Source organism: Podarcis raffonei, chromosome 4, assembly GCF_027172205.1.
Source record: "Podarcis raffonei isolate rPodRaf1 chromosome 4, rPodRaf1.pri, whole genome shotgun sequence".
NCBI lineage: Eukaryota > Metazoa > Chordata > Lepidosauria > Squamata > Lacertidae > Podarcis > Podarcis raffonei.
In genome coordinates, this window is record NC_070605.1 from 76620954 (window position 1) to 76847741 (window position 226788).

General features: G+C 42.9%; 3 protein-coding genes across 8 annotated transcripts; all 3 read left to right on the top strand.

Moving 5' to 3' along the window:
- Positions 1-6533: 6533 nt before the first annotated feature.
- On the top strand, positions 6534-140009 carry MAP4K4 (mitogen-activated protein kinase kinase kinase kinase 4). Of its 4 annotated transcripts, XM_053384221.1 has the most exons (33): positions 6534-6716; positions 7305-7370; positions 62686-62742; positions 78704-78829; positions 80549-80659; positions 84384-84474; positions 86436-86566; positions 89293-89347; positions 89887-89965; positions 91428-91603; positions 98229-98301; positions 99430-99640; positions 103521-103682; positions 106143-106229; positions 106876-107100; positions 108183-108344; positions 111438-111668; positions 112476-112582; positions 113837-113988; positions 115141-115238; positions 119609-119617; positions 120237-120412; positions 121573-121693; positions 122780-122971; positions 126030-126144; positions 126588-126758; positions 127257-127400; positions 130389-130523; positions 132353-132453; positions 133220-133369; positions 134348-134507; positions 135845-135984; positions 136876-140009. In XM_053384221.1, exons 1-33 carry the CDS (start codon positions 6660-6662, stop codon positions 136957-136959), a joined length of 4155 nt encoding a protein of 1384 aa, XP_053240196.1. In that variant the 5' UTR covers positions 6534-6659; the 3' UTR covers positions 136960-140009. The 4 variants fall into 4 exon arrangements, with proteins under 4 accessions (XP_053240196.1, XP_053240198.1, XP_053240197.1 ...); XM_053384223.1 differs by lacking the exon at positions 111438-111668; XM_053384222.1 differs by lacking the exon at positions 122780-122971 and having other exon boundaries at positions 6535-6716.
- Positions 140010-152274: 12265 nt separating this feature from the next.
- IL1R2 (interleukin 1 receptor type 2) lies at positions 152275-171944 on the top strand. The gene is made up of 9 exons (XM_053384219.1): positions 152275-152288; positions 154925-155052; positions 155151-155409; positions 160867-161041; positions 163441-163615; positions 165211-165276; positions 169294-169429; positions 170851-170996; positions 171527-171944. Exons 1-9 carry the CDS (start codon positions 152275-152277, stop codon positions 171652-171654), a joined length of 1227 nt encoding a protein of 408 aa, XP_053240194.1. The 3' UTR covers positions 171655-171944.
- Positions 171945-190935: 18991 nt separating this feature from the next.
- Positions 190936-220282, top strand: LOC128411795 (interleukin-1 receptor type 1-like). 3 transcript variants are annotated; one of them, XM_053384225.1, is made up of 11 exons: positions 190936-191018; positions 202839-202905; positions 204512-204731; positions 206225-206396; positions 210841-211009; positions 212298-212363; positions 212463-212580; positions 213317-213465; positions 215272-215415; positions 216875-217039; positions 219327-220282. In XM_053384225.1, exons 2-11 carry the CDS (start codon positions 202845-202847, stop codon positions 219719-219721), a joined length of 1659 nt encoding a protein of 552 aa, XP_053240200.1. In that variant the 5' UTR covers positions 190936-191018; positions 202839-202844; the 3' UTR covers positions 219722-220282. The 3 variants fall into 3 exon arrangements, with proteins under 3 accessions (XP_053240200.1, XP_053240201.1, XP_053240202.1); XM_053384226.1 differs by having other exon boundaries at positions 190954-191018; positions 202842-202905; XM_053384227.1 differs by lacking the exon at positions 190936-191018 and adding an exon at positions 191056-194087 and having other exon boundaries at positions 202842-202905.
- The last annotated feature ends 6506 nt before the right edge of the window (positions 220283-226788 follow it).

Consider the following 226788-nt stretch of genomic DNA (forward strand, 5'->3'; position numbering starts at 1 on the left):
CGTACGCACTCAGTTGGTTTGGGGGTTCCCACCCACAGGAGGGTTTCCCCATAAATACGTTTTGTACTTCTGCAAAATGCTGGGATCCCCTGAGACACCCGATACCTCCCTCTAGTACACAGGCAGTTTGGCTGTTTTGGCTACATAAATAATAGCACTCACAGCTTGAACACCACATGTATGTTGTCCTAGCACCCCAAACAAATGCGGAGAACTGGGTCAAACAGAAGTGTGTATCGTACACTTAACAGTGCAAACAAGCTCTTTTTTCAACTTTCCTTTTGTTCTCGATCCACTTACCAATGGGTGTGGTGGAGGAAACCTCAAATGAAATGGGTAACCTTATTCTCCTGCATGCAGTGGCTTGCCACCTTGGAGATCCACTAAACCAGGGTTTTCCCAAACTTGGGTCTCCAGCTGTTTTTGGACTACAACTCCCACCATCCCTAGCTAGCAGGACCAGTGGTCAGGCATGATGGGAGTTGTAGTCCTAAAACATCTGGAGGGCCGAGTTTGGGGATGCCTGCCTTAGTGACTAAAGAACAGCAAAACTCATAATAATCAAAATGTAGTTTTGCTGATAAAATAGAGTGTTATAAATTCCACACCGGCATTAAACTAGAGAGCCTGGAAACGGCATAGGCTCCTTCCCCTGAGGCACAGGGTTATTGCTCTTTTCATAGGAGAACAATTAGAGAACAATTAACCTACCTATATTGAAGGGACACTCCAAAGAAGATTTCAGAGCAGCTTTTGGTATCACATGGTGCCACCTACTCTCCTTTACTTGCCTTTGATAATAGTTGTAACAGTTGAAAGCTAGGGTTTTTGTCATCAGCATCTGATTGTGAACTCCTACTGAAAGACAAGGAGGATTTCACACCTTGAAGATCTTGTTTCCAGCAGTCTCCGAAACTGAGGATGTGTCTGTTTTGAAAGCTTTCCCCTCCCCCTTCACAGCTAAACCAGTTAAGACACACAGAGAAGCTTTTCTTTCTTTCTTTTTCAAAGGTAAGATCTTGGAGAAACATTGTAACACCTATATGTGATTACTGGCTGGCCTTCCTACATTCTCTTTTGAAGTCTTAACAATATTAAGTGCTGGTGTTGCTACATCATTGCAGACATCAGTGTGTGTGTGTGTGTGTGTGTGTGTGTGTGTGTGTGTGTGTGTAACTGGGTAAAGATCCCACTCATGTCAGTGACATTTTAGCTTCATTTATGAGGTGCACAATTTAGGTCTAAGCTAATAATTTTCAGGAGATTTAAGTATTTAAACTGAAATGCTGAAAGCTGAACGTGGAATGCTTCAAGCTAACAAATTAATTCTAAAACTAGTGGAATGCCATGGGTGGAAAAAGTAGTAGTTAGGCTTCTTTTCTTAACTGGCACTGCTTTTATATTCCCCAATTAGCAGTCTTCTGCACATCACAGAATCTCCATGCCAAGTCCACTTTTTAAATCATGTGCATGGTGTAACCCAGCCCTTTGCAGACTTTGGCATGCCTGTACGGATGGCAATCAATAGTTTTAAGAAGATCTAACCCTGTGTGGGATCAAGCTGTTCGATGCTAGCCAGTGAAAACGGTTGCAGCTCTATACACTATAGCACAGCTACGTTATCAATGGTTTAAAAGTGTGCTCTGTTTGAGAGGACAGGCTTCTTGCAAGACTTGAGGCAAGTTGTTTCCAGATTCCTGTTCTAAAATGCAAGGTATTTGTGAATTCTTTCAAGCATGTTTTTGCTCAGATAATCAGGAAAACCATGGCTCTTGCAGTAATTGCAACTCGCATTTATTTCAGTGTGCGTATAGTTTTCTTATTTTAAAAAGTTACAGATCCTCTTAATTAACTAAGGTCTCATCTTGTAACCTGATAGATACTTATTACAGTGCATGCAAATTGTTCAAAATAACTCAATATGGCTTCACATTATTGCAAATCATTTGCAGCCCAATCCTGACCACGTTTTCCCTGCATTTCAAGACAAGTTGCTCCGTAAACATCTTCCTTTGCTTGCTGATGCTGGGAAACAGAGGATGGTCTCTGGGCCCTGTCACCTTCTTACTCACCAGAGCACAGCCTGGGTATGGGAGTCATTCTCCCATGGTGCAATATTCGTGCACACTCCCCAGTAATATAGGAACACACCACGGGGAAGCAGCTTTCATGCTGTGTGGGCGTGTGTAAAGGTTGTCTTGGCGCAGATCAGAATTGTTTCAGTAACTGGTGAATCAGTATCTTGGTATTAAGTCAAAGCGATCACCTCTGAAGATAGCAAATGCTTGTGACTTTATGACGTTTCTATTAAAAAAAAATCATTTTGTGTATATTTTCTAACAGGCTGTTATCTATAGCTGTTATCTAGCCAATTAATCTGCAGTTTAAGTAATTGCATTGAAAACAACAGTTTTTTTTAAAAAAACAACAACACCCTGCTGCTTGAAAAACTGGAAGGACATCATTTTAGCTGATTAAGTATAAAAAATATTAAATGTTGCACCACTGTTTTGTACACCACAGCCTGATGGGACAAAGAAGCAAAGCTCACAGAGTTAAAAGGGCAGGTTGGCTTTTTAAATGAGTTGGTTCACTGGGGTCATCAGAGACAGGATGGAGGCTTAGCCCCCCCCCATTAAAGAGTCTGCAAATGCATATCTTAAGTTACTCCCACATGAGTAAATGGTTATCATTCATGTCTATGGTGAGAAGTAAAGAGCTGCCCTGGGGGGAATACAGTTTCACTGAGTGTAAAACTCCTCCTTATCCTTGACACAGGCTGTGTACATAGTGTTAATGCAAACTTGGGGCCACAAGAGATCTGATTTTTCCTTGTGCGCTTTTGTGCACATTCATCTACATATAAGCACTCAATTCTCCAAACTAGCGGGTGGTGCTTGATGGAAAGTGTTCACAATGTGTAATATTGTCCTCTTCCCTCAGTAAGTACTGTACTTGCCACCCTCTCCCAGTTCCAGAAACCTGAAGTCCATTGTGGGCATGCACACAGGTATTTGTTTACCTATGCATGCAACCATTTTTTTTTTAAGAAAAAGCATTATTATGACACAAGCTTTCCAAAATACAGTGGTACCTTGGATTACATATGCTTCAGGTTACATACGCTTCAGGTTACAGACTCCGCTAACCCAGAAATAGTGCTTCAGGTTAAGAACTTTGCTTCAGGATAAGAACAGAAATCGTGCTATGACGGCGCGGCGGCAGCAGGAGGCCCCATTAGCTAAAGTGGTGCTTCAGGTTAAGAACAGTTTCAGGTTAAGAACAGACCTCCGGAACGAATTAAGTACTTAACCTGAGGTACCACTGTACCAGACTTGCGGGTTAAAACGTTTTTATATCATCCCACTAGCAGCCCATTGATGAATGCCACACCGATGGCAGTAGGAGTGCAATTTTATGTTGGATTTTCCCCCTTTCCTTCTTTATCTGAGGATCAGAAAAATCCAAATTAAATGGGTGCGGGCTGCTGCGTGGGTGAAGACAACATCATGTGGACTATGGGAAAAGAATGCACACACATGGGATGTATTGAGTTCACTTTAAACTGGTATGTACCAAGGGGTATGCAAATGTACAGTACTTCTTTTGTAATGCCTTGCCCACGATATTTTGGTAGTCTCTGTTTGTTACAATATTCCATTGCGCAGTGGTAGAGTGCAGGGTTTTTGTGTATACATAGTCACAGCTCCAATCTCTGGGCATCTCAGTTTAAAGGCTTCAGAAAGCAATTATGGGGAAGGCCCCTCTGCCTAAACAGCTACTGCCTGTCAGGCTATATCACCTTTGCCAACTTGGTGCCCTCTAGATGTTTTGGACTACAATTCCCAGTCAGTATAACTGACAGTCTGTGCTGGGCCTGGGGATTAACCCGAGCCACGCGGTCCAGGTCCGGTCCCCAATCCAAGGATTCCGCGAGGAGTTAGTCCAACAGGGCCAAGGCAGAAAACTGGGCTAAGTCAGGCACAAGGTCTCAGGCAGGTTCCAGCAAGCAGCAATGTTGCTCCCATCTCTGCTGGGATAACAGCCGGTCCTGATCCCCCGGTGACTCACCTCCCTGTCTCACCCAAAGGCGAGCACTCCTCCTGCAAGTACTCAGGTCTCTCCTTCTCTCAGACCTGAGTCTCTGCAGCTCGGGAGATCTCGGTGGGTTACTAGACCCAGAGGCCGCCTCAGCCTCTCCTGACCCAGCTGGTAGTGGAGCAGCTGTACGTGATTGCCCAGCAGAGGTCAACGAGGTAACTCCCGCATCTGGAGCCAGGGCAGGCTCAGGCCCCTGACTTGGCCCAGTTGGTGCTTGTTGCAGGGGAACCTGTGCAGACTGGGGCTCTTCAGAATCAGGCCCCAGACTCTGTTCAGATGCCACCTGAGGCAGAGGATCCGGTGCGGACTGAGACTCCTCCGGCTCTGAGTCTGAGCCCGAGTCCCAGGCCATCACACAGTCAGGGATGATGGGACTTGTAGCCTTACAACCTCTGTTGGGTACCAGGGTGAGGAAAGTCAAGACTAAATAAGACTAGGCTAGATGGCCAAATAGCCTGATATGGTACAAGGCTGCTCCCTATGTTCATCGCACACAAACACAGGAGTAGTTAACCCGTGGCCCATTCTTGGGACTCTAACTCCCTTCAGTCCGAATCGGTGTGGCCTTTTGTTCCAGGATAGTGGGAGTTGTGGCCCAACAGTGCCAGGAAAGCCAAAGGTTTGTAGGCCTCATTCTAGCGTCACCAACGAGTTCAGCCCAAGATAATTCAATGAGCGACTGTGCATGTCATGTGACACCCAAGCCTGCCCCCCCTCCCCATTTTCATTAAGAATACTTAATTACCTATAGTGAGAAGCTACCCTGTAGGTAGTCAGACTATTGGTTCATTTGGCTCAACACTGTCTACACTTGATTGGAGCATCTCTCTTTCAGACAGTGATCTTTATCAACCTTACCTGGCAATGTCCAGTTAAGCATTTGTTATGCCAACGGGAGGTGCTTCAGAAGCAGAATGGGCCCCATGGCATTATTAGTGTATTAAGTACTGAGTGTGCCTACATGATTATGCAACTTGCTGTCCGCCATTTGTAGTGCCTGATGTTACAAGGCCCAAAACCTGCCACTGTACAATCTCCAACTAATGGGAGGAAAACAGCAGAAGACCGGGTTGTCAGGTAAGCCTATCTTCACCACAGAATTATAACTAAGTCTTCGGGTCTTCCTAAGATGAATCAAACCAATAACTGGTTTTAAGCCATGGCCCAAACGCTGTCAGGGCCATCTAGCAGCAGAGATGGGAATGCATCCCATCTACTTGCCGTTATGATTGAACAGCACAAGATTTCTGCCCTTCCTGCGCAAATGCATCACTGATAATTCTCAGCCTTCACTCCCAATCCTGATAAGTGTCTCAGTGACCATCCATTCATGAGCGTCCCCTTGTCCATCGATTCTCCTACCCCCCTCTCCCCTATACATAAAGGCTTGCATTGTTCTGGAGGGCTGATGTGTGGAAACATATTTTGGCTCTTTCCTGGGAGGCGAGGGCCCAGCTCGGGGCCTGACTTGAGCGGAGCTTTTTCTTTAAAACAAATCCATTGTTCCCTGCCACGCCCCTGCTCGCATATTGATATATTCGCTCGAACAAAGATTCCCCCCCACCCCCGGGCCCAGACAGACTTTGACTGAGAGCAACAGACGACTGCCACCCCCTCCTCCTCCTCCTCGCAGCCGTTCCTCCCTAATTTACCCAGAAGTGCTTTGGTGCGCGTTTGCGTTTCCGCTGGGTTTTCCTGTTGGGGGAAAGGGAGAGAAGGGGCGCCGCTTGGCGTCCTCGGGCTCCGCGGAGTCTATTTTTTTTTTCATCTCTTTCCCACACCTCTTCGGCTCGCTTTGTCTCCCTCCCTCCAAAGCCTCACGGAGGGAGCTCTCCCCGCCGGAGCGCCCGGTGCCCTTTTTTTGCGCTCCGGCGGCGGCGGCAGGAGGAGAAAGGCAGAGGAAGCAACTGCGTCCGGGTGGCGCTTTTTATTGTTCGCGTGCGCCTTTGGGGTGGGTGGGTGGCAAGCCCTTCTGTGTGCGCGCGCTCGAGGAAGCGGGGCTGCTGCTGCTGCTGCTGCTCCTCCTCCTCCTCCTTGCCCTCCTCCTCTTTTCCTTCCTTCCTCCCTTCCCACCGCCGGCTCCCGGCTCGCTATGTTGGATGTGGCTGGCTGAGGAGGAGGGAGCGCGCGCGAGAGAGAGAGAGAGGAGAGGCGCATCTGGTTCCTCGACCATGGCGTAAAAAGCCGACCTTCGCGCGCACCAGAGGCTGAAAGGGGGGGGAATCTCCTTTTTTTTTAATAAAACGACGACGGCCACAATTGAACCGACAACCCCTCCGCCAGCCTCCTTGGGAAGGAAAGCTAAGCCGACCCGAGCTGCCTCCTCCCACATCTCGCCCTCCATCCCTCCTCCAATGAAGAAGAGTTTTATCCTGGAGTGAAGGAAGAGAGGGAGGAGGGGGGGGAAGGAGAAAGAGAGATTGGGGTTTTTGGGTGAGGGGGGGTAGGAAGGAAGGGGCGGCGCTTTCTCCTCTCCTTCACCCTGGCGTGCTAGCAGTGCTTGCCGTCTTTTGTTAATAGAAAGAAAGAGGAATTATTTAATAGAAGCGACGGGGAAAATGGCGAACGACTCTCCTGCGAAAAGTCTGGGGGAGATAGACCTCTCCTCCTTACGGGTGAGTGCGGCTGGAGGTGGGCTGGCTTGGGTGGGGGACCGGCTGGCTAAGCGGGGCGCGGCAGGCGACCCCTCGTTCCCTCGCCCCGCTCGTCTTTTCTGCCTCCCGCTGGCCACACAAAGCGGGAGACGTCTCCCCTGGCGTGGCTTTTGTTGTTCGCAGCTGGGTTGGGGGAGAAAAGCGGGGTGGGGGTGGGGGTAGGGAGGGAGAGTTGGGGGGTCGCGTTGCTGGGGAAAAGAAGCTCCGGGGTTTGCAAGGGGGGTGGTCGCGGTTGCTTGCTGCGGCTGAGAAGGGGCCCTTCGGCCGGCTGGCTGGTTTGTCATCGCCCCGTTTTGTTCCTCAGAGCTTATGGGGAGGGGAGAGAGAGAGAGATGAGTTCAGTCTTGGGCTGCTTTCCTTTGTTTGCATGTATTGGCATGTGCGTGGAAAATCAGGGCGCAACAGCTGTACAGCCAAACAATCCCCTCCAGACAGTGGCGTTTTTGGAGGGCGGGTGGGTGCGCCGATGGTGATTTCTTATCTATATAACCCTGCTTTTCCCCCTCTTATCTTCCTCCCCCCTCCCTTCTCCACACCTTTATTGTGTAGGACCCTGCTGGGATTTTTGAGCTGGTGGAAGTGGTTGGAAATGGCACCTATGGTCAAGTTTATAAGGTTTGTGTCAAGAATTTCATTTCCTTTAAAAATCATAATACATGCACATTTTTCTCTTGCACAGCCTTGATGCTGGCTGGCCACCCTGCTTTGCAAACAAAAGTTAAGGGGAAGTAAATCTCTGGTGGCTTTGTGACACAGCTGTCAAGCTCTGCTGTTTACTCCCTCAATGAACCTTTTGGGGTCTGAAGAACCCACCGAGTTAGCTTGTTGCTGCCCCAAAATTAGGATCCAAGAAGCTTTTAAATCTTGTATTCTCCTTCACAACCATCCAGTCTTGTTTATTCAGTTGGCCCTGTCAGTCTGCTGATATGTGATGGTGGGGATATTGGGGGTGTTCCTGCCTTTATTGAAAATAGATAGCTTTTTTGGTGGGGAGAATGTCACTAGCTTTCTTTGTTATGGATCCTTCCAAGGCATGTTAAGATGTGGAGACTGGCATCACATTACCTCCAGTGTCTTTTAACTCTGTAAGAGGGTGTGGATGTAAAGGGGTGGGGTGAATCAGGGTAAAAAGAGCAGGGAATGTTATTGTATGTCTGGAGAGCAGAATATCAGAATTCATAGAATAACCTGTTTGACAAGCAAATGATTTGGGGAGAAGCGCACACATACAGAGGAAACAATTGTAGGATACTGAGAGATGTTGCTGTTTTCAAAGGCTAGGTGTGAAGGGAAGATAACAGCCCCCCCCTCCCAAAGTCTGTTACATAAAGGAAACCAATATTGAGATTTCATGGCTGTGTAATGTTTAGTCACCCATATGACTAAGTTTTTCATTGTACATTTTACATGAGTAAAGGATGGCCAAGCCTAAGGAAGGCTTGTAAGAAAAGATAGGAAGAGGTTTGCTTCTTGTTTGGTGTGCACCCAAGTCTAATAAGCCTGTTATCCAACTTATCACAATAGAGGCTCCTTATCACAATAGAGTTTCAGTACATGACCAGTCGTGGGTCCCCATCTTGTGTACATTCAGTGAAAAAAGTAGAGTATGTGTCTTTGTATGTCCATAATGGGAGACCTGTGGCTCTACAGATATTGGTGGACTTGGCAACTCCCATCAGCCCCAGTCCAGTGTGATAAATGGCCAGGGATGCATCTAGAGGGCCACAGTTTCCCCATTCTTTGTTTACATGCTGGTTCCAGCGTGGGAATCGCCTTCTTTTGATGTGTGGTGTCCTTGGTATTTCTCTTTTGTTTTACAATGATCTACAAGCTGTATTTTGTAAGAAGATTGTTGGCTGGATGAGCGGTAGTGATACGAAGTAGCTTTGATCTTGCTGTAAACAAAAGGAGTTAGTCCTATGCAATGTTAAAACGACTTTAAAACATGTCTAAGTTTGAGGCTGATTTATGGCTGACCCTTTGAAACTGTTTCATAATGATATTTCCCCCTGCAATTTCTTTGCTTGTGAAGCTTATATATCACATTGGGTGTGTCCTCTTCCTGCTACCCCTAGAAGGGAGTTCAGTTGTGTGAGTTTAGAATCTCTTGTAAATAAAATGAGTAGAAAATAAGTCAATTAATTTGACAATGCTTTGAGCTAAACAAAATGTTTTATGAGTTGACTATAGGCTGGCTGATTATAGTTTTACTGTTTATTTATTTTTTGCTTGGGTGCCATTCCAGTGTGGAATGAAAATAGTAGGTAATCACTCCAGGGTCCTATAATATTTACAAAAGGTGGCTGACTACATCATGTAAACAGAGGGCTTCATTATTGCCAGTAGTGTATTGCCAGTATATACAATGGAGAGAAATGTGATTGTGGAATATCTCTGATAGAGATAACTATGTTTTGGTAAGTTGCATACACACATAGAATCAAAGTGGTGTAAGCCCGAATATGCACGTGCCACTTTTGGTTCAAAGACATTACAGTGGTACCTCAGGTTAAGAACTTAATTTGTTCTGGAGGTCTGTTCTTAACCTGAAACTGTTCTTAACCTGAAGCACCACTTAGCTAATGGGGCCTCCTGCTGCTGCCGCGCCACCGGAGCACGGTTTTTGTTTTCATCCTGAAGCAAAGTTCTTAACCTGAAGCACTATTTCTGGGTTAGTGGAGTCTGTAACCTGAAGCGTGTGTAACCTAAAGTGTATGTAACCCGGGGTACCACTGTATGTGATGCAACATCCTGTTGCTTTTTTTTTTGGTATGGCAAAAAAATACCTATTTGGCTGCATGGGTGGGGATTCTTCTTACCTATCCAATCACTGCTCAGGTTTGGGAACTGGACAATATCCAAAGTGATGGAATTTAGTTAATAGTTGAATAACTGGTAAGAGATCCTAAGATAACAAGCAACTTCAAGATGAAGTCGTATTACAAAGCTGTCTTTTGGACCAGTCCTTGGAGTTAAAGCCCTGTGACCAAATTGATCGATGCTTACAGAATTTAGCTGGCAGTAAACCTGTGCTTTGAATCTTTCAGGGTATGCCCAGATCTCTGTTTGACACTGCAGTTGCTGTGCTACTGATAATTTCAATTCTGGGACCTTTGTCTTGATACGATAAATATCAGTTGAGCTGAAAATTGGGGACATAGTGAAGCAACTACAACTTCTTATGTATTGAACTATGCATGAAAATCAGAAGAATATTAAAGTTGCCTTTCTTTGTTTTGTCTTAATTATATTGTGTATAACTTTTTGCTTCCTGGTTTGTTGGGACTGCACAATTGCTTAAGTATTCTTGTTATGTATAGAAAACTTAAAAGTTATTTTTAAAAGCCTTTGTCCATGAATATGTCCAACTGTCTCCTTAGTGTCAATTAGTTGTGGTAGGTTGGCTATTGCCCTAAGATATGAAAGAAGTGAAGCAACCATGTGCAAATAGTTAGTGTTAAGGTCTAAGGTTTTCTCTTTTATAGGAACTTCTCCACAGATATTGGCAAAGGAAGCTATGTAGTAAATCTTTAAAAGTATGTGTGTCAATTCATGCTAAGGCATGTGTATGAGATGTTCAAGGCCAGCCTTACCATTGATGTCATTGTTGACGTCAAAGAGATACACTAGTGCGCAGTTTATTGGTACACGTAAATAGGAGAATCTGTGGCCCTCTGGATGTTTTTCAAATCCCATCGGCCTCAGCCAGCATGGCCAAGAATGATGGGAGTTGTAGTCAGCAACATCTGGAGGGCCAAAGATGCACCAGCCCTCACATCTGTTTACAAATGTGTCTTAGCGGGGGTGGGGAGAGTCGCTTAGAGAGTATTTTTTAAAATGAGCATGAAAATGAAATAACAGATTACATTGCTGTCCCAACAACCCTCTAGGTTAAGCGAGTAAAATGTTGTTGTTTTAAAGCTATTTAAAAAATAGAACATTTAGAGTTTAAAGGAAAACAGGAGTTGTGAACCTCCCACAGAAGTTTGACGTCTTTTGTGCAGCAAATAGTTATGTCTGGCAGAAGTACAATGAATAAAGCTATTTGGGATAAGATAAAATTTGTCTAGAAAGCAGGGTATTGTTAGAATGTCAAAGAGGAACCCCTCTTCCCTGAGTTGAGGTCAATTGATTGTCAGCTAAATGGCATGTACAGACTTGCCCACTGGTGTTCATTCTCTCATTGGAGAATGAGGAGCTGAAATGTTCTGCTGTGTGCATGTTCTTTCCTGTGTTTATATTGTGTAGTCTGCCTGATCCTTAAGAGACAATAGGCTGTTTCACATCTATTTTGTTCTAATGTTGGGCATGTTGAATTAGCACTGGATGGTAGTACGAAATTAGCTGTATAAAATTAGCTAAATGATTTGGACTTGGCATAGACATTGCCTGTGGTTTTGTTTGTTTGTTTCTTTCTATCTGCCTCTTTTGCTAAGAAACTCTCTATTGAAGTGCTCCAAGACGATAATCTGAATTTTGCAATCACCAATATGGGAATGAAACTTGTGAACAATGCAACGCCAGTTTAGCAATTCTCTATGGAGTACCTTTAAATAAGATTATAGGCACCTAACTGTGCTTGACAAAACTATTGCCAATGGCTTAAGCAGTGCAAGTACCTCTGGTGTAGAATACCTTGACCATACTTGTTAGTTTGCTTATGAATCACAACAGTCTAAAAAATCTGTGCTTATTTGTGTGGGCTGAATGTACATTTGTGCATAAAAGGCTACATGAACTTCTGTGTTTTGTTCAACTCTGTGAAGTGTTTTATAGCAGAATGATTCATTCTTGGCGGGACATTAATTCATTAATTACAATTATAAAATGAAAAAGTGCTAGCAATCTACTGGGGCACTTGTAAGAACATTATACTCTGTCCTTTTGATGCCTGATGGCCACAAAAACCATCAGCTGACTACTGTTTTCTCCTCCCTACATCATATATCTGTGTGGCTCTTTCCACGACGCTAAGTTCTGTATTGTGCTATTGCCTGTTCCTGTTTTTGGGGTCTTTGGTTTCATTGAGAGGCAGAGGACACTTGACAACTATCTGCCCATAAAGGCTGCATCAAGCCACTTCTGGAAATCTAGTGGAAGTTTTGTGCTCATTTTCATGTTGTTCACAGGAAAAACAACAACCATTCATTCGGAAAACCATTTGGATTGCAATTTTCCAGTGTGCTTGTGTGATGAAATTTGGGGCAGTATCCCAGCATGCAGTTCTTTCCTGCCATTTAAAATTGCTCCTGCCAACCTAGTAGTTCGAAAGCACGCCAGTGCAAGTAGATATGTAGGTACCGCTGCGATGGGAAAGTAAACAGCGTTTCCGTGTGCTCTGGTTTCCATCACGATGTTCCGTTGCGCCAGAAGTGGTTTGGTCATGCTAGCCACATGACCCGGAAAGCTGTCTGTGGACAAACGCCGGCTCCCTCAGCCTGAGCGCTACAACCCCACAGTAGCCTTTGACTGGACTTAACCATCCAGGGATCCTTTACCTATTACCTACTATTACCTACTTCCCCTCCAGCCCCCCCCCCCCAATTTCTCTCTGCCACACTCCTCACTGGCCCCTGCTTTGCACTCTTCTTCTTGCATTTCTGGAGTATGCCTTGATACTCTCTCTTACTTGCCTGATTGGAGGACAGAGAAGGATGAGCGAGTGTGCAGAGAAACTAGCCTGCTCTATGTAAGTTTAAAATCTTCCCACTTCTCCCTTTGGCCTTGTCGACTACTGGCCCTGGCACCTGACAGGTTGCCCAAAGGGACTTGGTTCTCGGGCTGAGAAAAGTTCCCTATTAAATCCACCTCCTCTCTAAGGGCAGGGGAACTTGAGAAGGGCATCCAGGTACATGGATGACCACTGGATTGTAAATGCCACTTTTCGCTGGACTAACTTCAGTGGTAACAAGCTCAGTGCCTTTTGCACAAAACATGACATAGTGGTATTACAATGGTGAATAAAAATAGAAGCGCTGACTTTTTAATCACCTGATTGCTGTACAAACAAAGGAGGCTGCAGGTTGCAAGCTTTATTAATTGTGGTGTAATTTGCCTGGTCTTGCAAGCTGAGAAACTGGTGTTTTAGAAGGTTTTCTTGAGAAACCCATAGCATCCTCAGCTGGACTTCCTGTAAGCCCAGGAAGCTACCTATGGAGCACCTGACAACTGTTTGCTTGTTGATGCTTAAATAGCCCAGTTCACCCATCTCATTAAAATGTATTTAAAAATAAATGATGATTTACTACATGGACAAGCAGCCTGCTGCTGCATACTGTTCAAGAGTCCCCATGTGTGGTACATGATGTGGTCATGTATGATGAGTGAAGTGGCAGCTGAAGTTTTGGGTCCAAATAATAATAGATGGTGGCGGCTTCTGTTTTGTATATGGTTTCATATCCATGTTTGTAAGGTTTCAGAAAGAAAACCAGCTGGGAACCCACTTCCTACTCAGAAACTATTTGTTACTCTTCAGTCGCGGGTGGTCATCATGTCAGGAAAGAATGGTAGAACCCTGAAATGAAAACTTATATACCCATAACAAACCAATATAGAAAGTAGATTTCCTGTGTGTTCTTTCTGCATCTTATAGTGTAATATTTTATAAGTCTGAGGTTCTAATGGTGATAGGTATGCTTTTGTTGGGTTGGGCAAGACTTAATATTCCTGGCTTCGCTAACCCTAGTTCATTTAGCTCTGAATGAGTGCTGGGCTTTTGTTTTCCTCCCTACTGACTTTGGTGCTTTGATCCTGGTCTCCTTAAACCATAGTTTCTGTTATGTTCAGAACAGGGAAACTGTGGTTTTAATATTGGTGTTGATTCCGGTGAGGGAACCACAGTTCACAACCACAATTGAACCACAACCACCCAATTCAGGAATAATGGAAAAGTGTGGTTTGAAAAGACCATGGCTGAAATCCTGAAAGGAAGGCACGAAGAAGAGTGGGGAATGTCTTCTTTCTTCTTTCTTTGGCGATCACTCATAGCTGAGAAAGATTGTCCTCCTGAACACTGTTTTAACAGTGAGTCTGTAAGTGACTGTGGAGGCCAATTCTGGATCCACATATCCTTCCACAGGGGGGAAATAGGCTTCTTGATGTGAGTTGATCACAGTGAGGCTTTGCCAAGCGTTCCTTCCTCTTAGCACATTTCTCCCTTTCGTTCTGAGTTCCAAGCGTCTTCAAAGTCCGCAACACCTTTGGTAAAGGCTGTTCTCCAATTGGAGCACTCGCAGGCCTGAGTTTCCCAGTTGTCAGTGTTTATACTACATTTTTAAAGATTTGCATTGAGAGAGTCTTTACACCTCTTTTGTTGACCACCAGCATTATGCTTTCCATTTTTAAGTTCAGAATAGAATAGTTGCTTTGGAAGATGCAGGCAAGACACTGTGGTTTATTAAGCCAGGGATGAAATTTCCAAACTGGTCCATTATATGGATGGAATCCTTAAAAAGATCACTGTGTTTGTGTAATACTCATGTTGATTCACTTTTAGAATTAGAGAAGGGTCATAGTACAGTGAAAGAGCACATTTTCCACACAGTAGATTTTACGTTCAGTCATCCTTTTTTTTTAGTGTTTGCCCCCACCCCCAATCAACCATGGAATCAGTCTTGACTTTTTAGAAGCCAAAAAATCCTGATTGTGATATTTTTAATCTGCATCCTTTCAAAATGGACCAAAAAGGTGTCACATATTTATTTATATTTACCTTTACCTTTAAAGGTAAAGGTACCCCTGCCCGTACGGGCTACCTTTACCTTTTACCTATTCATATACTTACTAGTCTGTAATATAGGAATATCTATGCCTGAGATGTATGTACAGTCATACCTTGGAAGTCAAATGGAATCCATTCCGGAAGTCTGTACGACTTCCAAAACATTCGGAAACCAAAGTGCGGCTTCTGATTGGCTGCAGGAAGCTCCTGCAGCCAATTGGAAGTCACGGAAACCCCATTGGATGTTCGACTTCCAAAAATAGTTCGCAAACCGGAACAGTCATTTCCGGGTTTGCGGCGTTCGGGAACCAAAACGTTCGGGAGCTAAGTTGTTCGAATACCCAGGTACGACTGTATAGGGGTGTCAATAAAGTAATGGAAATGCTGCCTTTGATTACAGAGGGGTTGACACATTCTTGTTGTCGTAATCTCAGCAAACCCCTTGAGAGGTCTGATGATGCAATGCATTTCCATAATGTATCTTCAAGACTACAAAGCTTAATTGCAGTTCTCTGTGATCCTCTAAAGACAATTGCAATGCTGGGTTATTTACTGTACAGTACTTTTAACATTCTGAAGATGGGTGATAGAACAAGAACGGCACTGAAATGTCTGCTCATTAACTTGCAAATCTTTTTGTCTACATTGGGCAAATCCTAGTATACAACATTTCAACATTAAATCACAAGGGTTTCTTCCTTCTATGTTAGGGAGAATATAATTTTTTTAAAAAAATGCTTAACTGAATGAAACCTAAAAAATGGTATACTTGTGGGGTAGAAGATGCAGAAAATGTCCCTGAATTGGTGTGTATGGTAAAAAGCATGTTTGCATCATCCTAGGAGCAAGATTGTTTTATCTTTTATCAGTTTTTGGATCTTAACTTGGTGCCTGTGCATGGATGTAGGATCTAGATCAGGCACCCCCAAACTCGGCCCTCCAGATGTTTTGGGACTACAATTCCCATCATCCCTGACCACTGGTGCTGTAGGGATGATGGGAGTTGCAGTCCCAAAACATCTGGAGGGCCGAGTTTGGGGATGCCTGATCTAGATTAAATTGTAGTGGTTAGCAAAAGGTGACTTGATTTTTTAAAACCTCTCTTCAGAGATGTGCAAACCCCTGTGTGGAGAGTTTACCTGGCTGCTAAAGGCTGTAAATCCATGCATACTTACTCAGGATAAGCCCAATTGAACTCGGTACAATTTCTTTTGCGTAAACATGCTTAGGATTATATTGAACAAACAGGATGATGGGTGCTTGGCAGTTAGAATATTTTTCCTAGCTCATGATAAGCTTCCATATATTTATTTCCTAGATAAACTTTAACTCTACCGTGCCTTTGCCTTCTTTTAAGCTAAAATCTGCTCAATAGCGACATCATTTTAGATATAAGTAAATATTTATGTTGGCTCATATATAAATACTTAGTCTTAAATCTGTTAACTTTTCACAATTCCCCCCTCCTTTTCTGATGCTTGAAGGACCATGCTACTGCATTCTTTAATCAAACCTATCTGTCTTTTAAAATCATGGTTTATACAATTTTTTTTTGTTCACTGCAGAAGTACAGTGGTACCTCGGGTTAAGTACTTAATTCGTTCTTAACCTGAAACTGTTCTTAACTTGAAGCACCACTTTAGCTAATGGGGCCTCCTGCTGCTGCCGGCTGCCGGAGCCCGATTTCTGTTCTCATCCTGAAGCAAAGTTCTTAACCCGAGGTAATATTTCTGGGTTAGCGGAGTCTGTAACCTGAAGCGTATGTAACCCGAGGTACCACTGTACTCTTTTTCAAAAAGAGCAATACTTTGTATAACTTCGGCATTTCAAAAGCATTTCTTTTAAAATATGCTTTTAAATTACATATTTTTTTTCCTGCCTTACCACAATGGCTCAGGATGTATTAACATGTAAAACAAAACAGATTAAAATCTAAAGCAGTAAAATACCACAAAATCTGGAAAAGGGTTCAAATAATATTCTTTTCTGGAAGAAATCTGTGGTAGGACTCTAGAGTGAGTCTTTCCCCCCCTTTCCCCCCCTTTTCTGGAGAGTGGGGATGCAGTTCCATAGCTGGGAACACTATCAAGCGCTGAGTTTCATGATCATGCTATTCTGACTCTGCACAGATGGAAAAACATGTATGTGCTCTTGGTTCACTTTAGAGGTCGGTGGGAAGGGAAGGTGGGGGTGGCAGCAGCATTCGAAATTCTTCAGGCGCCGGGAGCATTATGCACCTAGCTGTCAGCCCAGATGCCAGGATAGCACTTGACGTCTCCAGCATTTGGAGGTGCATGGCTGCGGATCCTTGGATCCTGACTGTTTTCGCACACCAGCAAAATATCCAGTAGAATTCCTATCTGTGATATTTTATCCGCACAATCAGAATGGATTTCAAGAACCGAAAAAGTCATATTGAAAAATACAACTTTTGAGCCCTCTGCGTCCAAAATGGCAACTAGGCATTCCATTTGGGAGACTGTAACTCTGGTTTAAGGAGCCATTTGGTGCCTAACTTATACAGTGGTACCTTGCTTCCCGAACAAATCGGCTCCCGAACGCCACAAACCTGGAAGTAAGTGTTCCAGTTTGCGAACGTTTTTCGGAAGCCGAACATCCGACGCGGCTTCCGCGGTTTCCGATTGAGTGCAGGAAGATCGTGCAGCCAATCAGAAGCCGCGCCTTGGTTTTCGAACGGTTTCGGGAGTCGAATGGGCTCCTGGAATGGATTAAGTTCGACGACCAAGGTACCACTGTACGCCTGAGTTTCTAACACTGGGAGGCTCTTGAATAGCTATGGGTAAATATTTTGAGCGTGGCAATAGATTTCAGCCCTTTTCTTCAATTTCCTAGCATTCTTATTCCATGAAATAGTCCTCTTGCCCCCAAGTAAAGTGAAACAAGTGGTTGCTAGGGAGGTGGCCTTTTCAGTAGTGGCCCCCTGTTTGTGGAACGCCGTTCCCTGAGAGGCTTGTTTAATAGTCAACAGGTGAGGGCATCCTTATTTTTTGAGACATTAAATATAAAAATATTGTCTAAAGTGTTCTAACCACTCTCTATCTGCTTTTATTCTCTCCTGTATGCTGGAAATTGTTATGTTGAGATGCATTTGAATTGTGTTTATCCCTTTATGAGCTGCAAAGCCATTCAGAGAACAGTGTCATTGGGCAGTTTTATCAAATAGTAGCTCAGTGCTGGGAAGTAGAGTTCTTGATGTTTTCAAAATAAAATACAAGATGCAGCTTCTACCTATGCATACCATATTACGCCATCTGGTAAGTCACTTGGGGAATGCGTGGGAAAGAGAGTGGGAGTGGTTGGGAGACGAGTCTCGCTGTCTGTTTATATCTCAGTTGTATCTCTATATCCTGTCCTTTTCTCAGAGGAGTTGCTCAGCTCACTTACATTGATTTATTGTACCTTTTGTGTATGCAGCCAGGCTTGTAAATGACCACTTGGCTAGTTCCTTTTGGCAAGTAAGCATTGCTTTTAGGTGACTAGACCCAGGAAGAATTCTAGAACTTTTCTTCCAGGCTAGACTCGTGTTTCATAAATTACTAATAAAACTCAATGTGTTTGTGATGTAGCCTAGTGTATTTTGTGTGTAGTCCCGTTTGCAAAGTTTCTTGCAACATAAGTGTTCCACTCAAGTGAGTTTTATGTCTGATTGGGGATTTGAACCTAGATAGCTCCTCCCTGGTTGAAGCCTAATACTTCAACTCCAACTGCATCGGTTCCACCCACCACAAGTATAAAACTGGTAGCTTTTGCTTGTTGCCTGCCACTACAGGAGTGCCCTAAGCAGCCAGCCCTTGCTCTTCCGCTGTGAAAAAACCACCACATTGCCTCTACCTTTATTGCCCTCACTGGCATGCAGCCCACACTTTTGATGCCACATACACACTTTTGCTGGTTCTCCCCAATTCGGAAAGTACAACCGAGTAGCTGCTCTGAAATGTGTGTGGCACAAGCTTAAATTGGATAAGGTTTCAAATACTGCAACATAAATGTTCACTTTAAAAATTGCTTTTAATAGCATTTAATATTAACAAATAAAAAAATTCCTTCCAGTAGCACCTGAGAGACCAACATGCGTAACATGCAGTGTATGCAGTGCAGGTGCCGATCTTTTTGCACGGGGACTCCCCTCCCGGCCCCTGTGTGTGTTGGGGGATTGTGCAAATGTGCCTGCTGTTCTGCCCTCTTCTGGGTCCAAAAGGAACCACATGTCAGCGATGACACGTCAATTGGACACTCCTATAATGGTTGCCTCCTGTATGCACTTACAAATGAATGTACTCGTACTATCTTTACCTCCCTCTCCTCCAAAGCTAGTTGGCATAGCCAACACAGACACTCTAGGATCGAAGTTTGAAGGCTTAATGGGGAACCTCATAGCTTGCTTCTGTGAACTTTTACATTAAAAAAGAAGAAAATGCAAGAGTTTCAAATAACACGTGCAAGCGTTCGCATTGTGCACAGTGCAAGCTATTAACTTACACCTGGTCAAGCTAGCACACTTTTTCTACTAAGCCTTTTAGTTTAAACCAGGGGTCAGCAAACTTTTCCATCAGGGGGCCAGTCCACTGTCCCTCAGACGTTGTGGGGGGCAGGACTATATTTTGGAGAGAAAAAAATGAACAAATTCCTATGCCCCACAAATAACCCACATTCTACTCATGTCAAAACACGCTCATTTCCAGACCGTCCGCGGGCTGGATTTAGAAGGTGGTTGGGCCAGATCTGGTCCCCGGGCCTTAGTTTGCCTACCCATGGTTTAAACTGCTGCTAGCCCATGTGTTTCTACTGTAGTCTTACATAGAAGAAAATAACAGAACCTTGCAAATACGTTCAGTCTGGTACAGTACCACCCAATCTATTGCAGACCTCTTTGGAATGCACTGAGTAAAGTATTAATGAAGACCTCATTTAATAATAACTAATGGGGAAAGACACATGGGGCTCGAAATAAATATAAAGTGAGATTATTAGAAACACTGGAGGAGGTTGTATGTTCCTTAGTTACATTTTCATGTGTTGATAGAACTAGACTGTGGGATGTGGGTGACGCTGTGGTCTAATCCACTGAGTCTCTAGGGCTGGCTGATCAGAAGGTTAGCGGTTCGAATCCACTTGACAGTGGTGAGCTCCTGTTACTCTGTCCCAGCTCCTGCCAACCCAGCAGTTCGAAAGGACGCCAGTGCAAGTAGATAAATAGGTACTGCTGCGGCGGGAAGGTAAACGGTATTTCTGTGCACTCTAGCGCTCGTCACAGTGTCCTGTTGCATCAGAAGCAGTTTAGTCATGCTGGCCACATAACCTAGAAAACTCTGTGGACAAATGCCAGCTCCCTCGGCCTGAAAAGCGAGATGAGTGCTGCAATCCCATAGTTTCCTTTGACTGGACCTAACCGTCCAGGGGTCCTTTACCTTTTTAGAACGAGACTGTTTTCTGGAAGCTCCCTAATACAAGGAATTTTCTCTCTCTTGTATTCCCCCCCCCCCCCGTAAAAGAAATTGGAATTTGATGGGGAGGACAGATGCTTAACAAATGCAAGCAGGTGGGGATGGTTTTGTTTTGTTTTGGCATTCAACTCTGACGTGGCAAGGAATGAAACCTTTTAATATTGAACTAACTATAAAGTTTTGCTTCCAGGTTCAGTGAACTTTATGAATGAGTGTTGTGGTGCTTAATTTATATTTGGGGTTCTTCTCAGACCTCTGGAGCAGATTTGAGAAGGTTGTAGGAGGCACTCAGAGAGAGGATAGGGAGGGAAGGTTCCTTTGGGCAGCCAGAGCTCTTTGAATTAATGAAAGGTCTTCTTTGGATGCAGCCCAGAGAGATTTCCCACTTAAATACTGGAAGAGTTATGTGGTTTTGCTTCCCTTATTAAGTATATTGTTGTAGATCCTGATTTATGCATGTGCTGAATCATTCATATACAGTTATACAGTGGTACCTCTGGTTGCGGACATGATCCGTTCCTGGCTGCCGTTCGCACCCCAAAAAGTCCGCAATAGAGCGGCGCTTCTGCGCAAGCACAGAGTAAAATAGAGCGCTTCTGCACATGTGTGAAGCACGCAGAACGCTTTTGCATGCAGCAGAACCTGGAAGTATACAGTTCCGGGTTTGCCATGTTTGCAAGCTGAAAAGACGCAACATGAACCTAACGCAACACGAGGTATGACACTGTGTGTGTGTGTGTGTGTGTGTGTGTGTATACACACTCTCTCTCTCACACACACACACACACCTACCTTGCTTAGGGACATAGGTGGCTCTGTGGCCTAAACCACTGATCCTCTTGGGCTTGCTTATCGGAAGGTCAGCAGTTCAAATCCCTGCGATGGGGTGAGCTCCTGTTGCTCGGTCCCAGCTCTTGCAACCTAGCAGTTCGAAAGAATCCCAGTGCAAGTAGATAAATAGGGGGAAGGTAAACGGCGTTTCCATGTGCTCTGGTTTCCGTCATGGTGTCTCATTGCACCAGAAGTGGTTTAGACATGCTGGCCACATGACCCGGAAAGCTGTCTGTGGACAAATGCCGGCTCCCTAGGCCTGAAAGCGAGATGAGCTCTGCAACTCTATAGTTGCCTTTGACTGGACTTAACTGTCCAGGGGTTCTTTACCTTTTTAAAAAAACTGAAAGTAACATGTCCCCACAGTTGAAGGCAATTCCAGAAATTGGTCCCTTCCCAAAGAAGCTATAAGCGTTTGGAGTGGAGTTTTGAACGGCTTTAGTAATTTGCCACTTTTCCATTGGGACGTTGATTCCATAGGGCTGTGTTTGATCAAACTCCCATTGTGTTGAACTAGCAGTATCAATAAGTTGTCTACCACCCTCTTGTGTTGGGGTTTTAAAACCAACTCTGGTTGATAGCAGTCAAATTAGGTTATTTAGCACTAGGCTCTGCAGGATTCATCTCATTTGTCAATGTCCATGTTAATGTTGTCATAGCTGCCATCTAAATATTACAGAAGTGTTCTAGATAGTCAGGGTAATTCCTTAACTAAATGAGGTTGTTGCCCATCTGACTATTTGACTGAAATCAGTGTAAGTGAAAGTGAGATGGGTGCCATAACCCTGTCCTTTACCTTTACCTTATTCCTTGCTTAGTTATTTGGCTTTGTGAATACTTGGACACATCTTCCAAGATTGTGTTCTTCAAGTTGCATAGAAGGTACTAAGTTGCAAACAAAGCTGTTTTGTAAATCAAACTTTGGAGAATCCATTTTTGGCAATGGTTGGCACAGACTAGAAAAGTATTGCTTTTAATGCGTTGTGAAAATATCCTGACTTCACTTTATCAGCAAGAAATCAATCCAAAATGGTTGCTTCTTATTACATAGTTATCGAGGAAGGAGCAAGATGTTCAGGACTTTTAAGATGAGACGTTTTATTGCCTTGTGAAATATATGTCAAGCCAGAGGGTTGCAGCTAATACTGATATTTTTACTTGTGCTTATTTTGCTTAAACCATGCACAGACGTGTTGGACACCAGGTCTGCGGGACTTGAATGAAGCTTTAGTTCTTAGTTTCAGGTGATACTGAAGCCGGTAGTTTTCAACATGCTTTGAGGGGGCGGGTTATTTAATTGAGAGAGCCTTGATTAAAGTTCAGTAATTAAAATGTTTAAGTGTATGTCCTTTCCCCAAAAATATTTTCAGGGAGCAATTTCCCAGCCCAGTATTACTTTTATGTGCAAAGAGTTTATATAAAGATTTCCAGAAGAGGATAGTCTTGTCTGTCAACAGCTGGGGAAGAATGCTTGCAGAATGGAACTTGACCCTACCGTCTTATCCCACACTCTGTCAGATCTGCTTTGGGGATTACCCAAACTCTCTAGATCAGATTGTGGGGAGGAGGGGTACACAAAGGAGAAGAACGAGAGGGAGTTCTGTTGCAAGCCTTCTGCAGTGACTTTGTCGGATTCAGCCTGCCCGCTATCTAGAGATAGTTTGAGTTCTTGCCAATAAATAAAGGCAAAGAAAAGAGAAATGTTAGGCCAATTGTGCAAAACAATATGGAAGGCAGGACTCTCTTGGAGATGGCACACTTAAGCCAGTGCAGAGATATGTCAATGGTATAACCCAGTTGCAGAGGAGCATCTATAAAAAGCACCTATAGATAATATTACTTGGATGGGAACAGATATATTTGAATCTTGGAAAGGATGGAGACTCTGTGGGTGGGTGCTTCCCATGTTCATGTCGGGTCCCATGTCAGTTGCCTGCCCTGGAAAGGCTTAAGCATCCTCTGAAGGAGCAGCTACAAAGTTCAGGGGTGTTCCAGCTTTTTCATAAGAGGCCCATGTGGCCTGTGCGCCATCCACCAGTTTCAGGGGATGCGATAGCTGCAGCAGTTTCTGCACCCGGATTGCTTACCCGGTGTATCCCAGACACTAGCAACCTCAAGACTGGATTACTGTAATACGCTCTATGTGGAGCCTTCCAGAGGAGAGCTTTCCACAAGCAGAGAGGCACCACAGGAAAGGCCTGTTTTCGTGTTGCCACCTTCCAGACTTCTCGTGGTGGAGGCACACATAGAAGGACCTCATGATGATCTTGTTGGGATACTGCCAGGGAGATAAAGTCCATCTGAGCCCCCAAGCTCGGTGCCGGACGATCCATCGACCTCCCGTAGTCACGCAGTACCAGCAATTTAGCGACACTAAGCCTCAGGCTTAGTGCACACTCTAACAGCAGAATTCACACAGCAAAAAGTTGCACAGCATGAGAGCAGAACAGCATATTTACAGGTTTTATTTGGCGTAGGTCAGAACATGAGAAGACATGACCGTCTGCTCCGACTGCTCAGGCAAAACAGCAGAAAACGAAAGGAACAGACAACATAAACATCCTGTGAGACAGGAAGATACGCAGGCTGTGACACAAACATCCTGCTCCCTTTTAAGGTGGAACGGAAATATCCTAACAGATCTTGGGGTAGGTTCATATGGGGAGAGGTGGTCCTTGAGTTGTTACGGCCCTGAGCCACTTTGTAGGTCAAAACCAACACTTTGAATTGAGCATGGAAACTAATTGGCAGTCGGGACAGGCTTTGTGTTACATGCTTAAATCATCCTGCGACAGTGAGAAACCTGTCTGCTGAATTCTACACTCGCTGAAGTTTCCGAATCGCCTTCAGAGGCAGCCCTACCTTTGATGCATTGCAGTAATATTACCTAGAGGTTACCAGAGGATAGATGACAATAGTTAGGCTTTCCCTGTCCTGATTGGGGCACAGTTGAGCCACCCGCTGAAGCTGATGGAAGGCATTCTGCACCACTGCAGCCACCTGAGCCGCAAGCGACAGCAAGAGACCCAGAAGTACCCCCAAGCTACATACCTGCTCCTGCAGAAGGGGTGTAACCCCGTCAAGAACAGGCAACCTTCCATCCATCCCATCCCATTCCCAACTTGGATAGCCGCTCCACAAGGATACCGTGGTCGATAGTGTCAAACACCACTGAGAGCTCAAGGAGAATTAACAGGGACACATTTTGTCTGTCTCCCTCTCAACAGAGGCCATCATATCTAAGTATAATTCCATATATATTTAGTGCACATATTTTATATTGTATGTGAAAAGTAAACCTCGTTGGTTCACGTTCTCCCCTTTCTATGGACCATACATACACTGAATGCCAGCAACTATATTCAGGTCTTTTCAAGTATGCTACTTCAGCCGTAGGCATTGACGGTGGGGAAGACATGCTCTGATATCCAGTATATCTGAAGGAGCGTCTCCACCTCCATCGTTCTACCCGGACACTGAGGTCCAGCACCGAGGGTCTTCTGGCGGTTCCCTCACTGCTAGAAGCCAAGTTACAGGGAACCAGGCAGAGGGCCTTCTTGGTAGTGGCGCCCTCCCTGTGGAACGCCCTCCCACCAGATGTTAAAGAGAACAACTACTATCAGACTTTTAGAAGACATCTGAAGGCAGCCCTGTTTAGGGAAGCTTTTAATGTTTGATGTATTACGGTATTTTAATATTTTTTTGGAAGCTGCCCAGAGTGGCTGGGGAAGCCCAGTCAGATGGGCTGGGTATAAATAATAAATCATTATTATTATTATGGGATCTAACTTAATTTTTGTTAGAATGCCGAGGTCTACTAACAAGAGCCAAATACAAAATTGGCAAATATTGCATTATGGGAGTCAGAAAATAAGGCACCGTTATTTGTGCAAATCTGCAGGTCATTTCTGGACTTCTTTAAAAAGCAGTCAAACAAATCTTCAGTGCTGGCAAATTGTATGGGGTTTGTTTTGTGTAATGGAGACTTCTGAGCTTCTATGGAATATGCTGAAGACAAAAGCGTGCTGAAATTGGCTTGGGACATGCATCTGAATTGCAACCGATGCCCTATTGGCTCCAGCCAAATAGCTCTGGTAGGAATTAAGCATTACGTCAACAGGAATCCCATGGGACAATCTGAATCGAACTGCCCGTCAGCAAACATCTAGTTTCATTAGCGGAATGTTTTGAATGAAGTTGCTGTTGCTTTGCTCTCAGAGGCTGTGGGGATTGCATCTTTAATGGATTATGTCTACTGTACAAATGTATGATTTAAATATGTGAATGCCATTTGGTTGGAGCACACAATGAAGAACTTGAGATAGAAAAGCAAGCTATAAATAATACATTTTAAAAATATATAAATAGAAAGCACTGGGTAGATCAGCGGTAAAGCGCCCAAATACTTCCATTAAATAAAAGCAGCATACCAGATTAGGCTTTTGTGTATGTGTGTACGTTGAAGTGGATAATGTTAGCAGTCCTTGATTCACTATGTTTTTGTGCTGAAGTAAGATAATTGTGGCAAGTAATCATTTCCAGTGGCCATGCAGGCGGCTTTTGTAAGCCGTGTCTTGATCTTTTTTTTTGCTTTTCAGCCTATCCATGCATAATAACTTAATGTAGGTCAGTGGGCAAGTAAATTTTCTAGGCTGACTTGCAATTTTGCATTTCTTTTTGTATTGTCTGCCCTGGTTCTATTTTTTCCCCCTGCACTACTTTTCTGTCTAGTATGCTGTCGCTGCTGCTAATTTTATTTACTGTTTTGTTTTATATGTTAGCTACTCTTTAGGGTTGCGGAAGTTGATGGGTACAAATGATTGCATAAATAAAACCCATGAGGTACACAGCAGCTGCGTTATCAAAAAAACGTGCTAGCGTGAATAGCTTGCAAATTGCACCGGGGCAGGGGGAGGGAGAGAAAAATTTAAAAGTAGAATGATGTGGGTAAAAAAAGACCAGGACAGAAGCAGCTGGTGGCAGACTACTGCGAGCCTAATGGTGACCTCCTCACCTGTAACCTCATTAAAGTCAGCCAGGAAAACACAGCTGGAAACCTTTTGGCCTCTGGGTCACCAGGCCCCGAAATTCTCACCGGGAGGCATTCCCTCTTTCACAGAAAATGTGGCAAACTCCTCATGGTGCTCGACTGAAGTAGTTGTAGAGGACTCAGAAATACTGGATAACTTGGTGTCATCAGCACCATGCTAAACCTCTTCTTCCTTCTGGCCGTAGTTATCAGGTAGCTGCCTCAAATGTAATCTTGTTTTAGTTGACTGTATCCTTCCGCGTCTTGTTGCCCTGTTCCGTATAAAGGTAAAGGGACCCCTGACCATTAGGTCCAGCCGTGACCGACTCTGGGGTTGCGGCACTCATCTCGCTTTATTGGCCGAGGGAGCCGGCGTACAGCTTCCGGGTCATGTGGCCAGCATGACTAAGCCGCTTCTGGCGAACCAGAGCAGCGCACGAAACGCCGTTTACCTTCCCGCCGGAGGTACCTATTTATCTGCTTGCACTTTGACGTGCAACGGGAGCTCACCCTGTCAGGGGAATTCGAACCGCCAACCTTCTGATCAGCAAGTCCTAGGCTCTGTGGTTTAACCCATAGCACCACCCGCGCCCCACACTTTCAACAACACCGGACCATGCCTGTTCCCTGCCCCCACCCCTATTCTCCCCCCCCCCCATGTCTCCTCCTTAATCTGTAGCCAAGGTTTGTTCTGTGGTTGCAGGCTATGGATGAGAGACCATAGGTATGATCCTGAGTTCTTGCAACAGACTAAGCCAATCCTATGTTGTACTGACATAAACAACAACAACAAAGTGGCTGTGATCATTGGGAGCCAGGGTATTCATGCTAAACTGTGGTTTGGCCATTGAGTGCTTTTTTCTCAAGCGGGAAGTAGCTATACAGCTACTCAAAATATATGTAGCCTGTCTGGCAATTGGCCTTCAAGCTGGCTTTGATAGTAAGAGGGGAAGATGAAGCCCTGTTCAGTTACGAGTGTTGGAAGTCATTCTTCGATCCATAGGTTCATAATCCACTTTTTTGTGATACCGTCTCTTGCTTGCCTGAGTGGAAGATGAGGGGAGGGATGACCACCTGACTTTTCCGTGGCTGGAACGGAGCCTATTGTACAAAGGCAAGGGCCTCACCTGTTGCTCCGCCCACTTCCTTGCCACTGGTTCCCCCCACTTCCTGCCTCTCATCCTTCTTACCTTCTCACCATGTAGCCAACAGAAGGGCATGTGACCTTCAAATGAAAGGTGGTATATAAATTTAATAAATAATATATCAACAACAGCAGCAATAAGATTGTGCACAAGGTAATATGTCTCTTGGAATGAAGGAGGATCCCCACCTCTGCTCTGCAGGCTAAGTAAGCCCTTATTCCATCTCTTGCACACACAATATGAATGAGAGAGAGAGGAAGAAAAAGAAAAAGAGGGAAATAAGTAAATGAAAGGCAGCCCTGAAGTGTTGGAATAGTCTGAAAGGACGTGGGCTGGGCTGGCAGAGAAAGGCCAAAGGGAAAGTTTGTAAGTTCTTTCTGCAGTGTGAGAAACACAGGGAAATCACCAATGTTTGCATGGAATATTAAAGTTCTATTAGACCTATTGGTCCCACAGAGCAAGTGGTACATATCAGTTACTTGCTTTGGAAATTATATAAACCTGTCAGGGTGTTTCAAATGATATATATTTTTTCTTAGTTGGGGAGCATTCTAGTTCTATGGTGTACTTCCTAAATTTGACTACAGTACTTGAATTGGGTATGGCTTTGCTTTCGCTTAATTCAGCAAATTACACCTTGAATGCAAAAGTGACTGTGTGTTGTGTTGTGTCTTTCACCATATATTTATAATCTAAACTCATACTTACCTTCCTCTTCTGAAATGACTCTCATTAAAATATCTGTAACTAAAAGCAAATGGAACCCTAACTTGTCACTTGTGTGGTTTCATCCTTTGTTTTCTTGGAGTGGAGTTTACTGTGCTATATTTGGTACTGTACTGTTGTGGGAACATAAATAGTTGAACATGCAATAGTGTAAAGTGTTATACCTAGGTATTTTTTTTAAAGATCAAACTGGACCAAATGTACTTATCAGCAGTATGTAAGGGGTTGTTCCCAAAGTTTAAATAGATCCGTTTTTTCAACTAGATATGCTGGTAGGAAGAGTATTTGCTGGTTTGAGCAACTGAGAGCCAGTGTGGTGTAGTGGTTAAGAGTGGTAGTCTCGTAATCTGGGGAACAGGGTTCGCGTCTCCGCTCCTCCACATGCAGCTGCTGGGTGACCTTGAGCTAGTCACACTTCTTTGAAGTCTCTCAGCCCCACTCACCTCACAGAGTGTTTGTTGTGGGGGAGGAAGGGAAAGGAGAATGTTAGCTGCTTTGAGACTCCTTCGGGTAGTGATAAAGCAGGGTATCAAATCCAAACTCTTCTTCTAATAAGCATTACCTAAATTAAAGTTGATCATTCAGTTTTTACCACTTTACCCAAGGTGGTTGTTGATGCAATTGTTGACGTGGGGTACGTGTGTACACACACACACACACACACACACACACACACAGTTTGGGTGAGGGGGCAGGGATAAGAAGTATTGCCTACACAGAATATGTAAGGAACAAACCTTGATTGTGTGGATAAATGGCTGGAGCAGTAATCCCTTGTGCTTTTTGGGAAAAATTTCCACAGTCTGCTTTAGTAAGCCAAGGACCTTGCTCTTATCTTCATACTGCTTTTTCAGGCAATCATTTATTTGGTTGGTAGTGGGAGGTAGGTAAAACTGCTTTCACTTATCTTGTGATTTTGAGAAAACATTTCTTGCTTATGGATATGTAATGTAAAGCTTAGCAATGCTTTCCCTTTTCATGTTGTCGTCGGCATCCGTCTTGTCTCGAGAGACAATGGAGTACGCCTGTGAGGGTGAAGTGAAACCACTGCGTTAGTGACCTCCCTGGGCGCAGGCGTGGGCAGTGTGTATAAAGGCCCTGGGCTGCCTAGATGACATAACATCTAGCGTTCAATGTGTATTTGTGTGTCTTTGGGTATGAGAGAGAGAAGGAAGAGTGTGTCATATTACCATCTCTAAAACAGGTAAATGTTCCCTAGGAAATCATCTACGTATACAGGTCTTTGACATGCAGAGCAATAACTGTTGATTTGAGGCACCTTCTCTACCTTTAGGGTTTATTCCTGCTTCCTCACTGTGGCACAATTTGATTTGTAGCCTGAATTGTTAGGTCCTCATCTGTAGTCCTCATCTCCTGTCCTGGCAGGAGTGGCTTGACAGGATGAATGGACTTGTAGCTCCTCAACCTTTTGGAGGCTCGGCTTCCAGTACGGTCACCGCTCACACGTGTTGGCTTCCTGACGCTTCTCTTCGAAGCAGAATAAATTGTGTCTTCTTTTGCAAGGGAGTACATTACCCGTACACCATTTCCCTGTATGCACACTGAATAGCAAAGCATCATATGCAAAGTGTGTACACATATTTACAAGTGTGTCATTTATTAGCTTGACTGACGTGCATTTCCTGTGCTCTGCTAGGTTTTTTTAAAAGGACCTTCTGATTTTTGTCCTTTTAAGAGATTTGCATGCCCTTGTGCAATGTTTCATACTGAGAACTTGCATTGCCTTCCTTTGGTAGGAAATGAGTGGGTGTGTAAAGCTGGAGGAAGTGGCAGGCAGCCATATGACAGTAGTGTACTGGTTTTTACTCTCTGGTTAACCAGGTGAAAGAAAGTTAGTCATCTGCTCAAAAGTTTCTTCACTCGCTTTAGGATATGATTCAATCAGGAACACATGCCTAGTTTGAAACTGCAGAGTGGAATGGAAAGAAGAATGAGCGATCTCACATGGGAATTCATAACTAAATCTTACATGAAACTGTGTTTTGATCTGGATCTTGTAATTTTTGCCAAGCATGGAGACTGTCAATAACCTTGTTGGCGTCCCTGAATGGCATTGAACGAAACACAGTTAGTTGAACTGGAGTCTTCACGAATAGATTTTCATTATTTTGTGTCTGCTTTTATTTTTAAAACCCCTGTCCTTGGGAGGTGACAGTTGTTTAAGGATTGAAAAACTGCTTGCTAAGCACGTGTATATATGTGTGTATTTTGAGGTATTAGGAGGTACTTAAAGGAGTTTTTGTAAGGCACCATCTGGTCACTGATTAATTTTGTTAATATTGGAGGCTGCAAGTCTGAACAGCTTGTGTGTACGTATGTGTGTGTGTGTTGTTCTGAGCTTTGTTTTGTATGTTGATATTGGTTCCTAGATGTCCCAAAATTCCCTATCTGTGAAAGTCAAGTAAAATAAGTCGCTTTGCTCTTTCCCCCTCCCAAACTTTGGGGTGATCTTCTGATGTATAGAGAATGGGTGTTACAAGAGAAACAAAATTTATGAATGTGGAACCTCTTGCTCTCCTTGCCTATCAACCTACTGTCCTGCTTTAAGCTGCTGTCATATTGTAGCCAGGACTGTTCCTGCATTTTGATGGTGGTGCTCAGGGAGGTAACTACCCAAGTATTTACACATGGGGTCTGTTAGTTTTGGGGAGAATTCTTACAATTACAAAACACATTTTGAGTGCTTTCACTGAAAGGGCAAGTTGAAAAGTTGGTTACGCTTTGCTGAAATTACCGTATTTTTTGCTCTATAACACGCACCAGACCATAACACGCACATAGTTTTTAGAGGAGGAAAACAAGAAAAAAAATATTCTAAACGAAATAGGGGATATATGGTTTTTGTGGTTCATGCTGTGGCCACAGACATGTGATCTGACAGTGAGTTTGGAGTAGCCCAATGCAAAAATCCTGAGGATCCATGTGGATCCATGCTTTGTAACCACGGAGGAGGGAAGGAAGGGGAACCATGGATCCTCTGCTCACGACTGCAGCAGATCCCCGCCACCCGCAGGCATTCACTCCATAACACGCACAGACATTTCCCCGTACTTTCTAGGAGGAAAAAAGTGAGTGTTATGGTGCAAAAAATACGGTAACAGCTCACTTCTGAGATTGCTTAGGAAGTCATGGGGATAATTGAAGATTTACTTGCACTGGCAATATGTTTTGTTGTAGCAGTGCTGTGCCAAAAGTTGTCCTCTAAATTTCTCAGTTTTTCTGCCTCATTTTAAGTAATCTCTGACGGCAGAGAGTACCTAAAGGTATTTAAAAAATAAAATAAAATATTAAAGTATTTGACAAATCTATAGTAGGCTTGAATGGCTTAACTAGTCAGGTTTTTTTTAAGCCTGAAGGAATCTTATGTATTTGCTCTCTCTGATATTGAAACTTAATCCATCTTTTTGTAAGGGTGCTTATTGCGCCTTCCAGAAACATTATACTTGAATCACATGTGGCTAAAAATAATGAAGTTCAAAGTAATATGAAAAGTGACATTTTCAGGTGCAACCAGGCACTACTAGCCTTAAATACAGAAGTGCCCAGAGGTAGCCTTGCAGAATTAAGAAAAGGGAGTTCATTCATATTGCTAGGCTTAAGGGTGTGTGTCTTGTTTCAAACACCTTTGCATGTGTACTAGAAGTATAGATGATAATAATAATAATAATAATAATAATAATAATAATTATTATTATTATTTTTATACCCCGCCCTCCCCAGCCAAGGCCGGGCTCAGAGCGGCTTACAAGCAATAATAAAAACAAGATGAATGATTACAACTTAAAAACAAAAATAAAATACAACATTAAAATAATGGAACATTAAAATATTAAAATGTAGCCTCATCGCAGGAGGAGAAGGAAAAGAAAAAAGAAAGAGAGGGAGGGAGGGAGGGAATCAAATTGGCTCCAAGCCAAAGGCCAGGCGGAACAACTCTGTCTTACAGGCCCTGCGGAAAGAAATCAGATCCTGCAGGGCCCTGGTCTCATGAGGCAGAGCGTTCCACCAGGCCCAGAGTTGAAAAGGCCCTGGCTCTGGTTGAAGCCAATCTAACTTCCTTAGGGCCTGGGACCACAAGGGTGTTGTTATTTATGGACCTTGAGGCTCTCCGTGGGGCATACCAGGAGAGGCGGTCCCGTAGGTACGAGGGTCCTAGGCCGTGAAGGGCTTTAAGCATTTTTGGCTATTCTCATTTCATGACCTACCTTTTTGGAGAGTGTAATTTTTTAAATTTTTAACAGAAATGCAATGTGTGTGAACATTTGATATTATGCTGGGCCTCCTCTGCTGTTGCTGTCCTGGAAACTGTTTTTATGTTCCTCATGACTTCAGAATGGTTGGGTTTCCTTCTGTCTTGTTTGTGTTTCCTAGGCAAGCACCTGTGAGAAATGACATAGTGGTGGGAGTTTATAGATAATTGCTGCTGAGCTGTTGCTTAAAAAGACTTTCTGCCTCCCAGGCATTGTTTATATGAGCTTGTATTTTGGGGGGAGTCCTGTGCTGTTGAACAGATGCCTGGGTTTTTTTTTTGTTTTTTTGCCTCGCTCACTGTTGTCCTCTCCACTGGGCAGAATTCTGTTGTTATCAAAACATTGACAGTCAAGGTCATGGGGAAAATATAAGCAATGCCTGGTTATAGCTTCTCACAGGCCAGTACTGATATCAGTGGAATTATTCCCTCCCCACAAATATTCACAATGCTCTTTTCTGGTTGTTTCTTTTGGCGGGGAGGGGAAATTAAACTTTCTACAAGGTGTTTTACTGTTCCTTTTAATTATTCAGTGAACATATCTTTTTTGGTTATGTTGATAATGAGAGTTAACTCCTCAGTAGAGAGGGGAAATGTTCAGAAATTTTGAAAACAATTTGGCTACGGAAGTGGGGTTATTTTTAAAAGCTGCTCTTTTTTTGAGGAAAGCGAAAAGGAAAATACGTGGAATACTTGGATTTCTAGGGACACCTAAACTTTTTATACTTTGTTGAGAATGTGAAATGCATAACTTAGCACCTGAGATTGTACTTTTTGATAAATTTACAAAATGTAAGCAATACAACATTTGAATAAATATTAACAGTTGAAAATAAACCAGCTATTAAGAGATGGAGGTAGGTGGTAGCTGGGGACAATAAGTTTCCATTTTGCAAATTTAATTACAGTTCTTATCAACAGAGTTGTAAAGAAAAGGGAGGTTTTGTTATTTGGGCAGTGGCTCAGTTCAGACATATCATGCTCTTAATCACCAGCTCAATGCTTTTGTGGTTGCTAAAAAAAGATAATAGAGATGGCACCTGTCTGATATGTAATATGAGGGAGTTCCAAATGGTAAATATTCACTAATAGCTTGGTGTCTTAAAGTGAGATTGGTTAAAAATGAGGCATAGCCGTTTTACTTTGAAAGATGCCTATCGTACAGTCGCTGCATTCTCACTGGCAACATTGAACCTTACCGTGGCTCTTACCTGCTAATATACCCATCCAAGGCTGTGTATAAGAACATTGTAATTCATAAACCATCTGTTCTCACTAAGTGTTCAGAGCCAGTGCTCTCCTGGAGGACCAGATGTCAGGAGAGGGAGCAATAGGGGGGTGGCTCTCCCCATAGCTTTGCTTGTGAGCTCCCAGAAGAATCTGTCTGAATCTTGTTGGAAGTAGAGTCCTGGGCAAGAAGGGTCTTAGTCTTATCCAGCAAGGCAACTCTTGGCATTATTTTTAACACAGGGAAGAGATTAGAACATTTCTGCCAACTGTTGCAAGTTCTAGATATTGGCGTTGGCAGCGACTGCAGCATTGCTTCAGCTAGCTGGCTGCGTCTGGGAAATAACATTTTCCACATCCCTTATCAAGAGAGTTATGTGTAGTCATTTGGTCTGTGTGAAATGCATAACTGGTTTTGATTACCCCTTGGAATGTATGGGAATGGAGCTTGTATGCGTTTCCACCTCCTGCTTGTAACACTTCTCCAGTGGTTGCAAATAAATGGGATTGTTTTTTGTACAACAGGGGCCCAGAGGTTGGGAAGTGAGTGTGACTCCCACGTTTATCTACTCCTCTTTCCCCATAATCTGGTTACGATCCTTTTACTTAACAGTGATGCCTTCCATTGCTTTGGTTGTCTTGATGATAACTGTGATTAATTAGGGAGTTGCCTTGGAAAAGCTGCCTGGGTAAGTCAGGGGTGTGCCATGATCCATGTGGGAATGATGATGAATGGGTCTTCGTTTCACCTTTCTCCGGGGACATGCAACAATAGCTTCAAGGAAGGGAAGACTCTCTCATGTCATGCTATGTGTTGCGTTTTGCTATCCTGCTTTGTTCTCCCAGGAGTTCCTTTAGCTGAGTGCAAATTTATTCACATATAGGCTGTAGTGGGAGCTACAACTGCTGTCCAATACATTTTGCCGCCTAAGGCAGAGCAGCAAACACCACCCCCTACTCTCAAGTCAAAGTGCATAGTGTGTAAGGCTGGTCCAATTACTTTGGCACCTGAATCAAGCGTGTTCCCCCTCTCCCTGGCAGTGTAAAATGCAACAGCAATAAATTAATTAAACAACAGCTTGCTGGGAAAAAAGAAAAGAAAAAACCCACTCTGCCCGATTAGTGTGGTGGGCCCTGGAAGTTCCCAGTGGTGTTTTGCGATGTGTTATCCAAGCCACTGTGAATGTCTGTCAACCTGGGTAATTTCAGTTCATGGCAAGGGCCACAAATGGCACACTTCCACAAAGCATCTTCATCGTGTGCATAGCCACAGGTAAGCAGTTTCAGGAGTGAGGAGTGAAGTGTGAGATGCTTGCCTGGAATTGACTCAGAATAGTCAATGTTCCTGAGATTTAGTTCTGCTCTTCAGTGAATGCTTGTCTCTTTGCAAATAAAACTTGCAGATGTAACTGTGAGGGTTTCCATGTTCAGTAGCAAAAATGCACTAACTTGTTTTGAATTGGGTTTTTTGTTTGTTTGTTCAAAAGCAACTGTTAATCTTAACAGATCCAGTAACCACTCATGTCAGTTTTTTGTTTTGGCAAGCAGTTTGTAAAGGAACTTGATTGTTACAATTTGGAGTATATATTATTGTACTTTACTTTTTGTGTCTCTGAGACAGTTGGCAATCTTCTCTTCGATCACAGAGGTGAAAGTAACCGGGAAGCCATAAGGAAGGTATTGTAGTTCAGTCGCATCCCTTTCCTCTCCAGTAGAAAAAAATCAGGGAGCAGGGTGACCAGGAAGACCCTTTGCTAGGCAGAATAAATAATATTCTGGGATTGACTGGCAAATTGGCATAAGTCAAATATTATCTTTTAAAGAATCATCTCCAAACTTTGTACAGTACATTAATCTGATATAGAAATACTTGCTAAATTGGGGGTGGAGGCAGAAAGCACCAGCAAGATTGAAAAATGTTTTCCCATTTTACTTATACAAAATTTGGTTTGTATGCTGCTTTTACACACACACACACACACACACACACACGCACACATACACACAAACTCTGAAGCGGCTTGCAAAAAAAAGAAAACAAAAATGCATTTAAAAATCAAACAGTGAAAAAAAATAATATAATAAAACAGCAACAAACACAATAGCAAGCATAAAAACATACAAAAAAGAGAAGCATTTCAGTACAGTGGTACCTCGGGTTACAGACGCTTCAGGTTACAGACTCCGCTAACCCAAAAATAGTACCTCGGGTTAAGAACTTTGCTTCAGGATAAGCACAGAAATTGTGTGGTGGCAGCGGGAGGCCCCATTAGCTAAAGTGGTGCTTCAGGTTAAGAACAGTTTCAGGTTAAGAACGGACCTCTGGAATGAATTAAGTTCTTAACCTGAGGTACCACTGTACTGTAAATGTAACAAGATTACTGTACAATATCCCAACAGCAAAAATAACAAGGGAGCTTGACAGTTTCACCTCTGTCCTAGGAACACCTCTCCCATGATGTTGCTTGCTCACGGTCCCTCTCTCTCGCAGCTTCCCAGGAGGCTTCCAAAAAGCAGGGTTGGCTGGGAATACCCCTCCCAAAATGTAATAGGCCTATTTTCGTTGTGCCTGCAGTATCTCTAGTGGAAAGATTTGGGTAATGTCAAAAGATATGCAGTGCTTAGAAGCTGGGCAGTTTTCCAGACCATTTGCCAAAGTGCTTATAGTCAGCATTTTAACAAAGGTGAAACAATAAGAAACATTAAACTTCAGCATCACTCAGGACATTTTAATACTTTTCAAAAAATGAAAGATGCTTATTGTGCTGTTTCATATTACTCACTTACACTTTTTTATATCTTCAGTGAAGGTAATTGTGTAGAGGAAGATAGCGGTGGGGAGGGGAACCTAGAGGTAATTGTTGATTAGGTGAATAATTATTTGGACAATTTGGATTTCAGAAGATACTGTTTTAAGCTAGTTAAAAAGTGTGTGTATTCAGTTCGGTGCTGGTTCATGAATAATCATCTCTTCGTTATGCAAATGTTTTGGCTAGAAGGGATTGGCATCTTATCGCACATTGATTAGCTGCTGCTGTTGTTGTTTTATTAAAACAAATGGCTTTTCATTATTAAAAATGCCCAAGGTGGTGAAAACTTATTAGAGAAAGCGTGTGAAGGAGAATAGGATTGGTCATAGCAGTTAGCCATGTCTTTACCTGACACCACAAACTGTAGTAGAGCCTTCACCAACCCAGTATATAGCCCAAAATATTTGGAGGGCAAATCCTGTTCACATTGACCATCAGCCATGCTGGACTGTTGGGAATTGCAATCAAAAACACCGTCAGGTCACTGTGCTGGGAAAGGCTTCTGTAAAGGGATGCTTGGCATAGCCAGAAGATTTCTAACCCACAAATCAAGTCTAGTAGGTGTGACTAGAGCAGGGCACCTTCAGTTTGATTTCCTGGAGCAGGAAGGAAGTTGAGAGAAGATTCTTCATAAGTTAAGTTGGGCCCAAGTTGTTTAGAGCAGGAGGTTGGAAGTGGAACCTGCCCAGTGGACCAGATCATTGTCTTCCCCACCTTCAATGGGCCACATTTGACAGGTGGTCCGGGCTGCCCGTCGCGTCAACCATTTGATATCACAGTGACTCTTTCCTACCTGAACAGTTTAAAATCAAGCCATATGGGCAAATGAACAGCCCAACTGCCAGCTGATGGGGCGTTTGGTAGCATTTTTCTCAGGGTTTCGTTTTGCAGCTTGCAAATCCCCTGTTGGCTTTAGTCAGGTCTTTGCCACAGGCTGGTGTCATGCTGGAAGTCTGAGTGCAACTCAGCTTGCAGAAGAGGGGTCTTGCATGGGTTCAGACTGATACAAGAGTTTGGGACAACCAGATTCCCAGACTGTGCCTGTATCGTTAACCTCTTGAGCTGACCTCTCTAGCTCTTTGCTCCTCTATAGTTGCAACCTGCTTACAACTTCTTCCTCCTCCTCCCACTTCTCTCTCAGACCTCAAGATGAGAGTTCACACGGGAACTATCCTTTAAGAGGAGAAAGGGGCCAGCGTAGTTGCCTTGCTCTACTATAGACTAGTTAGACTGTAACTAGGATATTTTCTAAACCAATGTTTGTTTCCTAAAATAAACTACTTTGTTATTTTTTCTTACCTACAAGGATAGCTTCTATGTGTGTGATTGCAATAGAAAAAGTCTGCTTTCTAACCAAGAACCACTCCCTTAATGCTGCTTTACTCTGCATATCAAAAAAAGCTTTCAATAGGTAATTGGAACCAAATAATACATGATACCATATGGGGCATAAGGTGTGGTTTGCCTGAAATGGCTAAATAGGTCAACTGGAGAGGCTTGGCTTGTGCCCTGGTTTAGGGTTTTTTGTGTAACAAAAAATTCTTGTGCCAGAAATTAATGGGCGTGTTATACTCCCAGCCCCCTATTCCATTTTAGACAGACATCGGATTCCTTACTAGCAGTAGGGCAGCTACAGAACAAATTGCAGTAGTCTCTACTGAAATTATTAATTTTCTCTGTAGAAGTCATTCAGTGTCTAGGAATCAGCTGCCTCTGAATGATGACACATGCACATGTGAGACATGGTGTGAAAATAATCATTACTGCATGTGTAGGGGACAGGAATAAAGAATTGTAGCAACTATTGATTATGTCATAGGAGGAAGCCCATGGGCAAGAATAATTGAACAAGCACCGAGGTGTGAGTTAGATGTTGCAGCCAGCTAGTGCTGGTTCACAGTGGAGAGCAGCACAATGCAGGCCATTGATAATGCTCAGATGCAGATGTCATAGCTTTGCATATCATACTAGATACTCCCTTGCAATACTAGAACAACATGAAAAATACTTTGGTGTTTAACTTTTCACAGTCTAGAACCTGCTTCTCTGACAGAAAACATGTAGAAGGTAATTGAATTACGCAGTGAAAGTCCAAAAAACCCAATCCAATTCAGCAACATAACAAAGCAATCTCCAAATGCGTGATGAAAAAGAGGGAGAGGAAAAATGCTTTCACTTTGCGTATGCAGAGATAGATATGTCAAGGCTGGTTGAAAAAGTAGGATTCGAAGAACCTAATGGATTAATAAGGATCAGTGCAAGTACAAACAATGTTTAGACACATATTTTCTCCTAATGACACAAAATGGGGAAGAAAGTTTTCAGTTGCATTGTGAACCTTTACCGTGAATGCAGAGTCTGACATGAGTAGAGCTGACATGATGTATAAAGGATTTGGTGTGGCTGATATGAAAAGGGTGTGTTGTATGTTTGTATGTGAGCAGTAAGAGGAAATTTGTGCTAGAAATGTTAATGGGGGCAGGGAAATGTGATGTGCAGTAAACTACCACATATTGGTAAAGAGAGCAACATAGGTAAACATCAAATCATAAATTGCACAAGACATACACACATATTTGTGTGACTTGCTCTTAGGCTGTTAATATAAGGCTGTTAATATATTGTAAAGCCTTTGTTTAGACATTTTCAAACAACGTGGCTTTTTCCATATGCCTCTCTTAATTTATTTGTCCTTAAAATGCTCACGTTTATGTTCTGTCTTTCTCCTTTGATTAAATATCCACGGGTATGTAATTGAGAAGTGATTGTTTGCTTCAGGCTCTGGAAGGAATATGCAGAAGGAAATATTAGTATATTTAGGAGCGTATATCTTATTACTTGGGTGGTAGGTAATAACATTTAGGCTATATTAGAACAAGACGAATGGTCCATTTCTTTTCTTTCTTCCTGGCAGCACTGACTTCACCTCCTGTTGCTTGCTGTATAACCTTGACTTGCAGAAGAAGTTTTGTATTTAATCTTAATACCAGAAACTTCCAAATATTCCTACTACTGTGGCACCTTGGTTTAAGAACAGCCCTGTTTACGAACTATTTGGTATAAGAACTCCGCCAAACTGGAAGTAGTGTTCTGGTTAGCGAACTTTATCTCAGTCTATGAACGGAAATCGAGTGGTGGAAGGGCACAGGTGGCAGGAGGCCTCATTAGGGAAAGCGCACCTCGGTTTAAGAATGGCTTTGGTTTAAGAACGGACTTCAGGAACGGAATAAGTTCGTAAACCAAGGTACCACTGTAATCATCTACAGAAGAGTCCTTGTATATTTTTACTCTGTGATTTTATTATCTCATGCTTGTCTCCCAGAATACGAACATCATCTTGAACTTCACCTTAAAAGTGCATAGTCAGATTTAAAAACAAATTCAGTATTAAACAGGAACTTGCTTTAAATTTTTACTTAAATCCCCATCTGTATGAGTTACCCTGTTTCATAGCTGATCTTGTCTCCTAATTAAGTGTGGACCAAATTCGGTTTCCTGCATAAATTGATCAGAAGACACACACACATACCGCACCTAGGGTTGGCATGGCAACAGGGAACTTGTATGCTTCCTATCCATATGGTGCCTGCTGACGCTGCAATAGTTGCTATTCCTGATCTCTGCAGGCTAGTTCTGGAAAAACACTTTCTGTTTGTAAAGTGGTACTTTCAATAAATGCAGACTTTAGGTTGCCTGTGAAGACGCTGATGGTTGCTTTAAAAACAACAACAACCTGAATTTTACCATTTTACACTAATTTTATATATTTGCTCTAAAATATTTATAGCCTTTAGAAACTTAACATTTCTGACTGATGCTGTTAAGCAGATTCAGAAATTATGACTGAACTCATATCATTGCTTTTTAAAGAAGATGTCTGTGGGGAGAGCTTTTTGTGTGTGTGTGTGTGTGTGTGTGTGTGTTCATGTTCAGATTAGTATGCACATCTGTTGAATTAGAATTGTTTAGGGTAGCAAGCCTTTGCCTATTTTAAGGCACAGGTCGGTTTAAAGCTATTGCAGAGAAATTGTTTGAGTAAGGAAATATACTGGCTGTATTTACCAAAATATTGTTGCATATTTCATATCCTTACCCTGTTTGAACTCACTCCCTTTTTCATTAGTATTAAAAGGTGAATTCCCACTACTAAATTGCTAAGTTTGCAACCCTAGTCAGAGTGCCTAAATATTCCAGCAGAACCTGGTACGCTAGAGTTTTATAATTTTGTTGAAAACGTAATGTTTTCAGTCACAACCCTAAGAGATAAGGCAAAGACACAGGGGGAAAAAAACAGGTGGCATTTGAGGCAGTGAGTTGAGAGGAAGCAAATATATTACTTGTCCTGGCACAGTATTGATTTTATTGAGGTTTGTCTGGGTTAACAGACAAAACAATACTTTAGAGGTCTGCGGCTGATCTTTTCAGCTTAGCTACTTGTATGACCACAAGCAAAGGCGAACTTAAAGACTGCTGAGTTTAAGTGTTTGCTAAGCTGCTTGTTTTGTGTTGCTGATGGGGTGACTAGTTAATCTATAAAGAAAAGGAGTTATATGGAAAAAAACACCAAGTCAGCCTGTTGGATGAGCACCCAGAAACAGTGTTGACTAGATACTCACTTGAATTGTACCTGGGCAGCAACACTATGATGAAGATACTAAGAGTTTGAGAACATAGAATTCTATGTGTTATATTTTTTCTGCACAATCAGAATGAATTTCAGGAACCAAAATGCTTTTTCTGTGCAGCCTGAGCAGGAGTGAGTGAACAATGTTATAATTAATTGTTGTAGCTTGCCTTCACTTATCCAACCCCAATGTCGTCCTCACAGTTGTGAAGAATATTCTTATGTTATGAATGGTCCATGTCACCATTCAGAAAAAGAGGTGGGGGAAAAAAGATTTTAGAGCCATCTTGCCCAAAAATAGCAACTAGGCATTCTGTTTTGGTTACTGAAACCTTGGTTTAAGGAGCTATTTGGTGCCGAGTTTCTAACACTGCTCCCAGTTCAAATATTGGTCTAATTCAGGGCTCCAGCTCTGGTTTAAATATTTCCAGACCTGATCCAACCTGGATTCAGAAATGTGAATATTGTGCTCTCATTCACTTGCATTGGGAATCCAAAGAAACCATAGCTTCATTTGTTTTCCCCCCACATAGGTGCATGAACTTCTGGGACATAATAGCCCCTCAAGAGAGGAATTAACCTTGTCAGGGTACAGACAGGTAGCTCCAGGAGTGTTTGTATTTTAAAAATACCATACCGCCCCAATGTATGTAATAATACACTGAATGTGTACTGCTCATTTGCTGACTGATTTATGGCAACTTCTTTGTTTACTATGACTTGAGCCACTAACTGATAAGTGCATGGAGAAATATCCCTAATAAAGCTGGCGGGACAGAACTGACTCAAGGCACAAAGTTCTTTCCTATAGTGATTCATTATTAATAACTGGATGTTTTGCTCAGAGGTCAATTCCAGGACTTCAGACTTAGTAAGTAGTGGTTTGTGGGGAGTTTTTGAAATGATGTACAACTCATCAGCATCATAATCCTATAGCAACCTTTCAAAGCCTTTTTTGGTTTTTTTTGCAGTGGTCTTAATCTTGGAGAAGGTTGCTGGTCCTTTGCATGCATAAGCAGCTGCCTGATATAAAGTCAGAGCATTGGTCCACTTAGCTCAATATTTTCTATCTTGGCTGGCACCAGCTTTCTAAGGTTTCCACACCAGAGTCTTTCCCACCCATACCTGGGAAATAGGGTATCTCTTCCTCTTCTTGGCAAAACACCTGCCAAGAGACTGCTGCATAAAGGAGGATAACTGATCTTCCTCACTGTTGACCTCTGATTCTGAAATGGAGAGTCCTAAAAGGGCTAAGCTGTTGGTGAAAATACTCCTCCTTTTTTCGTGGGGGCTGCACTGGCTGCTAATATCATGCTGGGCCATGTTTACGGTTTTGTTGCTGGCATATAAAACCCTAAACAACTTGAAATTAGCTTATTTTGAGGGATCATTTTGTCTCTTACAGATATAACTGTCTGGGCACTGTTTTTGTCTTTAGAGGCTCTTGCGTGGTGGTACCACATCGCGTGAGGCCTGAGGTTTGATCTGCAGCTACTTGGAGAAGGGTCTTTTAAATGTAGCAATCACAGCAATATGGAACTCCCTCCTCATTGACGTGTAACAACAACTCTAGGCTTTGGACTTATATTCTACTTTTTGTGCAAGACTTTCCAGAAGACTTAATTCTACCCGTGTATATTATCAGTCACCATGAAATACATATATGTATCATGCACAGCTTGCATTTATGTTGTATATTGCTATTTTTTTAACTTCTGTGCAATGTTAAACTGACTTATAAATATTTTGGGTCATCCCTAAGTAATAGGTTCCCATTGCATGTGTTTTCTTTACCTATCTGAGGAAAAATGAAGTTGCCTCAAGTTCTCAGGAGGTCTTAAGCTTACAGTTAATGAAACTTTTATTTTTTTGTCTGTGCCTGGGCTGTGGAGCTGTGTGTGGACAAAAGACACACACACATTTCTAGAGCATTTAGTATTTCCAGTACATATACACAGAGCCGATAATTGGTTCTCCCACCCATCCACAATGGATTAGCAGGTGCCATTATTTGTCAACAGTGTTAAAGCTGGAATACAGGAAGCTGTGTTTGGCTTGTTTGGACAACTAGTAACTTTATATAATCTGACGACTGAGGTTTACTTGATAGAATGACACTCATGTATACAGTGGTACCTCTAGTTATGAACTTAATTCCTTCCGGATGTCCCTTCTTAACCTGAAACTGTTCTTAACCAGAGTCGTGCTTTCGCTAATGGGGCCTCTTGCTGCCGCTGTGCTGCCGGCACACAATTTCCGTTCTCATTCTGGGGCAAAGTTCTCAACTCTGCCAGGTTAATGGAGTTTGTAACCTGAAGCGTTTGTAACCTGAGGCGTTTGTAACTTGAACTACCACTGTACTTGCATGTTGTTCTCCTTTAAACTCTCTTTTGGGTCCTTTTCTAAATCTGTCACAGTATCAGTAAAGATTCAGGAGATTCATGCTGCTCTTTGTAGCTTGTTTTCAAAAGAATATAATAATTACAGCAATGACTGGATCAAGTTTTGGTGATGTCCTCTTTTTATGATGTGGTAAGAACATAATTTTGGGTTCTAGTGTTTCGAAAGTGTAATTCAACTCTTGTGTAGACAACCCTGTAGAATAAACACAGACCTAACTCCCAGTAACTGATATTTTTGCATAAACATACTGTTGTTTTTACTTCATGACAAGTGATAGGGAAGAAAGGAAACCGTAGAATGCAATTGTGGGGAATACATATTCTGTTTGCTTGATGGTGACATGTGCTATGTTTTTGTTTTGGTTGCATATTCATGGGGATAATTGTGGTGGGTGAGGAAAAGTGTACTTGAAGTGTTTTCCATCTTCATTTCCCGCCAGCTTGGATACATAGAAACCATACTTTTAAATGCATTTGTCATCCAAGATGGAGTCAATTAGTTTTTATACTTCTTTCTCTCCATTGTGCTCCAAAGCATGTTTGTAAAGAATAAGTAGGCCACACACAATGCTATCCCTAAACAGGTACTTAATACTATTTTGTGAGAAGATCTGGGAGAATAGATGCTGAATAGTTGATAGGATGGGAACGTTAGGCAGAGATTGTAGCCAGGTGCACAAACTTCATATTTCCTAAGCTACTGGATTTATCCTTGTATTTTAAATTAAGCATTTCCCCCCTTTAGCTTCTAGAGACGTTTTAATAAAAGAGCTGTGCTTTAGCTTTCCTTCTAGGGTATTCACCCTCTCAAGTTGACTTATAAAGGCAGTTAGCAAACCAATATAATAAGATTGCAAGCCAAACATTATAAATGTCATTAAGTGTAAACATTGATTCTTTAAATTATGGTTTTACAAATGATTTAAACTGTGATTCTATGTACAAGTTGTTTTAACTATTGCGCTGATGTCCCCTACTCTAGGATCATACAGTGAAAGTGGTTTATAAATGCCTATAATAAATTTTAAAAGTAAAATAAAATGAGGGCAGATGAAACCGCTGCTAAAACAGTGCCATAAAATCACCCCAAAGCAAATTCCTAACCGCCCCCTCAAACACTCCTATACTCCAGCACTCAATAATCCTCTGCATGAATATGTTTTAAATGAATGGCATTGATAGGGAATGAATGGAATTGGTAGGAAATGCTACAGCTACACCTTGCAATTGGCAGGAAGTGTATTTCCCCTCTCCTTCCTGCATGCTGGAATAGAGATCTTGTGGAGGGGGCACAGTGGTGTTCTCATGTGGAGTGTCTACCCAATGGGCAGGAAGGCAACCTGGAGCTTTGCTGCCTTTCCTACAGCTTTATCGGTTATGATGGAGTCCATTTGTCACATGTGGACTTTAACATGTCCTTATCAGATCTACAACAAGGCCTGATAGGCTTGCTCAGCCGTACTGATTTTTGTGAATAGCTTCCTGCCCCCCTCCCCATTTTATTTCCCTCTGGATCCACTGTTTACAGCCCCTCCAGAATCATCATCACCACCATCAAATGTTTACAGTGGTACCTCCGGTTACGAATTTAATGCGTTCCGGAGGTCTGTTCTTAACCTGAAACTGTTCTTAACATGAGGCGCGCTTTTGCTAATGGGGCCTCCCACCGCTGGCACGCAACTTCCGCTCGCATCCCGGGGCAAAGTTTGCTACTGGGAGCATCTACTTCTGGGTTAGCGGAGCTCGTTACCTGAAGCGTGCGTAAGGAGGACGGTTTGTTACCGGAGGTACCACTGTTTGTGCCTGTTACTCATGATAACACTCTCTGCTTGTCAGGTAGACTATATCCCACAATAGTTTATGCCATAATAAGTGGTTTAGTCTTTAAAGTGTTCTTTGTTTTTTGTTGCAAGAGATTAACCTGGCTACTCTCCAGAAGTTGTTTCAAGGATGGGTTTTTCCTTTTGGCCTTTTGGGCAACTGAGCCTTGTATGTGACTCAGGCTTAGTATCTTTTTCAGATGAAGAGCTAGCTATTGAGGAAGTTAGTTTTTGGGACATGCCCTTCCAGGAAAGCCTATGGAAAGGAATTTCCACCTGTCTAGACAGAAACATTCTGTAAGCACCAACTTATCAGGCAGGTAAGATGTGTACTGTGAGAAGGTGGCTGAGACAGTCCCCTGGGGCACATAGATTGTTTCCTTAAGGTTGGGTTGACCCTACTGTGTTCACAACCTTGAGGCCAGTTTTGAATTCCTGACAGCATGTATCCAAAAAGGACTTTCCTATCCCCCAGTGTTGATAGAACTGAAAACAGGAAGGCTACGCAGTTCAACAAGTTGCAGTGCTTGGCGTTTATTTTCAAAGCTCTGGGAGGTGGAGGAGGTAACAGTTGCGTGTTAAGATCCCAAGACCTCTCCCAATAAATAAAGACACAATTGACACGGAGTTTAGTTTAAGGTTATTGGCATAATTTTGGCCTCAACTTTGATTACAGATCATGAGTGGTTTGCTTAGGCATTTGTTCCTGACTAGCTGCACCTGACCTCAGCAGGGCAGCACTGACGCCTGGACTCCGGCAGACGTCAGTAAAGGAAAACATCCTGGGGGAGCATTGGACCAGGTTCAGACTCAAGCTCATCCCAAATGCTCCCAGGGGCTCTGGCATGGCCCTAACCCCTGGAAGGGGATCGGACAAAAGCAAGGCGAGCCCCTGGATTCCTTTAATGGAATACCCTAGCGTTGGAGGGGCAGGCAGAGCCTATCCACATCCCCTCCACCACCATTGAACCAATGCCTAACTGCCAAACCTTACAAAGCTGTGACGGTTTGCTACGCGGCAGGTGAAACCCAAGTGGTACCAGCCAATCGGCCAAATGGGAAAATTCCTACCGAGCCCCTGTCCCAAAAACAGACGACCCATGACTGCATAGCAAGCTCATAATGAACCCTAAATATAGGGAGGGTGGGCGGATGATCCGGTGCACGAGATGATAAAGAGGAAACTCAATGCAGCATGCAGTGGTATATATGGGTCCCTCGGTTAATGCATGAAACGATCCCATTGGCCACATTTACCCCAGCAACTGAGATACCACCAATCGGGTTGTTGTGGCTACCCAATCGCTCCCACCCACAACAGCAGTGAGGTCAGTCTTGATCTCACCACAACGTGTGCTCTATGGGAGGAGGACACATTTTAGTTAAGAGCACAGATGATCCTGCCTGTAGAATTAAGAAGAGAACACTTATTGGGCTGTATTATGAATGATGACAGATTGAAACAAAATGTGTATACAGTCATATCTTGGAAGCCAAATGGAATCCGTTCCGGAAGTCCGTTCGACTTCCAAAATGTTCGGCTTCCAAGGTGCAGCTTCTGATTGGCTGCAGGAGCTTCCCACAGCCAATCGGAAGCTGTGGAAGCTCCACTGGACGTTCGGCTTCCAAAAGAACACTCGGAAATCGGAACACTCACTTCCAGTTTTTGATTGTTTGGGAGCCAAGGTACAACTGTAGTATAAAATGGTCATTGGCCCATTTTATTTCATTTATTGTGGGTGACAGGTGGTCTCAATGCAGAGTTCTTCATCATGCATATTTGAATTGATGGCAGTCTCTTTTTGAATTGTGTGTATTCTAGTATATTTTACTGTAGTGAGCGGCACGATGCCTAATTTTGGTGATACAGCTCCTAGTGAGATTAGTGTTTGCAATTTGTAATGTGAACCAAAGGGACCCTACAAATTTTATTATTAATAAACTAGTTATTGAATTTTAAGTTTTATTTTAAGCACTTAAATACTTTACCACATGCATAACCAGTATACTTTCCCTTACAACATTTTTTAAAATTACATTTATACCCCACCTTTCTCCAAGGTGCTCAAACTGGTTTACATTATTCTCCCTCTGCTCTTTTAATTCTGAAAACAACCCTGTGAAGTAGGGCAGGTTGAGAGACAGTGAGTGGGTCACCCAGTGAGCTTTATGGTGGTTTGGAAATTTTAACTCTCGTATCCTGGATCCCAGTCAACTATATAGCCATTACAACACACTGCAAAACCCACTTAAAAAATATAGCCATTTTACTCAAAGTGTAATGAATGATAGTGAAGAATTAAATGTTGTTGTGCCCCTAGTGTTAATTAAGCTTTTTATGTAGACCAGTTTAAAGTAGAGGGCACAGCAAGGATGCAGAACAAAGTTGTTGTGTTAAATATGTCATGGTATTCTCTTAAGTTGGTCAATCCAAATAAATGACAAAATAATGTACATTGTGTTACTTGCAGCTTTGACGTTCGTGTTGCTCGAGCTATAATAGCTTTAAAAATACCTTGCAAATATAACAAAAGGAAGATAAAAACATATTAAAACATGTGATGGCTTCTTAACGGAAACAGTTAATGTGTAGTGGCTCATTTTCAACCTAAAAGTTTTTGAGTAAACTCTGTTCTTGATGAAAACAGTTAATAGCTCTTCTTTTTCCCATTTTTACCTTTCCAAGTTGCTGTAGCAACTTTTCATAAAGTAGTGTGAGTGTAAACCTGTCTTTGTTTGTAGTTTGAGATTGTTATTTTTTTACATTGGTCAAATATTCCGTGAAATTGAGCACACACCCATGTAGGTTTTGGTCTACCTCTTTTAATAGCAGGATCCTGTAAGCAGAAGAGAAGGAAGAGGTCTCCTTGTTCCCTACCCTGAATCAAGCTCTTTCATCCCCATCAAGCTGATGCATCCCCATCACTCATCTCTCCCCCCCACCATCATTTTATTTGCACACAGCCTTTCTATAGTGAAAACCACGCTCGCAGTGACTTGCAACATGAAACTATTTACATAATCAAAAATGTAAGAAAAGTAGTCATAAACACTAAATAAAACACATCACGAAGTATACAACCAAATTGTAAAAAACAACAACACCCCTACGTAAGTAATAATAGCTAAAAGTAAAGATGCAAAAAATGATAATATAAATAATAGCAACAAAACCTCCTAAACAGTACCCCAGCCCAAGAGTTTGTTCAGGAGATTTGGAGATGGCCGCGAAAGTATTGTGTGGGTGGATGACTCTGTAACACACCTTTTGCAGGTATTCCTATGACGAGCTGGAAGGTATTGCTCAATGGTTAAGAGTCATCCTGCATCAGTGGCTTATTTGATTTCAACATGGAACAAACATTCAGTGTAGAATTCCTCCTCTCTGCCCCCAAGCAGAGTTTTGGATTCAAGCCAAGTCTTTCAGATGTTGCTGTCTGCTGATATTTAATGTTTTTATGTAGAATTCTGAGAGAGTTCACATTTTGGGTAGGGCTCCCTGAGCATCGCCGGGGATAGGGAGTTGTCCTACAATTTACTTGAGTTTTGCAGTTTACATATATAGGCCATAGGCAATTTTTTCCCTTCCCATACAGCTGTTTAAATAGATACTTAGATAGGCAGAACTTAATTTGATTAAATAGATGTACCTTTTTCTAAACAATTAATGCATGCTTTAAAAAACTCCTGATTGCATGCATGGAAAGCTTTTGTGAAGAAGACCTTACTTGGATTATGATACCGAAGAGCTCATGACAGAGGAGAATAATATGTGTTTTATGACCATGCTTGCTTGGTCTTTTGAGACTGGATGTACCCCTGATTTGAACCTGGCCAACGGCTAAATGTGAAACACTAAATTCAATCTGGTTTCACGTTAAACAATGCATCCAATCTGGCTTTGTTATCAATTTACCCTTTCTAATTGAAATATTTTTAATTGGCCGTGCTCTGGTGTACTTCAGAAACGGCTGTTTTATGAGGCATGTATGTGGTCTCGTCCTTAGTTGTGCGTCCCCCTGCCTCCAATAAATCTTGTCTCTTAGTTTCAGTTTTATAGTATGAATGCAGTTTGGCAATAATGTGAAGGTTTGGGTAATGTGTGTGTGTGAGAGAGGGAGATAGGTAGAGATGGGGGGTGGGGAGTATTAAACTGGGATGTTTCTTCCACTACATTTGGAGTGTTCTCTGTAGGGTGAGGATTGAAAATTTTGCTTAGTATAAACAAACATTTTAAAGCCAGATGGCACGTAGTTTCATCAGTACTGGTCCAAGAGTCAAGAAGGCAGTTTCTGCATGTGCTGTAGAGGGATGCAAGGGGCAGATGGGGCTCATCAACCTGGGAGGGTAACCTATCTAGGAGAAGGAGAAATCTGACCCTAAACCGCTGTTGCCTAAACCCTAAATCCAGACTGGAGTCTCTAAGATGGTTGGATGGTGCCTTGTATGCCACCTTCTGGCAACTTCTGTAGCTCAGCTGGTGCCAAACGTATTGTTCTGTTTTCCTTTGGACCATATCAACCAGGCTGAGAAGGGGGTCTTGTGGTCTGGGCACCCAGGACCTCCATACACACCTCCCAGACTTGTACCCCGGGGAAGTCAGTTTGGTGCTGCTAACATAGCAGTCCAACCTCACTCCCTGGAGGCATATTCCGTTGTCTCTCGAGACAAACGGATGCCAACAAGGTTCACAGCTCAGAAGACTCTTGCCTCAAGCAAGGTGACTTGTCTGTCTTTGAAACACTTTCTGCTTCCAGCTGGAAATTTATTTAGTAAGTAGGGACTACATATGTGTTTCAGGCTGTATGTTATAATTCGGGGAGCACTGTCTAGCTGCAGTCTGTTTGAAATGAATATCTTCAGTTACTTGTTGCTAGTAACTCTAGATAACTTTTAAATTATATTGTCTGATTAGTCACGGTACTATATCCGCTCAGTACTATATAGCAGTCTTGCAGATAAACTAAGATAACACTGCTGCCAGGATGTTAACTGGAGCTAAGCAAACAGAAGATATAATTGCTGCGCTGTTTTAATTGGGCTTCTTTTATTGTACATTTTAATTGTGGAAGCTTATTTTGATGTTTCAATGAAATTGTTCTGTTGCCTATTTTATATTCTTGTCAACTGCTTATAAGCGATCTTGGCAATTAAGCAGTATATAGGTTAATAATGAGTAAACAATATATTTGGGGGTTGTTTCTTTGTATCTGTGATTTGAATTCTTGTTGTATATGATTGCCGGCGCACAATTTCCGTTCTCATCCTGGGGCAAAGTTTGCAACCCAAGGTACTACTTCTGGCTTAGTGGAGTTCGTAACCCGAAGTGTTTGTAACCCAAAGCGTTTGTAACCTGAGGTACCACTGTACCTTCAAGTTAATCACATATGTGTGTGAGGGAACATACAAACCAGCCTTGTATTTACAGAAAGGTGTTTTCCTTGGACAACCTAGAGACAGATATTAATTCTCATTAGTCATGTTGTTTAGGCGGGCTTGCAAACCGCCCCCCCCAGCAATAAAAAGTTGCAGCTTGCTTTAATGCAGCTCTACTTGACTGGCTTCCAGTTTAGGCGGGATAGGTGTTTTCGGTTGTGTTTTGCTTATATTATTGGTCACCTTAAGAATGACGCCTTTTCCGTCTTTCCAGATGAGCAACAAAAGTACAATTACTTACCTGTTTTGACAAGTGTGTACATTTGATATAAAATTATCTGCCTCCTAATTTACATCATTTTGAAGTTATCTGGGGGTCCCCCCCCCATGAACGTGCATTTCACCTGTAAAAGCCATTAAAAAAATCAATTTGTTATGAACATGTTTGTGAGCAAGCAACTGGACTTAAACAGCCGACAATGTGCATGTAGCTCCACATGATCTTTTCTTAAATGGATCCCTACGAGCCTTTGGCAGCTTCAAGCACATGGTTTCAAGTACCTGGATTAAGAGAGTATTGTGTGGCTAAAAACACTGTGGCCATGAAGTTGCTTCCAAGTAGTTTCTAGTGACAGAGTGCATATATGAATCTGATTTCTTGAACTTAACACACACCCACGCCCACCCACCCACCCACCCTTAACTTCATTTGTGACAAAATGGTACAATCTGCCATTTGCTCAGAAATCAGGTACCGTATTTTTCGCTCTATAGGATGCACCGGACCATAGGATGCACCTTGTTTTAGAGGGAGAGAACAAGAAAAAGAAAATCTCCCCCTCTCTGCTCAGCGCCCCTTCAGCGAAGTGGCAGGAGAAACGAAGCCCCTTCCATTTCTCCTCCCGCTTGGCTGAAGGGGCGCTGTACAGCTCTCCCTCTCTGCTGAAGTCAGGAGAGTCTTGCTCTCCCGGCTTCAGCAAAAGGAACCCGAAGCCTGCAGAGCGCAGAGGCTCCGAAGGCTTCAGGCGGCTATCCCAGAAGCCTGGAGAGCGAGAGGGGTCGGTGCGCACTGACCCCTCTCGCTCTCCAGGCTTCAGCGAAAGCGTTGCTATTGCTGAAGCCAAGGAGCCTGCATTCGCTCCATAGGATGCACACACATTTCCCCTTAATTTTTGGAGGGGAAAAAGTGCATCCTCTAGAGTGAAAAGTACGGTATTCTTCCCCTGGAAATGACTGTGCTATTGAAAATACAAACTTCTGAATTTAATGAGCCATGGCACCTGCTGTGTAGAAAAAGAAGCACAAGGATATTGTTTGAATATGTTGCCTGGCTTGAGAGGGACTGAATGCAATCCAGAGTATCATCTGTGGCTATAGAAGAGCTAAGCACATGGAGATCCCATAGAATTGTGTAGCGAACATCCATGGCTTTCAGTGGTAGTTAAAAGTTTGCTTAAATTCTCTCAAGCACAGTGTTCCTGGTGTGATATTTAGCACAATGTTTATATGTTTTGGAGAAGGTTGAGAGAGGAAGCATGAATGTAAGTGTGCCTTCGGTTTGCACACTCTGGAAAAAGAACTGTGGCTCCAGCATCTCTCACAACATCAGGAACATGCACACACACCCTCTCTTGGATGTGAGGAGAAGGTCAAGTCTTTTATGCTTTCTCTTTTCACTTCCCTCTAACTTCTAAATCAGTTGGCACTATTATTTTGGTAAAAGTTTCAGGTCCCATTTTTATTTCTTAAAATGTTTTATTCCAAGTTCCAGGACTATCTTTCCAATGAATAGTTGTAAGCTACGTTAGAAACTCAGACACATAAAGTAGGAGCCAAAAGGCTCCTTAAACCAGGGTTACAGCTGCAAAAATGGAATGCCAGTTGCCATTTTGGGGCCAGATGGCTCGAAAGTTAAAATTCTATATATGTTTTTTTGGTTCCCTAAATTCATTCTGGTGCAGATAAAATATAACTGATTAGGGGTGCCAACTTGAATAAAATATTGGGGGCGGGAGCAGGTAAGCCCTGCCCTACATAATCATATGACAAGATGCATGCACACCATTTGAATGGCAATGCCCATCAACTGGGGGGGGGAGAGCCCCCTCAGGTATTATATTGGGGGGGGGGAACCTCCATGGCCGCTAGGAGTTGGCTCCTATGTAACTGATATAATTCTAAAGGATGTGTTGCTAGTGTGTGAAACAGTCAAAATCCAAGGATTTGCAGGCATGCAACTCCAGATGGTGGAGATGTCAGGCACCAGGCATCTTGACTTGGTTGCAAGTAGTCAATAAGGTAAAGGTAAAGGGACCCTGACCATTAGGTCCAGTTGTGGCCGACTCTGGGGTTGCGGCGCTCAACTTGCTTTATTGGCGAGGGAGCCGGCGTACAGCTTCCGGGTCATGTGGCCAGCAGGACTAAGCTGCTTCTGGCGAACCAGAGCAGCGCACGGAAACGCCGTTTACCTTCCTGCCGGAGTGGTCTCTATTTATCTACTTGCACTTTGATGTGCTTTCGAACTGCTAGGTTGGTCGGAAAGTGGTCAATACCCAAGTGCAAAGTGCACCTGGTGCCTGGTGAATTTCAAATGCTGGTTGTAAGGGTGATTTGAATTGGATTATATTGTATACGTAAATTTTGCTGTGTACGGTCACATAACATCAGGGGTCAGCATTTTTTTTTAGCTGTGGGCCAGTCCACTGTCCCTCAGACCTTGTGGCGGGCTGGAGAAGCGGCACGGGGGGGGGCTAGAAGAAGAGGTATGGGGGGCAAGTAGTCCTCCTCCCCAGCCCCAGCCACTGCACTTACCTTCCTTCCCTGGGGCTGCCACCACTGCTGCCGCTGCCGCTGCCGATTTTTGTGGGTAGGCAGAGCGAGCTCGTCTGCTCTGCTCTCTGGCCCACAGGAGACCAAGGTGGCGGAGGGAAGATGAGCGGTGCAAAAGGGCTGGCTCTTGAGAGGGGTTGCTTAAAATGGCGCTTGGCCAGCTCACCCCAGCCCTCTTCCTCCTCTAGGCAGGGCGGGGGGAAGCCAGGAGGAGGGAGAAGGCGGGGGGGGGGAGGAATGGAATGGAATGGCACAGGAAAAAAATATTGCAGCCCGAACTAATAGAATCCCCGCGCCAATCCATGGATAGTCTGCGGGCCGGATCCTGAAGGCAAATTGGGACCTGATCCAGTCTGCGGACCTTAGTTTGTCGACTCCTGCATAACATGGTGGCATGATGTTCCCACCTTTTGAATTCATCGTGCTAATCAAGCAACATTTCATAAAAATTGTTTCTGTGACTCAAAAGGTATCAAGTAGGTACAGTATATTGGCAACATTACTGAGATTTCTGTATACAGAATTTGAACTGGTACTGAACTTTTTCCCGAGGCACAATGGAACAGTAGCTGATTCTGAGCTATATACAGAAAAAAACCGAGTTAGTGTTGGAAAATGCGACCTTACATAGGTTTAGATGTAGGGTTGACGTTTTTACTCCCAACCAGGGTTATTTAAGACATAAAATGCTTTTTCATTGGAAGTGGTAACTTTGTTGCATGACAGATCTCTCTTAAAATTTGATGCCACAGTTTCAAGACTAAATGGAGCGATGCTTTGTAAGTTCTTAAATTCTTAAAGGCCTCCTTGTAGACTTCCTAGAAAAGGCCTTTTGTTCTGCCTTGGGAATGTTTCTCCATTCATGTGACTACAACTAGAGAATAAATTATTGTACGACATAGACACAATGGAGGAGATCCCCACTTACACTCCCAATGAGCCAGTGATTATTATTTTTTAAATGGAGCCTGTTCCTCACCCATTGCTTGTTTTTATTATCCTTCACATTATTTCAGAGGGAAATTGCTTCTGAAGTTACGCTACATAAGTTTGCCATAAGTTTAATTCTTACTTAGTTAGTAGCAGTTTAGGAAGCACATTCATATCTGGATTAACTAATACCAAATCCGGAGATTCATATCTCCTGTGTGTAGAAACATACCCTGTCCCTGTGAAAACACAGTGCAGCCCTTCCTCCTTTGTCTATTTTAAATGGCATTTTAGGCAGCTTTCAAGAACTTTATACAGTGGTACCTCAGGTTAAGTACTTAATTCGTTCTGGAGGTCCGTTCTTAACTCGAAACTGTTCTTAACCTGAAGCACCACTTTAGCTAATGGGGCCTCCCGCTGCTGCTGCACTGCCGGAGCACGATTTCTGTTCTCATCCTGAAGCAAAGTTCTTAACCCGAGGTAATATTTCTGGGTTAGCGGAGTCTGTAACCTGAAGCGTATGTAACCCGAAGTACCACTGTATATCATGGGCATTGTTACTTTATGATAACTTTTCAAGGGGCAGAAGCAGTGAGTCTAACTAACTGATGCCTGTTTAGGGGAGGGTTCAGTAAGACAGCCCCCCGCTCTCCCCAAATCTCCAACTTAACTAAAGCACAAAAGCAGCATGCAAGACAGAGGCAAATCGGGAATGCTGACTGTCCAGAAATTAGCTTCATTTTCTCCCTCCTCCACAGTCTCTTCCTCTTGATGAATAGCTTGACTGGTGTCTCTGAATTTATGTATCTCTTCTTGTTTTCGTCCTCATTGATTGTATCTGTGTTTGGTTGTGACACACACTCACACGGTCTCCCTATGGGATTGGTGCGTGAGAAGCTGCTGCTTGAGGGCTTTGAATGGATTTAGCCAAGAATACATACAGTTCTTATCTTCCAGACCCCCAGATGTGCAATTTCGCTGCTTGTTCCTTGCAAGTCGGCAATGGCCAGCTTTCACTCACTGCCTGTGCATTCAGCGGGATCCGTCACAGACTGCGGCGGGTCACATGAGTCTGGGTTTCTTTCTTTTTGCTGGACTGTGTGCATGGTCTCATTAGAATGCTGTTGCATCGTCCAATCTCTGTCTGGCAGCAGCGATGACTCCTGCCTCATAACAACAGTAGGATATTTGAGGTCTCCTGGTGTGCATGCGCACTTTGCTCTGCTTTCACTGGGTAAAGAAAAAAAAGACCCCCTTTTTCTGATTCTGTAGAACTCTGGCACAGGCTTTCGTCCAGGGAATACAGCTTTTCTCTGAACAGCCTAGTGTTCCTGAATGCACAGAGCCTTGGGATGATTTTTTAGCAAGGAAAACTGGCAGTTCTGCATTTTCTTGAGGCTTGTTTGCAGAGGCTTTGAATAGGCAAGGGAAAATGGTAGGGGCTTCCTAGTGTCTAAGGCCAGCAATTGTGGGCGTTTGCCTTCCAGCTGCTCCTCTGTGAGGCCCAAATAGACTGGTGAGGATAGAAATACAAGCCAGGGGTATGAATTGGTAAAGAGAGGCTTGTGGAAGCCTTTAGCATCACTGTTAAGAGTTCTGTTTCTCCACAGTCATAGACAAAGCTAATGTTTAGCCTCAGAATAAGCTTCTCATCACAGAGGTATTCCTTTGTAAGCTACTTCAGATGTGATGTGCTGGGATAATAATACTTAACGCTTTTGCATTCTAGAGTGTCTCTCTCCCCTCTCACTCTGGTGAATAAATAACTTGGCCTATCGCACACATGCATGCAGGTAAATAACCATAATTCATAATAAAAGAATCATATAATTGTAGAATTGGAAGCGGTCCCAAGAGTCATCTAGCCCAACCCTAAATGAAACCTTAAACCAAGGTTATGGGCACATCAACAGAATGTCTAGACGTGTTTAGAATACAAAGCTGAAAATGAATGAGCTGCAGCAAAAATATTATGTTCATTTTTCTAGTCCTTCCCCTGCCCACCCACCTAATACAGTGGTACCTCGGGTTATGTTAGCTTTGGGTAATGTAATTTCGAGTTACTAATGCGGCAAACCTGGAAATGTATACAGTGGTACCTCAGGTTACATACGCTTCAGGTTACAGACGCTTCAGGTTACAGACTCGGCTAAACCAGAAGTAGTACCTTGGGTTAAGAACTTTGATTCAGGATGAGAACAGAAATTGTGCTCCAGCGGCGCAACAGCAGCAGGAGGCCCCATTAGCTAAAGTGGTGCTTCAGGTTAAGAACAGTTTCAGGTTAAGAACTGGCCTCTGGAACGAATTAAGTACTTAACCCGAGGTACCACTGTACTTCTGGGTTTCTCTTTGCACGTGCGCAGAAGCAGCGCCTCTGGATGCAGACTTTTTGGGGTAAGTACGGAGCCCCGGTGGGGAGGCAGAAAAAGGTCCTCATTTCCTTCCACTCTTCAATTTTAATCTGAAATCTTAGATGCACTACTGCGCCCACAGCTCAGAAACTGCTCACGCTAATGAAATTCCCTGTCGCAAAATGCGCCCAAAACAATGTGAGTTTCAAGCACTGATTTGAATAGAAATGACCATTAGTATTATATTATGATACAATAATAGTAAAAGATTCCTGCATTGCAGGGAGTTGGGCTAGAGGACAATCGTGGTCCCTTCCAATTCTACAATTCTATGAAATCAACAGTTGCAGTTAATTGAAAAATATATCATAAGTTTAAAAGAGCATAAAACACACCAATAATTTTGTTAACAGTATCAAACACCAATAATGTAATATTATACCCACATTAAAAAATTCCTTCCACAGTTCACAATAAAGACACCTGGCAATAATATATCTAGCCCACATCCAACTTGAAGCAGAATAAGAGGAAAAGATAAAACATGATAGCCACAAAGCAGTTAAGGCGGCGCATTCTCAGGAAGCAGAAACAGAACCTTCTCTCACTAAGATCCCACAGTCTTGACTTCTGGATTTTTTTACTGCAAACTTTTTCAAGAGTTGATTCTGTAAACAACAGAAATTGGGTTTGTTTTTTTTTTTTAAAGAAGCTTATCCACATGACAAGTGTTCCCCATGACAGCTGTTCGGCCATGTATATTTTTCTGCCTTAGCTTCAATAGTTGGATGAAAGTGTTTTCCTTTGTTTGCATCGCACATAAAACACAAGATCCTTCTATCGATCTTGCGTGTCTTTTGGAATAAACATATTTTTTAAAATCACCCAGTGCTGACTTCAAGCTTTGGTGTGGTAAATGTGCCAAAGCATGTGACCTGTGGATTATTTGTAGCCTGTGGTGTGCTTTTTAAAGTGTGAAGTTGGGTGTAAAGTTTGGGCTGTTCTGAGACTACTTTGTGCATAACTCTGGATGCTTCCCATCAACAGACAGTTGAACAAGTCTCTCTCTCTCTCTCTCTCTCTCTCTCTCTGTGTGTGTGTGTGTGTGTGTGTGTGTTTGCTAATGCTATATTACCATGATATAGTTTCACGATATGTAGCCCATTTTGGAATCGCAACATTTTGTTTCCAATATGTGGATCTTCAGCCACAGTAGAGACCACTGATTCAGCAATTCAAATAATAGAAATTGTAGAATTAGAAGGGACCCTGAGGATCGTCGAGTTAAATACCCTTCAATGCAGGAAGCTGGCTCATACTGCATTATAATTGAAATTATCTAAAAATTGCTGTGAACCAATTTGGGGGAGAGGTGGGGTGGATGGAATGACACACCTTAAAAAAAGGAGAATGCACCTGGATTCTCAGGGATAGATGAGGGACCACAGAGTAGTATAAGCACTGGGGACGAAAGCTAATATGGGAGCATAGTCTGTATGTCTCAGCTTACTCTATGTCCCGGTGATTCACTGTCCTTACTCGCTTCTTCATGGTATGGATGTTGGGAAGGTCAATTTGAAGAATTGCCAGCTGGGAAAGGCTTGATTTGTTACCCCCACAAAAAAACCAACAACTTGGGGAGGTTTACTTGGGTGATGAAAGATGGAACTAATGCACACCGTTCATGTTAGGGAGAGCGTCAGAGAGGAGCCCAGCGATGACAGCAATCCTGTATAATGCAGTAATTTGCCCGGAGGCAAGTTGCTTTCTTAATTTAGTATCCCTAGTAATGTTAGTAACACACAACTTGCATTTTGCCTAAGGCTTGTAGAATTCCACATAACAGAATCTACTTGAGCAAGTAGCATCATGGAAAAATCTAATTCTGGCCATTGCTTTATAGAAGCAATGCAATGAGATCCGGTTATAAGACTTTGTTTGAGTGCTTGGATGTTCCTCATTCACCATTTGCTTGGTCAATGCAGCACCCATGAGTTACTAGTGTCTTTTCTTTCCCTAACCTAACTGCCAAGTGCTCCTAGTTTTTGTTTTTTGTTTTGTTTTTAAATCTTGTTAGGATTGGAACTGAATAGTATCTACTCTGTGGTACGATTGTGCCTCAATCTCTGAATGAAATTTCTGTCGTCTTCTAAGCATCAGTTTATGTTGGGCTTCCTGGTCTCTTGTCTGTGGCTGTTTGTTTTAGAGCATCTTCCCCAAAGGAACAGTGAAGCAGGTATTTTGGGCCTATTCTGATTCTGTGCCAAGGAAAGCAAAGATCTTCACATATTCTGTTTGATTTGCACAGCTTATTCTGGTCCAGATACAAGTATTTACAGAGCTCGAAATCTTCTGGAAATAATTAATCGAAGTGACAGGAAATACAGTCGTACCTCGGAAGTCGAACGCCTTGCGAAACGAACATTTTGGGTACCAAACGCCGCAAACCAGGAAGTGATTTTTCTGGTTTGCAAATGTCTGCTGCTGCTTTCGCTGCTCCAGTTGGCTGCAGGAGCTTCCTGCAGCCAATCGGAAGCCGCGCCTTGGTTCCCGAACATTTTGGAAGTTGAATGGATTCCGGAACGGATTCCGTTCAACTTCTGAGGTATGGCTGTACTGTAATTACTATATGCATTCTTTATACACAGTGTTGGTTTATAGTTTAGTAGTGGGAAACCTGTGGAACTCCGTAGGTTGTTGGGTAACATCTCCCAATCAGTTCTAGCTAGCATGGCCCACGGTCAGGAATGATGGGAGTTTTGGTTCTTCATTATCTGGAGAGCAAGAGGTTACCCAGCTCTATAAAGAGACATATAGAAATGCAAGCAACAGGAGGAACTTCTGCAGCAATTCTTGTTAACTTCCAAAACTATTTCCATGAATGCAAGTCTAAGAGCATGTGTTGAAAACAAAAACAAAAGATGCAGCAGTCACTTTCCTGATAAGCTGTCTCTTGAAAAACAGACAAACAAAAAACCTCTTGTGCCAATCGCTTGTTTGACAGGAGAATAGTTTGGGAGTTCTGTATGCTTTAAATATAGCTGAAACGTTTCAGTGCCTGTTCTGTGTTGACACTGTATAAGCTGTGATCAGTTTCTTGCCCAAGTCCCAAGATCTTTAAGTATTGCATACATTTATGGTGTACCATAAATTGAATTGCCTTTAAAATAAGGTTTTGAGTGCTATGTTTGGCTTGGGACAGTGGGAATTCTGCACTTCCCACAGTCTTCTTTTCCCATCCCACAGCTTGACATAATTCTCCCCAAGGGCCTGGGGGCTAGTAAATCCAAACTCTTTTCACATCCTATCCTTAGGAGCAGCAAAATGAATTATTAGTTTTAGTGCACTTCGCTGCTTTGTAGAAAACACTGAGTTTTGGAGCAGCAGGAATCTTTTGAAGCTGCTGGGTCATGACTCTGTTCCTCACAAGGAGGAACGACTGCAGATTCTAATCTTCCGAAAGGGTGTGAATATGAGGAAAGCTATACCTTGCGCAAATGCTGTGAACAGATTCCTATCTCTAAATACTTAAGTTTGCTCTTTGCTTTTCCAAGGTGTTTCTGTTTCTTCTCCCTCTTCATGTATGCATTAGTTTTTTTAAAAGCACAAATGATGCATTTAAATGGGGAATGTTTGCAGAATGCTCACCTGTCTCTGCTTTGTGCTCTTCATTTAATCTTTTCTTTAATTCTGCATTTCTCTCTCTCTCTCGCTCCTTCGGTGCAGCCCCCCTTCAACTTGTAGTAAGATTGTGGGAGGGGCATGAGTCACTCTTCATCTTATATAGACTGTTGCTTTATTTCCTGTACCGAGATGAAGAAGAGCTCTGGAGTGATTATAGAACTAAATTACTCAGTGAGCAGAGGTTACAGTGCTGGGATTTGCTTTATCAAGTCCCCCCCCCCCCCACTGAAAGAGAACGAGAAGAGTTTTACTGATCTATTGAAAGTGTGTTGATTTGGTGGCAAGAGCAGATCATCTATCATCAAGGGCAAGTTTGATTCACTGCTTGAAGGTTCCACAGCCCTTGAAAAGCAATTCATTCTATAGCCCCAGCTACCATTCTAAAGCCTGAAATGAGGCTTTTACACACACACACACACACACACACACACACACACACAATTAAAAGAACACCACCCTTTTGGATGAGACAAATAAGTTCATTCTGTTCAATTTCTCTTATTGGCCAATCAGATGCTTCTGGCAAGCCTTTCAAGAAGGCGTGAAGGCAATAGCTCCTTACCTTTGGACATTAGCTGCTGGTGCCATTCCTCATGGTTGTAGATATAACATTGCGGCAGTGGCAGGCAGAGTGCAGAGAAGTTTGCAAAGCCTCTCCTGGCGCCAGTCCTTCCAACCTTGCAGGACATTTCAGGTTGAGAGGTTCCATGTGGAACGACATCAAAGAGCAGTGCTGGTAGAAACAAGCAGTTTCCATGGAAAGGAAACCACATTCCGCTCTTTGAGCAACTTCCCATCAGCCGAGGGTATCTTCATATGTGGAGTGGGTGGGTGTGGCTTGCCCACGTTGGTCTGGTAGGCCAAATTTGACCTGCATGATGTTAAACATAGGCTTTGTGGTCCAAATTGCATAGCTTCGAAGAACATTGTTTTACTTTTTAGGATGCAGAATCTGAGGTTAGCAGGATCAGAGGCGGACTCACTGAAGGCTGATAACTTCAGTTTCTAGCAATCACTTAGTGCAATTTTTAATAAAGCTCATGTTTGCTCGGTTCCAGAACAGGGGTGGGCAGACTTTTGTCTTATCAAATCCCCTCCTATTTCCATTTCCTTTTTCCGTGGTCTAGCTTTAGAATGTTACCAGCTGAGGTTAATTCTGACATGCACGTACATAACTCAGTATCGAATGGCTGGACAGCTTACTTGATAATTCACAGCTGAAATACGATCCTACCTTACATTGCCATATGATGAGAGGTAAAGAGCTGTATGTGAACTCTCCCATTGTCATTTGGGTTCTGGAAAAAAGAAGCTTTTGCATATTTTGAACACAGTTTTGATGACCTGCTCCCTAAGATCTATTTGGAAGGCCCCATGGCTCAGGAATGATTGGTTCTGATGACAGAAAGAATTTTCTCTCTGGTCATGCACAGATTGTGGAACATCTTTACCTGTGAGATGCTCTCATTGTGAAACATTTTTTTATTACTTTTATGCAACAATCCTTCATCTGTAAAACGATTTTATCTGCTGAGCCTATCTTAATTTTCATCCTACTACTGTTGGATTTTATTGTTGTAAGCTGGTCTTGTTACACTGCAATTGCATTGGAAAGGGAGGGTTGTGTGGGTGTGTTTGTGGTGCATTACATATGTGTGTGACACACCACATATGAATCACTGAAATTTCTTGGGTTGCCAAGGGTAGATTCAGATTTGTTTGTTTGTATCTAATCATCAGACCTTCACAAAGTAAGAGTTTAACAAAGGGAGTTATGCATGCAGGTCCTACTATCCAAACACTCATTATATGAAAATACAGGTATCCAAACTTTGCTGTACACACACCACAGATTCAGACATCCAAAACAGCTGGACGTGCATTTAGTAAAGTGGTACCTTGGATTACAGATGCTTCAGGTTACAGACTCTGCTAACCCAGAAATAGTTCCTCGGGTTAAGAACTTTGCTTCAGAATGAGAACAGAAATTGTGTGGTGGCAGTGGGAGGCCCCATTAGCTAAAGTGGTACCTCAGGTTAAGAACCTGAAACTGTTCTTAACCTGAAGCACCTCTTTAGCTAATGGGGCCTCCTGCTGCCGCCGCGCCGCCGGAGCAAGATTTCTGTTCTCATCCTGAAGCAACGTTCTTAACCTGAAGCACTATTTCTGGGTTAGCGGAGTCTGTAACCTGAAGCGTATGTAATCTGAAGCATATGTAGCCTGAGGTACCACTGTATCTCCTAGTTATAAGATGCAGCTTTTTGTTGTGTGCACATTTTTTACAGAGGTCCAGCTCTGAGGGCCTTCTGGCGGTTCCCTCACTGCGAGATGTGAGGTTACAGGGAACCAGGCAGAGGGCCTTCTCAGTAGTGGCACCCACCTGGTGGAACACCCTCCCATCAGATGTTTATTTGCAACTATCTGACTTTTAGAAGACATCTGAAGGCAGCTCAGTATTGGGATATTTTTAATGTCTGATGTTTTACAATTTTTTATATATGCTGTAAACTGCCCAGAGTAGCCCAGCCAGATGGGTGGGGAATAATAATAATAATAATAATGATGATGATGATGATGATGTAATGGAGGAGTTAATGGGAAAGCAATGCTGTGGGAAATGGAATAACTTTTCTATTGTCTTTTATTTTACGCATTAATAGAATGGCTAATGGTTCCTTCTTCTCTTCTTAGGGTCGACATGTCAAGACAGGCCAACTTGCAGCTATCAAAGTCATGGATGTTACTGAGGTAAGTTGAGAGTCATCATTCCTTTCTTAAGGAAAGCATAAAAGGAATTTATTCAACCCTGAACCCTTAATCTCTTCAGGAGGAGAGAGATCTTCACAACAGCATGCATGCAGATCTCTGGATTAGGACCAAAATGAAAAGAAACACGCACTCATCTGATAATGTCGGCGTCATCACAATAAACCTATACCCTTTTTAGGTTGAAAAGGAAATGGACCCAATAAAGATCCCAAAGGCCTTAAACGCAGAAACATCTGCTAAAATGTTGAGCAGATTGTTGGCAGAATTCAGCAGTGTAAAGCAGTAGTTGTAATGGACTCGGGGGGGATTCAGCTTCATATGAGAACGGGGAGAAATTAACCCAACCAGAGAGATAAAAATATACACCTGTAGTTAAACCCTTATCTTTAATAGCTTTAGTCAAAGGCATTAAAAAAATAGACCAGTTTTTCATCTAGAAGTAATATTTTAAACATCAAATGGAAGGTTAATTCTGAATGGTTAATTCTGCATTTTACAAACAGGCAAGATTTATTCATCGACTGTGTTTTATTAGCTCAGCAGTGCAAAATCATTTTGGGCCAAACAGCCTACTGTTCCAGTACCTATTTATTTATATAAATCACTCGGCAATATGAAAGCTTCTTTTCTTGTTTTTCAAAGAGAAGGTATTTTAATTGGCAGAATTATTTAGCTATTCTGGGTGGCAATTTTAGAGAATCTCTTTCCCCCCCCCAAGAGGCTTCATCCAGAATATTGTTTCATTCTGAATTTGACATCCAGTTTTTTGTTAGGTGTGTGCTTGCTCATGCAACTGAAGACCCTGCAAGACTAAGCATCTGGGTTAACAATACTTAAAAACAAAACAAAAACAAAACATAAGGCAGCGAGTAAAGGCTGCTTCCTACACGTATAAGAACTCAGTCATTCTCTGTATAATATCTGTATACCAGCAGAACAAGCTAGAGTTTGCCAAACATGGTTTAATGTGGGGTGTTTTGTTTTTTTGTTTTGTTTTTAAAAAGAACGGTGCGTTCTTCCCATATAGAGGGAATTAATGTGCAATGACAACTTGCTTGAAGCCTGTCATAAAAAGACTCACGATTAAAGTAATTGTAATTAATGTAGGGGCAAGACATTCTTCAGAAAGTAGATGGTTAAAGATATCAATGCATGAAAAGCGTTTCCTGCCAGTAGTGCACCTGGCCATGGAGCCATAAGGCCTTTTAACAGTCTTCCTTCATAGAAAGGCAGAAGTAGATACATTGGGTGGCGCCAGCAAAGGATATATTCTTTATTCTCTTCCAGCAGGTAACAGGGTTCAAGTTTTGGAACAATAATATTCTGTGGTCAGGCTACTTGCAGAGAATGATCCTCCCTACCTCTTGGGGAGTGATTCACTCTTAAAACCAACATGTTGGTCAGGACACTTTGTGGAAGATGCTTGGTGTTAATTTTATAAAGTCATAGTTTGAAACAAATACATATTCTTGTGCAGCTGGAATTTCTGCCTCCAGGCTGTGTAAAAGGTTCTGGGTGGCGTGAAAGTGAGAAATCAAGCCACTGTAAAATATTTTAATTTATCCGGATACTTTTAAGAAGGAAAATGCTTTAAAGTCACAGTTCCTAGTAATACGATGAACACCTATCTTTAAGAGGAAGAAGCCGACACCAAATTTAAAAGTAATGATGGTGCAGAAACTATTAAAATATGACATTTGTTCAAATAATGTGATTTTGAAACTGCACATGTAAAAACAGATTGCAACACTTATCTTTCCCTAGCAGATGTGGGGACATCTTAGTTAAATGAATATCCTTTTGAAAGAACTAGCTGCTGTTGGTCAGCTTACAGGCCAGCATTGCTTGTCCCGCTCCCTGCGTGATCCATTAAATTCAGGTGTGACTTTATTAAGCAATATTGCTTAATCTTGGTTGTCAGTGCTTGGTTTGATGCTGCATGAAAATCAATATAATATGCCTCCTTCATTTCAGTATAGATAATGAAGACTTCTTGCTTGTTGAAGGATCATGGTTTGGGTTTTCTCCAAATGTTCCCATGTTGTGGCACTCATTTAATTTTGTTGTGACTTTTGTGGCTGTCTGTTCAGCATAACTTTTATTTGGGCTGAACAGTCCAAATGGATTACGTTAATAATGTTTTTTGATGCAGGCTGTTGTTGCTCTTGCATAAGTTGAGAACAGGAGTTGTATCCATGTCTAAATCTCTAGTGTATGCAAAGTGTATTTTTATCTACTCTAGTAAATCAATCAGACTTGGATTTGTTGGAGGTAAATGACAAGCAGAATTAAACTGCTAATAACTTATTTAAATACCACCTGTGAGTGCTTGTTTCTGGCCACAAAATTATGAAAGGTTGGAGGAACGCGATTCTGCTGCAGACACTCGCTGCAGGGATTTGAAACTGAAGTCTGTGGAGCGGGAGAAGATGATGAAATACCTGTAGAAAATTTTCATAGGCTCACCTTGTCTGAGTCTTCAGTGTATGCAGTGTTTAGCTTTTTCAGGTTTATTTATACAACAGTGGAGGGTTATATATTGCCTCTTATTGAAGGTTGGGAGTTTGGGTTTTCAGGGCACAATCCCTGATTATATCAACGGAAGCCCTATTCAACCATTGAAAGCACTGTTAGGCTCATGCATGGAATTAGTATTCCTGACAAAAGCCCAGAAATTCCCAGGTGGAATCATAGACTTGTAGATTTGGAAGGGACCATGAGACTCTGTTGCCCAATGTGGGGCTTAAACCCTGAGATATTAAGAATTTCATGCTCTACCATCTGAGCTGTCCATGAATCGTGGCTGTGACTAAAGTGTTGATTCACATGGCAGCATTATGTATTCTGTTTGCATTAATGTGCAGTGAGGGGTCATGGGAGTGAGTGAAAGAGGCTTCTGTGTACAACATAGGTTGTACACAACATCTGATGGAATTGAGTACGTTGGCCCAGTTTCCACATCACAACAAATAGTGGTTAAGAGTTTATAATGTATCGTGGTTTGCTGCTTGGAACAAAACAAACCACATTCTCTGTTATGGACATAGTGCTAAGCCAGGGGTCATGGTTTGTGCTGCCACTTGTGCTAGGAGTGAAGTAGGAGGCATCTTGCATGTTCATGGCAGGCAACTATGGTTTATTGTGCCATGTGAACACTGGGTGTGTGGTCCGTCTGTCTCAGCTATGTGAACCGTTTTGCTTGTGGCAAATGAATTGTGAGCTGACACTTAAGACTCACTTAATTGTGTACTTTGGAGTCACTGGCTATCAACAGTAAACTTTCCTTATACAGTATACAGTGCTACCTCCGGTTGCGGACGGGATCCATTCCGGAGCTCCGGTCGGACCCCAAGGTTTCTACAACTGGAGGGACCACTTCTGCGCATGCATGCGCAGCAAAAACCCAGAAATTTACTTCTGGATTTGCCACTTACATATCCCGAAGTTTACGTAAGAGGAGGGATACGTAAGGTACGACTGTACACAGCTATGCCTGCCTCAAGTAATTATTATGTTTTTCAAAAGTTACTTAGTCTGGAGGCAAAGGTGTGAAAGGAATCGACTTTCTACCATCACTGAAATCTGCTAATACTTTCCTGGCTCCTCAGCTAAAGCTGCATTCCTTTCCAGTACAACTTTAAAAACTGGCTTTCCTCTTGAAATGTAAGGACCACTTCTCTTAACTACGTCACTGCGAGGGGGGGGGGGAAATAGAAACATTTCAAATCGTGGCTTATTGAAGTGTTAAGCTTTTGTAGGCAACAGTGCTAAGCGAATCAGATGAGGAAGGCTGTGGCAAACAAAAGCGCATGACGTAATAATAAAGAGGTTAGTATGGAAGTTGTCATGGCATTTAACTTCACAAGTTTTTGCTGATGAAGGCGAACGCTGCTACGCCTTAAGAATGCATAATATTGTGATTGCCACTGAATGGGTGAGCCTTCTCAGACTTGGGAAGGGAAGAGGGAAGAGAGAACTCACTGGGCTCTAACCTCAGCTGAAACCTATTAATCTCTCTCAGCTGCTGCAGTCTATTCCGAACTTCCCTATGGATGAAAATGAGCCTTTGAAAGTTTTCTGTCAAGTTCCAAGGAATGTTGAATCAGGGCAGCATCAAGCCTTTAATGAGCAACTGTAAGGCACAGCAGTAGCGGTACAGAGTTACTCTTTGTAAGGCAGCGCTGGAAACGTATTTGCACAACTCCCCACCCCAAACACACACTCGTGCACACATAAGAGTTTGTAAGAGTCCTTTGTCCCCATAGGTAAAAAAACTAAGCCTTAAATGAAGCTGCAGGCAGATGCTTAACTGTAGCTTTTTTGAAAGATAAGGAGGGAGGGAAAAAGTCCTACTGCTTTGAATAAGCAAAAAACTTCATTTCCCTGAAATTCAGTCAACTTTTTGTTTATTTAAAGGCGACAGCACTTGCCTTTTCAGGCAATGATTCAGGCATGGGAAATTGAATAATACGTATAATGTCCTAGTCACCTTTTTGTGTTTCCCCCCCAAAACCGAATGGTTTTTTTGTTCGCTTGTTTTCTGAGTAAGGGAGGTTGTGGTATTTTGTTTTTTAAAGGCAAAAGGGTAAACACTTTCACATTATTGGGAGTGATTCTCTCCTTCCTCCATGGCAACTCTACATGTCCTCTGTATATTTTTATGTTTCACTAGAGGGAGAAATTCCCATTGACTTCCAGATTTAAGCTGTTGTTTACTCCCTTCGCCCTTGCACCAACAGTAGCATTCAGTTTAAGCCAAGATGTCTTTGGAGCATTGTAGCTGAAATGGCAAGAGGTAGATTCTTTCCTCCCCTAAAAGAAACAAGCCCAATGCTTTCCTTTTATGTAGAAGCTGTAGCTATGGGAACCTATGCACAGGAAGCACAAAGAAGCTACTTTTAGACATTTAAGCCCTCACCTCCCCCTGAGAATTATTTCCTTTAGCCTGTGGTCCTAGAATTAGTGTTGTATCATTCTCTGCATTAGCCTTCTTTAAGAATATATTTACTTCTGTTTCGGGATTTTGGGTATAAGATTTATTTTAAAGTGAGGGGGGTACACAGAGGAGTTTTAGATAGTCCAAAAAATAAATAAATCCTATTGTGAAGTACTCTCTCTTCTTATAATGCAAGGTGATGAGTTAGTGGTAGCACGTCATATCCTTAGTCACCACTTTCTCATATCTCAGGAAATCATTCTTCCTTTGACCTAATTTCCTCATACCCAAAAGAGTACACAAATGTGCTCAACTTCCTTCCTCCCCCAAAGCATCCTTTGCCGGCTGGTAATGTGACCCATCTAGAAGGAACAGCCTTGAATCTCGCTGGGTGATCTTGGGCCAATTACCCTCTTTCATCTCTCTCAGCTTTCAGGATGCTTTGTGAATATAATAAAGCTGTTGAGTGTATGCCATCTAGCTTTTTGGAGGAAGGGAGGAATACAAATGTATTTTTAAAATAAAAACAACCCTGATCTATTGCTGGACTATGGTCCCCTGACACTCTCATGACTCCAGCTTGAGAGCAGTATGGTATAATTATTGAATGGGTGAGCTGTTAAGCCACCTCAGCCTTGGGCAAGTTGGAGGGGTGTCTGCCTCAAACCATCCTTGCCATCTAACCCACATCAGAAACTCATACAGTATACTATATAAATGATGTGATTTTTATTAACTGGACTGTGAGGTGCTACATAACACAGGCTCCCGGCAGTGTTAGAAACTGAGATATGAAAAAGGTAAAGGTAAAGGTACTCCTGACCGTTAGTCGTGGATGACACTGGGGTTGCGGCGCTCATCTCGCTCTATAGGCTGAGGAGCCGGCATTTGTCTGCAGACAGCTTCCAGGTCATGTGGCCAGCATGATTAAGCCGCTTCTGGCAAACCAGAGAAGCACATGGAAACACCATTTAGCTTCCCGCCGGAGTGGTACCTATTTATCTACTTGCACTTTGACATGCTTTTGAACTGCTAGGTTGACAGGAGCAGGGACCAAGCAATGGGAGCTCACCCCATCACGGGGATTTGAACAGCCGACCTTCTGATCGGCAAGTTTAGACCACAGCGCCACCCGCTATGAAAGCTAGGAGCTAAATGGCACCTTAAACCTAGGTTATGGGAGCTGCAATGGTGTGTCTAGGTGCACTTTTTTATAACAAGAATACAAACCTGGAAATGAATGAACTGCAGCTAAAATCTTACGTTTGTTTTTCACATGGTCTAGTCCTCATCTGAAGACTGCTAAAAACAAAGCCATATTTCCCCTGCCCAACCCCCCTAATATTCTTGTGAGGGTCCCTTCTCCAGTCCTCAGAGAGTGGCTAGTAGTGGGGAGGCAGAAAAAGGTCTTCCATTCCTTCTAGCAGTGGCAGTTTTATTCTGAAATCTTAGGTGCAGTACTGTACCCAGAGCTCAGAATCTGTTTGCATTAATGAAATTGCCTGTTGCAAAACGCGCCTAGAACAATGGGAGTTTGGAATGCTTGCTCCAAGTCATTCTCCACTCCTTCCTAGTATTGGAAGTATAGTTTAAACCAGCCTTGTAATTAACAACTTGGTGCCACAGGTGACCAAACATTCTATACAGGAGAGTGAGCTGGGTTAGCAGATGAGGGACAGATCACCTAATTTCCTCTCTCCAGTCTATTTGGTCTCCATGCTGGCTTTGCAGTAAGGAGAGCGTATCCCTCAGGTATATCTGCCCTTCACCAGCCAATTCAGTCAAAGGTGTTTAAAAAACAAACACCCCACCGAATATCCTGTGTTTCCATGCTGGCTTACCTAATAAAGCACTTTCCTTCCTCTACGGCCTTCACAGAAACAGGTTAGTTAAAAAAAATATCGCTGGCTAGTAACGTTTGAGGACTCAGGCTGCTTTTAAAACTAAAGATGTGCAAGTAGGCAAAGATTCTGACCTGTTGGTCAAATAAGGATGGGGTTGAATTTTATCATACTTGTGTCACCCCTCCTTTCTATTTATGAACTGTCTTCTCATGAGATCCTTTAGGGATTTTTCTGTAAACATTTGGCAAAATACTGATTATGAATACATAGAGGGGATTCTATTTTTACATCTCGTGTTTGGATTATTCTGATGTGTACTTATGCGCAATTGAAGCATTCTTGCAAGAAGATTCACTGGCTGCTGGAAGCTGTCTTGCTGACAGGGAAAAAATCATATTATTTCTGTGTAGAATAATTTAAATTCAATATATTTCATGCATGCTTCGTTTTCTAATATAAACGTTATGCATCACTTCCTGCAGAGAAAATGGGCCACTGTTTTCCAATTCCAGTTATAGAACAGTCCTGAAGATTGAAATCCATAGATCAATCACCCTTTGGAGACACACTCTGACAAATTTTGTTCATGCATTTTTGTTTAAATGGCAAGCAAGAGGCAGCTGATCTATAAATGATCATTTCCTGTCACTAGCTGTGATGCTATCTGCCTTCCTGGGTGCAGTTTTCAGCATCAAGCTGCTTGGCCACAATTTAGCTTGATCTATCGTATCTGCCAAACAAAAGGAAACAAAATAATTTGTAGGAAACACATTACATGTCTTCTGTAGAAAAGATCTTAATGCATGTTTCTACATTATGAATTAAGATTTGAATTTGAGACGTTTTATTTTGGGAGAGAGGATTAAAATAGAACACTTCTCCGTATTTATGCTGTAGCTTCAGGTAAATCGGTTCTGCAGCCTATTTTAAGGCATTCATGGGCAGATGATAGTTTGGCCATCAGGAATATGCAGTGGGCTTGAGCGTGCTCACCGTTTCCACCCTTTACACTCTACACAAATTATTCCATCCTGCACTTCATAGTTGGCAATAACCAGAGTTTGAATCGGGCATAACACCCCCCCAAGTGTCTAATACACAATGCACCTGAAACTGGTTTCTTATCCTGGTTGGGAGGCTAGCAGTAACGACAGGGACATAGGTTCTTAGAGTCAAAGCATAAGTTCATCTAGCTAAGTACTGGCAAAATTGACTGGTAGTCGCTATCCAGGATTTCAGATGGGTTTGTCTCCTCACCCTACCTGGAGATAGTCAGGGACTGAACCTGAGACCTTCTGCATGGAAATTATATTTTCTGTCCCGCTGGCAGGCAATTCATGGGGTGTGTGTAGTCCTTTCCCCTTTTCTGTTAAAAAAACAAACAGTAAAGGACCCCTGGACAGTTAAGTCCAATCAAAGGCAACTATGTGGTGCGGCGCTCATCTAGCTTTCAGGCCGAGGGAGCCGGCGTTTGTCCACAGACAGCTTTCCAGGTCATGTGGCCAGCATGACTAAACCGTGACGGAAACCAGAGCGCACGGAAATGCCATTTATCTCCCCGCCTCAGAGGTACCTATTTATCTACTTGGACTGGCATGCTTTTGAGCTGCTAGGTTGGCAGGACCTGGGACAGAGCAACGGGAGCTTCACCCTGTCACGGGGATTCGAACCGCCAACCTTATGATCGGCAAGCCCAAGAGGCTCAGTGGTTTAGACCACAGCGCCACCCACACCCAGCTTGCCAGCTGTCATTGACAACTGCTGCCAAAATTACCCCTACTGTTGCTGCTCCAAAATTTGCTGCTGCCACCAAAGTAAGATTGCTGTTGCTCCACCACCCATCACTTAAACAAACAAAAGCAAACGCAACCATTTCTGTTGCAGTCCTTATATGGCTACCTCTGCGAGCTTCCTGCTGTTTCCTTCTCCTCCTTTCCATAGACATGCCAGGTAGAATGTCTTATTAGGTGCATCACCTTGCTGGAAGCTCTATGGTTTCCTGTTGGAGTTGATGCGCTCAGCGCTGAGCTGATAATATCTCCTGGAAAATATTCTTAAGGTCTGACTGACTTTGGTAGAGAAAGTTCCTCCCTTGGAAATTAGTGGGATGTTAAGTGTTCAGTTCTTATCTGGTTTGGTCTGTGACCATATCTGTGATGAAATGGCCTTTGGGTGTGAATGGGATTTTTTTTTTTTGTCTGATTAATAAATGCCTCTTTTGTCTGCTGTTCTTAAGCAGGTATGGTAACTGAAGATGGCTGTTGATTGTCAGCAGTGTCCTGCCTGTATGATGTCATGTCTGCGACAGACAGACATGAACACCTTGTGACTCTGTTCATTGTTGATTACCTTCCCATGTTAGCTGCAAGGTTTCAGTGTATGGCTGGCAGCTGTGCTGCTGTAAACATCTGGTCTAAGGATACTGGCAACTCTCTGAAAGTGCTTTTGTACTCTGTTATAGCTATCAAAAACAAAACAAGAGTCTATGTTTCCTGACTGACTAATGATCTAAGAAAACAAAAGGAGTCAGCGTAGGCTATGCATATAATTCTACCCCTACATAAAGCACAATGGAATATATCATAGCCACAATAGCTAGTAAGTAGGTCTCTATAGATAATACCAAGTTGACATTCTGAATTAAATGTAAATATATTAATCAAGTTGTAACAACATGTACACGAAACAGACATCTTTCAAAAGCAATAACCGGATGCATTTTTACAAAAGTCTTCCATGTCAAATTGAGAATTATATTTCTTTTTTATACTCTGATAATTTTGAAGATTATGCCTTCTGGATTTATGCTCAGCTGGTGTTCACTATTCTTGAGTGGCAAATGGAGACTTTTTCGAAGAAATGCATGCACGTGGCTCTTGGCTATGGATGATATCCATTTCATGCATGTTGTACATGTTGTTACATCTTAATTGTTTAATATATATTTACACGTATCTCTGTAAATTCACAGGCTACATTTGTGTTCTCAAGAGTTGTGTCAGGTGTATTTTACTAATAGAGTCTGATAGAGGAACAACCTTCTACTAGTCCAGAACACCAGAGGAAATTAGTGTAAAATAATGAACATATGGATGTGGGTTGCAGGAAAGGCTTCCATATATTTGAGATAATTCCAGTTTTCATATTTATTTTATAAAATCTCAAATATGAAAACTGGAGTTCTCTAATCCTAGCTTTCATTGTAATTTGAATAAATTTGGCTAGTCATAAAATCATAGAGTTGGAAAGGGACCCCAAGGGTCATCTAGTCCAACCCCCTGCCAATGCAGGGATATCATCTGTCAATCTATCTCTATCTATCTGTCTGTCTGTCTGTCTGTCTGTCTGTCTGTCTATCTTGCTGGTACAATTGAATGACTGCCATTTATGAAGATCTGCTAAGTTGTGGGAGTTATTTCCTTAGCCAAGTAGGGTAGCTCAAGTGGTTCAAGCAATGGTGTGTGTAACACCATGCCTTTGAGCATGTTCAGAAAGCAGTACAGAAATCAAATTTAGCAAAAAAGGGGCAACTAGCCATTCTGTTTTGGTGCCTGCAACCTAAGTTCTGGGAGCCATAGGGTGAATAGCTGTTCTATCCCAGTTTCTAACACTGAATGTTCACAAACAACAAGGGACTTTATGTCCTGGAGAGAAAGTGGTGGATCATTGTTCACAATTTTGCAAGGTTTAATGGTCAAATTAAAGCAAAGGTTTCATAGTCCGTGCATAGAGAATTGCTGTGGAAGTCCTTTTGCTAGCCTGTTTGGTGTCTTATCAGAGGAGTAGCACCCCAGCACCCAGGCCTGGCAGATCAATGATGCATCGGACCTCCACAACACTAGCACTAGACTGCTGTATCTAAATGCCTTTCTCACGTTATTCATTTTGTGGAGATAGTGTTTTCTTACGCTTGCATCTAGTACAGGCATAGGCAAACTCTGCCCTCCCGATGTTTTGAGACTACAACTCCCATCATCCCTAGCTAACAGGACCAGTGGTCAGGGATGATGGGAGTTGTAGTCCCAAAACATCTGGAGGGCCGAGTTTGCCTACGCCTGATCTAGTATATACAGCAGCATGGAAACAGTTGATTATCTGAATAAATTGGAACTTGGGAGAACAGTGAGAGGAGTCATAGCTCAGCAGTAATCACATGCTTTGCATGCATAAGGTCCCTAGTTCACTCCTTGTCCTCTCTAGTTAAAAAAGTATTGGAGTTTATCCCTCTGTCTGCTGCATTTCCTCCCGTTTTCTTTTTCGACAGAAGCCATTGTGGTAGTGGTGACATTGTGTATATTTTTTGTCTGGAGTCTGAGCAAAGCTTTTAGATGAAAGAAAGAAAGAAAAAAAGACTTGATAGGAAGAACACTTCCATAGCATTCCTAAGCAACTAAAGGGAACACAATACTCCTATATGCATTAAGGGAATACGGAATGAGAGAGAGAGAGAGAGAGAGAGAGAGAGAGAGAGAGGGAGAGAGGGAGAGAGAGAACAAAAACAAACCATGCATGAATGAGGGTCTTTCTCAAATACTGCTAACTGGCACAATAAATTTACGTACAGCAGCCTCTTCATTACTAAAAGTAATGTGTCCCCACATTTGAAGGCAATTCCAGAAATCGGCCCCTTTCCAAAGAAGCCATAAGCATTTTGGGTGGAGCTTTGAACGCCTTTAGTAATTTGCCAGTTTTCATAGGAACATTGATTCCATAGGGCTGTGTTTGATCAAACTCCCATTGTGTTGAACTAGCAGTATCAATAAGTTGTCTACCGCCCTCTTGTTTTGGGATCTAAAACCAACTCTGGTTGATAGCAGCCAAATTAGGTTATTTAGCACTGTAATGAGGGCTGTTAAGGATTCCATCTCATTTGTCACTGTGCGAATGGCCATGCTAATGTTGTCATAGCTGTCATCTATGTTCTAGATCAGGCATGGGCAAACTCGGCCCTCCACAGGTTTTGGGACTACAACTCCCATCATCCCTGACCACTGGTCCTGTTAGCTAGGGATGATGGGAGTTGTAGTCCCAAAACATCTGGAGGGCCGAGTTTGCCTATGCCTGTTCTCAATAGTCAGGAATTACCGTATCCTTAACTAAATGGGGTTTTTGCCCATCTGGCTATTTATGACTAAAATCAGCATAAGGTTTTCCGCACTATCACGGTAAATCCTGTGTGATAACTTTAGAAGTTTGTGAGAAGACATTGTTTTCTTTTTTTGTGGGGGGACGTATTTTCACAGATCCAGCTGCGCACTTATTTCATTTATATGAGAGAGTTATTTTCTTGTTTACATTTCATCCTTCTGTATCAAATGTTGCACTGTTAAGAGGTGAAGAATTGGAGGCCAAGTGAGAGAAGTGAAACAAAAGAGGGAGGGGAAGCCGCCACCGTTAGGAAAATCGCAGCAGGTGGTTGCATTATCAGTGACAACAAAACCAGTATTGTGCAAGTGTTTTGGCACTGATACATGGAAATGGTTCCAACATGTGCTTGCGCAGTTCTGCTAACCCTTGCTTCAGGCGCTGCTTATAGTCCCATAAAATACCTAGCTGCCTATTGTTTGAAGTTCCCCTTTTATCTTTATTCTTATTTTATTGTCCTTTCTCAGTGATACTGTGATACAGAGAGTTAATTTTCTTTGCAAATGGCATTATCACGCCCTGGCTGGCTTCTATACCCCAGAGAGAGGGCCTATCAATGGTGAACAATATAGTATCCTTTTTAAACCACTAAATAAGGAGCAACTTGTTTTTAAGCCACTTAAGGAAATGTATTATGAAAGGTGATTAGGCCAGAGCTGGTGGCCAGTTTACTCCCCCGAACCCCATTGCAATATGAAGTTTGTAAATCTATGAATTATGCCCCAAAAGCAAACCTGGTTCCCTAAACGTATTGGTATCTAATTTACATGCAAGCTGTAAATATTTAGCAAACAAAATGGTAAAAGTACATGGCATTAAATTTGCATGCTTTGAAATATCTCAAAGTGGATGAATTAAAATATTTCAGAGGGGGAATCAATAATGTATACAATGGGGTTTATATTAAATATAAATCCCTGTATTGTTTAAATTTTGAGATAAAAGGCAATGAACTGTTAACATACTGATTTTATTAGTATCCATTCATTATGTTCTCCATTACATAATGGGAAACATCATCCCTGACCACTGGTCCTGTTATCTGGGGATGATGGGAGTTGAAATCCCAAAACATCTGGAGGGCCGAGTTTGCCTATGCCTGAACTATACATTTTTTTTTAAAGATGCAAAGTTTTAAGCAAAAAAAATAGTGTTTCTGATGCATGCTACTGGTTTATAAATTTCTTTATTGGGCAATAAAGGTTTTTTATTTCCAATTTATGTGTTCTTTCTATTATTTAATATTTTAGCACTGCATTTATTATGGTTTGTATACTTCCAGGATTGTATATAGTTCTCAGTAATAAATTATGGCATGAATACTGTACTGGTTCAGACTGTGGCTGTGTACACTCCCTGGTTCTCTTTTGCCTAGAGATTTCCTCTAGACATAATTTACTGCAACATCCAAATAGTCTCCTCCCATATTAGCTTTACCCTATGCTTTAAGATCAGCACCGTGTGACATAATAGAACTGTCATCTCCATCAGAAGTGGGGTACCCCAATAAGACCCCGATTGTTTTATCCTAATCATGCAAAGCCTTCTCAATGGAGGTTCTCCTGGCACCAGCTTTTGTCATTGTTCAAGGTGTCACACAGAGGCTTACAAAGCAGCAACTTTGGATTAACTCTTGTGATAATTCCATGGCACCTTGCTCCCATTATTTATTTTGGCTTTGCTTCATATGCACTCTGCCTTTCATCCAAGACACAGGTCTCTGAGGACGTCTCTTCCAGCTAAATAATGGGCTTGTTTTGTGCAGCTGCTTGCCTTCTATCACTGTGCCATTGAGAGCGTGCTCACTTATGGCTTATGTGTGTGGTACGGAAGCTGTACTACCCAGGACAGGATGGGGTTGTGCAGAGTTGTTAAGGCAGCAGAGAGCATTGTTGGCTGCCCACTCTCCACCTTAGAGCAGATTTATGCCACAAGGTGCCATAGGAAGGCACTGGACATAGTAAAAGATCCATCGCATCCGGGTCACTGTCTCTTCGAGCTCCTGCCGTCGGGACGGAGATACAGGACGATGAAGACAAGAACGAGCCGTCTTAAGAACAGCTTCTTCTCCAGAGCGATCTCGGCCCTGAATGGGAAGCCTGGACTTTGAAAGTCATCTAATCTTCCTTGCTGTACTATACTGTATTGTCTAATTAGTGTTTTTATGGAGCAGTCAAGTAATTTCATTGTCCCCGAGAGGGGGCAATGACAATAAAGATATTATTATTATTATTATTATTATTATTATTATTATTATTATTAAAAGAGAAAGGGGTATAAGAGACCTTCTGAACGTTTTCTGGTCCAAAGAGCAAATAAGAGGGCCCTGGAGATGTTACCATTGGTCCAAATCAGGAATCTCTCTTTCAAGTCTTCCAAGTGCTCTGCTTGGAAACTGGAATGATCATACAAATCATGTTGTAGAACCTACCCTTGGTTTCTTTGGTCTCTGCTGGCAGTCACATTTTCTCATGCCACAGCTGCCATGTGAAAGGTTGGCTGACAGGCTTCTTCTACTTGAGACATCTGTACTTATGATGCAGCTGTACTGCAAACATAGGTTCAGTGCCTCGCTGGATTTGCGTATGAGCTGTGGGACGTTAGTTGCTGGATCAGACGAATGTGGTCTAGTCTTGTGTGTCACTGTATAATGAAATGCCCGTAAACAAAAAGCCTACACTGCCAATCAAGAGTACTGTTTTTATCATAATCATGCTGCTTATGCTAGGAAGCCAATATAAAAAAATATCTTTAAAAGATTATGTAGGAATGAGAATAAATTCTAATTCGAGGAGCTAATCAGATGCCCATTCTTTTATTGAACCATTGAAAACGTTTTATGCTTTGGTGCCGACGTTTTCCTAATTAATTTGAACATCATACTTACCTTGTTTGAGAAATTTATTTCTGTTTTCCTGTCGTTCTTGCATGCTGCTGTTTTTAGCCGGATTGGTATTTTTGGGTCCATTATTCATTAGTCCCCTCACTAAGCTCTTACGAGAGGTCCAAGAGACAAATAGAAATGTATAATTTTTGGTGAGGGAACAAGATACTTGATTCTCAACATGCACTCTTATATGAAGGAGAGGGGGGAAATGGGCAGGGGAGCAGATTGACGTTAATGAATTGCAATGTACTTGCATTTTTGAAAACTGCTAGTACAAGTCAGTGATGTACAGTAACCACCAGATGTCACTGCTGTAGATCATATCTCAAGGCAACTGTATTGTGTGTGCATGTGTGTTTGGGCAAGGTCTGTTGTCCTAGGCACACAACGTTGCTAATATGCTGTGACTCTCTTAGCAGCCAGGGCACATGAATTTTGGAAATGTGTGTGGATTTGTTCTTGGTTGTAATTTCCCTTTTGTAGAGCAAAACTGAAACGTACACAGTAGGATCGTTTATAGTGCGGAAAATGTAGTTTGCTGCTGTAGTTCTCAGTAATAAGATGGGCTGTCACAAATTAAAGCTGGAGTCATGTCATGAATACAGAGGACATGTGCGGGACAGCATTTCAGGCCCAACAGTAAGGGCTTTAAAGCAATAATTGATGCCAGCTGCATTAAAATCACCACGAGAGTTTACAGATGCAGAATTGTATTTAGTTGGTTTGAAGTTGGCTTGCTTAGCCATTGTGTATTGTAAGTCAGGATCCCCCAGTTTGTAAGTAACAAGAAGCTAAGATTATTTGAAAGCAAAACTAAACACAGGTCAAACAATCTAATAGTAGCACACTTGATCAGATCTTTGAAAGCCCATACAAAAGAGCAGGTGGGTGGAAGAGGCAACGGATTGCACTGCTAATGCTAGAACCGGCTTTTAATACATTGGGCTGAACCTGTTAGTTGTTTTCCTCTGCCAAGTGCTCAACCCACCCATGATTTCCACAGGATGGGATAATTTTGTGCTGCTGCTCAGAGGTTAATGGGGGTGATATATTTTGGGGGGGGTGTGTGCCACAAATACTGCAGTAGATGCATTCATATAAACATCTATCTATTTCCCCCCTAAAAAGGACGAAGAAGAAGAAATCAAGCTCGAGATAAACATGCTGAAGAAATATTCCCATCATAGAAATATTGCAACTTACTATGGTGCTTTTATTAAGAAAAGTCCTCCAGGACATGATGACCAACTATGGGTAAGCATGTTCACAAGGAAAGGGGAATGTGAATTGCAACTAAATGCTTGATTCCCAGCAAAAATACCCTGAATGCTTAATGCTACGCTCACTAGCAGAGCAGGAAAACTCAAAAGAGAATTTAATCTTTAAAATTATGTATAATTTTGTTCTCTTAAACATTCAATCTGTAATGCTTGGTAGAAATGTGAAGAGTTTGCATAAATTCACATAAAAGAAGCACTTACTGTTCTAGGATTTTAACTAGTAAAATAGTTCTGCTAGGTTTATCGTGTTTGTGTGATTGAGCTGGGCTAAGCAAGTTAGCCTGTGCTTGAGATGATCAGCATCAACTGGCTTCATCATCATCATCATCATCATCATCATCATCATCATCATCATCATCTCTCCTTTAAGAGGCTTCCCATTGCATCTCTGCATGAGCTGCTTTTCTAGTTTTGCTTCCTTGCAGTCAGGAAGCACACCCAGTAACTCCAGCAAAAAAAAAAAAAAAAACAAAAAAAAAAAAAAAAAACAACAGAGAGGAATGTGAGCATTTTATTTTTCTGCAAATAATCCTTTCGTGCTATCCACAAGTCTCACTAAGTTCAGTGGGCCTTGCTTACACACACAGGTCAATGGGAATAGGATTGCAGCCTAGTGGTATAGAGCAGGGTTGGGGAACTTGTGGCCTTCCAGATTTTGTTGAACTCCCAACTCCCATCAGCCCTAGCTGACCCATGGCCATTAGTTACAAATAATAGGAGTTGCAGTCATTTGACACCTGTGAAGCCACAGATGCCCTAGTCCTGGTGGAGACTGATTTGGCTTGTATGTCAATTGGTGGGGCAAGTTTGTGTCCTTGCCCTCAAATTTTAGAACACCACGTGTCTTGGCATTCTAGAAATTCAAGGCAAAAGACAGAGAGCATGTGTGTGCTAGGATCTGTTTTTTGCCTTGCTCATTGAGGCAGAACTTTTCTCTTTTTGTTCAATTTTTTTTTATTGATTTTCCAAATTTACAAACAAACAAGAATCTGTAATAATTATTGTAATAATTATTGTAATAATTATCTGTAATAATTATTACATTATAACTGTAATAATTCCACTTTTGTTAACATTGTTGAATGACTTCCTCAAATCCCCCTGGCTGAATTTCAATGTATATCATTGTAGGAGTTTTCCAAAACTAATTTCTCATAAAATTTACTTAGTCAAGTAACATCTTTCTTTCTTTTCATATTAACTTTAAACATACTATTCTGTAACATCACATATTTAAATCCTAAGCCAATCTGGTAATTGCAAGTATTTCTATTTAAATTATCTTAGCATAATTAGCTAAATAGTCTTTGAATTTCATCCATTCCTCCTGGTACACCTCCTCCTTCTGGTCACAGACTCTTCCGGTCAGGTCGGCTAGCTCCCCAAAATCCATCATCTTCATCTGCCATTCTGAGGCAGAACTTTTCAATATCCAAACAATCTAGCAGTCTTTGGTTTAGTCACCTGTTACTACTATATACATGCCATACATTAAGTAATATGAACATCTTTGTTCTTTGGAAGCTAATAAATGAATGTATTGATGTTAAAGGAATATAGATTAAAAACCACTTTGGCTGATATGATTGCTTGCCTTCCTTAATTGTCCAATAAGCTTTGTTGCAGTGCAGCTGCATCACTGATATTTCTATCATATATTGACTCTTTTCTTCTTCACTCTTGTCTTTTGTAGCTTGTCATGGAGTTTTGTGGTGCAGGCTCTATTACAGACCTTGTGAAGAATACAAAAGGAAATACTTTGAAGGAGGACTGGATAGCCTACATCTCCAGAGAAATTCTTAGGGTAAGGAAATTATAAGAATTTTTTTTCTTTTTAAAAAACGAAACAAAAATGGCGACATTTAATTTCTGCATTAATTTCCAGTGAAGTACATGGCTTTAACCCTGTGACATGGGACACAGGGTTAAAGCAGTTCTTGAATGTTAATCATTTTTTAAAAAATTAAACCAAACTTAAGCCAACAGTTAGATAATCATTTTAACATAGGCTATGTGCATTAGAATCCGTACTAAGTGGTGGGGTCTGATGCTTCGCTTGTAACGCAAAATAGACCTCTGGGAGTAGACAGCAGCCTGATTACCAGCGGAGAAGAACGTTTTCCAAATGGCTGAAGTACAGTCAAAACATATGGCCAAGGGCTGCTCCCATCTTTGTCTGCAAATCTGCAAATTGCGATGGATATTAAAATACAGCATGTGTTTTCTTCATCCACTTCACAGGGCTAGCGCAGGGTGGTTTCTCTGGGTCATGCAGCCAGGTGGTGGATCAATAAAAAGGACTGCATGCTGGCGTGCCTCTGTTTTCTTTGGCACAAGTGTTACTCTTCCTTTTTGTATGTGGTTTCTTCTTCTGTAAAGCAATACCGAAGCTCAAATTTGGATACATACATACGTCATTTTATTTGCATGCTGCCTTTCCATTGTTAAAACCATGAACGCAAGAGAAGGCAGTTCTGTTTTAACCCGTACCCGTTTGCAGTGGCGCAAACATTTCCCTTTGTGTTAATTTTCCTGGATAGTTTTTGGCGCCAAATGGAACACTAAGATAAAGTTCATACTCAAAAGATAGGAGCAGCCCAAATCTCTACCTCAGTACTGCTCAAACCTGAACCCTTAAGTGTGCATAAAACAGCATGGATTACCGGTAGAATGCTCTCTTGCTGCTTCGTTACTTTCAGCGTGTAGGTAAAGCCCTGCTTTGTGCTCCTCCAACCTATTAGAGGGGATTTGTTGCCTACTTTGGAATCCTGCCTTAAGTGCTGTTTGGAAGCAGGGACCTTCCATAATGTTTTGGGTTTTTTAGCACTTAAAAATCTACTTGTGTGCTCAGAATAATCCTAAATATAGAATAAAATCCAGATTGTGTTAAATAAGAATCATAAAACAAGCAAGGCAGTATTCCCCCAACCTAATAAATCCATCAATCCTGCTGCAAGGTGTATTGACATAGAAATATGTCAATATAGGAATATGCCTTCCTACAACAAATGAGCATCAGTTCCTGGCAGGTGTTCCTTAAAAGGAAAATTACCTGTTGTGTTTTGGCAGCTACTGGAACCTTATCAGCACCACTGTAATATGTAAATTGTGGTCCATCCATACAAGTTATAGGGCTAGGAATGTGTTTAGCACCACACACGATTTTTTTGGACCTTATTTTCAAGGGCAGGTCTGTGTAGAGTGCCCGATTACCATACCGTATGTAACAGTGGATAGACCATTTACCTCCAATGAGAGGCTGCAGTCGGTGTATCAGAATAGGTGGTGGTAAAAAATCACTTCTGGCAAGGCTGCCACCTGATTGTTGGTTGGCAGGATTGAGGCTTGATGCAGTAGAGCAGGGTTTCCCAAACCTGGGTTTCCAGCTGTTTTGGACTACAACTCCCATCGTCCTTAGCTAGCAGGACTGCTGGCCAGGGACGATGGGAATTGTAGTCCACAGCTGGAGACCCAAGTTTGGGAAACCCTGCAGTAGAGCTTTGGAAGTTTTTAACATCCAGGTAATATCAGACTTTTTCTAGAATGGATAAATCCTTCCCAAATTACATGGACCCACTACCAAAACAGATCACGGAGGCAATTTGTTTATTAATTATGGCCGCTGCTGCTTCTGTAGCAGTATATTCCAGAGGTCAAGTCCACATTCTTTGTGGGGAACAGTATTATCATTGCCTTTATTCCAGTCCTGCCCGGTGTTCAATTTAATTGGATCCCCTCATTTATTTTTAACACATGGTGTAAAAGCAGCTTGGGCACAGTAAATCATGATCAAAGATTTTTGTTTAAAGCAAATCAGTTAACTTTGTGCTATTAATATTAATCATTCAGCTCCAAAGCACTTTCAAATAATGTCCGTTGTGGGCAAAAAAAGAGAGAAAGAAAGAAAGAAAGAAAGAAAGAAAGAAAGAGAGAGAGAGAGAGAGAGAGAGAGAGAAAGAAAGAAAGAAAGAAAGAAAGAAAGAAAGAAAGAAAGAAAGAAAGAAAGAAAACTGGCTGCTTAGGGGTGTTGCTTATAAGTGACCTGGCACTTGCACTTGACTTGAAGTATCTCCATCACAGTTAAGTTTCATGAAAACAAAAGAGAACAGCAGTAAATTTGCAAAAATAACTGGCTCAGAAATATTTACTAGCCTATCTGTCCCCCTACACTGATACCTAAAAGAAAAATGAGCCAACTCAGCAAAGCACTGCTTCCAGGTCATCATCACTTGTCACAGGAGACGGATAGCAAGCATGTCTTCTTTTCTCATGGAATTTCAGAGTTCTTCATTCATACAGCTCAGTACTTTGTAAAAATCAGCACGTACACTTAAGTTCTAGAAGTTCAGTAGGTGTCCCACAGGACCAGCATTGCATGTTACCTATTGAGGTGAGGGGAAGCACAAATGATTCATGCTTCCTGTTCTTTGTGCCGCTTGGGAACTTACAGACAGTGAGAAGAAAGAGTTTCCAGTGCTGTCCTAGCATGCAATGGGAAGTAAATGAGTAAGACTTAAGGCACTGCAAATAATTGCCGCAAACGGTCAACGTAAACCATTTCCTGTCCCTCCACTCCAATAATTTGGTCATGCTTGAAGACACTATCTGTACCAAATAGATTTATACAGTGGTACCTCAGGTTAAGTACTTAATTCATTCTGGAGGCCCGTTCTTAACCTGAAACTGTTCTTAAGCTGAAGCACCACTTTAGCAAATGGGGCCTCCTGCTGCCACTGTGTCACCGGAGCACAATTTCTGTTCTCATCCTGAAGCAAAGTTCTTAACCCGAGGTACTATTTCTAGGTTAGCAGAGTCTGTAACCTGAAGCGTATGTAACCTGAAGTGTATGTAACCTGAGGTACCATCTGCATAACAGTACAAGCTAAAGAGAAAAAAATGCTTCTAGAATTCACACTGCTACTGTGCTTTAAGTTTGTCACATCCAATTTTTAGCCTCCTCTGGAGGCTCAAGGCAGGTAATAAACATGCATTAAGTAACAGTGGTAAACAAGTGTTCCTAATTACTCCTTATGTCACATGTCTTCTTAGCCACCCCTTTCCTAAAGCTGAACATTTATTTGCTTTTTAGTCCTCTCTTACACAGCTGAGTCATTCCATATTCCTGGCAAAAGTGCACTGTTTTGTTTCTTGCATATCCTTTGAATACCTCTGCATAGCTTCCATAAGTGGTTTCATTGTCATGCTGCAGTGTGGTCCTTATAATATTAACACTTGCCAGGCAAGCATACGCTATACATATTTATATATTCTTAAAATAGCTGTTGTGCTTCACCTTTGTAAAATGTGTGCACGATGCTTTATAGCTGCACTTATTTTTGACAAGTAAGGTCTATGTGGGTGGCATGCTGTTGAAAACATCTACAGTTGATCATGTTGCGCTGGGCTGGAGGGAAAGAATCCCCAAGGTCGATAGTATGGTTTTGTCAAATAGTTGCAATAGAATGTGGTTGCAAAATTAAAGTGGAAGAAGACCCTACAGTCTTCTGTTTTTTTCTTTTTAAATGCAGGGATTGGCACATCTCCATGCCCACCATGTGATTCATCGGGATATCAAAGGGCAGAATGTATTGCTAACAGAAAATGCAGAGGTGAAACTGGGTAAGTTAATTAGCCTGTTCTACTCACTTTTCTCCTCTGCTGTTGCTGTTATTCCATACAGCAATAGGCAGCATTTGCTATCTGGCTTGAAGAGAAGAGGGTTGCAAATCTATATTTTAAAATAGATTGTTTCTTATTTTCTCCTCCGTGTTTTAATATTTTAGCCGACATGAAGCTAAACTATGCAGGGTATAACTGGCTGTACCATAAACATTAAGCTCTGAGGTTTCAGCTTCCTTTCTCTCTCCCCTACCCACCTCCATGTGATGGGGGAAGAGGGTATATGTCTTGCAATCCTTGGCAAAACCTGCCCCAGTGACGGACCACGGCTAGGAACTGCACACAGATGGGGTGGCAACCATGCTGCTCATCATGAAGAGTATTTTAGTGCTGAAAGTGTCTAGGAACCAAACTTGGGACAAGGTTGCCACTATAGGTTTGGTCACCATTTGGGGGTCCAAACAGCCCTCTCTTGCTAAATTGCAAAGCGAGACTTATTAAATAAAGCCTTGGGGAATAAGCACAGGCCCCTATAAACCTAGACCCTCTTAATCAATGGTGATTATGCACGGCACTCTAGATTTATAAAAGCGAAGTTATCAAACTTCATTTAAAAGATGTGTAGCCTGCCTTCCAACTATGAAGTGCGTTCAAGGATGCCTGAAAACTCCAGTTAAAACAATTAAGCAACAACAAATACAAATATAACAGCAGCACAGCTGATAAAACATGCTAGTTAATATTAAAAGCTTGGGCAGAAAAGATTAATTTAGCCTGCACTTTGAAAGGCAGCAGTGTTGGCACCATGTGAATCTCCCTGGGTAGGGAATTCCAGCATCTGCTTTCCATCCATGCCTGTGTCAGATCTATAAAAGAGCGCTTATTGTGATGCAACTAAATAGCTAAGCTGTTTTCTCATTTTGAGGGCACTGATTCACTTCTAGATTCCACTCGTAGCATTTGTGTCTTGACCCTATTCAATCTCTGCTTAGTTTCTGTATCTCTTAATCTGACTTCAGAGCATTTTTGCTTGTTGAGTGGGTTGTTCCTGGTAACAAGTAAATAAGAGGGTTGCCTTGGTTCTCCAATGAGTAACCATGCTGCCAAAAAAGAGCTGCTGGTATAGCATGCATTTTAGGAAATTGTATTTTTTGATACAGAGATTAATTTCTGTGTCAGAAAGTCTTCTGCCTTTGTTCGCACTTAATGCTAAGCCAAGCCATGGCTTAGCCTGAAGAAAGCACGTACGCAGTTTCCTGGAGAGGATATTGCAGCCATTTTGCTCCTCCCTTGCTGTTGTGCTCTGCGGTGTCGTGGTTTGGCTTGCCATGTTGTCCAAACCCACATTTGTGGTTCAGCTCTCCCTGATGAACAATGATCTGTAAACAAAGAACAAACCTTGGTTATGGCTCACGGTATGTCTGGAGAGAGACCACAGGTTGAGGTGACACACTAAGCTAAATGGTGGATCAGCTCGGTGGATCAGCTCAGTGCAGAATGCTTGTGACCAGTGAGAATCAAAGTGACTACAATCTCCTCTCAGCCCCACAGTTCGCTTGTTTGTGCTAAGCCATGGTTTGATTTAGTATGTGCAAAATCTGCTAAATGTGGCACATGGCCCTTGATTATTCCACCCTTCTTCCTTCAAAAAGGAAGGCTTTGTGCATGCACCTAGATAGAAAAGAACATTCTGTGGACAATGTTCTTGCAGCCCTTTGTTTGATATGGATGCTATCTTGCCAGTAAACGCATGAAATGTGTTGAAGATTACTTTCTACTAATGAGCCAAATACCTTCTAGCATCGATCCGTATAAATGTCCATTTTAACTCATTTTCCGAATTGTAGAAGCCTTGGTATATATCTGCAGCATATTGCCGGAACACCTATTTATTTTACAGTGATCCTGGAGATCTCGCTTCAGTGTGTTTTGATTCTTCTTTTTTTCTGTTCTTGACGCAGTGGACTTTGGTGTTAGTGCTCAGCTGGACAGGACAGTCGGTAGGAGAAATACCTTTATTGGCACGCCTTACTGGATGGCCCCAGAAGTTATTGCCTGTGATGAAAATCCAGATGCTACATATGACTACAGAGTAAGAGAAGTATTAATGTAGTTGTTGGGGTATATTGAGTGTTCTACAAATTCTGTATTTATCATTGGTGCTGTGCCTGGAAGACATGACTCCCCCCCCCCTTTTGCATTTCTAAGAAATTTCTCTTACAGTTGATTAAGTGGAGGGGAAAGCAGGCACAGACAGTATAACCTAATAAATTAATGCATGTAGTATACAGCTTAACGGTGCATTTCCTACATGGAAAACTCCTATATAGGAAGGAGCATGAAACCCACATGTGACAATCTTAAGACAACCTTTCCGTTTTTGTGTGTGACTTTGTGCAGCTTGTGTGTGTGCACACAGTGAAAATAAATACATGGGCAGTCAGTTGAGTGTCTGCACACAAGTTTCATACTCCCTTCTCCCCTCTCTCACACACTTCACAGAGGGCTTTCAGTGTTGGAAATGTGAAGGTAAAGGTAAAGGGACCCCTGACCATTAGGTCCAGTCGTGACCGACTCTGGGGTTGCGGCACTCATCTCACTTTATTGGCCAAGGGAGCCGGTGTACAGCTTCCGGGTCATGTGGCCAGCGAACCAGAGCAGCTCACGGAAATGCAGTTTACCTTCCCACCGGAGCGGTACCTATTTATCTACTTGCACTTTGATGTGCTTTTGAACTGCAAGGTTGGCAGGAGCAGGGACCGAGCAACGGGAGCTCACCCAGTCATGGGGATTTGAACTGCTGACCTTCTGATCGGCAAGTCCTAGGCTCTGTGGTTTAACCCACAGCGCCACCTGCGTCCCATTGGAAATGTGAAGGTGCCCCTAAATTCTCCTTTCCTCCACTCTTTCTTTCTGTGCAGCTCACATGAAATTGGGCCAAGGGTCACCCCTGGTTGATATGATTCTCCCATCCCACCTCTTCTTCTGTGAAAGGAGAACTGAAGTTCAGCTTCAAAAGAAACCAAAGTTTGTTGTGTTGTGGTTTAAGACCCTGGTTTCTTTGGACATAACATGCAACTGTGATTTGTTCTAAGAGGAAGCTTTCATTCTTCTCTAACGTGAGGAAGCAGGGGGAAGCAAACATTCACCCATGCCATGGTTTAGTTGTTCATCTGAAACTGGTTTTAGATACGAGATGATTGTCCTTATTTGACTTTTTCTGTCTGAGCATCAATAGATGCAACAAACGTCAGCCTTTAAGGGCTATCAAGGTTAAATGGTCTTGTTTCATAATTTGTTTCCTTCTCCTTCTCCTTTAAAGTTAGGTTTCTTTTAAAGCAGCCTTATGGAAATCTCTAAGCACGTCTTAGGCAACCACAGGAGAAAAGAGAATAAAATATTTAATTCTCATTGCTAGAAACAGTGCAGTAATCTAAATAAAGCTTGGGAACTTGAAATCCTTAATTGCCTTTGAGAATAAGATCTTACATAAGACGAGATACTATTTTTATTAGGTATATCATAGTGCTCTGAAACACAGTGGATTTTGAGAATACGTGAGAGAAGGAAAGGACAGAAGAAGTGGACAGGGAGCATTATCATCATCATCATCATCATTAAAATTTCTATACGACTCTTCATCAAAAGGTCACAGAGCTGTTTGCAATATTAAAAACACAAAGAATACCTACCCTAATAACGAACAAAAACAATATCGCTGCCACCACCACAGCCATAGATTGTTAAATTAGCAAAAGGCCTGGTTATAGATAAATGTTTCTGGCTGGCACCCTTCAACAAATGGGGAGCCATGGCAGGAAAAGCCTGTTCTCGTGCTGCCACTCTCTGGACCTCTCATGGAGGAGGCCCACGAAGAAGGGCCTCAGGAAATGAGCCCTGGTATCGCTTCATGTGCCAAAGAAGATGAATCATGACACTGACAATGTTACGAATTTGCAGTTGTTGTGATAGTGGTGAATAAGGCTGTCTTTTTAGCTATCACAGTGTCCTCAAATTGCCAGCTAGTGGGTCTCTTCTGGGAAATCGAAGTGTTCCTCCACCCATAATTGTTATCTCCTGTCTGTTATTGCTGACAGAGACATTGCTATCTCTGGGCAGCACTAGAATGTTAAGATTTTCTTTAATCTACCAAACATCCTGGAAAAAAAAATCATTTTATGAATCTCATCCTACAACAGCATTGTGGGAATACTTGGGAACTAGAGCTTAGGACAACTAGCCCATGGAAAAACAGCAGTAGCATCTTAAGTCTTCTTGCCTCCTATAATCAGAAATTCATCCCTATATTTATTTTGGAATAGAATAAGCAACATGGCTGTGAACTCTTTGGAGTAATTTTTTTAGCCTTCCTCTTCAAGTGTGTATTTTAGGAGTCTTCCTTGAGCTTAGTTTAGCTCCATATTTGCTTTCTGTTGGTGTCAGCACCCCTCAATTTTGTTTGGTTTCTATGTAATTACATTCACCAAATAGCAAAAAGCTTTTGATTTGTAAAAATTCCAGAAATGTTACTTCATGGAGGGAAGACATGGGGGTTTGTTGGAGGGGGGGGAGTGTAAAGGAGGGGAATAAAATTATATATTACTTAGAGTTTGACTTAACACATGAGATTGGCTGTGTAGATGCTAAACAATAAGTTCTCCATTAGTCAGTTTAAATATTCTAATTTGGGTATTGTTTTCCCCACCCATAATAAGGTAAAAGGAAAGTCTAGGTTTATGCAATTCGATATGCAGTGCATCAGAGACTGAAAAGAAAAATGGATAAAAGTGTTTGCTAACATATGGCGTCTTTTTGCAGAGTGACCTTTGGTCTTGTGGCATTACAGCTATCGAGATGGCAGAAGGTGCTCCTCGTAAGTGATGTGTATCCATTTTCTACTGGCCTGATGGTTTTTTTGTTTTTTTAAAATTCTGAAACCTATATTTTAACTTGCTCTTTGTAACCGAAGCTTACACTTGAGATTTTTGAAAGCACAACGGTCGATTTCTGTTCTCTTGGATTCCCACCCCACCTCCTCTAGCAGCATAAAAATAAAGCACTATAAATAGTAGCGCCTTTTGCCAGATAGCCCTGTGCCAAATCATTACTTTGTGGTTGTGCTAGGGCTATAGAAACAAAACAATGGGAGAAACCTTGTAACTGAGATTTATTGAATCCATATAAACTTTCTGATGAGAGACATCAGATCTTCAAACAGATACGTTGCAGCAGTATCAATGCTTTGTGTTTGTGTAAACTGTGAAGAACAATCTTTAGTGGATATTCTTGCCAAGGAAACTTAAGTCTCAAGTCCTCCCCCCCCCCCCGTTTCTATGGGTTATCAGAAATAGCAATTTCCATAAAATGCCTCGGTGCAGAGAATGAAATGCTTTTTTTCTTATTTATTTCTAGCTCTCTGCGACATGCATCCAATGCGCGCCCTGTTTCTTATTCCTAGAAATCCTCCTCCACGGCTAAAATCTAAGAAATGGTATGTGGTTGCTATAATGGGAAGTTGTGTATTGGTTGTAATACAGCATTTTTCCTTTCACAAGACAGAAAAGCCACGTTTGGACATAATGCAGAACCACTGTTCAGAGCTACATTGAATGTGCCTTGCCTCTTTTCAGGCTTGTGTGATCTGCTTTCTCCTCCTCTTCCTATGCTCAGGAGCAGTTCAGAAGTTTTCACTTTCCTTTAAATGTTGCTTGTCATTACTTTCAAACTTAGGATCGTGATTTAACATACCTATGGTGAGTTTCAGAATAAGAAAAATGGGAACTGTGAATTATAAAGCTGGGTTGCTAAAATCAACCATAGGTGGTGTTAAACATGGTCCTTGGTTAGGATGAAATGACCAGGAAAAGCTTTTGTATTCAAGCCCAGCAGGTTGCTAGGGTTGTTTATGTAGTGCTGAACTGAGGTTTAGTGTCCAAAAGTGGTCATTGTGTTACTTCTAAAGACCTGAAAAATAATTCACAGGTGTCTGAAAATTCTTAATTACTGAGTGAGAGCCCGAGCTGAGATCATTATATAGTTTTAATGGTTCTTAACAATGCTTACACGTTAAAATAAAGGACAAAAAATGGGCATGGTTGACACCAGCTTCTTGTTAGGCTGACAAATTCTGCAGCCACTGAAGCTGAAAATGACACAACATATAATAAGGGAGTGGGCAAATGCCACCCAACTCCTGGCTTCCATGTTGAAGGTATTTGTTAAACTTCATGAAGTCTTTCACTATAATAATTGCAAACAGCAAATGGTATGGCTATCCATCTCACCAGATGACAGAAATTCATTAACTCTATCAGATTGTATTTTTAAGCCAAACAACTTTTATGTATAACTTTGACAGCCACTGAGAACCTCAAGGTGACTCTAGTTATGTTCAGGAATGCAGAGTTCTTGTGCTAATGTTTTAGAACTCTTTTTATAAATTACATTTAAGGAAATTAAATGGAGTTGTCCTTTGTTGAATTTGTGTGTGTGTGTATGTGTGTGTGTGTGAGAGAGAGAGAGAGAGAGAGAGAATGACTGACTGATCATGTGCACCTGAGGTTCCTGTGGATCTCTATTTTGATTGGTTGGCCAGAATGGGGACTCATGTTAATTTAAAACTATTTCCCCAGGAAAAATAGGCTCAGTTTGAACCAGCCACTTATTTACCATTTATTTCTAGAAAGATAACTCTCTAAATTTGTATAGCACTGCTTGCATTTGTTATTGAGTTAGAAAAATGTGATAATGACTCCTCTGAGATCCTTAATGTACCTAGATACATGCAAATATAATTGCTTTTCCTTGTGAAGTTATTGCCCTCATATTTTGTGTTGCATTCAGCCAAATTTGTTTGTCAGAGATTGGTCCTGCCACTTTTTAGGAGATTGGTCCTGCCACTTGCTAAATAAATTCTGATCTTGTCAAATGTGTGTCATTTTCTTTTTGCTCAGGTCAAAAAAGTTCTTTAGTTTTATAGAGGGCTGTTTAGTGAAGAACTATATGCAACGACCTTCTACAGAGCAGCTTTTAAAACATCCATTTATACGCGATCAGCCAAATGAAAGGCAAGTCCGAATCCAGCTTAAAGATCACATAGACAGAACCAAGAAGAAGAGAGGCGAAAAGGGTATGTGATCTTTTCGAAACTACAGCCACAGTGTTTGTGTGCATGTTGTAGTAGTAAGGTTTGTTCTAGAGCAGTGTATAAAATAAATCACAGGTGTTCTGGTTTACAAACTAAGGACCAAACTAGATGCTCACTTAACATGTAGCATGCAGGTATATATTTTGATTTCCCTTAAATAATTGCAGGTTACAGGTAGGTCGATTCTTGCTGGGTATGAGGAGGGGAGGCTTATTTCTCCAGTGCCACATCATGATCCCAAGCAATCCCAACTTTCTGCATGGCTAGAAGCCATTGGCAACCACGGGGGATTTCCCCTCTAAGGCTCCTAGCCATAGCTCATGGGGAGGGAAAATCTTGGTGGGATAATGAAGTTTATAATGCAGTTTGATCCATCTTTTAGATTTAGGGGAGCTAGTCTCAAACGTTTGTTGGGGGAGACCTAGGTTTTTTTTTGGGGGGGGGAGTTATTTGTCCTGTCTTCACGCTTTTTATGATGGAGGACCGCTGTAGTCACCCCCAACGACACGTTCTCAAGGTGGAGGGTGAGGGAACAGCTGCAGTCGCCTGCGGTTCCTGCGCAATGTTTGCCATCTTGCCAAAGGTTGCAGGCAGCTTTACCTGCAGCAATTGCATGTTGATTGCCCTCTTACAAGACAAAGTCCAGCAACTGGAGGAACGTGTAGCTACGCTTCAAAGAATTAGAGAGCTGGAGCTCTTCTTGGAAGCAACAGAACACACCGTCTCCACCAAGGAGGAAACGGGACTCCCCTGAGAAGGAGGCTAGTTCACCAACACAGGAGCCAGATATATGGAGAAATGTGACTCAAAGAAGTAGGAGGCCCAGGGTTCACTCTGATTGTTTAGAAATACACAATCGCTTTGAGGTCCTCTCCCCTAGCATGGAAGACGAAGAGCAGACTCCATTTGAGGATCTCTCCCTCATTACAGTCGATCAGGTATATGAAGACGAGCAGCAAAGTCAGTCCTCAGGGAATGTGCAGGCGACCTTGGAACGGACAGCTCACGGAAGAACCCCGACCAGACCTAAGAGGAGGCGTGTAGTGGTGATAGGGGATTCCCTACTGAGGGGAACAGAAGCAGTGATCTGTGGGCCTGACAAGATGTCTCGGGAAGTGTGCTGTCTCCCCGGGGCTAAGATCCAAGATGTAACTGAACGACTGCAAGGAATCATAAAACCCACTGACAAATACCCCTTCCTCTTGGTTCATGTGGGAACCAATGACACTGCAAGCAATAGCCTCCAGAAGATCAAAAGAGACTATGAGGCTCTGGGCAGGAAATTGAAGCAATTAAATGCACAAATTGTCATCTCATCTGTCCTCCCAGTTGAACGACGTGGCCCAGGGAGAGAGGGAAAAATAGTGGAAGTGAACAACTGGCTTCGCAAATGGTGTAAACAGGAACGGTTTGGATTCTTAGATCACGGACTGCAGTTTCTTAAAGATGGACTTCTGGCAAGCGATGGGCTGCACCTCACAACGGTTGGGAGGAATGTTTTTGCCAAAAATCTCAGAAACCTCATCAGGAGGGCTTTAAACTGACTAATGTGGGGGAGGGAGACAGTGCTCCTGAAGGTAGGAGTCTATCAATTGATGAAGATGATCATCCAAATGTCATAGACCAAATGGAGCAAACAGCACGCAGACCTAGTGGTGGGAGGAAAAAATCCTTAAATAAGAGACACGGGGGAATGATTAATGGACTTCAATGTCTGTACACTAATGCGCAAAGCATGGGAAATAAACAAGATGAGCTTGAGCTCTTGGTACAGCAAACTAAATATGACATAATAGGCATCACTGAAACCTGGTGGGATAAGTCCCACGATTGGAATGTAATAATGGAGGGATACAATCTATTTCAGAGAAACAGACCAGACAAGAAAGGAGGAGGAGTGGCGTTATATGTCAGGGATGTGTATACCTGTGAAGAGATCCAAGATTTAGAACCTCAAAGCCAAAGTGAGAGCATTTGGGTCAAAATTAAGGGAGAGGAAAATAACAGTGACCTCATTGTGGGAGTTTACTATAGATCCCCAAGCCAAATGGAGGACATAGATGATGCCTTCCTGGAACAGATGGCCAAGCATGCAAAAGGAAGGGAGATAGTAGTAATGGGGGACTTCAATTACCTGGATATTTGTTGGATGTCAAACTCAGCCAAGAGCATAAGGTCAAACAGATTCCTCACTGGCCTTGCAGACAACTTCATTGTCCAGAAAGTGGGAGAAGCAACAAGAGGAACAGCCATTTTAGATCTGGTCCTAACCAATGTTGATGACCTGGTTAGTGGGGTAGAAGTGGAAGGATCATTAGGCGCGAGTGATCATGCTCTTCTGAAGTTTACTATACAGCGGAAAGAAGCAGCCAAGCATACTAGGACTCAATTTCTTGACTTTAAGAAAGCCGACTTCATAAAACTTAGGGAAGTGCTGGGTGAGATCCCATGGATAGTAATACTAAAAGGAAAGGGAGTTCATGATGGCTGGGAGTTTGTTAAGAGGGAGATAGTAAAAGCACAACTTCAGGCAATACCAATGAGACGGAAACATGGAAGGTACCTAAAGAAGCCAGGGTGGCTATCTAAAGAACTTTTAACTGAGTTAAGATTAAAAAAGGATGTGTACAAAAAATGGAAAAGGGGGGAAACCACCAAAGAGGAATTCAAACAAATAGCCAGCACGTGTAGACACAAAATCAGAAAAGCTAAAGCACAGAATGAACTCAGGCTTGCTAGAGAGGTTAAAAGCAACAAAAAAGGCTTTTATGGGTATGTTCATAGCAAAAGGAAGAACAAAGAAACAGTGGGGTCACTCAGAGGAGAAGATGGTGAAATGCAAACAGGGGACACAGAAAGGGCTGAACTCCTCAATGCCTTCTTTGCCTCAGTCTTCTCCGATAAAGAAAACAATGCCCGACCTGAAGAATTTGGAGCAAATGATTCAGCAGAGGAAACACAGCCCAGAATAACTAAGGAGATAGTACAAGAATACTTGGCTAGTTTAGATGTATTCAAGTCTCCAGGGCCAGATGAACTGCATCCAAGAGTATTAAAAGAACTGGCAGATGTGATTTCAGAACCACTGGCAGTCATCTTTGAGAATTCCTGGAGAACAGGCGAAGTCCCGGCAGACTGGAGGAGGGCAAATGTTGTCCCTATTTTCAAAAAGGGGAAAAGAGAGGACCCAAATAATTACCGCCCAGTCAGTCTGACATCAATACCAGGGAAGATTCTGGAGCAGATCATTAAGCAAACAGTCTGTGAGCACCTAGAAAGGAATGCTGTGATCACCAATAGTCAGCATGGATTTCTGAAAAATAAGTCATGTCAGACTAACCTGATCTCGTTTTTTGACAGAATTACAAGCCTGGTAGATGAAGGGAACGCAGTGGATGTAGCCTACCTTGATTTCAGCAAGGCATTTGACAAGGTGCCCCATGATATTCTTGTAAAGAAGCTGGTAAAATGCGGTCTTGACTATGCTACCACTCAGTGGATTTGTAACTGGCTGACTGACCGAACCCAAAGGGTGCTCATCAATGGTTCCTCTTCATCCTGGAGAAGAGTGACTAGTGGGGTGCCACAGGGTTCTGTCTTGGGCCCGGTCTTATTCAACATCTTTATCAACGACTTGGATGATGGACTCAAGGGCATCCTGATCAAATTTGCAGATGACACCAAACTGGGAGGGGTGGCTAACACCCCAGAGGACAGGATCACACTTCAAAACGACCTTGACAGATTAGAGAACTGGGCCAAAACAAACAAGATGAATTTTAACAGGGAGAAATGTAAAGTATTGCACTTGGGCAAAAAAAATGAGAGGCACAAATACAAGATGGGTGACACCTGGCTTGAGAGCAGTACATGTGAAAAGGATCTAGGAGTCTTGGTTGACCACAAACTTGACATGAGCCAACAGTGTGACGCGGCAGCTAAAAAAGCCAATGCAATTCTGGGCTGCATCAATAGGAGTATAGCATCTAGATCAAGGGAAGTAATAGTGCCACTGTATTCTGCTCTGGTCAGACCTCACCTGGAGTACTGTGTCCAGTTCTGGGCACCACAGTTCAAGAAGGACACTGACAAACTGGAACGTGTCCAGAGGAGGGCAACCAAAATGGTCAAAGGCCTGGAAACGATGCCTTATGAGGAACGGCTAAGGGAGCTGGGCATGTTTAGCCTGGAGAAGAGGAGGTTAAGGGGTGATATGATAGCCATGTTCAAATATATAAAAGGATGTCACATAGAGGAGGGAGAAAGGTTGTTTTCTGCTGCTCCAGAGAAGCGGACACGGAGCAATGGATCCAAACTACAAGAAAGAAGATTCCACCTAAACATTAGGAAGAACTTCCTGACAGTAAGAGCTGTTTGACAGTGGAATTTGCTGCCAAGGAGTGTGGTGGAGTCTCCTTCTTTGGAGGTCTTTAAGCAGAGGCTTGACAACCATATGTCAGGAGTGCTCTGATGGTGTTTCCTGCTTGGCAGGGGGTTGGACTCGATGGCCCTTGTGGTCTCTTCCAACTCTATGATTCTATGATTCTATGATTCTATGATTCTATGATTCTAGATCAGACCTCCCTCATGCTGCCTTCTCAGTAAGACACCCACCCTCCCTGCCTATAATTTAAGGAAAAACAAGATGCATGTTATGATTTAATGAATACAATCAAAACATGGTGGTCGAACGTAATCTGTTCTGGAAGCCTGTTCGGCTTCCGAAACATTTGACAACTGAGGTGTGGTTTCCGATTGGTTGCAAGAGCTTTTTGCACTCAAGCGGAAGCCGCGTCGGACGTTCGGGTTCCGAAAAACCTTCGAAAACTGGAGCATTTACTTCCGGGTTTTCATACTATCGTATGAAAGAGGCGTTCGGGAGCCGAGGTTTGACTGTATCATATTTTTTTGCCCTGTGACAGGACCATAGAAGTGAAGGAGTAGAATGAAAGAGAAGAGGGAAATCAGTTTGGGCAGGGGGTTAGCAGGATTTACATCAAGTTGGGACTTGTTCAGTTTGCTGCAATGGAAGTTTATGCACCAGCCCAGCAACCCTTGTCCTCTGCTGATACCAGGGCTGGGATGACCTCGCCTGTGTCTCTGCTGTCACAGGTCAACTGACAGAGCAGAGAAAGGATGTCTGTCGGTGCAATATGTCTTCTGCCATATAGATATTCTAATAGATGCAAATTAGCTATTTTGCTTTCTCTCATTTGAGTCCATATATACTGAAGTCACAAGTTTCAGTTATGTTTAAAGTGTTTTATTTTGTATCACCACCCCATAGGATTCGCTGTTTTGTGCTGGGGTGGTCTGTTAATGCTCACCATTGCATTCACCTCATACCTGGCAATCTTTTGCCTGGCAAAGGAAGCACAAACCTTTTAGGCCAGCGGTTCTCAACCTGTGGGTCCCCAGATGTTGTTGGACTACAACTCCCATCATCGCTGAGCTCTGGCCTTGCTAGCTAGGGATGATGGGAGTTGTAGTTCAACAACATCTGGGGACCCACAGGTTGAGAACTGCTGTTTTAGGCGGTGGTGGTGGACGACAACCTTACTTTTCTGCCAAGGCATGAATTTCCTTTGTAGTAATTCATTTGGGGTTGGGCTAATTTGGAATAAGCACCACTTGGAACAAAATTATCCCCAACAACCTACCTCTGGGGTTGGGCCCGTGGGGGGCAACAATTTATTTTAATCGGATAAAATACTTCACTTTCCATTTGTTCTGCTCCATAGAAAGAGGGAAGAACACTTTTAAAAGTGAGGAAAGGAATTGAATACTCATGAGAAGGAGGTGCTGAAGCAGCATTCAGCCCCAGAGCCACAAGTTGCCCACGTTATAGCTTTAAAGAATGGGTAGAAAGTCAGTACTGTCATTTCTAAGACATCTTAGAAAACGTAGACATTTTAAAAAGCATGCAACTAGTTCTGCATGCCCACTAGGTTCTGGATGAGTTTCCTGAAAAGCAGTGCCCTCACCTCACTCAGAAGTGGGAAATAATTGCAAAAGGTGTTTACGAAATGGCACGGCAATCTGCCAGTGAGATGTCAAAAAAGTGTCAGAAATTCCACCTGAAATAGCGCTTTGGAATCCAGCCCCAATATTTATCTTTGACCTCTTCCAAAGTGGTCATTTTGAAGAAAGGATTGAGTGCCCTGGGTAGAGAGAGAGTTGTAGTACTGGTGTATTGTGTATCTAAAATTTCCACATTGAATTCCTGGGTTTAATTTCGTGCTCCTCGTCTGGTGGAGTACCTTTGGACAGTTCGCAGCAACAATATTTTTCACACTCTCTAGTGTGAATAATTGCCCTGTGTTTCTAAAACGGCCTCCCTGAAATTCACTAGGAAGGGCATCGTGTGTCCTTTTCACATCATTACTATAGTTGTTTTTTAATATATAAAAAACCTCATGTTGGTGAAATTGCCTATTATTATCATCATCTTTATCTCGGAGCTTTCCCAAAGCTTTGGCTGATAAAACAGCTTTTGCATAGAACTCCTATGTTCTGTATGGAATGTGGGGTTTAAACATTCCGGGACAATTGTTTTCATGACTGTTTTCTCCTGCCACATTCTCCCCACCCCACCCCATCCTACCAGATGAAACTGAGTATGAATATAGTGGAAGTGAAGAAGAGGAAGAGGAAGTGCCTGAACAAGAAGGAGAGCCAAGGTAGTGTATCTCTAACATGGTGATCCAACAGAGAAATGTTAGGGGCCAGTTAAAAATTCTGTGAACATCTGGTTTGCAAGATCATCAAACTCAAGAAAATAAGAGCAGACCAAAGGCCCATCTGGTTCAGCATCCTCTTCTCACAGTAGCCGGACAGGTGCCACCAGGCAGGTCCTGGAGTGTAACAGCAATCTCACCGCTTTAATTCCCAGCAGCAGGTATAAAGGGCCAAGTTGCCTCTGCCAGTGGAGGTACAACATAGGCATCGTGGCTCGTAGCCTTTGATATCCCCACCCTCCATGACAGTAAGGTCTTACTCTTAAAAGGCAGGGATAGAATCCTTAATATTAATGATTGATGTAGAATAAGGAGTTTCTCTCTCTGTGTGTTTGTGTTGGGGGGCAAGGAATCTATTTTATCATTTGTCCTGAAACCTTGTTAGGATTGCCATCCAGCTTAGAGTTGAGTGTGTGGCAGCTTGGAACAGAAAGCTCACCAAGGTTCATATCCCAGTTTAGGTGTCAATCTCATTCGCTTCGTCTTGGCCTAATCCTCTCGGCAAGATGGAATAATGTTTAAATGATTGCAACAACGGCGCATGAGTGGTCCAGTGTCACATGACCAGAAGCAAAGCAATGACCTCATTTCCCATCATGCAGGGGGGAAATGTAAAATATTGTTTGCTTGCTCAATATTAAAGATCTCGAAATACCAAACATACCAAATGGTAGCCTAGGCAAATACGTTGTCTTGGGATATGATAAGCACCTCAAAGCACAAAGATGCTTGAGACATTGCAATGAATAACTTGGAGATTACTAAGAACCAGCTGTGTGTGTGTGTGTGTGTGTGTGTGTGTGTGTGTGTGTGATCGCTTTCCCTTAAAAACAAGAAAGCAAAACACCCAGATTTTTGTTCATACTTCTGGAGAAAATTGAGTACATTCTGATTTCTGCTGATTTGGCACTCCCAACTTCCCCCCTCCTGCAGTGTTACTGTACATTTTAGGGCTCCCCAGGGGAAATCAAAGAAAGATGTGAAATGAAAAAGTTCCCAGCAGCATGCTTGAGTTATTTACTTAGTGGCTTTTGTTTGGGTTTTAATAACTCCCCCCCCTTCTTCTTACAGTTCTATTGTTAATGTGCCTGGAGAATCCACCCTCAGACGTGATTTCCTGAGATTGCAGCAGGAAAACAAGGAACGTTCTGAAGCTCTTCGGAGACAACAGCTGCTACAGGAACAGCAGCTCCGAGAGCAAGAGGAATACAAGCGACAGCTGCTGGCAGAGAGACAAAAGCGCATTGAACAGCAGAAAGAGCAGAGGAGGAGACTAGAAGAGGTAGAAGCAGGCCAGAACGGAAAAGTCTACTCTTTTCACCTTTTGTTAAAAGGGCCAAAGGATACAGATTCTAGCCTAAGATGCTGAAAATGTTGGAGCCTCTGAATAAACACCTCCTGCTGTAGCGTTTCTGATTCTAGAGTACTTGGATTGAGGCAATAGGTCTAATGATCAGGAACAGCCAAGCCAAAAGGGGAAGTTTTATTTGTCTGTTTTGCAGCTTCCTTTCTGTCCTGCAGTGTCTGAATTGGGTGCTAAAGCTTGGTGGCTATCAGGCCATTTCTATAATAATAATAATAATAACAATTATTATTATTATTATTATTATTATTATTATTATTATTATTAATACCCCGCTCATCTGGCTGGGCTTTCCCAGCCACTCTGGGCGGCTTCCAACAAAATATTAAAATACAGTAATGCATCAAATATTATATGATGACGCAAAATGTAATCCTAGCCTAAACATGCTGAAAGTATCCAATATCTGCCTGCTGGATTATTCACCATGAGGCTTGCCAACTATGGGGCTGAGGCCTCTACACCCCCCCCCAATGTCCATTGGGATGGGGCTCAGCCCCGCAATCTTGAGGGGGTAGAGGAAGCCTGGCAGGATGTCGCCATGGGCTGCGCGGCATTGGGAGATGCCATGCAGACTAATGCATCTTGGCGCATGGATGTCATATCGAGAGGAGGCCTGGCCAGCCTTTCCTGATGCAACAGTCGTCACACGCAGACCGCATCAACCCTACCAATGTTGGGCGCAAACTTGGTGCCTGTGTTCATCATTTAAGCCTAATTGGGGTGTGTTCCTTCAACAAAGGAGCTGTGAGCAAGGGCACATCTAGTGGCTCGCTCCCCACCCCTTTCACAAAAAGGGCATGACTCTATGTAACAACTAAGTCATCATGTGTGCACCTGTGGGGGGGAAGGCTTTTATTTGACCTGGAGCTCTGCACAATCGAAGTTCCTGATTCCAGTAGGCCTCACATAGATGTGGAGCTCCACTTTAGATGGGTCATTCTCTTCACACAGACGCTAGGGGCAGGATTCTCTGCATTGACAAACGCAAGGTTGCTAGTGCTCAAATTGGGCTCTAGAAAAACATGGTGTTGCCTACTTTCTCCTAACTCCAGTCTCGAAAAACAATGATCATTCACTTAGTTTTGATGTTTACAAGGTGCTCAACGGCTTCCTTAAATTGTTTGCCTTTTTCCTGCTTTGTGAGACAGTTTTGTTGTTTTTAGAAGTTCTTATATAATCATTCTTGTCTTAGTTTCACACAAACAGCAAGACTCGGCAGACTGAAATACTTTTAAATAATTACCTGAGGGCTAGTTCACAGATGAGAGCTTTTTTTGACGCTGGCATTCAGTTATTATGAAGCTGTCACAGACTAAACACTACAGATAGAACTTTCATATTGCCGGATGTCATGACAATTGTTCAGAGACAGCGGATGTACTAGCCTAAAACTGGCAGAGGTTTCTAGAAGTTTGATTGTACTTTGGCCCGACTTAGATGCCATGGTTTCACTATGATGAACAATGATTTATTGGCCAAGGAAAAAAGCAATCCCTCTTTGCCCTTCTCCCCCTGCTTTGAGCACCTGGTTTTGATGACGATGCTGTGGTTTCTTAAACTACAGTTTCCAGTTACATTCCAACTGGGAAACTGTGGTTTCAGGGCTCTCTCCCAAGTGTTTCATATGAAGGCATACTATACATTTTTGCTTAAAGGAAATGCATATACAGAGCTATATGTTTTAGCTAGGGTTGTAAATGAGCCAGGATTGCAGTGACTCGAGACGGTATTATATTCTTTTGGCTAGTGGCCAGAGCAGGAAACAAAAACCTGGGAACTGGGGAAGCTTCTGTTCAGTGTGTTATTTATTCCCATATTTTCTGTAGGATTTTCACTTTGTGAAAAGGTGGTGTGCTACAGAAGGGGTACTCTGTTCAGAAACATTTACCACCTTAGATGCTTTTGTGTTCTGCACAGAGCAGAGGCAGATGGTGCATGTTTAGAAGCATTTGGTGTATGTCATGTTTTTAAAAATATGGCAGTGTACCATGAAGAATTAAGTATTAATAAGACATGTTATTGAATTCTGTTGAATCTGTATTGTCATGTTCCCTATTACTGGGTTAACTGACAAAAATTTGACTGGAAAAACCTTCAGTTTTCAACAAGAACAGAACAACTAATGCTCAAACTATTTAGAATCTTTTTGGCCAGATAACTAATAGTGATTCTTGGAAGGATGTTGACCAAACGAACTATTTAGGGAGAAGAGGAAGCAAATCAGAAACTGAAAAAATATATGAGTCAAGTGGCTTGAGGACTGTGTCCTCAATTCACCTTATGTGTTGCAAATGCAATAAAGTAAATCAAGGGAAGTTGAATGATTCTCTCCCCCCTCCCCCCAAATATTTGAAGCCCTTTTTCGTATGTTCTTTAGTGGACTGAACATTGATAGTAAAGAAGCCATGGATTGCTTTGTTTTGGGTAGTGGGTTTAAGGCTATCTATATAGCATTTTCCCATATGTTTTGTGACAGGGATTACAGGAATGTTTTATACAATAAGTAGTTTCTGGGGATGTAATGCCAGCCCTTTTAAAATATGGGATTGCTTTCCAAATACTGGCACACACCCAGATGGATTTGACAGAGGTTTTTTGCAGAGTTGCATTGGAAATGCAATCTTTTTCAGAATTTAAATAAGAGTTTGAAAGCCAACGTGGTATATTAAATGGAGCGTGTGCCCTGAATGTGAGAAACCCACTGAAATAGAATCCAACAAGGATCCTGGTGAACTTCTGTAATGCATGTCCAACAACCCATTCCTTAAGACAATACATTCTTGTGTTCTCTAGAACCATTCAGGCTGGATATTAGGCAAAGCAGCAACATAAGCTGGGCCTATAGCAAAAGCCCCAAAGTCCTGCAGTTCGTAATAGTATTGAGATGGGCTGCAGGGGTTTTTTTTTTGTAGGCTGTGTGTGTGGACTGCTGAGCTGCAAGTCCAACCTGGTCTCCCACCAGCAGCAAAATCAGTGGCAGCTACACTGAACAAGGCACCTCCTCACACATTTGTGTATTGTTGTTGATAGGTGATTGGGGTACTCCTGAAACAGGAAGGAGGAGTGCTCCATTGTTTCCCAAGCCATCCCAGGAAACATTGGAGCAGATGTCGCCATCTGATCAACTTTTTAATCACACACAGCATTTTTGCACTAGTGGCAACAATATTGCTTATTATTATAATATTTATTCTACACCTTTCCTCCAAGGAGACAAGAGGGCATAAATAGTTATCCCCTTTCTCATTTTATCCTCACAGTAACAGTATGCAGTAGGTAAGGGTAAGAAACTGTTACTGGCCCAGCAAGCATCAGTTAGGGATTTTATATGGAAGCCAACCTCAAGTTGAGAAGTAACATTTAAACTTGATTGATGCATCCCTCTGTTTCTAGTATCTGCCACTTTTGCATGTATTGCTCCATAGATTTTTTTCATGCTGTATATAAATTAATGTGCATTTAGAAAAACATCCACACAGAAATTCAAATTTAAATATGTACTGTATATAGATAGCATTTTTGAAAAATATATATCTTAAAATACACATTTTTATAGTGTGTTCTCTCCAGATACGCTGCATTTTGATGTTGTATTGGGCCAATAACTGCATTTCAAAATTTGGGAAATGGAAATCCAAAGGATGTTCTGGTCAGGAGGTGCAAATCTGACCAATGTTTTTGCAAAAAACTCAAGTAACCTTAGACAGAAAAATAAAAAGCTGAACTTGGTTGATTTAAGAGTTGAGCGAGGTTAGACATTTGTATACATCACAATATATACATATTTCAAATGCAGCAACAAAGAAGAGAACGGGAGGCTCGGAGGCAGCAAGAGCGGGAGCAAAGGAGGAGAGAGCAGGAGGAGAAGAAACGAATGGAGGAAATGGAAAAGAGGCGCAAGGAAGAAGAGGAGAGAAGGAGAGCAGAGGAGGAAAAGAGGAGAGTAGAACGAGAACAGGTAAGTCAGAAACAATGCGGATTAAGTATGAGTTCCCTCCCCACCAGAACAAAATATTGAAGAAAACCAGCAGGAAGCCTTGCGTGGTCAAAAAAACATCCATATTGCATGTAAAAAGAATATTTGTTGCATATGTCACACCTAATGGGCTTCAAAATACAGTTTTATTTAGGGGTGGGACACACACCCAAAGAAGGCTGGAGAAGCTGAGCTTTATATTGAATTATATTTGGCTCTTCGCTCCCCTTCTTAGTCACTCGCTATAGCACATATGGAAATTTATTACACAGAGCTATGGCATTTAAATTGCTTGACATGGTGGGTGAATTTCCATTACATTCATTAAACTGAGGCAAGATGGGCCTTAGGTTTTGTGCTGTTACGATCTTTCAAATGCCAAAATCAAACTGTGCATATATATATTTTGCAGGCTTGTACACTAAAATGCCTTAATAGGGGCCTGTTTTCCAAATCGTATCAGCCATGCCTGCTTAAAATGAATTATAATTTGATACATGATGTAAAAAAATCAAATCAAATGCCTTAATATAAGTATCAATGTCAGTACTAGGAAAACAATATTCCGTGTAAGTGGTTACATAATTGGGCCTGAAATAACTTAACACTTTGTATTCAGAAAAAAAAAAATAGCGCTTGCCACTATGGGTAATTGTACTTGGATTGCAACAATTTCCCCTCCCCTGCTGTGACATTTATTTTGAGAATTCTGAAATGGTAAAAATGAATATTAAGTAACTGAAGCACATAATGGCAGAAATGTTACCTACTATTAGATACCCATGTGTGCTAGGTTGTCCTATGAAATGGCGGTAAATTGCCCCAAATCAGGAAATTCTGCATGCAGAAGAAGGCCTTTGTAGCCCTGCGAACATGCGGAGGCTACACACCTCGTCTCACTCCCAACATCCCTTTTCCTGCCAGCTGTGGGGTCAGTCTATCATGCATTGAGAGGGAAGATCTGAATGGGACATTAGGTCGATCATACGGAAGTTTCTAAGCACATTCAGCAGAACACAGTGAGATTCTGCCAGCTGCAGTCATGCACAATTTATGAAGGCCTGAAGCTCTAGCAGTTGGGGACAGGGATGTTTGGGGTGGGACTAGGTGGGCAGTTCTGCCCCTTCCGCACGTTCTGAGAAGAGGGCTCCTGCGTGCCACAAACATCCACCTCGCACTGCACATCTGGGCCCCATTGAATGGGACGGTGATGATGCACAAATCCATTTGAGATTACTAGTTGCATGCAACTAGAATTGGACCGGGGCTAAAGGGGGGGGGACCCAACCTTCTAACAATACGATGGCAACTCAGAGAGATGTTATTCAAACTCTATCCCTATGGCTGATTTTAAGAAATTACACTTCTGTCTTCACTTCACCTGAACTCTGTATTTGCAAGAGGTGCATATAACAAATCTGTATACATCATTTCTTTTCCTTCATGAGATTTCAAGTAGCTCCCATTTTGCCACAGCACTGAATCATTAATTGCTTTTGCATACACTGTCTCTCTGTGTTTGAGTGCATGTCTTTTATGTTACCTACATTTATTAATTTGCATGGTAGGATGTTCTTAGCTTCGGATATGGTGCTGCATATTTAGGCTTGGTTTAGTGGGCCAGACAAACCAGTGTTTGACTTCTGAAGTGTAAGGCTTAGATTTCCAGATGAAAAGGCTTTTTTGGTCTTCTACCTGTTCTCTAGTGGATGTTTGTTTGTTTGTGTTTTGTCATAACCACCACATACTTGGGCAAGACTGGCATTGCTTTGATGACAGAGGCTAGGATAATCTACAGTCGAGGTTAGAGTTGTGTTTGGCAGAGTAGTTACCTGTGGGAAGCTTGCAAAAGGGATGCCTTAACGAAGCCTGGCTCTAGCTGTTGCTAACGGTCCATCACACAGTGCCTAAAACTAATTATTTTAATAAAAGTTGCATGTGGTTTTGCGTTGGCTGTGTTGGTAAGACTTGTTGTGTTTTTAACTCTCGGTTTGTTTCCAAAATACATTTTTGCTTATTTTTTTCTTTAATAAACATTTTTCAAAATTCATCAGACAACCTAGGAACTCTTCCCACCTGACTTTCTCAAAAACCATCTTAGTCTTTTAGTGGAGTACTTTTCAGCCATTACTTAGGTCAGTGTTTCCCGAACTTGGGTCTCCATCTGTTTTTGGACTACAACTCCCATCATTCCTAGGTAACAGGATGTGGTCAAGGATGATGGGAAATGTAGTCCAAAAACAACAGCTGGACGCCCAAGTTTGGGAAACACTGCTTTAGGTGATAGGGTTTTCTTAACTTGTTCATTGAGGATTCACAAGAAGCGATTCACCCGAAGTGAATTGTCACCTGAAGGTTGCCTGGGGTGGTTTTGCTACTCAGGTGGTTTCGATGCATTCCTGTTGTGAACAATTTTATTGCTGGGTAATTTCTGTGTGACAGGAGTATATCAGGCGACAGCTAGAAGAGGAGCAGCGGCACTTGGAAATTCTTCAGCAGCAGCTGCTCCAGGAGCAGGCCATGTTACTGGTAACGCACCTGTATCTGTTTTTGTTCAGTAGCAATAGGTTTTTTCCCTTTCTCTGGCTGGTGTCCCAGGCTTTTCCCAGTTGGACACAACTGAGCTTTACTGTATGCACAATAGAACTTGGAACAAAAGCCATTTATGTTATAGTGCATTGGGCTGGCAGGCACATGTGAAAATTACTGTATCACAGTGCAATAAGGGTAGATTTCTGTTTTTAAAGTTGGGGATGTACTGGCTTTGGTAGTCAAGTTTTTTGTTTTTTTGTTTTTGGAACAGCCCTCCTTAGAATAACAAGAGTGCAGACCATAATATTTATTCTTCTTCTTATTAAACACTGAATATAAAGGCCAGGTTGTTGTCTCCTTCCCCCTTCCCTTCCCCTACCTCTCCTCCAAAAATACACTGTCCTTCAAGATTACACTTGATTGCTCTTCTTTAAAAAATAATTTAATTAATTAAAACACCACTGTTCCTTTGCGTTTCCAGTCTTGCTCAGGTTAGCATAAAACATCGCCAAGAAAAAAACAATACCAAAACCCAATACGTGCTCCTTGGGGTCCAGTTTTAATGGTTGGTACACTCGGTTGCATTGTAGCAACTGTATACCCTTGGTACTCACGTCTTGAATGCTGACCTGTTTTCTCAAAGGAATACAGATGGCGGGAAATGGAAGAGCACCGACAAGCAGAGAGGCTGCAGCGCCAGTTGCAACAGGAGCAGGCGTATCTCTTGTCACTTCAGCATGACCATAGGCGGCAGCAGCAGCAACAACAGCAACAGCAACAGCAGCAACAGCAGCAAGAAAGGAATAAACAAAATTATCATACTCCTGAGCCTAAATCCCATTATGAGCCTTCTGAAAGACCACGGGAGGTAACTGAAATTTTGAAATTTAGCAAGCTTTCTTCAACGCTTATTCATTTAAAACATTTATGCTCCATATATGCAGTGGATCCAACTTTAGAGTTGCAAACGCGGCAAATCTGGAAGTGGGTTTGCTGCTTGCATGTGCACAGAAGCACTCTGCAGCACTGTGCGCATAAGCAGTTATGGAATTTTGGGGATATGGCTGGGCCTCCGGAATGGATCCTGTTTGTAACCGGAGGTACCACTGTGTGTGTGTGTCTACATGTGTACACACACACACACACACACACACACACACACAGATATTCATATTCATTCCAAGGAACTCAAGAAGGGCTACATATTTCCTCTAGTTTATCATCACAATTATCCTGCAAAGTAGCTGAGGCTTAGAGTGATGATTTGAACCTGCTGCCTTTGCAGAGATGCCCAGTCCTGGATGTTGAACAGTATTGGGAGCCAGTGTGCTTCAGAGGTGGAAAAATGGACTCTACGATTCTGTGATTCTTTTAAAGTCTTTTAGGATTGGATCTATTTCTGCCCATTCTGTATGCAAGTGACTTATATCATTTTGCAGCAATAGATTCCATATATGTGTGTAATTTCATGTGCATTATATGGAGAATGCCACTATCCTCTGGAGGAACCAAGTGTGATGAATACACTGTAGGCAAGGATCAGAGGTGGGCTGATTTTCCAGCCATTTTCAGTTTTTCAGCCATTCTTGAGCTTCTCATTGAGAAACAGATAAACCTTCTAAGGGACTCCTGGGTTTTCATGCACACACTTTGCAAACCTTTGCAGTAAATCGTTATGTAGAAACACTGTTGTTCTATTAGCACCGTTTCTCTCCCCCCCCCCCCCAATTCTGGTTGTGTGTGTCTGTGTGTGTGTCAGTGTCAAAGAGAGAACCGTTTTACTAGTTAGAAAGACATAGTAATTCAAATGTGCTTTTGTAGTTGATGCAACTTTTGCAAAGTTTTGTCATACCTGGTATTCCTTGAAATCCCACGAAAGCCGCAGACAATCTTCCCGGTCAAATGTGGCCGTGCAAGTCCAGCTCATGTACTTTTTGGTTTTACTTTCAGGTTGATGATAGATATAGGAAAAATAACCAGGGCTCCCCTGAAGCGCAGTCTAAACAGACGAGCAAAGTGTTGGAGCCGCCAGTGCCTTCAAGATCAGAGTCCTTTTCAAATGGAAATTCCGAGCCTGTTCAGCCTTCACTGCAAAAGCCAATGGAACCACAGGTAAAGGCAGGAAAGGTCTCTGGGAGAAGTATGTGGGAACCTGATGAATGACCGAGAGGTATGGAAAGCCACAAATACAAATGAAAAACGTGAGGATGACTGTGTCTTGGAAAACACGTTCATTATGTGTGAATCACTTGTAACTCCTGCGCTAAGCCAAGCTAGCTAACACTGCCCTTGCACCCACTTTTTTTTCTTTTCTCCTGGTAAAACTTAAACTTGCCCTGACTTCCTGCAGCTTTCCTTAAAAGTTTGGTGGGTTGTAAGGAAGAAAAATGTGTTTTAGTGTATTCCGTTGAAAAACTTGGGATGAAATACAGAAACACTTGCATTCCGCCTGCTGACTTGATCTTTTGGAAGGACAGCGATGCAGCAATTGACCCAGAATCTCATTGCTTTTTAATGGTGGTTTCCCTTAAAATTCTTCCAATGACAGCTGAGTCATCTAGTGGCATGACTTAAGTAGCAAGCTACTTATGGCAAAAACAAACAAACAACTGCGTTGCACTTCTGCAATCAACCAGACTCAGTCCGTCTGTGAAAGCAGTCTTGGCCAGACAGCCATGCAACCAGGTCTCCAGGTGTAATTTCACCTTCATGATTGCTTTTGAGGGATGATTCCTTTGGCTACAAACAATATTTCACTAATATGTTCCCCTTTCTTTTTACTTAAGGATTAAAAAACAACAACTGAGTTCCTAGTTGAATTCATTTCATGGGATTCTGTTTGTATATTTGTGGGTGACACCATGTAGGTATAATATATTTTCAGAAGTAGTCATCTCTACCTTTTTATCCTTGTTCAGGTACAATCTATATACAAACAGGTTGTTGTTCACCTGTGTAACACAAGTGCAGAACCTTCTTTTATTTTGAGGTGATGTGTTAGAAGAAAATAACCTGTTTTTGAAAACCTTAGTCACTTTTGTAAATATTTGGCTATTACATTTTAATAGATCTTTGAAAACCTTTACAGCGGCATAGGTTGTCAGTAGAAGCTCAAGTAAAACACTTTCCTAAATATATCTAAAATGCAGTTTTAATATAATACACTTATGCAAGAAGCTTGCAGCAAAACAAATTGGCCGCTTCAAATCACTATGTGAAATTGTGGTGGTGGTGTCGATTGGGATGGCATTTTGCTCCCCTTTTAATTTCCTGTCTTCTTTGTCTTTGAAGCACTTAGAATTACTTCGTTTTTCCTAAGTTTGCAGTCTTATTCCATCTACTTGACTCCTGGGTTCCTCATTCCTTAGCTCCTCCTAAACTCTGGCGATTCTGTACAATATCCCTTTATGACATTTTAATCTCGGCAACACATGATCCTTTTTTTCTGGATCTAAAAGAACCTAACCTGCAAACTGTTAAGAGTCTGTTCAGCTGAACATTCCATGCCGGTGGATCAGCCAAAATCATCAGGGACTTTATTGCCATAATCAGAATTTGATACACCCGCAATACTTGTTCTGAACAAACACACACATACATCCACTTTCTCACACTCTTGTTGCATTAAATTTTGCCCAGTGCTCACTGTGCTCAGAGTCCTGTGATTACTTGTTTGTAGGGTGAGCTTGAATCTGGACTACTTCCCAGATTAATAGAAATGGGGTGAGTTTGGAAGCATTGAGGAAAACATTTCCATTTTCTTTCACAATATTAGGAGGGGGGGATTACTCTGGTGTGTTTATTTACTTTTTAAAAATGTCCTTAATGAGGTGTGCAGGCAGTGGTGGAAAAGAGTACTTAGCAAAATTATGTATACGTATATCCCCAAAAGAGGTGGCTATTGCAAGGCTTCCCTTCAGAGTTAACTATGGATTTAAAGCTGTGCTTCCATAGTGTGTGTGGTCATATTTATGTGTCATCTCTAATGTGCATCTCTAGTATAAATTATCTGTGACACATACAATATGTGTATATTGTTTTTTATACAGCATAGTGTATGTGCATGTTATATAATGCCACTGTGCACATATTTTCAGCCAGTGACTGCTGAAAATGTAAAGGGTGTCTTATTTTTGTTCTATGTGATTCCATCTTAATGCCTTAAAAGCAACTTACTGCGTGATCTAAAGATGCTGGCAAATTGTTTTGAAGCTAATATATACCGTACTTTTCCGTGTATAACACCCCCCCACGTATAAGATTCCCCTTTTTTGGGGGGACTAAAAAATAAGAAAATGGCGGGAGATTGCACAGAGTTGTTGAGCTTTTTTAGGAGCTAAAACTAACACACAACACACACGCATCGCAACAGCCTCCTAACATCTGTTCCCTTGCCAGCAGAAGCAGCCTATTGCCCGCCCAATTGCCGCAGCAACATCCAATCAACACCATCCCTTGTCGCAGACACCAATAACATGCTGCAGACTATCTCTGGCTCATGGCATCAACCAATCCCATACCCCCCCAGGCACTACCCATTTATAAGACAACTGAGAGCCAGTGTGGTGTAGTGGTTAAGAGCGGTAGTCTCGTAATCTGGTGAACCGGGCTTGCTTCCCCGCTCCTCCACATGCAGCTGCTGGGTGACCTTGGGCCAGTCACACTTCTTTGAAGTCTCTCAGCCCCACTCACCTCACAGAGTGTTTGTTGTGGGGGAGGAAGGGAAAGGAGAATGTTAGCTGCTTTGAGACTCCTTAAAGGGAGTGAAAGGCGGGATAGCAAATTCAAACTCTTTTATGTTAAACATAATTTTCCAGTAAATTTCAGTAAAAACGTGGAAAAGTACGGTATTTGCCAATATTATTTTATACTATTCCTTTTGATTTGATACTTGGATTTGAGAATTTTCATCCGGCATAGGTTCCGCAAGATGGAACATGACCTTATCGCTTCCCATTAATTTGTGTGCCCAGAGCATACACCCTCCAAAAAGCTGATTTTATGTTCTCTCTGCACCTCCCTTGCTTTTAAGCTGTATTGATTTTCAACCACCTGCTTGCCTTACATCATATCCCAAGTTGTGCTTATCCCGCCACCCAAATACCCTCTTTGCCTTTTTTATTCTGTGTTTTGATGGGGGGTGGGGGGTGGGAGCCCGTGTGAACAGAACGCATTGAATGTTCTATGTTTTGTTTTCTTCGTAAGGTACAGTGGTCCCATCTGGCATCTCTCAAGAACAATGTTTCCCCTGTCTCGCGGTCCCATTCCTTCAGTGACCCTTCTCCCAAATTTGCACATCACCATCTTCGCTCTCAGGACCCAAATCCACCTTCACGCAGTGAAGTGCTAAATCAGAGTTCTGACTCTAAGTCTGAGGTACCTGACCCCACCCAAAAGGCCTGGGCTAGATCAGACAGTGACGAGGTGCCTCCAAGGGTAAGGAAGTAGAAAGACAGAATTTTGAAATTTTTTTTAACAAAAAGAAACAAAAAGCAAAGCAAAAGTAATGAAAGGCATGCGCTAGATTTTTAACTAGTGAATTGCACACCCATAAGAACTACACTGGTATCAGAAACAGTACTTTAGGCAAGGAATTCTCCCTCCCCTTCTTCAGCCAAGATGTTACAGGAATTTCTGCCCTAACTTAACACAAAAATGCCGTATGGGCAGTGGCTGTTATATAGAAGTAAAATATTATGCCAAGTGATGTAGAGAAGAAAGCATATGAATAGCTGAAAGCTATCTCTTTGCCTCTAAATGGAATATCAGGCTTTAAACCGGTAGTTTTGTTGAGACATTTCTATCCACAAAGAAAGTGTTTTCTTGCTTGGTTTACTTCTGTCAAATATAATCTTGCTTTCCCCCAGTTCTCTGCCTTCTACTGATCCATTACTAGGCATTTGTTGGCTCCTTAGAGCTTAATTTCCTAAATTTCCCATGCTATTATAGCAGATTGCTTTTTGCACCCCTTGCTTCAAAGTCCTGTGTTCTAAACCGTCATGGTAGTCTGTGAGTGGGTATATGTGTTTGTTTGCTAGTTACCTACTAAACTCTTACGTTCTTTCCAGCATCTTAGATGCAGTCCAAAATGAGCTTAAGGACTCTAGTTGGTGAATTATTTTAGAACTATTTTGCTCAAAATGCTAGTGTTTTAATAATGTACCCCAATGCATAGTTGCAGCAACATTTTGTTCTTTTTTTTGCTATGCTGTGTTATCTGAATTGTTTATTCTTCCATGCAAGGTACCTGTGAGAACAACATCCAGATCACCTGTGTTATCTCGCCGAGATTCGCCGCTGCAGGGCAGTGGACAGCAAAATAACCAAGCAGGTCAAAGAAATTCCACAAGGTTTGTGGTATTGGGTTTCCCACTTCGGCTATTGGGAGGAGCAAATTGGAATCCATTGTTCCCCAAAAACACTTAGTGTTGAGAGATGCTGTTGTAAGGCAGTTTCTGCTGTATCTGAGAAGCTTCTAAGGGGAAGTTTATACAGTCTCATATAGGAAGTTATCTCATGCCATTCAACTATAGTTGGCTTTCTTTTGGAACCGCATCTTAAAGCATGTTCATAGGTAGTGCAGGCAAAAGGCCTCAAATGAGTCTTAGTCAAGATACTCTGAGTGGGAACCAACTCCCCAATTGCACCCACCTCTTCCTCTCACCTGTTGTCTATTCTCATGCTTGGGATCGGTCCATACCACCTCTCAGTAGGAGAGCACAAGCCATGTGAAAGTTACTGCTTCTTCTCCTTGCTCCTCTCAGTAATTGCTCATTCAGAGAGGGCTACGAGGCTTTATTGGGATTGGAAATAGGCAGTCTGCTGTGGCATGATAACGCTGGTCCTGGACGCTGGGCCTTTTCGTAGTGTTTGTGTGATTGTATCACCAGCTAGCGATAACCTGAAAGCAATTGTGCATCTGCCATGAAGTGCTTGTTCGACTTAGAATCATAGAATTGCAGAGTTGGAAGAAACTTCAGGCGTTTCACGTATTCATTCTGACTACTCATAAGAACATGATAATAATAATTAATAATAATAATAATAATAATAATAATAATAATAATAATATAATTTAATTTATTATTGATACCCCACCCATCTGGCTGGGTTTCCTCAGCCACTCTAGGCAGCTCCCAACTGAATATTAAAAGCACAATACAGCATTAAACATTAAAAACTTCCCTAAACAGGGCTGCTTTCAGATGTCTTCTAAAAGTCAGATAGTTGTTTATTTCCTTGGCATCTGATGGGAGGGCATTCCATAGGGCGAGCGCCACTACCGAGAAGGCCCTCTGCCTGGTTCCCTTCAACCTCACTTCTTGCTTTGAGGGAACCGGAACTGGACCTCAGTGTCTGGGCTGAACAATGGGGGTGGAGATGCTCCTTCAGGTATACTGGGCTGAGGCCGTTTAGGGCTTTAAAGGTCAGCACCAACACTTTGAATTGTGCTTGGAAATGTACTGGGTTAGTTATAGAGGACTAAGAATGTCTTCCGGAAAAAAGAAGCATTGTTAAGGCAATAAAATAAAATATTAACCTTGATCAATGTGGGTTTTTTAAAAAAACAAACAAACACCTTTTATTTTTATTTTTCCACATAGCAATATAGAGCCTCGCCTGCTATGGGAAAGAGTAGAGAAGCTGGTGCCAAGACCTGGGAGTGGAAGTTCCTCTGGTTCCAGCAATTCCAGTTCACAGCCCGGGTCACATCCTGGGTCCCAGAGCGGATCGGGAGAGAGATTCCGAATGAGATGTAAGACATGACGTTTTCTTTCGCTTTGTCCTTAGGAGTCTACAGATTAATCTGCATTCTTCTTTCGTATTTGTTGGTTCACTCAGGCCAGGGGTGGCGAACCTTTTTGGCTCCCTGCAAGCCAACTTGCAACAGGTGGGCAGAACAACCTACCTGTCAGTCACATGACACCATTATGCCCGCATATGATTGACAGCTGGCTGCCCTGCCCAATTGTCAGAATCCCTGGTGCAGGGTTCCAAAGTGCCCAGCACCCAACAGACTGCGGGGCACTTGGGAACCATGGTACAAGGAGTGTTGCTAGCCCTAAGCTTAGTGCTTGAGGAGAAGCTCCAATCGTAGGGTTGGCAAGCTGCTACTTTCTCCCTCCCTATCAGCTGAATTTGCAAGTGTTGACTGAGCAAGCCAGCGCCTGCAAAAAGTAGGTTTCTTTCTTTCCCATTAACCTGCCATTGGCTGATGGGGATGGGGTAGAAAGAAACTGGCTTTTTGCAAGCTGTGAGAGTGACTTGCAGCTGATGCCTGCAGAAGACAGCCTCTCACATAGGGCTTGCAAAGCACTTCTCTTTCTCCCCTACCCACCAACCTGCTTTTTGTACCAAGCAGGGAGAAAGTGCACAGCCAGCCATGGCAGGATTTAACCCTCCCTCAGCTGATGAGCAGGGAGTTAAATCCTGACACTTTGGCCGAAGTTCCCTGTTCCCTGCTATGAACAGATAGGGGCAGCCAGCGCAGAAATGGACCCCACCCTCCTGTCCATAAGTACCAGCAGCCATTTGATAGGTGGGTGGGCACCAGGGGAAATGGCTTCATAGGCCTACTTCAGTGTTTCTCAAACTTGGGTCTCAATAACTGTTGTTGGACTACAACTCCCGTCATCTCTGACCGCTGGTCCTGCTAGCCAGGGATGATGGGAGTTGTAGTCCAACAAGAGCTGGAGCCCCAAGTTTGAGAAACAGTGGCTCAACTGGTGGGCCAGGATCGGCCCGCAGGTTGCAGGTTCCCCACCCCTAATTAATTAAGGTATCTCAGTGGGGATGGAGAAATAAGATGCATTGAAATATTAAAACTCCTATTGCTTTAACATTCCTCTTAATTTGGAATTAACTAATTTATTCTTTCCCTACCTCTTTTTGGTCTTTATTCATGTAGCATCGTCAAAATCTGAAGGTTCACCATCGCAACGTAGTGAAAATGCAACAAAAAAACCAGAAGAGAAGAAGGAAGCTTTCAGACCTAGCAAACCTGTGGTGAGGCTCTCAGACTATGTTACCTCCTCATCTACGTCTGATGATGATGATGATAATAATAATAATAATAATAATAATAATAATAATAATAATAATAATAATTTATTTATACCCTGCCCTCCCCAGCCAAGGCCGGGCTCAGAGCGGCTTACAAGCAATAATAAAGAAGAAGAAGAAGAAGAAGAAGAGTTTGGATTTGATATCCCGCCTTTCACTCCCTTTAAGGAGTCTCAAAGCAGCTAACATTCTCCTTTCCCTTCCTCCCCCACAACAAACACTCTGTGGGGTGAGTGGGGCTGAGAGAAGTGTGACTGGCCCAAGGTCACCCAGCAGCTGCATGTGGAGGAGCGGAGACACGAACCCGGTTCCCCAGATTACTAGACTACCGCTCTTAACCACTACACCATACAAGACGAATGATTACAACTTAAAAACAAAAATAAAAACAACATTAAAATAATGGAACATTAAAATATTAAAATATAGCCTCATCGCAGGAGGAGAAGGAAAAGAAAAAAGAAATAGAGGGAGGGAGGGAATCAAATTGGCTCCAAGCCAAAGGCCAGGCGGAACAACTCTGTCTTACAGGCCCTGCGGAAAGAAATCAGATCCTGCAGAGCCCTGGTCTCATGAGGCAGAGCGTTCCACCAGGCCGGAGCCAGAGTTGAAAAGGCCCTGGCTCTGGTTGAAGCCAATCTAACTTCCTTAGGGCCTGGGACCACAAGGGTGTTGTTATTTGTGGACCTTGAGGCTCTCCATGGGGCATACCAGGAGAGGCGGTCCCGTAGGTACGAGGGTCCTAGGCCGTGAAGGGCTTTAAAGGTCAAAAGCAGCACCTTAAATCTGACCCTGTACTCCACCGGGAGCCAGTGCAGCTTGAAAAGCACTGGGTGAATATGCTCCCATGGCAGAGACCCCGTGAGGAGCCTCGCTGCAGCATTCTGTACTCGCTGGAGTTTCTGGGACAGCTTCAAGGGCAGCCCCGCGTAGAGCGAATTACAGTAGTCAAGCCTGGAGATAACCGTTGCATGGATCACTGTGGCCAGGTCGGGGCGGGAAAGGTAAGGGACCAACTGCTTGTCAGTGTGTTTGGGGCCGAGTCGGCGTGGCCATCCATCAGCAGATAGAGCTGAGTGTCATCAGCATATTGGTGACAGCCCAGCCCAAAGCTCCGGATAATCTGGGCAAGGGGGCGCATAAAGATGTTAAAAAGCATCGGGGAGAGAATTGCGCCCTGCGGCACTCCACACACCAAGGAGTGGCGCGACGACATTTCCCTCCCTAGTGCCACCCTCTGTCCTCGACCAGAGATAAAAGAGCACAACCAGTTACGGGCTATGCCCTGTATCCCCACGTCTGCGAGGCGGTGGTCCAGAAGATCATGATCGACCATGTCAAAGGCTGCTGACAAATCTAAAAGGATCAGCAGTCCTGACCCGCCTCGATCCAGTTGTCTACGGAGATCATCTGTTAGGGCAACCAGAGCCGTCTCCGTCCCAAAACCAGGACGGAAACCGGACTGAAATTGATCTAATGCCGATGTTTCCTCCAGGAACCTACCAAGCTGTTCAGCAACCGCTCTCTCAATTACCTTACCCAGGTATGGAAGATTTGAAACTGGGCGGTAATTGGATAGGTCTAAGGGATCTGATGAAGTTTTCTTTAAGAGTGGACACACCACTGCTTCCTTCAGTTCCCCTGGGAATGTCCCCGTGTCAAGGGACAAATTGATAATTTCAACCAGGGGGGTCCGCGCAACATCTGGACACTCCCTAATCAGCCAAGATGGGCACGGATCAAGGAGGCAGGTGGTGGGCCTACCAACTTGGAGGAATCTATCCACATCAGTAGGGAGTATCCGATTGAAATGGTCCAACACTGGACCTGAAGTCAGTCGAGGGGCCTCTAGTTCAGTCACTGTATCTAAATTGGCAGGGAGGTCACGGCGGAGCAACAGGACTTTTTCTTTCTCCGCAAAAAAGCTCGTGAATGCCTCACAGCTGTGGGTCGAATTTGTGCTTAAATTTGGTTGTCCTCCTAAGGACGTTATTGACCTAATTATTCTAAAAAGTTGTGCCGGGCGAGAGCTAGCGGATGCAATGGAAGCTGCAAAAGCTGATACATAGCATAAAAGCTTGTCATGTGAACTTTTACATAAGAGACGGCCTACGTTTAAGGTGCAGGAGTGGAGAGTTAAGAAGGGGAAAAAAAAGTTGGAAAGTTACATGAAAAAACATTTTCATAAAATCCAGCATTAGATATTCACTCAAGTTAAATCCTGTGAACAAGCAACACCACACCGAGTTAATGCATTTCCAGGAAATTATTTGTACTACGCCCATCATGCTGCCATTCTGGACACATGCAGAGTGCATTAATGCGTATCCTGGAAAAAGTACACAAACCCTTCTAAATGGATAGAGGTAGCCACATAGAAGCATTCTGTACATGACACTTGCATTGTTAAATCTCTACTCAAAGTGAGCAGGACACTTGATGATGATAATAATAATAATAATAATAATAATAATAATAATAATAATAATTTATTATTATTATTATTATTATTATTATAAATTTATTATTATAAATTCCCCAGCCACTCTGGGCAGCTTCCAAAAAAATATTAAAATACTGTAATACATCAAACATTAAAAGCTTCCCTAAACAGGGCTGCCTTCAGATGTCTTCCAAAAGTCTGGTAGTCGTTGTTCTCTGACATCTGGTGGGAGGGCGTTCCACAGGGAGGGCGCCACTACCGAGAAGGCCCTCTGCCTGGTTCCCTGTAACTTGGCTTCTCACAGTGAGGGAACCGCCAGAAGGCCCTCAGTGCTGGACCTCAGTGTCCAGGTAGAATGATGGGGGTGGAGACGCTCCTTCAGATATACTGGACTGAGGGCTTTAAAGGTCAGCACCAACACTTTGAATTGTGCTGGGAAATGTACTGGGAGCCAGTGTAGGCCTTTCAAGACTGGGGTTATGTGGTCTCGGCGGCTGCTCCCAGTCACCAGTCTAGCTGCTGCGTTCTGGATTAGTTGTAGTTTCCGGGTCACCTTCAAAGGTAGCCCCACGTAGAGCGCATTGCAGTAGTCCACGCGGGAGATGACCAGAGCATGCACCATAGTTCAGTTTGGTAATAGGCAACCATAGTTATATATTAGTAATAGTAAGAGCTATCAGATTTGCAACAATCCTAGCTATCTATGGCAAGAAGCTGCAATTCCAGTAACCATTTGATAACAATTTCTGAAATACAGAAAACAGCCATATTTGAATTTTTATTTTATACTGTTTTTGGAAACTGAAGTTGCTGGAATTAATAGAAACATGGCTGCAAACAGTTTTAGAATATACTGGTACAGTACAAGAGATGGTAGTTGCGGTAGACTAGGAGGGCTAGACTATTTCCCTAAACGTTCCCCTGTTGCTACCTTCCCAAAGCCCAGGAAGCTTCTGCCTGGCTTAGGGAAGGAGGTGTAATGCTCTGTGGACCAAGAGCCCGCTGCCACCTTCCCAATATGTAGTTCAGTCCTGAAATTATGAAGACATAGTAGTTCTCTCTGAATTGTTAAGATGCATCCTGTACTGTAGCACCAGCCACACATGCTGTGCTCTTACTGTCTGCAAAGGAAATAGCTGTAGCTCTTAACTATACAAATTAGATCAAAGAAACTGGAGAAAGTCTGCATGTGGCAAAGCCAATTACAAGGATTCTTGCTTGGACGGTCTGTGAAAGTGTGTACTGTAGTTAGTAAAGTACAAGCTTTTTGCTGCCTTGGCCTGGTCATTAGTTACTGGTCGGCTGTCAGAAGGAGATGATAATTCTGAGCGAGCGCTCTTCTGTTCAAACAAATAGCAAGGCACAGCTAACAACTACTTCTAGAATTGTACTGAAAACTCCTGCTTTTTCAAAGTACAGTGTTCTTCATTTTAAACGAATATTGGCTATCAAAATGCATCACTGAAACGGAGCAACAATCACACCATGAGTAAATGCCACATAACAACTCTTTTTTTGTTGTTCCTTCCAAATATCTAGCAGAGCGTTTCAAGTTATCCCTTTCATGTTACCATTTTTCCTAACGTGTGTATGTGTAGAATGGTTGAAAAAGCAAATCAGTTATCTCCCCAACACGGTCCTGATTCCTACTCATAATATTGTTGTAGCTTGTTGTTTTGTGTTCTGTTCCTTTGTTCCTAAATGGCAGTTTTTGAGCAAGCTAGTGATACAGCTTTAGCACCTTGAAGACTGGTTTTTTTTTCTTCCTATACTAAACTTGTGTTGTAATGTTTGTTTTCCCCCAATTGCACTCCATTCACTCTTGCCCTGATGTCAATTTGCTGAACCTGTTCGTATGACTGGTCTTCAGGGAGAAGTGGTAAGCAGTCAACTGTTCATTTAATGCTACTGAGAGCAATGAACCCTCTTGCCTTTGTAATTATTATAACATTTGCACAGCTTTGCTCAGAGACACTTGGGTGATACCCAACAGTGCCCTTCCACTTATGTAATGGGACTTCCTCTTCATCTCATCTCCCCCTGCAGACCTTATATGCTCCCCAGATCTGTTCCAGAGGGTTGGGGAACCCTCCCAGAGCAGAATATGGGGGTACAAGGGACTGCAGCAGAGCAGAGAGGAACGGGACACACCATCCCATCTGTTAGTGTTTGATAATGGTGAAATACACTAGGCAAACTTCCCAGCAATCAGTTTGACACCTGCCTTTTTAAGTGAAGTGTGTTACTTTCTATTTGAAATACACTTAGTTCAATTAAAATTATCAAGCTGCTTGACCATTTTGCTCCATGCACACCAAAGAAGTAATAGAATTTAAAAAAAAGTTTTCTGAAATAATAGCGTGGGCCTTTAAATCAAAAGCATCAGCTTGTGACTAAATAGATCCAGCTTTTGGAACCCGAAATGGGCAGTGTTATCCATCTGCTTGCATCCTTTTCTGCGGTCGATCAACTTGTGCTTTTCCTTCTGCTCCTTCTAGAATTTAACTGATTTGGCGAAGGAATTACGGGCAGTTGAGGATGTGCGGCCTCCACATAAAGTGACTGATTATTCATCATCCAGTGAAGAGTCGGGAACAACTGATGAAGACGATGATGACATGGAGCAGGAAGGAGTTGATGAATCTACTTCGGGACCAGAAGATGCTAGAGCAGTGTTAGTTCTCCTTTCCCTCTCTTCCTGATGTGATGTATTAATGGAACTTTTGCTTACATGGCAATTTCATTTTGTGAATTCTGGTAGGGCTTCCAATACTCTATTTAGGTATGGAAATTGCGATTCGTGAAATTGCTCTTTTAGTTCTTCTCTAATTCTATGATCTTGTAGAATATAGGATTGTGTGTGTCTCTTTCCATAATATAAACAACATTGGCAATCTGCTATATAAGGGTTCACAATATCCTATAACAGGAAAATGAATATGTCTTGAAGATGTGGATAAAGTAAGATGAATAGGTAACTGAAAAGTGCATGTTTTGAAGGCTCTGATACAGTAATTAGTTTCAGTTTTAATACAAATATATGACTTACCATTCCCTGAGAAGCTACTAGCCAGATCACAAAAGTTTCCCTACCTGGTTGTCTGGATGATGATGATTTAAATTTCTGTACAGCCCCCCATCCGAGGATCACAGGGCTGTTTACAATTTAAAAACACAAGAGTGTGTATCATAGTAACATACTATCCCTTCCCGCCCCCCAAAAAATCTTGTTCACTGCAGGCATCCAAATGAATGGGGGTTTGCAAATAAAGGTTTTCCAGATTGGCAAGGTTTCCATGTTTAAACGTATCGTAGTACTGTACTTCTGTTAAAATAATCCTTGTGTGAAATTATTTTAGTATTGCTGTGGGATGCGGGTGGTGCTGTGGTCTAAACCACTGAGCCAGGCTTGCCGATCGGAAGGTCGGCAGTTCGAATCTCCACGACGGGGTGAGCTCCTGTTGCTCAGTCCCAGCTCCTGCCAATCTTGCAGTTTGAAAGCATGCCAGTGCAAGTAGATAAATAGGTACTGCTGTGGCGGGAAGGTAAACAGTGTTTCCATGCGCTCTGGCTTCTGTCACGGTGTCCCGTTGCACCAGAAGCGGTTTAGTCATGCTGGCCACATGTCCCAGAAAGCTGCCTGTGAACAAACGCTGGCTCCCTCGGCCTGAAAGTGAGATGAGCGCCACAACCCCATAGTCGCCTTTGACTGGACTTAACTGTCCTGGGGTCCTTTACCTTTACCTTTTTTTATTACTGTGGATACTGAAGAATCAGAATAGAAACAGAAAGGGCACATAAGGATGTAATCGAAATGTCTCCTTTACCAAACAGATCCACTCTAAACCTCAGCAATGGGGAAACAGAGTCCGTGAAAACTATGATTGTGCACGACGACGTGGAGAGTGAACCTGCAATGACTCCTTCCAAGGAGGGCACTTTAATCGTCCGACAGGTATGCATTCTTTCAAGTGTATTTTTCCCTCTCCCTCCTCCCACCCTCATTAACTCACTCATTCTTTCATACTCTCTTCCTACATAATATCAGTTGCAGGACATACAGACACAGTTAATAGCCTCTTGTTGAACCATCAGACATTTCAGGCCTGCAAAGGGAGTAATAGTTTCCACACAATGTTTATGCTTACATGCATTGTAGAGACACAGCACTGTGCTGAGTTTATCTTAGTCTTGGACCAACACAAAGGTTAAAGAGGCCACTGGAATGAATCTCTGATGTGATTCTCAACCTTTAAAAGGTGTTTTAAAAAAACAAACAACTAATTGTGGGAGAGCCAGATGCAGCAGAAGAAGAGATCACCTAGTTTGCTTTAAATCAGTTACAAATGCACCATGTGGCCCTCTAAGGAGTTCAGAACAGCTTACATACATTTTCCAAGAGGTTTCCTACCCAGACAGCTTATGAAGCCAGACCTTCTTATCTTTAGCAACAGAACTATCAGGTCACATGGTCTTTCTGTCTCGAAATGTTATGCACAAAATAGTCAAGGCATTGCTTCCCTTGTCCTGAACTTGCAGGTCTGTTTAGTGTGGTAGTTTGTACAATATGAACCTCACTCATTACTGAGTTTTTCAGTTCTGCAGCCGAACATCCCTATCATAATAGACCCCCTAGGATGTATTAAAATGTCATGCATATTGTTCAAATAAATAAATTAGGACATTCACCAGATGTTTCAAGCACTTTCATCTGATCGTGTCTTTAAAAAACCAGAGCTAAATAAATAAAAAAAGATGATAGTGAAAATAACCTTAGGGAACGTGCAGGTTGATGTGGTCTTGCGAATTTGGCCAACAGGAGCTTAATTTTGCTGGTGAATAAAGCTGGCTTTGCCAGGGAACCCAAACAATTCCTGTAGTGTGTGGCTGAATTCACCGCCACCAACCTTTCTAATGGAGGCATCAAGGCTTGGTTGATTTTATGCATTGGTTGAAGCATTGAAAGTAGACCAGCTTTCTAGGGACAGAGAGACCTTTACGCAGCACTTGAGCAAGACAAGTGTGCCTGTTTTTTCTGCAGAGTACAGTTGACACAAAGCGTGCCAGCCATCATGAGAGCAATGGCTTTGCCGGTCGCATTCACCTCTTGCCAGATCTCTTACAGCAAAGCCATTCCTCCTCCACTTCCTCCACCTCTTCCTCCCCATCCTCCAGCCAGCCGACACCCACCATGTCCCCACAGACACCCCAGGACAAGCTAACTACTAATGAGGTATGTCTTGCCCCCACAGCTGGCTGCTTTCATAGGGTTATTGCTTCATAGCTAGCTTTTCCCGAGGAGCTCCAGCTCAGCGTCCCTTCTCTGCTGCTGCTCTTCTTCTTCTTCCTGTCACTTAACCCCTCACTCCTCAAAAATAACACATTTCAGCTCTTTACGTACCAAAACCCCCTTAACTCTAGAGCAGTTTTACCCCAAACCTGCCAGTTGACTACTCTTGCTCCCCTCTCCTTTTTAATACAAGTCATTAATTGCATGGCTTTTGGATAAGCTAAACTGATTGCCCTCTTGGTATTTGTTTAAACGCTGTTTTGGGGAGGTCACACTTAGGGTAATCTGGCTTCTTCAGATGACAATACTACCTGGTTTAGCATACTACTAAGTAACTACGCATGTAGTGGGGTCCTTGCTTTGGGAAAAAGGAGTGCACTGTCTTAGAAAGGAAGCTTTCTCCAGCCTTACCACAAGAGGCTGCTTTTTTGAAATTTCTTGATGGGGAGAGGGAATGAAGCAGCCGGCTCTTCGATAGCTTGGTTTCTGTTTGTTTTATTGTTTTGGAATGTTGTGTGAAAAGATCCGTCTCGGTTTTTGACGGCACAGATCCGCTTTGAAAGGCATTTTTATAAAATTGGAGGCAGCTTTCCTATGACATACCGTATTTTTCACTCTATAAGACACTCCAGACCACAAGACGCACCTAGTTTTTGGAGGAGGAAAATATTCTGAATCTCAGAAGCCAGAACAGCAAGAGGGATCGCTGTGCAGTGAAAGCAGCCATCCCTCTTGCTGTTCTGGCTTCTGGGATAGCTGCACAGCCTGCATTCACTCCATAAGATACACACACATGTCCCCTTACTTTTTAGGAGGAAAAAAGTGAGTCTTATAGAGCAAAAAATATGGTAGCTACTCTTTCCATGTGAAGACGTGTCAATACACTTGGAAAGTGCCCTCTGGTGGTAGGGAAAAGAATATGTTGAGCTCTTCCATACAAATTTTTGTACACACGATAGGTACCTAAACACAAATACTTCCAACAGATTAGGGATGTGCAGGTTTTAAAGGGGTGGGGCACCATTTATTTTCAGAAGCTTTTACAAATGAACAGAACAAGGAAGGTAGGACTCGGAACCGAATCTCCACAAAACGCTCCTAAAGCAGCGAGGCTGTTCTGCCAGGGCTTTCAAATGTACAGATATGCACCCCAGAATCACACTCTTTAAAAAGGTTTCAGTCGGAAGCCAGTTATTTGCTGCACTGATTTGGATAGTCCCTGTGATGTTACCAGGGAGTCTGCCTTCAATCCCAAAGTTGTATGGGGGGAGGAGAGAGAGAACGTTAAGAAAGTGTGAAATTGAGACAGCGTGCATGAAAATTCATGAGATGCTTAAGAATGTTAATATAGTTTGCTTGAAGCAAAAGGGCAAGGAAATCAGATTCTAGCACTGGAAAACAGAAGCCACCTTACAAACCACAGCATATTTGAATGAAAAAACTCATTTTTTTAAAAAATAACAAAACTAAATTCATGGGGGCAGGGTCTTAATTGTTCCTGGGTTGTAGTGTTTTGGAATTTCACAAGTAATCCCATGTTAAAGCGGTAGCTTATCTTTCACAAGAAGCTCCTGCTTGAGGGCACAAGGGAGGAGATAACTTTTGCCCATTTCCTTTTCTTTACCTCCCCTTCTGTCCCAGAGGGACTTTAACCCTCTAGAGCAGATTTTCTGGAACACACAGGGAGACTGTGTGGAAAATGAGGGAGGGTCGTTGAATATCTCTTCCCCCACTTCTCCCTGTGGACATGTACAATGAATGGAGCTCTGTCTACTCTGTGCAAGTTTGGAATCAAACCCAGTGCATATTGCCGTAGGGTAGAAGTCAGTTGTTTGAATACTGTCAAGGCCCACTTCTTCCTTTGTTCTAAATACCATGTTTTTAAACAGCCGCAGTGTTTTTGGAGTGGAGAAATAGCGCTTGTAGAATTTGGTGGAAGCAGAATTCCTTTTAAAACCCTAGTTGCATAAAGTCCACTTTGAGGGACACAGTAAAGGCTCTCTGTCTTAAAGAGGTTTTCTAGGAGAGAGAACTGAGCCAACACTTCAGATGTATGAAAAAAAAGCCTAGTTAAACATCAACTCGCCCTCCCCCCCCCCCTTTTGTCTTTATACATCGCACCCTTTGTTTTTAACCCGCGTCATTCTGCCTTAAAGTGTAGTGTTGTCCCTGTGACACTTAACTCTCACAATCTGGCAAGGGATTTTTAAAGTCATCCCACTTCCACTTTTTAACAGTTTCATTGTTTCACTTTTCTCCTTTCGTTTGTGTTTTCCATGTTTATTGTGTTTTAACTTCAGGGTGCACCGGTGCCTGAATATTGCTTCGTGTCCCTGTCCACACCTCCCCTCCCAAATAAGTCCCCTTGTTCAATAAAGGTTCAGTATTTTTCTGTGAGATGATGGTGGAAGAAACTGCTGCAGCTTTCTGGCAAGAGGCTCAGTTTACAAGGGAGATTTGAGAGCGAAAGAATTGTCTTACAATTAACCGGATGCTAAAACGGCGTATCAAATGTAGAATTGAATGCCTGGTTCCTAATTCCTCAAATTTTGTTGCACTAGAGGAAACCATAGTTCACAGTTGGTCACTAGCTGAGGGTAGAAGACACAGCATTGCAACAACAAAAGCAAGGGAGTATTACAGTAGAAAGATGAAAAGCAGAATATGTTGGATGTGGAATAAAGAAATATTTACAGAATAGGAGCCTGACACGTTTCAGCAAGAGGAGACGTTCTTGTATGCTTGTTTTAGTGAACAGGCCTCATTACGTAAACGTCTAAATTAGGACTGTGAGTTGGACTGAACTTTCAAAGTAGCGCTTAGGAAAAATGTTTATTTAAAATGTTTATGCTACTCACGTGTAGGCAGCACTTGAGGAAGGGGGACGAGAAGGCTTCTAAAACAGTGCTGTCCAGTAGTGGCTGGAGTTATTTGTTTGGGTTTTTTGTGATCCTATTTGTTTATATTATAACTATTAATGACTCTGAAATTTACATTGCAGACTCAGTCCGCTAGTAACACACTGCAGAAACACAAATCTACCTCCTTTACACCTTTTATAGACCCTAGATTACTACAGATATCTCCATCTAGTGGAACAACTGTGACTTCTGTTGGTAAGTAATATAAACACCAATGAGTAAGGCTTATAGTAACTGTTAAAATGCTTAGAACAGTTCCCAATACAGTTGTACCTCAGAAGTCGAACGAAATCCATTCCGGAAGTCTGTTCAACTTCAAAATGTTCGGAAACCAAGGTGTAGCTTCCGATTGGCTGCAGGAAGCTCCTGCAGCCAATCGGAAGCCACGGAAGCAGCGTCGTACGTTCGGGTTCCAAAGAATGTTTGCAGACTGGAAAACTCACTTCCAGGTTTGTGGTGTTTGGGAGCCAAAATATTCGATTTGCAAGGTGTTCAACTTCTGAGGTACGGCTATGTATGTTTCACATTCTGTACCTAACAGCATTTTTCTTTAACTTGATGTGTATATCATGTATGAGCCGAAATGTATACTAAAAGATAACTGTTTTTTCTCTTTCTTCCTTCCATTTTTTTTGCAGTAGGATTCTCTAGTGAAGCAATGAGGTCAGAGGCAATAAGGCAAGATCCAACCAGGAAAGGATCAGTTGTTAATGTGAACCCTACAAATACACGGCCACAAAGCGACACGCCAGAAATCCGCAAATACAAGAAGAGATTCAATTCTGAGATCTTATGTGCTGCCTTATGGGGTATGCTTATGTTGGTCGCTAGTTCCTTCCATTTATATGAACATGTTGCAGATGAAGGATAAGGTCATAACAAAAAATCTATTGGAAATGTGGGACTAATGGTTGTCGAAAGTGTTTTCAGATTAGCTTGCTAGGTGCAGTATGTTTATCAGGCAAAAGGTTCAGAAGTATGCATGAAGTTTACTAAAAGTAAATTGATGAGTCAGTTTGCACAAGAGTAGACCTTCGTATGGGCGAACATTTCCATGAAAATTCCTGGAATGCAATTTCTGTGAGAGCACGGCAGGCATGGAAATGAAATCCACCCTGATCCAAACTCTTGATGGAAGGAAACACTGCTTTAACAGCATTTCTGGAATGTTGGTGTGTATTCCATGCCCTGTTGTCATAGTCATTCTTGTGTGAAAAGATTTGGCGTTTGCCCAGAGAACTGCAGATATCTACTGAACTGGCCAATCAAGGAACATTGTGTTCTGACTTGATATTATTTTACCCTAGGGGTGAATTTGTTAGTGGGTACAGAGAGTGGTCTGATGTTGTTGGACAGGAGTGGCCAAGGGAAGGTGTATCCATTAATAAATCGAAGAAGATTCCAGCAAATGGATGTACTTGAAGGTCTCAACGTCTTGGTGACAATATCGGGTAAATATAAATTCTCTTTTTGAAAAAAAACCATGTTGTGGTCTTTCTTTGAATAACAGAATGGTTCAAACCTCTACTTTATACGCTTTTATCTCTTTTTGCTAACTCTTTCTCCTTTTAAATTGCTGTTTCATCGATCAATAAATCTATCAAAGGTCCCTCCAGAGAACATGCTACTTTTAATATTGGATATGGAGAACTAGTGGCTGTGCAGATGCGGCTGGAATAGAGTTCTCATCTATCCCAGACAACGTGGTCTGCAGTGAGGAATTATGGGAATTATAGTCCAACAGCATCTGGAGGGTTATATGTTCTCTATCCCTGATTAACCGAGGTGATAGCCAACTGATGTGTTAATCAAAGTTGTTGTTGGCGTCCATCTGTCTTGAGAGACAGTGGAGTGCACCTCCAGGGGTGAAGTCAAACCATTGTGTTAGCAGCACCAAAGTGACCTCCCCAGGGCGCAGGCCTGGGCAGTGTGTGGCAGTCCTGAGCTGCCCAGACAACACAAACCCTCTCACAGTCTCACTGATGCGGTCCAAGGAAAAGCAGAGCAATATGTTTGGCACTAGCTTGGCTGCAGGAGTAGCTGGGATGAAGTATACAAGGTGCCATCTGACTTGTCTTAGGGACTCCACCTTGGATTTGGGCAGGGTTAACTCCTTCACCTTTTCTTCTCTTTGAAGATATCCCACAAGACAGCAGAGGTTTAGAGTTTTCCTTCTCCCAGGTGGGCTACCTTCCCAAGTTGACGAGCCCCATCTGCCCTACTCTTTGCTCTACAGCAAACCGCCTTCTTGACCATTGGACCCACTATTGGTCTTGTCCACTCAATCCTCCGGAGCCTGTCTTTGCATGTAGGGGAAGTCCCTAACTCACCAAGGAATGGGGCCCATCAGCTACCCTCTCCTGGTTTAGCCAAACAGTTGAAACAGTTCCTGGGGTGTGACTGTTGTCTCATGCTGACAGCTTCTGGGAGCCGCTGGTGATTGCTGAATGCAGGTGGGGACAAACTGTCCCAGAAGGGACATGACATGTCCCTCACCTGAGATACTACCCCTCTCCTTGAAGTATGATCTACTGCAATTAATGAACATGCCTTAGTTAGGTCTATTGATTTCAGTGGGTCTGCTCTGAGCATATCTTATCTGAGTATATCTGAGTATACCCAAGAAATTAGTAGGACTACAAAAAGAACCTTTTAAAAAATGAGAAGCATCTCCCTATGGAATACCATTTTACCTCTTGTGTTTATTAATGAAAGAGTCTTTGTGACCTCCCACAAAACATAAGGACATTGAACGGGTGTTTCTGCTACTGCTGGGTTGGGACCCACTAATAGGGTACAGCCTGATCCAAGCTGGGTCGGAACAAGAGCATTACCACCATGCAAATATATAGTAAAAGATGGGTAAGAAATAGATTCCCAAATGCATGCTTGGGTTAAAGGTGGACCTGAAAAGGTTGATGATATACTTGGTTGAAGGTATGTCCCAGTCACTAAGGATCATGCAGTTAAAGGGTTAACATAACGTGCCTTAAAAGAGGAAACAATATTCAAGTAGGAAACTAGTGAATGTGGCAAGGAGCCTTGATCTCCAATGACGCAGTTAAAAACAAAGGATCACACACAAGTCTTAACCGCAGTATTTCGCCATCAGCAACATGTGAAGCTTAAAAACAAAAAAAACTACAGGTCTTTTCCCACATCATGTCTGTTACGATAAAACTATTCCAGTGATGCAGTTCAAACCCAAGTTCCCATGGATTCACATGTTGTAACTGAGTAAATACTACTATAGGAAATAAATAAAAAGTCTGAGGTAATATTGTGCAAATATTAACACAAATCTAAGCAAACATTTTGTTTGTTTAGGCAAGTCTAGCCAGAGATGCAGTCTTATTGGCATGTGTTGATTTTATCTGTATTTTGATAATGTGTTATTACGCCTAGCAATTTAAAATTTTTGATTTTGTTTGAATTTTATCATGAATATTTTGTATTGTTTGTATTGTAAACTATTTTTGTTATGGTTAAATAAATAAAAATGTGGCTTGAAAGATTGTACTGCTGGATTGTGAGTAAGAGATTGCATGTACCTTGTTTGTCCCTTGCTACAGTCACAGCATAACTGTTGTAAGCTTTAGGAGTTCACTGTTTTGACCTCTTGGCTTAGGTACTGGACTGGAGAATTCAAAAGGTCAAGTTTTGATGGGCAAATTGGGCATGGGCCAGAAGCAGACCTCTCTGTTGCTTCCTAATCCTCACCTTCCCTACTCCCCACAGCAATTTGGAATTCTGCATTTGGAATTCCCCATATCTGATAGCACCCACCCCCCATGGCTCTTTATAAAGCAAAATTTTGCACTTGCCTTCCAAATCAGGATTTGAAGCCTGCTTCAACCAGGAAGTAATGAGTTGGCTGTGAGCAAGACTCAGTTGTAATGCAGTGAATTGTAGCTTAGTAAACCATGACTTATTAAACTAGGAATGAGCGCTGGGACCACATACTCCCCCTTATTCCTCCCCTCATACCCCAACTGTGTCGCTTCAATCATGGCTTCTCTAAATCCCCAGTTTCCAGTTACATTCCAGTCACAGGAAACTGTGGTTTAATGCCAGCTTGGTAAACATGATATAAAAGCACAATTGAAGGGCTGAAGTTGATGCGAGAGTTGATGTAGAAGAGTATGTGAGCACAGAGCTTATTACTCATCCCTCAAACTACTATTTGGAGGACTGAAAAAGTTAAATTTGAACTGAGTCAACATGAAACATAGCCTGGCCCATCTTACTTTCTTTAGGTAGAGTTTTGATTTTTTTAAACATAACAGGCAGTAGCAATAGCTGGAAGAAAAGTTTGCCTTTGGTGAGCTTAAATGGTTGGCATAATTTTTAAACAAGTGGATTTTATATATGATATGTTTTTGTGGAGGCTTGTGTCCCAGCTCTGTACGTTATCGCCCATTCTTACCATACTTTTCTAGGTAAGAAAAACAAATTGAGAGTGTATTATCTGTCATGGTTAAGAAACAAAATTCTTCACAATGACCCTGAGGTGGAAAAGAAACAAGGCTGGACAACTGTAGGTGACTTGGAAGGCTGTGTACATTATAAAGTTGGTAAGTAACTCATCGTGCACATTTATGAAAGTCAGTGAAGATGGAATTATGTAATGGAAAGGTCTGGTTAGGGTAGGAAACTGTTGAAATGGATTGTGCTTAGTTTTTGGTCTTCTCCTGTAAACAAGTCACAAGGTCTAAAAGAGACAGCTGCCTCTTTTATTTATATATTCCAAGATGAATGTTGTAAGAATGCATTCTTACGTCGCTTTAATCTTCGCTGAGACAACATGTTAACAGGAAACATGTGTAAAACTGAGGATGATACACACATCTCTGCTCCCCTTGCCTTGAGAACAACACATTTCCCAACATGCTCTTAGATCTAGTGTAAAGGCAAATGTGTTTTGGTTCTGTAAATCCTTTCCCTGCCACTGTCCCAGTTCTGAACCTGGCAGAGGTTAACTGGTTCACAGGAGCCACGTGAGGTAATTTTTGGGAGGCAGATTTTCAGAGAAATGCCCACGGGCCTCTTATCCTGTAGAGGGATAGGCAAACAAACACACACACACCAGAAAGCCTGTGTTTCTGCTCCTGGTTTCAAGAAATCTTGCAAAGGAAAGAGCCCCTGCAATTTTTGGATCTGGTTTTAGTTTTAACTTGAAACCGTTATTTTGACTGATCCCACTATCGCCCCCTTCCCTCCCTTTGTGTAATTTGTCGTCCCCCTCCTTCCATTGAGAGTTCTGATTGTTGCCAAATAGCAAGGATTATTTGAACCAGCCTTTTCTCCTCATATGCTTAAAAAAAAGCCAACCCAACCCTTTAGGAGTCAATAAATGTCACATCCAGAGGGGTCAGAAGACTACTGTGGCTTTTGACAACTTTAACAGTAAACTTTCAGAAAAAGAAATATCTGCACTTAAAAATGTATAGGAATGGTGATCCTTTTTGGTGCTGAACTTCATTATATAATTTATAAAAATTATATACAACTCTGTAATGAGAATGATTTAATTCCCTGAAAAAGATGATATACGAGTTAAATGTAATATTACTAAGGCTGGCACCCCATTGAAGGTACCAGCTGCTCAGTTGATAATATTTGCATAAACTTGCATATACACAAAATAGCTTTAATGGGAATTTTTTTACGGTGCATATATGTGTTGCAGCAGTTAATGGCTAGGTTTCCTCACTTCTATTTTTCTGGTGAATTTCCCCTGGAAAAAAGCCCTGGGTTTCCTCTTTGTGACAGGGGAGAATGTTTTTCTTTCTAAAATTACACCTTCCACCTGCAATTTTAATAAGTCCATTTTTAAAAATAATCAGGTTTTTAAGAAGACGGGCTGCACAATTGGAAGCACCCCTTGAATCAATCAAAATTGTTTTAAGTGATTTAGAGTCCCTGTCAGGGAGAAAGGTGAGATGTAAATAAAATACTAATTTGTCAGTCTATCAGACAAAACACGACAGTGCTAAATATTAGTTTTATCATTCATGGCTTTCATAATCCCTTGGATTAATAAGGATATAGCTCCTCCAAAGTGTTATAGCCATTTGGATAATCTTTTGATTGTTGTAGGAATTAATACATTCAAACACTGGCAATGTGAACTTAAGGGATTTTATTCTACACAAGTAGGATGCCTTATTTTAAGAAAATAAAATACAAAATTCTCCCCAAAGCACACTTTTCTGAGATATAGCATCAGCTCATATATTTTTTGGAGAAGACCATGAGCTAACTCAGTTATGAGTGCATATTACATATGACAATATGCATTATTGTTTTTAAATTGGTAGTTCTATAGCAGTTATAAGACAATAATATGACACACCCCCGATTATAATTTAAAAATCGTGTTCTCTGTCCTTTTTAATTTCAGTGAAGTATGAAAGAATCAAATTCTTAGTAATTGCTTTGAAGAGTTCAGTAGAAGTCTATGCTTGGGCACCAAAACCATACCACAAATTTATGGCATTTAAGGTAAGGGTTCAGATTGGTAAGTGTGGAACGTAGATAGCTGGTTAATACAGGTGCATTCCCCAGCCCTACCTGACAATACAAAGGTTGAACCTGAGACCTTTTGCTTGCCAAACAGACGCTCTACCACTGAGCTGTGCATTTGTTCAAACTTGAATGTTGTCTGATGAAGGAGAATTAAACAGTTAGTATTCCATAGGATCAAAAACCAGGAGACCATGAAGACCAGATCTGTCATAGCAGGAACTACTGTAGTAGAATTGAGAGTCCCTTTCCTTCTTGGGAGGTGGTTCTCCCCAGTTTATATGTTCCTGCCCTTTCATTTTTAAATTGGGAAATGAGAGAACAGACTGAAACCAATTGGCTCATCACCATTTCCTCCACAGTTGATCAACTTATACGGGAGATTGATATGGCATATTTTGAATTAAAGCATTTATTCTAAGAATAAATTATATTTTGAATATTGAGGGGGAAATGTAATCCTGGTGTTTCGCTTTGGTTTTTAAAGGGGAAAACTTAGCTGATCCTGTAGAGAACCACTTAGTGCTGATTCATTAAAGGAGCCAAAGAAATGGCAAAAACATAGTTCCTCCGTACAGCATCTTTTTTTTTTTTAAACATGAAAACGAGTACCTTAATGGAAGAAGAAACCTCACACAGGAGAGAGGAGGGGGATGGAGGCATGCATACATTTCTAAAGGAAACATATTTTAATGGAGTGTGCTAAGTGAATTCTTTTTTTATATTTTTATTGCTCGCACTGCAGTCATTTGGAGATCTGGTACATAAGCCATTATTAGTGGATCTTACTGTGGAAGAAGGTCAGAGGCTGAAGGTGATCTATGGCTCCTGTGCTGGATTTCATGCTGTGGATGTAGACTCTGGATCAGTGTATGATATTTATCTCCCAACCCATGTAAGAATCCAGATTTCTCGTTCCGCGGTATTCCATAACCCATTCTGCATTACAAAAAGAGTGAGATGCATGTTCCTTATTCATATGTGAGGGGGAGTTGTTTCTATGTTCCAGGAATAAGTTTCCATTGAGTGAGTGAGCTCTCTTTCTCTCAGATGTTGGGTACTTAATAACTTCATTGGTGCTGAGGGTAAGAACTGTTCCGACAGTGGAAGGAGCGTCTCCATCCCCATCGTTCAGCCTGGACACTGAGATCCAGCGCCGAGGGCCTTCTGGCAGTTCCCTCCCTGCGAGATGTGAGGTTACAGGGAACCAGGCAGAGGGCCTTCTTGGTGATGGCACCCACCCTGTGGAATGCTTTCCCATCAGATGTCAAGGAAATAAACCACCACCTGACTTTTAGAAGACATCTGAAGGCAGCCCTGTTTAGGGAAGCTTTTAATGTTTAATGCTGTATTATGTTTTTAATATTCGGCTGGGAGCCGCTCAGAGTGACTGGGGAGGCCCAGCCAGATGGGTGGGGTATGAGCAATAAATCATACTAATATCTATCTATCTATCTATCATCTATCTATCTATCTATCATCTATCTATCTATCTATCTATCTATCTATCTATCTATCTATCATCTATCATCTATCATCTATCTATCTATCTATCTATCTATCTATCTATCTATCTATCTATCTATCTTATCTATCTATCCATCCATCCATTCTACTACTACTACTACTACTATGGCTACTAGAGTGGAACAGACTCCCTCAAGAACTTTTGGTCTCTCCTTCATTTGAGGTTTTTAAGCAGAGGTTGTGTCTGCTTTAATCTAAGAGGTTGGGGGGCACTCAATCTGTCATGGATGCTTTAGTGAGGATCCTGCCTGGTACAAGCGTTGGGGACCGGATGACCCCCAAGTTCCAACTCCTTCCAGTTCCTCAAAGTGCAGGTGACACCCAGTTCTTCCTGTTGTTCTTGCAGATCCAGAGTAGTATCCAACCCCATGCAATCATCATTTTGCCAAACACGGATGGGATGGAGCTGCTTGTTTGCTATGAAGATGAAGGAGTTTATGTTAATACATATGGAAGGATCACCAAAGATGTGGTTCTGCAGTGGGGAGAAATGCCAACATCAGTGGGTATGTATGCCAAGATCCCCAGCTTGCTTGTACTGTTAGGGAAATGATGTGGCCCAACGGAGAGTTGGGTTTCTTTTGTTTTGTTGTTATCATCTTGGAATTCAGTCATTCATTTGTTAAACAGATCTGTACAGCGGTAAAGTACCTTTTTACTTGTATGTTGTGGAGGCTCATTATAGATCAGTCTTTGCCACCTTGGTGCCCTCCAAATGTTTGAGGCTGTAGCCAGTAGCTTTATTGAGCATTTATATTCCAGAATAATTACCATAGTAATTCTTAGGACATATATAGTGCTCTTTCTAAGGGTTCAGATGCTCTACTTTTAACGTGCCATGTACTTCTCAGAAGCCTTTCTGACTCCTCTTGTTTGGTAGACCAATATTACTATCCTCCCGTTGTGGTTGGGCTAGGAGAGCAGCTTGTTTAAAGTCACGTAGTGAGTTTATGGCTGAGCTAAAATTATATTACTTGTAATTACAAGTTGCTCCCTTACAGATGGGGCTTGAGACGAGCCGCTTTGAAACACAGACCGCAATCCAGAGATCCTTGTTACATTTTCACATGGGTTTGTGTCTGTAGCGATGTTCTTTATGTCTTCCCGAAATTGAGAAAGCTTAAAAATCCCATTTTTTTGCTAAATCACAGAAGAATAAGAATCCTTTGTCTGTGCATTCCCCACAGAAATACTGGTATATTTTGAGTCACATAATGCAGTCCCTGCATCCAGTTATGGCTACCTAATCTTAAAGACTTCAGAGAGACAAAACAAATTCTGCCATAAATGTTTCCGTAGTATTTCAGGAAGGCAAACTGTCTCCATATGACACAGCCTGCCTGGGGCTCTGTTAGCAGTCCATAACAAGAAGCTGTTAATCCAAATAAAAGTTTTTAATAGTCTCGATGATTTGGAAGCTTTATGAATTATTATGTTATCTTTAATGTATTTGGCTGAGGACAGAAACTCGTAAACTGCAATCCTATGCCCACTTACCTGGGAGTAAAATCCATTAAATACGTAGGATGGTGCTGTTGGTATTTGAAAATTAAACTTTCAAAGATATCTGTTCTCTTGGGAAGGAAGTATAGTGCAATCAGCTAAAAGCTTGCTTACAGAAGCCAAGTTTTCATCTAGCTGTCTAGCCATCTAGTTACGGCAACAAGGATGGAAACATATCAATGTTGTTTATGGGTTTTACATGAATTGATTACTTTGGGTGAAATATTATCAATTCAACAAGCTGCAATTAAAAGTTGGAATGCATAATATAACCACTTTGCTTTGTGTTGCTGTGTATCATGAGGATGATTAATCGTGGCTTTTTGTTTTGATTGTAAAGCGTATATTCGATCCAATCAGATCATGGGCTGGGGAGAAAAAGCTATTGAGATACGATCGGTGGAAACAGGACACTTGGATGGTGTATTTATGCACAAGAGGGCACAAAGACTGAAGTTTCTATGTGAACGCAATGACAAGGTAAGAGATCTATTTCTCCCTCCTTTACATTAGTTCCCCTCTGCTCCCCGTTTCAAAATAATTGTGGAGAAGAGAGAGGATGAACGCTGGTGATCAGTCCAAAATGTGTTCCACCCAATTCCACAATCCTCTGACTAGGGTTGGGAGGAAAGGAATGGATATATGGATCAGATATGGAAAGCCATGGATGCACACAATGACTCTCTTGGGCTCTTCGTTGGCAGGGAAGCAGAAAAGAATTCCTACAGCCTTGTACTCCCCAGATGTTGATAGACTGCAGCTCCCACCATGTTGGCTGCGGCTGACAGGAGTTTGAGTTAAACAACATCTGGAGGCAGCAGGGCGAAATATTTAAAAGTACAGGAGAGGCCTTTCCACGTGGCTTTCCTTCTGCACTTTGGTGTTCCACTGAGCTTTGAGAGCATAGCCACTGATGCCCAATGACTTCATTCCTGCTGCCTTAAAAGTGTCCCCCTAGTACTATTTCTTCTCTTCTTTCTAGTTTTTGTTTTAAAACATGGGTAGGCATCAGTTGCCTTTTGTTTTAAAACATGGGTAGGCTCAGTTGCCTTCTAAATCCGGCCCACGGACGGTCTGGGAATCAGTGTATTTTTACATGAGTAGAATGTGTGCTTTTGTTTAAAATGCATCTCTGGGTTATTTGTGGGGCCTGCCTGGTGTTTTTACATGAGTAGAATGTGTGCTTTTATTTAAAATGCATCTCTGGGTTATTTGTGGGGCATAGGAATTCGTTCATCTCCCCCCCCAAAAAAAAAATAGTCCGGCCCCCCCACAAGGTCTGAGGGACAGTGGACTGAAAAAGTTTGCTGACCCCTGTTTTAAAACCACCTGAGTCCCATTTTGTTTTCTCTCGTGTCTCTTGCTTTACAGGTTTTCTTTGCATCTGTACGGTCCGGAGGAAGCAGCCAAGTTTATTTCATGACCTTAGGCAGGACTTCTCTTCTGAGCTGGTAGAAGCTATTGTAGTTTGACAAGGGATTGCTGTCATCTGGAGTCTTCATAACTTGGAACCATTTGCAACTGGAGAACAGGCCTGACGTGATGTAGGGCCACATGCCACTGCGTGTGGAGGCATCACCGATGTTGGGTTCTTTTTGTTTTAAAATTGAGGCTGCGGTACGCAGCTGGTGCTGTAAAGATATTGCCATTGGGTGCTATCTGTTTTGGGATCCCACTAGAGGAAAAATCAGGTCTCCCTCTCCTTTTCCTCCTTCCCCTCCTGCAGATTGCCTAGTGAGAAAGAAAGAGACGGATCAGAAGCAAGTTTTTTGAAAGGAGGCAGACATGAGAAGGTAGCTGGAGGGTGTTGTAGGCGGAGTCAGTGTTGCTTAAGCAGAGAGCAAATCTAATATAGTAATATTAACAATGTATTTAAATGACATTTTTTTTCTTTTTTCTTTTGTAATGTGACAATATGTGGGCAAAGAGGAAGATGCAGGTTTTAAAATTAATATTTATAAAATGTGAAAGGCACAGTGGTTTAGGGGGAGATAGGGTGACTTTTTTTTAAGTTTTGGCTTGGCCAAGAGTTCAGTCATTTTTTTTTCTATGTACCGAGTTTTGCCTAAAAACCACACGTGGATGATTTTTTAAAATAAATAAATAGAATTGTTCATTTTTCTATAACGACTCTTCATTAGGCTAGAACTTGGTAAATGTCAGTGTTAGCACTGCCTCAGTTAAAGGTTTAATTTTTGTTTAAACCTGAAATGTGCAACAACTTTTACTACCAGTCTGCGCATGTAGCCTTTGGGGAAAGAAAATTCCAAACATGTTTATTTTTGTGCCTACCTCATGGTTTCTAATGCATGCAGTAAAAGAGGTGGTTTAGGTTTCTACTTTTTTTTTTTTAGGAGAACAAATATTAATGTCCAATTATTGATAATACCAAAACTAGCAGGTTAAAGGTTTGACTGTTAATTTTGTATTGGGTTTCAGCAGAAGAGACAAGCAGTTATTTGAGATGGTTGATAGATTCGTAGCAGTGACACAGCAACCTAAGCAGTCCATTTCTTAAATTTTGAAAGCGAGCTTTTCACTTTATTTTTTACCGATTTTATCATGAATAGAAGTTTTAAGGAATTCAGCCGAAAATTCAGAAGGTTTTACTCCTAACATGTGGGGTTTGGTAACAGGCAAGTAACAATAGCTAGGCTAGTTCTATAACTTGTTAAATGTTGTAGGAAACTTTTGGGGAAGTGACGTTTTCCTTTTCTAAGAATGCAATGCACTAAAACTATTTTAAGAATGTAGTTAATACCGCTTATTCATTTTTCTTTTTTAAAACAGCATATACTTGTGTTTTAATGTAACATCCAACTCTTGGCTCTTTCCCTCATTTGCCCCACTTTTTTAAAGGGAAAAAACCCCCTCAGTTTTGTTTTATCAGTAAGTTTTTGGCCTTCGTAATAAATGTCTCAAGACTAATAATTTGTTTAAAGGCTACATGTGTTTATTACTTGAGAAAACTTGAGTGTGTATTATCTGTTGGTGATGTAATAATGCACAGTGTCATTATTCGATCGTTATGGGGTTGGTTTTCTTTTTTAAGGGTTTTTTTTAAAAAAACACTCTTTTGGGGTACTTTTGTTTACAGCTGCCTTAAGTTCACTGTTCAGCCAGTGAACTGGAGTCCAGTGTTTCATGGGCTATGTCTTCTGCTGTGGTTACCTTTATTCATGGCATGGCAGGTGTAGATTTAAATGTGATTCTTTGATCGAGACGCTTCAATAGTTCAAATGAGATTTGTCACACAACTTGCTTTGTGTTGAACAGTACCAGTTGGGTGAACCAATAAGCCTTTCTTTTGGAATCAGACTGCTGTTCCTTTCTTTGACCAACTTATTTTTATTTAGTAAGGGCTTTCTTTGCAAGATCAGGAAGGTCCCCCTCTCCCCAGAAAGGAGTAAATAACAGAAAACACACAGATAATTATTGGCAGAAAAACCTTTTGAAGTCTCTCCTATTTGAGGGGGCGGGGAATGGTTTGGGTTTTGCATAGCACTGAACATCAGAGCTAATTCTAGACGTGGCTTTCAGTTCTCACTGTACCTGTTGGGAAACAGGTGAAAGTAGCAGCTTTGCTTTGAACAGCAAGGAATTAATGGGACTCAGAAGACCAATGCAGACAGAGGCAATAGGTGTATCTCTCACATGGCACGGTAGCATATTCTCCTGATCGACCAGACGCCCCAAAGGAAAATATTTAAAAGGCACGGTGTGGTTAAAAACTGATTTAATTCTTGACCTCTCTTCTCATGCCACCTTGCTATCTATCTATATTTTAAAGAAGACTACTGTTAAATGTAGGAATGTTGTAATATGGAGGAATTCTCCCTGGTCAATATGCTGATGAAATTCTGTACAACAAAATAGGAGGGTAGGGCGTAGGGTGGGGAGCATGACTTGTTCAGTGGGGCAGCCATCTCGCTGCCCCCAAACCCCACACAAATGCCAGGGTGGCTGACTTGACAAGTCAAATCAGTATTACGAAACCACTACATGAAAAAATGTTGAAATCCATTTTTAAAGCAGTGCTGTTGGTGAAGCATAAAAATACTCCTAGTTTAGTTTTAAGCTTTAAGTAATAACTTTCTATATCTTAAGTCAAAGTAATTCTAACTGTATGACTGCAGTGGCTTTATTTTTTATTGTATGCACATGTTATGTTGGAGAAAATGTTTACAAAAATGGTTTTGTTACACTAATGTGCATCACATATTTATGGTTTATTTCGAAGTGATTTTGTGGGGTTTAGGTTTTCATAGTAGTAGCAGTACACACTTTTGTGATTTTTTTTAAAAAAATAACCCCAAACTCTGCCAACTATAAAGATGCTTAAACAATAATAAAAATGACAAAATTACTAATTGTAGAGCTGCAAAGCAGACTGGTGGCAATGAAACACTCAGCCTTTTTGCAGTGCTGTCTAATTTGTCTTTTGTGTATTATAAAATACTGTCCCCCTCTCCCCATTTTTCCTTAAATAAAGAAGAAAAATGACACCTAGTTGTGTATGTGGAAGTATTTTGAGTGACTTTCTTTTTTCTTTGGAAGGGGGGGGAAGTGTATGCTCTTCTAAATCACAGTGAAAGAAACAACAGTCTCTTGGCAGCACATGGGTGAAATTGTATTCTGTAAATCTTATACTTCATAAAACTCACACGCTATGTAGATAGACACAGACACAACAGGGTGTGCAGCTTTGCTGAATCAATTTAGAATGGCACAGCTGGATTAAATGGGCCAGCAATGTCTTTCAAGGCCCAACTCCAAAGTTTTCAATAGAGATGATGCAAATATACTAGCAAGGTGTTTTCACACAACCTGCTGCTGTTACTACTGTGATTAACTTGTGCTCTTCTGTTCAGTATGGAACAAGAAGATGGAACTGTTTTGTGTGCAAAAGGCATGTGATCTGTATTTCATAAGTAAAACTACTTGGGGTACAAAAAGATTCGTAAATAATGTCCCGGAATCTCAAGTCGGAATAAACAGTGCCAACTGGGAAATAACCATAAATCTACTTCACACATTGGATCTCAGGTTGGGTGCTTGTTTTGCAAACTAGAACTTCAAATGTCATTGTCAAGAAAATGAGAAGAGTGTGTACTTTCTGTGTGTGTGCACGCATTCACACACGCAAAAGAGTAACAAAGTATTTAAAGTCTAAATGCATTTGGAATAGTTCTGACATCACAAGGAAGAACTGAGAAGGGTGTGCCATGAGGAGAGCCTTGCCCCTTAATTCGTCCTATTTTTCTAGGCGGGGGGAAAGGTGCCGGAACTCACCATGTTCTGGTATAATGGCAATGGAGCCTACTGAGTTCCGGCTGAATCCAAATGGAATTCCCTGCCCCAGACACACACTGGCTTTAAAACTTCACAAGAAACAGCTGAATATTTCACCTGCCTTACCAATCCTAAAAGCCTTTAAACGGCTGGAGAGGGAGAGAGAGAGAGAATGTGTATAGCTTGAGTGGCAATTCAGTCTGGGCCCAAGGATTCTGTGGAAGATGCTTGCATTTGTCATGACCCTGGGATCATATTCCTATTCTTCAGGTGGTGAGATCAAGGACTCTGACGGGGAACCGCACACGCAGCCAAGCCCAGAAACACGTTAGCAAGAAGATCTCATGTTTCCATTGTACCCCCAGCCCAACAACGTCATCTTCACATCTAGCTTGAGAGGACTTCCATCAGAAGTCCTGGTACAGAGTTTCCCCCTGTTTCAACAGAGTAAATGACTGCTAGCCCTCTTCAGACTTGAAAAGACACATTTCAGAGAAGATGGGTATTAAAACTGGGACAGAACTCAACCTAAGATAGTTGGTTGCTGAAGCAACATCAGAGCCATGCTATCTTCTAAGATTCTGTCTGGGCCCTGAACAAGGCCTCACCTCTTCCACATAAAACAGTATCATAGCCTTAGAAGAAGAAGAAGAGTTTGGATTTGATATCCCGCCTTTCACTCCCTTTAAGGAGTCTCAAAGCGGCTAACATTCTCCTTTCCCTTCCTCCCCCACAACAAACACTCTGTGAGGTGAGTGGGGCTGAGAGACTTCAAAGAAGTGTGACTGGCCCAAGGTCACCCAGCAGCTGCATGTGGAGGAGTGGAGACGCGAACCCGGTTCCCCAGATTACGAGACTACCGCTCTTAACCACTACACCACGCTGGCTCTCTTAAAATTCTATGTGGCTGTGTAATTTTTCAGGGACCCTTGTCAAGGGCTTAATGGACTTGACAGTAAAGTATTGTGCTCTTAAGAAAAGCAGAATACAGTTAGCTGTATATATTGTGCATTTTTTTATTGCATAATTCTGGATTTCCTGATTGTGGGCACTACCGAAAACTCAGTCCCAACCGCAAAATCTTATTCAGCCACCTCTCGTTTATGAGACTTCAGCAGATGTTGCACACATACTTTCAAGCATATCTTAGCAGTCCTAAGGCTTCTTTTTTTGTTCTTTTTTAAAAAATCAAAGCTAAACTTGAGTGATGTTCAATCTGCCATCATTCTCGCATCTCCTGTGCTTATGTGGAGCTGTGTACATACAGATCTACTCTTGAACATATGTAAATTCAACGTTTACTGTTTTTGAAATTTAAGATTCTTGTTAGATCTGCCCATTCTCTTACGCATTGTCAAAACAAAACTGGTTTGCACAAATCCTGTTTCCTCAACAGGAGCTTTGACTAGGGGTTAGACTTGATGAACTTTGGAGGCCTTGAAGTTTTGTAAGCTGACAGTCTGTAAATCTTTTAGCCTTAGGTAAAGGTAAAGGGACCCCTGACCATTAGGTCCAGTCGTGGCCGACTCTGGGGTTGGAGCACTCATCTCGCTTTATTGGCCGAGGGAGCCGGCGTACAGCTTCCGGGTCATGTGGCCAGCATGACTAAGCCGCTTCTGGCGAACCAGAGCAGTGCACGGAAACGCCTTTTACCTTCCCGCCGGAGCGGTACCTATTTATCTCCTTGCACTTTGACGTGCTTTCGAACTGCTAGGTTGGCAGGAGCAGGGACTGAGCAACGGGAGCTCACCCCGTTGCGGGGATTCGAACCGCCGACCTTCTGATTGGCAAGCCCTAGGCTCTGTCGTTTAACCCACAGCGCCACCCACATCCAATGCAAGTAAAAATCCAGACACTGTGGATGATGATGTCCTGGAGGTAGGAAAATGACTGAAATATTGGGTAAAAGTGTCGTTTCCTAATCCAGCAAACCACTTAGACATGTTGTTCCATTACAACACGGTACAGTTTTGAAATGCTTACTTAAAATGAACTGTTGGGAGGACATGTTCTGCATGAGAAAGTAACTTTCTGTTCCACATGCTGCTCTCAGAATTCCCAGCACGTGCTGCAGCTACTCCATCTAAAGAATCTATACAACCATACCTGTATGATTATCATTAGAAAGGAAATGGGCCTGTAAAAGCACTGGTACTATCTGGTGGTATTTCATACAATGCAGGAAACCATAGAAGGAAAATACTATGAAAGCAATCTTACTGCCCTTATAAAACCATTAGTAACTTTTTCCTTTGGAAGTTTGCTGAAGGGAAGTACAGGTGCTTGCTATAACAAAAATTAAGGTTGCAATGCCGAGAATATAGCACTTACTGATTTATTTATTTTTAATTCTGCAGGGCTAGAAACTATGAAAATGGAATAAATAAACTTTAAATAATAAGATATAAACTGCCTAATATTTTTAAAAAAATCTTCACGTGGTATGCCATAGGCGTATACTAATAATTTTGTTAAAACAAAAATACAGGTTAAAACCAATGAAATGGCAGTATAAAAACAAAAATTCAGGAGATTCAAGCACATAAACACAGGACAGTCTTATGGGTCAGGGAAAGCCTGGGTCAATGGATACATCTTTATGAGATGACTGGTTGCTACTTTCCATATGGTAAAGCGATGGGCATTCAATAGCATAGGGGCACCAGTAGAATGGTCACCACCCTGTGAGATTCTTTAGGGGGTAGTGTGTGAGTTCACAGACGTGAAAGAAGGTGCTCTAGAGAAGGGAGCACAAGTTACCCAACTCAGAAAATTCAGTGATGGGAAACTTGTTTTTTCTTGGCTTCCAGATTTGCTTGGCTTGCAGCTACCATCAATCTGTTCAGGGATCATGTTCAAGGATGCCAGGAGGCTGAGTCCTAGTCTGAAGATTGTAGCACAATTTGTGATTCCAGAAATTTACCTTCTGCCAGTTCAGCATCCCTGAATAGGGATATCTTTGGGAGAAGCTGAATTCTTCCCTTCTTCTTCTTCTTCTTCTTTGGTGATCACTGGTAGCTGAGTAAGATTGTCTTCCATAAACACAGTTTTAAAAGTGAGTCCATAAGTGACTGCGGAGGCCAACTCTGGATCTACACGTTCTTCCACAGTGGGGACATAGATTTCCAGGCAAGAATTGATCACGATGAGGGTTTGCCAAGCATGCCTTCCTCATAGCGTGTTCCTCCCTTTTGTCCTCCTTCCAGCATCTTCAAAACCCATGACACCTTTGGTAAAGGCTGTTTTCCAATTGGAGCGCTCGCAGGCCAGTGTTTCCCGTTTGTCAGTGTTTATACTACATTTTTAAAGATTTGCCTTGAGAGAGTCTTTGAACCTCTTTTGTTGACCACCAGCATTATGCTGGTGTAAACCCTACACAAATTCAGAGTGGAGTCCTTAAGGCTGTTGGATGGTGCCTCATCCTGGCAACTCCTGCAGCCAAGCTGGTGCTCTGCTTTCCTTTGGACCACATCTGTGAGGCTGAGATGGGAGTCTTTATGTCTGGGCCAGGCTTGTGCCCCGAGGAGGTCCCTTTGGTGCTGCCAATGCAGCAATTTGACTTCACCCCTGGGGGCACACTCCATTGTCTCTTAAGACAGACAGGTGCCAACAAAACACAAAATAGCACAAAGAAAATGCTAAGTGGGCAAGCTTTTAATAATAATAATAATAATATCTTTATTGTCATTGCCCCCTCTCAGGGACAACGAAATTACTTGACTGCTCCATAAAAACACTAATTAAAACAATACAGTATAGTACAGCAAGGAAGATTAGATGACTTTCAAAGTCCAGGCTTCCCATTCAGGGCCGAGATCGCTCTGGAGAAGAAGCTGTTCTTAAGACGGCTCGTTCTTGTCTTCATCGTCCTGTATCTCCGTCCCGACGGCAGGAGCTCGAAGAGACAGTGACCAGGATGCGATGGATCTTTTACTATGTCCAGTGCCTTCCTATGGCACCTTGTGGCATAAATCTGCTCTAAGGTGGAGAGTGGGCAGCCAACAATGCTCTCTGCTGCCTTAACAACTCTGCACAACCCCATCCTGTCCTGGGTAGTACAGCTTCCGTACCACACACATAAGCCATAAGTGAGCACGCTCTCAATGGCACAGTGATAGAAGGCAAGCAGCAGTTTTTGCGGAAGATGGTTTTTCCTTAGAATTCTCAAAAAGTACAGTCTCTGCTGCGCCTTCTTCACAAGCCCCCTTGTGTTGACACTCCAGGACAGATCCTCTTGTAATTCAATGCCCAAAAATCTGAACGTTGTTACCCTCTCCACACAGACCCCATCAATCAAAAGTGGCTGGATATTGCTCTTCTGTCTCCTGAAGTCCACCACAAGCTCCTTTGTCTTCCTTGTATTTATGAGCAAGTTGTTAGCTCTGCACCACTCTGTCAGCCGCTCCACCTCATCTCTATAGTCCGTTTCACCCTCCCTTTCAGGGATGAGCCCAATCACGGTTGTGTCATCTGCAAATTTGACAACCCTATTACTAGGGTGAGCAGCGACACAATCGTACGTGTAGAGAATATAAAGGAGCGGACTGAGTACGCATCCCTGTGGTGTTCCTATGTTAGTCTTAAGCATTTTAGAGGTATAAGGGCCCAACCGAACCCTCTGGGAGCGGTCTGACAAAAAGTCCAATATCCACCCACAAAGTGATAACGGAAGCCCCAGATCTTCCAGTTTAGACATCAGACGCTGTGGTAGAATGGTATTAAATGCCGAGCTGAAATCTAAAAAAAGCAGTCTGGCATAACCCCCCCGCTGCTCCAAATGTGCAAGGACGGCATGGAGGGCAATCGCCACAGCGTCCTCTGTCGATCTTTTCGTTTTATAAGCAAATTGGAATGTGTCCAGTCCCTCTGGTAGGCAGGCAATGACATGATTTCGTACCAGCTTTTCAAAGCACTTCATGATTATAGGTGTGAGTGCTACTGGACGAAAGTCATTCAGATCTTCCGGGTTAGGTTTTTTTGCTATTGGAACGATAATAGAGGACTTTAGGCAGGATGGAACAATAGCCTGGGCTAGGGATCGATTTAAAATCCCAGTGAAAACTCCTGCTAGTTGATCTGCACAGTCTCTCAATACCCTTCCAGCTACCCCATCTGGCCCTGTGGCCTTCCTTGGGTTGATTCCCTTCAACACCTTCCTCATCTCTTCTTTTTCCACAGAGACTGCTACATTCCTTTGTACTGATGATGGTGATGGTAGTGATGATGGCAAAGCCTTCCCAGGGAGTGGTGGTGGTGGTGGTAAAGCCTCAGCAGGTGTTGCTGCAGATGTTACTTCAAAACGGGCAAAAAAGGCATTCAAATCCTCTGCGAGGGATGCCCCTCCCTCGTCTGCCAGGGAATCCTTGGATTTATACCCTGTTAATTCTTGTACACCTTGCCACACCTGCCTGGTGTTGTTACTTTGTAGATGATTCTCCAGCCGCTGTCTATACGCCTCCTTTGCTACACGGATACCTCTCTTTAGATCCGCTCTAGCTAAGCTGTACAGCGACTTATTTCCGCCATGATAGAACATAAACTGCTTGGGATATTATGCCGGGCAGCCTCTGAGAATTTCCTTGTCACACAGTCCCAATGCTGTGGTTTGTGTGAATTAGTTCTAATTTTCAAAACTCTGTTTGAGTCCACTCCTAGTCAGGGAACTCTGTGCTCTGCCAAGATTGTTTGCCCTCTGGGACGAAAAAGGTTGTCAAACTGCATAGCTTGAAAAGCCCAGGACAGCGTTCTCCAGTGAATCCAGCTGCACAAAATATTACTGAAGGGGGGGGGAAGGGGGACAAAATAACTGTGGGAAATTCAATTCTTTGCTTCTCTAGCAGAATTGCATATCCCTTTCTCCTCATTTGTTCTAAAAATACCAATTGCCAGAACTTGTTTATTCAAGAGGGAGTGATTCAATATATTTCCAAAAGTTCATCGGGACATGCTATTTCCAGGATCGCATATGGTAAGGCATGTTTAGATAATGTGTTCCTGTGCAGATCAGGGTCTCCAAAGATTCCAGAGAGAGAGAGAGAGAGAGAGAGAGAGAGAGAGAGAGAGAGGCTAGAAATGCAAGATAGAACGGACTGGTTATCTGCACCAAAAGCTTGGTCAAATTTAAACGAGCTGGGCAAATAAAATAGACTGAAGACACCAAATCTCAGTGGATTTTAGCTGAATGGGCGCAGTGCATTGCAGAATGTGTTGATGGCTGCCACAGGTCAATGAAAGGGCTGCTTCAAATCTGCTGAAGGTGGAAGGAGGTTTGGGAATGATACATTCAATCCAGCAGCTGATACCTGGCAATGATCTGTGTTAACAAGCAGTCCAGGGAGTAGGGAGGTGAAAATCAATTCCGCCAAAGGCAGATGGTATTTAACATTAGCGCTGTGCAGAAATCTGTTCTCCACTTGCTTCCTCCATAAAAGAGGCCTCCGTTTTTCTGCCTTTATTCTCAGGATGCTTTGGGTGGGTTTGGATTTTGAGCTTCACATGTCGTTGAGAAGAGGCCAGGAATATTCCCTTGCCCTTTGCTATTAAACATTTCTCTGGCATTCTGATGCCTCCCCAGCCGCCCACACTGTTGTTGATTTGAAAAAGCATCCTAGCAGGAGTTACCTGAGGAAGCTTCCTTTCAGACCACTAGAGGCATCATTTGCAGAATGAAAGAAACAGCACTCCACTCACAAATACCCACCTCAAAAATAATGTAAGTGCAATGAAAACCCTGCACCTTACCCATGAGAATTCCACTGACATTTTATCTGCCTTTTGATAATGTTCAGATACAATTCCGTTTCTCATTAATTGACAGAAGAAAATTTTGGCACAGCACTATTAAGAATTCTGACCCTGTAGATAACTATTGTAGCTAATTATATTTATTTGTTGCCTTCTTTACACAAAAGTAGTGCTTTTTTCGGGGGGTGCGGCGCAGGGGTACACATACCCCTAAACATTTTGTGAATCTAAGTCTGGCCTCATTGAGGGGCAGTATTTCAATATGAGTAGGAAAATGAGAGTACCCCTAAACATTTTGTTTAGAAAAAAAAGCACTGCACAAAAGTGTTTCAAAGTGACACTGTGTGGCAACAAAACACTAAATCCAAGTATAGGAGCAAGAATAAAGTCAAAACCTGAAATGCTCATCCATAAATATATTTCAAAGAGCAGGTCCAACCAACCCACTAAAAAGAATTCCACAGATGGATATTGCATACATCCAATATACTCTTCCAATTAAGGGCTGTAAACCCAGGTAAATGAAAATAAAGGGTTGCATTGAAGGAGTTGTTCCATTTGTGCAAGGACTTTTCCCCACACTCGCTTGTGCAAATGAGCTATAGCGGGTTAGGGAAAACCACATAAAGATTGGGGGTGCATGGAAGGAGAGGGAGGGGAAGTTGTGTTACACCAGTGAAAATCCTTGTGCGGTTGGAATAACTTGTTGGATACGACCCATAGATTTCTATGTACGTACAGAAGTCATGCTGTTAGAGAGGAAGGATGACCATTCTGGCCTTTGTGCTTTGCAGTCTCTTTCCACTGAATCAGTGCTGAGTTTTAATGGACCATAGGCATGACACATCCCCACCAAGAAATATCCGTTGGGTAACAACTAACCCCTGCAATTCCCTCTACATTTCTCACAAATACTTCTCACACTTCTCACATACCTTTGCAGGATACTTAAGCAATACTCCTGCATCCTGTCTTGCCAATATAGAGTCGTTGAGTTTAATTGTCTTGCCACACATCTTGCCAATTGTACAATCCTATCTTAAGGGGCAGATAGTAATTAACTGAAGCTTTCTGTACTCTAAAGGTAGAGACAATAAAATGATTCTGGATCCTTGGATCAGACCCAGCAGGGATCTTATGATTCTTCCCCTCCCCCCCTCCCCCAGCTCCTGTGTGACCTTTTTGGGAAGTTGACATGGAGCCAGTCTTTAAATCTCCAACCCAGTCACGAGTATTTTCCCTATCTTTTTGTTCCTAGGTGTAATCTTATTGCCTCAGGCGAAATGTTCTTGTGGTTCTGTCTTCCTTCAATGATCTTTTGCTTTGCTTAATTTTTGCCTGTTCAGCTTTAGTCGAATTCCCATAACTCTCTTATGGTTAATGGGTGATCAGTTGCTTCTGTAGGGAATCTGCTAAGCACCAATAACTCAGCCAACCACATGTTGAACTGGGAACATTGAACTGAGGAGGGAAAATGCCATAAGAATAGGAAAATAAATTTTGTACTACAAAATAAAGCTTGCACCGTAAGATTATAACGTTGTTGATCCCTGCTTTTGCCTGTCACAATTAAGTTTCTACTTTCATGAAACTGATATTTAATATGCTCCAAGACATTGTTCACTTTGTTCTATTATACAAAGGCAGCCAAGACTTACCAGCTGCTAAGAGCTGATATGGAAAGCTCAAGTATTCTGCTTCTCATCACCATTAAAACCTGCAGGTCAGAGACCACCTGATCATTGCCTGGCCTCAACTTGAGTTATACCAGCACTATTGTGCATATGTTTTTGCAAATGGTGCAGAAAATTATGAGTGCTTGTCATAGATCTTTAATTTGTGAATAATATGTATGTTTCATTTAACCAGCCAATTAAAATATACATTCCCCAGAAATCAGGCTATTTTAAATTTTAGTGATCTAGCAAGCATTCATTATTGGGAGAATTCAGACTAGTTAGCCTGTTCACCTTCCTTTTTATTAGTTCCAGTGGCTATCACATAATGAACACCCCCCCCTCATGATTTGGACCAGTTATATCCAGTTGCTTGAGGATGCTGGGACCATGCACACTCGTGGCTCAGGCTGTTCAGGGACTAGACAGACACATGCAAAGCAGCAAACGTTTTTACAAGCAATGCTAATATGCATTCTGAATGTTATTTTCACTTAGTTTTTTAATGCACGTTTTCTCCTAATATATGCATTTGAATAAAGATTGCTTGGTGGAGAACTGACCTGCAAGATTCTGATAACTTCAAATTTTCATGGATGACTGTGCTTTGGTTCTCATACGGTTTTGAAATCTGCAGTTTTGTGAGAGTCGCCTTTAAATGGAAATAGCATAAAATTCCTCCTCCATCCCTAGCTGGATGTCCCCTGTCTGAAACCCTGGAGAGCTGCTTGTGGTTGGCCACTACGAGAATGCTGCAGCAGTCGGGCTTTTGGCTTGGCCCAGCAGGCTGCTCAAATGTTATTCTGCCAGCCAGAGTAGACAATACTGAACTAGATGGACCAGTGCCCCAATTCAGTATAAGGCAGGCTTCCTATGTTCCTGTCCGTGGGGAAAGCAGACGGCAGTGATTACTTATGACACATAAATGCCAGAGGTAGTCACAGCTCATGACAGAGTGAAAGAGAGGTTTAATGAGCTACGTGATTTCTCCCTGGGTGCAGAATCAGATTAGACAAGGAAAATGTTATAAAAATCTTTATTCTGTGGATACAGTTGTTCCACAGAACAGATTTCTGAGTCATTTGGAGTGGTATTCCCCCCCCCCTTAGGAAGCCTTAAACTGAATCTTCCTGTTAATTTCTGGCTTACAGCAGACAATTTATAACCTTTTTGAAGAGGGAAGGAGTTACCTTTTACTTTTTCTTCCCATTGTTGAAGGTGGCTTTTTACCAAGAATATGTGTAGGGTTGGTTACACAAGACAAATTATGCAGATGCCAAATGTCAGTTTTGAGAGATTTGTTTACAGCCAGGTTACCTCATATTCTTCAGTATTTCAAAAGAGCATATCTGTTGTTTGTTTTTGGTTCTAGGCAGTCTTGGAGGAAACCAGTTTTCTGGATGCGATTCAGTTTGGGTTTAACTTTGATTTTGGCACAGAAACTGCTTTGGCTTCCCTGTATAATGACCTCTGTCAGGAGATAGACAGGGGAAATGTGTGCCTGTTAAACCACCTTGACCTTTCAGAGGTTTACAGTACCGTCAACTATGGTATCCTTCTGGAGTGGCTGTCTGCTGCTTTGCAGTCCGACTTGGTCATTTCCGGAGCCTGATGGTTGCGGAGTGCTCTTTGGACCCATGGAGCCTTCAAAGTGGGGTTCCTCAGAGTTTGATTGTATTCTCTATGCTGTTTGACATCTACATGAAACTGCTGAGTGGAGTCACCTGAAGTTTTGGAGTAGGTTGTCAAGAATATGCTGATGGCACACAGCTCGACTCATTTACATCTGCAGGTGAGGCAGTGGGTGTGCTGGACCGTTGTCTTGCCTCAGTGATGGACTGGATGAGAGCCAACAAACTGAAGCTCAATCCAGATAAGACTGAGGTACTGTTAGTGGATAGCTCCCTAGACCGGATGGATGGGAGATAGCCTGCTCTTGATGAGGTTATGCTTCTTCTGAAGGAGCAGGTATATATCTAGAATCCATTGCTGTCACTTGAGGCTCAGGTGGTCTCAGTGGCATAGAGTGCCTTCCATCAGCTTCAGCTGGGGACCCCATCTAGACAGGCATGGCATGCTGTCTAAGCTTTGGTTTGATTGCTGCAATGCATTATACATGGGGCTGCCTCTGAAGACAGTTTGGAAACTGGTGCAGAAATCAGTGGCCAGTTTGCTCATCTGGCCAAGATGGTATGAGCATATAATCCCATGGTATGAGCCTGACTGCACTGGCTGCCAATTAGTTTCTGGGCCCAATTCTGGTTTTGAATTTAAACAGCTCAGGACTGCAATTCCTCAAGGACCACTTCTCCCCATATGAACCAACCTGGACCCTGTGCTTATCATGTGAAGCCTTTCTTCTAGTGTCCTCACCACAAGAGGTCTGGAGGATGGTAATATGAGAATGGGCCTTCTCTGCTGTCACTCCCTGTTTGTGGAATGCTCTCCTCATATATATATATATTTGACATCAGGCAAAAACATTTCTCTTCTCCCAGGCCTTTGGCTAATTAAACAATCTATGGCCTTTTAACGTGTTTGGGTGTTTTTGCTTTGTTACATATTTTTGTGCTTTTATATTGTAAATCGTCCTGTGGTCTTCGCATGAAAGGTGGTATAGAAATTTAATGAATAATAAAAAAATTATTATACGTTATAACCAGTTAATGGTTATAACGTAGAAGATCAACTTAATTTCTTTTTTTCTGGCTGACAGCCCTACAAATGCTAACATTGTCAAATGATTGGCAACAGCAAAAAGACTTTTGTTGTCTGAGGTTAATTGCAAGTTTTTCCCTCCACTGGAAAGAAACAGCGTCACAAAAAAGGAAGTCACTTCCCCTTGCTTTGAACAAGTATTGGGTTTTTTTGTTCCCCAGAGCCTCGAAACGCTGGAAAGGTGTACCTCATACCTCTTTTGTTCTGACAAATCAGAATTGGGTAACTTGGGAAAATTTTCGTAAGTTTTTCTGATATATATAGATATAAGTCCATCTGCTGAGACTCTTCCATTAAGATAAAGTACTTTACAGCTCTTTGAAAAGTTCCAAGACAAAAGATGGAGAGATCTGGGTAAGTGTGAAATGTTTCTTTATGGAGATAGCAGAGTAATAAAACATGGACAGTTTGATTGTTTATTCAAAAGGAGGGGCGGGGGAGCTAATGGACCAAGCATATGAGTGCTGATAGTTCTTGCAACCATTTATTGACTATAATATGTATGCAGAGGCCTTCACAGAACTATTTTTGGTGAAGTAAAACTCTGTAGGTTCCATGTGACTAAAAATTGAAACCTTTTGTCAAGGAATGAAAGGCTTCCATGAGGTTTTGGTTTTGCTTTCATGCATGAAGGGCATGAAATATAGTCAACATTGGTTGGTTTACAGCATGTCTGTTCTGCTGAGAGGTAAATGGACACTGCTTGCCTCCTATAGCCCACTCCAAAAACTCAGGACTAAAACCACCCATTGTGGGGTGTTCTAGTGGGTGGTCCAGGGGCTCTTAGCTGCCCCTTCCTGCTTTTGCAACTTTGCTTATAGGACAGAAGTCAGTCTAAATTTGCATCCATGCATACAAACTGCTATATGTAGATTTGTGGCACATGGCTTTGTACTCCTAGTCTTCTAAGGACATAGAGATCCACTGGCCCCTTTCCACATTCTGTTGCCTGTTCCCCCTTGACTTTATGCCAAAGGGGACTGATTTGCACCTCAGCATTTCCCTGTGCATGCTATCCTACGCATGCACCTCTCTTTCCCACCAGAGAAAGATCCCCCTTTCCCTTGCCCAAAGCAATCATGTATCCATCACTCTTACTGGGAGCCAATGGACTTGGGTTCTATCTGATGTCCCCAAGGATAGGAAAATCATTCTCACAATCTAGGGGGCTAAGGTTGGCCAGTGGCTGGAGTTGCTGTCAGAAGAACTTTAGATGGTACAGAAAAAGCTTGGTCAGCTATATTCAGAAGGTTAAATTTTAGAGAAAGACAGTGTGCCCACTTCCCGTATTTTGATTTTGGCTTATATCCTGGTTTGGAGGACATGACTCATGTTTCAGATTAGAACCGGAAACATGAACTTGCACAAAATGTATTGAGTAATGTGTAGTCCATGTATTTTCAGTGCTCAGATACCGAATAGTTGGTAACCATGAACTTAATTCAAATATCCTTCAGCAAGCTTCTTCCTGTGGAGTTTAGGAAACAACAATAAGAAACCAGAATAATAAGCCAAAATAATAATTTTAAATTGCTGAAAGTTGAGTTCTAGCCAAAGTATTTAAAGTAGCCATATTTTACATACATAAATAATCTAAGGAAAGATTTGGGTTTGCTCACAACACACAATAGAACCATCTCTCTTTAGCAAACAGTATCCCTTCTAAAGTAAACTTTGGTTGCACAAAAAAGATTGTGTGATGATGACAAGCTTAAAAGACAGTGTTTTGGAAGCCTTTCATCAAGCAATACTAGAAACACCTAGCTTTAAGTCCCCTGAATTTAGGAGGTCACAGGTCTTAAATATGAATATATGACTGTGGAGAAATGCTGTGCCCACAATTATGTTTTGTGCTGGGGTGAGGGGAAGTTATGTGGTCTGTGTTGATGTCAGAGTGTGACTGTCAAAGTCACAACCTTGCACTGTTACTATATTGCAGGCCTGTTTAGCAGTAGCTGCTTGGTAGCAGATTCTGAAAACTGAGAGAGATCATCACTTTTAGTATTTGTAGATGTGGCTTGGATCACTTAAATTCATTTTGATTGGTCTGGAAAACAATAAGACTTTGGTTGGCTGGTGGTTCTAGTCAGCAGAGAAGAGCAGTCAACTGTCAGTTGGGAGAAATAATGTGGAGCGGAGAAATTTGAGGTGAAAATGGATGCCTGAGGTAATCCATATTAAGAACAACACATTAAGTTGTTCACCCCCAGTTGCACACAGCCTAGCTTCCAAGTGTTGAGACACTTCAGGGGGGCCAACACATTTATTTTGATTTGTTATGTTTACTTGTCAACTTACTACAAAAAGAAGCCTCAAAGTGATTTACATTTTTTTTAAAAAAGTGTAGAATACTTTGGTCTTGGTTCATAGGTCATTGGAAGCTGTGGTGCCTTTGTGATATATGAGGGGTTTTTTTACACACATATATACAGGCTGAGCATCAGATGGTGTTTGTTGTCGTCCTAAACATCTGACAGGTACCAATTTGGTCACCCTGGTTTTAGAACATGCCTGGCAAACCTGCCACAGGCAGCCGGAGACTGTGGTACTTCAGGATGGAACAGGAGGGTCCCATGAGTCCATCTATGCCATAATCCAGTCTGAAGTCTTCCAGTCCAGTACTAGACTATCTGCTCCCAAGTTCAATAGACGAGAAGCAAAGTTACTCCAAGCACTTGTGATGGAGCAGTACAGCATATGCACTTCACTGTCCACAACAGAAACACTGTTTTGTACTCTGGGCTTGAGTTGTTAAGAAGTTTGGCCACCACTATGTAAAGGGAATCCAATCCATGTTTTCATCAGAGTCTGGAGTATTGCCAGTCCCAGTTTTAAGCCCAGGAGCTCTAGAGACAAGGCTGTCAGGCAATTGAAGAGATATTTCTGGCGGGCTTTTCTCATGCCTAACAGTTTGTTCTAAATAAAGTAGTTTAGTCACCATCTCGTTTAGAACACTTCTGTTGTTATGACACTCTTCTTCTCATTCGCAGGTTCCAAGGTGTCATCCATCTTTCTCTTTCCTGTTTTCTACGGAATATGGTGCCCAGGCTCTTATGTATTTTCATTGCCAATACACTGGATACTTCTGCCTTCAGAATCCAGCTTACGGGAAGTGCAGGTGAAAGCAGTAACCATCAATAGCCAAGTCCTGGTTTAGAACATTCCAGTGTTTCTTTCTTCTTCTTTTTAATACAAAGCCATTTTTTTTTTACGTAGATAATTGCCACGATCGCACCGTGCATTTCAGGTCCACTTTTGTACTGGCAGGAGAACCAGTGGTCCTCAAATGCCCTCCTTTGAGATACAAACATATGGATGCTTTTGATCAGCCCTTGAATCTCACCTGGGGGAAAAATGGTTCAGCAACAATTATCCCTGCAGGATACAGAGAAACAAGAATTCTTTTACAAGATGATGCTCTTTGGTTTTTGCCAGCTTCCAGTGAGGATTCTGGGGAATATATCTGCACTCGAAGGTAGGCATTCTAAGGCACAAGACTGTTAGCCTAGGCTACATAGGGTTAACCAGATAACATGCGTATTCATGCATCACTGAAGACTTACTGGCAATGGATTTACAAGACAGATCTGGGGTACTGTTTATCAAGTGTTGGAAAAGGTAAGATGCATTTAGAAGTAAGAGTTCTTTAGAGCAGAGACTGAATGCATTGGATTTTTTTTGCTGCAATGTATCTGAGGCCAGGGACGCGGTGGCGCTGTGGGTAAAACCTCAGCGCCTAGGACTTGCCGATCGTATGGTCGGCGGTTCGAATCCCCGTGGCGGGGTGAGCTCCCGTCGTTCGGTCCCAGCTCCTGCCCACCTAGCAGTTCGAAAGCACCCTTAAGTGCAAGTAGATAAATAGGTACCGCTTTCTAGCGGGAAGGTAAACGGCGTTTCCGTGTGCTGCGCTGGTGCTGGCTCACCAGAGCAGCTTTGTCACGCTGGCCACGTGACCCGGAAGTGTCTTCGGACAGCGCTGGCCCCCGGCCTCTTAAGCGAGATGGGCGCGCAACCCCAGAGTTGGTCACGACTGGCCCGTACGGGCAGGGGTACCTTTACCTTTACCTTATCTGAGGCCATCTTCATTCACATAACTTCGGTGTACCAAAGGTACCATATTGTACCCAATATTGGTGTGTGTGGCATGTGGCATGCATACATGTCATATGTGCGACTCGCATCTTCAGGGAGAGGCCAAGCAGGGAACCCAACGTGGAACAGCTTCCTCTCTCACACTCAGGAGGAGCCACCCAGGGAACTGTGCTGTGCTAGGCCTCCTCCACCCCCTCAACATTAAGGGGACCTGATCCCCTGCCAGCAAATATTGAGGGGGCCAAAGACCCCTCTGCCCCTAGGAGTTGGGCACGCTTCAGTGTAACTATTCTTTCATTACTAAGAACAAGGCTCAGATCCTATAACTGAAGCTTGGTGTGACTATCACGGGAAAACCAGCTCCCCCAAAGTCAGTGTTGCATTATAATAATGTTTAGCTGCATTGGATCATGTGGCTACATCTAACTCAGGCATTATTGTTCCTGAGGGAAGTGCAGCCCTTGCAAGAGAAGGAACGACATGTTGCATCCATCACCAATACAATGTGAAGCCTAGCCACAAGAGGGTATGGCTCCTCAGCTCTGGACATTATTATTACTATTTTTAAATGGTGGTCGCAGAATGTGGAAGTGGCTTACGCTACCTTTCTTTGACATCCTTGTTTCTTGTGTGGAGTGAGGAGGACAGTCATGTTTCTCCTGCAAGGGGATGTCTTGAACTCTGTGTATGTCTGGCACTACAAGGGATGAGGGTGGCGCTGTGGTCTAAACCACTGAGCCTCTTGGGCTTGTGGACCAGAAGGTCGGTGGTTCGAATCCCCACAATGGAGCCAGCTTCTGTTACTCTGTCCCAGCTCCTGCCAACCTAGCAGTTCGAAAGCACACCAGTGCGAGTAGATAAATAGGTACTGCTGTGGTGGGAAGGTAAACGGTGTTTCTGTGCACTCTGGCACTCGTCACAGTGTCCCGTTGCACCAGAAGCAGTTCAGTCATGCTGGCCACATGACCCAGAAAACTGTGGACAAACACCAACTCCCTCGGCCAGAAAGCGTGATGAGCACTGCAACCCCACAGTCGTCTTTGACTGGGGTCCTTTACCTATTTTTTACCTTTACCTATGCATGTGGCACTTTGCAGGTGGTATGGAAAGAGGAAGGGCAAAGCACTCACTGAAATGCAACTAGTTGAGGGGAAGAGCTTGGGGCATCTGTATCTTCTGCAAGGAGAGGAGCATGAAATGAGCTTTGAAGACCCTGCAATGTTTTGATGATTATTAACATTATCACTCTAGAAAGCACCATGCATACTTATTAAAGGTTACAATTGTGGTTATTAATGGTCACATTAAGTGCTGCTTTGTTTTTAGTGTGGGCTAACGAATAGTCCGGGACGCGGGTGGCGCTGTGGGTGAAACCACAGAGCCTAGGATTTGCTAATCAGAAGGTCGGCAGTTCGAATCCCCGCAACGGGGTGAGCTCCCATTGCTCGGTCCCTGCTCCTGTCCACCTAGCAGTTCGAAAGCACATCAAAGTGCAAGTAGATAAATAGGTACCGCTCCGGTGGGAAGGTAAACGGTGTTTCCGTGCGCTGCTCTGGTTTGCCAGAAGCGGCTTAGTCATGCTGGCCACATGACCCAGAAGCTGTACGCCGCCTCCCTCGGCCAATAAAGATGAGTGCTGCAACCCCAGAGTCGGCCACGACTGGACCTAATGGTCAGGGGTCCCTTTACCTTTACCTAATGAATAGTCCACGATATGGGGTTGGAAAAGAGAAGCTTCCTTCTGGGCTTGATGAATGCAAGTAGCCAGGCAGAAACCTTGCGGCAGCCTAACGTACACTTTCCATCTTTATGGGTGTGATTTTTTTTTTAAATGGCTCAAGGAAAGGGAAGGTCAAGAAACCTCCCCTCCACGGCATCAATTTTCCTCCTCAAGTTATAGCCTCAGTGTCTGCATTTTGTTAAAAAGCGGAAGAAAAGAAGTAATTAAAAAACCAGTTCATGGGCGATAGGCACCAGCAGCTGGCAGGGTTTGGCCTTAAACTGTCCGTGATGTCTGTTCAGGGCATGCGTTTAGAAAAGGGAGCCTGTCTAGAGTGCAGAAAGTGGTGCCTTACACAACTGGTCTCTTGTGGTCCCACCTGTTGCCACCTGTTTGAACATCTGGATTTGTGTCATCCTTGTAGCAGTCAATGGCTAAAAGTGACATCCACAAGTAATTTCGATCACATTTAGCCCTCCAGTAAGAAACGGAAGATGTAAGGGGATGGGCTTGTATTTTCAAATGTCTTACATTGGTCATTGCTAATAAACAGAAAAGATGTCCCCCCCCAAAATAAATTATCTCTGCTGAGAGTGATACTGATGCTGTTGAGCCTGATAGTGATGAAACAGCTCTTACACTACCTCTGTGCAATATTTTAGCAGTCTTGCACAGACAGAAAAGTGTCCCAAGGTAGAGAAACACAGATGTGCTCAGTGTCCTGTGGCATTGCAATGTACTTAATACCAGAAGTTACTCCACTGAGTGGAAAGAGACATGTGCAATGAAAAGTATGCAAGACTTCCAGTGTAAACCTCAGGGGGACTGGCATACGTGCAGAAAGAGGTCACTTATTGCAGAGGATATGTAAATGATTTTTTCGGTGAAAAAGTCAGCAGCTGATGTCGTTTTCTTTCATAATGTCATTTCCATTATAATGCCTCTATATTAATCCCACAAGCAAATTCATCTGGAAGATATTATGTCCGAATTAAAAATCCAAGACAAACCTATGCAGTTCCTTGCCAAGTAATCATGAGCCGAACAACATACACCTTTTTCAGCCCGGTCCTCAGGTTGCAAAGGACTTCCCTTTATCACAAATAAAAAGGTAAAGGTAAAGGGACCCCTGACCATTAGGTCCAGTCGTGACCGACTCTGGGGTTGTGGCGCTCACCTATTGTCTGAGGGAGCCGGCGTACAGCTTCCGGGTCATGTGGCCAACATGACTAAGCCGCTTCTGGCAAACCAGAGCAGTGCATGGAAATGCCATTTACCTTCACGCCATAGCAGTACCTATTTATCTACTTGCACTTTGACGTGCTTTCGAACTGCTAGGTTGGCAGGAACAGAGACTGAGCAATGGGAGCTCACCCCATCGCGGGGATTTGAACCGCTGACCTTGTGATCAGCAAGTCCTAGGCTCTGTGGTTTAACCCACAGCGCCACCCGCGTCCCTATCACAAATGTAGGCTGGTTTAATAGTTACAGCTTTTGCTCAAGGAACCGTAAACAACAATTTTGTCAGGGCTTCTAAGGACAGAAAATCTATGTGCAAACTAACATATTCAGAAGTTTTGATTCCACCAATATTAAGAAAAAATATATGGTGATGAACAGCATAAAATCAACCATACAATTACTTTTTAAAAAGAGAGAAAAAAAGAATCAAGATACACCAGAATTGTATATAGCACATCAATATAGCTGGATCTTTTAGACAATGTACAAACCTGGGGCTATTTCAAACATTACACCAAAGAAGGGCCCCCATCAGTGAAAAAATTCCATACTCTCTGCAGTTGGTGACCTTGGCTTCTCTTATGCCTCAGATAAAATATTTTAAATGTTTAATCTAGCTTTTAAAAAACAACACACACCCTGAGCTGTATTCAATGGTGGCTTTGCATTACATGACTGTTTATTTGTTTTTTAAGCAGATTTTTCCAACTGCATAAATTCCTCATCAGACCCTCCACACAAAACAAAACAACAAACAAATCAATGGAACGCAAAGTGTGCATTGCTCCTTGCTTACACCCTGGTGGAATCTAGACGCACACATATAAAACGCTGCGAAAATGCTTTTTAAAAAAAACGTTTTGAAAATATATATTGAATTTGCCATAAGCTCACCATTGCCATCTAGTGCCACATTTGTATAATGCTCTTAAAACGCACTTAAAGCATTATATTTGCAGCTGCATAGCTGAGTCCCCAGTATCCGTGGCAGTTTCTCCATAGGAGTCATAGGTCATATCTATTATACAGCATCTAAATGGCAACCCAATGGCCCTTGCATTGATGTGAATCCTATCTCTGTGACACTTACACTGGTGAAAGGGCCACTGGATTGTTCTGAAGGTTATCTGCCTATTCCTGCAGCCTGATCAAACTTGTGCTGCCAATATCGGTACCTCTCAAACACCTGGGCTTCTCCTATTTTCACCAAGATTGCCATTTAAGCGCAAGTCAGCTGATGGCTTTATTGATCCCTTTTATACTGAAGTCAATAAGGCAGATTTTCAGTTCTGGCTGTTTAGCTCACAAGAGGAAGCAGGACAACTCCCGAGTCCTGACATCATATGGCAGAGGTTTTCGGCCTTTCTGAGTCCACAGATCCCTTGACCAGCTACAGTGGTACCTCTGGTTAAGAACTTAATTCGTTCCGGAGGTCCGTTCTTAAGCTGAAACTGTTCTTAACTTAAAGCACCACTTCAGCTAATGGGGCCTCCTGCTGCTGCTGCACCACTGGGGCACGATTTCTGTTCTCATCCTGAAGCAAAGTTCTTAACCCGAGGTACCACTGTACATTCTTTCTGTGGCACCCCTGTGGGGCTCAAGAGCCCGGTTATGTCACCCCTTGCCTGCAGAGCTGGCAGTCCCTCATCCTTTTTTCAAACACCCTCCCTTGTGGAGTGTTCCCTCAGCCTCTTTTTCAGATGCTTTTTCAGAGGGTGGTGATTTAAGTGTCCTGTGTGTACTTAATTGTTCAAAATGGTTAAATCTGAATAATAAAAAACAATGGTGGGTTATGGTGCAATGATAAATCTTCCCTTGTTGTGTATGAATGCCGTGTTTCTTCTTCTCCCCCCCTGCCCATTTGCCCTCCGCCTGCAGGAATTCTTCTTACTGTGCTGATGTGTCTGTTCATCTCACAGTTGTGGAGAAAAGCGCTGTTCGTAATATTTCCTATCTCCAGAAGGCTTTCACATTTAGTCCTGGAAAGGTTGTCTGTCCGGCCTTGGAGAGTTTTGTACAAAAGAATACAAACTACGAACTCAAATGGTACAAGGTATTATTATGGGTAATTTCTTCATGGCAGTTTGGGAATTTGAACTTGGACTTCCAGTATCCAAACCCACAAGGGACTATCATCTGCACTGCACTCAGAACGAAAGGCAGAATAATATAAGACGTTGACATCATGGTAGAAATTGCACAGGGTCCTATGCAGGGCTATGACATGCCTAAGCCCATTCATTTGAATTGGCATCTTAGTTGAATTGTGGCCAACTCTGCTAAGACCAGGGACGGGGCTGCAATGGTCCTCCAGATGTTGCTAGATTTCCACCATCTGCAGCTGGCATGACCAGGGGTCCAGGATTATGGGAGCTGTAGTTCAACCACATCTCAAGGGACATAAATTACGTACCTATCCTTAGCCTAGGATCAGATTAATTAGCTGTAGCTTTGAAAAAGGACCTTAGATTATGGTGGCCTGAAGATGTGCTCTTGAGTTAAAGCTTTGATACAATAGCCTGAAAGTTTCATTAGGTTGCTTTGTTTGTAGAATATTTGCATTTAAGATGACAAGCTGTTTTCACAAAGAAGAGGTCCACCATGAGCTTTTTTTTAAAAAAACCCCAAATGTTCTTTATGTTCAGAGGCAGCTAGCCTAAGGTTACCAGATGTCCCTGTTTCCCGGGGACAGTCCCCAGATTTACAAATCAGTCCCCATACAAAATCCTGTCATTCCTACTGAAGTTGAAAAGTGTCCCTGGATTCATTGAAAAAAATCTGGTAACCTTAGCATAGCCCTGAACATCAGATACTGATGCCAAAAGAAAAGGTTGTTGCCATTGTGCCTTGGTTATGTTAAGAATCATGTTAGACTCAGAATGCTAGACTAGATACAACATTAGTTCTGCTCCAAGAGAACCATGCTAAGTTGAGTCCAAAGCCTGAGGCTATTTTATTTTTTTGGAACTGCACAGCACTTAATTTAGTTCGCTAAAACTAATTTCCTCCTTTTCTCTTGGTTAAAGCCATCCACTCCGTCCAAATTCTAAACAAACCATTTTCCACGTGTAAATTTTATTGAATTATGAATGTGCATGGTGCACATTTAATTTTGACACTAATGACTTGGTAACTGGAGGGCAGTAGTTCTGAAATCCTGCAGAGCCCTGCTAAATTTATCTGTAGTTTATAGCCCTTTCACCAGAAACCAGGTCTGTCAGCAACTGACTAGACCATGAGTTTTTATTTAGTGATAACAGTGTCTGGCCAATAATGGAAAGTGAAACCCAGGATCACAATATCATTTTACAAAGTTATTCTGGAATCGTGCCAAGTTGACTTTGTGATGGAGAACCATTTTGATCAGGTTTGCCTGAGGAATTTGATCATTGCTCATTCTGATATAAACTGACCTAATCTGCAATTCCTGGACTGACTAATGTGTGGATCAGAACATGCCCGTCAGATCTCACACTTCTCCAGATGCTGTTGACATAATTTTCGGTTCAATATAAATGATCAGAACATGTTTAAAGATACATATCCGGAGAGAAAACAAAATGCATGTTTTAAGCGAAAATGCAGTTAAGAATAAGCACCCAAATGTTGATTTTTGTTCAGATTTTTAATAAAAAAACAAACAAACAAACTTTAATGCACATATGGGATGGAAAAGTTTTTTGGGTGAACACATGTGAAAGTGATATGGACCAGAAACGGAGGCTTGTCCTCATTTAATCTATCATTGATTGATCAATACAATATGGAATTTTCCACTTACGCTGCCACTACAACAGTTAGTCATTATTGTGTAACCATGTGGCTTATTGCAAGACTTTAACAAAGATCTCTCTCCTTTCCTGGCACCACACGGAAACTGAAGCGAGTCAAAGTGTAAACCAAATAGTCACATTTGCAAACCCTGCTTAGTTAAGGAAGCCAGCTTCATAATCCATGGTTGGTTTGTTTTTTAAGTTGGCCTGTTTTTAAACTGGTCAGAGCTTGTTTTAAACCACTGCCCTTGGTTTGAATGTAATAAACCAGGATTCGTGGAAAATGAAAATAACTCTTATTCTGACTCTGTGGGGGGAGAAGGAGGGGGAAAGGTGTGAGTCTGGTGCTTACTGCAAGATCCTCTGTGCTCATGTACACAGTAATAAACAGTGGCATTTAAGCTTTATGTGGACATTGTGTATAAAAAGCTTATTTGAGGTACTTTTCTGCTTTGGAATCTGTCAGGAATCAGACCCCTGCTGCAAAGTCTTCCCAGTGTTTCATGGCCTTTCCAAAATGCCATCACTGCTGCATCAATGGATGTTAAAGTTGTTCAGTGACATTAAGAATTCACTGAAAAAAAATCACCTTAAGACTCCTTGGCACTGAAGCATTGTATTTCGCTACTAAATGTTCGGCTGCCTATTTTATTTGTGTACTTTTTTGTTTTGTTTCTAGGACTCAACACCTTTGGACATTGACAATAAGAAATTTGCTGTTTTGAAGGGCACAAATTATCTCATCATAAATTCTGTGTCCTTGGATGATTCAGGCTACTATACTTGCCAGCTGACCTTTCGGCATGAAGCGGGACAATATAACATCACCAGGACCATTCAGTTAGAAACACTTGGTAATGTTTACTCTTGAACTACTAAAGTACGCAATGACGGGCAGGACTGTACGTACAGATGATCCACTTTTCTTTGCTTAAAAAAATACAAATCTGGTATGAAGTAAACTTTGAAAAGGGACGCAGGTGGCGCTGTGGGTTAAACCACAGAGCCTAGGACTTGCCGATCAGAAGGTCTGCGGTTCAAATCCCCGTGATGGGGTGAGCTCCCGTTGCTCGGTCCCTGCTCCTGCCAACCTAGCAGTTCGAAAGCACGTCAAAGTAAAGTAGATAAATAGGTACCGCTCCGGCGGGAAGGTAAACGGCGTTTCCGTGCGCTGCTCTGGTTCGCCTAAGCGGCTTAGTCATGCTGGCCACATGACCCGGAAGCTGTACGCCGGCTCCCTCAGCCAATAAAGCGAGATGAGCACCGCAACCCCAGAGTTGGCCACGACTGGACCTAATGGTCAGGGGTCCCTTTACTTTTACCCTTTAAACTTTGAATTTTCCACATGGATCAATTATACAAATGTGCATATTGTTGAAATATGCGTAGCAAGGAGTCACTGCTCAGAACATAAGCTATGCAAACGACAGTTTAATCTGTGGCATTTCTATGCAAGGCAGGAAAAGACTGCAAACCTGGAGAGCCATTGCCGGTCAGTTTAGACCAGAGGTGGAGAACTTATGCTCCATGGACCAGATGCGAGCCATGGGGCCTCCCCATCTAGCCCCTTACCGCTCGTCACAGCCCAAAACACTCTTCTGTTGAGGTCAAAAGAATGTCTCCCTCAGGGTCAGAAAAGTTGCCCAACTGCAGATGCACAGAATATGCACATCCTGACTCTAAACAGCTTTCCTGGGATGTATTTTGGCAGCGAAAGAAAAGACTCCTCCTCTTTCTCATCATTGCAACTGCCAATTGCTAAAGCCCTGAGCTTACCCAGCACAACATTCCAGCTATTTGCTTCCGATAAGAGCCTGAAATAGTTTCAGAAGAGAACTAAGATCGCTGGCTAGTGGCCAGTGGAAGTGTGAGGAATTCACAGCCTTTGTGGGAGGTAGAATACTTGTGGCTTAAATGCCTCCGCTTGCGAAACCAAGTAATTTATGCCAAAAGAGAGCCCTGGGAGGTGATTTCCATTAGCTCGGGGAATGCAATATTTAACTAATAGTGGGAAAGGGTAGACAAATACACCTATCTCACTCTCCCCTTTTTATTTTTAAATTTGTACAGGTTTCTTTGCTGCTCTGTTAAATAAATATAGAAATATATGTTAATTTACCTGTTAGTCAGGCTGACCAGCAGGGGGTGGTAGTGTGCTTAATGTGTTTTCAGATCAAGGTAAGAACTGCACATTCTTCCCCCATTTCAATTTATTTTAAACAAGCTGAGAACCTCTGAAAATTTCACAGAGCAAAGAGAGAGGAAAGAGAGAGAGACAAGATCTCTGAATGCACTGGATGTTCATTCTGGTGATAACAGTTACATTTCAGCCGTGCCTTATTCTTTTGAGAGAGGTTATTTCTTTATCCTGGTAAATAATGGAAACTATTGTTGTATCAGAAAAGCGGATGTAATTCTCTGAAACATCTGTTCTCTGAACTCTCACTAGGCCAAAAGAAGAGAAGCCGACCTGTGATTGTCTACCCAAATGAAAAGATTACATTAGCAGGTCTCGGTAAGGCCAACAATTTATTCAAGTCGTTTCTGAAAACAAAGTACCCTTATGTTACAAAATAAGAATTATAACTCAGCTTTAAATTTCTTACCAGTGGGTTTTAGTACTATATTAGTTCCAACCATAATAACAGCTAATGGTGGCTTTACTGACTTTGCTATAATTGTGGCAGAATTAATGATGTCTGTTGCATCCTGAGGAGTCTCCACAATTCAGCCTTTTGCGAACAGGGCCAAACCAAACTTACACATATTGTGTCATGTCATGATTCTCTCTCCCTGCCCCCCTTGTTCCTTCATGTCTTCAAAACTGAGGAAAGGAGTGGAGGAGCTGAACCTTTTCCTTGCCAGTTCCTTGGGCAGAAACCAGACTGGGGTGATTTTGATTGAACAAACAGCTGGTGGGACATGGTGACCACTCAACCACCTGCGGCTTCCATGTATTTTAAAACAAATGGAACAAGTACAACTTGAATACAGGAAAATAGGTTTTTGGCTCTAATTCTCCTTATCCAGGGTTCTTTCGAAACTGAAGTTCTGTCTAGGGGTGGTGTAGGGGTCTAGGTGTTAGAGCTCTTAGCAGATCACCCTCATCAAACTACAATTCTCAAGACATTTTGTTGCTTGCACTTGCTTTCTTCTTTGGACAACACTTAAAAAAGTCTTGGCACTTTGTTCCTCTACCATGGTGTCAAAGATATGGTCCATATCGTTGTGAGAACCTATGCACGACACTTGAAGTAGAAAAAAAGATGACATAGGTGTAGTGCAGAAAAGAGTGTTCTGTATGTTTGGGGAAAAGTCATCAATATGGAACACTTATTTCTTCTGTTTAATAGCTATTCCGGAAATGTAGGAATGTGTGTGCTCTTTGGATAAACCAGTTTTGCAAAAGAAATGAAAAAGCCACCCCCCCATTATTAACCTAAAGGTTTTCACCAGACCTCCTACCAAAATCTTTTTATTTTTATTAAATTTCTATATTGCCCTTCATTTGAGGATCACAGGGTGGTTTACAATAATACAACACCAAAATGCATACTGTAGTAACAAAAGAAAACCATACTGTCCCTGCCCCCTGGTGCAGTTTTAAAAGGCTATATATTGTTTAATTAGCCCAAAGGTTTGGGAGAAGACGAATATTTTTGCCTGGACCCTAAAGATATGTAATGAAGGCACCAGTTAAGGCTCCCTGGGGAGAGCGTTCCACAAGCAAGGGGCCACCTCAGAAAAGGCCGCTTCAGTCCTTGAAGTATTGCAGTCCTGAGCAGTTTAAGGCTTCATAGGTCAAAAATAGCACTTTGAATCAGACCCGAAAACTGGCTGCCAGTTCAGTCAGGCCAGGATTGACATTATATGCTCATACCATCTTGCCCTGGTAAGCAACCGCTGAATTCTGTACCAGCTGAAGTTTCTGAACCATCTTCAGAGGCAGCCCCATGTACATAACACATTGTGGCAACCTAGAGGTCAAAAGCTGGCTGGGATATGGAGCCCAGAACCTTATCTGAGATGTGTGCTTGTCTACAAGTGGTCACATATACCAGGTCCTAAAAAGAATTGATGAAAGTTACAGGGACTCTGGGTAATTTGAACCAAGAACCTCATGGTCTGGGTAAGCTAGTAAGCTACCATGGATTCTGTGTGAGCAAGTCTTCAAATGTAGAAGGAAATGAGGATGTCAACATGACCTCTGCAATCGATAGGCAGTAGGTTTCTAGGTTGGCCTATACTGTCGCTAAATCTAGGCTGTTTTTTCATCTTTTAAAAAAATAATTTGTATTAATTTTAAACAAATGGTATCACCAGTCAGACAATTTTACAACAACATGTGTAATTTTCTTGCATCTTGGTAATCATTCGGACAAGTGCAGATGGTATGTATCAAAGGCTTCACTGTGTTCTCAAGTCTAACTTGGCATATTTGCAAAAAAAAAAAAGCGTTGAGGAAGTGATCAGTATTGCTAAATATTTGCACAAGTTTGAAAGTGATTTCCTTTCAAACAAAGTATATATTTTTATTGTGCCTTCATGGGAGAAGGATATTTTGTACCTAATGCCCTGTGAAGACAGGGCCATCTCCGGCTGATACCGTGCTTTTGAATGAGATCCAGCAAATGTCATTAAAAAAAACAAAAACTTCTCTGCAGCAATAAAATATTCCATGTGCAAACAAGTACAGTGACTCATGCTATTCTAGGCTATTGGAATGTTTGCCTTAGTCAAGAAGGATGTGGTTAAGCCACATGTTGCTGGCTAGCATAAATAGAAAGGGTCATCAGCTAAACAAGCTTGACTCTTATTGCTTTAATTCTGTAAGAAACTGTTCAGACTCTGCTCAAAAACTCACTTGCCACCAGCATCTCTTCCAACTCCTCTTTTTGGGATGTTGACTAAATAAGTGTTTTTCTTTTGAGGCTTCAGGCATCTCTGGGAAATGTTGCTTCGGTGGGCTGTTGTTGCTCATCCAGGGGATGCCTGAGGTATTTCACTCAGCCAGGACAATTATCTGTCACTTTTGCCTTGAGATTGTTGGGGTTGGTTGCATTTTATTGATCCTATTAGATTCTTGTTAGCTGATGATAAAAGCTCTGGAGTGTAGCAGTTGTTTATTGCAATGCTCTAGAGCTGATCCACCTATTTCTTGGTTCCCCTACTAGGCTAGATGATTGGTCAAAAAAGGCTTGGTCAAATGTGGCCAAATAATGCTCAAGTATGGGTTAAACCACAGAGCCTAGGACTTGCTGATCAGAAGGTCGGCGGTTCGAATCCCCGCGAGGGGGTGAGCTCCCGTTGCTCGGTCCCTGCTCCTGCCAACCTAGCAGTTTGAAAGCACGTCAAAGTACAAGTAGATAAATAGGTACCACTCTGGCGGGAAGGTAAACAGCGTTTCTGTGTGCTGCTCTGGTTCACCAGAAGCGGCTTAGTCATGCTGGCCACATGACCCGGAAGCTGTCTGCGGACAAACGCTGGCTCCCTCGGCCTGTAGAGCGAGATGAGCACCGCAACCCCAGAGTCGGTCACGACCGGACCTAATGATCAGGGGTCCCTTTACCTTTTACCTATTTTTAAAGCATTCTTTTTATTAGGACATTCAGTGCTATTTTTCTTGAAAAAAGAGGTGCTGGAACTCACCACGACTGCCTCCTTTGTTCTCTTATAATGGTGATACATTTCTTTTGTTGCGACCCACCCTGAATTGCTTGGTGATGAAAAGTGGGATATAAATCTTACAAATATATGAAAATTGTAAGCTGCTGTCTATACTGTGGCATTCCTGGCACCATGCAGTGTTTAACGACAATATTTGACTGGTGTATGCCAAGCGCTGAACTGGATGCCCAATATTTGCATTGGAAGTGGGCCAAAAACCAAGACATTTGGAACACTTTAAGTGTCCACAGGTAATCAGACTCCAGAAGAAGTGGTGTGAGAATTGTATTTTCTTCTTCCACCTGTTTTACTAAAAACATTTACATGATGAATCTCCTGCCAACCTAGCAGTTTGAAAGCACGTCAAAGTGCAAGTAGATAAATAGGTACCACTTTGGCGGGAAGGTAAACGGCATTTCCGTGCGCTGCTCTGGTTCACCAGAAGTGGCTTAGTCATGCTGGCCACATTACCCAGAAGCTGTACGCCGGCTCCCTCGGCCAATAAAGCGAGATGAGCACCACATCCCCAGAGTCAGTCATGATTGGACCTAATTTTCAGGGGTCCCTTTACCTTTACATGATGAATAATGGCTAATTGCTTCTCCCGGTAGACTTCTTGGTTTATTTAGTTCAGTTTCTAACACACCTTTCCCAAGGAGTCTGATTTGGTAACAATTAAAACAAAGGGCATGCAATGAAAACAAAAATACACCTACTTAATCCTGGCTGTTGAATGTCAGCTGAAATAAGAATTTATTGAGCTCTTCAGAAGACTTAAGAATTAAGGAGTGGTGATATCCATTATTGCTCAACATAGTACTCAACATTTGTTTGTTCTTACTTCCATGTTTCCTTTTAAAACTAGGTTCTCGACTGACAATGATATGCAAAGTGCTTACTGGAGAAAGCAGCCATTTTTATACTGAGGTTTGGTGGCTAGCCAACAAGACTTACATTGGTAGGCTTTATCAAAAGGGCAGAGTTACAGAAGGAGAACGTCAGTAAGTATTACTACGCTCACCCCAATCTCTGAGCAGTGAGAAGGTGCCAAAACATACCTTGGGTTTAGTTCTTTAAAATGGAGGTCACTTGAGATAGCAGTATCTTTGGGATATGTGGTTCTATTTACACATATATACACAAGATGAAAAGGCTCACAGCATTAACAGATCTTGGTCCTCTGTTAGGTTTCTAGCCACTACCATAGCTTTGGATTCAGCAATGAGAAGGAAGCGTCTCTGTGTCTCCGCCCATCCCAGTTCAAGATGAGGCTGACCATTTTTGTATAGTTCTCTTACACTTCACTTTGGCATCACCTCCAGCTAGCCACCTAACTGTAACATCATCTAGCTCAGCTTCTCCACAAGAATATCACGGGGGACTTTGTCGAAAGCCTTACTGAAATCAAGATGTGCTACATCCCCAGCATTCCCCTGATCCACCAAGTTTGAAACTCTATAAAAAAAAAAGAAATACGATCAGTCCGGCATGATTTGCTTTTGAGAAACCCATCCTGGCTCTTCGTACTCACAACATCCTTTTCTAAGTGTTCACAGACAGACTGTTTAATTATCTGTTCCAGAACCATTCCTGGTATCGATGTCAAGCTGACCAGTCGGTCATTTCCCGGTTCCTCTTCCCTTTTTAATGACTCCAGTCCACAGGGACCTCATCTGTTTCCCAAGAATTTTCAACGTTTATAGACAGAGGTTCTGAGACTGTATCTGTGAGTTCTTTTAGTACTCTTAGATGAAGTTCACCAGACCCTGCAAATCTTAATTTATTTATAGTAGCTATGAGGTCCCTAATACCTCTTTTCCTATCTTGGGCTGCAGCTTCCTCTCTACATCATTTATTATATTTTCACCTTTAAGCCACATTCCAAGCAGATTCAGTCACCATAGTATACTTCGTGGCTGAATGAGAATATGAATCTGCATGGTCCTGGTTTTAGTCTGAAAGTGCTTCCAGACAGGTGGTTATTGTGGGATTGGTGCTCCTCCTGCATGCAAGTGTTTTGCAGGGTCGATATGATGTTGGCATCAAAAAGGCAGCCCATATTCCCTCCCATTGAATCTGGATTTTTCCTTTCCGGGGGAAATCCAAAAGGTTTAAGCATGCCAACACCCTGGTTGCAGTCTGGAAGCCCCCTGACAAACTAACAACTGCATTATAATGGTTCACTACTGAGATCCTGTCAAACCCACTTTTCTTACTATTTGGAATACAAAATATTCAAAATCAGGGTGTTGCAGTGAAATGAACGTGTTCCCATGTGCTATAAAATGCTGTGCCCATAGTTATGCACCTCGCCAGCCACCCGCCACACAATGCTAGACTAAAAAAAATCAAATTACAGTGTTCTTGAAATGCTATCAATTAAAAAAAAGTGATCCTATAAATTACTGTTTCCTTGTTTTAGGGAACTTGTAGAAAATGATGAAAATTACATTGAGGTGCCCTTGATTTTTGACCCTGTGAAAGAAGCTGATTTCAATACAGACTTCACATGCGTTGCCCATAATAGTCTCGGGCATGAAATACGTGCAGCACAAGTAAAGCAACAAGGTATGTGTCTGTGTACGAATATACTATTCTTGCCCTACTTGTTAATGTATGGTTCAGCTCTGCAAGACCTTTACCAGGGTTGAGAACCTGATTGTGCATCATGGCTGCGTTGGTAACTGCAAAGAGAATATCTAATTCTTCCAACTCAAGATAGGGCTAGGGTTAACCCCTTGTTTGAAAGCCTGGGGGGCGCTGTCAGTCAGTGTAGACAGCATTTGGCTACATGGAACAATTCTCAGACAGTATAAGGGTGTTTGTTGGGCTAAGACAGAGTGCTTCCACGAGGTACAGTGGTATCTCGGGTTACAAACTCCACTAAACCGGAAGTAGTACCTCTAGCAGAGCTGCTCTTCTTTTATGCTGTTAAACATTTTAACTTAGTTTCTTCCATTTTTCTTCCTCAAATGTCATACGACCTTTCTGGGAGTTCAATACTCCGTTTGAAATATGTGGGCTTTATGAAATAACACCCCTACCTTTTTATTTAGGCTGCGCAAAGTTTGACACCAACTTTTATTTTATTTTTATAGAACGCGATACGTCTTGGTACTTGGCGCTCATTCCTGTGGCTCTCATTGTCGCGATTGCGGGAGGAGTGTGCCTGCATAAATGTTGGAAGAGAAGATCAGCAAGGGGATATATTGCAACCAAGTCCTAAAGGACAAAATGTTCTTCCTTTAGCATGAAAACAAACCAACCGCTCGGTAATGTGCTCCAATATATCAAGAAACCTTTTGGATGAAAACAAAAATCACCCAAGACATTTTGCTGGCAGAGGCAGGAAAGCCTGATGTAATTTCCCATGATGATAAAAATATATATTAATGAAATAAATTGCAAATTGTTGCCAGTTAATTTACCTCTCAGATCTGCTGCTTGAGGCTCCTCACATTAGTCAGAAGTAAGGCTGGTACTTGCAGAAGCAGAAGGTGTGTCAGAAGGGCCATAGCTCATCTAGTGGGCTCTTAACGTGGTGGAGCGTTGGCCTTGCATGCAGAATGCCCCATGTTCAGTCCAAGTCACTTCCAGGAAGGACTGGGAAGGGCCCTGTTGGAAACCCAAGAGGGCCACTGCCAGTCCGTATAGACAATATTGAGCTTGATAAACCATTGATCTGACTCAGTATAAGGAAGCTTCTGATATTCCTTATTGCAATTTCTTAGACCCAAACTAAATAGGATGATGATAAGCTAATGCCTTCAAATATTGTTCTTCTAAAGGGATGTGAGGCCAGGGGTGTGAAACTCTCATCTCCCTCACCTGTTTTTTCCTCACAGGTCTTTTACCCCTTCAACTAGGCTCTGACACTGGAATTGAGCCAGTTTGGGAGAAAAGTACACAGCTGGAAGGGGCTGTTGTTATTGTTTAGTCGTGTCCGACTCTTCGTGACCCCACGGACTAGAGCACATCAGGCACTCCTGTCTTCCACTGCCTCCCGCAGCTTGGTCAAACTCATGCTGGTAGCTTCGAGAACACTGTCCAACCATCTGGTCCTCTGTCGTCCCTTTCTCCTTGTACCCCTCAGTCTTTCCCAACATCAGGGTCTTTTCCAGGGAGTCTTCTCTTCTCATGAGGTGGCCAAAGTATTGGAGCCTCAGTTTCATGATCTGTCCTTCCAGTGAGCACTCAGGGCTGATTTCCTTAAGGATGGATAGGTTTGATCTTCTTGCAGTCCATGGGACTCTCAAGAGTCTTTTCCAGCACCATAATTCATAAGCATCAATTCTTCAACGATCAGCCTTCTTTATGGTCCAGCTCTCACTTGGGAGAAAAGCAATGACAAACCTAGACAGCATCTTAAAAAGCAGAGACATCACCTTGCCAACAAAGGTCCGTATAGTTAAAGCCATGGTTTTCCCAGTAGTGATGTATGGAAGTGAGAGCGGGAAGGGGAAATGGCAGGCAAAGGAAAGGGGCCCACAAATCTCTTTGGCGCTTGAAATTATGTTGTCTACTCTAGACATTATTGGAGCTCCCAGGTCAGGCACCATCATTAGTTGTTTGGGCCTTTAAATAGCTTTGGAGAAGATGGGACAGGATATATTCCTTACTTAATCCTATTTACTTTTATCTAATTCATTCGCTGAGTGAGGATCCTTTGGTAGCCAAAATGGCACTGTCCATATACAAGAGGTGGGTATCAGGAGGCTTGGGATTTGTAAAACTACAAAAAAACTTGAGGGGGGAGGGACCAAAGGGGGAGGCAAGCCATAAACAGCCCAATAAAGACTGGGCATGCTAAGTGGGCAAGGAAGGCTGACTGACACTTGTGGGGAGGCGGTGTGGAATGATGCATTCTGTAAAAATGCATAGCTGCAGGGACCCCGAATAAGAGTACTCCACATTGCAGCATTTTGTGAATAGGAGTACTCCACTCCCAAATAGGAGTATTCAATACTACTCTCGTTTCTTGAAACTATTAATGTGGAATGAATAAAAACACTTAGATCAGTAATCGAAAGAACTGTTTGTGCAATCCCCGTTAGAATGTCCTCATAACTTTGAACAATTTTTCCTACCCAATATCCCAAGCTGCTTTGAATCTCCCCTCAGTTCTAAAAGCTGTTCACCATGTGGCGTTGGAAGGTGCTGTCTAAACCTGTCAAAAGCTCTCTTGAAATGAGTTTCTCAGATATTTGGATGCTGGCAAATGTGTCTAATGTGACTAGAATATAATGTATGGATCTGTCAGCGTCTTACCTGTGTATGCATTAAATAAAAAGGGCTTACGAACAGTCTGGGAGCCAAGATATTTTTTCCAGCTCTAGTAGTTCTAAGCTTTGGAAAGCTTTTGTTCTGAGATTAGCAGCTGCACCCTATGGACAAAGATAAAATCTGTGTTGCAACGCTTTTGCTGAAAGAAAGAAGTCAGCCTTCCTTCTTTCAGTGCCAGGTGCTGATGTCATAGTAACCGCAAATTGGCAGGTTTTCCAAAAACCTCTCCATATTTGTTTAGTGACCTCTGTCTGAGAGTTGCTTCATTTTCAAAGGACTCATTTAATGATTCTACATTAGTAGAAAAGAAGGCATATGTAACTATAATTACTTCCATAGGTGACTCTGTTTTTGTTTTGCTTTTGTTCAAAGGTCGGTAGCTAGAGAATGAAAGGCAGCTGTCATGGTAGACGAGCTGTCTTTGGGGAAAATGGGAAGGGAAATGTAATATTATTACAGACCCAAGTTGATTTTCCAGAAACGACTTGGCTCGTCAGTATCTTCTTTCCAGAAAATGATGTGATCAGCAACGTAACAATGCTTTCTGTCCCTTGTTGCAATCCCCCAAAGGATATTGTCTGTGTTGAGTTAACCACAATGTTTCCAAACAATAAATTCTGTATGTAATTATGATTTTAGATTCTATTATCTTTTCCTTTTGGAAGGGAAAAGATAAAACACAACACAACAAATGAAGGGGTCCAATGGGTAACTCAGAAGTTTTACTTTATCTTTCACAAAAAAGTTTTATGTCAGACGCCTTGTTAATAGTAGAGAGCAGCTTTCAGAGGTTTTGAACTGCTATTCCCATCTGTCCTAGCAAACATGTGGTGGCTGAGGCTGATGGGAATTGTATTACTCAACATTTGGGGGGCACCAAGCTGGGGAAGAGTGGATGATGATGATGATGATGATGATGATGATGATGATGATTACCCTGCCCATCTGGCTGGGTTTCCCCAGCCACTCTGGGCAGCTTCCAACCGAATATTAAAAACATGATACAGCATTAAACATTAAAAACTTCCCTAAACAGTGCTGCCTTCAGATGTCTTCTAAAAGTCTGATAGTTGTTTTTCTCTTTGACATCTGGTGGGAGGGCGTTCCACAAGGCGGGCGCCACTACCGAGAAGGCCCTCTGCCTGGTTCCCTGCAACCTCACTTCTTGCTTTGAGGGAACCGCCAGAAGGTCCTCGGAGCTGGACCTCAGTGTCCAGGCTGAATGATGGGGGTGGAGATGCTCCTTCAGGTATTCAGAGCTGAGGCCGTTTAGGGATTTAAAGGTCAGCACCAACACTTTGAATTGTGCTCAGAAATGTACTGGGAGCCAATGTAGGTCATTCAGGACTGGTGTTATATGGTCTCAGCAGCCACTCCCAGTCACCAGTCTAGCTGCCGCATTCTGGATTAATTGCAGTTTCTGAGTCACCTTCAAAGGTAGCCTCACGTAGAGCTCTTTGCAGTAGTCCAAGCGGGAGATGATCAGAGCATGCACCACTCTGGCGAGACAGTCCACAGGCAGGTAGGGTCTCAGCCATAGATGTCAACTTTTCCCTTTTCTTGCGAGGAATCCTATTTGGAATAAGGGAATTTCCCTTAAAAAAAGGGAAACGTTGACAGCTATGGTCTCAGCCTGCATACCAGATGGAGCTGGTAGTCAGCTGCCCTGGATACAGAATTGACCTGCGCCTCCAAGGACAGCTGGGAGTCCAAAATGACTCCCAGGCTGCACACCTGGCCCATCAGGGGCACAGTTACCCCATTCAGGACCAGGGAGTCCTCCACACCTACCTGCCCCCTGTCCCCCCAAAACAGTACTTCTGTCTTGTCAGGATTCAACCTCAATCTGTTAGCCGCCATCCATCCTCCAACCACCTCCAGACACTCACACAGGACCTTCACTGCCCTCACTGGTTCTGATTTAAAGGAGAGGTAGAGCTGGTATAGAGGCTGTAAGTAAAACAGTATGTTCCCTTGGAGCTAATTCCCACAAAACAAGATTCTATGTGCCCATAATGTACATAGTCTAGTATGTATTGTATCTGAAATTCAAGCTGTTCAGTATTTTCACACAGTTTTAATGAAAAAATGTTACTTGTACTGTAAGTTTTGTAAGGAAGTCAACCTTTCATATTTTCATAGGGTTTTTAAAATAGCTTTTAAAAAATAAAACAGCTTAACGTATGATTTCTAATGTTCAGAAACTGGCACAACAAAATCTTGTTTATTTTATTTAAAAACATACGCTCCGACATTGAACTAGGTAAGGCTGCTTACAACAGCAAACGTCAGAGATGAAATTGGGCAACAAAGCTAACAAATGAATTAGGTAAAGGTAAAGGTACCCCTTGCCAGACTCTAGGGTTGTGCGCTCATCTCACTCTATAGGCCGGGAGCCAGCGCTGTCCGCAGACACTTCCGGGTCACGTGGCCAGCGTGACAAGCTGCATCTGGTGAGCCAGCGCAGCACACGGAACGCCGTTTACCTTCCCACTGGTAAGCGGTCCCTATTTATCTACTTGCACCTGGAGGTTGGCAGGCGCCAACAAATGAATTAGAACACTGCAATAGAGATTCATCAGTAGAACTATTGCATAATCATTGGTCAATAGTTATAATTTGCAGGCAGCACACAGAAGCTTGGTTAAGAGTATGTGCAGCAATACACCATTTCACTTTGTGCCACATTATTCTTCTAATCTAATTTTGTAAGTGTAAGGTGTATGGGACGTGGGTGGCACCACAGAGCCTAGAGTTTGCTGATCAGAAGGTCGGCGGTTCGAATCCCTGTGACGGGGCAAGCTCCCGTTGCTCGGTCCCAGCTGGACCTAATGGTGACTGGACCTAATGGTCAGGGGTACCTTTACCTCCTTTACCTTTAAGGTGTTTAGGATTGAAATTAGATTTTTCCTCTGGTTGTAGTTGTCTACCTTTTTTCTTCTATGTCAGGACTGTGGAATAAATCTCAGGGACCCCCCCCCCACTAGTGATTGTTGTTTTTTACATATAACATGCTTCAAACATAAGCAGAGGAAGTGGTAATGTGATATGTGCAGTATATTTACTCTTAGCGGTTAATCCCTACCCCAGAGATATTTTAGAGGTAAACTACCAGCTTCCTCACCCTCTTATTTAGTTAACTGTTTACAAGCCAAACCTTTTTTATAGTAGAACAAGCACACTTTATTTAATTAAAGCAGGCACGTCCAAAGTCCATTTTGGGGGCCCCTAATCCAGCCCGCCCTGTGGTAGTTTATTTCCTGGGGTAAAATCTTTCCTGGGGTAAAACCTCCACAACTCCAATCCTAAAAAACAACTTCATTCCCAAAAAAAGGTCAACAACTTTGGTCGGCCCTCACAGCCCTTCACTTCATCAAATCTGGCCCTCTTTGAAAAAAGTTTGGACACCACTGAAAAGAAGGAGAAACCCATTGATCACACATATTGGGTTCCTGATTCTTTTTCCTTTTTTTGTGTGGGTGGGCAGATTCCATCTAAAACTGCAGATGCATTTTCATTCCTTTCATTAATTGACCAGCTCTTTATTTTTTTGATTATTTTCTTTTATGATTCCTTCCTTAGGGATTACAGTAATGTCCTTAGGCTGCTCATAAGCCTTTCAAGTGTCGGGTTTATCTCTGGGAACAGAGTTTCCCTTTGCCGTTGGACGATGCTCAAGAAAGCAGCTGGAATCAGTTGTGCGACATGATTCCAAATCACTCGACAATTGTTTCTGTGTATCTGTCTTCATAAGTATCATGTTATGAAGGCGGAAGGAAGATTGCCTCCCGCTTATGGCATTTCCTCCTAGATGTTGTTAACTGTATCAGACTTCATTTATTTGTTTGGCTGCTTGAAGAGGTTTCCTTGATACATAAAAATCTACTGAACAAGAGCATGAACAGAAATGCTTATGGGTGGTGAAAGTCAGTGTTTCAAAAACTGGTTGACCCAGGGATGTTCTAGGAACGAAAAACCAAACAAAGCCACAGTGTGGGCCTGATCTAGATGGGAGACAATTGGGAATCCCATGTATGATCAGAATATAATACAGTAAGTATTCTAAAAGATTTCCAAATGATCAGGAAGTGCCTTAAAAAGGAGAAGGATTGTAGAGCATCTGGTTTGCATCTAGGCTCCAGGTTCAATTACTCCAGCATCTCCATGCAGGGCTGGAAGTATTCATCTGAAGAGGGCCGGAGAGAGGAAAGGTCCATACAAGTCTTGCCCACAACATCCCTTTGCTTGCTGGCCCAAGTTCAAATCTCTTCACTTTCAACACAAATGTCTAAAAGTGGGTGGTTTCCAGGCTGCCTAACAGCCTTTTTTCCATGCTGTTAAAGGTAACGGGTAAAGGGACCCCTGACCATTAGGTCCGGTCGTGACCGACTCTGGGGTTGCGGTGCTCATCTCACTTTATTGGCCGAGGGAGCCGGCGTACAGCTTCCGGGTCATGTGGCCAGCATGACTAAGCCGCTTCTGGCGAACCAGAGCAGTGCACAGAAATGCCGTTTACCTTCCCGCCGGAGAGGTACCTATTTATCTGCTTGCACTTTGACGTGCTTTCGAACTGCTAGGTTGGCAGGAGCTGGGACTGTGCAACAGGAGCTCACCCCGTTGCGGGGATTCGAACTGCCGACCTTCTGATTGGCAAGTCCTGGGATCTGTGGTTTAACCCACAGAGCCACCCACCTATAGATAACTTTCAGAGTGAGTTCTCTTCTTTAGACTGAGTTGGTTTAAAATGGTGATTTAGAACACCTTTTTGACCATTGGGTTGAGTTTATTTTGTACCCTATGTCATGCTCCCGTTGGTCTTTAATCATGGTGAGGGGATTTGTAGTGTCTTGGAGTAGTATTTTATATATTGTAGATACCATCCCTTTTCTGTGTCCCTCTGTTGTTAAAGAAGGTTCCCCTGTAGGCCTGATACCATTGTGAAGGTGTTACATTCTTTGGTTAATGTGGTTGCTGGGTTTATGGGGTCTGGGGTTGTGACCATAAGGTCATCTGCAAAGAGCCCAAGTTTGTAGGTATTCAAAAGCATGCTTACTCCAACCTTGGAGACAAAGTACAGACATCCTGGCTAGTAGCTGTGCTTTTCTTTCTGAATTCTAGCTGTAACATCAAAATTGCAATGATGTTTATATTAGTTAAACTCAGTGATAAATCTGCTGAAGAACATAGACTGAGAACTAACATGGAGAGGAAATTGGCAGGAGAAGAATGAGGTCATATATCTTTTTGTAATTTGTAAGGAAATACAGTAAATATGTTTCCCACACGCTACTCACATGTTCTTTTGTTAGAGCCAGCCATGAAAAAATGCCAGAATTATTCAGAAATCATCTGCCAAGGCTTGCTTACATTCTCATACTGTGATTCCTTCTGGGTGCAATTAAATGCATATTAGGAAATGCATTCCCCTACAAACTACCACAAGCTGTTTTGCAAGCCACAGATCCCACAAAGCTATTTGGAGCTCAGGTAGAACATTTCGCTTTCTCTCATTGCAACTATTTCAGTGCATTCACATGCATTGCACATGGCTAAGGTGGTGTGGCAAATCATGTGCAAATAGCAGAATAGTCACTGCAAATAGCAGAATAGTCGCTGCAAAAAGCAGAATAGTCGCTAATAGCTACTGCCAATAATATACACAAGGCACCTTAAATTCTGAGCTGCACATTCCTATGAACGTTTACCAGGATGTGATTTCCGCTGTGTTGAGTGGGAAGTGTGTGCATAGGATTGCCCCATGAATTCCTAACATAAAGCAGCTTTTATTCTGGAAAAATTGGGAAAGTCACAAAACCTAGGCTGATCGAGCCAGCAATCAGAGCCATTATAAAACACCACTCTTCTGTTTTCATCTTCTTATCAGTCACACATCATGCATATAATTCTTACATGGCTTCTACATCAAACCAGATTGCTTCTTGACATTTGTCCAAAACCAGGTCATTCAACCACATCACCCGGTGGGTGCTCATAAACATCTTTGTTTTCAGCTGTGCTCTTTGAAATCTTCCAAACAAACTGAAATGAACCACTGTTCTATTTTCAAAATACAAAAAGGAAACCTTTTGAAGAAGACTTGCTTTTGCAAATAAAGAAATGCAACTAAAGGTAAATATCTCCTCCTCCTCCTCCTCCTCCTTCTTCTTCCAAGTTTTCCAGAATGCTTTCTTTAGTCTAAAGTCTTAATACATTTACATGGAACAAACCCTATCTAATAAAATGTTGTCTCAAGCTAGAACTCATATTGCTATTGATTCAATACTATCTTTGAAGTATTGCTTAGATGATTGGATGGCTTTGAAAGAGAATTAGACTCAACCAGACTCACCCAGCCCTACTATGTTAAATACATATTCTGTAGTTGACCTCCTTTGTAATGTTTTATTTTAAAATCTTTAAGATAATATTCTAGTTTTCTGTTATGCTGCTTTGACTATGTACTCTATATTTGACTTTCTTCAGATTGTTTTATTTAGGTTTTATTGACATCACTAGACTGGTGACTGGGGGTGGCCGCCGAGACCATATAACACCGGTCTTGAAAGACCTACATTGGCTCCCAGTATGTTTCCGAGCACAATTCAAAGTGTTGGTGCTGACCATTAAAGCCCTAAACGGCCTCGGTCCAGTATACCTGAAGGAGCGTCTCCACCCCCATCATTCTGCCCGGACGCTGAGGTCCAGCGCCGAGGGCCTTCTGGCGGTTCCCTCATTGCGAGAAGCAAAGCTACAGGGAACCAGGCAGAGGGCCTTCTCGGTAGTGGCGCCCGCCCTGTGGAACGCCCTTCCAGCAGATGTCAAAGCGCTAAACAACTACCTGACATTCAGAAGACATCTTAAGGCAGCCCTGTTCAGGGAAGTTTTTAACGTGTGATATTTTACTGTATTTTTGGTTTCTATGGAAGCCGCCCAGAGTGGCTGGGAAGGCCCAGCCAGATGGGCGGGGTATAAATAATAAATTATTATTATTATTATTATTATTATTATTATTATTATTATTATTATTTAATATGCTGTAAACCGCTTTGAATTTTTTCTTAAAAATATAAAGTGGCATAGAAAATTTTTTTAGAGACATTTATGGAGAAAAAGGCTAAAAATGGCTACTAGCCAGTGTTAAGTATAATTGTTTAATTGACACTGAAATGGAGAATGTCTGATTATGTGTTACTGAAGGCTTTAACATGGGGGTTTTCTATATTAAGCTCACTGAACTTCTATATAGGTTGATAACTGTTACTGTTTTCTGCTAATTCTGATGAGATGTTTAACTTTAGATCACATGGGAGGCTACTGAGTTGCAAATTCGCCATCTTGGAAGGGTGGTAGCTGTTGTCTTTTGTTCCCAGCCAGTGTGGGAGTAAGGTGCCTCTCCAGGAACTGCATAACCTTTGTGGCTGGAATGCAGGCAGGCTAATGGAGCCTGTGTGAGAGAAGCTAGGTTTGTCAGCTCTAATTATAAGTGATTTTATTTTTTATAAGACGCTGAGCATGTGTTTGGACAAGATATTGTGAAACTGTTTGGATGTAACATTTATTGGGTTTTGTTCTGTTTTGAAGAAAGTCATGCAAGGAAGGTTTTGAATAATATCTGATGGGTCTGGATAATGTTTTATTCCAAAAGGAGTCTGTTTTTATGCACCCAGTTGCTTCAAGCTGCACAATACTTTAATATCTGCAATTGCCGCAAAGGCTAGGTTCTACCACTACTGTTGGAGTTGATATGCCTCCAAATGTCAGTTCCTGGGAATCACAAGTGCTGTTGTGCTTAGCCTTCTGTTTCCTTAGGCACATGGTTGGCTGATATGAGAAGAGGATGCTGTTCTAGATGGACCACTAACCACTAACCACTAACAGCAGGCTCTTCTCATCTTCTTATGCTGAGATTTCTGAGTCTACCTTTATTTAATTTTGGTGGGGGGTAGAAGAGAAGTATTGGTCATCTGCAATACCATTTTCGTTGTCCTTGACTACTTAGTTATAATGTTTCTTGAACAATACTTCAGATACAGACTATTTCAAACAGAGTAGTTTATACTTTGTTTAAAACAGTTACTAACAGGGGGAGGCCTCAGTGAAACTACAAGCTGCATATTTGCTTGGCTTTGCCTTCCTCCTGCAAACAGCAAAAACAACTCCTGATTCACTTCTAATTACTTGGTAGGTGTGAAGGGAACGTTACCAGGCATTGCCAAAAATAAAGATGGTGCTCTTACTGATTATTTCCATCCTCTGGAAAAGATGGGCCTAGGCCAGAATTGCAAATTGCAGCCAGACAAGAAGGCTCCTGGGACACAAAGGTCTGCCTGGCAAACTCAGACCCAAGCCAAGCTAGATGGCTCTGGCTTCAGGAAAGAATTAGTGGCTCAATTGCTCATTTTTAAGCACGAGCTCATGGAGAGCTGGAGCACAATGTTAAAACCTCTAGGAGCCAAGATGGCTGTGTTTGGCATGCATCTTGGTCACATTGCAACATCGACCTCTGAAACTCTAGACATGGGACTTCAGAACTCAGAGCAATTATTATTACTGTGTTGAGAAAGCAAATCGATTAAGAAAAATCTGGAGGCAATGCAGCTTTTCATCAGATGAAGAAATGTTCGTTTTTGTGGATTTTGGAAGGCACAGAAGACTGGGAGATTTTGGCTTTCATGTAAGTTAACATGGTTGATGACAGATATACAGTACTGGGATTTGAAATAATAGGTGCCCACTTTGAACGAGCACACAGCATGCATACATCTAAAGACACCACTCTTCCAATATACATTCCTTCTCACAATTCATTAAAAAAAGAGAATTAATTATGAAATTGAGAAAAATTAAAGATTAATGAAGGAAAGCCAATAATGGTACTTCAAAATCCTAGCCAAAAGACTAGGGGCAGAATTCAGTGGCCAGGTACATCATCATCATCATCTTTGAGGCTGGTAATGGCCATGTTGCAAAAGGCAGGAATTCAGTACTGCTGGGGCTTCTGTTTTCATTTATCTGTTGTCTGAAATGGTACCACGCACTCTACAATGAGAAAGCCCTCATGATTTCAACAGCATGTGGCTTGGAACCCCCTGAAGCTACCAAAGTAGCTTGTTGAAGGAGGAGGAGAAGGAGAAGCGGGACCTTCACATTGACACATTGCTTGGGAGTGACAAAATGGCGGCTGAACTTCACTGAGGAGACCAGCTCTGAATGACAAGCCAGGCAGACCAGACAAAGAACACCCACCAGGACCAGCTCAACAAAGACAGATACATATAACATTCCAAGTATCATGATGCCTACTACTTTGCTTGATGTTTTCATCTTTATAGGCTATATTTCTAGGAGTCAATTTACTACATCTTCATATATTAATAACATGGGTTGAAGCACAGGGGGGGGGGATGAGTCCCATTCCCATATTTTATAGTTCACTAAGAGAGAGGCGGGATGCGGGTGGCGCTGTGGGTTAAACCACAGAGCCTAGGGCTTGCCGATCAGAAGTTCGGCGGTTCGAATCCCTGTGACGGGGTGAGCTCCCGTTGCTCGGTCCCAGCTCCAGCCCACCTAGCACGTCAAAAGCACGTCAAAGTGCAAGTAGATAAATAGGTACTGCTCCGGCGGAAAGGTAAACGGCGTTTCCGTGTGCTGCTCTGGTTCGCCAGAAGTGGCTTAGTCATGCTGGCCACATGACCCGGAAGCTGTATGCCGGCTCCCTCGGCCAGTAAAGCGAGATGAGCGCCGCAACCCCAGAGTTGGCCACGACTGGACCTAATGGTCAGGGGTCCCTTTACCTTTAAGAGAGAGGCAGGAGTGGGGTTTCTTCTTGGTTTTCCTTAATTTGTATTAAATTCACTGTTACAGCAACTTCCCCCACAATGGAGTAGTTTTTACCTTAAAGTCTAAGTTCTCATTCTATGCTTAAGGACATAGACAAAGATTCTGTGAAAGTAATATAGCCTTTTTGATCAGACCATATACTTTCTTATCTATTTGATATGTCTTGCCAATTTGTTGTGAAACTGAGGACTAGGTAATTAACATTACAGCTTTCTGTTCTCTGTTACATCTTTTTTTGTCCTCTTCTGCAAATATTCATGTAGTGATCGAGAAGGATCTATGTTCTCATACTACTAACATGCCCGGAGAACCTGAAAAATATATTTGTTTGGGGGGCACATGAAACTAAAACATGATGGGTCCCTTTTCATGGAAAACCTCCATGTAGAGCCTCATAAGGTGATTTAAAAAAAATATATTGAACTGAAAAAAGCAGATGAATCACTGACTTCAAACTAATATATTGCTTGAATGCTTCACCTATAGCACTGCCATGATGTCCCTATTTTCACCAGAGAAATGTTGGAGGGTATGAAACAAACAAAACAGCACATGGAAGGAACTGGAATTTAGTCTAGCTCTGAGCACGTTTGCAGATCCTTGTTGAAAAGTTTGAACATTAAATGTTTGGGATGTAATCTTATGGAAGGTCCTGCTCTGTGGCAATTATGCATGATATAATCACTATAAATAAAGGTGGGGAAACAGTTTTTGTTTTACCTGGAAGAATCCTCCCCACCCCACCCAAAAAAAATTGGTTCACCCATGGAGTCTGCTAGAGTTGGGCTCTATTTTTCCTAACTACTGCAGGAACTTACCAAATGATCCCATATGCTGTCTGCTCCATCCTAATCCCTGTCACCTGGAACTCTTACTAGAGTCATAAATCATGAGTGGGGTTGATAGTCATTTTGGCTCAGGAATAGCCTGTCAAATGCCTGTGTTGGCAGCTATGGTGGTGACTGCCAGAAAAAGGCCTATCAGGCATATTTCAGGAGCTCTTGCCAGACCCTTCCTTGAGAGTGGTATGCGCTGTTCTCAGGAAGCGTCTGGCAGTTTTAATTTTGGAGGGAGGGTCCCCCAATGAGAAGATTTAAGGATATATTACTGCATCTGTTCTGAAGACAGGGGTTTCTCCTCAAAAAACTTTGTTCAGACTGGTGTGTTTGTTCAGACACCAGTGCTGGTGCTAACACTAATACTGCATTAAAAAACAAAGCAAAACCAAAAGTGAAACTGGTGAGGCTACTGAAAGTCAAGAAGTAGCATCATGAAGGATAACGGAGGAAGGCAGAGTTATAGGCTGCCACCAAACAGGGGTGCCAACTTGAATAAAAATATGTGGGGGCAGGTAAGCTCCGTATCTGTTAGGATTCCAGCTCTGTGTTTGCAGTCATGGGATTGTTGTCTATCACATGAAGGTGTATGTTTTCATTCCACAGTATGGGAAGTGACGGAGACAGGATGTTTGTATTACTGTGTTCCGTGAAGTGGGACTATTGTCCTTTGTTTCTTTCTCTTTGCTGTCTGATGAGAAAGAGGAAGGAGCTAAGTCAGAATGCTCTGAGTGTATTTTATGTAAATAAAAGTAGATTAGCCAAAATGCTGTGCTACTGGGTTCTGTTACTCAAACTGCCAATACTCTGCAGGATTGTAAGTGTGCTGATGCCTCTTGGTATCAGTTGCTGTGATGTTCGGGCTGAAGAAAGCTTTTGAAGCTCTTGAACGATCGACCAGGAGGGAGAGAACATGCCAGTCGGGCATGTGTCTCTACCAGAGTCCTACACGAGAGTAGGATGATCCTAACAGTATCATCAATCACAAGACACGGTGCACGCACACCATTTGAATGGCAATGCCCATTAACTTGGGGGAGGAGGGGGGTGTCTCAATTTTTTTATTGGAGGGCCCGAAAGGACCTCAGCTCCTAGGAGTTGGCTCCAGAGCCACTAACCATGCCACTGCCCACTTCTCTGTGCTGGTTGAGACGGTAGTGCTACTCAGTTGTGCTGGAAGGCTGGAAAACAGGCAACAAAGCAGCACCTGGGGGAAGGGGAACGGGAATATACTTGATGAAAGCACTTGTTTGGGAAGGACATTGTTTCGATTCTGCGGCACAAATCAGTCTGCAAATTTTGTCCATACCAGATGAAAAGGCTGCTGTGCAACTACCCCACAGGGGATGTCCGTCCGCCCATAGTGACTGGAAATGTATTCAAGTTTATTATCTGCCCTCTCTGCTCCAACATTTCTGTGTGATGCCGGGGCTGAAGAAAGGTGGGTGTGGGCCTGGCAGTTGATTGGCTCCCCATGGCTGCAACTGTTCCTACCATGTGGAAGGGGAAGCAAGACTGTCTCCTGGTTGTGCTCCTCCCATAGTCTCTGTGCTCTACTAAATATATTACTATGTTACTCTTGCTGCTATAATTTGTGAATTTGAATAAATAAGGTTGTTTGGAAGAGAGAGCGAGAGAGCGCTACCTTGCCATCCAAAATGGCACCCCAATTTTTCCTGGGTGGGGGCATCAGCCAGAATTGAATAGAAAGGAAGTAAAATAAGCCCTTGATGGACAGTACACTGTCCTGGATGCTGACCCAAGAGCTGCATAAGATTAATCTAGAAGCTGGTGAGGAAACTGCGTAGGACTGGTAGTTTATAGCATGTCTGAAAGAAAACCATATGTCTATTTCTACTTCAGTGAATAAAGGTCACAAGAAAAACATCTGGGACATGACTAGCTATCACACAACCTTTTAAATAATGCTATGGACATATTAAGGGCATTGTGAAATTACTTTTTAATAGGTTATGTTCAGTCTGCGCCAAATCTTGATTTCCTGGAATCATTTTTTAAATCATCTGTTTATCATTCTTGCTGTGGAATCAAGCCAAGTGATGCAGCACAACTAGATACTTTGAAGTCTAGTAATGCTACCACAATTTCCACTGTGTGTGCCTGAACAACTGACCTTTCCAATTAACAAAATAGCACTTAGCTTGGCTTTCCCAGTGTGACTTTCCAGGATTTCAGGTATACAATTCCTGTGGTGGCTGGCCCATTAGGGCAAATGGGATATTGTTCTACTAACCTCAGTCTTGATTCCTCCAAGACCACCAGCCTGCATTCTTACTTAAAACCAGCCCTGGCTGCCTGCTTCCTCCTCTGTAGTCCTTGTACAACTGAGCAGGGAGGTGGAGGGGGACAAAGTAATTAGTTGGCTAGTCCAGTAACGTCTAGACCAGGCACGTCCAACAGGTAGATTGTGATCTACCGGTAGATCACTGGACGTCTATGGTAGATCACTGGTAGATCACTAGCTCCCCCCAAAGAAGCTCAACAACTTTGGCTCCCCTAAAAAAAAGCTCATTTTTTTGCCCTGCACCCCCCAAAAACGGGGCTTTCCTTCTCCCTAAAAAAAGCTCAACAACAACTTTGATCTGAATGCCTAAAAAATGGGCCTTCCTCCTCCTCAAAAAGCTCAATAACTCTGACCTGAACCCCCCAAAAGGGGGTAGATCACTGCCAGTTTTTAACTCTGTAAGTAGATTGCAGTCGCTTGGGAGTTGGCCATTCCTGGTCTAGACTATGTAGGACAGAGATAGACAACAAGGTGTTACTGAACTACAACCTGCACCATCCCTCACCACCAGCCATGCTGATGGGAGTCATAGTCCAACAATATCTGGAGGGTGCAACAGCTGCTACCCTTGGTCTAGAGGGCTTATCCTTCTTTAGGTGGAGATGCCTAGATGGCAGACTAGCTGAGAGTTAACCTGTAAACTTGCAATTCAACTGGTTTCAGTACCTTGATCTGTGAAACTCACCTGGGCTGGATCTACACTGACCTGTTTAACATTACTTTCCCCTGTTAGAAAGATATAGATATGTTGTTCTAAAATGCCACAGGGCATACCTGTTAATTACCTTGGCTTTTTTGGGGGGGGGGTTAAATGTAAGTAATACCCGGCCACACCATTTTCCAAAACGCTGTTTCTTTCCCTGCTAGGATGGAAGAAGCAAAAAAACCCGAGGAGAAGCTGAACACTGTCCCTTAAATGCCATTGGAGGAGGGATCAGAGTTTGAATGCAGTAAAAAAAAAAAAAGGCAAAACACTGCATAGGGACATACGAGCAGTGTTTCACCTATATGGCAGCATAAAATGATTAAAAATTAAGTGATAAAAAGACAAGGTAATAATGCATTATGAATGTAAAAAATAGGACGTCATGTGTCCATCTACACCAGGGGCAGTCAACCTGGTCCCTACCGCCCACTAGTGGGTGTTTTAGGATTCCGGGTGGGCGGTAGGGGGTTCTACGGCACATGTTACTGCAGCACTGGTGGGCTGTAAGGAAATTTTACCGTCAAGAAAGTTGCATTAGTGGGCGGTAGGTATAAAAAGGTTGACTACCCTGATCTACACTATCAAAACCATTCCTTAACACTTCCTTAATGTTAAAAACCATGAGTGTAGATCTGTCCCTGTTTTTAGCTGCTTGTGGATTCCCCTCTGGAAAAAATATTTATCATAGCATCATACTGCACGATTCCCAGTGATGAGGCCAAGCACATAGGATCTTGGGTGGTACTTCAGACTGAAAGAAAAAACCCCTCATAGCATTCATTAAGCTCTACATTGTATATTCTATACAAACTGACTGTCCCAAACCAGACTGTTACATAGCAGTTAAATAAACCGGGATGCCTGTGGCAACGAAACACAGTTGTCTCAAGTGTTCAGCAAATATTATTATTCTCCGCATTCTTCTTAAAGCAAATGTAGTGTTTTCCTGGAACCCTGCATGCCACATGCTGAACACTTTGTTAATCCTGTACCATGCTAGGGAAAAGTTCAAGCTCTTGCTGAAAACTTCATTTTGTTAACTTAGAAACCACCAGTGTGGCAACAACTGCATTCCATTACTCAATCTGGATGAGAAAGGCATTTAGCACATTCTGTGGTGCTGATTCCTGCCGCTGTAAACTGGATCCTGAAGCATATTATATCAATTTAACCAGATTTTGAGTGAGTATCCAGTTTCAGAAAAGCGTGGGGGAATAAAGGGTACAAGACTTTCAGCTCAGGCTCCCATATTATAACCTCTCGTTTTGTTTATTTATTACTTCACAGGGTAAATGTGTCCAAGCCTCCAAAAAAGGGTCAAAGGACAAGCTGTACAGCTGTTCCCATTATGCATATTTACTTAGGATTAACACCCAGTGATTCCCATAAAGTGTGTATAGATTGTAAAATGCTAGTGTCACATTTTAGCATGGTGCTTTGCCTGTTCGCTTTATTTTTTGGTGAGAACTACTTGTTCGCATGTAGCCGGGAGTACTTGAGAAGTACCGTACACACAGGGCTGTCCCTAGGATAAATACAAACACAGCCTCTCAATTCAACTTGGTGCCCCCTCAGATCCACAACCCAGGCAACCGCCTAGTTCACCCACCCCTAAGGCCAACCCTGGTTAGGTGACACAAATAAAAAAACATAACTAACAGTACAGTCTGGTTGTGATTGTTTTGCCTGCTTCAGCCAAGAAAAGGGGGCTTGCTAAGGGCCCAATTTGTTTGCATGTAATAATAATAATAATAATAATAATAATAATAATAATAAGAAGAAGAAGAAGAAGAAGAAGAAGAAGAAGTTGCTTTTTTGCATGGCAGCTCAAAGCGACTTATAATATTTTAAGCAAAAACCAAGCACATACATACATGGAACCAGCATTTAAAAAAAGAATCTGAAATACAATTCTTTTTTTTTAAAAAAAGGTAGATCGAAACAGCCCAACCCCACAAAAGGCTATAATTAAAAGCAAAAGTCTGATGGAATGAATGAATGATCTTCCTTAGAAGATACGTAATTATGGCACCAAGCAGTGCTTTTTTAAAAAAAGAAGAAGGTGCCGGTACTCACTATGAAGTTTTTGCAGTAAGCGCCACACTTTTAATATTGGGTGTGTGTGTGTTGGTACTGCATATCCTTGAGTATCCCCAGAAAAAAAGGCACGGGCACCAAAGGAGACTCATTCTATAAACAGGGAGCCACCACTGAAAAGGCCCCTTCTTTTGTTGCTGTCCTCCAGACCTCCTGCTCAAAGAAGGGCCCTCAGATGATAATTGCAGTTTCCAGATGGGTTCACATGGGGAGCGGCAGTCCTTGGAGAATTGGGGTCCTGAGCCACAAAAGACTTTATAGGTCAAACCCAGCACTTTGAATGGTGCCAGTTTTATTAGAAGTGCCGTCCAGTTAAAGGAGTCTTCAGAATGGGTTTGTAGCTATGCTCTCACCAGGGAGGTTTGGCTGGTGCCTTCATTATACCCCTTGAGGCGGCAGGTGAAAAGGTTTTTCTTCCACCTGGGCCTTGGGCTGATGGACATGTGAAATATAGAATCCTAGACTTGGAAGGGACCCTATGGATCATCTAGTCCAACCTTCTGCAATGCAGGAATATGCAGCTGCCCCATATGGCGGATCAAACCTGCAGCCTTGGGGTTATCAGCACCATGCTCTAACCCAGTCTTTGTTGTTGGAGGGGGAGGTTATTAGTTTCTTTTAGTTCTTAATTTTATTATGCATTATGCATTTTGTGGTTTGTTGGTTTGTTTTTGTTCTTATTTTTATTGTGTTTTTCATACTGTCATGTTGATGTTGTGAGCCACCCGGAGGGGTACAGACGAAAGGCGGTCCACAAATTTAATACATAATAGTAATTTTTAGTGATGTATGGAATTAATAGTGATGTATGGAAGTGAGAGCTGGACCATAAAGAAGGCTGATCGCCGAAGAATTGATGCTTTTGAGTTATGGTCTGGAGGAGACTCTTGAGAGTCCCATGGACTGCAAGAGGATCAAACATATCTATTCTGAAGGAAATCAGCCCTGAGTGCTCACTGGAAGGACAGATCCTGAAGCTGAGGCTCCAGTACTTTGGCCACCTCATGAGAAGACTCCCTGGAAAAGACCCTGATGTTGGGAAAGATGGAGGGCACAAGGAGAAGGGGACGACAGAGGAAGAGATGGCTGGACAGTGTTCTCGAAGCTACCAGCATGAGTTTGACCAAACTTCGGGAGGCAGTGGAAGACAGGAGTGCCTGGCGCCCATGGGGTCAGGAAGAGTCGGACACGACTAAACGACTAAACAACAACAGCAAGTAATTTTTATTCTTATCCTCGCTCAGTCCCTAGGGCTGATTTCTGAGGAGCCAGGCAGGTGAGGATCAAGCTCGCGAGTCTCGGCTTGTTCCCTGAACCAGGATCCGAGTCCATTCTTCCGCGCCTGGGTGATTCAGAGCAGCCCCGGCGCTCCTGGCAGCGACGACCCACCGCCTCCTCCGTCCCGCCCAAGCGTCCAGGGCCGCCAAGAGGCGGGCTTCGCCTTAACGGGCAGGGGCGGAGCTCCCCTCGGCCCTCGGTGCCTGAGGCGAGTCGTGGCGAAGCTGCCGGCCGGGAGAGTCCAGGTGAGGAGAAGGCGCTGGGCGCAGGGCGCGCGGGTCTGGGTCGGCTGCTGACGGGTTGAGGGTCCGCGAGAGGGGACAGCTTGCCGCCGCCGCCGCCTTGCCTCTGTATGAGGATTAGGCGCAGCCGTCTTGCGTGGCTCTTTCTCGAGCACAAGGGGAGCGCGCTGTGCGGGGAAAGAGTTTAGGCAAGTTCCTGGCACCGGGTGAGTCACGCTTTGGACCCGGCAGCGCGGCCTCTTCTTGCCCGCGAGGACAGGCTGGCCTGGGGCGGGAGGGAGCAGCAGGTTCTTCCAAGAGCCGCGGGGAAGAGACCGGACGGGTTCTTCTCGCCTCCGCCGCGAGCTTCGCCGTTGCCTTTCCTGGCGCCTTGGAGGGGGGCAGATCAGTAGGTGGAGAAAGGGAAAGGGAGCTTCAGCTGCAGTCATTTCTGAGGAGTCCTGACAGACAGACAGACAGACAGACAGACAGACAGACAGACAGAAGCCAACTGGGCATCCCTCTATAGAGGTGTCTTGTTTAGGCAGGTTGCTGTCAGTCTTGAATGTGTACAGAGCTGTTTCCCTTTTTTTCAGCAGCCTGCCTTGACGGACACTTTTCCGAAATGGGCTTCAGAGGCCCTTTATGAAGTTGACCTGAGTGGATTTAGAAACACGCAGGATCCAAACAGGTTAGAAACCTAATCTGGTTTCCGACTGGGACCTGTTAATATCCTCTCGAGTTCTCTACCACGAGCAAACTCTGGTTTTTACCCCTTTGAGGATTTTTCAGACTTTTTACTAAAGTGGGCAAAAGGACAGCAGGCAAGATACCTCCTTTTCAAAGGAGCACCTTCTACAGAATCAAGGGATCGCTTTTAACAAGCTGCTAATCCCTATGATTTTCAGAGAGAGGGAAAGCACCAAAAATCTCAGTTTTTTAAATTCCACTCCGTTGGCAACAACCCATCTCCAAATGGCATATTTGATTCTCCTAGACTTACTGATCTCCCCCAATGCAAGGCCTTTCTTTGGAAATGGCAGTATTTGGTATATGATGTGTAACTTATTTCTGTCCATACCATACCTATTCCAAATGCAGCTGACTCCATAGGTTTGGTCCAGTAATTTGGAGAGGGAGGCAGCTTCACATAGTTAAAAACATAGGATGATATTCAACCAACTCAGAGTAGACTCATTGAAATTAATGCACAAGACCAAGGTCCATTAATTTCCATGGGTCTACTCCAAGTTAAAATCACTTGAATACCACTCATTGGGTTGTATATGTCTAAGTCATGTGCTGGAAACTAATTGCCTTCCAGATGTTGTTGAATCACAACTCCCATCAGTCCCGGCAAGAATGGCCAATGGCTTGGGATGTTGGGAGTTGTACCTCAGCAACATCTGGAGGGCCAAAAGTTTAGCACATCTGATGCAATCGACAACTTAACCTAAATTCATTGATTTCAGTGGGTCTGTTCTGAGTATGACAACTTGGTAGGTGTGGGCAATTTAAATCCACCCTTCCCCAAACAAGAACCAAGTGATTCTCGTCCTTGGTGGCTAGCATGTTAAGTCTTTGCTCGGAACTATTAAGTGATTCATGGGTGATGCATTGGCAATACATTTAAAGTTCATAAGTGATTGAAAATCCAAGCATGCCATTACATTCCCTCTGGTCCTGGTGTTAAGTGTTTTTAGTTATATAAATCCAGTGAGCCTTGGCTTCTTTTGTTCCTTCGTGTCTCTCACAGAGTTAAAGTCCTTGTTTGCTATTTTGGTGCAATGTGTAAATGGGACATTGTTGACTTTGCTGCATATTTTCTGGGTGATGGTAACTATGAGGTGCTGAGTGAACTTTCCCTGTTAACTTACTCTTGCCTTGCTTTTGACCACTCCTACATCTGGAGGGGAACCAGTTGAACTATGGCTTGCCTTTCTCTTGAATGTGGCCTGCATAGATTGTGAATGTGGCCAACATTGTGTGTTGGGCATTCTGAAGTTCTAGTTGCTAAATCAATGATTAGCAGAATGATTTTTATTGGATTTCTCATTTGTCCTTAACCATAAGGTTCCAGGTTACAACAGTATTTGTTTTTAAAAATCTGTTAAAACAATTGGCAATCAGGATATATATTTGGAGTGACAAAGGCCAGGGTAAAAAGGTGAAAGATGAAAGTAGTATGGGGGTCTATTGTGAGTTGCATTCCTGTAATGAATGTTCTTACTTCCAATTCTAAGATTCAGTTATCCAGAATTGAAGTGCAAGCTCTAAGTTTTCAGTGGTTTATTGCTCTTCACTTTTATGTTGCAAGTGACCTGCTAATAATGTTAATAAAGGCTTAAAAATTAAAAACAAACTAGTGACTCACTTGATAGTGATATTCATTTTAATAAGAGTAATTGAAACTGTGTATGGGGTGGGTCCTAGTTTGCTTTTAAGCATCACCTTTCTAAAAGGAGAATGTCTGCTTCTGCCTTATTTAGCATAGAGCACTGCGTGTGTGTTATGGAATGCTGGCTATCTCTTTCCAGGCATTAATAAATCAACTGCAGACAGAATAAACAACACAAATAGCTAAATTAAGGTCCAAGGCTAAGTGCAAGGCTATAATTTCTTGTAACTCCTTTGTAAAGTTTGCAGTTGGATTGTGTCTATCCAGCCTGGGCTCTGGTTTGTCTGCATGTGTTGGATGTAAGGAGGAATGTCAACTTAGGATGGGTTAGGTCCTCACATGACTCTGTGCCAGGTAATGTGGCTGTATTATTCAGCCTGGGCACGCTGGATTCTGTGTGCAGAGGTGCCACTTACATGTGATAGTCAACCATTGTAGATAAGCTGGGCGAGGTTTAGGCAATGTGTGTGGAAGGGAGCTGAGCCTGGTGGCTGCAATCTTGATGCAGTGCTGCACATTCCGTACATACACATTTGTTAATTTGGGGGAAAGGATTTGGTGCTTCCAAATTATTAACCCAAGAGCGCTGTTCTGAAAGTCAGTGATCAATACAGCATAGATATGGATTGTAGCTAACATGCCCTGTTAGCTGCTTCCCAAACCAGCAGTTGGAACACAGTGGATGCGGAGTAAATGTGAGTATTCCAGAATTCCAGAACTTTTTTTTTTTAATATAAAAAATCATGTTTGAAATTGTTGTGTCAGAATTTAAACTTCAAGAGTCAATGCTGAATTTGTAGGTGCTAGGCCTTAAGAATTGCCACACACACACACACACACACACACACACACTGTAGAGCTACATTTGGAAGAGCACTGTGTGTGTTTCATGGGTGCCAACTCCCTGGGGCCCTGGGTGCTCGAGCACCCACAAAATCCCTATGAAGGGCCTAGGCACCCACAAATCTGGATGCAAGGGCCATGCATGCTGCATGGCTCCCATGACCCCGGGCACCCAAGGTCGCAGGGCCAAGGTGCACTCCTGGTGTGTGTGTGTGTGTGTGTGTGTGTGTGTGTGTGTGTGTAAGCTGAAGCAAAAGTGGCAACTTTTCAGCCCCTGTTGAATACCTGCTTTGAAAAACATACTACCTTTTTGCAAAAGGAAGGCTGAGTGGAGTTAACCATGAGCAGGCTGAGGACAGAATACTAACGGTGGCTTTTCACTTGATATTTTGTACTAAGTGTTAGGGAACGTGGACATCAGGCCACTTGTGATGGGCATTTGTACGTTTCATTTATTTACAACTAAATACTACTACACTGCAGTTTGATTTCAGGTGGCTTACAATCACCTAACATCCCAGTAACACAGCACAGTAAGCAAAACCTCGTTATCCAAGGTTGACCGATTATAACTTTAATTCTGCTTTCTGCCATTTTTTATTAGGAAAGAAATTAGACTGCAAGTCTTATAATTTTCTCATGCCTCTCTTAAAAACTGGTGCCACATTGGTTGCCTTCCAACCCTCCCATGAGGATTTTGAGTTTAAAGACATTTTACATTTTTAGCATTAGATGACCAACTGTTTCACATTTTTATGTTATTTACGAACTCCTGATGCTATCCAGACCGAGAGTTGGCTTTTAATGTGGTGTTTAGCCCTAGAATTTTAATCTTATTTTTATCCAACATCCTTTGCAGAGAAATCAGACACAAATATTCTGTTTCTCTCCAAAGTCTTTTTTGAAGTTGTTTTTCTAATGGTCTGACACTCCCAGGCTCGCTCAGTGCTTGTGATTTTGAAGAAATTTGTATCCCCCCCACCCCCGTGCCCCTAACAATATGCTCAAATATCTTCTCACGTGCCTCACTGGTAACTTGTGTTTGTTTTAGGAGAGCTTATTTTCTCTTTTTTTGTCCTTTTTATTTAGATGAGACTTGCACTTTTTAAAGAAAAGGGTCTTGGCTTTTGCAGCTCTATTGACGTGCATTACTAACCACACATCCTGTTGGGTTTCTTTCTTAATCCATGGTGTGCACTCCAGACGAGCTTCTGTTGTTGTGGTTTTAAATAACTTCCAAGACTCCTGAATACTTTCCCTTTCAACTTCCTTATAATGCATCTTCACCATTTGGAGGAATTTTCCTCTCTTGAAATTAAACGTGACCCTGTTGAACCTTGTTGGTGGTGTCCCGCTTCCATTTAAGTTGATTTGATAGCACTGTAGGTAGTGTTCCTCGCTAGTTTGGCTGCATCTTTGTCTTGTACCAGATCCGAAGTATCTCCAAGAATGAAGGACCTCTCAATATCAGCTGTGTAGAACAGGGGTCAGCAAACATTTTCAGCAGGGGGCAGGTCCACTGTCCCTCAGACCTTGTGGGGGCCCGGACTATATTTTGGAAAAAAAATAATGAACGAATTCCTATGCCCCACAAATAACCCAGAGATGCATTTTAAATAAAAGGACACATTCTACTTTTGTAAAAACATGCTGATTTCTGGACTGTCCACGGGCCGGATTTAGAAGGCGATTGGGCTGGATCCGCCCCCTGGGCCTTAGTTTGCCTACTCATGGTATAGAATGAAACTTGACAGGAAATCTAATTTTGTTGATTCTGGCCAACAAGAAAACAATGCTAGCAGAATTTATTCTTATTATCCACTTCCACAGAGAACAGATCTTCCAAGTACCCCTATTTTCCAGGAATCCATCCTGGTTTCTGATTTGATCCCGTAATGTCCCACTTTTCCTTAGGATGCTCCTATTTTCATCGGAGAAATGTTGGAGGGTATAGGACATCCCCAGGTCTTTTTTAGCCAGAACTCACCAGAACTGAGTTCTGGCACTTCTCAGGTGGGCGCCATGGCCATTCTAAGAGAACAAGGGTGGTGTTCGTGGTGAGTTCCAGCACCACTTTTTCTAGAAAAATAGCACTGGATGTCCCTATTTTCATTGGAGAAATGTTGGCGGGGATGTATCAGTTTACATCAGAGAAATGTTGGAGGGCATGGGATCGTGAAGGCCAAACTGCCCAAAGTATATACAGCATGTTTAGCAGTGATCACTACTTTCCCCCAGAAAAAGCAAAGACGTGAAATCTCCCATGCAGCACATTTGCAACTCTTCTGAATGTGGAATATTGGGTAGGAGCTAATGCAGGGAAGTGTCATGATCAGCTGTGGAATGTTGTTCATGGCAGTAATTCTTACAAGGTAGTGTTTTTCAACCTGGTGCCCTCCAGATGTGTTGGATCACAACTCACACTAGCCCTGGTCTTTGGCTGTGCCGACTGGGACTGATGCGAGTTTGTATCTCAATGCATCTGGTCACCAGCTTGGGAAAACTGCTGTAGAGTATGTGGTCAGGTTCCTGTGTACCCAAACCACTCAGCAAAGAGCTAAGAAATTTCCCGTGTTTCTGTAAAAGGGGTTTCAATAGTCTGTTTTCTTGCTGAAAATGATTGTGGCAATGGTTGAGCTGTTCATGCAGCCTGGAAATTATCGATATCTCTCAATTTGTGAATGCATATAGATTGGTATGGCAGAAGCCAAGTGTGATGGGATGGTGAGCTGCTTGTGCGTAAAATCCTAGTCCCTCAGAGTTTGGCTAAGTCCACAAACTTCTGTCTGTGACGGAGCTCCTTAAGCATGGCTCCATCAGTCGCTCGTAGAATCGGACAGTGGGCATTTACGGAACTTCTTCCAGCATAAAAGCTCCTTAACGGAAACGCGTCTTCTGGACTCTCGGCGTGACAGTTTCCGGCGAGGAGTAGGTGTCCCTATGGGAGGTCCTGAAACCTCCCCACTATTTTCGCTGGAAGTGTCTCTGAGCCCTCCCTCCGACTCACTTTCCCTTGGAACTCCACTTCTCCCCCTGCTGGTTCCCTCCTCAGCTGAATGGTCTCTCTCACCCTCTGTGAGCCCTTTCACCTCCTGCTCCTCCGATGGCAGTTCCCTGACATCCACCTCCCCTCCAGGGCCCCCTTCACCCCCTTCCCTCCCCTTCTCTGCGGGAGGCGAGGGAGCAAAACCCCTGAAAGAACCTCCCTCATCTTCCGAAGTTTCGAACACTTCCCTCCACCTGTTGCTGTTTCCGGTTTCGAAGTACTCCTCCTCATCGGAGTCTGTTCCTTCTTCCAACTCCGATTCCCTGAATCCTTCCAGTTCCTCCTCATCGTCGGTGGTGCCAAAGTACTCCCTCCGGGACCTCGCTACTGGCTGAGGTTTCCTGGGGAACCTTTGGTGGAACGTTTCGATCAAGATCTCGTCACTGACCTCCTCTGCCGTCACCCAGGTGTTTTCCGACTCCGGTTCCCCTTCCCACGCGACCAAATACTCCACCTGATTACCCTTCCACCTGGAGTCGATGATCTCCACCACATGGTTGCTGCTTTCCCTTTCTTCTAAGACTGGCCCCCGTGTGGATACCCCTTCACCTTCCCCCCTATATGGTGACAGTAATGACCTGTGGAATACTGGGTGCAGTTTCATGTGGTTCGGTAACCGGAGTCTGAAAGCCACTGTGTTGACCTGTTGGATGACCTCAAATGGTCCCAATCTTTTGGGTCTCAATTTCTTGCAACCCCCCTTGAACGGCAACCCTTGGGTTGATAGCCAGACCTGACTCCCCACCCTAATGGTTTCACCTTCCCTTCTGCTCTTGTCTGCCTGCCTCTTATATTCTTCTTTGGCCCTTTCTAAGTTGAGTTGGAGTTGACGATGGATCGCTTCCATTTCTTCTACAAAATGTTCGGCGGCCGGGACACTCCATCTCTCCCCTCCTCCCCCTGGAAACGCCCTGGGGTGGCACCCATAATTAGCCAAAAAGGGGCTCATCCCGGTGGACACATTCTCCGCATTATTGTAAGCAAATTCCGCTAGCGCCAACTTTTCGACCCAATCGTTCTCTCTGTCATTGACATAACACCTCAGGTATTGTTGGAGGATACCGTTTGCCCTCTCCGCCTGCCCATTGGTCTCAGGGTGCCTGGCAGTCGAAAAGTTGACCTCTACGTGCAACAAGCTCATAAGTTTCCTCCAGAACCTGGACGTGAACTGTTTCCCTCTGTCGGAGACCACCCTCAAGGGGGCGCCATGCAGCCTAAAAATATGTTCTACAAACAATTTCGCTGTCTCTTCCGCCGTGATTGCATGTGAGCAAGCTACAAAGTGACCCATCTTAGTTAACAGGTCTACTACGACTAGTATGGCGGTTTTCCCCTGGGATTTAGGCAGATCAGTCATAAAATCTATCGATACCGCCTCCCACGGTCGTTCTGGTGTGGGTAATGGTTCTAATAAACCCGCTGGCGCCCGCCTTTCTCCTTTGGCTCTCTGGCATTGGTCACACCCTCTCACATACTCCCGTACATCCTCCCTCACCTTGGGCCACCAAAACTCCCTGGTCACCAACCACATGGTCTTGTGTTGCCCAAAATGCCCCGCTGTGGGGTTGTCGTGCAGCTGTTTGAGTACTCTCCCCCTCAATTCCCCTTCGGGTATATATAGTGCCCCTTTGTAATACAATGCCCCGTTTCTTTCTTCAAAACCTCCGGGGTCTTCTCCCTCTCTCCTTAAACCTCTGAGCTTATTCTGGGCGTATTCATCATTTACCGTTCCCTCTACCAGTTCCCTTTGCCCCACCCAGGCCGCCCCACACACCCAGCGGTCCTCTGGGATAATATGTCTCTCTTCAGGTGCTCCCTCCCCCTCCAAATATTCAGGTTTGCGTGAGAGAGCGTCCGCTCTGATGTTTTCTGGACCTGGCACATAGCAAATTTCAAAATGGAATTTGGAGAACTCCTGGGCCCACCTCACTTGTCGTTGGTTGAGCACTCGTGCCGTTCTCCAATACTCCAAATTCTTGTGGTCCGTACACACTTGCACCTTATGCTGTGCGCCAATTAGTAAATGTCTCCATCTCCGGAACGCTTTGTGAATGGCGAGTAGTTCTCGGTCATATACGGTGTAGTTCCTCTCGGATTTGTTCAGCTTACGCGAAAAGAAGGCACACGGTCTCCATTCCGACTTATTGCTCCCCGGCTGAAGCAGCACCGCCCCCACCGCCCGGTCTGAGGCATCAGTTTCCACTCTCATGGGTTTTTGTAAATCCACATGCAGGAGCTGTTCTTCCGAAGCGAATGCCCTTTTCAATTCCTCAAATGCTTGCTCCGCCTCCGCTGTCCAAACGAATTTCTTCTTGCTGCTGAGACAGTCCGTGATGGGAGCCGTTAAGTGGGCAAAGTTCTTGATGAATTTACGGTAAAAGTTCCCAAACCCCAAGAACCTTTGCACATCCTTTTTCGTTTTCGGTGTCTTCCATTCCAGCACCGCCTGGACCTTGCCTGGATCCATGGCTAATCCCTTGTCTGATAAGCGGTACCCCAGGAATTCCACCTCCTTGGTGTGAAACTGACACTTCTCCAATTTCACCCACAGCTGGTTTGCTTGCAGTTGGCTCAGCACTTCCCTGACATCCTTTACATGCTGCTCCTCATTCTCTGAATATATCAACACGTCATCGAGGAAGGCCACGCAATTCTTGTAGAGCAGAGGTCCCAGGACATGGTTCATGAACGATTGAAAACATGCGGAGCCTGATTGTAATCCGAATGGCATAACTAAATATTCAAAAGCCCCCAAAGGGGTGAACATGGTGGTTTTCCATTCATCCCCTTTCCTTACTCGTATCAGGTTGTATGCCCCTCTCAGGTCCAGTTTCGTGAATATCTTTCCCTTCCTCACCCTGGTCAAAATGTCATCAATTCTGGGCATGGGGAAAGCCACTGGTTCTGACACTGCATTTAAGGCTCTAAAGTCCACTACAAGGCTGGGTTTATCCGTGTTTTTTTTTGACCTCAAAAAACACTGGGCTCCCCCCCACCGCTCTGGACTCTCTGATGAAGCCCCTCTTCAGGTTTTTATCAATAAACTCCCTTAACTCCTGCATTTCCCTGTCTGACATGGCGTACAGCTTGCCCACGGGGAGCTGGGCCCCAGGGACCAGGTTAATTTGGCAGTCAAAGGCTCTATGCGGTGGTAGTTTATCTGCTTCCCTTTCGCTGAAGACCTTGCTCAGGTCAGCGTATTGTTTGGGCACCTTCCCTTTGTCCGCCACTTCCGTCCCTGCTAGAAAGGCTTTTGCCCCTTCTGGCACCTTTCCCTCTCTGCAGTGTTCCAGGCAATGTGCTGACCCAAAGGAAACCACTCTCTGATGCCAGCCCACTAGCGGATCATGCAACGCTAGCCAGCTCATTCCCAAAATAACGGGAGCCCCTCCCAGGGTGGCCACATTGAACGCTATCCTTTCGGTGTGCCTGGCCACCCTCATAACCATTGGGACGGTCTGTAGGCTAACTTCTCCTCCCAACAGCTCCCTCCCATCGATCGTGGTCACCTGCAGGGGGTTGCTTAAAGGGAGTATCTGTATCTGGTGTTCAGCTGCAAACTCCTTACTCATAAAATTACAGGAGCTGCCTGAGTCCAACAGCGCCTTTGTCTTTTGTGGGTATCCGTTTGCCAGCTCTAGCAACACCTCTATTACCAGGGCTGGTCTTGGAGGTTCCGGAGTGGGCACTTTTACTGCTCCTTGGCCTGGCTGCAGTGCCCTGACGGTGGCAGCCAGGCGTTGGCTTTTACTGGCTCCTGGACTCCCTCCTCCTTCCCCCCAACAGCTCCCGCCATCCCTTGCCATTCCTTTCTTTGCGGGCAGACTCTGGCAAAGTGACCTGGCTGCTGGCAGAGATAACATTTCTTGGTGCTCTTTCCCTCCTTCCTCCTCCCTTCACTGGGATTTGAAACTGCGTGCGCGCTGTTCCAACTTCCATCGGCTCTCCTGGCGGGAAATTTGGCTCTGGAATCTCTGGAATGCGGAAATCCCTCCAACGCTCTCCTTTCCCCTCCCGCTTCTCCAAGGCTCTTGCCTCCTGGCGCGCTCCAATGGTCAGCGCTGATTTGGTCAGCTGGTCCATAGACTCCGCCCTGGGCGCCCGGGAAAGTTCGTCTTTCACCGCCGAAGAAAGCCCCTCTTCAAAAAGCATTTGAATGGGTTCCGCCGATAGGTCCCACCCCAATTTATGTATCAACATTGTAAACTCAGTCCAGTACTCACGAACCGATCGGCTACCCTGTTTACAAGCCATCAATTGTCTGCGCACCAGTCCCTGTTCAATCTCGCTGGAAAACATCAAATCCATGGCGCGAAAAAACTTCCTCGTGTCCTTCAGCATTTCACTATTCCCTGCCATCAGGGGTCTAACCCAGTCTCTCGCCCCCCCTTCGAGATGGCCAATCACAAACGCCACTCGCGATGCCTCGTCGGGAAAGTCGTCAAACTGCAGCTCGAGAGCATACTGCATCTCTGTCCTAAAGGCTTGATAGTTCCTGGGGTCCCCCCCAAACTTCTGCACCAATCCTGGCATCTTTCTTGCTAGTGTAGCGCCTTTTGCCTTTTCTGCATCCTGCGCCCTCCTTTCCTCTAGCCTCGCCGTTTGCAGCGCTAGCTGGACTTCCAACACCCTGTACCTTTCTTCCAGGCTTGGACCCTCTCCAGCTCCTCCTGCTCCCCGGCTCCGGCTGGGTTGCTCATGATGCCTCTCTGCACAAGCTGCTTTCAGGGACTGTCCGATTGCTGTGATGGGATGGTGAGCTGCTTGTGCGTAAAATCCTAGTCCCTCAGAGTTTGGCTAAGTCCACAAACCTCTGTCTGTGACGGAGCTCCTTAAGCATGGCTCCATCAGTCGCTCGTAGAATCGGACAGTGGGCGTTTACGGAACTTCTTCCAGCATAAAAGCTCCTTAACGGAAACGCGTCTTCTGGACTCTCGGCGTGACAGTTTCCGGCGAGGAGTAGGTGTCCCTATGGGAGGTCCTGAAACCTCCCCACTATTTTCGCTGGAAGTGTCTCTGAGCCCTCCCTCCGACTCACTTTCCCTTGGAACTCCACTTCTCCCCCTGCTGGTTCCCTCCTCAGCTGAATGGTCTCTCTCACCCTCTGTGAGCCCTTTCACCTCCTGCTCCTCCGATGGCAGTTCCCTGACACCAAGCTTGACATGAACTTTCAAATAGCCGTTTGCATGGTGGGGAGTATCACTTTTTAAAAATCCTTTCAAGCCTCTGATGTAAATTAGACTGAGAGATGGTAACTGGCCTAAGGACACACAAAGGGTCCAGGATATGAAACCAAATTCATTTCATTAACCAGGTGATCAAACAGGGCTCTTTACGAAATGTGTTTTTTTTTACACCACTGATGGCTGGTAGGTAAGTGTGGCTCTGCTAGTTATTTTTGTGAACTTCAGGTTTATTTGACTTTCTTCTAAATGCAATAGTCCTTAGCATCGGCTATGTCATCCTTCCCCTTTATACATATTGTGAACATTTTGACTGTAGCACAGAATTTTAGAAAGCTACTGCAGCCCTGAATATCTTCCCTTTCCTTTGTCAGCAGAAGATGGTATCTGCGTTGCAGCTCTTATGCTGGATCTGTCTGGCTTATTCTTCGTCCAGTATTTGTAAGTCAAATTTATGTTTCTTATTTGTTTGTTTGCTTGCTTGCTTTAGCTACCTACACCATGGTGGATGTAATCATACTCCCATCTAGTTTCTCCACAAAGTTACACAAATATAAGTGCCGCTTCCATGAGGGGCTGGTTTGTTTTCGTTATTTTGCAGGTGCATAGCTCTTACTTTATTTCTGCCTGCTTGCTTAATTACTCTGAGAATGCACAAACTTGAAAAGCGCAGGTGAAAACCAGTGCATATGAGGGAATATGAAGGCTGTGTCTGTGGTCTGTAGTGCTTCACTTGTGTGTATATTCATCACTAGTTAACCTATAGTCAAGTGATGAACATCCATCACAGTTTTCTCTCTCTCCCTCCGCCCGCCATGAGTCAACTGGGGTTGCAGTTTCTCAAAATGCAGCACTTTTCCCAACAAAAATGGGAAGAGCTGTTCTTAACCCATTTATTCTTCAAAAAACATTTTAATTTTATGTTTTATATATACCGTCATACTGGTTGTTGCCTGTATATACTCTGATACTGTAGTGCCTCATACTTTGCTCAATGAATGCAATATTCAGAGGTGAACTTCTCATGAACCCTTCTAGAAAATCTCAAGCAAAATTCCTCTCATCTCAAAACTCTTAAAGAAGCAGCAGATGCGCCAACACTCAAGATTACATTAAATTGCAGTATTTTACATCACCAGCGATTATATTTTGTTTGATAACGAATGGTTGCGGAATTGGCTTCCTGGGCTCTTCTTTGTGTTTCTGTTAAGAAGCTGAATTGCATTCTCAATTAAATCTTGCCAGTTTTGCATTAAGAATGTATCAGACGTGTATTGCATGGTGTTATGCTTGCATTTCTAAAATTCTGAGAGCTGTGTCGCACAAGCTGTGATTTGCAGATACTCATATATGCGCCCCCTCTCTTGGTTCAGTAAACTTGACTTCTCCACACGCCCCCCTCCCAATTCCACATTAGGGCCCTGTGGCATTCTCTGTGCCTGCAATCCTAACCCTACCTACGTTGGAGTAAACCTTGCTCCTGAGTTGACGTGATTAGGATTTGGCTGTTTGGGAATGAAACAGGGTCAAATAACAATCCTGCCCTTGCAAGGCTGCCTTATCTGTTGCTTGCAGTCTTCCCACGTTCCAGGCTAGAGGAAGGGAGCCTTTCTCAAAAGCCTCCAGTCAGATTTTCCAGCCGCAGCAGTTGCCAGATAAATAGAAGGAGACAGTTTTCCACCCTGGGTTTGGGGTGGGGAATACAGGGGAAGATGCAGTTAACCTGACAATGCAGCACCTCAGATTCAATTGGAGCCGGAGAATGATTTGGGACGTGCAAGTGCTGTTAGTTTCATAATGCATCTGAGCATTCATGGGACAAGTTCATACTACTAGTTGGACGAGTTTGTGCTAGCTAGATAGTAAGTTTGGGCAGCGTTGCTAATTGCAAGGTGCAAGGAAGAAAGACAAAGTTGGCACAAATGAGTTGGCACACAGTGGAATGATGGGGAGCTGTGTTGTGAATTTTCAGGCTTACTGCAGGTGTGTCTGTTTGCACTAGCAAAGTACATCATTTGTCACACATTATATGCAATTTACTCATTAGGTGTACGCTTAGCGACCAATGTGCGTGCGGGGGAGCCTGGGGTCATCTGCTGTCCGCTGCTGTCTTCCAAACAATCCAATTACTCTGTGACTTGGCACATAAACGGTAGTGATATACCCATAACTACGGATAACTACTCCAGGATCCATCAACGAGGAGACAGGCTTTGGTTTAGCCCTGCAATGATAGAAGACTCCGGATTTTATGAGTGTCGCATTCAGTAAGTTTCTGCAAAGTTCATGTTTTTTCCCCTCAATTGAAAGTAGCTGTTAGGTTCTATAGTTCTGACTTGAGTGAGTTCAGCAACGATAGGGAAACATAAATTTAGAATTTTGCCCATTTTGTCTTAACAATTTTTGGGGGGCTTCAGTTGTGTAATGTTGAAGTGAGAAGCAATCTGCAGGCTGTGTATAAACCCTGCTGAGACTTCTTTGAAATAAAACATGCATTGGAGTCAACTACATTTTTTCCCCTATGTGTTTAGTAAAATTGATACAGGAGGTAAGTTTTATTTCTCTCCAGTCACTGTAATTTCTTTAAAGCTTGATGCACACCGTTTGGAGATAACAGGGAACTGTTGCTGAATGCAATCCATGCTCTTTGCTCAGAAGGTAATAATAATAATAATAAAATTTTCTTTGTACCCCGCCCGCCCTGGCTGGAGTTGGGCTCAGGGCAGCTACCATCATAAAACTAAGAACATAAAAACAGGCAATCAATTAATTAAAATACATCGTAAAATTAGTTCAAAGGAAATTAAATCTGGACAGATGGGAGTCCATGGGTAAAATTAAGAGTGGTTAATATTCTCCAGGGCCAACTGTTACTACTGGTCTTATAAAGGACCTGTGAGCGGGCTAGGAGGCCTCTTTAATGCTTGTTCTTATACAAAAAGAAAAGAATCAGACTGAACCCCAATCAAAGGCCTGGCAGAACAGCTCCATCTTGCAGGCCATGCAGAAAGATGCATGATGCAGAGGGATGGGAGAAGGGATTAGCAGGCAGCCATCATGTTTGTATGTGGCTTCAGCCATGATTTGTGAAGTTGGCCATCTGAACATGACCTCAGCCTAATAACCTAACAACCTATAGTTTTCAGGCTATAAAATACAATTCTTGGAAAAAAGAGCAAGATGCAAAAGTAAGTATCTCTGTAAGTGGTGCACAGTGGGGCGACTTCTTTCTGTGCACCCCAAATTCTGCCCCACAGGGTCCACAACGGGAAGCTCTGTTGCACAAGTGGAGGTCTGTAGCGCATGTGAAATGGCAGCACTGGCTACAATCCAATATAAACAAAAGGATCATTTTTGTTTTCCCCCAGTAATTTTTTTAGAACTGTTACATCATGTTATTCCAGCTAATTCTGGCATTTTATGAACACCATGAAACCAAACCTCCTGGCCACAATGTTGCCTCTTAAGCCATCCCTTACACATTTTTATATTCTGTCCTTCATTTATTTTCTTCTTCTACTTCCTGGAACAACAAACTAACAATAAACAGCCAGACACTTCTAGAGTATTATTATTTTGAGTTGGTTCTTGTCTGCTGAATTGTGATCCAATTCCACATCTTACTATTCTAAAAAGTGCACCCAGATCTGGTTATTCTCATGATGTTTTTCTAATCATTAAATGCTAATATAATGCCAGTATCCTGTGGGTATCTCTTAATAATTAATAGATGTACTGATATCCCTTTTTTTCATAACAGAAATTCAACAAGAGATAGGAAGGAGCTCCGTGTTTTCAAGAACGATGATGGTTTATGCTTTAATAGAAATTACGTTTATCCACAAAGAATACATTTGCATAATACTGGAAAGCTAAAGTGTCCCGACCTCCAGAATTTTGAAAGTGAAAGGACTCCACTTCAGTGGTCCAAGGTTGGTGTCTTTCTGTGTGATAACAGCCTTTTGAATGTTTTATCTTATTGGCGGTATCTTTTTTTCCTAAATCAGAGGTGGGGAACCACATTCAGGTGGTGGGCCATATTTGGTTGTGGAGAACCTTCTGTGGGTCTTGCATGAAACATTACAATTTAAAAGACACAGCACAAAAACTAGGAGGAGGAAGGCAGCAAACTAAAGCACTAGATATAGGTCATCAAGTTCCAACAACAACCAGCTGAAATAGGAATAGTTTAAGGCAGGGGTTGGGGAAGCTTTGACCCCTTAGGTGTTGGTGAATTGCTGCTCCCATCACCCCTGGCTATTGCTTATGTTTGCTGGGGTTGATGTGAGTTTGTAGAGTAACAACATCTGGAGGGCCAAAGGTTCCTCGTTTAAGGAAAAGATGAGCCAAGCATTGCTGATGTCTCAGTAGGGCCAGTGGGATAGTCCTGCTTCCCTTCTCTCCCTCTGCTGGTGAGAGATGGCATGGTTGTTGCTGGATTTGCAATTCATACTGTTTTCTGATACAAACTTCAAAATATGGTACATGTGGCTTTTGGCTAGTAAGACGCCTATTCCCCCCCCCCAAGTAGTTTTAAAATATGAACAAAAATACATGGAGCATCTCATACATGAATAGAAATATATGAACAAAGCAAACTATGCTAAGACAAGCAAAAGTAACTGCTAAGAAGATGCAGCTGGGAACACGTAAATTGTTCCAATTTTTACTCTAAAAGGAAGGAAGGATGTCCACCCTCCTGACATCTTAAGAAACTGTGTGTGAGAGAGATAACTGTAATCCAGTGCATACACACTTGAGAACAAACTTTTTTGAAATCTTTTAAGTATCAGATGCTAAGAATAGTTTGTTCCCACCTTTTTTTTAAAATAAAAAAATTATGAAAACATCTAAGTGGTTCACAAGAAATACTAAAATGATCCATTAAAACAGTTAACAGTGATTTTAATTATTTTAAATGGTTTTAATAGTAAAAGAGATTAAAAGAAGACAGCAGTGAAAAAGATAAAGATAGTCAACATCTACACGTCAACATTTTTCACTAGCCATTTGTGCTGTAAAAAAAGAAATAATGTTATTTCTTTTAACATTTCTCCATTAACATGGAGTTAATTTCAGAGCCTATGTCCTGCTCCCATTGTTCTTTGATTGTGTCAAGGGGGTTTGTGGGATTTTGGAGCAGTATTTTGTATATTGTGGATACCATCCCTTTACCGTGTCCCTCTGCTGTCAGAAGCTTTTCGAAGGAGGTCAAGGGCCTTGTGGCTGCTGATTTTACTGCTGGATTGTTTAAGAAGGCATGTAGTTGATGATGTGTTAGCCAAGGTATTTGGGTGTCCCCTAGTTTCTCTTGTATTTATTGTGTTGGTATGGGTTTGCCATTTTTGTAGAAGTCTTTTAGACAGTGTAGGCATATGGCTTGCCAGGTTTTTATCTGGGGGTTTTGTGCTGCATGTTGGAATAGTTGGCGATAGGTCAGGGGGGTTAGTGGGAATGGGGATAATTTGCCTACATAATAATAATAATAATAATAATAATAATAATAATAATAATTAATAATAAATTTTATTTATATCCCGCTCTCCCCAGCCGAAGCCGGGCTTAGGGCGGCTAACAACAATCAAATAATCCAACATTCTAAAAACATTTCATTATAAAAATTAATTTAAATCAAATTGATGGCAACCGTTAAGCAAAATTCTATGCAGATTGCCAGAGGAGAGAGTCAGGCTGCGCCCTGACCAAAGGCCTGGTGGAACAGCTCTGTCTTGCAGGCCCTGCGGAAAGATGTCAGGTCCCGCAGGGCCTTAGTCTCTTGTGACAGAGCGTTCCACCAGATTGGAGCCGCAGCCGAGAAAGCCCTGGCTCTAGTTGAGGCCAGCCTAACCTCTCTGTGGCCTGGGACCTTCAGGATGTTTTTATTTGCAGACCGTAAGTTCCTCTGTGGGACATACCAGGAGAGGGGGTCCTGTAGGTACGAGGGTCCTAGGCCGTATAGGGCTTTAAAGGTTAAAACCAGCACCTTAAACTTGATCCTGTACTCCACCGGGAGCCAGTGCAGCTGGTATAGTACCGGATGAATGTGATCTCGCAGCGAAGACCCCATAAGGAGTCTCGCCGCAGCATTCTGCACCCGCTGGAGTTTCTGGGTCAGTCTCAAGGGCAGCCCCACGTAGAGCGAGTTACAATAATCCAGTCTGGAGGTGACCGTCGCATGGATCACAGTGGCTAGGTCAGGGCGAGAGAGATAAGGAGCCAACTGCTTAGCTTGGTGGAGATGAAAAAATGCCGCCTTTGTTATAGCTGTAATCTGCGCCTCCATAGAGAGGGAGGTATCGAAGATTACACCCAATCTCTTAACGGACGGTCCTGGCACTAACTGCACCCCCGCAAGAGATGGGAGTTGCCCCCTCAATCCCATATCGACCCGTCCCAGCCAGAGGACCTCTGTCTTCGAAGGATTTAACTTCAACCGGCTCCCACGTAACCATCCAGCCACAGCTTCCAGACATCTGATCAGTGTGTCTGGGGCCAAGTCAGGATGGCCATCCATCAACAGATAGAGTTGGGTGTCATCGGCATACTGATGGCAACCCAGCCCAAAACTCCAGACAAGCTGGGCGAGGGGGCGCATAAAGATGTTAAAAAGCATTGGGGAGAGTATCGCACCCCGAAGCACTCAACACACCAAGGAGTGGCGCGATGACAATTCCCCCCCAAGTGCCGCCCTCTGTCCCCGACCAGAGAGAAACGAGCGCAGCCATTGAAGGACTGTGCCCTGGATCCCCAATTCGGCAAGGCGGTGGTCCAGGAGTTTGTGATCGACCATGTCGAAGGGTGCTGACAGGTCTAGAAGAATCAGCAGCCCCGACCTGCCTCGATCCAGCTGCCTGCGAAGATCATACTTTCCCCTTCTATGCTTTAAACATGGACTGTGGGAACCTGTTCAGTGTTGTGGGGATTTTCTTTAGTTTGTTTTGGAGAAATGGGTATGTTGCTGTGGGGATGATTTCGATGGTCTCTCTCCCAAGTGGGCCCATTGTTTCGTCTCGTCTTCTTGAATATACAGTGGTACCTCGCAAGACGAATGCCTCGTAAGACGAAAAACTCACAAGACGAAAGAGTTTTTCGTTTTTTGAGTTGCTTCGCAAGACGAATTTCCCTATGGGCTTGCTTCGCAAGATGAAAACGTCTTGCGAGTTTGTTTCCTTTTTCTTAAAACCGTTAATACCCAGGGAATCCGTGCTTCGCAAGACGAAAAATTCGCAAGACGAAAAAACTCGCAGAACGAATTAATTTCGTCTTGCGAGGTACCACTGTACAGGATTATGTGGTGTACTTGGTTGGTGATGTAATATAATTCTATGTTGGGGATTCCCCATCCTCCTTCGGAGGAGGGGAGGTACAGGTATTTGGGGCTTATTCTTGGCTTTTTGTGTGAGAAAATGAGTGCAGTTTTTTCTCTATTTTGTCTGAGAGGGTGAAATTGGTGTTGTTCCATTTCCTCAAGTCTCTGTTGATTTGTCACCACAGGGACTTGTAATTGTGGAGGTATAGTTTGTTGAGGTTTCTGGTTATTTGAACCACTAGGTACCTGAAGCCTGGGAAGGTTCTGAACCAATCTCCCCCACCCCATGAATGATAATGTTGTTGTTGTTTAGTCGTTTAGTGTGTCCGACTCTTCGTGACCCCATGGACCAGAGCATGCCAGGCACTCCTGTCTTCCACTGCCTCCCACAGTTTGTTCAGACTCATGTTTGTAGCTTCGAGAACACTGTCCAACGATCTGGTCCTCTGTCGTCCCTTTCTCCTTGTACCCCTCAGTCTTTCCCAACATCAGGGTCTTTTCCAGGGAGTCTTCTCTTCTCATGAGGTGGCCAAAGTATTGGAGCCTCAGTTTCATGATCTGTCCTTCCAGTGAGCACTCAGGGCTGATTTCCTTAAGAATGGAGAGGTTTGATCTTCTTGAAATCCATGGGACTCTCAAGAGTCTCCTCCAGCACCATAATTCAAAAGCATCAATTCTTCAGCGATCAGCCTTCTTTATGGTCCAGCTCTCACTTCCATACATCACTACTGGGAAAACCATAGCTTTAACTATACGGACCTTTGTCGGCAAGGTGATGTCTCTGTTTTTTAAGATGCTGTCTAGGTTTGTCATTGCTTTTCTCCCAAGAAGCAGGCATGAATGATAATAATACCTTGCTAATACTACCTTTTGTGCGTGGAGATAAATCCTTATTTGCAACTCTCCGTTCCCTCCCAACAGTTGTCCTTAGCTTTGTGAGTCTACATTCTGTGGATTACATTTCTCTGCTTTTTATTGTGCCAGTCTGTGTTTGGGTTCTGTAAATGAACTAAGTTTGTTGCCTTCAGCTTTTAATAATATTTTTCTTGCCTCTTTTTATATTTCAGGCATGCACTCCTGGATTATCTGAAGATGGAAGATTTAGCCATTTTGAGGATTTCCTTGCAATTAAAAATGCAACGGAGAAAGACAAAGGAGTGTATATATGCCAGCTGACATACACCTATCTGGGAAGACAATTGAATGTATCTCGTGCCATTAGTCTAACTCTTTTTGGTAAGTTTGTGTAAGGGAAGCAGGGAAAGACCACTTCCCAGCCTGCTCTGGCTAGACTTTCCCTCCCCACTCCTACCAGTTCAGTTGCGGCTGGTCCATTAGAGCAAATGGGACACTGTCCCACTAATTCAGGCTTCATTCCCTTAAGACCACCTGCCTTCCTTCTTCCTTGCATCCAGACCACATCCTCTGCTTCCTCCTCCTTAATCTCAGGGTTGACATTTCTTAGCAGGGGAAAATGGGGACAAACAGAATTTGTTGGCATTGCCTGTCATTGGCTTGTGGTTTTACCTACTGTTGGCCTTCGTCCCTTCTGCTCCACCAGTCCCAATGGGAGCTAGCTGCCATTGTACAAGTCCACATATCAGCAAATAAGAAAACTATTCCTTTTTGCCAGCTGCCCTGTGTATAAAGAAGTTAATATATATATTTGCTTCTTGATACTTTATTGGTTAGGTCTGCCACATCTCCGAGTTTTCCTGAAAATACTATTGGTAAGCTACAGAATGTAGGTTATCTAATAATACCACAAATGCATCATGAATGCATTGTTAAAACAAACGTGATTTGTTCCAGAACAGCACTGGGCAAGATCATATTTTTGTTTTTGTATTCTTTTGTCCTTTTACTCCCATGCTGCTTCTGGATCTGTTGAACACTTAAAGTGGTATTTGACTCTGGCCGCTTTTGGAGTTAATGTTCAGTTAAGCGTATCTATGTTAGGTTTCAAAAGTCCATCTTTTCTAGAGAGGAGTCTTGAATCTTAACAAAAAGTATTGTGACATAAATGTGCAGAACGTTTGCATCAAGATAGTCTGATTTTGTTCATAGTCTGATTAATAGCATTAATAGCATTTGTGATGTACTTGCATGTAATGTCCGGTCAAGATACAAATATTTTGGATTGTAGCCAACAATTGCACAAGTGAAGACAGCTTGCACCAATCAGTCTCCCACCCCATGCAGTTCCTTGAAAAATCCTCTTCAGAGGGTTGTCTGGGAAGGCTTTTCAGGAGGTGAAGGGGAAGATTGGTTGTGCAAGCTGCCATCTGTTGGTTCAACCACTAGGTATAAATCTTTGTTTCTAGGCTGCCAATAAATGTTTTACTTGTATCTGGATATGCACCATGAAGCGGCTTTTTCCAATGAGTAGTGAAATAAATGGTTGCTAATGGACGACAGTCCGCAGTAACAAGAAAATAATATCAGGAACTTCCAGCAGAGCAACGTGTAATAGATTGTGCAACGATGATTTGTTGTTTCTGTTAACACTTCTTTCCATTGTTAGCGCCTCCGAAGAGAATACCGCTGGACATCATTTATCCAAACAATAATTCAGTTGAAGTAGAACTTGGTAAGCAACTACTGCACTTAATATGAAACTATTTTTTCATGGTCCTAAACTACATCCTAACAGTTTCTGTTATTTGCAATTATTCTTTCATGTTTTTAGGGTCCAGTATTGCTGTGACCTGTAATGCCTCGTCGGGTATTTGGGATGAACCATATGTATCCTGGAACCTTGAGGATAACTCTACTCGGGATTTAAAAGCAACACTCACACGGTCTCTGTAAATACTAACTCAATTTCCTTTGGTCTTTGGAATTAGGACAAGTTGGGGGTTACTTGATGGGACTAGACATTGAAATCATTGTAAGGCGGCATGATATCTAATATGGTGCTTTCCAAATGTTGTGGACAGTGTCGCCCGACCAATTATCAAGGATTAATTTTATAATTATTATTATACTTTTATTTATACTCTGCCTGTTTTCCCCTGAGAGGGAAATACAGGTGGCATACAGGTAAAAATAAGAACAGCTAAAAACATATTTTAAAAAAACAACCATTAAAAACAATTAAGCATTGTTAGAATATATATTCTATTAAAATCAAACAGCTAATTACAATAAAAAAACAGCATGGCACCACAGCTCTTTCATTAAAAGCAGTCAATTCCCAATTCCCTTGTTGGAACAAGGAAGTAGTCACCTGATGGCAGAAGGATAACAAGAAGGGAACCAGTCTAATGTCTCTAGGGAGGGAGTTGCAAAGTCTGGGAGCAGTCACTAAGAAGGCCGTCTTCTGTGTAATTTGGATACTGGTATGATTCATAGTGAAACTGAAGAAACGTGGCTTTTTGCTGAAACCAGGAAATTTAATAATTCCCCTCAGCATTTAAGCACAGTTTCTCTATCTTTAATCCTTGTAGCTTTGTTCAAGAAAAGTGCGACACAACATCATACAAATCAGCCCTGTTAAACTTTCATGTTTCTTATTTTTTTCTGCTTTTTTTACACCACCAGGGATAAGTCACCTAATGGAGAACTTCAGCTAGTGAGAGAAAAGTTTAATATTTCTGTAGTGAAACCTAAACACTACCAAAAATACTTCTGCACTGTATGGTCTATTAGAACTGCTCCAAGAGTTGTATACATCATGCTAAAACCTCCAGGTAAGTTTTTTATGTATAAGATGGTATCATGCAGCCTCATGTTGTGTGGTTTTCTGTTGTACACACAGCTAGTGCAACAAGTGAAGGGACAAAGCAGGCATCAGAAACACGCTTGATAACATTTGTTTTAGAATTTTTTTAAAGAAATGCTTCTATTTGGGCAGGCGATATTACGGGAAACAATTGTAGTCATGGGTGTCCACAGGAATTTTTCCGGGGTGGTGGAAGTCAAATGCTGAAAGCAGCCGGGTGGGCTTTGGGAAGTTGGCTGGAAGGCTCCTGGACCCTGTGGGATTATCATGCCAACCCCTCGAAGCTGGGCACAAACTTCCAGGGCTTTGGGAAGGAGGCGCCACGCTTTAATACTTTAATACTCTAATTTAGGGATGCGGGTGGCGCTGTAGGTTAAACCACAGAGCCTAGGACTTGTCGATCAGAAGGTCGGCAGTTTGAATCCCCGCGACGGGGTGAGCTCCGGTTGCTCGGTCCCTGCTCCTGCCCACCTAGCAGTTCAAAAGCACGTCAAAGTGCAAGTAGATAAATAGGTACCACTCTGGCGGGAAGGTAAATGGTGTTTCCGTGTGCTGCTCTGGTTTGCCAGAAGTGGCTCAGTCATGCTGGCCACATGACCCGGAAGCTGCACGGCGGCCCCCTCGGCCAATAAAGCGAGATGAGCGCCACAACCCCAGAGTCGGTCACGACTGGACCAAATGGTCAGGGGTCCCTTTACCTTTACTCTTAATTTACCAGGAACATTTCGGGGACTAGCCTTGTCCCCCTAGTCCACTGACCGCACGCCACTGTTACAGTTCTGGTCTCCTCACCTCAAAATTGATATTGTAGAGTTGGAAAAAGTTCAGAAAAGGACAAGGAAAATGATCGAGGGGGTGGAGCAATTCCCCTATGATAGAACATTGCAGCAGCTGGGACTTTTAAGATTAGGTGAAAATTATGTGGAGAAATTGAATACGTTTTCTCATAAGGCTAGAGGCTGGAGACATCCAATGAAGCTGAACATTAGAAGATTCAAGACAGAGAAAAGACAACTATTCACACATAGTTAAACTAAGGGACACAGGTGGCACTGTGGGTTAAACCACTGAGTCTTGGGCTTGCCGGTCGGAAGGTTGGCGGTTCGAATCCCCGCGACGGGGTGAGCTCCCGTTGCTTGGTCCCTGCTCCTGCCAACCTAGCAGTTCGAAAGCACGCCAGTGAAGTAGATAAATAGGTACCACTCTGGCGGGAAGGTAAACGGCGTTTCCGTGCGCTGCTCTAGTTCACCAGAAGCGGCTTAGTCATGCTGGCCACATGACCCGGAAGCTGTACGCCGGCTCCCTTGGCCAGTAAAGCGAGATGAGCGCCGCAACCCCAGAGTCGGCCACGACTTTACCTTTACCTAAACTATGGAACCTGCTTCTACAGGAGGCAGTGATGACCACCAAGCAGGATGGCTTAAAAGGAGGATTAGACAAATTCATGGAGAAGAGGACCATCAGGGGTTACTAGCCATGATTGCCATTCTTTGCCTTTGCAGTTGGAGTCAACAGAGCTTCTGAATACCAGCTGCTGCAAACACAGAAGGGGAGAGTGCTCTTGGGCTTGACTCCTGCTTGCAAGTTTTCCCACCGGCATCTGGTTGGCCACTGTGAGAACAGGATGCTGGACTGGGTGGGCCATTGGCCTGATCCAGAGTCCTCTTCTTATGTGGGCACAAACTTCTTATGCAATCTGTCACCATGACACTGTGCACCATTGTTTATTTGCCTCGCTTTTTTTAAACTTCTTGTTTTACCTTTGCCAATACAGCTCGGAACTTTCAGGGTTATTTGATTGGAGGTCTTGTTTCCCCGCTCCTTGTTATACTGGCAGCTCTGCTCATCTACAAGTTTTTCAAAGTTGACATTGTGCTTTGGTATCGGGAGTCCTGCCAGGTTCTTCTGGGTAAGGGAGGTAAGTTTGCTGCTGTATTTTCAATAGCTTGATGCCATCTAGTGGTGAATGAGAAATAAAAGGGTTTCTCCTCCCCATCATTAAAAAATTTTGTTGTACAGTGGTACCTCGGGTTACAGACGCTTCAGGTTACAGACTCCGCTAACCCAGAAATAGTACCTCAGGTTAAGAACTTTGCTTCAGGATGAGAACAGAAATTGCGTGGCGGCGGCAGGAGGCCCCATTAGCTAAAGTGGTACCTCAGGTTGAGAACAGTTTCAGGTTAAGAATGGACCTCCAGAACGAATTAAGTTCTTAGCCCGAGGTACCACTGTACAGTGTACTTTGGTTCTCAAACTTAATCTGTTCTGGAAGCCCATTCCAAAACCAAAGTGTTCCAAAACCAAGGCGTGCTTTCCCATAAAAAGTAATGCCAAATGAATTAATTCGTTCCAGACTTTAAAAAAAAACCCCTAAAACAGCAATTTAACATGAATTTTACTATCTATTGTGACCATTGATCCATAAAATGAAAGCAATAAACGTACTGCAGTCACACAGTCAATCAATAAATCAGTAACTGAACTGGGTTCCACACATTCACAAAAACAAAACAAAAAAGCCGCAAAAAATAAAAATGCAAAATAAATAGCAAAAACAGACAGAGTTCATTGTTACACTCAAAATGGAAGTGTGGCACTCAAATTGGAAGCGTAACACTCAAAATGGAGCACGTTTGGCTTCTGAAAATAGTTCACAAACTGGAACACTTACCTCCAGGTTTGCAGTGTTTGGTTTCCAAGTTTTTTGAATACCATGGCGTTTGAGAACCAAGGTACCACTGTAACAAGGAATCAGTGCTTACAGGCTTCCATGAGGGATTATGTTTCACTCGCCATTTCTGTCTATGCTTTTTATAAAAAGGAGGGATTGGAATGCTTTGCCTAGTTTCAGCTGAGAGGCCGTGATAGCATAGCGACCCTTATCATACAGCTGTGGTCATCCAGACCTTGTTGGAATGCAGCTCCCGTGACTGACCATTTGCTATACTTACTGTTCAGCAACATCTAGAAGACCATGCATATGTTTAATAAGAAGCAGATACTTCTTCTTCTTCTTTTTTAAGTACCCTGACTCTGGACCTTTGATCTTAAATCTTTTGGGATACTGAGTAATTTTGATTTCATTGGTATTATTTGTCTCTTGGTCCTTTTAACAGCCAATGGTATAAAAAAAGATATGTGAAAATTTCTCAGTCTTGTTGGAAGCCACCCAGAGTAGCTGGGCCAACTCAGTCCAATGGGCAGGGTACAACTAATAAATGTATGTATCTATTTATTTATTGATTTATTTGATATAGTCAAACACATAGTGGTGGTTCACACACTAAGTCTCCAGCAACAGGAAAGAATGAGATATTGATTCCTTTAGGAAAACATAGAAAGCACAATGTTTTTAAACTACATTTTCCTTTCTCTAGTTTCAGACGGGAAGCTCTACGATGCGTATGTGTTGTATCCCAAAAATTCAGCGAACTGTGCATATTCATCTGATATCTTTGTCCTGAAAGCATTGCCTGAAGTCTTAGAAAAGCAATGCGGCTATAAGCTCTTTATATGTGGAAGGGACGATCTGCCAGGGCAAGGTATGTATATTAAAGAAATGTGTTTACGTTTGACAGAGCATTGTTCGGAGACAAACTCCGTGGTAAACTACTTGAAATTATGATTGTATCTCAGCTGCTTGCAGAAGGTCCTTGGCGATCTCGATTTAAAAAGATCAGATACGTACAAGCTATGGTCCTGAAGCAAGGTCTGAGGGCATACATTATTCAGCCACCTTGCTGAAGCTAAGGAGGCTTGGTTCTGGTCAGTGCCTGGATGGGAGACCACTCCCATCGCATGCTACTTTATTTACTTCATTTTAAAAGCTGGGGGTGCAATGCTCAACCATGTGTGGGTTAGAGCCCATACTTTGCATGCAGAAGGTCCCAGTTTGCATCTTTGGCAGTTCCATGTAGGCTAAGATTGCTGAAACCCTGGAGAGCTGCTGCCTGCATAGACAAGACTGAGCTAATTGGACTAACAGCTTGACTCTGTATACAACAGTTTCATGTGTTGATTTAAATGTGTATGTGGTTTTCCTCCACATTTGTGGTTCTAGATCATCATAATGCCCACCCCAATCCCTTCTCAATAATTGTTTCCTTGACCCACTTTCTTCCTTTTTCTTGACATTTCATCTCGCTTCTTTGATATTTCAGTGATAATCCCTCTGCCTTCTCTTGTGTCTCCCTGACCTCTACCTTTGGACAGACACTTTCATGTACTGCCTTGAGGACTCCCTTTTGTCTTCACTTAAAAAAAAAAGGGTTCTGTCCCTGACCTCTCGGCTGTGGAATTCCCCTGCCTGAATACCACTTTGTCTTAACCTTCAACAATGTTGTCCACTCTGCTTGTAACACCATCTGGTTATTTTCTTACCCATGCATTTCATACATCATTTCTTCTTCTGCTTTCCCTCTCCTGTGTCAGTCTGAGTGGGAAATACATAGCTTCTTCTGAGGGTTACCTGTCAGGTAAGAATTGTCAATACTGCCTGTTCTACCTGCCATAAGGATCAGGGACAAAGAAAATGAGGACTAAGGTTCGGTTTGCATAATTGACTGCTATAATAATACAGTGGTACCTCGGGTTAAAGGGACGCGGGTGGCGCTGTGGGTAAAAGCCTCAGCGCCTAGGGCTTGCTGATCGAAAGGTCGGCGGTTCGAATCCCCGCAGCGGGGTGCGCTCCCGTTGCTCGGTCCCAGCGCCTGCCAACCTAGCAGTTCGAAAGCACCCCCAGGTGCAAGTAGATAAATAGGGACCGCTTACTAGCGGGAAGGTAAACAGCGTTTCCATGTGCGGCTCTGGCTCGCCAGAGCAGCGATGTCACGCTGGCCACGTGACCCGGAAGTGTCTCTGGACAGCGCTGGCCCCCGGCCTCTTGAGTGAGATGGGCGCACAACCCCAGAGTCTGTCAAGACTGGCCCGTATGGGCAGGGGTACCTTTACCTTTACCTTTACCTCGGGTTAGGAACGCAGGTGGCGCTGTGGGTTAAACCACAGAGCCTAGGACTTGCCGATCAGAAGGTCGGCTGTTCGAATCCCTGCAATGGGGTGAGCTCCCGTTGCTCGGTCCCTGCTCCTGCCAACCTAGCAGTTCGAAAGCACTTCAAAGTACAAGTAGATAAATAGGTACCGCTTCAGTGGGAAGGTAAACAGTGTTTCTGTGTGCTGCTCTGGTTTGCCAGAAGCGGCTTAGTCATGTTGGCCACATGATCCGGAAGCTGTTTGCCAGCTCACTCGGCCAATAAAGCGAGATGAGCGCTGCAACCCCAGAGTCGGCCACGACTGGACCTAATGGCCCGGGGTCCCTTTACCTTTACCTTACCTCAGGTTAAGAACTTAATTCATTCTGGAGGTCCGTTCTTAACCTGAAACTGTTCTTAACCTGAGGTACCACTTTAGCTGATGGGGCCTCCCGCTGCCGCCACATGATTTCTGTTCTCACCCTGAGGCAAAGTTCTTAACCCGAGGTAGTATTTGTGGGTTGGCAGCTTCTGTAACATGAAGCGTCTGTAACCCGAGATGGTATAATAATAATAATAATAATAATAATAATAATAATAATAATAATAATAAAATTATTTATACCCCACCCATCTGGCTGGGTTTCCCCAGCCACTCTGGGTGGCTTCCAACAAAATATTAAAATACAGTAGTCCGTCAGACATTAAAAGCTTCCCTAAACAGGGCTGCCTTCAGATGTCTTTTCCTGAATTAGATGTTTCTTCATGAAAACTAAACGGTCTTAATGTTTAATTTATAAAGAAATTTAGTTGTACATATGATTCCTTAGTTAACCTATACTGATGTTTCCTTTACATGCAGCGGTGGTCAGTGTTGCTGACGAAACTCTGAAGCAATGCAGAAGAGTGATCATCGTCTTGGTACCGGATTCATCCTGCTTCAGCACGCAGAGACTGACCTCTGAGCATGAAATTGCGGTGTACAGCGCTCTTATTCGGGATGGAGTTAAAGTGATACTGATTGAGCTGGATAAAATAAAAGACTATGACAACATGCCAGAATCATTAAAATACCTTAAACAAAAACATGGAGTGCTCAGGTGGGAAGAAGGCCTTTCGGAGAAATCTCAAAGGGCATCAACAAAGTTTTGGAAAAATGTACGGTACCAAATGCCAGCCAGCCGAAGACCACCTTCCTCCGAGTTTCATTTGCTGCCAGTACTTTTTAACTCTCCTTGGATACCAGAAGGGTCATAACAAGACCACATATGCACTGTTCTCTTGAACATGTTCAAACAAGGGGTGCAAGGCATGGTTCCAGGTGTGCTGCATGCATAACCCCAGAAAGCGGCTGTTGAGAGTGCAGTCCCTAGGAATGTCTACTTTTGATCACTTGGGAAGAGCCTTCCCTACCAGGATGCGATCAGCCATGGACCTAGGAAGCTTTTGGTTTGGTTCAGTGAGTTCCTTGGACAAATGGCAAAATGTGAATGTTTGAGCCAAAAGTTGTTTTACAGAGGAAGGAAGCGAATGTGAAGGAAACTGTTTCCCCCTCTCATGTGCAGACTTTATACGTAGTCAGGTTTTAACCTGAAACATAAGGGCTCACTTGGAACAGCTTAAATAGCTGCTTCATTTGTCCAATACTTGTTCGTTCCCCTTTTAAAGGATAATTCCATATACTATGCATATTATTACGGTATCTCCCAAGGAGAAAAACAGTAAGAGAGCACCATATTTTTTGGGTGGATTGTCTTACCAGTGAGCAGATGCAAAAGCAAGAGTGTGAATTCTCTGTGATTTATTCACATTTTAATTAAATTGCACATTTAATTAATGCAGCAAAAAAAAATCACATTTGTGACTTTAAGTGAAGTTATTAGATGGTAATTATTTTTTACACTTCTGAAAAGATTATTTGCATGATGTTTCAAAATGGCCAAACATTTGCAGACTCATGAGCACTTTAACTGTATCTCTATAATATGTAATGTTTCACATTATTTTTAGAGGCTGCATTCTCTAGCGTTGAAGCCCAGATTTGACATTTTAAATCTCAACCAAATATGTAAGACTAGAAAGTGGCATCAACTTTTTTTTTGTACAACTGTGTAATTATTTCTATAGGTGAAATAATTTTGTTGTAATTATGTAATAATTCATTTAACTTGCACAATACACTGATTCCTATGAAATTTTTATATCTGCCTCTATTGTGGATGGTTTTGCGAAACCTACATCTGAAGCATTGTTGAGGAAGAAGGCACCTGAGCAGCTATATCAATTAGAAAACCAGAGAGGATGTTTTGTCTAATTAACAAGATGTCATTCACCCAAGAGTTCTTTTAAAAACTGAAATGAGATGTAGCCAACAAAAAAAGTGCAGTTGGTTGCAGAACTCTAGCTACTTTGCAATCCTCCAGGAAAGAGATAAGGTAACATCAATTTTAAGCAATCAATTAGACCTGTCAAAAGCTGACCGTTGTCCCACAGCCATGATCATTAATGCCTTGTTGACATCAAGACTGGGCAACTCTTAACACACATTTTGTGGATTTGCCTTTGAAAATACTTTAGAAACTTGTCCGAAATGTGGCAGTTAAAGTTTTAACTTCTTGCTGTTGCTGGTTTTTTTTTTTTAAAGTATACGGCTAGTTATTTATTTAGAGTATATTTATTCTACCTTTTGGCTAATAATAATAATAATAATAATAATAATAATAATAATATTTATTTATTTATACCCCGCCCATCTGGCTGAGTTTCCCCAGCCACTCTGGGTGGCTCCCAATCAAGTGTTAAAAACAGTACAGCATTAAATATTAAAAACTTCCCTGAACAGGGCTCCCTTCAGATGTCTTTTAAAGATAGGATAGCTGCTTATTTCCTTCACATCTGAAGGGAGGGTGTTCTACAGGGTGGGCGCCACTACCGAGAAGGCCCTCTGTCTGGTTGCCTGTAACCTCACTTCTCGCAATGAGGGAACCGCCAGAAGGCCCTCGGCGCTGGATCTCAGTGTCCAGGCTGAACGATGTGGGTGGAGACGCTCCTTCAGGTATACAGGACCGAGGCCATTTAGGGCTTTCAAGGTCAGCACCAACACTTTGAATTGTGCTCGGAAACGTACTGGGAGCCATGTATGCCTTTAAAAATAAATAAATAATCACATATACTATATTTGCCAACACATCCAATAAGACTCAAGACAATATAGATGGGTAATAGGTTATATTTATTAAACTATAACAACTAGAGAATATTCAGAATGATTCAACCAAATTAATCAAAACCAATGAGGTTCAGGCAGTGAGATGGGTTGCTGGAGGTATTTCAGCTTTCCCATCTTCTGAGCCAGCTACCAGGCGCATGCTGTGATCACCCAGCAAGGCCTGAGGGAACTCCTCCCTCTCACTGCATACCCCTTGGGTAAGGTAAAGGTAAAGGTAAAAGGTAAATGACCCCTGGATGGTTAGGTCCAGTCAAAGGCAACTATGGGTTGCGGCGCTCATCTCACTTCAGGCCGAGGGAGCTGGCATTTGTCCACAGACAGCTTTCCGGGTCATGTGGGCAGCATGACTAAACCGCTCCTGGAGTAACACAACACCATGACAGAAGCCAGAGCACACGGAAACGTCATTTACCTTCCCTACCACTTCAGTCCCTATTTATCTACTTGCACTGGCGTGCTTTCAAACTGCTAGGTTGGCAGGAGCTGGGGAAGAGCAACGGGAGCTCACCCTGTCACGCGGATTCAAACTGCTGACCTTCCGATCGGCAAGTCCAAGAGGCTCCATGATTTGGGCCACAGCGCCATCTGCGTCCCTTGGGTATATGAACATGACATGCACACTGTGACCCTCTCAGTGTAGTGTGGTGGTTAAGAGCGGTGGACTCGTAATCTGGTGAACTGGGTTCGCGTCTCCGCTCCTCCACATGCAGCTGCTGGGTCACCTTGGGCTAGTCACACTTCTTTGAAGTCTCTCAGCCCCACTCACCTCACAGAGTGTTTGTTGTGGGGGAGGAAGGGAAAGGAGAATGTTAGCAGTTTTGAGACTCCTTCGGGTAGTGATAAAGCGGGATATCAAATCCAAACTCCTCCTCCTCCTCCTCCTCCTCCTCATCTTCTTCTTCTTCTTCTTCTTCTTTTCAGCCAGTGTTCACCCCAATGCGCCTGACAGGCCCACACACTACTCTGCCTTCAATATTAGTCAGCTATGGAGTGGGCTGAAATAGCCTGTTCTCCACTTCTATAGGGCGCATCATCCCATGTGGTTGCCCACATGGCCCCTGTGGGAGAGTCCACCTCTCCTCATCTTGCAGGGGAGGAGAGGGTGGCAAATGCATCCCCTCCCCGTATTGAGAAGGAATGGAATTTTATCAACCCCACTGGCTTCTCTGTTCATTCTGAGCTTTCAGGGGCTTAAGACCAGGCTACTTGAAAGGGACTTTTAGAGAAGAGCTGTGGCTCAGTGGCAAGAGCACCTGCTTTGCATTCAGAAGATTCCAGGTTCAATTCCTGGCATCTCCCCAAAGAATCCTACATGAAACCCTGGAGAGCTTTTTGCCATTCAGTGTGGACAATGCTGAGTCAGGTGCCTCAAAGGTAACTGAAGATCTAAGGTAGGTTCCTAAGGACACTTCTCATGTGCTCTTGCCCACTCAGATTGTTGGGGAGGCTCTGTTCTGTGCCTTATCTCTGGAGGTGGTGTTGCCAGAAACATGGGATATTCTTCCCTGCTTCAGTTTCAAAACTCTGGAATTTCCTGCCTCAAGAGGTGAACTTAGCTCCTCCCCGAGTGAGGTTTAGGCAGCAAGCAAAAATATGTTTGTCTTGGCATGTCTGTGACTTGAATAGCTCCTACATTGTTTTCTTGGTGTCCCCGATTATTGGCAGCAATCCTGGTTTGCTTACATTTAAAATAAAATAAGATGATTGCATGGTTTTTAACCTTCATCAATTACTTCCTTGAGTGCCTTATTATGAAATGAAAAGGCAGCTTAAAGCCTTGCCGCATGGCTTATGTAACAGGAAGTCTTGCCATGTGTTCTGGAGTGCTTTGAAAGCATACGAACAAGCGTGAAGTCGGGGCTAATCTGGTAGACATCATCTATTTTGTTTTCCAAAAGCTTTGGGCAAAGTCCTTCCCTTAAAGCTCCTGAATGAATTTAGCAGTCATGTGTTAAGACAAAAAGATTTCCTTATGCATTGGTGACTGATTAAACAAAGCAGAAGGAAGGTGCAAACAGAATCTGTTGCGATGGCATTTATATTGGGACTTCTGCTTTTAAATTTATTCATAAATGATCTGGAATCAGATGTACAGTGATGATGGCTACATTTGTGGATTGCACCATACTACTCAAGATTTTGAAATCTCAAACAGTCTGTGGTCATGAGATAGCAACCGAGTTCAGGAAGTGTAAATTGATTCATACGGTTACCCCCCAAAAAAAACCCCTGATCACATATGCTAATGAGCTCTGAAGAACTGGCATTGATTCATGAGGAACTAGATCTTGCGATTGTGGACACAACAATGACCACTCCCCACATTAAATGGGGGGGTGCCCTTTGTGTGGTCGCGCACAGCCCCTGGACCCTATGCGGCACCATTAGAACAGGCTTGGCTTCACCTCCCCCCAGGTGGGATACCTGGAGGTCTACCTCAGCCATTGTCCAATCCTGCCTGGGGAAGCATTGCCAAGGTGATCAGGCCAGGTAGGGGGAGGGACCACCTGCCCACACAGCAGAGGGAGGATCTTACCTGGGAATCCTCACTTGGCTCCATAGCTTCTCCCACCCTACCCGCCCTCAGTTAAGATTTCTTTTGCAGGTTAACCTTTTCTCCACAGGCACGCGGGCGCTGCTACGTCAAGGTCACTGTAGAAGGGCCAGAAAGGAATTTTCCTGCATTGGCAGGTTTGCCTTTCCCATAGCAAAATGTCACAACTTTGGTGGTAGCAGGCATTGGGCAGAATCCTTTAGTCTATCTTCCTTGAATAGGGTGGGGGCATGCAGCAGTGACCCACGCCCCCTTCCTCTTTGCGACGGCAATACCAGGGTTCCCTTTTAAAGGAGTTTTTGAGGGGAGGCTTTGACCGTATGCCTAGAGGTCATCATTGCTCTCCCCTGCGATGGCGGTGTAATGGGGGCAGGCTCTCTCTGGTTGAATATATGTTCTCCAGAGCCAGCCCATCCTCCCCCACCCACTGGATAACCCTGATGTTCCCCAGATCCCCGGCGGGGGACTGGGAGGGATAAACGCCCAATGCCTGAGCCAAGGTCTACCCACATCTGAAACATAATAAAGCTGTGGCCAATTTTAATCCCATAGCACATTGTCTTGAGTTGTTATTCCACACAGGGGCCGCCCAGGGTTTGGGGGACTCTGCGTGTCCACGCAATAGAACGCTGTCTGGAGTATTCTTGCTGGGTGAAGATATATTTCTGAGTTTTGCTTGTTGAGACCTATTTTGAACTGTGCCTCAGGAAATTAGCAAGACATGTATAGACAATTAAAATGGGCACATACCAAGGATGAACACTGCTGTCTGCATGTTTTGAAAGAATCTCCGAATTTCCATACCATGTTCTAGCCTAAGGTTATGGTATACATAACTTGCCTCAGAAATTGTTATTTGTAAAACTTTGAAAGCTATGGAAAGTTCTGTCGCCATCGCTGTAAATTCCTGTCGGCCTTTCCTTTTGTTTCTGTACTCCAAGGGCATTGAGGGTCTTGCAGCTGGAAGTTTGATTCACCCAACTGAATGGTTGCTTACTTCTAGGTGTACTTGGGTTTGTGCAATGCATTGTGCTATGCATACTGGTGGGGATGTAGAAGTCGGGTTGGTTGCTTTGCGCTGAAAATGAATGGGATCTTCAGATATGCAAGTCCTAGACTACCTGCTCCATATGCAATGCACCCAGCAGACTCCATAACACGTTTCCACCTACCCCAACTGTAATGGTGAAGGGTCACTCATTTGGGGTGATTACATATACCCCCACTCCCTACAGTGACCAACAGAGGTGTACCCAGGGTCCCTTGCGCCTTTGACCACGAGCTGTATCAGCACTCCTCCCAATGAAAAAAAAATCCCTTTACCACAATAGTCACGTTAGAATAACTTCCGTATTTTTCGCTCCATAAGACACACCTGGCCCTAAGATGCACCTAGTTTTTAGAGGGGGAATGCAAGGAAAAAAATATTATTTAAAGGGAGCGCTGAGCAGAGCCTGTATGCATCCCTGAGGAGGAAAGAGCCCCCAAGAGCACACACGCTCCACGCGGCTCTTGGGGGCTTTTCTGGGGGCTTTCCCCCCACTTCCCGCAAGAGCCGCGCACTAAGCCAGAAGCCAGGACAGCAAGCAGGATCACTGTGCAGCGATCCCCCTTGCTGTCCTGGCTTATGGGATAGCTGTACACAGCCTCTCCCGAGCAGCTGGATGAAGACTCCCCCAAGAGCCGCGCTCCCTTTAAAGAGCGTGCCGAGCGTGTGTGTGGCTCTTGGGGGCTTTACCCCAAGAAGGGAGAAGGGCAGCCATTCTCCCTCCTTGGGGAAAAGCCCCAAAGAGCCACACACATGCTCCACACGGTTCTTTAAAGGGAGTGCTGAGCAGAGCCTCCCGCCTGCGTTTGCTCCATAAGACACACACACATTTCCCCTTACTTTTTAGGAGGGGAAAAGTGCGTCTTATGGAGCGAAAAAATGGTACATTTTACAGGATCCAAGTATTCAAAGCATCTGGAGTGAGGGTGAGGCAAGGAGGAAGGGTGGAAAAATTCACACACTTTTGTCCTGTGGTGCAAGGAAGGTTCTCCCGCATTTGATCTCACTGTGACAGAAGCGGCACATTGCAACATACATATGCACCATACATGGTCTGATAGGTGATTTTTGTGCCCCCTGGTTTCACCAACCCCTAGATACACCTCTGGTGACCAACAATATGAATGAGGATGTGGTGATCACTACAGCAGAAGTGATGTGTAGACCAGGTGGCCAACTCTGTAGCTGGTAACCCCTAAGAAGGAAGTGCATTAGGGTTTGGTACATGCCATTTTGCAAGTGCAAATGATGTGGCAATTTCTTAGCCCTTCTCCAGGTACTTGACAGACATTCTTTCCATTCTTGACCTGGTACTTTGACTTCCTCTCACACCGTTTTCATGATGCCATGCTCTTTACCAATCTTGGAGGGTCCTTTTCAATGTAGAGTTGAAGAACTGTTCCAACTAGTTTTGCAGCAAGGGAACCGCTGAGGTTTGAGAGAGTTTGACTTCTCTTCTTGTGAATTACCACAGACACACATGCTTGTGCTCT

What these genes read in the sequence shown, in the direction of transcription:
- MAP4K4 (XM_053384221.1), top strand. Translation starts at nt 6,660, where the DNA reads ATGGCGAACGACTCTCCTGCGAAAAGTCTGGGGGAGATAGACCTCTCC. An exon ending in CTTCTGAAAGACCACGGGAG is followed by an intron (nt 107,101 to 108,182) that starts GTAACTGAAATT and finishes TTTTACTTTCAG; the next exon opens with GTTGATGATAGATATAGGAA. An exon ending in CTTATGTGCTGCCTTATGGG is followed by an intron (nt 126,759 to 127,256) that starts GTATGCTTATGT and finishes ATTTTACCCTAG; the next exon opens with GGGTGAATTTGTTAGTGGGT.
- LOC128411795 (XM_053384225.1), top strand. Translation starts at nt 202,845, where the DNA reads ATGGTATCTGCGTTGCAGCTCTTATGCTGGATCTGTCTGGCTTATTCT. An exon ending in CATTAGTCTAACTCTTTTTG is followed by an intron (nt 211,010 to 212,297) that starts GTAAGTTTGTGT and finishes TTCCATTGTTAG; the next exon opens with CGCCTCCGAAGAGAATACCG. An exon ending in GGTTCTTCTGGGTAAGGGAG is followed by an intron (nt 215,416 to 216,874) that starts GTAAGTTTGCTG and finishes TCCTTTCTCTAG; the next exon opens with TTTCAGACGGGAAGCTCTAC.
- IL1R2 (XM_053384219.1), top strand. An exon ending in CCAGCTTACGGGAAGTGCAG is followed by an intron (nt 155,053 to 155,150) that starts GTGAAAGCAGTA and finishes TTTTTTACGTAG; the next exon opens with ATAATTGCCACGATCGCACC. An exon ending in GAATATATCTGCACTCGAAG is followed by an intron (nt 155,410 to 160,866) that starts GTAGGCATTCTA and finishes CTCCGCCTGCAG; the next exon opens with GAATTCTTCTTACTGTGCTG.